At 41.3% G+C, this 288,358-nt stretch overlaps 2 protein-coding genes and 1 non-coding gene across 6 annotated transcripts; 1 reads left to right on the forward strand and 2 right to left on the reverse strand.

Moving 5' to 3' along the window:
• The first annotated feature begins 12,003 nt into the window (after positions 1-12,003).
• On the forward strand, positions 12,004-133,806 carry LPIN2 (lipin 2). 4 transcript variants are annotated; one of them, XM_012517969.4, is made up of 20 exons: positions 12,004-12,442; positions 86,661-86,861; positions 95,051-95,146; positions 100,878-101,179; positions 107,178-107,288; positions 108,346-108,469; positions 109,314-109,659; positions 112,223-112,322; positions 119,690-119,877; positions 121,305-121,398; positions 121,777-121,846; positions 122,923-123,012; positions 123,989-124,071; positions 125,059-125,203; positions 125,861-126,009; positions 126,745-126,831; positions 128,228-128,380; positions 128,735-128,849; positions 130,011-130,114; positions 130,428-133,806. In XM_012517969.4, the coding sequence occupies exons 2-20, from the start codon at positions 86,670-86,672 to the stop codon at positions 130,570-130,572; spliced, it is 2,694 nt and encodes an 897-aa protein (XP_012373423.3). In that variant the 5' UTR covers positions 12,004-12,442; positions 86,661-86,669; the 3' UTR covers positions 130,573-133,806. The 4 variants fall into 4 exon arrangements, with proteins under 4 accessions (XP_012373423.3, XP_058133474.1, XP_004474457.2 ...); XM_058277491.2 differs by lacking the exon at positions 12,004-12,442 and adding an exon at positions 30,364-30,670; XM_004474400.5 differs by lacking the exon at positions 12,004-12,442 and adding an exon at positions 68,412-68,728.
• A 10,208-nt stretch (positions 133,807-144,014) lies between these two features.
• On the reverse strand, positions 144,015-223,360 carry EMILIN2 (elastin microfibril interfacer 2). Its single transcript, XM_058277492.2, has 8 exons — positions 223,015-223,360; positions 222,525-222,647; positions 187,487-187,662; positions 180,573-182,474; positions 149,751-150,128; positions 148,398-148,430; positions 147,685-147,816; positions 144,015-145,147 (listed from the first exon to the last, which is right to left on the reverse strand). Exons 1-8 carry the CDS (start codon positions 223,134-223,136, stop codon positions 144,810-144,812), a joined length of 3,204 nt encoding a protein of 1,067 aa, XP_058133475.1. The 5' UTR covers positions 223,137-223,360; the 3' UTR covers positions 144,015-144,809.
• A 23,846-nt stretch (positions 223,361-247,206) lies between these two features.
• LOC111759410 (U6 spliceosomal RNA) lies at positions 247,207-247,313 on the reverse strand. The gene has a single exon (XR_002793398.1). It is a non-coding gene; the product is annotated as a U6 spliceosomal RNA (small nuclear RNA).
• Between the last annotated feature and the right edge of the window lie 41,045 nt (positions 247,314-288,358).

Below are 288,358 nucleotides of genomic sequence, written 5' to 3' on the forward strand. Positions count from 1 at the left end.
AGCTTCCCCACAACTATTTTATTATAAATGAATGAACTAAGTATAAACCAAGAAAGTGCCCACTGGGTCATACAGACAGAGGCAAGGGAAAGAGAGGTCCCTTCTGGCTGGTTGGTTGGGAGAATGCCATTCACACTGACGTCCTCCTGTTCATTTCCCCCAGCAGGGCCTTTCCGCCCTTTCCTTTATGGCTTTATTAGACTTCTTTAACTCCTCTTGGCATTGAGCACAGCATCTTGAACAAAGTTCAGTGCATGCATACAGAATTGAACGCAAACTGAGCAATGATGGGTATTTTCTTTTAAAGGTTGGTTTAAAGTTTATCTATTGGGAGCATAAAACCTGCTGTGAATAGAAGTGCTTCTACTTGGCTCCACCTCCCCTTAACCTTATCATGCAATCGGTCTTGCTCATCTTTCACCTACCTGGCAGCCTCAGGACAGCTCCTTTTGACCTCATTCCTTCCACTTCTCATCCACCCCCACCTGGCCTTGACCAGGACGGGTAAGAGAACCCAGTTCCATTCCTGAATGGTATTTCCCACCCTCTCTCCTAATAGACAGAGCCTCTTGCCTTCTTTGGACTCCCTCCCAGGATGCTCAGCATTGCCTTTCTAGATCTTGGGTTACATTCCGTCAGCAATGTGCTCTTGGCTCAGGCAGTCATGAGTAGATACATCTTCCGGCGCCACCCAGCCCCTCAGCTATCTGTGGGTGGCCCGTCTACCCAGCTTACCCATTTCGGGGGGCAGGAACTAGACCAGACCTATTGATAATCCTGGAACCCTTTAAATATGTTGTTCTGGAATTTGGTGGCTTATCTTCCCCAATGGTGAGCATTTTAAGAGGCTAGTTCAGGGCATGAGAAAGCCAGGTGAAGTGATGAGTGCTTTAATAGACACGCATGGGAAGCTAGGACACGAGCCCTGGCTTCCATGTTTGTTTATTTGCTTATTTACACTTTCCAATAAATCTTGATCCCTGAAGGATACATAATATTATAACTTCCTTCCTTAAGTTAACATAGAAAATAATCTATAGAGTTTGTCATGAGACGGGACCAAAATTCTGGAGTCACAACTCCTGACTGGAAAAGAAGGTGACCTTTAAGGATGTCCTACCTCAGGTCATGCCTTTCTTGTTAAATGTCGCAATCTTAGGTGGAATGTGTCCCAACAAGCCGAATCTATTCAAAATGAGTCTTGCTATACACAAGCAAACGTTCTCAGCTTTGGGTTAAAAGCGTGACTGATTAAGGCCACTTGGGACAAAAATGAGTCCTAGGTGTGTGTGAATTGTGTTCCTCTGGTCACTCTTATCTCTGTTCCCTTGTAGGTCGGGTAAGCAAGTTAAGCATAGTCCAGTGGCAGAACCATAGAGCTAGACAGATTGCCTTCCAATTCCAACAGCACTCCTTTTTTTTTTGAGGTACTGGGGCTGGGGATTGAACCCCAGACTTCCTAAGCGGCAAGATGGCGCTCGAACCGATTCCGGGACCCTCCATGCGGGAAGTAGGTGTTTAACCACTTGCCCCACATCTGCTCCCAGAACTACTTTTCGACCTTGTGACAGTTACATTCCTTACCTAAGCCATTGTAACTGGGGACAAGAACATGGCATCGTCTTCCACATGGAGATTTTGCAAGGATTAAATGAGTGGATTTATATAAAGTGCCTGGGAGAGCACCCGGTGCATAGTAGATGTACAATGAGGGAACTTTCCATTTCCCCTCCTCCTACTTTCTCCCTCATTTTCCTGAAGGCAACTTTTCAAAGGGCAGATAAAAACATCCCATGGAAAAGGGGAAAGGCCTCTGTTCCCTTCTGTAGTTCAGAAATAAGTTGAAGTGGTGGAATCAGAGAGTCACATTTGTGGGTTTTTCTTCCTTCTGGAATCTAAGAACTTTACCTTTCATTTTGTGTGAAATATATTTTAAGAGTTTTCTCATTGTCATGGCATTTGCATGTACCTAAAGTAACGTGGACAACGCTATGACGAGTTTAGGCTCAAGTTCTTACCCCCGTTTTACAGATGAAGAAGCCAACGCTCTTGGATCTCGCCCGGTTGGTTTTCTCTCCATGGCTCCTCTGAGGTACTGCTCTTCAAGAGCCCAAGGGGCCGTGATGGGACTCAGCATTGCTAGATAAATAAGTGATTCGCTGCTAGTGTCCCTTGATTAGGATAGCTGGTCGGAGCGATGGCTTCCCCAAACACAAGGTCTTCCTTTATTACGCTGACCTGGAAAACTCAAATGCTCGTTCCCCTCGCCTCACAGACAGGTGCTTTCTGCTCAGCAATGTTGTTTGAGGGGAGCGAAGGCTTCTTCTTGGAAAGGCCAGAAGGAAAGCGAAAGCCAATAGAATGGAAGATGAAGATCAGGGTAGGAGTCTTACGCTTGAGAAGACTGATGATTTCATTGAAACAGATGGATGCTGTCTATGAAGTATGCTTGCAAGTCTTACTTCCTTCCTCGTTGTGGTTTGTCTTGACAACTGGCATTATGTTTTAGGCAAATAAATAGATAGGGTCATATTTTCACTCTGAGGACAGGAATAATTAAAGCAATGGGATACCTCACAAATTTCTCTATTCAATTTATATAAGAAAACATCTTTCTGCCAAGCAAGTTTTACTCTATCTTTCTGGGTTCTGGCGGGGGTAGTGGGGTGGAAATGTAATGAACCATTTCTCCAGCGGTATCAGAGAAGCAGAGTTAGCCTTAGACCTATTTATCTTTGTTGTTCTTCCGTTTTGCTTTCTGCACCTTCTTTTTCCTCATTTCACCGGAAGCTGGTTTGCAGGGGCTCAAACTCCTGGCCTCCCACTTCAAGCTTATCTCCCGCGATCGCCCAGCGTGATTAAGAACCAGCCGCCTCAAAACGTCCCTGTCCTGTGCTCTGAGCTCTCAGTGCTCTCTGAGCTGATCGACGGGGTTGCTAATGCAAAGCACTAAGCCGTTTTGGGAAACACACTTTAACAAAGGCTTCCAAAGTTCTAGCCTGGGGTCTGTGGTAGAATATTTTAGGGGAGCAGCGTCTTTCTGGATTCCAGATGGGCCGCCCAAGCCAACTCCACTGGTAGTTGGTAAACAGCAGGTGAAGGCATCACCAAATTACCTCCTGATTGAAAGAAATAAATCTTCTTCTGGAAGAAAATAAGGCTCACCCGATTGTGGAGAAGAAAAGAATTTATTCTCAATCTTGCAAGAAGGGGCGCACAACCAGAAAACGTGGCTGGCGCCCCAAACAAAGAAGAATGACACAATTTATACCCCTAAGCCTAGCAGGCAAGCCCTTCCTCTGTTTCCATAGATTGGGTACTTAAGAGGTTACAACCTATCTGAGCAGATCTAACTTTCCCGTGCCAAAATTTGTAATTAACTGCTTCCCCCATCACATTCCAACCATTTTAGTTTTTACCTGCTGCCCTTTGCCAAATAAGGAATGGAATTTAGTGCTAGATTGGTATTAACTTAGCTCTTTCTTGGGCATCTTTTTTACTTCCTACAGGACTGGCTTAAGCTGATTTCCTTTGTTCCTGCTTAACCCGGGAGTGGGAGACTGAGGCAGTAGGCTGCCAGGCTACATTGATTAATATTTTCTTCCTTTATGTGAAAACTAAACTAATCTTTATTTCTTACACTGATACGGAGGTGACCTTACCCTAGGTGTTAACTGAGAGCATCTTTCTGTACGACTCAGAACCTTCCAGAAAAGAACTCTGCACAATGGGAATGGCTGCAATTCAGTGAAGCAAGAATTGAGGAGAAAGGTCTGAAGGGAGATTAAGGGAGAGATTAAGAATAAAAAAACAACACAACAAAAAACTGTAAGAACAAGAAACAAAATGAGACTACTTGTAAGTGTGGGCAAAAATATACTTCACGGAAGGAAACTTTAACAGTGGATTTCAGGCAAAATTAAGCACCAGAAGGCAATACAAATTGGATGCTTAAGAATGGTTGCTGTCTGGCTTGATGAGTGAGATTTGACCTGATTAGACTTTCTAGAGTTTCTGATTTACATAATGCAAGAAGAGATGCCCTGTGGTGATCTATTTTCCTTTGAAAGCCCTGTACATTTTTGCCTTATTTTAAATTCAGATTTTGTGGGTTTGTTCTTGTTCATTTTTGTTATGTCAGTTTGTTCTTTTATGGCATTGCGAGATGTTAGGAACCAGCGAGACTACCATCTCCCAAGAAATTAAAAATCACCTTTATTGTTGAAAGGTGAGGGACACTGGCTGACTGAGTAACACCCCTCTTGGGCCTTCAGATATTTCTTAAAAAAATTTTTTTTCTTTCTCTTGTGCCTTTTTCATGATTTCCACTGTTTATCCTATTAATAGGATTAGATAGACATTTCCTATCTCTGTACTCCTAATGACTGAGATGACAGTGCTTCTCTGGTTTATACCATTTGAGTGGATCAGGGCAGAAAACAATTTAAGGGGAAAACTAAAATCTCTGAAGGCCATATGCAAATCTGAAATGTGGGATGGTCCATTTCTCACCTGCCCTTACAGACTGTGGTGGATGCCGGTACTGGCTCTGGGTCTCGCCAGCATGGGGTCAGTTGCCGCTTGCTAGTTGTATGACCTGAAGCAAGTTACTTCATCTCTTGGGCATCAGTTCCTTCGTCTATAATGTGGAGATAATAATAACCCCTTCTTTTGGAGTTGTTTTGAGGACTGAGTTAAAGTACATTTTCATACAGTAAGGACTAGGTAATTGTTTACTATTATTATTGTCTAATAAATTATGCCTTACTCAGAGAAACCTCAGAGGTTATGCCCATTTGAATATTCGGAGAAACCTTTTAGGTAAAATTGTGATTTAAATTTTATTTAAATGCTTTTTATGCCTGGGTGAAAAATAGCAATCCATTTATTTGCAAGTTACTTGCAAAAAGTCCAAACATGAGATGCACAGCAAAGCTGGTTGAGATAGACCATATTTAGCTTAGTCAATAGCTGGAACTGGGGAGCAGCTGCAGCTCAGTGGTTGAGTGCCTGCTTCCCACGTACGAGGTCCTGGGTTCAATCTCAGGTACCTCCTAAAATAATAGTAACAGTAATAGCTAGAACTAACATACAGTTAGCCCCAACTTCTAAGAAAAAGGAATTTTTGAGAAGCAAAATGGATTTGTGCTTCTAGTGTGAGCCCTGCAGGGGGCATTTGACATTTGATGACTGCCCAACATTGAAACCCCTTTCTTAGATTGAGAGAAAACCCCCACTCTGTGAGTCTTTTTTAGGGAAAGCCAAAAGGTCAGGGAAGAAACAGCAGGGCCTCTCGCTCCCTCACACGGGTGCCCTGTTCAGTATGAGGTGTGGTGTCACCCAGGTGTCAGCAGCAGCCTTGCTTCCTTGTTTCCAAGCCTGGCACACCCGTCCACCAAGTAATTCTAAGCCTACTCAGCCAGCTATCAAGAAATTCCTTCTCTGTGTAAATCAGCAAGAGTCTGTTTCCTTCAAACTTTTTTTTTCTTTTTGCTTAGATACTAGCTTCCTAATATAAGCTAAATTCCATGGTGTTTTTGGTCATAGTTTTCAGAAAAATTATGTCTAAAGTGCTTTCCAATTTAGAATTGGTGTCCCAGAATCAAAGGATGTAAGTTTTCATTTTAGCTGAAAATGAGTGCAGCTTTATCTCAGCAGGCTAATTTTTGGTGACTCAGCCAAAGCTTAGCAACTTGTGATATTTACATACTAAAATATAAACTCCAGGAGGGCAGGGAGCCCCCCCCTACCCTGTCTGTCTTGTGTGTAGAACTGGGCATGACACACAGTAAGTCTCCCATAAATGTGGACTGAATGAGTCCCCAGCAAAGAATTCTTTCGCCACTGTTTTCTGGAAGAGCCTTTATCTCTTACCCAAATCAGAAAAAAACAGTTCCTTTGCTGGAATGTGAGCTCCGCGAGGGCAGAGATCAAGCCTTCCCTTTGCCATGTTTAGCTCCCTTCTAGGTACACAAAATAGGTTGGCTAAACCGAAAAGGTAAACAGGAAGAAGGAAGGTTTCACAACCAGAAGAGCCTCACAGTAATCAGGGGTTCCTGCTCTGTGTCCAAGCAGCTCCACCATCATTTGCCGACCATCTCTGGGCAAGCCAGGCAACTTGTTCAGTTAGTGACTAATTTCTCTATCACTATATTAAATGGAAATGACCCCATTAGCCTAACCAAGTGAAATAAGGATTAATCAATTAAAATGAACTGAGGATAGTTGTAAAATTTTATTTCTAGTATATGCTAGAAGATATGTATAGTTCATAAATACTTACCCCATTATTAATAGAAGCAGCATGGTTTTAGAATTTGGATTCCTAGAAATTTATATCCTCTATATTACTATAACCACTAATTTATTTTATTCTCCATACAAAAATAAAAGTAAAATAATTTTTCTATCACATGTCCAAATTCCAAAATTCCAGGTCATTTGTGAAAACTTTTTTCCTCAAACTTCCCTTTTTATTTAAATGGGAATAGGTTTAATAGTTACCGGCTTTCCAGTTTTAGTTATATTATGTATTTACTACTCTATTTTTCCATACTCTTTATTCTTGTCTCCTTTAAGGGGCTTCTATAAATTCAGTTCCCTTGTTTTCCTAAAACAGATGCCTTGCTTACTCCCTTGGGAAATGTCGATTAAAAATTTCATGTGACTCTGCAATTACTATTTCAGTCTCTTCCAAGTGGTTTCATCCCAACTCTCCTAAAATATGTGATCCAGGGTTGAAGAAACCGATCTTATCTTTTAAGCACGTGTTTCCACACACATACCCGCCACATTCAGCACACACACCCATGCACGCAACCTTTATGCTTTCTCTCCCCTTTTCATCCATTTCCAAGACTTTGCAAAAGAGTCAATAACAGCCCTTAAATGCCACAGAACAAATCCTCCGCATGTGAGTGACTATCTAGTACCAAGGTGATTTATAATGCTAAGCTGAAAAGAAGTAGCACCGCTGTTTATTGATCTGTCCTATCATTTTATGGCATTTTCCAAGGAAATGCAAAAGTAAGACATTTCATTAGAAGTGCAGTAAATTTGGAAGGTAAATTTATTACAAAGTAAATACTGCATGTGTAGGAGGGATACAGATGTCCTTCATTCCATGTAATATTGTTGCCACGCTCCTAAAAATGGGAATATAAAGAGAATTTTTGAAAGTGAAATGTCATTATTTCTTTTGAAGCGTCATTATTTTTGAAACACATTTTGAATCTTTTTATTAGACAAAGTGTCTTTCTGACATATAAGCAATCATCCACTTGTGCTACTTAATCAGCCTGGATTTTAGCCTATGGGAGGCAGAGCTAACACTGCATTAACCTTTCAGAAGTTTATTGAATGAACAAATATTTGCTGAGTACTTCCTAAATGCCGGAAATCGTGCTTATGTTGGGTATATGGGTGTGAATTAAACAGACCAGGTCATACTCTAGTGAAGCCTACACCTAGCGGGGGAGACAAACAACAAGTAAACAGATAAGATAGTTACAGGTTTCTGTTACAGAAGAAAATAACAGATGGCGACCTGTGAGGTAGGTAGGGGAAGCCACATTGGAAAGGGTCATGTGGGAAGGTCTCCCCTAGGAGGTACCATTTGAGCTGGGGTGTGGAGCCTGAGAATGCACCAATGCATGAAGAGCTGGGGGGAGGACAGTTCAAAAATGACATGGGGGGGGGGCGGGCTGGAGCAGGAGAGGAGGGATGGAGGCTGGGAAAGGAGACCAGAGGATGAGGGGGAGGGAGAGGAGAAGAAAAAAAAAATATGACATGGGGCAAAATTCTGTAAGTGCAGGGGCACAGTAAGGTCCACCAAGGGACCTGATATTCAGAAGGGAGAAGTGGGAAATAAAGACAGGTGTTCTGAGTGTTGGCAAAGACTAAATAATTTAAATAAGTTAAAAAGATGTTGCTCATAATGGCGTCTTTGAATCTAGTAGAAGTTCCTTGGGAATTTGTAAGTTGATGAAAAAATAGATGATTAAGGCATGTGTTTCTTTCCTTATGAAGCTCAGATGCCTTAGGGAGGGAGTGAGAGAAAGAAGGTGGTAATGGAGCATCCCTATAACAACAACAACAGCATCAATTTATTGAAGGTTTACTATAGGTAATTCTAAGGACTTTACATGTATTACCTCATTTACCCTTATAACAAGCTGGGAAGTGAGGAAGCCCTTGGAAATGTGCTCAGTTGCAAGTAATAGAAGGCCTCAATGACAGAAGCTTAACAGAAGGGGGTTGGGGGATTTTTCTCATTTAACAAGAAGTCCCCAGGTATATAGTCCAGGGCTAGGACACCAGCTCAATGATGCTGTGAAGGACCCAGGTTCCTTCAATATTTCTGCTCTACCAGATTCAGCATTTTGGTTTTCATCTAATTGTCTCCTCATGGTCACAAAATGGCTGCCACAGCTTCTATCCTTACAGACAGGATAAAAGAATAAGCAGAAGTGAAGTAACAGTACCAACAGACTTCCAGTTATGTCTTAATTGTTGACAACTGTGCCCATTGCCAATTCTAGCTGCAACAGATGCTGAAACACAGTAGACTACTATTTTAATAGCCTTTATAGTAGCAGGAAATAAGAGAGAAGGGGGGGCAGAAATGAAGACCAAATAGGCCAACTATTAGTACCTGCCAAGATTGGAATCATCTTCCTTGTATACAACTCAAATGAGAAAACTGAGCTTTAAAGAAGTTACATTAAGGCCCAAAGTCACTCAAGCAATAGGGAGTAGATCTCATCGTCTATCTACTGCCTGTGTCAGTAGATAACCCTTCTAATCCCAACAAAATTCCAGAAAATACAAAAGGAGTCTGTGGCAGGAACAGCATCCTCAAAGCAGCATCAGGGTAAAGGGCACAGACATTAGTAACTGTTATTGTCATTATTACCAAAAATATCTATCCTAAATTATGGGGGCTGCAAAAAAGTAAAGGATATGTTTTTCGGTCCTTGAGCAAGTTACAAATGAGTTGTATGAACCAGAAATATATTTTAAAAAAGATAAATAATAATGCAGGTTTAGCATGGGTTTGGTCAATGGTTGTGACTATCAAGGTGATATAAGTTCCAGGACTGGAGTAATTATCACCATAGAATGTGTCAACCAGAAAGGGCCTTGAGACCATGTTGTCTAAGAATTCATTTTATAAATGAGGAATCAGAGGTTGGGAGAGATGAAGTAAGTTGCCTAGCCAGTGATATGGTTGCCCAGAGGGCAACCTGTTGGGCCTTTCTTCACGAAAGCCTCCTACCAAAGGCTACATCGGTCAAGGAAGGCTTCCTGGAGGAGGTAAACTTTAAACTCCCATGGAGGGAGGACAAGAGTTAGATAATGAGAAGCAGTGAAGTAGGGCATTTCAAATAGTAAGAATGTCATAATAAAAGATGCAGGCTGGAAACAAGCATGTTTTCCAGGAGTGATGAGGAGATGCGTAGGCTGGTACCCAGAGGTAAGAAGGGAAATAAGGCTGGAGATTGGTGGCGGCTAAGGTACCTGGCTCCATATCAGGGCTGGGGACAACTTTCTTCCTGTAAGCATTGGTCCACTCATTGAGTAGATCCATCTTGGCTGGTACTTTAGGCCACATTCATCCATTTGTTCATCAGCTATTTAGTGAACTTCCACACTGTGTTAGACACAGTGCTGGATCCTCTTGAAGAAATGGTGAATGGTGTCAAGTTAGCCATGTAACAGGGAATCAGGTGTCTAACAATTGGGAAAGGGAGAGTTAATCTACACGTAAATCATCGAGATATAAGTAAAATGCTTTGCCATTCAATAAAACAAAAGGAAAAAATTGTTTCTGGTAGATAAGGAGAAAGGCTGTGGGAGAGGTGGCCCCTGCCCAGAGCCTAGACCAGTAAGAGGAATTGGGACAGTTAGAGATGGGGGACCAGGAGCACGGTCCAGGAGGAGGGGCCAGCAGAGTGTGAGCACAGGCACAGACTGGAGGGACCCGAGGGGGGGAGGGCTAGAGAGGAGACAGGACCAGAGGGCGGATGGAAGAAATGGTGGGGATGAACGGAGCCTCATGCTTTAGGGATTCCTTGGTCTAGGTGAGGAGGGACCATAGCGGATGATGGCCCTGCATTGAATATGTCCAGGTTGCTGGGTTTTCGCATAAAACTAGCTCAGGCATTCAAGGGCTGAAAACCTGTTTATCTACCGAGACTTTCAATTTGGGAATGACTGGCTTCTAACAACTATGGTCAGTTGCACCCAAACAAAAATCCTTCAGATCCCCACTACCTAAAAGTGATGTGGGGAAGCAGATGTGGCTCAAGTAATTGGGCTCCCACCTACCATATAGGAGGTCCAGGGTCAATGTCCAGGGCCTCCTGGTGAAGGCAAGCGGACCCACGTAGAGTGCTGGCCTGTGCAGAGTACTGCCCCATGCAGGAGTGCCCCTGCAGAGAGCTGGCACAGCAAGATGACACACCAAAAAGAAACACAGGAGAGACAGTAAGAGACACAGCAGACCAGGATGCTGAGGTGGTGCAAGAGAATGAGCACCTCTTTCCCACTCCAGAAGATCCCAGGATTGATTCCCAGAGCCGCCTAATGAGAATACAAGCAGACACAGAAGAACACACAGCGAATGGACACAGAGAGCAGACAACTGGGGGGCGGGGTGTGTGTGTGTATGTGTGTGTGAAATAAATAAATAAGTAAATCTTAAAAAAAAAGGGAATGACGTACTAATACATGCTATAACATACATGAACCTTGAAAAAAAATAAAAGTGATATGGGCAAAAGTTTTAGCAAACACTATTATGAGGCTTCACTCAGTACAACCCAGAAGCGAATTTGAAAACTCACGGAAGTGAGGTGAAAGCCAGGGGCCCTGCTTTTCTGGAGTCTTGCATCTCCACAACAGAAACAAAATAAAACTTCCTCTCTGAGGCATAAATAGAAGAGACAGAGGGATGTAAGCCAGGCGGAAAAGATTTTCAGGTCTATTTATGCCCTATACCATGATCTAAATTTAGACTCCAGTCAGAAAACTGGATAGCAGGCCAAGTATTTGTTTCCTGTGTACATTCCACATTCCCAGTTGTACAAATTCTCTTCAGACTTTTGTGGGATCACTTCAAATGTTCCCCAGCCTGGGCTGCATCTGCTTCCAGACTGCAAATGCACAGAACTGTTTTTTTTGACACAGGATGACAGGAAAATTACAGAAAGTTTGAGGAAAAGTGAAATTGGCAAAGGAAGATAGTTATTTGGAGATGATAACCCCAGTAATGGGGAAGGGGTCCTTCTAGCTCACTCTCCTCCTTCCCCCACAAATCTGCCCTTGTTTCTTGTTCAGTGGTTAAAGCTGATTCCTCATTGTGTGCCTAGGCTTCTATCTTATCATTTCCCTCCATGCCACTCCTCAGTTTGTTAGTTTCTTTATCTGGGCTATAGCCTGGAGTAAAATGGGGTTGGCTGAGGGTGAAGGAGGGGTGGGGATGGCAGTTGTTCCAACAATGAAACTGTTGAGAATCCCTCTTCTGGCTGTTGCTCTTCTTTCTTTCTGTGCTCTCTGAAACAAGTGTTGCATTCTTCTCCACCCACAACTTAATACTCACCAACTGGGCCATCCTGTCTTCAAATGTAGTCTCTTTCCTTAGAAACGTTTTTGGAGGGTGCATAGTAAGTATTTAGCCCAAGGGGATTCTCCATAGGGTAGCTAATTAATTCATATAACTACACTGTACTCTAAAGTTCCTGAGCATTTATTTCATAAATTCTGGGGATTATTACTGAACGATGAAAGAATCTCCTCATGAGAACCGAACTCTATTTCCAACAAGAAAATAAACTACAAAGGCATACGCTTTCTCCCCAGTTTTGGTAATCTTGGGGGAAAAATGTGTCTAACATCAGTAAACCGTTTAGGGAAATACGGAGTAGAGAGATTTAAAAAAAAACAACCACCACCTTCTGTGGCCAAGGAAATTAATTTAGTTAGAAGAGCTTTCATTGGGGAGGGAGGTGGGAGGGGCAAAGCAAAAAGAAGGAAGACAGAGGAACTGTTAGCTCTGTGCTGAAATGGATTCACTTCCCTACCCTAATAAGATTTAGTTCTCCTGACAGCAGACTGCTCACATCATCAAGGATCATTATGTAGAACAAACACCCAAATACTGAGGTGAAAAACGGGATGATTTCTGAAGCTGTCTGGAAAGGTTTAACAAGACCAGCTATACCCTGGAAACACATTTCTTAAGTGCAGCTTGCAGAAGTCAGACATTCCATTCAAATTAGTGGCTGGTCTGGAAAGAAAGTCCAACGGTAGCTGCTGAAACAGCAATCAGGAAGCCCAAGAAAGTTAATATTCACATCTGGAAAGTTTTCTAGGCTTTCGTCTCACAACACTTGAATCACTGAGGGTTTTCAAACGTGCCAGCGGGCACTGTCCTTCTTAGGTAAGTGCCTTTTAAAATCTCTCCTTCCCTCCGTCGCTTCTACAATTTTTTATTACCGTTGCCTTTGGTTATGATGTAAAATGCAGGCTGTGTTACTGTCGGAGCAGGAAAATCTCAAGGCGCCGGTGGTCAAATCCTCCTTCTACAGAATGTACAGAGCATATTTTTCTCTAAACTACCTAATGGAATGGAAAGGTGAGAGAATTCCGATGGGGTCATTCTTTTCTGAGAGGGTCTGACCCCTGGATGACGGAGCGTGAGCTCAGGAAGGTCTCCTGCAGAGAGGTCTGCCTGCTTGGCCGTGCCCCCGTCCTGACTCTCAGTCCACAGGAGGAACTGCCCGCACCAGGGGGATTCCAGCAGGGACGCGGGGCCCAGGCCACTCCGGGGGGTTTCTGCTCCAGCGGCCGTTCCCACTCACTGGTCCTCCCATTCCCAAGGTCTCTTGTTTGATGTCCCCGGCAGCACGTGTCCAGGGGACGTTAAAAAAAAGTCCATCGAATGACCGGAAGAGTCTCTGTTCCCAGGACTAAGAGTTCTAACCACCAATTTAAAAGAAAACAAACCAAGATGGTCTGATTTGGAGAGAGAGAGATTGTGAGTGACTTGCAGTGGCTTCCTTGCGCCTACTATTTCCTTTTGCATTGCTGGCCCATTTCATGTAACTTTTTCTTTGTCATTTAGAAAGATTTACTGCAGGACAAACTCTGCAGTGCAACTATTGAAAAAAAATCGTTCTTTGCATGTCGAGGAAATTGTAAGAGGCACTAAGTTTGTCTTACAAGAGATGAAGGTAAACTTAGAAAGCTTATAGGTTCAAACAGTGTTATTTTTTAATACAGAGATGTATTCATTTATAAATTCATTTTCCACTAGGCCTTCATTTATTTTAATTTTTATTGTGAAATAAACGTACATGAACACTTAGGTACATATCATCCAGGCCAGGAATCTATTACCCTACCTCAGAAATGCCTGATTGCCCTTCCAGATGGTACCATTTCCCTCCCTCCCAAAGGAAATCCTGTTATGAAGTTTGTTACTCATTTCCCTGTTTTTTTTTTTTTTTACCATCTTTATCACCTTCTCTTTCATTCTTAAGCAATATATTGTTTAGATCCCATCCATCAGCCATGTGGGATCTAAGCCCCCTCTCGAGTTAGAGGTGGAGTGGGCATTGCCATCCCAGGGTCCTCAGGATGGAGGAATAAAAGATGGATTAGGGTGGACTTACTGGTATTCTACTATAGAACTATTGTGACTCTAGCAATGGAAGAAATTATATCCTTGATGTGGAGACAGTGGCTGTGGGAATTGCTGAAGGTAGGAAGAGGGAAAAAGAGGTGTGATATTGGGGCATTTTGGGGACTTAAGAGTTGTTCTGAATTATATTGCAGGGACAGATGCAAGACATTCTATATCCTGCCATAACCCACTGAATGGACTGGGAGAGAGTATAAACCACAATGTTAACTATGATCCATGCTCTGTAGCAGTGCTCCAACATGAGTTCATCAAATGCAATGAATGTATCACTAATGAAAGAAGTTGTCGATGTAGGAGGAGTGGGGGATGTGGGGAGTGGGGTATATGGGAACCTCTTATATTTTTTAATGTAACATTTTGTGTGATCTATGTATCTTAAAAAAAAAGATAATAAAAAATGAAATATATATATCATTTAGAGTGACCTGTTTATGGAATAGCATTAATAGAATCATACTTTATTCTTCCGTTGCTTCTTTGTTCAACATTTTATTTTTGCGATTCAGCCAGGTTGTTATAATTGTATAGTATTTCATTATATGATTACACCACAATATAATTCTCCATTCTATCTTTGGTGAATATCAGATTGTTTCTTGCCCTTTGCAATTTTGAGCAAGGCTGCCATAAAGACTGAGTGCACTTGTGCGAGAATTTCTCGAGGGCATATGCTTAAATTGGACTTTTGGGTCTTCATGGATGTGCTGTTCAACTTTCTAGATAATACCAAATATCTAAAGTTGTTACACATTTACATTCCAACCAGCAGGGTGCATGAGTTCTGGTTGGTTACTTCACACCCTTGGCATTGAACAACTTTTTGATTTAATTTAATCTGATGGATGGTGTCTCAGTTTTAATTTACATTTTACGAAGGAAATTTAACAACTTTTCCTATTTTTGTACCATTTGTGTTTGTTCTTATGCTTTTGTACCATTTGTTGTCAAATTCCTCTTCTTTGCTCATTTTTCTCTTGCTAGAACTTTTACTTATTGATGAGTTTTAAAAAATATATTCTGAATTTGAATTTTTGGTTGAATATGTATATTGCAAATATTTCCTTCTAGGATTCTACTTGTTTTTGTTTTGTTCTACTCTCTTTATGGTCTCTTTTAAGGAACATTTAACTTTAATATTGTTAAATTTATCAGTTTTTTCCTTTTGTTAGTACTTTTTGTGTCTTAAGGAATCTTTCCTTACCAAGAATTTATTAACATATTCTCTTATAGTGTCTTCTAAAAGTTTGCTATTAAATAACACTGAACCTAAGATACCATTGATAAGATTCCTCCCAATTCCAGAAATGGTAAAATGAGGAGGGGGAGGTTATCGTCTCAAAATGATGAGAGCAATGCAATTTTATTTTTCTCATTTGGGTCTTTCATTGAAATGAAACCGATTTGGGGATATTGTGTAAAAATTGGGTCCAAATATACTTTTCCCATGTATTTAATCACTTGCCTCCTTATCCTTTGTTAAAAAGTCCATCTTTTCCCCACTTATCTGTAACACCATCTCTACCCTACATCAAGTTTATATGTGTGCTGGATCTGTCTCTGGGCTCACTACTGTAGTGTTTTTTGTTCTGTGTTTTAATATAGTAATAACATACATATGTCATAAAATTTGCCATTTTAACTGTTTTAAGTGTACAATTCAGTGGCATTAATTACTTTTACAATGCTGTGTTATCATCCCTACCTTCCATTACCAAAACATTTTCTTCATCCCAAACAGAAACTTTTTATCCATTAAGCAATAACTCTCCAATTTCCCCTCTCTCCAGGTTCTGGTAACCTCTAATCTACTTTCTGTCATTATGAATTCGCCTATTCTAGATAGTTTATGTAAATAGGCTCATGCAATATTTGTTATTTTATGTCTCTGCTCTGCTTTATTGATCTATTTGTCTCTCCTTGTACCAGTACCACACTGCCTTATCTCTACAGGCTTGGTACGCAGGAAGGTAATTCCTCAAAGTTCTTCTTTAAGAGTTTCTTGAAGAAGCGACATCTGGGCTTGGAATGATATTACATTTAATCAACAGATCAATTTGTGGAGAATTAATATTTTTATGACATTGGGTTTTTCTAGCCATAAATACGGTATTTCTCTAATTAGATCCTCTTTGTAGTCTTCAATGAAGTCTTATAATTCTCTTTATACAGACTTTGCACATATTTTATTAGATTCATTCTAAGAAACCTTAGTCTTTGCTAACATTATACGTGATGTCTTTCAAAAAATTTCCTTTCGTACTTTTTGTTGCTGGCGTATATGAATGCTAATGACTTGTATCTGGCAACATTGCTGAACTCTCACAATCATCTCAATAAGTTGCGCATATATTCTTTTGAATTTCCTACATGCACAGTCATGTCATTGTGATTTCTTCCCTTCCAGTCTTCATGCATTTTATTTTTTTTTCTTGCCTTATTCCCCTACTTAGGACCTGTAGGGCAATACGGAATAGAAGTGGAGTTGGCAGCACACTTATCTTGTTCCCCATTTTCAAAGGAATGTCTACTTATGATATTTTCTCTAGTTTTTGGAAATATCGTTCATCAAGACAAATATTCTTAGTTTTCCATGATTTTTCATCTAAATGAATCAAAAGCTATTTCTGCCTCTACTGAGATAATCCTATGACATTTCTCCTTTAATCTTCCATGTGATGACTACAATAATTGATTTTCTAATGTTAAACTAACCTTATATTCCTGAATAAACCAATTTGGTTGTGATGTATTATCATGCTAGATTCAATGTGCTAAAACTCTGTTTGGGACTTTCCTTTCTATGTGTATGAGTGACATTGGCCTGAAAGTTTTGTTTCTCATACTCCTAGTCAGATTTTGGTTTTAGATTGTGACAGCCATGTAAAATGAGTTTGAGGACTGACCCTTCTTCTCCCATGCTTTAGAATAGGCTGTAGGAGATGGAAATTTATTCCTTGAGTGTTTGGTAGGAGTCACTGGTTACTGTTTTCAGCTGGATTTTTCTTTGCTGAAAATATTTACAGCAGATTCAAATTCTCTAATGCTTATGGATCTACTCTGGTTACTCCTTGAATTTTTCTACTTTGTCTAAGTTTTCAAATTAACTGCCATAAAAATGTCACAGAATTCTCATATTTTACACTTCTGCATCATTTTTCCTTTATTCCTCACATGGTTGCACCTTCTTTTTTTTTGCCTCAATTGTTTTTTACCACAGGATTGTAAAATTTATTAGTCTTTGGAAAACCCAGTGCTTGATTTAATGGGCCCTTTCTATTGTATGTCTGTTTTCTATTTTCTTGTTTTATCTTTATTATTTCCTTCCGTTTTATTTGGCTTTATTTTGCTCTTCTTTTTCTAGCTTTTGGTCCTTTATATTTCAAACATTTTTTCTTCTAACATAAGCTGATAGGTCTATAAATTTCCCTGTAACTACAGGTAGGCCCGATTACCTGTAACAGGTAGTTCCCTGTAACTACAGGTAGGCCCGATTACCAATCGGGTAGGCCCGATTGATGTATAGCATCAAATATTTGATAAGAAGTATTTAAATATTTTCACACATCTAGGAAGATTTGTTCCATGAGCCATGAGTTTTTCTAGTTATCTTTTTTCTTTATTGATTTTTGGTGTAATTGCATTGTGATCAAACACACTGTTTTTAACAATGTCTTTAAGTACTTTTATCAGTTGCTACTTTATTTTGAGGCTACTTTATTAAGTATTTGTAAGAGTTTTTTTCTTTCTGGACAATTGAAGATGTTGTAATCCTCTTTATCTCTAAAAATTCTTTTTATCATAAGGTTTATTTTATCCAATATTAATATCATAACATTAGCTTTCTTTGTTTTAAAGTTGGTTGTTGTCCACCCTTTTCCTTTCCTGTGTTTTAAAAAATATTTCTTTGTTTTTGATGCTTCTTTCCTCCCCCCCACCCCAAGACAGCTCCCTCACCTGTTTGCTCATTGTTTTTGCTTAATGTCTGCTTGTCTTTTGTCTTCTTTAGGAGGCTCCAGGAACTGAACCTGGGACCTCCCATGTGGGAGGCAGGTACTCAACTGCTTGAGCCACATCTGCTCCCTGATGCTTCCTTTGTCAACAGTATCTAAATGAAGGTTTTTACTTGTGCTTGTTTTTGCTTCATCTTGGTTGAAACTTAAAACTTTTAGCCACGAGCTGGTAGTCCTTTTATATTTGTTTTATTTTGTAATATATTGGGATTTATCTCTACCATCTAATTTTGTGTTTTTGTCTATCTTTTTAAAAAGTTGTTACTGTGGTAACATATACTACAACACAAAATTCCCACTCTTAACCATTTCTAAAGGCACAATTCAGTGGTATTAATTACATTTACAATGTTATATTACCATCACCACCATCCACTATCAAAACTTAGTCCAGAGATTCCATATAAGTGGAATTACACAATACCTGTCCTTTTTTGCCTGGCTTAATTCATTCAACATAATGATTTCAAGATTTATCCATGCTATTGCTTGTATCAGAACTTCATTCCTTTTCATGGCAGAATAATATTCAATTGTATGTACATACCACATTTTTTTAATCTGTTCATCTGCCAGTAGACTTGTAGGTTGTTTCTACCTTTTGGCTATTGTAAATCTCGTGAGCTGCTATGAACATAAATGTACAAGTATTCGTTTGAGTCCCTGTTTTCAATTCTTTGGGACATATACCTGGACATAGAACAGCTAGGTCATATGGTAATTCTATGTTTAACTTTTTCACTCTAATTATTTATTTTATTTAAATTTTTTTTTTTTTAAAGATTTATTTATTTATTTAATTTCCCCCCCTCCCCTGGTTGTCTGTTCTTGGTGTCTATTTGCTGCGTCTTGTTTCTTTGTCCGCTTCTGTTGTCGTCAGCGGCACGGGAAGTGTGGGCGGCGCCATTCCTGGGCAGGCTGCTCTTTCTTTTCACGCTGGGCGGCTCTCCTCACGGGCGCACTCCTTGCGCGTGGGGCTCCCCCACGCGGGGAACACCCTTGCGTGGCACGGCACTCCTTGCGCGCATCAGCACTGCGTATGGGCCAGCTCCACACGGGTCAAGGAGGCCTGGGGTTTGAACCGCGGACCTCCATATGGTAGACGGACGCCCTAACCACTGGGCCAAAGTCCGTTTTCCTATTTAAATTTTTATAAACAAATGTTCTCCATTCCCCAACCCCACATCTCTCCTCCTCCAGTAACCTCTAATCTGCTTTCTGTCTCTGTGAATTTGCTATTTCTAGTAATCTCTTCTGTGAATGTAATACCAGGTAATTTTTGTCCTTATGTGTCTTGCTCATTTCACTGAGCACAATATTTTCAAAGTTCTTCCATGTTGCAGCATGCCTCATAACTTCATTTCTTTTCTTATGCCTGAATAATATTCCATTTTTGTACGCACATTTTATTTATTTATTCCTTTGTTGATGGACATATGGCTTGTTTTGAGCTTTTGGCTGTTGTAAATAATGCTGCTGTAAACACTGGTCTACAAGACCCTGTTTTCACTCTCTAGAGTGAAATCCTAGAGTGGAATTGCCAGGTCAAATAGTAATTCTGTGTTTAACTTTTTAGGAGATGCCATATTGCTTTCCACAGTGGCACAGCATTTTACATTCCCACCAACAATGTACTAGAATTTCAATATCTCTGTATCCTCTCCAATACTTGCCATTTTCCTTAAAAAAAAAATCCATCTTTGTGAGTGTAAAATTGTATCTCACTGTGGCTTTGCTTTGTATTCCTTAATGACTAATGATGTTGAGAATCTTTTCATATGTGTACTTAGCCATTTGTATTTCTTCTTTGGAGAAGTACCTTTTCAAGTCCTTTGCCCATTTTTAAATTGGGTTATTTGTCTTTTTGGTTGCATTGTAAAAGTTCTTTATATGTTCTGGATATTTAAACCCTTATCTGATATATGGTTTGAAACAATTTTCTCCTATTGAGTAGGCTATCTTTTCATTTCCCTGAAATGTCCTTTGCTGTGAAAAATTTTAAATTTGATGAAATCAAATTTATCTCATTTCTTTTGTTGTTTGTGGGTTTGGTGTCATATCTGAGAATCCATCACAGAATCCCAGGTCATGAAGATTTTCCCATGTATTATCTTTTAAGAGTTTTATAGCATTATCTCTTATATTTAGGTCCTCAATCCATTTAGCAATGATTTTGTGTGTATGCTGTGAGGTAGGCATCTAACTTCATTCTTCTGCATACTCTGTTTTCCCAACATCATTTTTTTTTTACACTTTTTAAATTAAAGTTATAGATCACAAAGAATGTTACATTCCAACATCATTGTGGAGGAGACAATGCTTTCCTCACTGCATGTACTGAACATTCTTGTTAAAAATCATTTGGCTAGCTTCTTGCCACATCTTCAAAAATGAAGACTATTCTCAGCAGCCAGACTATCAACATTCCGGAAAACGTCAGCATCATGCAGAAGGGATCCCAGAGGAACCCTGCAGAGGGACTTCAATCCCAGCAACGTAGAAATTAATCCCCTTGGAAAGAAAAAGAAGAGGCTTTGGGCTGAAAAATAATGGGGAAATAGAAAGGAACTGACTGAAATTCACACTTGTGGTAGTCACGTACAGAACATGATCAAGGGTGTTAGTCTGAGCTTCCATTACAAGATGAGGTCTGAGTTTACTCACGTCCCCACCAACATTGTTGTTCAGGAGAGTCGGTCTCCAGCTGAAATCCAAAATTTATATACACAGGGTTCAGATGAGGCTAGGCATTGCTTGCTTAGTATCTGAGGCCCAGAAAGGTGATTTAATTCTTGAAGGAAATGACATTGAACTTGTATCAAATTTCACTGCTTTAATTCAGCAAGTCACACTAGTTAAAAACAAGGACATCACCAAGCGTTTGGATGTCTCTGGAAAAGGAAGAGTTCTGCAGGTTGATGAATAAGATCTAAAAGTTGCCCAACTATGAAAACAGAAGACGCCAGTTGATTCCTAAGACCCATTTGTGGTATTTTAAAGGTGCAAAAAATCTCATCTGTTGGCTTGGGATTTTTTATTTTTAAAAAGTCAATTGTCCATAGACATATGGCTCTATTTCTGGACTTTAAATCTGTCCCACTGATCTGTCTATCTTTGTGCCAGTACCACGCAGTTAAAATTACTGTCAATTTGTAAAGCATTTTGAAAGAGGGACGTGTGAGTCGTCCAACGCTGTTCTTCTTTTAGAAGATTGTTTTGGCGATTTGGGGCCTATTGCATTTCCACATAAATTTGAGGATTGGTTTTTCTCTTTCTTAAAAAAAAGGCTGCTGGAATTTTCATAGAGATTGGATCATTGAATTTATATTGCTTTGGGTAATAGTGACATATTAACAATGTTATCTCTTCCAATCCATGAACATGGGGTGTCTTGCCATTTATTTAGGTCTTCTTTAATTTCTTTCAGCAATGCATTTTGTGATTTTCAGTACACAAGTCTTTTGTATCCTTAAAGTTATTCCTAGATATTTTATTCTTTTAAGTGCTATTGTAAATGGAATTGTTTTCTTAATTTCCTCTTCAGAGTGTTCAGTGTATAGGAATATGATTATTTGTATTGATCTTGTAACGTTTCATTTTGCTTAATTCATTTATTAGTTCTATTGTTTTCTTGTGAATTCCTTTGGATTTTCTATATATAAAATCATGTCATTTGCAAACAGATAGTTTTACTTTTTCCTTTCCAATTTGGGTACATTTTATTTCTTTTCCTTGCCTAAATGCTCTCCAAGAACTTCCTGTGAAATACTGAACAGCAGTATTGAAAGTGAGCAGGGCATCCTTGTCTCATTCCTGATCTTAGAGGAAAGCTTTCAGTATTTCACCAGTGAATATATTAGCTATGAGTTTTTCATAAATAACCTTTATCATATTGAGAAAGTACCCTTACATTCCTACTTTTCTGAATGTTTTTTATCAAGAAAGGTGCTGTATTTTGTCAAATGCCTTTTCTGAAACTATTGAGTAACCATGTGGCATTTTGCTTTCATTCTATACATATAGTATATTACATTGATATATTTTCTTATGTTGAACCACCCTTGCATTTCTGGGATGAATCTTGGTTCTGGTATGAAATATCTTAAAATAACATTAAATTCAGTTTGTTAGTATTTTGTTAAAGATTTTGTGCCTCTATATTCGTAAGGGAAATTGGTCTGTGAATTTCTCTTGTGATGTCTTTGCAAGCCTTTGGTATCAGGCTAGTCTCATAAAATGAATTAAGGGAAACCGACTTGGCCTAATGGATAGGGCGTCCGCCTACCATATGGAAGGTCTGTGGTTCAAACCCTGGGCCTCCTTAACCCATGTGGAGCTGGCCCATGCACAGCGCTGATGCGCGCAAGTGGTGCCGTGCCACGCAGGGGTGTCCCCCACGTATGGGAGCCCCATGCGCAAAGAGTGCACCCTGTAAGGAGAGCTGCCCAGCCCGAAAGAAAGTGCAGCCTACCCAAGAAAGGCACCACACACATGGAGAGCTGACACAACAAGATGACACAACAAAAAGAAACACAGATTCCTGGTGCCACTGATAAGGATAGAAGCGGTCACAAAAGAACACACAGCGAATGGACACAGAGAGCAGACAACTGGAGGGGGGGTAAGGGGAGAGAAAAAAAATCTTAAAAAAAAATGAATTAAGAAGTGTCCCATTCTCTAGAATTCTTTGATAGAGTTTGAGAAGGATTGGTATTAATTCTTCTTTAAATGTTAGTAGAATTCATCTGTGAAGACATCTGGTCCTGGATTTTTCTTGCCTGAAAGATTGTTGATTATTGATTCAATCTCTGTACTTGTTATAGGTTTGTTGACATTTTCTATTTCTTCCTGAGTCAATTTGGGTAACTGACATTGCTAGGAATTTTTCTATTTCTAGATTATCTAGTTTGTTGGTATATAATTGTTCATAATACTCTTTTTTAATCCTTTTCATTTCTCTAATGTTGGTAGTAGTATCACCATTTTCCTTTCTGATTTTAGTTATTTGCATCTTTTTTTGGTCAGTTAGCTAAGAGTTGTCAATTTTATTTTTTTCAAAGGACTTTTTGTTGTATTTATTCTCTTCATTATTTCCCCCAATTCTCTCTTTCATTATCTCTACCCTAATATTATTTTCTTTCTTCTGCTAACTTTGGGTTTACTTTGCTCTTATTTTTCTATTTCCTCTGGATGTAAAGTTAGGTTATTTGAGATAGTTCTTCCTTTTTAATATAGGCATTTTATGGTTATAAATTTCCCTGTGAGTATTGCTTTTGCTGTATCCCATGAATTTTGATAGTTGTATCTTTGTTTTCATTTGTCTTTAGGTATGGTCTAATTTCCCTTGTAATTTCTTCTTTAACCCATAGGTAGTTTAAGAGTGTGCTGTTTAATATCCACATATTTACAAACTTTCCATTTTTCTTCTGTTAGTCATTTCTATCTTCATTCTGTTGTGGTCAGAGAGGTTACTTTTTATGATTTCAATATTTTAAAATTTATTGAGACTGTTCTTGTGCCCTAACATATAATCTATCCTAGAGAATGGTCTGTGTGCATTTGAAAAGAAAGTGTATTCCACCATTGTTGGGTGAAGTATTCTATATATGTCAGTTAGATCAATTTGATGTATGGCTTTGTTCAGGCCCTCTCATTCTTTATTGACCTTCTGTTTAGGTGTTCTATCCAGTGTTGAAAGTGGTGTATTGAAATCTCTAACTATTGCTGTAGAAGTGTCTATTTCTCCTTTAAATTCTGTCCATGTCTGCTTCATGTATTGGGCACTCTGCTATTATAATTGTTAAATCTTGTTAAATTGACCATTTTATTGATACATAATGTCCTCCTTTGTTTCTTGTAATAGTTTTTTACTTAAAGTCTATTTTGTCTGATACTAATATAGCCAGGTACCCCAGCTGTCTTTTGATTACTGCCTTCATGAAATATTTTTTCTATTCTTTCACTTTCAACTTCCTTGTATCAATGGATCTAAGATAAGTCTCTTGTAAACAGCATATAGGTAGACTATGTTTCTTTATGTGCCTTTTGGTTGGAGATTTTAATCCATTTACATTTAAGGAAATCACTGATAAGGCAAGATTTATTCCTTTCATTTTGCTAATTGTTTTTCCAAGTTCTTATACATTTTGTCCCTCCTTTCCTCCATTACTGCCTTGATTTTTGTTTAGATGATCTTTTAGTATGAGCCATTTGGAAATATATACCCTTTCCTTTTGTGTGGATTTTTCAAGACATTTTCCTTATGGCTACCACGGAGATTACATCTTTTACAATTTAGGTTGTGTTGATTCCAACCTGACTTTAATAGCCCACACATACTCTGTACCTATATCCTTCTGTGCCTCCCTTTTATATTATTCTTGTCACAAATGCATCACATGCCCAATAACATAGATTTACATTTGTTTTCATGCATTTGATTTTGAAGTCTTATAAAAAGTAAAAGACAGCATTACAAATGAAAAATGAAGTAACACTGGTATTTATTTTCACTTATATTTTTACTTACACCAGAGATCTTTATTTCTTCATCCAGCATTGAGATATTGTCTAGTGCTCTTTCCTTTCAATGTGGTATTTCCTGTAAAGTAGGTCTAGTGGTAATGAACTCCTTCAGTTTTTGTTTGTCCCTCATTAATTACTCCCTCATTTTTGAAGGACAGTCTTGTTGTGTATATTATTCTTGGACAACAGTTTTTTCTTTCTTTCTGTACTTTAAATATATCCTCCCACTGCTTTCTGCTTTCCATAGTTTCTCTTGAGAAATCAGATTTTAATCTTATTAAGAATCCCTTTTCTCTTGCTGTTTTTAGATTGTGTTTTTGTCCTTGACATTCAACAGTTTGGCCACAATGTGTAGATCCATTTGGGTTCATTCTGCTTATTGTTTTTGAGTATTTTAGATTTGTAGGCTCATATTTTCATCAGATTTGGGAAGTTTTCTGTATTTTTTCTAGCATTTTTTCTCCCTCTCTTCTTCTGGGGTTCTTATGATGCATATATTGGCACTTGATGGTGCCCCAGAGGTTCCTAAGTCTCTGTTTCATTCCTTTTTTTTTATGCTCCGGAGCTTGGAATATTTCAAAGTTCTTGTCTTCAAGTTTGCTGATCCTTTCTTTTGCCTCCTCCAATCTGCTCTAAAACTCCCAATTGAAATTTTCACTTCATTTACTATACTTTTGAGTTCTAGAATTTCCATTTGCTGCTTCTTTATAATTTCTATCACAATATTGAAATTCTTATTTTGTTTTTATTTTGGTTTCCTGATTTCTTTTAGTTCTTTGTCCAAGTTTTCCTTTAGTTTATTGATCTTATTTTTGACATTTGTTCCAAGATCTTTTATTAGTAATTCCAGAGACTGAGCTTACTCTGAAATATTTTCCACTACATTATTTTTTTTCCTGTGACTGGGTCATATTTTCCTGTCACATATTTCCTGTTTTATAATATTTTGTTGAGAACTGGGCATTCTGAGTATTATTTTGTGGTCACTCTGGAAATCTAGTTCTGTCACTCTTCTGTCAGTAAGGCTAAGAACAAGAAAGAAAAAAAGAAAGAAAAAGGAGGAAAAAAGAAAGGAAAGAGAGAGAAAGAAAATAGCACTAACAAACAGACAAAATACCCATACACACACATGCTCACACACACACAAAACCAGGAAAGAAGTGTAACACCTCTCCAAGTCTCTTGTTGATGCCGGTGGGACGCCAAAAGGTACTGTTGTTGAGGCTCGAAACCTAGGCCTAACTCCCTGCTCAAGGATTTGCCAGACCCAAAAATATAAATCAGAGAAAGAAGAAGGAAAAAACCCCACAAAAACTGAAAAGCATGAAAGAGTAGGAAAAAGAAAAAGAGGTATACTGGCTCTTTATGTTTTGGCAGATGGTAGTGTAAGGCCAGAAAACGCTGCTTCTGAGAGAAACCAAGGCTAGTAGCTACTCTGGGCCCTCAGATGTTCACCAAACTAAACAACACGGGAAAGAAATAAAAGAAACCCAGTCAATGAAAAAGGGCACTGGATCTTTAAGTCCTCGTAGAGACTGGTGTGAGGCTAGAAGCTGCTGCTGTGGAAACCACTGAAACCAACGCCAGAACCTTTGCTGGGTCTTTAAGGATCTGCCAGGCCAGAAAACGCCCACATGCAGAAGAAAAAAGAAATAGTGGGAGAAGATACACTGGCTCTTTATGTCCACGTGGATGCGGGTGGGAGGCTGAAGTGCTGCTGCCCAGAAGGCTGAAACTGAGGCCAGCTTCCACACTGGTCCCACAGGGATCCCCCAGACTGACTTTGACCCTCAACTTCAACCTCAAGAGGAGGAGGTTTCTTCTGACAGCCCTGGCCCCATTTGCCTGCTCCCAGGACGCAGGCCACATTGCCATTGCCACAGCCATTTCCGTAGCCGCTTTGTGGAGCTGAGCCATGGGTGCTGGTAACTGACCTTTGCTTTTACTTACAAGAGCTAAGCTCTTGGCAGCCTCTTGTTTCTTCTGACGTTCCTGCAGTTTGCTCTAAATGTTCATTCTGGTTCCAGGGCTACCACCTAGTCAATTCCAATCTCTTTTTTTCAGCTCTTTCATTTTTCTATGGAGGGAGTAGTTTGTAAAACTTCCTACTCAGCCATTTGCGCCTGTGCTCTCTGTTTAATTTTTTTTTTTGAGGAACCGCCAAAATGTTTTCCACAGTGGCTACAACATTTTATATTCCCATCAACTATGTACGAGGGTTCCTGTTTTTCTACATCCTTGTCAATACTTGTTATTTTCTGTCTTTTAATAATTGTCATCCTAGTTGGGTATGACATGGTATCTCCTGATACCATCATAGAATGATGTTGAGCATCTTTTCACGTGCTTATTGGTTATTTTAGAGAAATGTCTATTCTGGTCCTTTGTTCATTTTTAAATTGGTTTGTTTGTGTTTTTGTTGTTGAGTTGTAGGAGTTCTTTATATAATCTAGAAATAAACTCTTATCAGATATGAGTTTTCTCTCTGTAGATTGTTTTCACTTTTTTGAGACTGTCTTTTGCTGTCTCATTGTTTTATATGTCTTTCTTATTTCTTGCTTTCTTTTAAATTGATTTTATTTTCATACAATTATTTTGCTTTTGGGGTCCCAGCTTTATTGAGTCTTCTATTAAACTTTCCATTTAGTGCAGACATTAGGCTTTTACTTCTGCCCCACCCCCACATCCCCCAAACTTCCTGAGTCTGCAAAAACCAATATTCATATTCACTAGTTTCAACAAATAACCTCCGAGGAAATGCTGACTTTGGGCTCTGTTTACCCCTTGGGTCTGGCCTTCACTGGGTCCTAGTACTATTTCATAATTCCTTATTGGTTTATGGATAGCTTCTATATTTTTAATATTTTATCTAATGTTTTTGTTGTTTTGTGGGAGAGTTGGTGCAGACACCCAGCTGAGCTTATTACTAGAAATGGGAATCCTCATTTATTTTTCATCAAATATTTATTGGGCACCTACTATGTGTGCAATAGGTGCCATGGTTGTGGTCTATATAAGAGAGTTTAGGAGCACGAGGAAAGAGACCTTGTCTGGGGTAAGGCAGTAGAGGCAACCGAGGGAAAATAGTGGGAACTGGTGGTTAAAAATAGAGGTTTGATGGGAGTGGGTGTAGCTCAGTGTTTGAGCACCTGCTTCCAGTGTACAAAGTCCCAGGTTCGAGTCCTCATACCTCCTAAAAAAACAAAAACAAAAAACTCCCAAACGAACAGAAAATAGAGGTTTGGGAGTCAAGCAGGCCTTGAGTCAAATCCCAGCACCACTGCTTACTAGTTGTGAGACCTGAGGCAAGTTGCTCATCTGCTCTGTTCCTCAGTTCCTTCATTTATAAATAGGTATTGATAATGACCACTACCTCATACTTGCAGTGCGAATAGTGATGCTCAGGAAATGATGGTGAGCCTTTGTCTTCCCAGAAGAACTGAAAGCTGAACAACAAAGCTATTTGTCTAAGGTCTGGTCTCTCCCCTGGGAGCTACCAGAGAAGGGAATAGAGCTGCCCCTCACCAACGCTAGGCTGGAAGACTCCATTTTATTCTGAGGAAATTCCTTCTCCCTTTTCTAGGTTCCCTCATAGATACACCTTCTCCCTGCCCCTCTGGCTTCTCACTAGGACTCCTCCATGGGTTTAGAGTTTTGGGAATAAAAGCCAGGAAGGGACTTGCAGGCAATGTCTGCTTTTCACTCTATCAGCAAACTTTTTTGAGACAAAAGACAGCAGAATTCCTGGGTGCATTCTTAAAGGGGAGAATTAAAGAGGGGAAATGGAAGGAGAAAAACACAAGTTAATATATTTTAAAAAATCCTTTTGCAGAAGAAAACATTTGAGCAAAAGGAAAGACGCTGGATGATGGGGGGACACGGAGTTTTTCCTCTCGGCAACGATTGCCAATCACTTTTGCAATTCTGGATGGAGGGTGTTTGGAACTGAGCAGGACTAGAAGGCAGAGAGATCAGCTTGCAGTTGCCTGTAGGAGACCACAAAGTTGAAGGTGAGAGCCTGGGGGCAGGGGTGAGCCACAAGGTTGTACAACTCTGGAGCACCCTAAAGGTGGGCCACACAGTACTTGTGGAGGAAAGGACCAGTTTATAGAGAGCTTTAGAAAGTAGGAATGACACAACTTGATGGATGTGGAATGAGAGTAGAAGGAAACGAGAATCCCTCTTGGGTTTCTGGTTAGGGTGACTCAACAGATGATGGTGCCACTGACAGAGGAGGAAATTCCAGAGGAGCATGTTTGAAGAAGCTTAGAAGATGGCCCTGAACTTGAACCGTGACTGTCCGTCCTGCTGGTGGAGATGCCAAAAGCCACTAAGCACAGGCATGTGGATCTCATAGGTGCTCCTGCTGATGAGAGGAGGGATTTTCCAGAAAAAAAATAGGGGTCAACAGCATCTTACCCTCCAAGGTCAGGAAAGATGGGACCTGGAAATTGTCCGCAGTATTTAGCAATCGGAGGTGGTTGTTTCCATTAGGCTGAGCAGTTTCGGAGGTGGAGGAAGGTCAGGAGCAAGACTGCATTGAAGAAGCAAAGCCTCCCCCTCTTTCAAGGTAGGTTGGCTGGGTAAGGAAGTGCTGAGGTAAACTGATAGCCTGAAAGAAACTTGAGCCTGTTAATACTGAGGGATGAATCCAGAGTTGAGGAAGAGGGAACAATTAATGGAGTGAGATTCCTCTCCATGGAGCTGGAAGGTGGGTGTCAGAGGACAGGAGAGGAAGAGCTGTCTTCTTCCGACATTCCAGTGTGCAGTTGGTGGGAATTAGGTGGCTCCCCATACACTTCCTAAATGTCAGGGCAGGAAGTGAAGGGATGTCATGCAATACCGAGTTGCATCAATGAGAAATGAGTCCCTACTTTATTTAAGTGGTAGCATAAACAGGTAGACACCAGAGAATGAGGAAAATATTAGAGATGTGAACCAATCATGCAGAATGAGATATCAAACCTAAGATTGTTTGGAGTAAGGAAAGGGATGTCTGGGTTTCCTGATTTGTTGAAATGAAGGAAGGAAGCTTGGCAGAATATTTCCCTCCCGAGGCAGGAGGTAGTGAACATAGCCTGAGAGAAATAGAAAGAGCCCAAGTGGGAAAAAATGTTTCAGGTTCCAGAGGCTCAGCTAAATTAAGCACTTGATAGGTAATCATGTGTAATCTTCAAAATAATCCTGTCAGAAAGGCATTCCTAGTCCCATTTTATTGATGATGAAACCGAAGATCAAGTTCTTCTCACTTCAATTCCATTTCCCAAATCTGAGTAAAAAGCTTTGAAACATAAAGGGAAAGGAAAAGCTCCATTTCCTGTCCTCTTTTAAAAATTGTATTTCACATGTGAAGCCAGGTGAAAGGCACTGAAAGGAGGAAAATCCCCAGTGTGCGTGAGCCAGTGAAATCCCCTGTCTTTGTAGGGCCTTGTGAAGCATGGGGCGGTTTGGTTGAACTCTAGAGAAAGACCGCGGGAACTGTGGGGAGAAGTGGTTGCCCACCTTCCTTCAGAAGAACCTCCACACACAGCACAGCCCAGTCAACCATATTCCATCTGCAGAGAGAAATTTCCTGGTGCCTGGGTTTTTCACAGAGCAGCCTGAATAGCAGACTATTTCAGTCACCACAAGGCTACAGAAAGTAGCACGCACATCACTCACGGTGAGAAATTAACTGGAATTTGGAAGTAATACATGCACTTCCATTTATAACTTGTAATAATAGGTTGGGGAAAAAAAGGTCAGTGTGCAACCATGATACAGTACCGGTGATCTTATATTTAAAAATAGGGGAGGAGAAGTAACCAAACAGAGGCGCTATTGCTGATGAAAAGTTGTACGTGATGCTCCGCAGGGTTGCCATGGGGACCGGAAGAAACGTTTTTGTTTAAAAAAAAAAAAAAAAAGTAACGCTCCAGTTACCCGAAGCACAAGAAAGTGTGGGGCCCGCCCAGTAGAGGCCAGAGGCCGGGGGCCTGGCAGCTTCGGAGCTGAGGAGTGGGTGGGAGCAGCTCGGTCACCCCGCCTCGCGCTGCCTTCACGCGCTCAGGCCGGCGGGATTGAGGGGCGGGCAACGGCGTGGGGGCGGGGCCGGGAGGGGGCGGAGCGCGCGCGTCACGTGGCCGCCCGGCGGGGCGGGGTCTGCGCGTGCCGCCCGCCGCTCGGCCACCGCCGCCGCCGCCGCCTCCGCCGCCGCCGCGTCCATTCATGAGGGCCGCCCGGCTCGGCAGCGGCCCAGGCGGCTCCCGAGGCAGCGGCGGCGGCGGGCGCCCGGGCCCCGCGCGCGTCCCCGGCCGGTACCGCCCCCTGCACCCGCCAGCGCGTCCTCCGTGGCAGCTTCTCGCCGCCGCCGTCCGGCCGCCGCCACCTCCCCTCGGCCCCCCGCGGGCGCCGGCGCCGGCGCGGGGCTGGAGCGACGCCGCCGCAGGTAACCGAGGGGCTCCGCCACACGCCACCGCGCTTCGGGGGCGGAGGGCCCCGCGTCTCCGCGCGCGGGACCGCGAGGTCTCCGCTTGGGCGCGGGCGCCGTGCATCCCGCGTCCCCCCGCCGGGGCCGAGTCGTCCCCCTCCCGCGCCACCACGTAGAGCGCAGCCCCGGCGCTGCGGGGCGGGCCCGCGGGCGGGGGGTGCGGGGGTGTCCGCGGGGACGGCCCCCGAGGAATTGTCCCGGGTGTCCGGCGCCGGGGGCCTGACCGGGCCGAGCGGGTCGGGGGAGGCAGCGCCGCCGGAGGCCGCGTCTCCATCCCGCCCGGCCTGGGGGAGGGGGCGCCGGGCGCGTGATGCGGGCCGAGGCGGGGGCCCTGGAGTTGATGTTATTTCTTTGGGGCTGTCGGTTTGCCCAGCGCCTCCGCCCTCAGGTTGCAGACCGGATTGGGAGTGTGAGTGGTGTTTTTTCCTTCTTAAACTCGCCTCCCTGTCCTCACTCGTAATCTGTATCGCACATGTTCAGATAGAGTTTACACTCGGGACTTCTGTCTCAACTTTCAACCCCGCGGCCACTATTTTCTCCAGCATCCTAAAGCAAGTGAAGACTATTTTTCATTGAAAATTTGGAGTGACGTTTTGAAAGCATGGTTATTTAAAAAGAAGAAAAAAAATTCAAAAAACCCAAAACAAAAAGATCATCCTTTCTATACAGAAAGCACTGGAACTCTGAATATTTGGAATTACTTAGCCAGGCATCAAACTTAATTTTTAATGAACTTTTTTTTTTTTTTTTAAAGAACATCTTTCTTTGCTGTGAAACTAGGCTGGGTTGAAGCTCTTTACGTAGTAGAGATGCTGGAGAAGTGTTTATAAAAGCTTGTCTGACTAGTTGATTATGCTTTGACAGTTCATACTAGTTTTGCGATATATTTTAAATTATCTACAAAGAATAATCGATTTGTTGATGGTCTGGCATTGATGATCCGTGGTTTAAGGATGAAGTGTGTGACAGGTGGGGTTGTAGTGGAGCGGTGGCAGAGCCCTGAAAAGTTGCAGGGGGAAGGACCTGGCCCCCCTAAAGCAGCATCCTTTCTTTGCCTGAGGGGCTGTCAGCCCCAGGGCATACTCAGCCACAGTTTGTAAATGCAAAGTCCAATATCGTGTGTGGAAGACCTTGCGACTGTATAGGTGGCATTTAATTAGATATGCAGCTGATTGTAGTGTATTAGGCTGAAGTATCTCCACGCCCAGAGGTTGGTAGAAATACCCATAGAATGCTAGAAATGAAGTGACAGGTGCTGTCAGAATATTTGGATGGCATGATTGAGAATCAACAGAACAGCATTATGTTTAGAATGAACTGGAAACGGGGGCATTTGGACTGAAGTCACTGTTAAGAAACAAATAATAGGGTCACCCAGAGCTTTGTAGCTTTATTGCTACATGCTCGTAGGTACTCATCGCTCTGTATTGTAATTTTTGATTTACTGATTGGACTCCCTCCTTAACTAGACTTGAATCCTCAGAGCCAACACTCTGGAAGCTTCCCACTATAATGACAGAGCCGGCTTGTAGAAAAACCTCGGGAGAGTCTGCTGAGTGGAGGTAGGAAGACAGGCAGGCAGTTTGTCCTTCCCAGTGACCTATGGAGCCTGTAGATTTCCGGAATTAGTTCATTCATTTTCCTGAATTCATGAACCCTGGATGAATAATTCTGGTGGTGCCACATATTAGAGGTGGTAAAAGGTTGAACTAAGCCAATGAATAGTGAGTATTTTCCAGTGTTGAGTTAAATATAGCGTGGTTCTCTGTGTCAACAGCTAATTTTTCTGAATATGCTTATACGTACTTCTAACCTGTATCAGCACAGAAATACTTAGCTGGAAGCAGTTTCTTGAGTTTATAGCACTCGTTGTCTTGTGGTCGGGGAAGCTTTGTCTTGTTAGGAGGTAGATGAGCTACCTCCCTTAGGTGTTTAGCAACCAAACTAGAATTTTTCTTTTTAAGCCTGGCTTAAATCTGTACATCTTTAATTTAAATTCTTTTTTTTTTTTTCTTCTTCCTCTGATCCCACCTGTCACTGAGTGTTTGGTGTGCATACTGACTTGCCTTGTTACTTTCTAGACGGTGGTTTGTATCCTTTATTTTGAAATGCTGTTTTAAATCTCTCTAATACCCTTCATTGCTAAGTAAGTTGTTATACTTCTGGCTCAGCCAGGAATCTTCTAACCTATCATTTGCCTTCTTTGTGATGAACTGTCTCCATTTAGCAGAATCCTGTAAAATTTTGTTTTCATTACAGTTTGAAGAATTTGAAGATATTTATCATAGTCCAGAGCAATAAACTTTGTGGCTTGGTAGTAAGGCATTTGAAGAAGTTGTTTGCTAACTGCCTTTGCTACCAACTAACTGCAGATTTTGGAATCCACCTCTCCTGCTGTCGGCTTGATTCTTGAAGTAACATGCCATGGTGCCTGCAGTGCAGGACACACTTTAGTGTAAGGTCTTGCACTCGCTCTCTGTTTGCAGGCGGGGTCTCCCAAGTGGCAGCCAGTGTGTGGTGTGGGTCCCATGTCTGTGGCAGAAAACCCCTCTTGCCCTACAACTGTGACTGAGTGATTCTGCTCTAAGTCTTAGTCTCTGAAGAGGGAAGGGAAGGAAAAAAACGTCTGCAATGTAAGATAAAGCCTTCACCAGGGACTTTGAAATTAGAATAATGACAAAGCATGCCTTTTTTCCTAATTCAGTTCACTTTAGATTCTTTTTCCTTTATAGCCATTGAACGCTAAATTTCAGAGATCCTATTTGTCAATTTATTGAAATTACTGTTAAGAAATGAAGAATTTGTTTAACTTGCAAAGCCCAATTTTTGCCTTCTGTACAGAGATTGTAGCTGAAAACCCAGAGTAGTTTATATGATTATGAGAAGTGTGATCATTTAAAGTTACTTTTGGTTATTTAGGACAAATATATAATTTTAGAGATTACTTAAATGCGTTAGAAAAGAGGAAGGAGCAAGTTTTTGTTTTTTTTTTAACTTTTAGTCCATAGTTTAACTTTGGGGTCACTCTTTTTTAGTGATCTTTTAAAAATCCTTTTGGAACATGGCTTCTATTTTTGTAATCTTTCAATTTAGAACTTTATTAGTGTTTACATCTGCTGTAGTGTCATACATTTTTCACATGAACTATCAAAAGTAGGCTTTTTTACCTTTTCTTTGGAGGAAAAACATTGGCGCATAGAAAGCATACTTTGTGATGTTGTGATAGCCTGTGGATTGCCTTCCTTTTGTTGCTTTTATCCAATTTTGGTGCATATTTGAACAGTTTAGAAAGTACTTCTATAGTTAATTTTATGAACATTATAAATTTATTGTTTTTATTTCATATCCTTATTTACTTTTTGACAATTCTCTTAGTGTTGTTTTAGAATTTGTATGTTTGAGCTGCCTCAAATTAATTTTTCAACTAGTAGAGTATAAATAAAATATAGTTATTTATCATTCTAAGTTTGTTTTCTACAAACATTTTTTTTGTTTCCTGATTAAGAATCCACAAAGAATCTTCACCCCTATTTTAGCAAATCTCAAGTTCTCATCTTACCTAAAATCTTGTGATTCAATTTTCTCCTTACTATCTCCATCTCCCCCAAACGTTTAATCATTTTCTTCAGTACTTCTTTCTTTGATATTCTTCAACTTTTTCTTTGATATTCTACATCCTTCTCCTCTGTGTTGATATTGCAATGTTATATTGTACTCTGAGTTAACTTTATATTTGCTCTCAAGCCATCTGTGGCTTTTGCCTAGATGTTTTTCAGGATTAGAGCACATAACTTGTTTCCCCAGTTTTCATACACTCCCTGTGGGTAATGCATCTTTTCCTCCTTTGCTTTCTGTAAATGTTGAGCTGAGGGAAGGAGTAAGGGAGAGCTGGAGAGAGGCTCTAGGAGAAAAAGATTTGAGGGAGGGGGAAGGAATATTTAATTGTGGACACCTTTGGAATGTGGTCTTGGGGAGAGAGGGATTTGTTGATTTAAAAGTGGTGATGAAGGGGAAAGAGGGAGAGACCTTCTTAGGCCACTATGCAGAAAGAGCTCAAGATGGGGTGAACTTGAGTGCCTACAGAGACTGGTTATTTGCTCTATGTTGGAAACTTTTTGGAGATCTGGTATGCTCTCTCTCATTCTTTTGACTTTTTGGGTCATTTGTTAATTTTGTTGAGATTTTATATAACATTAAAGAGGGCCTAAAAGAGATAGGGATTTGAACAGTTTAAGAAGGATGATCAAAGGCACAAATATTAAGTGAAAGGATGTTGGGATCGAGGTTTAAAAATTACTTGGCTAAAAAGATTTTATCATTAAGCTTTATTAGATGTAGAGAGGGCAAAGATGAACAGATGTTTTTATTGCAAGAAAAAAGTTAGGCATATGGTACCAAGTAAATTCTTTAGCTACTGATTAAATTTCTGTGTTCATCTATTCTGAAATATGTTGGGGAGGGGTAATTGGCCAGAGGGTATTGATTTAAATATCTGTTTATAAATTTAGGTAAGGTGTTTTCATTTTATGAAGAGAAATTTTCATAATTATAAACAAAAAGTTCATTGGTTAACTGGAAGTGAAACCTACCCAAACTACTTTTTTATACCTCTGAATAAACAGTGGAATTGTTCGATGGCCCAGATGATTCTTTTCCATTCAGTGCATTGTGATATGACATTTATTGCTCCTGGCAAGTTAAATGTGTCCACCTGTATTAGAGACTTGGTATTTAACTCATTCTAGAAGAGGGTCCCAGAATGTGAAAAGCCCTTAAAAGGTATTTGGACATTATTTAATATGAAGTTATTTCACTGTTTGATTACATGATTTTGCCTTAAAGTTTAACGAAATCCTTATGAAGTGATGTACTGTTTTTTTTTTAAGTTGCCTTTTTATTCATTTATTGAAATATCATTCATACATAAACGTACATAAACAATAAATGTATAATAGTTGTCAACTTACAAAACAAACATATGTAGCATCTCACCCTACCACCAGTAACTTCCATTGTCTTTAAACCTTTTTAACTAATGATTAAAAAGCACTGTTCGGAAGCGGACTTGACCCAGTGGTTAGGGCGTCCGTCTACCACATGGGAGGTCTGTGTGGAGCTGACCCATGCGCAGTGCTGATGCGCACAAGGAGTGCCCTGCCATGCAGGGGTGTCCCTCATGTAGGGGAGCCCCATGCTCAAGGAGTGCGCCCCGTAAGGAGAGCCGCCCAGCGCGAAAGAAAGTGCAGCCTGCCCAGGAATGGCGCTGCACACACAGAGAGCTGACACAACAAGATGATGCAATAAAAAGAAACACAGATTCCTGTGCTGCTGACAACAAGAGAAGCAGACAAAGAAGAACAGGCAGCAAATAGATACAGAGAACAGACAACTGGGGCGGGGGGGGGGGGGCGGTGGAGAGGGGAGAGGAATACATAAATAAATCTTAAAAAAAAAAGCATTGTCAAAATATTACTGCTAAACAAAGTATTTTTCCCCTAATCAATCTGATTATTATTTTTATATCATTTATATATATATAAATTAAGTGTATAGTAAAAGTTGTGAACTTACAAAGCAGCAATGCATAACATCATGCAGGGGTCCGATACATCAATCCTCCACCAACACCTTGCATTGTCATGAGATGTTTGTTACAAACTATGAAAGAACACTGTCAAAATCTTACTACTAATCATAGTCCTTATCTTACATTTGGTGTGTTTTTCCCCTAAGCCACCCTATTATTATTTTTTAAATATTTTTTTGTGAGAGAAGTTGTAAACTTACAAAACAATCACACACATGTGCAGAATTCCCAAACAACACCCCTCCATCAGCACACCACAATGTGGTGTGTTATTTGCTACAGATAAAATAATATCATCTGATTGTTATCATGTCCGTAGTGTACATTTGGCTCACATTTTCCATACTGCCTCAGTATCAACACAGTACATCTTTTGCATAGATGCAAGAATATTATATTATTGCTACTAACCACAGTCCGTAGGTCACTCCAGCTGTATTTTCCCATGCTTTTCCACATTCCCATCACCCTGCAATAGTGATATACATTTGTTCCAGCTAACAAAGGACACTCTTGCATCTGTACCATCAACCACAATTCTCACCCACCTCTTGGTTTACTATGCTCTTTAGTTCCTAGATTATTCTCAAGCATTCTGTCATTTGGCATTTACATAACTAGACTACCATTTTCAGTCACATCCTCATTTATAAATGAGCTGTTACTCACTTTGTGTTACCATCCACTGTATGCATTTCCACACTTTTACAGTAAAAAGCTAATTAAAACTTCTACATACATTAAGCATCAGTCGTCTACTCAGTCCTTATCTCCTTTAAGAATCCACCACCTACCACCAGGTCTTGAAGATATTTTCCAATAATTTCTTCTAGAATTTTTATGGTTCTTGCTTTTATTTTTAGTTTTTGGATCCATTTTGAGTTAGTTTTTGGATAAGGTGTGAGATAGCGGTCCTCTTTCCTTCTTTCAGCTATGGATGTCCAATTCTTTGAGCACCATTTGTTGAATGGATTGTTCTGCCCGAGCTGTGGGTTTGACAGGCTAGTCAAAAATCACTTGACCATACCTGTGAGGGTCTGTTTCTGAACCATGTTGTTCAACCATGTTGAACCATGTTGTTTTTACCATTATAGGTATTATGATTTAAAGTCTGGAGATGAGGGTTCACTTTTCCTTTTCATGATGATTCTGGCTATTCAGGACCCCTTATCCTTCCAAATAAATTTGATGATCATGTTTTCAATTTTTTCTTTAATGCTGGTAGAATTTTATCAGGATTGCATTAAATCTGTATATCAATTTGTGTAGAATTGACATATGAATGATATTTAGTCTTCCAATCCCTGAGCATGGAATTTTCTTCCAGTTATTTAGGGCTTTTTTGATTTGTTTTAACATTGAGTTGTGTTTCTGAATACAAGGGCTTTACATCATTGGTTATGTTTATTCCTGACTATTTGAGTTTTATCTGTCATATTTTATTTTCACCACTCTTTTGACACTTTTGTTACTTTTTAATTTAATCTTCATTTCTAGACTCTCTTCCAGACCCCTCTCTCCTATCTCTTCTTTTCAGGCTCTAGCACACCCTTTAGTATTTCCTGAAAATCTGGTCTCTTGCTTAGAAATTCTCTCAGTTTCTGTTTATCTGTGAATATTATAATTTCGCCCTCATTTTTGAAAGACAGTCTTGCTGGATATAAGATTCTTGGCTGGGGAAGTGGACTTGGCCCAGTGGATGGGGCATCCGTCTACCGCATGGGAGGTCCGCGGTTCAAACCCCGGGCCTCCTTGACCCACGTGGAGCTGGCCCATGTGCAGCACTGATGTGCGCAAGGAGTGCTGTGCCATGCAGGGGTGTCCTCCGTGTAGGGGAGCCCCATGTGCAAGGAGTTCGCCCTGTAAGGAGAGCCGCCCAGCGCGAAAGTGCAGCCTGCCCAGGAATGGCGCCACCCACACGGAGAGCTGACCCAACAAGATGACGCAACAAAGGAGACACAGATTCCTGTGCCGCTGACAACAACAGAAGTGGACAAAAAAACAAGACGCAGCAAATAGACACAGAGAACAGACAACCGGGGTGGGGAGGGGAGAGAAATAAATAAATCTTAAAAAAAAAAAAAAGACGACGCAACAAAAGGAAACACAGATTCCTGTGCTGCTGACAACAACAGAAGCGGACAAAGAAGAATGCACAGTGGGTGGACATAGAGAGCAGACAACGGGGGTGTTGGGGGGAAAGGGGAGAAAAACAAAAAAATATTAAAAAAGAGATTCTTGGCTGGAGTTTTTCTCTTGTAGTATCTTTTTTTTTTTAAAGATTTATTTATTTATTCCCCCCCACCCCTCCCCTGGTTGTCTGTTCTTGGTGTCTATTTGCTGCGTCTTGTTTCTTTGTCCGCTTCTGTTGTCGTCAGCGGCACGGCACGGGAAGTGTGGCCGGCGCCATTCCTGGGCAGGCTGCACTTTCTTTTCACGCTGGGCGGCTTTCCTCACGGGCGCACTCCTTGCGCGTGGGGCTGCCCCACGCGGGGACACCCTTTCGTGGCACGGCACTCCTTGCGCGCATCAGCGCTGCGCATGGCCAGCTCCACACGGGTCAAGGAGGCCCGGGGTTTGAACCGCGGACCTCCCATATGGTAGACGGACGCCCTAACCACTGGGCCAAAGTCCGTTTCCCTCTTGTAGTATCTTAAATATATTAGACCCTTGTCTTCTTGTCTCCATGGTTTCTGGTGAAAAATCAGCACTTAAACTTATTGGATATCCCTTGTATGTTACCCATTGCTTTTCTCTTGCTGCTCTCAGAATTCTCTCTTTGTCTTTGGCCTTTGAAATTCTGATGAGTATGTGTCCTGGAATTTTGGTCTCTTTGGATGTTTTCAGATGGGAGTACGTTGTGCCTCTTGGACAGGGATATCTATGTCCTTCAGTAGGGTTGGGGAATTTTCTAACATTTCTTTAAATATTCTTCTGTCCCTTTTGCCTTCTCTTCTCCTTCTGGGACACCCGTCACACGTATGTTTGCATGCCTTTTGCTGTCATTTAGTTCCCTGAGACCTTGTTCAATTTTTTCCATTCTTCATCTGTTCTTTTGTATGCCTTTGAGAGGCCATTTCTTCAAGCTCACCAATCCTTTCTTCTGCCTGCTCAAATCTGCTATTATGTGATTCCAATATTTTTAAAATTTCATTGATTGCACCTTTCATTCCCATAAGATCTGCTATTTTTCTATGTATGCTTTCACAATCTTCTTTGTGCTCTTCTAGTGTCTTAATATTCTTAATCTCTTTAGCCATCTCACTGAATTAATTAAGGAGATTTGTTTGAACATCTATAATTAGTTGTCTCAACTCCTTTATGTCATCTGGAGGCTTATCTTGTTCCTTTACTGGGCCATAGCTTCCTGTTTCTTGGTGTGGATTATAATTTTTTGTTGGTGTCTTTGCATCTGGCTTACTAGAGTATTTATTCTGTGCACAGTTTTTCTCTTTAGTTTAGGGCTTCCTATCATTTCTGCCTTGCTGATTATGCAGTAGGAGCCAAGCCAGTAGTTGGTGCTATAAGCTGTGGAGGCTCAAGCTGCCCTCATTGCACCAGGGACCAATGAAGCGTCTCCCAGCTTTCTCCTTTGCCAGAGGTAGGAACAGAGTCACAGCTAATCCATGTGCGGGCCTAGACTGTGGTTACCCAGAGAGACTGATGGAACTGCATATTCCTTTCTCCCCTGCCTGGGGCAGGGATGGAGCTGCAGGTGTGGGCAGCAGTCTATGCAGTGCAGGTCCTAAGATGACTGCATTTTTCCTGGTAGACTTCTGATTTTCAGTCTATGTCAGCCAAAGGTCCCTGCAGTTACCGTATAGGCTGGTGCAGGACTCCTCAGGCTCCTCCCTGCCAGAGGCGGGGCTGAAGCCTAGGTGGGCTGCAGGCTGATCTGCCTGAAAGAAACTGCCAGCCCGGCTTCCCTCAGGCTGGGGCGGAGTCAAAATGGCGGCTATTGGCCTCCTTCTGACTTGGGCTGGTTCTCACCCCAACTGTTCCCAAGGTTATCTCTTAGCCAGCCGAGTCTGCCAATCAGAAGCTGAAATTGGCATCCAGCTGTCTCCTTCTCCCCTGTTTCTGAGAAATGGAGCTTCCAATTCCCGTCACAGAACAGCTCCTGGGCGGCTTGTGCCACCAGAGTAGGACAATCACCAGTCTCCGCAGCTTGGCGTGGAGAGGCTTGTGCAGGTTCCCGCAGCTTCCTCCTTGCTGGAGGTGGCACTGGGGCCTGGGCTAGACCTGCAATATGATTTGGATGGGAAGAAGCCGGTCCCCACCAGCACTGGGATTTTCAGTCCACCCCGCTTACCCTTGTGCCAGGCGCGGAGTTAAGATGGCAACTCCTGGCCTCTTTCTGACCTGGACAGGCTCAAACCTTAGCTGTTTTCAGGATCATACTGTAGCCCACTGAATTTCCTCATCATAGCTGAAATTGGTGACCAACTGTCTCTTCCTCCCCTGTTTTGGGGAAGTGGAGCTTTCGATTCCAGCCGCAGAACAGCTCCTGAGGCGGCTTGTGCCTCTGGTGGAGGATGGGCACCAGCTTCCACACATGAAGCACTCTACTTACGAGTCTTCTCTGCAGATGGGCTGTCTCCTCCTTCTCCTTCCAGGATGTTGCAGGATGCTCTTCTGGTCTCCTGGAGCCCCCAAACAGGTGCTTCAGCTGGCTCCAGAGAGCTCTGGGTGTTTACTAACTGCCCTGTAGCAGGAGCTGACTCTAGGAGCGCCTTACTTTGCCACCATCTTGCTGGTTTCCCCTACCCTTTATTTTTGATCAACATAAGTCTAGGAATGTTTGTGCTTATGAAGCATTATAGAGAATACACTTTTTGTTTTTTAGGATACTAGGTATAATAAATTTTTTTCTTTGTAAGACCTTCCAAAGGTATCTGCCCACATATTTAATTTCTTTATCCTCTTAACATATTTTAAGTGAATATTAGTCACCTATTTGACATTAGAACTGTAACATCTATTTACATATGATCTATAGAGGAACAGGACTTAAACGCAATGTTTTACAACCATCGCCATTATCTAGTTCTACCCCAAATGAATTTACCACATTTTCTTTAGCCATTCATCTGCTAGTAGACATTTGGGTTTCTACTTTTCTGCTATTGTGAATAATGCGGCTGTGAACAATCATACAAGTTTTGTTTGAAAACCTGTCTTCAATTCTTTTGGGTATATACCTAGCAGTGGACTGGCTGACTCATGTTGTAATTATATGTTTAACTCAGGAACCGCCAAACTGTTTCCACAGTACCATTTTATATTTCCACCAGTAATGTGCAAAGGTTCCAATTTCTTTACATCCTTGCCATCTCTTATTTTCCTTTTTTTTTTTTAGTTGACCATCCTAATGGGTGTGATGGAGTATCTCATTGTGCTTTTGATTTTCATTTCTCTAATAACTAACGACAAGCATCTTTTTAATGTATTGGCCATTTTATATCTTCTTTGGGGAATTAGCTATTTAAATCCTTTACCCATGTTTTAAAAATTAGGGTTTGCCATTTTGTTGGTGGGTTGAGGAGTTCTTTATATATTCTAAATATTAAACCCTTATCAGATATTTTATTTTCAGCTATTTTCCTCCATTCTGCAGATTGTCTTTTTAATCTCTTTGTAGTTCCCTTGATGAACAAAAGTTTTTCATTTTGGTGAAGTTCTGTTTAACTATTTTGCTCTTCGTGTTTTACTCTTGCCCAATCCAAGGCCATGAAGATTTGCCCCTATGTTTTTCTCTAAGTTTGACACTTAAATTTAGTCTTCGATATGTTTTAGCTAATTTTGGCATATGGTGTGAGGGTAGGGGTCCGACTTCATTCTTTTGCATGTAGATTGCAGATGTCCCAGGAACAGTTCTATTCTTTCCTCTCTGAATGATCTGGGCACCCTTGTTGAAAATCAATTGACCATAGATATATATATATATATATAGATTTATTTCTGGACTCTCAAATCCATTCCACTCGTTTGTATGTCTTCTTATACCAGTACCTCACTGTTTTGACTACTGTAGATTTGTGGTTTTGTTTGAAATCGGGATGTGTGAATCCTCCGTCCCTGTTCTTTTTTTTCAGTATTGTTTTGACTAAGATCTTCTTTTGAATGAGAAAAAGGTTATTTCATTATGCCTTCATAAAACATGATTTTGAGACCTTTTACCATCCTGGGATTCTTTCCAGTGGTTGTACTCCTTAATGTCTTTCATATTTACCTTAATGTAGAGTATCTGGGGTTTATGTATTTCCTCTTATTGATGGCATGCACTGTTTGAACCTTATTGCTGAATATTTTACAGTTCATCAATGAATATTTTATGGTACATTAATAAATAATGATTAATTTATTTAATACAGAAGATCCTTAACATTTGAAAGATATATTCACAGACCTTTAAGAATTCCAAAATTTATGAGTATACGTTTTGTATATAATTTACTCAAGTTTTCTCATCTGTAATATGGAGATAGCAATACCCAAGTCATGGGCTTGTTCTGAATAGTAAACAAGGTTATATATATTAAAAGAGAGCCACGAGCCACGTTGAGGTCCAGTGGCAGGGCAGCAGGCTGGGATCTCTAATTAGACAAGTGTTTATAGAGGCACAAGGAACAAAAGGCAAAAAAGTGAATAAACATCTCTCTTGCCCTGAAGCTTATAGTATTTTCAGGGAAATTAAATAAGGCTACTTCTATATAAAGCAGAATTTAATAAAACTGCTTGAGTGAATTTATAAATGTGATTGTGGCTGAAAGGGATAGTCTAGGGAGCTTAATGTCAATTGAAAGAAAGCAGGAGGATAATCTAGGGGCTCTAAAACAGTGATTTTGGTAATGGGTGATGATTGTGATTAATAGTACAAATACAAGAATGTTCCTCTATTACAAGGTATTAAGAATATGGCAATATGTGACTGGGAAGTGGATGTGGTTCAAGTGATTGAGCTTCTGCTTACCACATGGGAGGTCCCAGGTTTGGTTCCCTGTGCCTCCAGAAGATAAGCAAGACAGCGAGGTGATGCAACAGGTTGGCATGGTGAGCTGTCATATGATGCAACGAGACCCAAGGAGGAAAACATAATGAGAGACCAACAAAGCAGGGAGTAGAGGTGCCTCCCTCCCAAATGGGAGGTCCTGGGTTTAGTTCGATAGTGTCTCCTAATAAAAGGGAGACAGACACACAATGAAGAAATACAGTGAGTGCAAACAGTGGCTGGGGGCGGTTAATAAATAAATATGGTGATATGTGGGAAAAATACAACTAATGTAACAGATTCTGGTTAACAGTAATACTGTAATATTTTTACAGCAGTGGCAGAGAAGGTATTATATTAACCCTAAGGGTCAATAATGGAGTAAATGGAGTTACGGGGTTTTTCCTTTTGGATTAATGAAAATGTTCTGAAATGGACTAAGCTGATGACAGCACAACTCTTGTGAAATTGAGAGCCACTGAATGTTGAATGGATTGAACAGGGCAGGGAACTGTATAACACAGCACACCCCATGGTGAACAATGGATTGCGGTTAACAGTACAAATATGAGAATGTTCTCTCATGAACTATAACATATATACAATACCAATACATGGTGTTAATAATAGGATGATTTGTGGGAAAAACACCAAATATAAGCTATGAAATACAGATAGCAGTATTATTATGATGATGATCTTTCATCATTGGTGACAAATGTGTCACAGCAGTATAAGGTGGTGGTGGTGGTGGTGGGTGATGTATGGGAATCCTGTATGTTATACGTGATTGTTTTGTAGCTCACAGGTTCTCAAAAATAAAAAGAAAAAAACTGCGTGAATGAATGGAAGAGACTTGAAGGAAGTATCTTGGAGAGAACTTCTGTGCTTGTATTTTTAATGTGAGATGTGATGTTAAATTGGAAGGTGTTAATATGTCTCAGAGAAAAAAATCATTGGTATGCTTACTTAAAATTTCTTCATTGACCCAGAAGTTTTTTATCTTCAGAGTGTCAAAAAAGGAAATATATTTTGTTAGCAATTTTATGTACAGATCTCATGTACTCTAATTGTTTATATAATTAAACCTTACGATTTTTGCTATTATTTCTTCTTTGGCTGTCAGAATTTTGTTTGTACAGACATACGGGTAGAGCCTCATCTTTGTATCTAGAATGTATTCCCTCAAAAGCAGGTTTATCATCCATACCTAGTACAGTACAGATGAATGTTTAACTAAAAATAAAAGAAATTCTGTTGCTGATTAGTTTTTAAAAAACCTCTTAAGTAATTAACATTTTTCCTATAAACTCTAAATAATTTATTTTCATGAAAATGGATACCAATATCCTTAGATAAGCTACATGAAAAGAAAGTTTTATATTCTCCAAGTGGAAAAAATTCCACTATATCACTAGTAGTTGAGGGTTTTTTCTGTTTTTTTGTTTTTGCTTTTTTTTTTTGTCATTCTTCACTGATATATCCTTGCAGTCAAATGAAAAAGGCCTTTTCAGTTAGGAAATCCCCCTGGCTCGAGTGAATAGACTAAGTATCTTAATAAGAATTTTGCAGTGTTTCAGTTTCCTGATTCATTTGTTTTGTACTGTTAATAAATTAAAGTATACCTAAAGTAGGGAAACGGACTTTGGCCCAGTGGTTAGGGCGTCCGTCTACCATATGGGAGGTCCGCGGTTCAAACCCCGGGCCTCCTTGACCCGTGTGGAGCTGGCCATGCGCAGTGCTGATGCGCGCAAGGAGTGCCATGCCACGCAAGGGTGTCCCCCGCGTGCAGGAGCCCCACGCGCAAGGAGTGCGCCCGTGAGGAGAGCCGCCCAGCGTGAAAAGAAAGTGCAGCCTGCCCAGGAATGGCGCCGCCCACACTTCCCGTGCCGCTGACGACAACAGAAGCGGACAAAGAAACAAGACGCAGCAAATAGACACCAAGAACAGACAACCAGGGGAGGGGGGAAATTAAATAAATAAATAAATCTTTTAAAAAAAAAAAAAAAAAAAAAAAATAAAGTATACCTAAAGCTCAGGCGGACCACAGAAGCTTAGAGTTATTGAAGATGAAGCAAAGCCCCCCCAGTGCTTAGGTTTGCTTGGTGTTTATTTTTTCTTTCCTCTGGTAGTTTTCATTCCTGTAAATATGACTCTTTCTGGATAATGTTGTACCATGAATAGTTATATTTATATTTTAAAATTTAAAGTATATTGTTTTTAATATATATAGTTTAAAAATTCAAGTAGTGCTATGATATTTATAATGAAAAACACCAGTCCTCTTCCACATTGCTGATTACTGCTTCATAGAAACAACTTCTTTCAGCTTTTTTACCTGCTTTCTGTGGACTCTAACTCCATGTTTCTATACTTACACTACTATAGATTGGTTTTTCAACTTTAGATATTCTTCGTTCGTATGCAAGAGGATTAATTTTTTACATGATCCCGTTCACACATGCATTTCCTTCCACTATACCACCAATAGAATTATGTTGTAATTTTTAATTTTCTCATTATTCAATGTTTATATTTTTATGGCTAAATATTGTTCAAAACTAAATATGTGCAGTGTTTTTTAAATTTCTTCACCAGATAAAATTTGTTTTCTCTAGAGTTAAGAATTATTTTATTGACTTAACATTTCTAGGTACTGATTGAAAACTCAGCCCCTAAATTTTTGGCAGAAATATAAAACCCTTCTCAAATGCAGTCAACACATTAGGAGGTTTGCAGTTGTGGCTTTTTGGTTTGTTTTTATTTTTTTTCCTTCTAGAAAATAGCATTGTAAATTATTTGGAATTCTGCACTAGAGTTTAGTCTCTTCTCCCCTACTTGTTAATTTATTAAATCATTTATTTCTATCAGTGGATATTTATTTTGTTCTTTGGGTTATAATCCAATACTACTTTTTATTGCTCAGATTGTCTTAGCTTTGGCCATAGTGAGCTGGATCACTTGTCTCTTGTGCTGCTTTGACATACCCCTGTCTTTTTTTTTTTAAAGCACTTCCTTACTTTCTGGTCCTCCATTCATTTTTTTTTTTTTTTTTTTTTTGTCTTCCAAAAAATTAACCTCTTTCATTGCTTTCATCTCTGTATTGTCAGCCAGAGGGGTGCTGATGAAAAATACCAGAAACTGGTTAGTTTTTTAAAGGGTATTTATTTGGGGTAGGAGCTTACAGATACCAGGCCATTAAGCATAAGTTACTTCCCTCACCAAAGTCTATTTTCATGTGTTGGAGCAAGATGGCTGCCAGCATCTGTGAGGGTTCAGACTTCCTGGGTTCCTCTGGACTCAGTTCCTGTTTTCTCCACAAGGTCAGCTGTAAACTATCAGGTGAATGGCTCTATCTCTCTCCCTGGGGTTTCTGCTGTGTCTAAAGAGCCATCTCTATTCCTCTGTGTTCTTCTCCTGGCTCAGGTCCTCTGTTTCTGGTCTTGCTTCTCTTTACTCTGCATTCTGACTTCCTGGGGCTCTGGCTTAAGAATTCAGCATCAAACTCCAACATCAGAAACCCTCAACTCTGTCCTTTGCCATGCCTTTTATCTGTGAGTCCCCACCTACCAAGGGATGAGATTCAATACCCTAATGACGTGGCCCAATGAAAGCCCTAATCATAACTTAATCATGCCCAGGTATAGACCAGATTACAAACATAATCCAATATCTTTTTTGGAATTCATAGCCATATCAAACTGCTAGAATCTCTAGTCATTCTCTTTGTCCTTGTTAGTCACCCATTTTGTATTTCTGTACTGTCACTTCAGTGAGTTTTAAAAGGGATTGGAGATACAGTGTGTGACATGTCTTTTAAACAAGGTGTCTAGTTATAGTTAAAAATATTTTTAAAGATGGTTTTAATCACATCTGTCTTCACTGAGGACATGAAAGCATCTCTCAGGAAGTAATTTGTAGATTACAACTGAAGATTTTTGTTCAGATTTGTGTGGCTGCTGGTTTCCTGAATGTTTAATAACTTAGCATATGAGTAATGTTCTACTCTGGTTTTGTTTCTAAAGAAATTTGAGGGTTTCTTTAGAGGAAAGAAGAGCAGCACTGTTGGGTGAGAAAGTGAATCCTAATGCTGTCATAGCATAGCTATGTCACCAGAATCAGCCAGGTTCTGATGTTCTGTCCCCCCATGTTAATTATTTCTATACATGGTACCTACTCTATTTCTGAAGAAGAAGAAGAAAAAAAAAAAGAGTAGGTATCGTGAGCCTTCCTGGGAATTTTCTTTTTTCAATTCTATCATATGCATTTTCCTGCTTTTGGCCCCTCAGTTACTTTATACTTTCATTTAAAGTAGCCCCCTCTTGCCCTTTCTCCCTTACTTTTGGCAGGCCTGTCCTGTTTCATTTCCTTCATAATCCTTATCATAGTCTCAAGTCTTAATTGTTTATCTGTTAATTGTCTGTCTACCTTCGTAAGACTACAGTTGGCCTGTGGGCAGGTTCCATGTCAGCCAAGTTCACTGCTTGCTTCCCAGTTCCTAGACTCGTGCCTGCACCTCAGAGGGGACAGGACACACTTTAAATGGATCTGTGAGTGAGGCAGGCTTTTTACTCCATTACAAGTCCTGCCTCACCCACTGGCTCTTGCTCTTGGAAGTCCTGCTTTCCTTGTCAAAGTATTCTGTCTGTAAGTCAACTTGTGAGACACCCAGGTGTGGCTTTAAGTGACATTTGTTTTGTGAAGCTATGGAAAATAGGACTTAGCCCAAGCAGGAAGTGAGAAGTGGTGACTGCAGCTGTCCTCCCAGTCTCTCCCTTTATCCACCTCAAGGTCCCCATGGAAGTGGGTGGGGGGAAAGAAGTCCTCTCCTTTACATTTTAGAAAAATTTTACTTGGATCCCTGTAAAATAAAGCAAGACATGCAATTCAAGCTGTGTTTTAATTAGCCTTGGTGAATGACACTTCCCCATTTCCACAGCCCCTCTCGTTTCCCCAGGGACCCCCTGTGGACAGGGCCACAGGACCTTGAAGTTGGGTGTGAGATCTCTGCATGGCAGGATTGGAGTTCATTGTCACATGTTTTATTTAACCAAGATATATAGGTCCAGGTAGCGACAAAGAGTAGAAAGGTGGTGAATTTGTACATCCTGTTCTCCAAACTTACTTCTGGGTAACTGGTAGGGGTGGGCTGCATTCCTTAGAGTCCGAGAGTTAAATACAAGAAAGATTGGAGTTAGAAAAAACTGTATCATAGGGGCCGAGGAATTATCCTGGTTGCTTTTTTGACATCAGTTAAATAAGCTTTCTTTTTGTGGATTATTATGCTTTTAGTAATCAGGGAAGATTGTCCTTTCCATCTACAGGAGTTACTAAAAAATGATGGATGCAGTAGGTGAGGTGTAAGGTTGGTTATACAGCAGAAATCATCTTTCAATTAGAATTGTGACACTTTTGATTTCATCATGGCATACCGAACAGTAGAGACACAGTGGCTTGGCATTGTGATAGTATCACGAAGACAAGGCTTCTTAACCTTTTTTTGTTACATGAACCCCTTTGCCAGTCAGGTGAAAACATGGACCCCTTACAAGTCCACACGATATTGTGTATTATTTAATAAATATATCACACCCGCGCCAACAAGTCCCCACAAGAATAATGTTTTTTTTTTTTCAAATTTCAATTCAAGCTCACTGACCCCTTGTTAAGAACCCCTGCCCTAAGATGACCTCACTCATGTTCCTTTGACTCATTTAGGGTTAGAAGAATATAAGCCTCCAAAAATGAAGTGTACATATTCATGAAGTGTTGAATCTGGCATTTCTTATGCACAAGTTTACACTTAGTTTTGGAGTTCCTAGTAGGTTTAGAGATTGTAGGGGCTGAACAAGGTCTTGTAAAGCTGAGTTATGCTTTCTCTTGTGTGTGTCGGGTGGGGCGGGGGTATGAGTGGAGGATAGAGAGGGAAGGGTTCTGTTCTGAGATGTGTAGATGTAGATGTGGTGATGGATGGATGTCCTGGGATATGAGCATATAGTCATTTCTCCCCTGCAACCTATTAGGGTAGGGGTGAAGGATGATGATAATTGATGGGTATTGCTCATGATGAAAAATAATACTATTTGGATAACATATGTTTTATTCATTTTGCTATCCACTGTACATGGATAGTGAGGAAGTTCATAGTGGTACTATAAGCTTTGTAGCTGTGAAGGAATATGACTGTTTAAAAACTTCTGCAATCAAATGTATATTGTTCACTTTAGCATTAGTAAATGTATTTTAGTGATGCTGTCATTCTGGAAAATATTCTGGAGCCCCCAGGAGGGGAACTGTTTTCATTGCTTTCAGAGTGTCATAGTATATCCTTTCGTGCTAAAAGGGGGAAAATTTTCACACCACAAGGTATAATAGGTTTTTAGTAATAACCAGAAGTCATTGAAAGCAACAGTTGGTAAATCATGAATGTCAGAGTGATGAATCATATCTACTTTTGGACTGTTGTGACACATAGTAATGATACTGGTTTTTATTCTGTGTAGCTCTTTAAAGGTGTTTTTTTTTTTTTTTTCCAGAAAGGAGCACTGATAATGTGCTGGACAATGGCATAGAAAGGAAATTGATTTATATTATTTAATTTGAAAGATAGTGTTCATGTTAAAAAGAGTTAGGTAGTGTGTGAATGTGACTAGATAGCTTTAGACCAAAACCTGGAAGGAGGGGAATAAATACCCTTGGGAGGAGTGTTCTCTGAGGCTGGTGGGATTTAGGCCCAGCTCAGGTACAGTCTGGCAGCAGCTGGATCCACCGGCTCTTACCTTAAGACCATTCCATACATCAGGATTCTTCTGACACATTTTAGTCTAATTCTGACCATTTGGGGCTGCGATGGAAATTAGACTCATACTATTTGGACAAGTAGGCTGAAGAATGGATTTTAGTTAATGGGGAAATGGTTTGGGCAACTAAAAGAGATAAAAAGAGCTGCTGATTAAAGTGGGAATTAGATCATAAGTTTGTTTTTTACTTCCCTGTCTCCCTCAGGAAAGACAGGAATCCTGTCATCATCCTCCAGGTAGGTGGCATGCATTCAACAATCATCTGTTATACACATACGGTGTGATAGGGCTTGGAACTACTCAGTACCTTCTCTTTTTTTTTTTAATGAAAAAAAGGAAGGAGGAGAACTAACATGTATTAGGCAGTTAGCAGTTTCTAGGTCCCTCACAGCAGTCCTATATGGCAGGTATTATGGCCCTTGCTCAATGGAGAAGGGAACTGAAGCTTATAAAGTTTGAGTGCTTGGAGTAAAGAAGTAGTAGAGTTGTAATTAAAAGTAGATCTGTTAAAATGCAAAGCACAAGCTATGTGTCTGTCTAGCCCACCCTTAACATTTGTAGGGACTCAGAACCAGGCATATAAACATGGGGCCACATACCATCTGTCTAAACCAGTGGTTCTCACCTGGGGATGGTTTGCACCCAGGAGACATTTGGCGATTTCTAGAGATATTTTTGTTGTCACAACTGAGAGGAGGGTGCTACTGACATTTAATGAATGAAGGCATCTAGTGTGCCCCCTCCTCCTGCCTCCCAAACAATGAATATCTGACCATAAATGTCAGTAGTACCAATGCTGAGAAACCCTGATCTAATTATTACATGCTCTAGATCAGGCCTCCATTCGCACCAGTGGCTGGGCAGAAGCCATGTCCTTTCCCAGGGCAGTCCTGTCCTGTGTGAGCCTGAGTGCTCCCACAGTTCTGCCAGGAAGGGCAGCATGCAGTTTGGCTTGCACTTTCCTCCTGTTTCATTAGCTAAATTAATTACTTTTAAAACTTTCTTGGGGGACTGGAAAGAAGAAAAACACTGTCTTTGTGTTTTGGGTTTTTGATATGCAGGGTTTTCTTACTGTAGGGCTCAGGGCAGGCAGTAGTTCTGCCTGGTAGTTCTGGTGCCTGGAACTATGTCTGAGTATTTCATAGCACCATTCTTCCTGAATGAATGATAGGCATGTATTTATGTGCCTTCCATGCTGTGCTGTTTCATTTTAAGGGCTGTTATTATCTGATGTAAGGCTAGATTGAGCATGTTTTAACTACTTTGGCAGGGAAATAGTTTAGTTTTTCAGTGCTTGCTTATTCTCATCTTCAAATAAAGCAGTTTGGATTAGAAGTGTGTTTCTTGAATTGGACTCCATATACTAGCCATAGAGGGATTCCAGAAGATGCTCAGACCCCCAAATTATATGCATGGTTGTGTAGGTGGACATGTATGCTCTAGTGTGAGGCCATTTTCCACAGTTTCATTAAGTTTTAAAAAAGGAGAATGACACTGACTACCATTAGACTATATGTGCTCTAAGGTTGTTTCTAGATCTGCATAGAAACTTAGTTTAGAATTTGAGGTGAGATCAGAAGTGAATTTGTTTTGGCCAAGTATTAACTATTGGGGAGGAAGCTAAGTTCTTTGTGATGTGTAGGTATGAAAACAATGAAATTTGCACATAATTTTTTTGTTGAAGGGTCATTGCCGTATGATCAACATATTCATGGTAAAAACTTAAGTTGTAGGAAGTACTCAGCTGCTTTTGTTCTCAGTAGAGTTGAAAGCTCAGAATACTTTATTGGGGCAGTGTCAGGTTTAGCCAGTTGTGCCTTCACTGGAGCACTTTGGGTGTCAAATTTGTCCTAGAAGGGAACATCCGAATTAGCTAGAAATTCTGATCTAGTCTCTTCTTTATTTCACGTGAGGCATTTGAGGTCTGGTGATATTCAACGACCTGCTCAAATGACCTATGAAGTTAGTAACAGCATAGGAATAGGAGATGGTAATATTCATAGGTGAGAATGAATATATTCCCATTTCTAACTTGGGCCATATTGACATTGCCTCAGGTTTAAATTAGGGTTTCATTGCATAATACTTGAGGCTTTTAAAAAAATACCTAGTACATTAACTCTGAGTCCCAGCTTAAAAGAAGGAGCCATGGAAAACATCTTGGGCTTTGAAACCAGATGAACTAGAGTTCAATTCTGGCTTTGGCACTTTTAAAACCTAGCAGGTGACCTTGGGTTTACCACATAAGCTTTCTGAGCCTCTATTTCCTCATCTGTAAAATACAATGATAATGCATATCCGTCTTTCAGGGAAGTGGTGTAGATTTGAGATAATATAGTCAAAGCTACTTCGAAGCTCTGACTCACGGAGAATAGATAAATAATGCTAGGCTCCCAGTATTGTATTTTCTCACATGGTTTAAATATGAATACATATATAGATAGGATTTATCATACAGTTTCCTGTATGATACCTTTGTATACCTTCTCTCCATTGTGTATTCGTTTCACATTGAGAAATTATGTCATTAGGGTGTACATTAAAAACTTGAATTTTATACAAACAAAATACCTTTTTTATAAAGTAGAAAAGAAGAAATACAAATTTATTAAGAAGAAATATAAATTATAATAAAGTGTTACCTTAGAAGGACTTGTTCTGTGTTTCAGGGGTTCAGTATCTTTACAAGAGAAGAGCATTTCTTCTACTATTGCTGCTTTCAAATGCCTCTGCTTTCTTGGATCCTGTGTGTGACTCAGCTTTGCTTGCAAGGCTAAATTTTAGACATTATAAGCATTTAACCTCTGAGTAGCAAGTATGTTAACTCCTTAACTGAGACCTTACCTCCAAGGGAGCATGCAGCTACTTCTGCCATTGTGGGGTGGCATTTGTGTGTCTGGATGTAATTTAGCTGTTGTCATTTACAAATCTGAGTACCAGTGCTATATATTTTTCTTTTTCCTTAGGGGAACTTTAAATTGGAGTAGGCAGATTGAAATTCTGAAGGGAAATAAGAATTCTTTTAATTTAAATTTCACTAGTTAAATAAAATCTTGACTGGCTAACAGACTCAGATGTAGTTTGAGAATTTTCTAACCCTTGTAAAAGGAAGTTCCTTAAATTATCTTTCACATACAAAGTAATTTCATCACTTTTGGTGCTCTTTTTTTTTCTTTCATTTTTTATCTTTTTTTTTAAACATACATAAATCACACACAATGTTACATTAAAAATATAAGAAGTTCCCATATACCCCACTCCCCACACCCCCCACTCCTCCCACATCAACAACTTCTTTCATTAGTATGGTACATTCATTGCATTTGATGAATACATTTGGGAGGATTGCTGCACAGCATGGATTATACTTTATGTTGTAGTTTACACTCTCTCCCAGTCCATTCAGTGGGTTATAGCAGGATATATAAGACAGGATATATGGCAGGATATAAAGAACACCAATGGACTAGCACATAAGAATGTGAAAGGTCATGCCTTCTGAAGGGGAGGGGAGGTGAGGGTGTTGGGAATGCAGGCAGAGATTGAGACACATGGAGGTTTGAAAGAGTAACTGGAATTGTGCGAGTGAGGTGATCACAAAAACAAAGCAGGGTTGCCATGTAGCCTTGGGGGCTCTTCTAAGACTTAGAATCTGAAGGACCCTTCCCAGGACTACTCATGATGATTCTTTATTAAAGTGATAGTCCTGTAGTAGAAGCAGAGAGGATTCAGTGATCGCGTATTAAAGGCTAGGACTCAGGAATTCTCTGAGAAGGAAGATTTATTATGACTGGCTGGGCCCAGTAGACTCCTGTCTAAAAACCTGAACCTTGAGTTAGGGGCTTTAGGTTACTTTTATACAAGAGACACACATGATGGGGCCAGGAGAGGTTTCATGGTCAAAAAGACTTTTTTTGTTATTTTTTTTTAGGGTTTAGCCATTTGTTTGAATACCAGCTAAGCGTGAATTAGCATATCACCTACATTCCAGGTAAGCTTGAATTAACATATCGTCCACATTCCTTTTGGATGTAACTTTGAATACACATTCCGTCTACATCCTTTCTGAACATTCAAAGCCTATAGGGCCTATATCACTTAATTGGCTTTCTAAAAACTAGGCACATTTGGATACAGAATTAGATAAGTTTGAATTCAGGCACAGGCTATATTATATCCCCCCTTTGATGCCTTGCTTAAGTTTGTTAAGCTTTGACATCACTATTTTTGAAGTTATGAGGTGGGTGGCTGTGTGTGTTCTTACTGCATTATTTATTAGAGTGTGTACTCTAGTATTATTAAGGGGAGGAAGCAGGGAAGTATGTTGAGAGCATGGGAGGAATTTCACCTGTTCACCCTCTTGACTGCTCATTTTTCCCATTACTTTTTTCAGGAAGGCTTAATGATAAAGTCTCTGGGAACATCCAGGGCTTCCCTTGGCTTTTGGAGGAAGTTTTCTTCTGAGTAGTGGAATCTTGGGGAGATTTTTTGCTAGGTTCCAGATCTGTCTACCGATTTCCTAACTTACTAGCCTGTCCTATTTTTCCCTTTAGAAAATTTACACCTTTAATCTTAAAGGGGTTGCTGAAGGGAGATGATCTTTTTCTGTAGCTACTTCATGCTGGTCAGGGGCAGTCGGCCCTACCTGACAAGGTGTGAAACTCTCTATTTTATCTCGGTTGGAGGAAGACACAGCTGGCATCCTGGGTGAAGCTGGATGAAGTTTTCAGATGTTGATTCTGGAAGAAATAAATTTAATTAGAATTTTGAGAATATATGGTCCCACTAAGGGGACACTGGACCACAGAAGTAGAACAGGTCAGTTGCCTGCAAAGGCTGCGTTTTCCTAAAGTTAGTGGGAAACAGTATATAAATATATATGTAGTTTTGAGTTATTTTATGCTGTTGGTTAATTTCAGAGAGAAATTGCAATAGCCAACGGGGTTAGGTATAAATTATTAATCTCAGTTCCTATGGTAGAGGAGAGGAATGAGAAGAGGCATTTCCCTTTTCAGTTAAGCTAAAGGAAATGAAAAGAGGCAAGGTTTTTAAAGGGAAGTCTAGTTTGCCTTTTTTCTAGCAATAGGCATTTGGGTTAGAGTTAGAGGGAAAGTTGACGTAGACACTGCTTAGCTTTGTCTTTTGAAGGGGTATTTCAGGTTGTCCAGTGACTGGTACTCGTGTGTTCCATCAGGTGCTTCTGGTGAACTGACACTCTTGGGCACTCGACTTTATTCAGGATTAGTGCACCAAGCTGGACAGACATTCCTTTAGCTTTAATAGCTGTGAGAGTGATCAGAACTACAGAGTAAAGTTTTTATGTTTTGGCGCTAATAGAGCAGTTCCTGGTAATTTGACTGTTTTTACCAGGCTTTGTCTTTTGAAAGCTGGTTTGGCTAAGCTGGTTGGGGCATCCCTCCTCAGATGAGTGCCTTGGTGAAGTTCATGAAGGGCTTTCCACCGCACTGCTCCTGGTAGGCAGACTTGAGTATTTTTAACAAGCCACCCGTCAGTTTCCAGGGTGAACCCAAGGCTAGTTGCCCTGGTTTGTTCACCCTGGGTATACTTTGGTACTTCAAGTACTGGAATAAGGGGTAGGAGGAAAATCTGGGTTTGTGCTGCTGCTTTAGCAGCTGTGTTAGCTTGAGCATGTCTTTTTGTTATAGCATTGTTCGTTTTCTGATGCCCTGGATAATGCTTAACTGCTATTCCCTGAGGTAACAGTATGGCTTCTAAGTAAATCTAGGATTTTTGCCTGTGTTTAATAGTTGACTCACTGTCCTTTTTCTCATTACACCAGCAGAGTGAGTGTGAAGGATAAGGAAGGCATACTTACAGTCTGTGTAAATATTAGCCCATTTCCCAGCTGCTGGCTTTAAACTTCGGGTAAGAGCAATTAGCTCTTCTTTCAGGGGAAAGAGCTCTGGCCTCTGTGGTTTCAAATTGAGAAACCACTGCATAGCCTGCCTTTTTAATTCCTCTCTTAACCAAACTGCTTTCATCTGTGAACGATTTAATATTTGGGTTCACAAGAGGCTCATCCTTTAGATTTGGCCTGCTTGAGTAGTTTTGGTAGAGTCTCAAGGCAGGAGTAGAGAAGGGGTTCTTCAGGATCTGATTTTGGGCCCTCGACCTGTAGTAGGGTGGCTGGGTTGAGAGTTTGACACACCCTTATCTGCACTTCAGGGGATTTTAGTAATTGAGCCTGGTATTAATTAACCGGCTACCTGTAAACCAGTGGTGGCCCTAGGGTTAAGCACATCTTTCACCTGTGTGGGGTAACGATTGTGAGAGGTTGCTCCCAAGTTAATTTGGTGGTTTTTGTTGTCGGGCAAAGTGGCCATTTTTTTAAAATTTCACAGATATGTTTATTAGTTACTTAGAAAATGAAGTTGACCAGGATTTTTAACATGTTCAGTGTCCTTCTGCATATGATTTACTAGAAGTATTACCATAATCATCAGATATATATTTAGAATAGGATGTAGGTACAGTATTTAATACTAATTAATGTGCTACTCAATGCATAAATTTCTCCTTGAGCTGCAATTAATAGCTTTATATTTCAGGTTTGCAATACCGTACAGGTTATCTCTCCATGGGAGCAAGCTATAGTGCCAATTGTGTTTCAGTTCTACTCACAGTACTCTGGTATTTATTGCTCCATTTCACCTGTTCTTCACGGAAGCTGCAGAACCATTGACCATAGAGAGAAGCTAGGAAAGTAGATTCCAGTATATCACCAGTCTGGTGCGTAGTACTCTTTGGCACTATGAAACAGTGTCAGTCTGGAGACGATAACCATTGTACATTTGGCTGTACCGAGCCATTGTTGGCTGCTGCAGGAGTTTGCAACTGAAAAATAGTTCCCATCCACTTCAGGAGCACGACCAGAGATGTAGTAGATACTTTTATTGTTTTATTGACCAACCTAGCCAATAACGCATATGGAAGAGCAACCTGCAGTGTATTGGACGCCTGGTTTGAATGCATAAGAGAGTTTCATACAACTGAAGTCTATCTCTTGATTTTCATATATCTTTTAAACATTTTTAATGCAGTGTGTTATATATTAAATGAACTTTTAGTGCTTTGCTTTTTACTTCTGAACTTTTACCGTGAAGACATTAATTACACAGGTATTTTACTTTAGCAGCAGAGGAAAAATTACTTTTTCTGTTTTTAAAATGAAAACTGACGATTCCCAATGGAATTAAGGTAACTTAATTACCACCACTTGAATATGCACATTGAGGTGACTTTCAAGCAGGTTTTATTGCTGTGAAGTTAATTTTTACAGTTAACATCAATTTAGGTTTTTAATTAATAATGGCTTTTTAGAACTAGCTATTTAAATGCTTCAGTTTAGAAGATGCTTTTACAAACTCTTTATAATTAACCACAACTGTACAGACTGGTTAATTTACCTTAGATTACAATTAGCAACCAATGGATTTTACTTTATGCATTTAGGAGATGGCAGATCTGCATTTCTTCAACCTAATTTGATTAGATATGAACTTAGAATTTTATCATATTAAAGACTTAATACATACAATGTTAATTTATTAACTTGGAATTTTATAAACCAAAGAGGTAACACCCAAGCTAAATAAATTGAAACTATTATAGTTTATACAAAGAATGTTTTTCTTTTTTTTTTCTTTACAGGGGGCTAAAACATCTTGTCTTTGATAAAATTCTAAAACTGAATAATTTTAAAAGCATATTGACTTCTATGCTCTGGAATATAGTATAATTATTTAATTTGCTTTAATTATAATTTAGTAAGGATATTTTTCTAGCTTTCAAGGACTTTTCCTTTACTTACTGAATTTGGTAATAGGATTAGTCATTACCTTTATTTAAGGATGTTAAAAGGTTTAAAGTGGGGAACTACAGGAAAAACCAACTTCATTCCCCAGTCTTAGAAGACAGAGTTTTAATCTGCCAAACCTGGCCCCTCCCTCAGAGCTCTTGCAAATGGATGGCCCTAGGGACTGGGCAGATCAGAGAGCTCAGGAAAAAAAATTTTTCTCCCCTTTTCCAATAGTTTCTATATTCAGATTTCTATATGACCTTGCCATACTGCTTACCCTAATTTGGTTTCTAGGAATATTTATTACATATATACTGCATATTTAATTTTTAACAATTTGAATAGAGTTTTTAAATAATTTTTTGTTAATTTGATATTACTATCCTGATATATGAAGATAAACGCTGAGCAAATAGGCAGAGATGAATAGTTTGATCCGGAAGCACAAGTTAGTAACTTTAAACTTTCCTTTGTTTACAAAACAAGTTCAATTGTAAAAAAACAAGTGAAAGATCTTCCAGAATAAGGCTTTTGTTTGTGGGCCTCTCTTGACTAGGGTTTGGCAATTTCCCCCCTTTGTGGCTTTCTTAATTAATGGCTTATAACCAAAATGTTTCTAATGCTATGATACAATATTTCTTTGCTTCAGAACCCTAAGCAGAGGCTAGGGGTGGTGCCAGACTTGCAGTAACCTTAAACAAAGGCAAACTCAGTTTATAATTACCATCACAATAGTTTAAGTCTGGGGGCCAGGTGAAGTTCGTTATAAAATAACCATAATTAAAGGTAAGTTTAAATTATAATTACCATTACTATAGTAAGCACTGGATAGACTTGAAGTCACCATAAACAAAGATTACCATTACAATAGCTGAAATCTAGACTACATCTACTCTGCTGAAATAATTTCAGTTTATATATATATATATAAAGGTACTTGTACAGTGATTAAAGTTTTCACTTAATATCAGTTTGGGCACCTTTATTAACTAAGCAATTAAAACAGTTTTATGAGTAACAATTGTGTAGTTTTTCTGCTTTTCCAGCAATTAAATAAATTTCCCTTGTGATTTCTGCATTAAATTCACTAACAAGACAGTTTTGGCGTTTAAAGATTCATTTTTAGGTTACCTTTCACCATTATCCAGCTTGTAACAGGTGAACCCCAAACTGATTTCCTAGGCACAAGCAAACTGACAGAGTTAAACACAGATTTCAAAGTTGAACACAAGGTTATGCACAGATTAAAACAGAATTTTATGTCTTTAGCATTTCTAGGAATTTTTTTTTAATTTTTTATTTCTCTTCCCTTCCCCCCCACCCCCAGTTGTCTGCTCTCTGTGTCCATTCTCGGTGCATTCTTCTGTGACCACTTCTATCCTTATCAGCGGCACTGGGAATCTGTGTTTCTTTTTGTTGTGTCATCTTGTTGTGTCAGCTCTCTGTGTGTGAGGTGCCATTCTTGGGCAGGCTGCACTTTATTTCGTGCTGGGCAGCTCTCTTTATGGGGTGCACTCATTGCGCGTGGGGCTCCCATACGTGGGGGACACCCCTGCGTGGCAGGGCACTCCTTGTGCGCATCAGCACTGTGCATGGGCCAGCTCCACATGGGTCATGGAGGCCCAGGATTTGAACCATGGACCTCCCATGTGGTAGGCAGACGCCCAAGCCACTGGGCCAAGTCCACTTCCCTCTAGGAATTCTTTTGACTTTAATTGATGGCACATAAGGTTTCTTTATTTTGATCACTAGTCACATCGTTTATAGGCACGATTGAGTTTAAACTGAGAAGTTTGAGGTTTATTTTCTCATTTCTTTAAGGAGACATGACATGAGGTTTCTAGGTCTCAGATCTATCTGTTCTCCCTCCTCCTTTTTTTTTTTTTTTTTTTTTAACATGGGGTTTAACTGGAGTTCAGTTCAGGGTTCCACACAGAGGCTGCTCTTTGGCCAGGTGGACCAGCAGAAGGCAGAACTTCCTGATTTCTGAGAAGAGACTCCCATGGGCAGCCTGCAGGCATGCCAGAAGCCATGTTATCATTCTAGAAAGAATGAAGAGATAACCTTTTAATCTGGCGTCCCAGAGTTCCCGCCTAACCAAAGTTCACCATTTCACACAATTCAGTACCACCATCCAGAGGTATGAAAACATATATACTGGCTTGGAATAAACGGACTAACACTAAAGAGCCACGGCACACAGACAGAAACACAAAGCCCATAAGTTTGACTTAATAATTTCTGTTTCTCCAGTATTGTTGTTTCTGGGCTATTGTTCACTTTTTATTTTAAGAGGTTTCTTTGTTTAACTTTTGGGAAGTGCTATTGTAGGCTGTAGGGAGAAGGGGCTTATCTTTTTTTAGTGCATATCAAGGGAAACTGAGTTACAGCTAGTTAATTATTGCAACCTTAGTGAGGGGGAACTTTTAACTGGACTCTGCCTACCCTTGCTATTTACAAAACAAGCTCAATTGCAGTCCAGCATGAAAATTAAAAGACATTTCTGGCTAATCTTTTCCATCACTTAATTCATATGCAGACTAAGCTTTATCACAAAAACCAATTCATTTTTCTGTACCAAGATCTTTCAAATTTAGACCAATTCTTCAGGAGGCATCCCAGTGGAAAGCACTGGGATACTGACGCCTCATTTCCTATGGTAGTGGAAAGAGAAAGAGAGAGAGCGCAACCAAAATAATGGCAAAAGAGGCAGCAGGCCTTTTTCTTAAAGGGAGCGAGGGAGCGGGACTTAAATCCATCAGCGCCTCTCCCACTGCAACCAGACCTTCGCTGTCTTAGTGAAGGTAAACCAGATGCCAACCTGCAGTCAGCTAAAACCAAACATCAGACTTTTTAAAATTTTCAGATCTGGAGAAGACTGCTTCCCCCGAACTTTTGGGGGTACTAGGGTCCTCTTGAGAGTTGATCCGGCTCCCCTTTTAACGCTCACAGTTAGGCTTTTCTTACATATGCCCCTGGGGGTCTTACCCATATGGCTTGCAGACTTCCTTTTTCATTCTCAGGATTTCCTTTAGACCTTTGATGCTTCCATTTTTTTTCCCGGGAGGGCTCCGGTGGAGCCCACAACCTCTTCCTGGACTAAAAGGGGTCCGGGGTGCTCTGGGCTGGGGTTTGCTTGAGCCCTCCTGGCTTCTTTGGCGGCATTAGAAGGGGGCAATGAAATGCTGCCGTCTCTGGCCTTCATTGGGATCCCAGACGAACCCTCAGGAAATGTAGTAGAGGTAGAGAGGATTCAGTGATTGTGTGTTAAAGGCTTGGACTCAGGAATTCTCTGAGAAGGAAGATTTATTACGATTGGCTGGGCCCAGCAGACTTCTGTCCAAAAAGCCGAGCCCCAAGTTAGGGGCTTTAGGTTATTTTTATACAAGAGACACGTGGTGGGTCCAGGAGAGGTTTAGGGGTCAAAACAACTTTTTTGTTAGTTTTTTTTAGGGTTTAGCCATTTGTTTGAATACCAGCTAAGCTTGATTTAGCATATTGCCCACATTCCATGTAAGCTTGAATTAACATATCACCCACTTTCCAGGTAAGCTTGAATTAACTTATCGTCCACATTCCATCTGGATGTAACTTTGAATACACATTCAGTCTACATCCTTTCTGAATATTTGAAGTGTATATACGGGCCTGTATCACTTAATTGGTTTTCTACAAACTAGGCACGCTTGGATACAGAATTAGATAAGTTTGAATTCATGCACAGGCTGTATTAGTCCTATGATTGCTTCAGTGGTATTTTTTTATTTTTTAAAGATACTTAGATTACACAAAATGTTACATACAAAAATAAAAAGAATCCTATATGCCCCGTTCCCCACACCTCCCACCTTTCCCCACATTAACAACAACTTTCATTAGTGTGGTACATTCATTGCAAGTGATGAACACATTTGGAGCATTGCCCCTAAGCATGGATTACAGTTTCCATTGTATTTTACACTCCCTTCTCCATTCTGTAGGTTATGGCAGGCTTTCTAATGGCCTGTAACTGTCGTTGCAATGTCTGGCTAGTATTTTTTAAGCCTACTGTATGATAGAGAACAAATGGTAAATTTTAAACATCAGTCATATGGTTAAAAGCAAAGATTCCGGAGTCATGTAGACCTAAATTTATATCCTTCTCTCATTAACAACTGCAACAGAGGTGGTTCTTACGGTTCGTGATGGCTATGTATATAAATTGGTAGTTGTTTATGTGCTTTGAACATTTATCTCTTCATATCTTACTGTATTATTATCTGCATGGACTTTATATATGATAAAAATTATTCCATTCTTCCCAAGAAATTATATATTTCAAGAGATCATTGCTGAATTTCTGGGTTATGAGTACTTAATCAGTATTATGGTAGCAGTCATTTATAGATATGGAAGAAGAGGCCAGGAAGGAGAGTTTTAGCTAGTTAAATAAGTTTTTAAAATTTAAAAATTGTAAGTAATTGTTTCAAAGAGGTGTAATCACAGCAACAAAATAATTAAAACAACCATCACTAGTTTTTCAAGTGGTTCAGAAAATCTGCAGTTAGAAAGAAATGTAGAGAGGCTTCTTTCTCAAAAAAAAAAAAAAAAAAAAGAAATGTAGAGAACCAGCTTGTAATAGGTAAAATTCCTCTTAACAGTCAAGGAATATGACTCGGACATTATATGATACTGATTTCGTACTTTTTGGTGACTTCCAACTATTGATCACCTTCAGTTATTTTTATTTGTTGTAGATTTCTTTGACAAAGTTTAAACCATCTCAGATTTTAGCTTGGTAGAGCTCGTCAGACTTTGGAATACAGAAGCCCAATACTGTACTTTCTAATGTACCTTCACTTATCCTTACTCAGGGTTGAGATCACTGATGTCCCCATTTAGTTGTGAATACCAAATTCTTTCTGAAAAAAGTTAAAGCCCCACACTTCTAAGATTACTGTTTAAAATTTCGACAATAACGTAATTTGCATTTCAACAGGATTTCTTGGGTAGGAGCAAAATGAGGCGGCATAGTCTTCATACAGAAAATTGCTTTTTTACTTAGGATGTCACCTCTGAGAATCACCACGGGGACAGGGGCATTGCAAACCGCCAGTCAGGGCAAAATGAGAGAAGAAAAGAAATACAGAAAACATTTAAACCAAAATTGTTATATGATTAATGCTATTCCCAGTCTCACCCCTGTAAGGCAGCAGAAACCCCAGGAGCTCTGCGCAGCCCTGCCATGGGGTGCTGCCCGTCCTCTTGCTAGGGCTAGCAGCTGTGAGTTCTGAGGAGCACAGGCGGTTTCCCACTTGTTCTGGCTTTATTTTGTTGGAAGTCCAGAATTGTGACACAAGTCAGGCAATGATTCTTCTAATCATAATTGAGTTGTTTGGCTTTACTATCTTACTTGATCAGATACACTTGACTTCTGCAGCCAGGCAACTCTCAGTCAGAAATTTAAATTGGGGGAAGCGGACTTGGCCCAGTGGTTAGGGCGTCCGTCTACCACATGGGAGGTCCTTGGTTCAAACCCCAGGCCTCCTTGACCCGTGTGGAGCTGGCCCATGCACACTGCTGATGCGCGCAAGGAGTGCCCTGCCACGCAGGGGTGTCCCCTGCATAGGGGAGCCCCAAGCGCAAGGAGTGCGTCCCGGAATGAGAGCTGCCCAGTGCGAAAGAAAGTGCAGCCTGCCCAGGAATGGTGCTGCACACACGGAGAGCTGATGATGCAACAAAAAGAAACACAGATTCCTGTGCCGCTGACAACAACAGAAGCAGACAAAGAAGAAGATGCAGCGAATAGACACAGGGAACAGACAACCAGGGCGGGGGGTGGGGAGAGGGGAGAGAAATAAATAAATAAATACATAAATAAATCTTAAAAAAAAAAAAGAAATTTAAATTGGATCAAAGCTGAACATAGAATATTAGTGCTGGAAGTGTTAGACTTCAGTGGTTGCTTAGTCCCAAGCTTCTTAAAGTGGGGTATGTACACGGAGGGTATTCTAGGCAGTATGAACTTGGTAGTAATTAGTAAGTAATTACTAAAAAAAATTACTTAGTAATTACGAAAAAGAAAACTTTGGCCTGTTAATTTTTTTCATATTGAAAAATGGACATAAGTAGAAAACAAAATGTATTGAATTTTGAAGATAAAAGATAAGTCTTCAAAGAAGTTTACCTTTAGAAGAGTCACTTTAAGCTGTGCCTTCTGACCTCAGGAGACAATTACTATTTTTTTTTCCTGTGTTCCTAGAAAGACTTGCTTGCCTTTGGTCATTCATTCACAGTTTAAACGAAATAGATCCTATCTGATCTGTTTTATTAGAGTTTTGGGATTGTGTGAGGATATTTTGAAGCACTGGAACTTGAGTAAAGAATATAGTCATTGGGAAGCAGACTTGGCCCAGTGGTTAGGGCGTCCGTCTACCACATGGGAGGTCCGCGGTTCATACCCCGGGCCTCCTTGACCCGTGTGGAGCTGGCCCATGCGCAGTGCTGATGCGGGCAAGGAGTGCCCTGCCACGCAGGGGTGTCCCCCGCATGGGGGAGCCCCATGCGCAAGGAGTGAGGAGAGCCGCCCAGCGTGAAAGAAAGTGCAGCGTGCCCAGGAATGGTGCTGCACACACGGAGAGCTGACACAAAATGATGCAACAAAAAGAAACACAGATTCCTGTGCCGCTGACAACAACAGAAGCGGACAAAGAAGACACGGCAAACAGACACACAAAACAGACAACCAGGCCAGGGGGCGGGGAAAAGGGGAGAGAAATAAATAAATAAATCTTAAAAAATATATATATAGTCATTATCCTATAAGCAATTTATATATATAGATGTATATTTTAATTAGAGAAGTTGTGAGCTTACAAAACAATGATGCACACACAATGTGCAGAATTCCCATACAACACCCCTCCTCCAAGACATTACATTGTTGTGGAGCATTTGTTACAGATCATGAGAGCCCATAAGCAATTAAACTACAAATGTTCTTAAAATCTTATAGTGGTAGGTAGGAAGATGAAGTTTCTTTTGCTTTTTGAAGAAAAATCACCAATCTCTTCTGGATTACTTTCATAGGTGAAGAGTGCATTACAAATAATTGCAAATATGGGGAGAAAAACTTCACATGCATTAGTGTATATACTAAAAGAGCCATCTGGTTCTTAATTAAAAGAAGGAATTCTGTTTCTTGTGGACTGTAGCCCTTTTGAGTTTGGAGTTCTTTGTTATGAGTAGCCTTGAGAATGCAGAAATGCACTTGAGTTAATTCCTTCCCTGTAGAATAGGTATGGTGGATATTATGAAATTCTTTGTAATTGAGGGTTTAAAAATATCTTTTCATCAGGATTTCTTACTAATCAAAACTTTTTCTAGTCTCATGAATTCATTGGTAATCCCAGACAAATGTGTTGCTGTTTGACAGTATGGCCACTGGGGGGAATTATTTTCTTATTCTGTGGTACAGTCAGGATCATAACTTGTAGCATAAAGGTATTTCTTTTGAGCCAGTGCAACACAACTTCAAATAAACAGATTTCAGTTTGGAAAATTTAAAATCCTTATACCATTTTAAAGAGCCTTTTTCCCCCTAGATTTATATTCTTTAGGGGATAAATAGGGGGGGTGCAGGGGTAGAAACAGGATATTTGTTTTACTTAGGTTCATTATCAGCTGTGGAATCTGGACAAGAATCTGACTTTCCCAGCTAACATTTTAGCTTTGATTCCCTAAGCTAGGCTGCTTCTTGAAATACGTAAGTCTTGGAAAAAAGACTTCCAATTTTGACCCCCCCCCCTTTTTTTTTCATTGTTGGAGGTGGCTACAAAAGTAAAAAGTAGTTTTTCTCAGTGTTCAGACATTTATTCTTAACCTCAATTTGTAGAGAAAAGGTTTGACAATACAGTTGAATCTTTCTTTGAAAAATCATATGGATGATTATGAATTGCTGTCTGATTTGAAATTTTATTGACCAAGACAGAAAATCACTGCATAGGTGGTAGGTGGGAACCAATTGCTCAGCTACCAGCCTTGGGTCGCGTCACCCACAGGAGGAAGGTGTAGTTGTGTGCCCAGTGGTGAAATAAGTGTTTTGAAAATGAGCTCACCCCTGGATCACTTTGAAATCAGGATGTCTATGAGTCATCGATGAAAGCAGTGAAACAATATCAAGACTGTCAGGAGGCAATATAGCTGCTGGCTATGTAAGAGGTGTTCAAGGTGATTGCTGCCCACACAGCATTCCTACCGGCTGACCTCTGTCCTTCTCTATCTCCACTGCTCTTCACTTGTTAGGCCTTTCCTCCTGTTTCCTGTCAACTTCTATCCTACCTTCTAGCACTGTCTCAACTAGAGCCATGGGTTGAAAAAAAAAAATGCACAAAACTAGGAATTGGGGGCGTTTTTTCTAGCGCCTTTGCTAAGTGAGTGAATTTGGTCTGATTGCCTGACCTCTTTCTGGGCCTCATTTCCCTTACACTTAAAATACGTAAGTTTTCTCTGTCATTCTCTTTGTCTTCATCCTTTCTATCTGCCCTCCTACTTATATTTTCCCCCTTCACCTGTAATTCTACCTGCCTGTGTTCTCATCTTCTCTTAAACATTTTATTCCCTCTGCCTTCCAACTTTTCCTTCCGCCTCCCCCCCTCATCATTTTATGTAGTTTCTCCTTAATCTCTTCTTGCTTCTCCTCGCCTTTTTTTGCTTCTTCCGTTTTCCCCCCACTGGCACCACCGAAGTATAGGTTTTTTTTATTACTGCCATCTAATGCCAGGGATGTGGAACTGCAGCAGGCCGTGGAAGATGATTTGAATCTTTTCACTTTGTGCGATACTCATACCCAAAAAATCACTTCTTTTGAAAGTTCCTTGTTATAGGCATTTCATTATACACCATATGTTCACCTCAGCACCTAGTAGGCTGGACAGTAAGCAGTGACAACAAATAGAATGCAGGATAACTTTTTCCATTTCTGATTTTTGTGAAGCTGTTTTTAAATTATGACGTTACATTTTTATTATATGTGCCTTGGTGGTATGTTGCTGTGCTAAACATTACCAAACCCCTCCTTACTTGACCAAACATTTGGAAATTTTGTCTTTTTGTGAAGTTTACAGGTAGATAAAAAAGGTTAAACGATGTAAAGATACCTAAATTTATGAAGATGACCTGGTATATTGTTGATGAATTAACTAAGTAGTTTTATGGAATGATGAAAAATCCTGTTGTTCTCAACAAGGTAGAACTTTGGCTGAATGTTCTTTATCCCCCTTCCCCTCAAGCTTTTTTTCAGGGCATTGCTGTCTAAATGAGCCACAGATGGTTTTTGTTTTTTTTTTCAAAGATTTATTTTATTTATTTCTGTCTCCCCCTCCCTCCTTTTGTCCACTCTCTGGGTCCATTTGCTGTGTGCTCTTCTGTGTCTGCTTGTATTCTCATTAGGTGGCTCCGGGAACCTATCTTGCGACCTTCAGGAGTGGGAGACAGGCGATTACTCTCTTGTGATACCTCAACTCCGTGTTCTGCTATATCTTCTTATTTTCTTTCCTATGTGTGTCTTGTGTGATCTCGCTATGCCAGCTCTCAGTGTCAGCCGGCATTCCTGTGTGGGATGGCTTTCCTGCACTGTGCGGCATTCCCATGCAGGGGGGCACTCCTGTGTGGGGTGGCGTTCCAGTGTGGCCCGGCACTCCGCGTGGCCAGCTCTCTGCATGGGCCAGCTTGCCCTCACCAGGAGGCCCTTGGCATTGAACCCTGAACCTCCTATATGGTAGACGGGAGCCCAATTGGTTGACCCACATCGGTTCCCCCAGATGTACTTTTAAATATTCATTTTAAGTCTTTGAGATCCAGTGTGAATTTTATACTTAGAGCAAGCACATCTTAATTCGTGTTAGCCAAATTTCAAATGCTTAAGAGCCACATGTGACTAATGGCTATTTGTATTGAACAACACAGCCCTAGACCCTGACTTGAGTCAAATAACATATTTTAATCAAAAATCTTGTATGTTTTACCTATTGTGTGTTAACTGTGTTTTACATGGATGAAAAAAAAATCTGTTACTAGAATGGAAATACCAAGAATATATGAACTTTTCAATGTTACATTGTCAAAACCTTGAAGTCATATAAATTTTGGTCTTTATTTACAGTACTGGACAGGCATCTCCCATCTAAAACTGAAAATATGTTGGGTCATGCTGACATGATAAAGTAAACATTTTTAATAATTGGGCTCTAAAAAGCACATATAACCCTGTCTTTGGAAAGCTCATTGACGCTCAGATAATGTATGTAAATTATTTCCCTTATATGATTAATTTATTTACGATTACTTCTCCATACATACAGGTGTTTTTGTTTCTAAAAAATAGGATGTGATTGGTTTAGAGAATCATTAACTCAATCCCTGCCCCATGTGAGGGAGGCTCTGTGATGGCCATGTGATCGGGCAGGGTTGGTACCTATCAGTGTAAACACATGGCAGAGCCTGCCCCATGCCCCTGCTTATCTCCTTCAGAAAGAAGGGTTGAGGCGTTTTGAGCAAATCTTACTGGTGAAGTGGTGTTGTGTGTTGCTTTTTTTAAAGAGCTATTTCCTTTCCGTTTTAACCATGTCTGCAAGCAGTTTGCAGCCGGTTGTCAGCAGAGCACCTTTCATGGTGATGGGTTAGGCGTGCACCTTCATCTCTGAAAAAGACATGCTTGACAAGCTAGCTTAGTTTTAGGATGTTTTACTTAGAAGATGACAGTGAAGATGAGAAGGCTCCTGAGGGCTCATTAAGTAAAACCCAAGGTGTTTATCGTGGAAAGGCTCCTTCTGGTATCCTGGTGAGTTACATCCACAAATGTTCCCGTTCCTTTGCTTGATTACTCAGTGTGGGTACTGCTGAGAAGGGAGCAGGGCACCCACCAAAGAAAATGGCTAATGCCTTTTTTCTTAACTTAAAAATATTAGATTGAATAGAAATCTTTGTCTAACCCTGCTCTCCTTCATTCTCTGTACATGATCTTTTTCTACTTGTTATTTAACAAATAACTTTCTGCAGAGGGGAAAAAAAAGTTGCTACTTTAAACAAATTTTTTAAAACTAGGTTTGAAACTAAATTATTTGGTTTCACATTCTTTTTAATTTAAGTATATTATTTGAGGAATAAAACAAAAAATTGAGAACTTTATATTTTTTATTGTCCTAGACAAATTTTGAAAGCTAAATATTTTGAAACTGGCCATATAAATGCAGTCCCCTTTTCTGTTCTGTAACTGCAAACAAAAATATTGTAACCTTGAAATATGGCGGGGGGTGGGGCAGGCAATGCAAATTGTCTGAATTTTTAAAAAATCTCATTTTCTCTCTCATTGCAAGATGTAAAATAGAACAGGTTATAAGCTTAATGTAAGTTTCAGGAAACAAAACCAGGTGACTTGACTGTAATGTTAATTTTATTTGTGGAACTTTTCTTTACAAATCTGAAGTAAATGCTTATTTTAAAGGAATTTTTTAGAAAGTTAAAAGTTTTTATAAAAACAAGCATAAAATTAGCAAGACAAAAAATTAAACAATTTCTAAAACCTGTGGTTTCTAAGCAGGTTAATTTTAGTTTAAAAATTATACGATTTTTATTGTCATCTTTAAAATATCACATTCTGTGTGCTTTTTACTTTTGGATCTATAAAGTATACTTGTTCAGAGTTGCTTAGGAACTGTTAGAAATGGACATTGTTTCAATTTGAGTGGAAGTCAGGTGCAACTGAGGGAGGCAGTATTTGGATTTGTGCACATTTGTTGTAAAGGGAGAGTAGTGAACATAGCTGAATCTTTATGAAATACTTCGTAAATTCATTTAGCACTAACATATACAAACTACCCATCACCGGAAGTTCTATACTTCCTGCTATTGGTGTTTTCCTGAGGGAGGTCAACTGGTTTTTGATTAGGCTGCATTTTATTAACAGTTCCCTTTTAAATGCTAATGTTAGAACATTGAAATCCTGTGAGTCACCTCCCTCATCCCCACCCCGTCTCAAGGAGCAGTATGACTTTTCTGAATGACTAGTGTTTGGAATACTAGATTTGATACCTGCCTAATAAGCTGTAATGATTATATAGAAGTTAGATTTTATAATCTGGGTGTGTATGGCAAAGGGGGAGGGAGAATCCCAGTTTTCTTCAGGTCCAGGCCTTTATCCATGCAGAGGCTCCTTGCAAGTCACGTTATACTTTATAGCACACCTCTTATTGGAAGGTGAAAATTCCAAATTTTGAAGGGCTCTTGATTTTATGTTTGGAATGTTTATAACTCTTATGATTTAAAAAACCATGAGATGACTTACGTGCTTTGTTAGAAATTGGGAATTTAAGTCATGTTTCCATTGTTTTTGAGTACATGAAGATGGTTTCTTTATTTGGTAGGGGAAAGGGCCTGGCCATTTCATATTCAGATACCCTGAAGTGTCAAGATAATCTACTTGCCTGATTTTCCCCACTTATTTTAACTTTAACTACATTTTAAAAATTAGGGCAGAATATGTTACAGGTGTTCTTAGCCAAATTTGTAATCCTAAGAAATGTTTGTAAAATCGGGGACTTTCTGCAGTGTAGAGATTGGAAGGGACTCCAGAAGCCAACTGCCTTACTTACTAGAAATGAGAACACTGCCCACAGAGTTTACGTGACCCGTTCACAGGGTGAGGGTGAGGTTTGACCTCGGGTTGTCCACAGCTGCTGCTCAGTCCTAGTCCCATGGAGCTAGCCATCAAAGACCTGGGCACCTCTGGCTGAATCTAAAATTAGCTCACTCTTTTCAAAGAGAATTTTGTGTATTTATGTTACATAAACGGTGGTAGGGGGTAGCAAGTCACACTTTAGGTGGGGTATATGGCTTAAGGCTTTATATTAAGTTAGGAAACCTTTGTCCCTCCTGGGACTCTGATTGGGGGAGAGGTGGAGAAGCCACAACCTTAGTCCAACTACCATTACAGGTTGCTACCAGAAGTTCTAGAACAGGTGGTCTTAACAGGGGATCCATGAGCTTGAATTGAAATTCAAAAAAACATTCTTGGGGGACATATTGGTACAGGTGTGATATATTTATTAAATAATACACAGTATAGTGTAGACTTAGTAAGAGGTCTGTGGCTTTCATCTGACTAGCAAAAGGGTCTGTGAAACAAAAAAGCTTAACCCCTGTTCTAGAACAGCATTAGGTGACTGGATCCAAAACCAGTCATTTACCTTCAGTGCAGTGTGGACAGTGTTCACCAAGCTAATTAAATCAGCTGGGTAGAATTTTGTTTCTTCACAGAAATAATGTTATTACATTCAACTGTCCTCTAATCAACCATAGAACTAAATTAGCCTGAATTTTGAGTCCTGGAACCAGGGGAAGAAACAGATTAAAGGATAAATTTCCCCCTCCTTTCCTGAATAATGGCCAGGTTTCGCCAAAAGTGTTTTGAAATGAACAACATTTTCTGGGTTCCACTTTTCAAAGTCCTCTTTTAACTCCCCTCTTACCCAGCCAGTTTCTTAGTGTTGCCTGAAGCATCTTCATGGTTTTAAGGCCTTTCCTCCTCCTTAACCCCTTCAGAGGTATTTGCATTTTAAAGAGAGGATTCTAGTAAATTTATGATTGTGATGGAGAAACTCTCTTTGCCAAGTAACAATGTGGACTGAGCATTTTAAGCATGGGTAAGGGAGGATATATTGGAAGCTGGCTGGCACAGTGTTGGAAATGTTCTTAGGGTGAATAAGTTCTCCTAAAACCTTTGTTATCTCAGTTTGTTTGCCTCTTAATCCTGATCCCTCGGATGATCTCAGGAATTTGGAGGGAAAGTTCAGGGAGAGTAGTTTAGGGGCTGTGGCCTTATGTTTGTCTCGGCTATTTAAAAATTACTTAATATCCTTTTATATATTTATACCCTCTGAATGTATGTCCAAAAAAGACCAGAGATAGCTTACAGTTTAATCCCATGCATACACAGTGTCTCCACAGCCTGAATCATTAAAGAAAACAAAATTCCCTTCATTCAGCATTTGTTGTGCCAAGATTGCATCCCATAGCTGCTCACAAATAAGATTTTTGTTTGTATTTACTTGTAAGTCAGCTCTTTATTGCTGTAAGTTGTGAATAACCCAACTGGACAGATTTCCAGGAAATGGCTATGTAAACACTAACCACTTTTAGTTTGTGCAGGTACTTAGTCTTTATTACACACTCCTAGTTAGCTGATTAACATGCCAGGATAAGCCCAGTTTTGCAGATCTGATCCAGATACAAGTCATTCAGCTTTGAACAAAGGGAAACAAAGTCAAGCTGTTCATCTAATCAAGAGGAATGAGACGCAACTCGCTCAAAGGATCTAGATAAAAATCTTACCTGTCTGGGAAAGCACTTATCTTTTTATATAACCTGTGTTTTACATCCAAGTTAGGTATTGACTATTAAAAAGCAAACCCAGTTTCACTGAAGAAAAAAAATTTAGAAGACAGAAGTTCTAGCATAGATAATCCATGGGTGTGTTTACATTACTTTTAATTTTAATTTTAATTTTTTTTGAAGTACTGGGGCTGGGGATTGAACCCTTATGTGGTAAGTGGCACCCAACCACTGAGCTCCCCTGAGTTGTTTTCTTTCTATTGTTTGCTTGTTGTTGTTTTTTTTTGTTTGTTTGTTTGTTTTTAATTTTTAGGAGGCATTGGGAGCCAACCCCAGGACCTCCCGTGTGGGAAGCCGGCACTCAACCGCTTGAGCCACATTTGCTCCCTACATTAAGTTTTATCTAATTGGAAGTAGGGAAAATAATTTTCATTATTATATTTTTTATTTTACTTCTTGTGCTAGGAAATAAATAGTTCTTTTATATCTGTCTCTTCCTTGAAGCCTGTTGGATAATCTAGAATGATTTTCTAAGCCTCTTACTTTAACTTAAATCATTTATGGGAAGATATTTTTCGAAGGGTGGAAAAATGATATGCTGATCTTACTTTATTAGTGTATTGATTTTAACTCTGTGTGATGAAGTCATGTTTAGAACCTTGTGTGCCTTTGTTGTGTCATTTTAACCTGAGGGCTCTACGTGGAAAAGACTTTGCTTGGAAATCTGCCCCACATGAATCCCAGGAAAAGGGAGAGCTGTGTAATCTCTAGAATGTTTTTTCATTCTTTGAGGCTTATCAGAGCTCTGCTTAAACTGCAAATAGAGAGGCTATCCCCATTGAAGTCTAGGGATAATAGCTGAGGTTGTAAAAGTAATTTGTCACCCCTGTTTCTCTAACAAAGTGTGAAACCATACCATTATAGACTGGTATTCAGTCAAAAGATTGAAATTATGTTGGAAAAGCACTTCCCTTGGGGAAGTGAGGCAGGAAAGGAGCAGGAAGTACACCTCCTTCAATTCTAGTCCCTTTCCATCCACTGAGCTTTCCTAGAGGGGCCTGGGAATCCTGTTCACTTGCTTCCTCTCATCAGACTCGGCTGGAGAGCTTAGTAGCAGCAGAAAGCATTGTAAAGTAAATCAGATCTCTGTGCTTTAGCACAGTGATTCTCAACCTCTGCTGATTGTAGGGTCTTCTTGGAGGCTTTAGAAAGTACTCACTCATGCCTCTAATTTGGGGGGTGGCCTGGGCATTGGAATTTTTCAAACCTCCTCAGTGATTCTCACATCTTGCCAATGATGGTATCCCTACTGAGCTTTATATATAAAACACAGATTTCCCAGACTGAATCAGAATTTGAACAGTGGTTGTGGGGCCCAGGTATTTTTGTTTTTGAAAACTGCAGGCTTTATTCAGACTTTTCCCACTCATGTCCTTTTCAGGATCCAGTCCACTTGTCATGCCTCTTTGTCTTCGCTAGTTTCTCAGTCTTTAATGTCTTTCACAACTTTGACAGTTTTGATGAGTGCTGGTCAGTTATTATGTAGAATTTTCCTTAATTGGGATTTGCCTGATATTTTCTCATGGTTAGATGGAGGTTATATTTGGGGGCAAGAATACCACAGAACTGCTGTGCCTTCGTTGTGAATCTTCTCAAGTGGTTCCTGACATGGATATGTCTTCTTACTGTTATTTCACTTTGATTCCTCGATTACGGTGTGTATGCCAATTTTCTCCACTATAAAATTACCATTTTTCCTTTTGTAATTGCTGGATATCTTGGGGAAGATACTTTAAGAATATGCAGACATCTTGTTTCTCTAATTTTAGCATCCACGGATGAGTCTTGCCTATCACAGTTATTACTATGGTGTTCTAATAGTGGTTTTCTGTTTCCCTTATTCCTTCTTGGTTTATTAATTGGAATTCATCTTAAAGAGATATTTGTCCCTTCTTGCCCACTTATTTATTTATTTCAATTTATTTATATCAGTGTGGGCTAATGAATATTTATTTTAGTTTATGAGAAATAATCTAATACTTGTGTATTTTTGTCACATCTTTCGACTTTGGCCATTGGGAGCCCTTTCAAGCTGGCATGTTCCTTTGACATATCCAGTCCATTGTTCCTTTGACATGTCCTGCTCTTTTGATTTTTGAGTACTTCCCTACTTTCTGGCATTGCAAAATGTTCCAGCATCATCTTACATTTTCCTTCTCTGGCTCTGGAATCAACCACTTCTCCATGCAGCTCTGATTTCTTTTATAGGAGAATGATATTTAGAAATCAAGATCTGGATGCTTGCTTGTTGCTTCTGGAGTATCCTTGATTCCAGATAGGAGAAAGAGCTAGGAAATACAAGTTTGTACTGTGTACAAAACTATCTGTATTTATTTGTGCATCCATCCATCTGCATATATATATATATATATATTTTAAGCCATGATGTAGAAAACAATTTGATGGTTCCTTAAAAAGTTAAATATGCATTTCTACTTGTAAATATATAACCCAAAGAATGGAAAATAGGGGCTCCAACAGATATTTGCACACCAGTGTTAATAGTAGTATTATTCAAATAGCCAAAAGATGGAAACAACCCACGTGTCTATCAACAGAAGAATGGATAAGCAAAATGTGGCATATACCAACAATGGAATATTTTTCAGCCATGAAAAGGACTGTTCTGATACATGGTACGACATGGATGAACGTTGAAAACATTATACTAAGTGAAAGAAGCCAGATATTGTATGATTCCACTTAGGTGAAATCCCTGGAAAAGGCAAATTCATAGAGGCAGAAAGTAGATTTTAGAGGTTACCAGGAGCCGGGAGGAGGAACAATGGGGAAGTTATTTGCTTAATAGGTACATAGTTTCTTTTTGGGATGAAGAAAAACTTTGGAAATGAATGGTGGTGATGTTTGATTAACAGTGAATGTAACTAATGCCACTGAATTGTATGCTTAAAAATGGTTAAAATGACATTTTATATTACATATACAAACACACCACAATAAAAATTTAAAAGAGGGGGGAGGAATAAAGTATAAATTAAAAAAAAAAAAGGAAATGTGAGTTCATATTGAGCCTTCCTGTTTCCAGTCCAACACCATGGGGCTCCTTTTATCCTTCCCTCTAGGAAATTATATTTTTAAAAGTTTTCGGACTTGGGAGCAATGGCTTTTGGTTATTTATCTGCTTAGGCACAATGTGCATTAAAAGACTCTGTGATTTGTTAAGTATTCTTCATTAATGAAAAGTCTCGGTTGAATCATCATCACTTAACCTATGTGGATCAGTCATCATTTCTTATACCAAAAAGAGTTTTTATGTCACTCCTAGCCTTTGTAACTGAGAGAGCTCAGCATCCTAGAAAAAGAAATCACCTATTTTTTGTAGTGGGTGAAAAAGTGGTCCATTTTCACAGCCAGTCTTATAAAATTTGTCAGAGAAATTGAGCACGATTGAAGAAATATTTATTGGTTTAAATTCTGTTGATGAGAAAATGAATCTTCTGGTACTCTGCTGAGTACAAGGAAGATGAAACTATTGTTTCCAGCTGTTTTCCTTGAAGCCTTTGCTCTATAGGATTATAAGATTGGGTATTTTCACCTAGTTAAACTGGCAAATAGAAAATTGATAGCCTGGTTTTTTCTCTTTCACTCTGTTTTCTCTAATCTGTGTGATCATTGTCACAGCTACTTCCTCTGCCTCAGCTGACTTCCCCACTCTTAAACTTCCTTTGACAGACCAACAGTCTCTCTGTACCACAAGCTGCTGTGGCTGCTCAGTGTTCTTCAGAAAGTTAATTTGTTCTCATAGGGGTATTTTTAGATTTACCCATCCTGAGGCAGGTGTTATTCTTAATTGTCACTCACTTAGATTTATGCAGGTTTTCTCTTTAAGGGCTTCCTCATCACCTGGAGAAAAGCCTTGGTTTCTGAATATCTGAGCATCCCTTTAAGAAAGTTGAACTGAGTCTCCACAGTCTTTTATTATTACTGTTTTTTAATGTATGGTTATATATTTCTTCGCCTTCATATGCCTCTTGAATTGCACTATCTCATTCAAGTGGGAAACAACCCCACAAAACACTGTGCGTATTCCTCCCTCCCTTGGCTGATTAGGTCTTGCATCCATTCATTCATTGATTGCATTCTTTGATGATAAAATACTCATGAAGTAGTCAATGGATTGAGAACAAAACTGGTATTGAATTTTAAAGGACTGCCCTGAAAATTATAGGGCCAGTGATGGGTGGAGGGTGAAGGTTTGATGTTTTTGAAGGTGAAATAAATGATGCTTAAAGTCGTTCCTTTACCTGTCCATGCTGAGAAGCTCAAGCAAATAATTGAGAAAAGGTTGGGGCCCAACACTCGAGAGATAAGATATATTGCTGTAGTGGCCGAATGTCCTTTTTTTGAACCTTGCTCAGGCCAAGATAATTTGGTTATCTACTTTGTATGGTGAAATCATCAAAGAGAAGTGAACTCAGTGAGCAGAAATCTGTGCAAACATTCTGTACTTCCTTAATAAAATATGTTGTGGCAGATTCAGAATCTGCATCTATCAAATAGCCTTGACTACTCAGCTTAAGGACAGTTTCTTGTCATCTCATTAAAGAAGAAAAAAAGCCTACATTAAGTAGAAGAACGCTTTCTCTGGGTTACATTTGAGGTATTTTCTTGCTAATTTTACCAGAGTGATTTCAGAGGGCTTTCTGATAGCTTTTTTCTTTAAAAATTTATTTTTATTTCTTTCTCCCTCCCTTTTTGTCTGCTGTCTGTGTCCATTCGCTGTGTTCTTCTGCATCTGCTTGCATTGTCAGGTGGCACTGGGAAACTGCGTCTCTTTTTTGTTGTTATGTCATCTTGCTATGTCAGTTCTCTGTGTGTGTGATGCCACTCCTGGGTGGGCTGCCCTTTTTTCACGTGGGATGGCTCTCCTTGCCAGGCGTACCCATGCAGGGGTACCCATGCGCATGGCAGCACTGTGCATGGGCTAGCTTACCACACGGGTCAGGAGGCCCTGGGTATCGAACCCTGGACCCTCCTTATGGTAGGCAAATGCTCTATAAGTTGAGCCATGTCTGCTTCTCCTGATAGCTTTTTATCAAGTCACAATAAGTGACAGCCTATTTATATTACTCTAAGTCCTTTTATTTGCAAACATCAGAAATGACACTGAATGACCCAAGCAAAGAAATTTATGGCTGGCTCCTCAGTTGAGAGAAATGCTAAAAGGGTAAGAGCCAGGGTTGCTCTGGTGTCTCTGTGGTCAGAGCCAGGAGACCTTTGGCCTTCCCTTCTAGGTGGCTTAGTCGCAACACTTTTTGGTCTCTCTGGCTCAACCTAAACATTTTTAGAAATATCTAAAGATATGCCTTCCTCCACCTGTTAGTCAGCTGACGCCAGGGGCTGGCCAGGCTGCCATGCTGTAGACATGGCTGCTGGAGTCTTACCCTGTATTTTGGGGCCCCTCTGAGAGAGAGAATCATTGTGGGCCAGATAGCCCTCTTTCTACTTTTTGATCCAGCCATTGCATCATGTGTCTGTTCAAACTTCAAAACAGGACTGTTGCGACAGAAAAAGATATAAAAATACCCTCCTTTTCTGTATCCCAAAGGTTGGGTGTTGGGGATATAAATAGGGAAAGGACCCCTAGGGAAGCAGTCTTCCCAGACCAGAATTTTACGAATCAGTCAAGACAGGAGCATTGCCAGTTCTCTTGAGTCCAAGTCTCATAAAATGATCAGCCCATGAATTTGTCCATTAAAATGTCTAAAATTCAAGGTTTGTCACGTTTGGATGAGACATCAGAGGGTGGGGTATATAATTCAGCCTGTTAATAACTTGGTCTTTTCTACGTGCTTACTCAGGATTGGGGGGAGAAAGTTCTTAAAATTGAAATTGGAGGTATTTCCCAAACCCAGTGTCCATCAGAACCATAGGAAACAGGTTATTAAGACCCTTCCTCTAGTTTTTTTTAGAGTAGGTCTGGATTGGGACACAGGAACCTACATTCTTTTTAAAAATGTAGTTAAAGGAATATACATTCTTAACCATGAAAACTTGTTTCTATTCCATACAATGCAAGTACCACTCTGAGAAATCCTGATCTAGAGCGTATCCTTCCCAATTCTCTTCACTTACCAGGGAAACAGAAGTTGGTCACTGTCTGCCTTTAAACAGTGGAAGTGAGGGAATTGCTCTTCTTTAGAGACACAGAGCTCATAATCTATAGTAGAAATCCAAATTCCCCAAAGAACACCTTGTTCCCAGCTGACTCCTCCATATGTCTTCTCTGACGCAAGATAGGCGGTGTCGAAAGACTTGGGGTATTCAGGAAGTTTGCTGGGAGACGCTGGGTTTGAGCTCACAGATTCTGAACGTAGGGGCTGAACAGTCCTAGATATGGAGGAGAGCCCTGCTCCAACAGCCACCCTGCCCTGTGGAGCAGAACACCTACCAAGTTCTTGAGAAGACTTGTGTGCTCCTGTTCTGCATGGTTCTGGGAGTAGTGGCATTTAGATGTGCAGCTGTCAGCGTTGACTCAAGGACGGTGTTAGCTTCAAGGAGCTCAGACGGTCTGCAAGAGCCATCCTTTCGTGGTGCTCTTGGAGAGCCTGTGGAGGTGCTTCTGCTGCTTCCTGTTCCTTATTTATAGGAGGAGAATAAAAGACCTATTATAAAAATCAGAAGAATTTAAATAAATAGATTGACATTCTGCTATGATGGGGAGCATGGAGAAGTAAGGCATTTATTTGAATTTAAATGGCCAACAGCAACCTTTCCCAGGAAGGCTGGGGTTCTCATCAAGGCTTTGCATTTACCATCTGTAGCACTCCTTACTGCTTATCACAGACTGCACCGATTTGTAGTTAGCTGTCTCCTATGTTTAGCTAAGCTATCTCCTTAATTTTTTTGTGATTCCCCATAGCATCAGCTGAGTACACTATAAATGTTTTATAAAATAAGTTAAGCGTCCCCAGCTTCCCAGGATGTGGGCAAACCCGTGGGGTACTTTCACCCCCTACTGTCCCAGGTCCGGCGGTAAACTTGCAGTAGATGCTGCTGTGTATGCCTTTGCTCCCATTCATCACCCCCTTTCTAGGAAGTAAAGTTCTTAGCAAGCTGAGTTGGGTCCTCAAGATCCCCTTTAGGTGACTCTGATCGCCTTTAGGTGACTCTGGGACCCTTGGAGAAAAGCTATAGGACTCAAGTACAAGCCCAGGAGTGTATTTCTGTACTCTTGAATTCAGTGCTCAGATCCCTGGCCCCAAGGGACACCCACTCACCTTGAAAGATGAGTCGCAGATGCTCTGGGTTCTAGTAAATAGTAGTGGAAAATAAATGCCTCTCATCTCATTTCAAAAGTAAAACGAAATTAATTATGCCTTCCTTGCTTAACTGACATTCTCCTCTTGAAGATTAAATGAGGTGTTTAGTAAAGTTCTTGAAAATATTAAGTGATAATCAAATGCCGAATATGATCTTGGGTGACCTGGAGGAGTTTGGTGCAGGAACAGAGGTGTAAAGCTGGAATTTTTAACCAGATAACAGTATGTTGTTTTTCCAGAGTATCCAGGAGTCTGTTCCCTCATGAGCACATTCCTCATATCTGGGAGCAGAAAGTTCAAGGGAGTGGCCATTTTCTTTGATAAAAGCTGTTTAACTCTGCCCACAGGCCACACAGCCCCTCCTCACCTCACATGATGATGCTCCCAGGAACTGCTGTCCCTTAGGGTTAGTGGTAGTGGTGGTAGGAGACGTGGGAGGGTATGGCTTATTCGAACTCTAATAATTTCACGTTTATGTGCCACATAGTATTTGGAAAGCAGCCCACTTGCAGCAAGAAATCTGGGGGATTCGTCAAGGCGTTTTATCACCTGTGCTTGGAGTATTTCTGACACAGGTTGCAGTGCAGGGCACAGGCTCTAGAATCGGGCTTTACCACTTTGGGCACCTCTGAACCTCAGTGTCCTTGTATAAATGGGAATGATGTTAATGTCAGACTTGTGGGTGGTTGTGATGATTGCATGAAGTAAGTAATGGGCAGGTTAGCCCAGCCCTTGGCACGTGACAGATGTGTCGCAACTGTAGTTGTTGGTTAATAGTAGTATACTAACTAGTAGTACTAGCATTGAATAGATTAATGAATATAAGCCTTAAAAAACTTAGGAAATGTATTTTTATTTTAGACATGTGTGGTTTAAAATGCGTTTCTGTATTGGTAATTTGTAAATTATCATTATATTTTAATGGCTGCTTTGTGTCTCTGGCTACTCTTTTCCTTCTCAAAAGTTACTTTAAAAAAAAAAAAAAGATTTCTTTCTTTCTTTCTCTTCCCCCCCCCCCCCCCCCGGTTGTCTGTTCTCTTTGTCCATTTGCTGCATCTTCTTTGTCTGCTTCTGTTGTTGTCAGCAGCATGGGAATCTGCGTTTCTTTTTGTTGCATCATCTTGTTGTGTCAGCTCTCCGTATGTGCGGCGCCATTCCTGGGCAGGCTGCACTTTCTTTCACGTTGGGCAGCTCTCCTTATGGGGTACACTCCTTGCGCGTGGGGCTCCCCTATGCGGGGGACACCCCTGCATGGCACGACACTCCTTGCGCACATCAGCAGTGTGCATGGGCCAGCTGCACACGGGTCAAGGAGGCCCCGGGTTTGAACCGCGGCCCTCCCATGTGGTAGATGGACGCCCTAACCACTGGGCCAAGTCCACCGCCAAAAGTTACTTTTGATTCAACATATTACCCTAAAATAATTTGGGGCAGTTTTTGTTAGGGTGCGGCCTGTGTTTGAATTTATTTATCGATACTTTCCATTTGTAAATCTGTCACATGGTTTAGTGACTTAGTTTCTTTGATGCTCAGAGAAGGGTACTAAGCAGTTCTATAAACTTAGTGGATAATTTACTTTTTTTTTTTTTTTAAAGATTTCTCTCCCCTTCCCCTGCTCCCCCAAGTTGTCTGTTCTCTTTGTCCATTTGCTGCATCTTCTTTGTCTGCTTCTGTTGTTGTCAGCGGCATGGGAATCTGTGTTTCTTTTTGTTGGGTAATCTTGCTGCATCAGTTCTCTGTGTGTGTGTGGCGCCATTCCTGGGCAGGCTGCACTTTCTTTCGCACTGGGCGGCTCTCCTTATGGGGCGCACCCCTTGCACATGGGGCTCCCCTATGCAGGGCACCCCTGCGTGGCACGGCACTCCTTGCACGCAGTCCAGCTCCACATGGGTCAAGGGGGTTCGGGGTTTGAACCACAGACCTTCCCTGTGGTAGACGGATGCCCTATCCATTGGGCTAAATCTGCTTCCTGATAATTTACTCTTAAATGTATCTGTTTAATCCAGGCACTGTAGTGTATGTCCTTTTCTATTTTAAAATATTTGAAAAGGAAAATCTGAAAGTGGGTACTGTTGAATTTCATGCATGAAAGGTGATTTGGTCTATTCAATTTTATGTGTGAAAGATCATCATTTGGCCTGTAATAAGTATTTTAGTTGCTTTATTTGTCTACTGAGTCTTCCCATTTTTAGTTTATTGATCAGAGTTTGGGAACTCCCAACATTTAATCCAGCCCACGGGGCATGTATCTAGACATAAACTCACAGGTTTCTGTTCATAAGCCAGGTTTTATCTGGGCTAATGTGTCTGGTTTTGGATAACCATTAAAAGAAAGATGGAAAGTTCCCCAGTTTGTCATAAAAGTGAAAGTAAGCCCCTGTCATTCCAGATATTTTCAGAAACAAAAATGCTTAGCTCAGAAGAGACAAGACCTAGTTGTGGGTGTACAGTCAACCCTTGTAGTGTAGCAGTGTCATTTAGAAGGGGCTGCTGCATATTCAGCATCATTTCTAGTGGATATCGGATCTAGAGCTGCCTACCAAATAGTATCAACTGAAAGTATCCCCAAACTGAAAATGAGTGTGGCATGTGGTGTTTGAGAAGATACCTAACCTTTCAAAGGCTCAATGTCATCTTCTTTAAAGTAGAAATAAAAATACCTACGTATAAGATGGGTCTGAGATGCATGTGGAAGCTTAAGAATTTGGTGTACATAGTAAGCCCTCAAAAATAAAATAAAAAGCTGCTGCTGTGATTATTAACATTGTCATATTTCAGAGATGTTCCAGAAGGATTGGTATTTATTTTATTTTATTTTAGAAGACTGAGCCAGGTGAGCCCTTTCAGTTCTAAGAATCAATAAAAGCATTTTTATATTTGTATTTATACTTTTGGACCTCAAGATAGGGGTGCTGCTCTATGAAAATCCTTCAGTTTCACGTTTCTCATCTTTATGTCAGTTTAGCTTTCTGCTTATGTATTCTGTCTTTGCTTTTTCTCTGTAGATTTTCATCTATTTCTCTCTGCATCCCTCTGTTTCTACCACTCTCTTTTCCCGATTTAGTTTTTCTTTCTTCCATTTTTCTTTCATCCTTACCTATAAAATATGAATAGTTTACAGTGTATAGTATTGCTATACATTTAAAAAAATGTTTTATTTCAAAAGCTAGCGTCTCTGGCAGGAGTTATGCCCCTGATGTTATATGATATTGTATATTTTCTGCTCCTTGCTTAGAGCTGGACTTTCCCAGGCATTGGCCCGGAACAGGCTGGTGTCAGAGGCTACCTTTCTTCTTGTGTGGATGTTAGGCCTCAAAGCAAGGCCTTTATGGATAACCGGAGATGGCATGAAGACAACTTCAACACGAGAGTTAGGCATACTCACACCTATTAACGTCTGCAGGGGTAAGGAGCCAAGGCCAGTCCAAAGTGACTCAGACCTGACTCCCTGTGCTGCAGTTTCACTCTTACTTAAATATCCAAGTTACTACTTAGCATTTGCTTTGATTATACATTAGTTTTTATACATATGGATGAGCATACATAGCTGGTTATGTAATTGTATGATTAGCATGTTCAGGAAATCACGCTTGCACATACATTGCATGATCAAGAAAGGGGCGGATAATTCCCTGGGTGGGAATTTTACTATGTTAATTAAGCAAGTTGAAGTGAGACAGCAAGGGGCTCCTTCTGCGCAGGTCCGGCCAACTGGTTGAAGCTGGTTTTCATACTTCATTGCTTCAACAGGATATTCTTGACCACCAAAAGCAGAATTTGGCCCAAAGAGATGGTTGCATTTCATTACCTTCTGATTTACATACTATTCTTTTCTTTGTATCCTAGCAACAGGGAGAGAAATAAGTTACTTTCAGGTATTCGGTCATCCTACATCCATCATGGGCATTATTGGGACTGGGCTGGGCATGTGGGCTAGGTTTTCTGGCATGCAGTTCTGCTTCAAGAGGAAGCTGTTTAACATAATCCCTCTTACACGTGATGATCAACTGCTTTTCCTCTAAATGCAACACTGAGGCCTCTGCCTCCAGCCTTACTGGTGTCACCCTCCTTACCAATGTTGCTGTTTGTTGTCCTAGGAGATGGTACATATTTGAGGCACCAGGCCTCCCTTCACTTTTGTTTTTGTGGCCTTCATAATATAGCAGAATTGTTTATATTTGCTAAGAGAAAACCAGGCATTTGACAGCCTGTATTTTTCTACATTTAGCACCCAGCGTTTACACAATAGTTTTTCTTGTACACCAGCACGTCTCTTGACCATGGTAATTAAAATCATCTTGTATAGATGTAGTTGTACTTAATTATGGATTTTATACTCTAGTTGATGTAAGCTTGTTGCATATTTATGCTTTCAGTTTCAAGAAAAGGACTCTATAATTTGTTACAATTTTAAAGAAAAATTCTTGTAACAATTCAATTTAAATTTGCTGTCATAAGCTAAGCAGGAATACAAAAATTGACTACTAGGATAATGTTTAATTAACTTACGTGTCGTGATAGGAAAAAGTCTGTCATGAACATATATTACTTACAGAATATGAAAATTCTGATGGACGGTTTTAAGTTGCCAGGAAATACTACCTGGTAAAACTGAGTGAAATGGTGAACTATATTGTTTCTGTAGACATTCTTAACATATAAAAATTGTACACTGTAATTCCAGAAAGAAGAGGTAGAAAAATGTTTTTTCATTTTTCCTGTAAATTGCTGCAGTGTTCTTTTATGTTATAAAATTTAATGAGATATTCAGACAGAGATTGAGTACACAAAAAGATATTCAACGTCATTAGCCATTAGGGAAATGCAAATTAAAACCACAGTTACCTCCTATCAAAATTACTAAAAAAAAATTGTGACACACCAAATGCTGGCAAGGATGTGGAGAAACTGGATCACTCATATGTTGCTGAAAATGGTACAGCCCCCTTGGAAACAGATTGACACTGTCTTAAAAAAAAGAAAAAAATTAAACATGTGCCTCCCATACTACACTGCAGTTGTACTCCTGGGCATTTATCCCAGAAAAAATGGAAACTTATGTTCATGCAAAAACCTATCCTTTGATGTTTCTAGCAGCTTTACTGATAATCGCCAAAAACTGGAAACAGCTCATCTGCCCCTTCAGCAGATGAATTATTAAGCTGTGGTATATCCTTCCATGGAACACTACTCCAAAATACATTGGAACAAACTGCTGGTGCAACAACCTGGATGAAGTTCCAGGGAATTCCACCAAATGAAAAAGCCACAGAGTGTTTGATTCTATTTATAAAATTTTCTTGTAATGGCAAAATTATAGAAATGGAGAATAGATTAGTGGTTGCCAAGGATTAAGAAAAGGATGTTGTTTGAAGGGATGTGGGTGTGACTGTATCCGAGGCACCCTGTGGTGATAGAACCCTTCTCCATCTATTGTGATGTTACTAAGTGGGGGGAACTGGAAAAGGGAATACATGAAATTTCTCTGTATTGTTTCTTACATACTGCATGTAAATCTATAATTATCTTAAAAGTTTAAGAAAATTTAATGAGATGTTATGTGAACTGTTCTGATGAAACACTTTTCTTCCCACTTTTTTTTTTTTTTTTTTAAATTGAGATACTTCACTACCAAGCCTTACTTTTTATTTGGTAGAAAACCTGTGGCCACTAGTAACCTTATGGATCTTTGACGCTTTTGACCTCCTATGAGGCTTGGATTGCTGGAACTTTTTCATAGATTCTTTATCTGTATTTTTAAAGATCTCTATATTTCCCCATCATCATAAAATGGCTTTTAGCCATATATTTGATAGTGTATTTCTAACTGTTCATAATGTTAGTTTTTTTTCTTCACAAATGAGTACTTGGATGATTGCACATTGAAACATTGAACATCCAGTGTAACCAAAGGTTTGTGGCCTAATGATTTTCATCTTTGTCTCAGTTTTATATTTAGCCACTTATTTTTATGGGATAAAGGCAAAACAAAATATTTAATCTCACAGATGAAGCACTGCTGTACAAATGTAACATTTTCAAAATAAACTATTGGTTGGCAGGTGGGATCCTCATATGATAGCTTAAAGTCTAGGGGTGTTGATGTCTAAATAAAGGAATGAAATTTGGTGGTGTGTTTGATCATTGTAAATGAAATTTGACAGTCTTAGAACTACAGGGGGACTTTTAAAAAATTGGTTGAAGAGTTTGGGGGGAAGGGGAGCAGGAGACTTCCTCCTGGCCCTCACAGCATACCACATGGTGGGTGCCCTTAACTGTGGGCAGATAGAGCCAGCCCTAGCTTCAGCACATGGGTGTTGGGTCACAGAGAGAGCAGGAGGCATTTCTGTGAGAAGCCTTTCTTCCCTGCAACATGGTCGGATAAGCTCACCTCTTTGCCTCTTTCTGAACTTTTTGGAACATGAATATACGTTCCATTGAATTGTGTCAAAGCACTGAAGAAACTTTCCAAAGAAATAGTATGATAATTGGGTTAGACCCAAGCTTCTCACAAGACTTTGTTTATTCAATCTGGCATGTATATGAACCTTAATAGTACTGAAGAGAACCCAGCCTTCATTTGCTACATAGCTTCTGTTGGAAGATGAATTTCAAGTTTCTCCTGGGGGTGACATTTGTTCTGCTTTAGCTGCTGTGGCCAGAGTGGATGAAATACTGGTTGTTGGTAGGAGGGCAGTGGTGTGGGGAATTTGAAGGTTCTCTGCAGGTTGTGAACTTTGGAGGGAAACCCCTAAAGGCAGGCAACCCTGTCTGTGATGGCAGGAAGGGCAGTTGTGCCTGTCTCAGACCCTGGCTGGGACCGCCTCTCAGGAAGGACAATCTGGGATTGTCTATGTGTGAAAATGTGTAAAAACCATGGCAGCTTGAGAGTTTAGGTTCAAAGTTAGCAAAGTGAATAGCAGTATGAAATTGGGCATACAAATGAGTGGTATATTTTTTAGTCACTGCTGTTATTTCTTTGTCATGTCATTACAGTCGCATATTTGATGTTAACATCGAATTCATTTTTGTCTTTCATAGTCTCAAACCATGAATTATGTAGGCCAGCTGGCTGGGCAGGTGATTGTCACTGTGAAGGAACTCTACAAGGGCATCAACCAAGCCACCTTGTCGGGGTGCATCGATGTCATTGTGGTGCGGCAGCAGGATGGCACCTATCAGTGTTCACCTTTTCATGTCCGCTTTGGGAAGCTGGGGGTCCTGAGATCTAAGGAGAAAGTGGTAAGTGCAGTGTACTGCCTGTTCTTGGGTGGTGGCAGGTTTGACAGTCTCAGTGAGGGAAGAGTCAGGGAGTGCTGGGCTGTTTCCTTTCTGAAAACCTGTATGATGGTGAAGATGGGATATGAGAAGTCAACCTAAAGTTTTGGTTTTGAACCCAAACTACAGGAATTCTCTCCAAGAGAAAAAAAAGACTGAAGATAATTTTGATTATCGCTATATTACAACTGAGAAGATCAAAATAGTAAATGGGGCCATTTGATAAATTTAGAAGGAAAAATGTTCCTTTAGTTTATACTATACTTTAAAATATTTAGGATAATCCTTCCATACTAATTGTGACTAGAATAGACTGATGTAATCAAGAGTACATTAGATTTGTTAATTAATTGATGCCTCATTTTATTTGTTTTGATAGGGCTAGAAACTCTCACATGTAATCTAAATTTTGTTATTGATACCAAGGCTTGTCCCCAGACCTGACTCTGAAATACTAAGCCACAGGCCATAGGCTGGTTGGTTTCATTTGTTTTAGAAAAGATTCTTTCAGAAAGCAGGTATGTGTGTGGTTTTTCTTATATCCTCTTCCCTTTAGGTTATGGAGCAATTGGAAGGTTTCTCAGTTTATTGAGTTCAGTTAAGTTAGAAAACTGAGCTAGGATTTTAAAACTTTGCAAGTACATAGTATTTTCTTTTCTACTCTTGCCTCACAGTATCTATTTGAATAATATAGGGAGATTGTGTCAAGATATTAAAGCACAGTAAGAGAGCCATGTAATTTTCTGTTGTAGATCCAAAAGGGTGTGTTAGAGGACCATTGGCCTAAGTTGAAAACATGAACAAAATTTCAGCTTTTTGTTATTTCACATAGCAGATCTCATTCTTAAAATAGAAATTTCTCTCTACTTTAATTAAACTTGTTATTTTGAAAGTGAAAGGAGAGGTTTGTGGTTTCACAAAACTAGTTATTCTTTTTTTTCCCCCCTCAGACAAAGCATAATCTCATTTCTAGGAGGTTTTTACAAAATTAGTTTCCAACTGGAGAGCCTTGTTTTGGGGGAGGCAGGGTTGTGCAGTCTGGCCTCTGTTGAGAGCTCTACTGAACCACAGAGTTAGCTTTGGAAACCAAAAGCAGTTGCAATTTGCTTATTGTCTTAGAAACTTTCTATTGCAAAACAGTGTCATTTGCCACAATTTAGCTTCTCTAGGTGTCCCCCCCCCCCCTTTCTGGTACTTTCAGACAGTCTGTTTTAGGGGAATCAGTAGGCTATTTGCACTAAAATTTCCCATTAGGTTTTCTGGGAACTAGTCATAAAACTCTTTATAAGGCATTATTTCTTGGTTGTGATCTACATTTTAGAACAGCATATTGGATAGGTCTTCTGGCCTTTCAAAATGGAAACTGCAAGGTGATATATATATTTAAGTGCTTCTGCATCTGTAAATGGTGACTGAACAGATAAGATTCCTTTTTTGGCATACAGATGCATCTGATTTAAAAACTAATAGCGCTTCTGTACAAGGCTGTACAAATCAGTATGTTAAATATCTTGTCAAAACCCTTAAATTTTTAGTAAGAGTTCATCCATGAGACATAGGAAAATGGAAAATTTCTTCTTTCCCACTACCTCCCTAGTTTTCCTAGAAACCCAAAGGGCTTGCTTTGGAGGAAATTTGACTGTTTAGTTTACCAAAACACAACTTTAAACTGAAACCCTGATTTCTTTGAAATATCCTGGCAATTTTGCATAAACTATTTTTCTTACTTTGGTTTGGCTTAGAGAAAGATTATTAACTGTGATCCCAGATTTTCATATATGGTGGACCTAGAAAGTGAATTTGACGATCATAACCACATTAGAACCACTCAGAGGGATTTGGTATGCTATTTTTTCCACTGCCATTAGTATGCTTTTGTTGGGTACTACACTTAATATAATAAATTTGGTAACTCGGGAGTTTAGTTTCAGAAGATAAGCCTGCACTTGATATTTTTAAATATGAATTTTGTTGATTTGACACAAAACTGATGATTTGATTACTTATCTTAGATAAATAACTAAATCTGCTAGTAAAGACTTTTTCCATCACAGATGATAAAACCCCACCTCACTCTGGCTTAAGCTAAGAAGGAATGTTTGGGCTTGAGTAACTAAAGTCCAGGGACATTTGATTTAGGCAGGGTTGTATTTAGAGGCTTTAAGGGTATTGTCAGAAGTCTCCTCCTCCCCAGCTCTGCTTCCCTTTTTATTGGTTCTCTCTAATTCAAGATGATGCCCATACTTCAGGGCTCATTTCCCATTCACTTAGCAACCCCACGGAAAGAACCTCTTCCTACAGGAGTACTAATGTTTAGACTTCCTGTCAGATGTGCATCACATAATCATCTCAGGAACCAGTCACTGTATCTGGGGGAGGAATATATTGATTGGCCCAGCTTGGACATCAGGCCCTACCCCTGCTCCATGGAGCCATACCTGTAATGCGTGGTTCGATGTAAAGGATGAATACAGGGAAACGGACTTGGCCCAGTGGTTAGGGCGTCCGTCTACCCATGGGAGTCTGCGGTTCAAACCCTGGGCCTCCTTGATCCGTGTGGAGCTGGCCCATGCGCAGTGCTGATGGGCGCAAGGAGTGCCGTGCCACGCAGGGATGTCCCCCGGGTAGGGGAGCCCCATGTGCAACAAGTGCGCCCCATAAGGAGAGCCGCCCAGTGCGAAAGAATGGCGCTGCCCACACTTCCCTTGCGGCTGACGACAACAGAAGTGGACAAAGAAACAAGACGCAGCAAATAGACACAGAGAACGGACAACCGGGGGAGGGGGGAATTAAATAAATAAATAAATAAACCTTTTTTTTTAAAAAAAAGGATGAATACATCCCCAACAAGACATGGGAGATGTTCTCACCTGAAGAATGGCAGGCCAAAACCAGTGTCCACTATGTCCAGGATTTCTCAGGATAAATCAGTTGTTATTTCAACATCTCAACCATGTATGCTGAGCAAGATTAAGCTACAGTGTAGGAAGTATGACCATATGGGATTGAGTGGTTGTTTTAGATAGAAGTTTACTTGAATTTAATGCATCAAAATGAGTGCCCTTCTCTTTAAACAAGTCACTTTGGGAAGCATTTATTCCAGCTTGGTGCTATCTCTTGAAATATTTTTGGACTAGTTTTCCTTTGTTGCCTAAAGAGTTTATGGCTTAATCTTTTTTTAAGTATCCTCAATATTAGCACAATTTTATGTTAGATTAATTTTGGGAAGAATTAAACTCCTTTCAAAGTGAAGTCAAAATAAATATTCATATTGAAAAAGTTGTATTTGGTTCCTAAAAGATATGATTATAAGATAAAGGGCTAATTTTCCTAAAATGGTTTATAAATAGACTCTGAAATTACATCCTGAAGACACATGATGCCCTTTTTCCACTTACATTAGATAAAAGGATACTCACCAAAGATGAAAAATCTGAAGGATCATATTAGTTTGACCCTATTATGTTTTTTTATTAAAGATACATTTAAGTATTTCATTTTCATTGTTTAATTTGACCTAAACAAAGAGTTGATAAAACAGATCAACAAACAAAAATGATTATTTTAATTACTTTATTTGTCCAACTTCTAGTTGAATATATGTAATTAATTTAGTCATCTGGTGAAACCTAAACTTTGGGATTATGGAGCTAATTTTGTTTTTCCCTACCTCCTTGCCTGTAGCCAAGGGGAAAAAGTTTTCTTACTTTCTAAATTCTCACTTAACTTTTTAAGTTAGAAAATAGTTTTCCTTCCTGTGTTTGTGGAACTAGTGCTATTGTTGCATATGCTTGAGAAATTTTATGACTGTAGATCTTTGATGACTTCTGTTTATTGTGAAAAAAAGTTTTAAAAACTTACCTGACAGTGTGTTTTTCCTTAGCCCAGGAATTTATTGCAGTACTTGGTTTTAGAAGAGTTGGAGGTTTCATGTCTCAGTAATATAATGCATTAAATAGGCTGACTAGAAAATGAGTTAGGGTTAATGTTTGTCCTATGGAAATGGATTTATTCCACTTTTTCTTTAAAAAAATAAAAGAAAATGAGGGTGTTTGAAAAATAAGTGTTTTGATAAAATAGGTCAACTAAAATGTTTTTGTTTTTGTTTTTGTTTTTTTTTAAATGTGGTGATACTCATTCCTTCTGGCTCAGAGAAGGCAGAGCTGCCTGAACTCTAGTACTCATCCTCTGGTCTGAAGGGATAATTGGCCTTCACTTGGCAAAATCTAGCTGACTGCAGTTTGTTTCCCCCCAAGGGCCATGTGAACACATTTAGATTAAAGACTGTTCTGTTTCCCATCTGTGTATCTCCTGAGCAGTTGAAAAATTTATCCATAAGAGTTTTGAAAAGTTAATGTTCATTTATTATTGTAATGTGTTATTTATGCACAACTTACAGATAAACAACAGCATTATTTTGAAAGTGATACGGTATTTAATATTATATACAAACAGTACTTGCTTTGCTACAGTAGTACGTACTATAAAAATGACAATGTAAGCGGCAAGAAACTATGCAAAGCAAATGTAATAATCGGTTTTAAATTTCTTACTGTCGGTTATAAATGTGTAAGGAAAATTTAAAAAATAGTAAAACTAGTATTTATTTGTATCCTGCCATTTAAAAGATTAGAAACCTTGAGAATGAAAGTGTCCTCAAGACTTAGAAGGCTAGAGTAAAAAAAGATGATATGGTATTGGTAAAAGAATAGACAAAAAGATTAGGGGAACAGAATTACAGAAGCCAGAAATAGTCACATAAATATAGTCAAGTGATCTCTGACAAAGGAGCAAAAAGCATTTTAATGGAAAACAGATAGTCTTTTTAACAAATGATGCTGTAATAACCGGACATCCACATGTTTAAAAAAAAGAATCTAGGGTTCTCAACACACGCTTTACATCTTTCATAAAAATCAGTTCAAAATGGATCTAGGCCTAAATGTAAAATCCATAACTATTAAGAATATCACGTAGGAGAATATCTAGGTGACCTTGGAGTTGGTGATGCCTTCTTAGAAACAACCCCAAGAGCACAAGCCATGAAAGAAAAAAGTGGTAAATTGGACTTCATTAAGATTAAAAACTTTTGCCTGTGAAAAGCACTCTTAAGGGAATGAAGGACAAGCCAGAAACTGGAAGAATATATTTGCAAAATCCATATCTGGCAAAGAACTTGTGTCCAAAATATGCAAAAAACTCTTAAAACTTAGCAATAAGCAAATATCTCAATTTAGAAATAAGTAAAAAAAAAAACCCTTAACATACACTTCAGCAAAGAAGATAGATGGCAAATAAGCATATAAAAAGATGTTCAACATCATGTGTCATTAGGGAATTGCAAATTAAAACAGCAGGGAGGTACCATTACATTTCTATTCAAATGGCTGAAATTCAACACACAGACACTGCCAAATGTTGATATGGATGTGTGGAACAAGAGAGCTCCCATCCATTGCCGGTGTAGCCACTTTAGAAGACATTTTGGCAGTTTCTTACAGAGCTAAACATAGGTTTACCATATGTAGCAGATTGGTATTATTTATGAATTCGAAAAAAGAAGGATTCTGTTTGTAAACTGGTCTGTTCCTCTCGGTGTGAGTCCCTTTGATTGTATTAGATTGACTTGAGATGTGTTTGATTAAATTTTGTTAAGATTAGGGCTTTGATTTGACCACATCAATAGGGCGTAACTCAGATTGAGTCCCTGCTCCCTTGGTGGGGTGATGTAAATGGACGTTCAGTCAAGAAGACACAGGAAGAGAGAGAGAGCTCTTTAGACATGGAATTGGAGAGAACTTTGATCCTTTGGCCACAAGAAGAGAGGTGAGCCATTCGTCTGTTAGTTTGCAACTGAGAAGCCAAGAAAGCCTGGAAATAAACAAGCCCTATGCCTGCCTGTAGCTGAGAAAGAGGAAGCCTTAACTCTCGCAGAGATCAGCAACTATCTTCCTTCAACATGTGGCAACTGACTTTGGTGAGGAAGCATCCTTGAGTTGGACTCTTAAGGACTTATTTTACCCCAAATAAATACTCTCATAAAAGCCAACAGATTTGTGGTACTTTGTATCAGCACCCCTTTGACTGACACACCATATGACCTAACAGTTACACCCCTAGGTATTTACTCAAAAGACTTGAAAACTTAGGTCTACACAATGTTTCTAGAAGCTGTATTCATAATTGACAAAAATTAGAAGCGATCAAGATACCCTTCAGTAGGTGAAAAAAATAAACTTTGGCACATCCATACAATAGGATTTTATTCAGCAATAAAAAGAAATGAGGTGGCGGACTTGGCCCAGTGGTTGGGCATCTGTTTGCCACATGGGAGGTCCACGGTTCAAACCCCAGGCCTCCTTGACCCTTGTGCAGCAGGCCCATGTGCAGTGCTGATGCGCACAAGGAGTGCCCTGCTATGCAAGGGTGTGCCCGCGCAGGGGAGCCCCACACGCAAGGAGTACGCCCCATAAGGAGAACCGCCCAGCGCGAAAGAAAGTGCAGCCTGCCCAGGAATGGCGCTGCACACACAGAGAGCTGACAGAGCAAGATGATGCAACAGAAAGAACACAGATTCCTGTGCTGCTGATAACAACAGAAGTGTACAAAGAAGATGCAGCAAATGGACACAGAGAACAGACAACCAGGGTGGGGGGGGAGGGGAGAGAAATAAATAAATAAATCTTAAAAAAAAAACAAAAGAGCTTTCAAGACATGAAAAAACATGGAGGAGCCTTAAATACATATTGCTAAGTGAAAGAAGCCATTTGAAAAGCCTAGATAATGTATGTTTCCAACTATATGACATTATGAAAAAGGTGGAACTATAAAAGACAGTGAAAATATCAGTGGTTGCTGTGGGTTGTAGGGGTGCAAGGTGGAGGAAAGGGATGCATAGATGGAGATCAGTGCATTTTTAGGACAGTGAAACTATTTTGTATGATCCCATAGTGGTGGATACATGGCACTGAGCATTTGTCAGAACCCATAGAACTGTGCAGTACAAAGCATGAGCCCTCGTATAAACTATGGACTGTAGTTAATGATGCATCAGTATTGGTTCATCAGTTGTAACAAATACAATGCATATTATGAACATTTTGTTAATAATAGAAGAATTTTTGTATGTGTGTGTGTAGGGGGCATGGTATACGGGAACTCCGTACTTTTTTGTGCGATTTTTCCAGAAACCTAAAATTGCTCTAAAAAAAAAAAAAAAAAAAAAAAGATAATTACAGCCCAGCAGTGGGGGGGGGGGGGGGGGGCGCGACGACAATGACTTTTCAAGAGTAATTTGAATGGTACTTGGACAGTTTGGATGTGTTCCCAATATTTCATTTCATGGAGCTTTCATTGTTGTGAAATATCGGAGAGTTATTATAATGTGAAATTTTTGCCTGAGTCACTTCCTCAGGGCCATCTTCATCCTTTCCATCACAACCACATTCCACGGATAACCCCAACTTCCAAATACCTGTGGCTGCAGCTCTAGTCTCTCAAATGGTGGCGAGACCACTGTTCCCACCGTCAGCTATTTCTTCTCTATTTCTGTTTACATTCCACTCTCATTTTACTTCAGCACTATCACTTCTAGTTTCTTTATTGCACTTTGACTCGTTTGTTAATTTCTCTTCTGGTTATTCCTTTTTATAAGATGTTTCATGAATTTACCACTGGGAGATAAGGAGGCAACATGACTGCTGTGTTTGTGTGAACTGAAAAATAGGTGCACAGTAACATTGAAGAAGGGACATGTATGATCACTGATTATTTACACAGTGATTTGTGGACAGAAAAGCTGGCAGTGAAATTTGTAATATCATTTAGTTATAGTTAATACACTGGGATAACCGAAATTTGGCATTTTTGTTGACAATGAAATTTTTCCTAATTTTTGAAAGCTGGGAAATTAAAAAATGTTTACATATTATAAAAATAGATTTTAAAATATGCTTTCTTTGAAACCCTGGTTATTTTTCCCCCAAAATTTTGTTTGTTAAGGTGTGGAATGTGCAGCTAGTAGCAAGGTCGCTCTGTGTCTTTAGCTCTAGGGAACTTTGATACAGAATTTGACTTGGGAACCCAGAAGCCAAACTGAGTTTAGATCGAATGAAGGACCTTCATGCTAAGTCATGCTCTCTTTCTCCCTTTAGATCGATATAGAAATCAATGGTGATGCTGTGGATCTTCACATGAAATTGGGTGACAATGGAGAAGCTTTCTTTGTGGAGGAGGCTGAAGAGGAATATGTAAGTTCTAGTGAGTCTCATCCATTTAACACATATTTGGCTTGCAGTACATGACCCCAAACAGAAATGTTCTGTCGCAGTCATGGCTGGTTATACAAATGATTGCAGCTAGTTAGACAAATTTTGAAGAGGTAAGCTGTCAGAAAGGAGTTAGAGGGACAGGGAACTCTAATCAACACCGAGTTTCAGGGTATGCCCAGCATCCTGAAGGGCTTTGGAGTTGCTCTCACTGGACGGGAAGGCACTTCTTTTCTCTCACTTTAATGTGCTTTCTTATTTAGTGTTTGTTATAGTTCATAGCCTGACTGACTACTTTCGGTTCTGCCTGTGTAATCAAGGTATATCTCTTTAGGGTGTGTGTGTTTGTAGGCATCTGACCTTTAAACTTGGAAAACATGTTTACCATTTTGGTTAGGGACATTACAAAACCTAACCTTGAATGGTCACTAGTCATGTCAGTTAATTTATTAAGATTGTAAGAGATTTAAATCATTTGCTTTGTACCCTTTTATAGATGATTATTGCATGTTCAGCTGATTTCTGCAAGAGAGTATAATTTGTTGTGCCCATCCTCTGCCTACTCCCCCTCCCCCAACTCCTGTGTATGTACCATTTGAATGGTGGTAAACCGTTATTGAATTAATGTGAACTTTTTTAAAAAAAATTTTTAATTATTGGAAGGCATTGTATCTTTATACATAAAGCTAGGGTTCTTCACAAGGGATCTGGGAGCTTGAATTGAAATTTTAAAAAAAGACAACATTACTCTTATGGGGACTTGGTGTGGGTGTGATATATTTATTAAATAATACACAATGTAGTGAGGACTTAGTAAGGAGTCCATGGTTTTCACCTGACGGTAAAGGGGTCCATGGAACAAGAAAGGTTAAGAACCCCGGTTATAAAGAATAAAATCTCAGATGGCAGAAATAAACTTCTTCAAGTTATTAAGGATACAAGATTACTTTTTTTTAATTCTGAAGATGAATTGCCAGTTTGGTGTTATAAATTCACAAAATGTAAACAATAGTAGAAAAACTACTGATAACTTGATAACTATGCTTAGCAAGATCAACTGGGAGATTGTTGATTTTCTAGCCTTTTTTCTCTTATATGACCAAATTGACCAGATTTTCTTTAGTATAATGTGCTTCTCTTTAAAATAAAATATTTTGTTAATTCATCCAGCAGACATTTGAGTTACTGTTCCATGCCACATACTGTGACTAAAACATGGCTCCCATAGGAATTCACAGCTTAGAGGGGGATAAAAATTACCAAAAAAACCCAAATGCCTTCCTTTTATTGATTTCTCTCAAACTTTTCTCATTTAATTATATGACATCAACATCTCTTTCAAATGAATAGTTCTAGATCTAGTTCTAGATCTGTCTCTATCCTTTTAAATTACTATTCCATGGTATGGACATACCACAATATTTAACTGTTCTCCTATGGATAGACATTCAGGTTATTTCCATTTTGGGCCCCTATAAACAGTGCCCTTATTCATATTTCTTTATGTTCCCTATGTTCTTGTCTGTGTGTCCTGTCCCCCCCCCCCACCTCCCCACTCCATAGGATACTCTTGAAAAGAGGTTGCTAAGTACCTTGCTTTGAATAATTTGTAGGTACGCAGACTGCTTTACAAAGACATTAAAATTCCTTTGGTCCTGCTATTCAAACTTTGACTCTCAAGTGTATAGTATAAAAGTAATTGTAATTATAAGTGCAATCCCAATTTCTAACTACCACTATTCTAGAAAAATCTTAAATATTTGGTATTCTAGTTTATTATAAATATATCCATGCTGGGCCATAATATTTTTAAAAAATTTTTTATTTTTAAAGAAGCTTTAGATTACATAAATGTTACATTAAAAATATCCATATACCTTATCCTCTCCCTTCCCCACTGTCCCACATTAACAGTATCTCTCATTACTATGGTACATATTTAACAATTGATGAACACATATTGAAGCATTGCTACTAACCATGGACTATAGATTACATTATAGTTTACACTTTGTACTGCACATTTTTATAGGTTTTGGAAAAATGTGTAATGGCTTGTATTCGTCATTGCAGTGTCATGCGGGACAATTCCAGTGTCCCAAAAATGCCCCATATTACACTTATTCTTCCCTCTTCCTCCCCTCAGAACCTCCGGTGGCCCCTGCCTTAATATCGATGATAAAATTCTTAACACTGCTAGAAGAAAATAAGTCGACTTTAGTCCAGAGTTCCATTCCACCCTTGTGTTTGTTCATTCCTCAGTGTTGAGGATTTGGAGATGGTGATGCCCACTCTGTTTCTGGTTAAGAAGGGGCTTAGATCCTATAGGGTAGATAGATGGCTAGAACTGTCTTGCTTGCAGTTGTAGATACTCTCTCTTTTTTGGGATGGGTGTTGTCCATCATCTCTTCGTTAGTTGTCCTGGAAAGTCTAATGAACTGGAGAGTAGGTGTTGCAGTTCTGCTGAGATTCAAGCTCATTTGGCACATGAACAGACCAAAGATTTAAGTCTCTGGGACATATATTTAACAAGTATAGTGCTAATTATAGATTCAAATAAAAGGGGCAGAAGAACTATGTATAGGGAAATTATAAATGAGTCTAACTCTGTTACAGTGGGGAATATATATTTCAAAGTAAGGCCCACTGACGGAGCCGAATTCCTGAGATATCTGCCCTGCCTATAGTGTCTAGATGTCTCTAGATCCCTCGGGAGCACTACTGTTTGAGGCACCTTTTACTGTGGCAGTCAATGAGATACTGCTGAGATGGGCATAAGTGTAACCTGTGGAAGGACCTCCCGACTCCCTTTGAAGTCTCTTAGCCATAAAAACTCATTTGTATTTAATATTTCCCCCTTTTGGTCAAGGTCTTTTTCCAGATGCATCACTAATTGGCACTTGGTAATAATCCCTCCATGCTGGGGAGGCTCAACCCCAGGAGTCATGTCCCACACTGGGGGAGGGGTATAGTGGGTTTATATGCTGAGTTTGGCTTAGAGATAGGCCACATTTGAGCAACAAGGAGGCTTTCAGGAGGTAACTCTTAGGCAGTATGTAATACTAGGCTAAGTTGCAATTTCACAAGAAAAGATTCATAAGTACAACTATATCAATATCAAGGGCCTGGTTGTAATGATCTGTCCTCCTTCATTAGGTGTTGCCCTTATACTCAGGGGATTCTTGCCACTCTGTTAGAGAATGTAGCAAAACTCCCAGCATGGAAATTCAGTATTCTTTTGGTTATTGTGTGGGTCTCCACCCACCAAGACAACGCCCCATGACCACTTGGACATACTCATATGCTGTAGAAGCATGCCCCAGGTACACACTCCGTCACCAACACCTGGCACCAGTGATCCTCCCCTGCCATAGTTGTGACCCTTCTGTGATCCAAAACCTCCCGAGAAACAAAACCAAAAAATAAAAACAGGAAAGTAATAATAAAAAATAACAAAATACAAAAATAAATTTCTTTCATTGTGTCTTCAGTACCATAAGATTTGTTATCTTTTATGTACAGTGACAGTTTCTCTCCCATATTCTTCCCCTGTGTCTTATTTTTTCCTCTTTATCTTAAAAAAACTCTAGGTTACAGAGATGTCATATAGAAAATATAGGGGATTCCCATATACCCAGCCCTTTCCGCTGAGCCATAAGCTTTTAATTCAGAAGAAATAAGCAGTAGAACCCAGGCTAGAAATAGGGAACATAACCAGAGACAGAACTGTTTTCAAGGAATACAAGTAAACTTTATTTATAACATAGCTATTTGAATTGAAAGGCCCTACAGGTCAGAGCAGCTCACAGCCCATTATCTGGGTGCTTCCCTAGGAGAATCAAACCAAGGGAATGCAGAATCTCTAGCATCAGAGTTGCTCTGTAAGTGTATATTGCTGGTGAATGCAAATTTTACTTAGGTAAACAAAACTTCCACTTTAGGGTAACATATTTACCAAAACCAAGTGCAAAAGCTTAATGAGGGAAGCGGACTTGGCCCAGTGGTTAGGGTGTCTGTCTACCACATGCGAGGTCCGCGGTTCAAACCCTCGGCCTCCTTAACCCATGTGGAGCTGGCCAATGTGCAGTGCTGATGGGTGCAAGGAGTGCTGTGCCATACAGGGGTGTCCCCGTGTAGGGGAGCCCCATGCGCAAGGAGTGTGCCCCGTAAGGAGAACCGCCCAGCGCGTAAGAAAGTGCAGCCTGCCCAGGAATGGCGCTGCACACATGAAGAGGTGACAGCAAGATGATGCAACAAAAAGAAACACAACAACAGAAGCAGACAAAGAACACCCAGCAAATAGACACAGAGAACAGACAACTGGGGCAGGAGGGGGGAAGGGGAGAGAAATAAATAAATCTTTTAAAAAGAAAAGCTTAATGAAAAACAATTATGGAAACACACATTTTCAGGACTATCATGCAAAAATTGGAGTAAGTTGTAACAAGTTAATTGATACCTCTGTAAACTGTTTTCCCCCATGATACAAAGGAATGAATCAGATGGTTAAGAACTGAATTTAGATCAACACCTAGATTTGATCATTTATTTGGTAATAATGACACAACAAAAAGAAACAGATTCCCGTGGCGCTGACAACAACAGAAGCTGACAAAGAACACACAGCAGGGAAACGGACTTGGCCCAGTGGTTAGGGCGTCCGTCTACCACATGGGAGGTCCACGGTTCAAACCCCGGGCCTCCTTGACCCATGTGGAGCTGGCCCGTGCGCAGTGCTGATGCGCGCAAGGAGTGCCCTGCCACGCAGGGGTGTCCCCCGCGTAGGGGAGCCCCATGCGCAAGGAGTGCACCCCGTAAGGAGAGCCGCCCAGCACGAAAGAAAGTGCAGCCTGCCCAGGAATGGCGCCGCCCACACTTCCCGTGCCGCTGATGACAACAGAAGCGGACAAAGAAACAAGACGCAGCAAATAGACACAGAGAACAGACAACCGGGGCGGGTGGGAATTAAATAAATAAATAAATCTTTAAAAAAAAAAAAGAACACACAGCAAATAGACACAGAGAACAGACAAGGGGGTGGGGCGGGGGGATAAATAAATAAAATCTTTAAAATAAATAAATACTTTATGGTTTAAAAATTCACTAATAGGCAAGTAGATGTAGCTTAAGTGGTTGAACACCTGCTTTCCATGTATGAGGTCCTAGATCAGTCCTCCTAAAAAAAATTCACAAATTTCACTTGTTACTTGTTATAGCTTATTGTCTGTTAGAACTGCCTTCCTCTACCCTCAGTTAATTTGGCAAAACAAAAGCCTGACTTACCTATTCTGCTGTCCTTTGGGTGTAGGGTTCTTTATCTTTGCATTCTGCTTTATTTTGTTCTTACTGTTCTTAGTAAGTTCTTGTCAGAATTCTTTTAAATCCACCTGTGAATGCTGCTGATGCTTTGAAATTGTCTTTACAGAAAATTTAATTGGTTTTGCTCTAAGTACAGCTTTTGTGTATTCCATGCTGACTTAATCAGTTCCTTCACATTTATTCGATTATGTGTACTAAAGTGAGCTAACACTTAGCCTTGTGGAACGAATAAAGAAAGACTATTTAGGGGTGAACGTGGGTGTCTTTCTTACCCTTAGGTAATATGAAATTTTTTATACCATTGTGAAAACTTGAATACTCAGAATGACTTATTTTTTTGATTCACTGTTCAGTTTGTCAGGGTTAACTTTTCTTTCTTCATGTTCTCTTTAAGGAAAAGCTTCCCGCTTATCTTGCCACCTCACCAATTCCTACTGAAGATCAGTTCTTTACGGAAATTGATACCCCTTTGATGAAATCAGGTGGAAATGAAAGACCATCTCAGAGTTCAGACATCTCACACATCTTAGAAACGGAGACTGTTTTCACTTCAGGTTCTGTGAAAAAGAAAAAACGAAGGAGAAAGAAATGCAAGCAAGACAATAAGAAGGAAGATCATACTACTACTCCTGCTGCAGAAGATGCACTTGATGTAGCTTTAAGCTCTGATGATGAAAAGGGAGCCCTGTCAGCAAGGTAGAAAACTCAGTCTGCAAAGGGTCTTTCTATGCAGTTACGGGGCTGTCCACTGAGGCTATAGGTGGCACTAAGGTAAAGTGAGAAGCTGCTGTTTCTTTTATGGATTTGTACTGTGAGGTTTGCGTTTACTTTCTCCCCTTGACAATTTATTGTGGAAGTTCATGGAGCAGGCATTTTCTTTTCTCCTTTCTACAGCTCTGCAAAAATTACCACCAGGCATCCTGCTCTTGGTACTAAAATACCATTTTTAGCAGACTAGAGCTGTGTCTTTTTTCATCTCTGTAAGTTTCTAGAAGTTGAATAAATCATAAGTCACAAAGTAGGTCTGAATCTGTGGCTGGCCCTTGGATGAGCAGGTATGTGTGAGCACCACATTGGTGGGCCATGCGCATTAGGTGCTGCTCCACTTGTATGTTTTCACCACAGCTGCTGAGAAGACAGTGCTCTGTGCAACTACTTCTTGGGAAAATTAGAGCCCTTAAAAGTTGTTTTCATTACAGAAAGGAGAGAAAATAATTTCTCTACTTAGGAATACCAAATATACATCAAGTTGTAACCTCTATGCTGATCTAGTATGGTTTATTTACCAAGATTTTGTTTTAAATTGTCAAACCCAGGGGGTCAGAAATTAATGAATAGTAGTATATTAATCCCTTTTTGACAAAACTGTTAACTTTCTGAAAATTGTAAGTACTAACTGTAAGTCCTGGAATAGAATCCTACATTTGATAGTAATTTTTTTACTATCAAATGATTAATTTGATAGTAAATTAGATTAATTTTTAATTTATTTCTCTCCCCTCCCCCCCCAGTTGTCTGCTTTCTCTGTCCATTTGCTGTGTGTTCTTCTGTGTGCGCTTGTATTCATGTCAGCCTCACCGGAAATCTGTGTCTCTTTTTTGTTGTGTCATCTTGGCTGCATCAACTCTCCCTGTGTGTGGCCGCACTCCTGGGCAGGCTGCACTTTTTTTCGCATGGGGCAGCTCTTACGGGGCGCACTCCTTGCGTGTGGGCCTCCTCTATGTGGGGGACACCCCTGTATGGCACGGCACTTGCGCGCAACAGCACTGTGCATGGGCCAGCTTCACCACACCGGTCAGGAGGCCCAGGGTTTGAACCTTGGACCTCCAATGTGGTAGGCGGATGCTCTATTCATTGATCCAAATTCGCTTCTCAGTGATTTTTAATATATGAAATTTTTCTACCATTTTCTGACTAAATCAGCTGTCACATTGCAGGTATTCCTTCTCACACTTCCCATACTGAATATATTAGACTAAATTTGAGTTCTGATATAGTTAATTCTCTTTTGAAACTAAAAATGGAAGCTATAATAAAGTGCTTTAGACTCAACAGGTCAGTGTAAACTATATAATTTAAAAACTTTGAGTAAATCAACATCTAAATAATATTTTTTAGTCAATATGAAAGTACTATCTGGGAAGAGCTTAATTAGAAGTGTTCTTTATATCTAGAGTTAATTTTATCATTGATTTACAAAGGATTTTAAACTTTGAAAAAGTACTGCCATTTCTTTAAAAAGAGACCCTTCCCTTCCTTTTCTTGCTTTAAGGCTCTGAAGGGTTATTTATCCTAATTTTCCCTAAGAGAATAAGCTGGGAGAGTCTTTAATCTTCCATTGTTGGATGTCAAGGCCAAGAACAGTCTTAGAATTCCTTTACAAGTTTTGTCTTCTTATGGTAAAATGTGTAGCTGGGCAAGACATGTTCTTTTGAGAAATTTACAATTCACACATCTAAATTTTATTTGAATCAGCATTGAATTGCGCCCTTATTAAGTGCCTTAGTTTCTGAAAATTTTTTTTTTGCCAACTAGAATTCCTTCAAGATCTGCCAAAAAATGTAGATTATTTTGTGTTGACCTGTGCCCTTTCTTAACATAATAGAGCAAAGTTGAGAGCTCCTGAGCAATGTGCACCTTCACCTTAGGGAGTTAAAGGTTGCTAAAAACATAAGCAAAGCCCCTGCTAAATGTGTAAGAGTCATTACTCTACAGGAATTGTGTAAATGAGTGTTGTAAGTATCTTTCTAGATTGCTTACAAAGCTGCATGGACCAGATCTGTTGGTGCACCAGTTTGATTAACAGGTTATCTCTCTGAGCCAGACCTTGCTTGTTTGGTAAGCAGGCTGTATCAGCACACACTGGGGCCTGCAATGATTTTCAGGAACTTGGTGGTTTGCTTTTTCTTTAGGTCACCAGGGAATGAATGATAATAGCGGCTATACTTAGAGGATGCCCCCCTTCCCCTCCCTCCCCCACCACATCTCATTTAGGAAGGATCTGTTTAATTAAGCAAAAACTAGGACTTTTAAAAAGAGACAAAATGTAAATAGTTGTGCAGGTTCAATGTATACTGGAAGAAGCTTTGTGAAAGGTAGACATACTGGGCCCTTTGTAGTTCCAATTGTGGAGCAGTAGCCTCTTGATTGCTGAAAGGGCCTTTGTTTCTTATCTATAAAATATGAACACCAAATAAACTACATGGTTTGCAAGGCTCCCTCCACTTCAGCATCTAGGTTCTAAAATCATTTGGAGTAAGATGTTTAAGGCCAGAAATAATTAACAGCACGTTAAAGAGAGAAAAAGACTAGGAAGTCAGTTGGTTTTGCAGTTGTGAGGTCCAGGGATTATGTGGAATCAGAGACTTTGCACCTTTCATATGTCTCACTTTCTTTGACCTTACCACTTGAGAAAGAAATTCATTATCTAGAGAACCTGCCTAAAAGAGGTTTTTATTTTGATAAATGGGATACAGATTACACTATTTACTTTTCAAGAATTGCTCTGAATAATAGAGTTTAGGTTTACTGAAGCTTCTTGAAGGAGGCAGATCAAAGAGGAAACAGTTGTTTAAAGCGGGTTGCTGATACACCGAAGAAACTAGTTTATGGAAATTTGAGAGCTTTAAATTCCACAAGAGTTTTTTACACTGCACCTAGCAAATTTCTCTCCTTTCTAAAGATGGATGGTCTCTGGGCGCACTTGGACTTTTGATGTGAATGTAACACTGAAGCCAAGTTTGTGTGTGGGTGTGTATGTATTACAACATTGCACCTGGGCATAGTAGCCTTTTGAAGGGAAAGGACTTTTCAAATTGCTTGGTGCTCTAGGCTTTAGTGCAAATATACAAAACATACCACTGAGGAGAATATTTAAAATACCCAACAAGAGCGAAAATGGACAATCAAGACCATGCCATCAGAAAACAGTCTCAACCTTTAATCTACTAGAGCAGACTTGTTTAAAAAGTTATATCTGGGAGCTAAGTCTTTTCACAGACAGCATCTGTTGATCTCCTCATCAGTAGCTGCCTTCTGGAAGTGCCCTCCATGTGCTCTGTGGTTAGCACAGAAATTCAGGGTGACATGACTCTTACGGCCCTCTCCTTGGCTTTCCTCCCCTTTATTTCTGACCCAGCAAACAAAGACAACTTTGCAGGGCTCTTTCAGTCTTGTTAGGGGATATCTGTTATGGGAAATGCCTTGTATGCAAATGCAAACCTAGATCATCAGCTGCGCTGATATGTATCAACTTAATACTGTGCCCTCTAAGATTAGGGATAAACAAATTTTTAACAGAATTATTGATCTTTGATTATAATAGTTGCCGACCCAATTTATCTCATATGCCACAAATTAAGATTAAAACTCATTTAATACCTATAACTTGTCCCACATAAATAATTTAGGCTATTTTAGTTTTCTATTGTTTTTTCCCCACTTTATAAAAATGGAAGTTATAATAATGTTCAGAGATCTTAAGTGTTCAGTTTAATGAATTTTGACAACTGCATGCACTGTGTAACCTCTCTTGGTTTTCAAAGGGGAAAAACGTTGGTTTGCAAAATCATGAATAATTTGAAGACATCTAATATTGAGGTGCATTTCTGGAGGCTGATGTGCTCTATAAACACTTACTTGGAACTTCAGCAACAGTAACCCTCATCCCCCAATCCCTACTGAACATTAAAGTATTTACCCTACTCAAAATTCTCTTTTGCTCATTGTTAATATATATATTTGTCCTATATTTTAGTATAGCTATAACCAGTGTTCATATTATTTTCTTTACCTGCTGGTCTATATACTCCCTTATATCCTCATGTCATATACTTAGTTTTAGTTGCTGTCATGGTCTGCCTAGCTGGTCCCTTATTCTCAGACATATGTACCATCTTAGAAAGTGCTGGAAAAAATAGAAAACAAAAACAAATAACACACACGCAAAATAGTGCTGAAATGGGTTTTTAGAAGACCTGTTTTAGTAAAGGACTCTTAGCACTGAAAGGAACCTTAACATCAGAAATCTTTCCCTCACTTTAATGGGGCTAGACTAATGGGTTCTATTTTTACCCAGATATGCCCAGAGACAACCATTCTGTGTCTTCTTGGGGTTGTAAATGCTTAATGGTGCCTGATCACTCTGTCTCTCAGTGTTTTACTAAATCCTGTTTGCCTTGCTGAACTCTTCTTGACTTAGCTTTTATACTGAAGTGAAATACGTTCCCAAAACCAAATACCTTTTAATACAAAAATATCTCTTTTACTTTCTTCTTTCAAACCACATTGACCTATATGGATAGTAATTGGTCAAACTGTAGTGTCCTTTCAAATTTGATAAATAAGGACTGTTCAGAAACATCTCATTTCCCCCTTCTCTCCCTTTCCCTTACCGTTTGATTTTCCTTTATTAAGAAATAGAGTATTTTTACCTGGATGCCTGCCTTCCTCAAATAAGTGTTTCTCTCCCTGTGTATGCCACAGTGGTATTCCTTTTGGGATAAAGGTGATTAAGGCTAGAAAACTTTAAATTAAGAGGTACACCTGGGTGGGAGAACTATGTGTGAGAGCTAGTGGAAAAGCAGAGTATGTTAAGTTAAGGTATAAAGGAAGACATAATATTGAAAATTAATAAACTGGTTTCTATATTTTTGGTCCAGCAAACTGTGATATAGATAGTCTCATTTTATGGTTAATATCTGTTGAACATTGAATTTTCTATAAGAAGCACTTGAACTTGCTTTGTTTTAGCATTTTTCTCTATATTTTTCAGAGTATTCAGTGTGATATACCACATAAACTCTGAAGTAGGCAGGACAAGTGATAAATTTCCAAGTAAAGGTGAAAACTGGGGCTCACAGGCCTCCTGAGGGATGTTTTCAAGGTTATATAGGAGTTAGTCATATTAACTCTGCAAATTAAAACCAGGCAGAGGGTCAGGTCAGGTAATTAAAACATTATTATTCATCTGCCTCCTCCTGTTCAAAGGGGTCTGTATAGGAACGTTTAAAGAATTTGTCATTTTTGTATTCTTCATATCTCCACATCATATCAAATTAGTCAAAGTAGAGAGAAAATTCTCAGATAATTCCTAGGCCAAAAAAAAAGAAGAAGAAAATAAGTGCTTGGTTTTTAGGAGTTTGGAGTGATTTTGAAATTTTGAGTCCTAGCTCTTCTCTTTAGTTGATGTCCTGATATTTTCTGTAATATACAGGGAGTAGAGAAGAACAAGCGCTGTCCACACAGTCTTGGTTTGAACCCAACTACTGACTAGCTTTTTCACTTTGGACAATTTTTTAACTTTCTCTGGATTCTTGATTTCCTTATATCTAAAATGGGATATTACTGCATCAGATTTTTAAGGATTGAATGTGATAAACGTAAAACCCTCATTTTCTTCTCACAGTTCTTAAATCAGTTATTCCTAAGGAATGTAAAAAGGACTTTTTAGTTACATCTTGCTTTTTGCCCTCCTCTTTCTATCCCAGATTTAAGTAGTGACTGGTGTAGCTTTTGGTAGGTGGCATCAGTGAATCCCTTTTCCATCAGATTTTCCTTTTAAAAGGGTGAGTTACTAATCAGGCCTTCCTTTTTCTCATTTAAATGATGTATCAGTAGATTTGTACGATGGATATTTTAAAGCTGGCACAAAGGTCATTGTTCCTGTCTTCCTCTGTTTTTCTTCCCTTCACAGAGGATCTTCAAATGCTTCCTTAAAGGAAGAAGACTACAAGGAGCCTTTGAGCTTCCATTCTGCTGGCGATCACTACCCCTTATCTGATGGAGATTGGTCTCCTTTGGACAAGTAAGTATTTTTGAAATTTCTCAGTTTCTTAAAGGAGAAAGGAAGAAAGGGTATATTAAAAATATATTAAATGTATTTTTTGAATGTAACATTTAAAAGAAAATGAAGAAGAAAAAAATATATTAAAAGTGTTTAGTATTTAAAAAAGCCTCTCAACAACAACAAAACCTGTATCAGATTATTTCACAGGGGAATTCTAATAAACTATTCAAGAAGACTTAAAACATTTTTAAAAGTGTTTATTTTTAATATAGATACAACCTTTTTCTTTCAATAATTACCTTTTTCCTAAACTTTATCTGACTTACACTGACAATATTGGTAGGTGTAGATCTGTGTAATCAACATATAATAGAATTTGATTACCAGCAGTTTGTTTTTTGAGGTTAGGAGGCTGGGGATTAAACCTGGGACCTCTTATATGGGAAGCTGGCATATGTGGGAAGCTGGTGCTTAACCACTGAGGCACATCACCTCCCCTGAGTTAGTTTTTTAATTTGTTTGCTTGTTTTTTTTTGTTTTTTTTTTTTCTCATTTTATTTTTAGGAGGCACTGGGAACTGAACCCAGGACCTCCCATGTGGGAAGCAGGCACTCAATTGCTTGAGCCACATCTGCTCTCCTGTCAACAGTTCTTAAATTCTCATCTTTTATTGTCAATTTTTGACTGTAACTATGGATAATGTAGTGAACAAAAAATGCACAATGACGTTTTGTATTCTGCATTCTAGTCTTTCTCTCACATATTAATTATATTAATTTAACCCATCCATCCTTCCATTTTCTTCCTCATTGTTTTTTTGTGTGTGTGAGAACCAAATGAGATAATGCATATGAAAGTGTTTACAGAGGGCCTGGCAAGTCCTCAAATACTAGTTGGCATTTTTATTTTTAAAGAACTCAAGTGGAAGAAACGATGATTCCTTTGGTAGGGTGTGTATATATGCAGGATAAAGTTGATACATTCAATCTTTTTATTAGTTTTAATCTGTCAAGCTCAGCAAGACTGAAGGTTTCCTGACTTGAGTCCTCACATTTCTTCCTGCTTGCTTTTGCAGTGCCTATTCCCAGGCAGTGTGTCCTAAGAGCGATTCAGAGCTGGAGGTGAAACCTGCCGGGAGCCTGCTCAGATCTGAGTCTCATATGGAGTGGACATGGGGTGGCTTCCCAGAGTCCACCAAGGTAGTAGGCTGTCTTTGCCTACAGAATGTGTCTAAATAAAAACTTGTGAATAGTCCATAAGAAAAGGGGGCAATTTCTGACTGAGCTAACGTGACTATAAAGTTAACCTTATTCTTAATATTTTCACTATGTATTTACAACAGTAGGAATCCAGCATCATTTTGTATGTTTCTCTTTAGTAAATGATAATGTTGACTGTTAATATAAGGAAAATTTTTAAGATACTGAAGGAAATTAAAATTTCCATCTGAAAGTTTAAATAGGAAATTGATTATGAAAGTTTTTTTCCAACTGCTAATGAAAGAAGAAAGAACTGGGGAGATACGTTCTCCAGGGACAAAATGCTTAGACCCTGTGTTTAGTTTTTAAAAATACACATTTTGCTTATATGTATGATTAAATTTAAGCCTTACTTCCCACTTGTATACTGTTTTAACAGAGCCTTGAGGTGGGGCTTGAAACTTAGTTCAAGCAGAGTTACATTTTGTTTATCATTTTAAGTTAATCCCTTTTATTGTCTAAAAATTGTCATAATCTCTCACAGTCTTCTCCAGTGTTTAACTCTTCATAATAGAAGAGTTATAAAAAATAACTCTGACAGTTCTGACTGAATGATACTTTATCAATATCATGATATTGAACAAAATGTAGTTATTCATTTTACCCACTTTTAATTATGAACTATTTCCTACATACAAAGTAATGCAGTAAATGAATGTGTCTAAGTTTTAAATAATAGAAGGAACATATTTAGCTGCATCCATTTTAAGAAATAGATTACAGCAAATACCTTTGAAACTATAGTTTTTTTGTTTTTTTTTTAAATTATAATTCAACTTTTTAGATCAGCAAGAGAGAGCGATCTGACCATCATCCTAGGACAGCTGTGATTACACCATCAGAAAATACTCATTTTCGGGTAATTCCCAGTGACGACAACCTCATAAGTGAGGTTGAAAAGGATGTTTCCATTGAAGACACAGTCTGTACCATAGTGAAGCCCAAACCCAGAGCTCTGGGTAAACCGATGAGTGATGCAAGTTGCGCTGCAGAACTTCTTGAACCTCCCCTTGAGACTTTGCAGATTTCATCTATGTTAGATACAGATCACCTTCCAGTCCCATCATCAGTGGAGGCTTCTTCAGAATCAAAACCAGCAGCTAAAGTAGACTCACCGTCAAAGAAGAAAGGTAATCATGGACTTTAATTTAGCACCAGGTACCCTGAATTTCCATGGTAAATTAAATCAGTGTTTTGAAATAATATGTGATAGCCACCATCCTGTTTGTATTCCCCAATAAGAACATATCACATGCTTTCATGTGATTACCTGTTTAATACGCCTTCCCCAGTAGGCTGAGTCCCATGGGAGCAGTATTCAAACTTCAGTACTCAGCTGCTCAGGCCTTGATGAGCACTGACTGAGAAATGAATGAATGCTGCTAATCAAGTAATGAGTCAAATTAATCACTAATCATTAGGTAACCCCATGAAATGAAGTGGAAGCCTCTAAACAATTGTAGTTTAAACAAAAAAATAGAATAGAGAAAAATATTCACCTGAACTATCTGGTTAGTCAAGGCTAAATTGAAGGCTCTGTTATGTTTGAATTACTTGACCAGTTGAAAATAGTCACCTACTAATTAACCTTTTTTTTTTAGTGTTACGGGGTATAAATATATGTAAGCTAGTATGTGCTCTTTTCTCTCATTGATTATTTCCCTCTAAAACAGAAGATGTGGTCCAACTCTCGGCTCACCTGCTTTCTTACTCTGAGAATACAAGGTTAATAAACCTGAACATTCTTACTATTTAAGAACAAAGTTATCCACCAATACTTTGTACACTAAGAACTAGAACATTCTCACTGTTTCTAAACTGGATTTTGTCCATACTTTTAGGGGATTAAATCCTTCCCTAAAAACACCCATTGTTATATAAAGCCAAATACCTGCTTGCCCTTTTTTTTTTTTTTTAATTCCAACAAAGGTTAGATAATCACGAACTACCTTAATAAATATCCACTATAAAAACCTTTATACAAATAATTTGTATAAAGTTTTTAAAAGTTTGTCTCAGGCACTTGAAGTCAAATCTAATTATCCAGCTGATTGTGACAATCCTGCACCTGCTCTTTTCATGGCTCAGCACTTCTTTTGAAACCAGAAGCCCATAACCATTTGATCTACCCAGGGAAATGTTGGCGTATTGGGGGCGGGGGAGAATGACGTGGCAAATCCAGTTCCACTAGGGTGCATGCTTTGTTTCTGGGTGGAACCTCGTTTAGAAACTGGTTACAGGTAGGAACACCAAAGTGATTTCTCACCATCCTTTTGGTCTCATTCTTTCTTCCTCCCAACTTCTTATTTTGAAAAGTTTTACATGTTTGCTTTCTCTTTGTGTCTCCACTCACATGCATTGTTTCTTATAGTTTGAAACTATTTGAAGGCAGGTTGCAGGCATTTTGTCACTTTGCCCCTAAATGTCCCAAGATAACACCTATTAAGAATGAGAACATTCTCTAACTACAGTGCCATTGTTGTGAAGAAAATCGACAACATTGTCTAATATTCAGTCCTGAATATTCAAGTTTCCCCGCATGTGCCAAGGCTGTCTTTTAAAACTGCTTATTTTCCCCTAAGCCATTCCATTAAGGCTCACGTATTATTTTAGTTTTTATGTTTCTTTAATGTTTTTATTTTAGAAGAGTGCCTCCACAGTCACACACACACCTTCCCCATTTCCCTCTCTCTACCCTTGATCCTAAACTTTTGAAGAGCCCTGCCAAATGTCTTATAGACTCATATTCTGGATTTATCTGATTGTTTTTTCAAGGTGAGATTCCCCCGTATTTCCTGACTGAAAGTACTGTGCCATAGAAATGTCAGTGTGAGCTATGTATGTAATTTTAAGTCTTCTAGTAGCCACATTGTAAATGGAAAAATTAACAGGTTAAGTTTCATAATATATTCTAATTCAATCGGTTGAAAATAGTTTTAACATGTAATCAATGTAAACATCATTAATGAACTATTTTACATTCTTTTCAAAATAGTCAATCTTGGAAATCTGGTGTGTTTTACATTTTACATGCCTCAGACCATCTGGTTCAAATGCTCACTTAGCCACAAGTGGCTGGTAGCGACTGCAGTTGGCACAACAGAGCTAGAGGCTTAATAGATTTGGGTTAAATATTTTTGTATTGTTTGAATTAAGGATTATCGGGCATACTGGGTAATTCATGTCACATCTCATATCTCACTATTTGATCACTTGTTTAAGATGTTGTCTGCCACATTTCTTCATTGTAAAAGAAGAATCTGTGGCACAGTGGAATATCCTTTTCCTCAACAACCTTTTACTTAGTCGTTTAGAATAATGGCCTCATTCTTGATGCAAAATGATCACATCAAGTTTGGTCATGCTTATTCTTACCTATAGATACCAAAAAAAAATTCACCATCAAACAAATTATTTAGGGGCTAGGACTATTCATGTAACAGCAAATGAAAGAATGAATAAATCAGCAAATGTTTATTGAGCACCTATTATTCGAGTAACAATTGATCATCCATTGGCATGGATGACTGAGAATCAGCACAGGGGAAAAGGTTTGTTGGCACCTGTGAAAACAAAACCTCATTCAAATCTTGGTAGGTTTTATTGTTTGCAAACCTTTTCTGTTTTCTTGCAGAGTCATAAATGAAGATTAATTTCTTATCTTTGATGTGTTTTTCTTAAAATGAAAAACAGGTGTTCACAAGAGAAGCCAGCACCAGGGACCTGATGATATTTATCTAGATGACTTAAAGGCTCTAGAACCTGAAGTTGCAGCTCTCTATTTCCCTAAAAGGTAGTGTATCCCATAATGTTATGGAAAAGGGTGAACAACTCTGAAATGCTGTGGTTATTTTGTAGAGCAGAGCATTTCATCTGAGGAAAAAGAACAAGGTGGTGGGGTCCTTTCACTAAATCTGGTGATTGCTTCAGGTTTTGGAAAACACAGAAATGGCATGTGTTGTTTTGATTATAGTAATTTGAAATTTAGAGGCTTACCTGTTGATCAAGAAATTTTCAATGCAGTGAGGAGAGGTTCCCTAATTAAACCTACATAAGGGTTTATAAATGGGTATGACTTCAGGTTAGCACTTTTTACATTCATTCATGCAAACTCATGTTCTTTGGAAAGTTCTTTAGCATTTGTTTCATTTATTATGTGTTTTTTGTTTTAAAACAAATCAATTATATTGATAAATATTAATAAAGGATACAATTTATCCGAAGTGTGCACTCCATGATATTGGTATAATCACACAGTTGTGCAGTTCATCACTTCAGTTGTTGTTAGAGCATTTTCATTATTTTGATAATAATTTTAAAAAGCAGACAAAAAAACCGAACGAGAAAATTCTTCACCTCTCAGTCTCTGTTTCCTGTGCCGTACATAGCTGCTATTTCTGGCTATTTTTGCACATTAATTTATCTATTTATTTTTAAGCAATTTTATCAAGGATATATTTGCATGCCGTGCAGTCTATCCAAAATGTATAATCAGTGGCTTTTGGTATAATCACAATGTTGAGCATTCATCACCACAAAACATTTTAGAAAAATTTACTCCAAAAAGGAAAATTCCATACCCCTTAGCAGTCACCTCTCAATCCCTCTATCCTTTCCCAGCCTTACATAACAACTTATCTAACTTTATAGATTTATTTATATTTACATTTTATGTAAATGGAATCATACAATATGTAATAATTTGTGTCTGGTTTGTTTCACTTAGCGTAGTGGTCCTTTCTTTTTTGGTCTGATGTTAACATCTTGCAGTGTTAACATATATTAGCTCAGTTTTAAGGAAAAATGGTCATACATGCAATTTAACCCATATTCCTATTTCACATTGGTTATTATTATGCTATACAGTCACATGTTACATGTTTAGCTTTCCTTTTAGTAATATACATGACCTTAGACTTTCTCTTTAAACCACTGTCAAGTCACAAACATATTGGGCTTTTGCCTTTTCTATTCATTTCCAAAGATTAACACACATCCTTTTTACCAATTCTACACAAGTAAACCCTGAACTTTATATTCTCTAACCTCATTCTATTTTCTGGTGACCCATATTCAAGTTAGTAACTTCATAATTATACAGTATTTATCTTTTTGTGTGTTGGCTTGCTTCACTCAACAAAGTGTCTTTCAGATTCATCCATGTTGTCATATGCTTCATGACTTCATTTCTTCTCACAGCTGCATAATATTCCATCGTGTGTATACATCATAGTTTGTTTATCCATTCGTTGGTTGATGGACCCCTGGGTTGTTTCCATATTTTGGAAATCATGAATAACACCATTGTGAACATCGGTGTGCAAATATCTGTTTGTGTCACTGGTCTCAGTTCTTCTGTGTATATACCCAGTAGTGGTATTGCCGGGTCGTGTGGCAAATCTATTTTCAGCTTCTTTAGGACGTGCCGAACAGTTCTCCACAGTAGCTGTACCATTCTGCATTCTCCCAGCAGTGAATAAGTGTTCCTATCTCTCCACATGCTCTCCAACACTTGTAGTTCTCTATCTTTTTAATAGCGGCCATTCTAATAGGTGTGAAATGATATCTTATTGTAGCTTTAATTTGCATTTCTCTAATAGCTAATGTTGTTGAACATATTTTCTTGTTTTTTTGCCATTTGTATGTCTACTTTGGACAAATGTCTATTCAAGTCTTTTGCCCATTTTTTAATCGAGTTGTTTGTCTTTGTATTGTTGAGTTGTAGCCATCTCTATATACCTTGGATGCTAAACACTTAATAAATATGTGATTTTCAAGTATTTTTTTCCCAATTGAGTCAGCTGCCTTTTCACCCTTTTGACAAAGTCCTTTGACATGCAAAAGCATTTAATTTTTTTTTCTTCTCTTTATTTTTTTAATGTTACATTTTAAAAATATGAGGTCCCCATATACCCCCCATCCCCCTCACCCCACTCCTCTGCCCATAACAACAACCTCCTCCATCATCATGAGACATTCATTGCATTTGGTGAATACATCTCTGAGCACTGCTGCACCTCATGGTCAGTGGTCCACACCATAGCCCACACTCTCCCCCAGTCCACCCAGTGGGCCATGGGAGGACATACAATATCTGGTAACTAACTGTCCCTGCAGCACCACCCAGGACATTCAATTTTGAGGAGGGTCCCATTTATTTTTTCTTTTGTTGCTTGTGCTTTGGGTGTAAGGTCCAAGAAACCTCCACCTACCACAAAGTCTTTAAGATGTTTTCCTGCTTTTCCTTCTGGTAGTGTTATGGGCCTGGCTTTTCTGTTTAGGTCTTTGATTCATTTTGAGTTGATTCTTACATAGGGAGTGAGATAGGGGTCCTCTTTCATTCCTTTGGTTATGGATATCCAGTTCTTCCAGGACCATTTGTTGAAGAGACTATTTTGTCCTGTTAACCTGACTTTGGTAAGTTTGTCAAAAACCAGTTGGCTGTAGAGGTGAGAGTTTATTTCTGGACTCTGAATTCTATTCCACTGATCGATATGTCTGTCTTTATGCCAGTACATGCTGTTTTGTCCCCTGTAGCTTTGTAATATGTTTTAACGTCAGGCAGTGAAATTCTTCCCACATTGCTCTTCTCTTTTAGAGTGCTTTTGGCTATTCGGGCGTACTTTCACTTCCAAATGAATTTGGTAATTGCCTTTTCTGTTTCTGTACAGTAGGCTGTTGAAATTTTGATTGGTATTGCATTGAATCTGTATATCAGTTTGCGTAGGATTGACATCTTTATGATATTTGGTCTTTCAGTCCATGTATGTGGAATGCCTTGCAATTTGTTATAGTTTCATTGATTTCTTTAGCATTATTTTATAGTTTTATGCACATAGGTCTTGTACTTCCTTGGTTAAATTGATTCCTAGGTATTTGAGTCTTTTTGTTGCTGATGTAAATGGAATTTTTTCCTTTATTTCCTCCTCAGATTGTTCAATCCTTGTATACAGAAACATTATTGATTTTTGTGTGTTGATCTTGTATCCTGCCACTTTGCTCAGTATCTTCTTGATATCCTTTATCTCTTAACCATATTGTTGTTCAGCTTGTTAATCTGATTTTGGAAATTTGTGTGCATCTTGTTGATTAGTTGTCTCAAAACTTGGGTCTCTTCTGGGGCTTCTTTTTAAGAAAGTACCAGGAAATGAATCTGGGACCCTGTACTTGCAAGGCAGGCACTCCACCATTGAGCTACATCTGCTCCCCAAGGATTATGTTTTTTGTTTTTGGGGGTACTGGGGATTGAACCTGGGACCTAATACATGCATGGGAAGCAGGCACTCAAACTACTGAGCTATACCCACACTCTTCTGGGACTTTGATATATTTCTTTTCCTGGGCCATTTCTCCCATTTCCTTAGTATGGCTTGTAATTTTTTACTGATGTCTACACATCTGATTAGGATGGTGACTTTACTCAAATGCTCAATGTATCTCTTCTTTTGTAGGAATTTAATGGCAGGAGGCAGACCAAATTTGTGGGTCAAAAGCTGAGTCAACTTTGGGCTCTTTCCCTCTCTCTCCCATTTCTTGGGAGGTGGACCCCTTTGTCTGTAACTACGGGCCCAGAAGCCTGAAATTCAAAAGTGTCTATAGTATGTGGGGTGGGGGTGTTAGGGGTGTGTGCCAGCAGTAGCAGCTTTGGCATTAACTCACAGTTTTGCTGTCACAACTCTTTACCTTTTCCCCCTCTCTTTTCTGGGCTGTGTCCTGCCTTCCCCTGTTCTAAATGCTAGATTTTTTTGACACTTGTTTCTGCCTGTCCTCTAGGTGTTTTTCTGGGAAGAGAGTCCCATGCTTTTCTAGTCTGCCATCTTTACAGAAGTCTTATTATGTGTTTTTAAAGGTGATATATTTTTGTTTGTTTGAAAACAGTTGACAAAGAAGGCTTTGGCTCCTGCGGTGTGTTTGAGTTCCCAGGCTGTCTCTGAACTCAGGCCTGGGTGTGGTGAGGCCTTGTTCCCTATTCTTCCCCACATTCCCCGTAGGGCTCACCGTAGGGCTCACCGTTGTCCCCCTCTCCCTCTGTCCCACCCCCACTCTTTTGAATAACTCTAAAACCTTGAACAAAGGTCATATATTTGTGCTTTTTTCCCAAGTTCATTTCCATTCTTATGGGAATTCCATTGTAATGCCCTGTGACTACAAAAGCAGTTTCCCTTTCCCATGGATGTATCTTACTGCTTGAATACAAACAGTTTTAAATGAATTATTGAAAAACCTGTTTCATTAGGGTTTTTTTTTTTTTTTTTTTGCGGAAATTGGATTGACATGACACTTAAATTTTTAACAGATATTTTTGGAAGGTCCTTAAAACTCTCCTAATTCTCTGTCCTAAATTTGTTTTAAAATATCTGCTTCATTTGAAAAAAGAGTTGGGCTTTAAGGTGATAGAACTGAAACTGCTCCTTTATATATATATATATATATATATAAATATAAATAAAATATATAATCCTAAAATAGCTCACATTTTAACTTTTCCCACTTTTTACTTATTTATATATAAATATATATATCTATTTATATATATTATTATTAATTAATATATATTAATTAATATATTAAATATATTAATTTATTTATATAAATATATATAAATAAGTAAAAAGTGGGAAAAGTTAAAATGTGAGCTATTTTAAGATTATTAGTCTTTCAGATTTCCCAATTCTTAATGTTTATTTACATTTATATTCATAAAATGTATTTTAGTTTTCCTTTAAAAAAATGGAAGTGACTAATCCAATGGGACCCTACTATGCTGTATTGTAATTTGGCTGGTAGGGTCATTGTCCACTTACAAAGTGTGCCTACTCATGAATTATTTCTCGAGACATTTCTTAAGTACTAAAAGATAGACTGTTTTAATGTTTATAAGCATTTGTTTTGTTTTTGTCATGATCACTGTAAATTTTAATACTCAGTATCCAGAATTTGTAATTACGGCTAAACCTTAAAATGTTACATCATTCTTGTTGATCTGGTTCCATGTTGAGTCAGGTGCATCCCCCGCGTATTTAGATGTTACAATGGTTAGGGTAACAGTAGCTGCTGTCACTAATAAACCCAAGATCTCAAGGGCGTAACAGACTAGAAGTTTATTTCTTGCTCTCTGATGACTCCTGGTGGGAAGCCTCCCACATAGGGATTCAGGAACACAAGCTCCTTCCATTTTGAGGCTCTGCCACACTCTTACAGCCTTTGGAGTCCAGGGTTTGCAGCCAGCAGATGGAAAGAAGAGAGGATCCCATGTGGAGGTTTTTATGGGCCAGGCCTGGGAGAGGCTGACGGCACTTCTGCCCACATGGAGAACTTAAATCATGTGGACACATGAGCATACCTCACTGCCAAGGGAAGCTGGAAAAAGGAAACTGTGCCAGGAGAAAGAGAAACAGGTTTTGTTTACAGCTGTCTTCTCTTTGTGCTTTATCTTGTAGAATTTGAGTGAGGTTCAATAATTTGTGAATAGAGAGGCCAGGACTCAGAAATGATTTTGAGAAGGAAAAAGGGTTTATTGACAGCCAGCGGGACTGGGGAGCTGGGAGCTTCCTCTTGCAAACCGGAGTCCTGAACAAGACTTTCGAGTTTCTTTTATACAGAGAGGAAAGGTTAAGTGATCCTTTTTGTTTCAGTTCTCAATAGACTTGAATTAGCATATATGTCCTCCACATCTTAGGTAAGCGTTTAGCGTGGACTTCAGGCATTCTAGATAAGTTTTTAGCGTATTTGTTTTGCATTTCCCCTGAATACTTAAAGTTTATAGACCTTGCATTGTTAAAACTGTTTCCTGGGACTGGAGTCCTTGCCTTAGTCACCAAGGGCAGGACTGCAGCCTCTTATCATCGCACACCCACAAGCTACAGATAGTTTAGGTTATCTCTTAAGAGACAAAGAGCCTCCCACCCATAGCCCACATCAACCTGAGTGCTAACATTGTCTCTCCACCCCAAGGCATTATTACAAGTTTTTCTGCTTTACCCTGGCCTCCTCCTTTTTCATCCTTTGCAGTGAAGAGAACCTTCTCTTCTGTTCTTCCAGTCAGTTGCAGTCTTTTGGTGTGGGATGTGCATTGCTGTTAAGAGTGAATTTTTCCAAAGACCCAAATCTTTTGTTGATTCAAATGCAAAACGTAATAGCTTTGACACTGCCTTCTTTTTACAACATCTGTACCCTGCCACCTGCTGCTCAGATTTGAAATTCTTTTTCTAAAGATCATATAGCTTTACTGGATCAAATACATTAATTTTTAAAATTGAACATTAAATATCCTGGCTTTTTGGACAAAATTAATGAATTGGAAAATTTTAGAGCAGTATCTCAATTTTGCTGTTAAATATCCATTCAAAGGACAGAGAGTAGTAAGCATTCATGACTGAGAGACTTAAGATACCATTTCCCTGTGCTTTTCTCTCAAATTCATGCTCTGTTACAAGAGCTTTCCCTTAGTGTTGGTCATTTTCTGAAACCTGGCTTCTGTGCCTTATCTTAAAAATGTTGAATAGTCTTATCTTTAGTAGTGTAAAAACAGTTTACCTCTAATTTATTTTTCAATACATTTCTTTTTCTAAGTGGGTCTACCTTCCTGAGATTTTTTCTTGCCTAATTTCTGCTTTCTTCTGCTTTGTGAGGTAACAGATGAGTTTAGAAAAGCCTTGTTGTTTTTTTTTTAACTGATACAGCTGTAAGCAATGGTAATTGTCTATAGAATGTATGTATAGTACCACAGCTTTTTCTGGGAAGTCAGGATCAAAAGGTTTCCAAACATCGTATTTTTCTAAATTACCCCATCATTTTCATCATGGAAAAGTAAATAAATGCTTGTAACTCTTTTACTCCTTTAATTAAAATCAGAAAGGCTGTAGTTTAAATGTTTGCATTATTGTGAATGACTGTAGGGATTTTGTGACATATTTATCTCTTCACAGTTAATTCCTCAGTAGTGCTGTTTGAGTTATTTTAATGTCATTTATGATTCTGAACACTAGTTAAGAAAAGCTATGGTCAAAAATAAATTTAAAAAGAGGAAGATTTTTGGTCAGATTGTAGGTCAGTCTGCTTCTGTTTGAAAAGAGGGTGTTTTACTTGGTTTGAGACCCCAGGGAAGCATGTAATGAGCAAGGAATTTAAGATGTAATAAGGCAAATCTTTCTCTCCCAGTGAATCTGAGCCTGGCTCCAGGCAGTGGCCCGAATCAGACACGCTCTCTGGCTCCCAGTCCCCGCAGTCTGTGGGAAGTGCAGCAGCTGACAGCGGCACCGAATGCCTCTCGGATTCTGCCATGGACTTGCCGGATGTCACCCTCTCACTTTGCGGGGGACTCAGTGAAAATGGAGAAATTTCTAAAGGTATGCGGGGGGGCGGTGTGCCCCGCCTTGAAACTGCCTGCTCATCTACTGGTTTGAAAACCTGCCCTTAGATAGTGATCTTATATGAGTGACTGGTATCAGTGACATCAGCCCCTATACACCCTCAGTGAAGGGACCTTACCTGGAGTGACGAAGTATTTGGTGAGGGAGTGTGCCTCGAAGGTGCTAAACAAACTCCAGAGGTAGCTTTGCTGCCCTCCTAGAAAGAACTGGGCCTTAGAAATGACTGTACCGCCCTGAAGTTGTAGAAAACTGACTGCTGAATTAAATGGTTTTTCTGGTTAAAAAAAGAAAAAAAAGGTAAAGTAAACTCTTAGTATTTTCTTTATTTGGCTAGTGGCCCTTGGTTTTTCTTTCAGGAAAGATTTTCATTCCATCACTGGCATCATCTTTGATCTTCTCGCCCTCAGAGGCCCTGAAGGCAGCTTACAGGCGGCAGGCTGGGTCATCATGGCTTTAGAACTGTTTTCCTTAGTTTTTCTCTTTAGGGGTGCAGGATATTCATTATGCCTCTTCTCCATGTCTTAATTCTGTTTGTTTTATTTTGTGTAAGACCTTTAAGAGTGTGCTGGGGGGTGGGTGATGGGGAACATGTGCTATGGCCATTGGTTCCTTCTGTGGACAAAATTAGATCATATTCTTTTGGTAATTCTCAAACTCTTTATAGAGAGGGAGGGAATGTAAAGCATAGTTACACTTTTGTTTTAAATATTGGTAACTTAAGCTTTTGTTCAAGGGGGCAGAAATGGCAGGTAAAATAAACAATATGCAAATAACTTGGAGGAACCATTAGAAGAAATATCTTTTATCCCTGTCTACTAGGCTGCAGGTTTATGAACAGGTATAAAACTTGTGAAATTCACTTTGTAATAACTTGGGACTTATTTCTTATCAGACCCAAGCCAAATTCTATCATTTTTTTCCAAGATATGTTTTAGTTGTTTTTTTCTAGCATAGCATACTACTGAAAACTCTTAAGTCCCCCTTGACGAGTCCCCAGTTAGGCAGTTGACTTCTAGTAAAGATGTCTGTCTCAGAGAATGGAAACCGTTTTCATTGCAGTTATTTTGTGTCTGTGTCTGTCAGGCCGAATGTGTCTCCCTCCCTCCCTCACCACATCTGTAATCTATTTTCCTGAAAGTTGCTGGCATGTCACTTTCTCTTGTTTTTTTAACTGGGGGAGGAGTGGTGGCAGAGTTAGAGGAATGAAGTGTTCTGTCTTGTCCTGGGGGTGGGAGAAATCCAACATTTTGCTTCTGATGTGTACAAAAAAGTGAAAAAAGAAAAACAAAAACAAAACTGTTTTCAGCCTACAATTCCTGCAGTGCAGAGGGGATTGTGATGATTTGCATGTAGGGATTTATGTAGTCTCTCACCGGATTGATCATTATTCTTTTACATTGCAGAAAAATTCATGGAGCATATCATTACTTATCATGAATTTGCAGAAAATCCTGGGCTTATAGACAATCCTAATCTTGTAATACGGATATATAACCGGTAAATACTCTCGCTTTTATTGTTGTTTAAATACTGTTGCAGTTTTTTCCCCAAGTGTTATTTTTAAATATTACATTTTTTCTTGATATAAAATATGCCATCTCTAATAAATGGGCTAATAGACAGTGACTATGAAATGTAAGTAAAGCCTTGACTTTATTTTTAAAGGAGGCAATAAAATGTTGTTCTGTTTCATAGATTTAGTTGCTTCTCTGTTCATAGAAGTTTGGCCTGAAGCAAAGATTACTTGTGTGGCAAAAAATTTAACAGATCATCTTTTTATTGGAAAGAATAAGCAGTTCTTCATGTTCTTTCTACCTCTCCCTCCTCTGTGTGTATTTGTGTATAATGGTCTTGAAAAATTTTTGTTTCTTACAGTTACTACAATTGGGCTTTAGCTGCTCCCATGATCCTTAGCTTGCAGGTATTCCAGAAGAGTTTGCCTAAGGTGAGATGATCCCATTCCCCTTTCTTGCTTTTTCTGAAATTTCAACAGCATATAGTACTTATCACAATACATGTGTGCATATTTCTAACTCAAATTTCTAAATCTTATTTGAGTTTAGTGTTTATTATTAAAAATCCATATGTGTGCACTCAGATTATATCATGCCCAAAATCTAAGAAATTACCCAGGCTTCTGCTGCTCTCTGTCACTTTTATCAGGTATTTATGCCAGTTTCTTCTGATTGTGTATAAAAATTGGGAGATTTGACTAAACTTTGGGGGGCGAGAGGCCTGGGGATTTGAACCCAGGACCTCATATATGGGAGGCGGGCACTTAATTGCTTGGCCACATCTACTCCCCATACTACTAATTTTTTAATGAAATATGGAATGAATGGAAAAAAAAAAAAACCTCTTATTAATATGGGAAGAAGCAGCTAGAAGAGCGGAAGAGGGAGATGTGGCCAGCAGAAGGGTGGTATTAGTGTGGCCAGGCCAAATCATGGCTCATACCTGTTCTACAGAAGCTGAAGATTTTTTTTTACTCTATCCTCCACCATCAGTCTAATTTATCCTTGAAGTCATGAGAGCCCCATTTTCCCAGGGATAGGGAATTAGAGCTGCTTTCTGGCCAGCCCCTAAGGCAGGTTTCTTAAAACTTTTTTTATCCTACAGATCCCTTTCTAAGTCCACAGTATACTGTGTATTATTTAATAAATATATCACACCCACAGCAGCACATCCCCATAAGAGTAATATTTTTTTGAATTTCAGTTCACACAGACCCCTTGTTAAGAACCCCTTCTCTAAGGTGAGTTTCATAAGCAGATGCCCCACCCTCACCACATTCACCCCAGCACTTCTAGCTGGTTCTCCACAGAGCTGGAGTGCCTTAAGAGCAGGACCTTGTCTGTCGGCCAGAGATGGTAAAACACTGAGGAATTCAGAGGTTTGGAGAAGGTTGCTCACATCCTCCCATTCCATAATAAAACACTGTCCTGCAGACTAATGGTAGGAAATCATTGATGCTCTGTGACTGATAAATTACCCAGACTAACCCAACTTGATTGTTTTCAGGCGACAGTCGAGTCCTGGGTCAAAGATAAGATGCCAAAGAAATCTGGTCGATGGTGGTTTTGGCGTAAGAGAGAAAGCATGGCCAAACAGGTAAAGGCCTAGAGGTAATCCTTTTCATGAGATGAAAAAAAAGTATCTTTCACTTAGTCAAAACCCCTTTCTGCCAAGAGTCAGGTCAGTTTAGGCTATCCAGTGTTGTAGTACAATGATAATAATTAGCATTTTGAGGCAGTTACTGTGTTCAAGTACTGCATTGCCTCTAACAACAGCTATACATATATTTGAATTCTCATTTTACAAGTTTGGAAACTTTGGCACAAGACATTAAGTCAGTTGCCTGAGGTCTTGAAACGGTGGGTGATGGAGATGGGATTTGACCTTGAGTCTGACTCTAAAGCCTGTGTTCTTTCTACTTCACCACACTATGTTTCAGATAGAAGCAAAAGCTTTTATCTTCCTGAACAATTCCAGATGTGATTACCAGAATCTTTTTGCAAAGCACCAGAAGAAGAGGTTCATTTTGAGACCAATATTAAACAGAGTAGTAGAGCACATCTTGGTTTCCCAAAACCATCTGAAAAAGGGGAATCAGGAAGCTCTGCATAGTTTCTAAGGGCAGTCCTGCCTGAACCAAGTTCTGGTGGCTGAGGGCTCCTTCAGGCCCACCTCTGCAGGTGCCTTGCCTCTGCCAGGCCTTTCTCCCCTACCTGCTGGGCTGCCCTGAGGGGAAGGAAGCAGTAGTCGTTTCTGTTCTGCGGTGCCTGTCTCTGCTGAAGACCCAACAAGTTAGGACCAGGCATCTTCTATTTTGTGACTTGAAATGGTTTTCTTTTAGCGTTTGTTTTACTTTTGGCCTGTCGGCTACAGCTTTTTGTATAGCAGCATATGACCTCTCTCAAGTTTCTGTCCTTTGGCTCAAATTAGAGAAAGTCTGTTTTGTAAATGTTTCTATAATAAGTTGTGGATTCAGAAAGTAGTTACACTCTTTCCTGGAAAGAGCTGCTGATGAATTTTTGCTTATTGGTAGGAAAAAACATTGCGTATTGCCATTGTTCTGCTGTTTCAGCTTCCAGAGGCCAAGGAGGGGAAATCTGAGGCACCACAGACCAGTGACCTCTCGTCGAGCACAAAGGAGCCGACCAACGCCAGGTGGGGGCCCCTTCCTCTTCTGCAGAACTCAGTCACCTGGACTGCTCCTGCTTTGACCGTTGTGGTTTTTTAAAAGTTGATTGACCAATTTTACCTAATTCTTAGAAATGTCTTCTGCATGACATTAAGTGGCTTGTTTGTGCCACTCAGCAGATAATAGTTTTTAGAACAGTATGAGTCTATCAGCTTAGGAATGTAAATACACTCATCAGTTCTTCCTAAATACCTGGCACCTGTCATGGAGCCATGGAACGTGGTACCTGTAAAAAGTAAGATTTTAGGAAGGGGCTAGCTTAAGGTGTACTACTACACCCCTGTGGCCCTGTTCTCCACTTCCTATCAAGTGCAGAGGGAGAAAAGAGTCTGAAAGATTGGCTCTGGTAATCCTTAGGCATTGCATTCCTTGAAAGCAGCACGCTTGGACTTCTGGATTGACTGGCCCTGACAAGAGGCACTCATGATATACCCCATTCTTGGTTCTGCTCCTATTTCACTTTTCCCTGTCAAATTCTTCCTTTTCCCAATCCCTAACTTTTTAATTTAATAGTCTTTCTAAGCCTGAGAGTTTACTTTCTTATTGTTTACCCTCTTCTTTTAAGGAATATATAAATATCTTCCTCACTGGTTTATAAAACCAATATAAACAACTTTTTCTTTAGTTTGTACCTTCTGATTTGTACATAATCTTTTCAGCAAGAGTCAGTACATCTTTGCTTGTCATAGCAGAAGATAAGTCCCAGGCAGAAAGCAAGAGCTCCCCAGTTAGGAGAGAGAAGAGGTAGGTGGCCCAGCACTTAATGATAGGAATGTTTCAGGCATGACAAACTGAACCTGGGATGATAACAGACGGAACAATGCTTCCATCCCTGACTGGTAGATCCTTTAGGGAACTTAGATGGACTACAGGGTCTTTCTTTTCTTGATGCTAAGTGAGAGGGTATCATCAGTATCTGGTGCCTCTTGAGTAATTGGGTTGTCGTTGACTAGGCCGACTGAGGGTGACTCATCCAGCGATGAGGGCTCACAGGAGTGCGAAGAGTCAGTCCACGTGGACCCTGACCCAGGGGAGCACCTGAGCCATGCCGGCCCAACCTCCTACAAGAAGTCTCTGAGGCTCTCCTCAGATCAGATCGTGAGTCATGTGGATCTGTGGGATACAGTAGGGCCCATCCTAGTAACTGTCTGATCTATCCATCCCACGGGCAAGCCTCACGCATAACTATATGGAGCATGGGTCATGGGTGTTTAAATTTTCATGAACAACAGAACAGGGTGCCCGTACCCTGGTTCCCCGCTGAGATCTCTGGGAGAGAACCAAGGCCTCTGTGTCTTCAGCATGTTTCCCTGATAAAGCTTTAATAACCAGCCCCCCACTGGGCCATGCACTCTCTTAGGAACCACAAACAACCAGAGAAAGCATATTTTCCTATTTAGATGCAATTTCCTCCTTCCGTGTTTATTTCCCACCCCCTGAGTTTTATCCATTTTCACTAAGGGAACAGCAGGAGATTAAGCCTCAAGGCAGTGATTCTCAGGTATGGAGGGAGAACAGAGAGGTTTTGTTTTTTGTCACAGAAAAGTCTTTTGGAATCCCAAAGCACTGTTCATATAGTGCCTTGCTCCGCTGATCTCAGTGTGCGCGTGCTGTGCACTCAGCTGCATGCCCAGCCATGAGAGGGTGTGAAAGAAACTGCCTTGCTTGTTCTTATAAATATTTAAACTCTGTTTCAAAGTGGATATTTTCAGCTGGTTTTCCTTACTTTTTTTTTTTTTTTTTTTTAAATGAAAGGCAAAACTGAAGCTTCAGGATGGCCCAAATGATGTTGTATTTAGTATCACAACCCAGTATCAAGGCACTTGCCGCTGCGCAGGGACCATTTACCTTTGGGACTGGAACGACAAGATCATCATTTCTGATATCGATGGAACAATAACCAAGTAAGTCCAGGCCCAGTCTGAGTGGCCAGGGTTGGCCTGAGCACTGGGGGTGCAGGTTAGTGTACGTTGAGGGGTTCCTCAGCTACAGTCAGGAGTGTTTTTTTAAACGATAGGCAGTAAGACATCTTGAGTGAGGCCACACAGGGTCATTTTATGGGTGGAGCCATACAAATGTAAAGTCAAAAACAGCCTTTGGAAAGATTTTGTTATGTGGTCTCTAAGTCTGAGGTTTAAAAAAACAAAGCAGATTCAGGGGGAAAGGATGGTACAGAGTGTGGATGTGGCTCAAGCAATTGAGTGAACTTGCTCCCCACATGGGAGGTCCCTGGTTCAGTTCCCAGTACCTCCTTAAAAACAAAACAAAAAAACTACAACAAGCATACAAACGAAAGAGCCCACTCAAGGGAACCTGTGTGGCTCAGTAGCTGAGTGCCGGCTTCCCATACATGGAGTCCTGGGTTTAGACCCTGGTACCTCAAAAAAAAAAAAAAGGATAGAGGTTGTAAGTTAATTCAGTGAACACCTGGCTCTCTTTTCTGACTCTACTTTTACAGGCCTGTTTATATTTGGGACTGCTATGCAATTGCACAGGGCTGTGGTAATGAAATCGCCTTTGCTGATTGTATCCCTATCCCCACCAGATACTTACTGGCAGATGTTTAACCAAGTGAGAAAAGAACTCAGCTTTATACATTTGATTCCTGATACCTTTTCTTGTTTCTCCCCTTTTTGTAGGTCTGATGCTTTGGGGCAGATTCTCCCACAGCTGGGTAAAGACTGGACTCATCAGGGCATAGCGAAGCTCTACCACTCCATCAATGAGTAGGTATCCAGCAAGATAGCATGGCAGGTGACGGCCCACGTGACAGTCTGTGTGAATGATGTGCCCTTGGCCCAGCTTTTGCTGTTCTTCTTTTCGGTTCCTTGTAGCCTCACACCATGGAACATGAGCTGTGTGCCCAGTACTGCATAGTGTGTTTCAGCTATGTTACCTCATGTAATTTTTAACAATACTATTTTTAAGCCAGAATTTAACAAGAGCCTGTTTTCATTTTTGGTTTTATTTATTGGCTATTTTAAAATTGTATTTGACTAGTAACGCATGCACAGGAGAAGCGTTTCTCTCAGCCTTATGAGGTTATTTATACACGTGTTAAGAAATATACTCAGTGAACAGTTGCAGTTGGCTTCCCCTTCCCTCCAAGGCAGCCGCTGCTTGTAGTTTCTCGCACATCCTTCAGTCTGCGTGTATAAGCACTGGGGTGTGTGTTATACTCACTGTGCTATGCCTTCTTTCACTTTATGTGGCTTAGTGATTTTTTTCATGTCAGGATTTATAGTTCCCTCATTCCTTTTAATAGATGTGAAGAATTCTGTTATATGAATGTAGTAGATAAACATTATCTTCTTTCAAAAATGGTAGTAAGGCTTAAGCGTTTAATAATTTTTCAGGGTTGTTGGGCAGTAAATAGTAGGGCCTGGATTAATCCGAAATCTGACGTCAGAACCATGCTCTTAAACAACTTGCCCTCCTGCCTCATACACTCTGTTGGGGCCTGTTTCCTGCAGGTGCTTTCTGGGATGGGGTTTGGGGTCTGGCATTCTCAATCCCTGGACTCCCATTCTCACACTTCACCTTCCCAGAACTGTGACTCCCACATGCCCCTGGCAAGTCCTTGGTCCTCGCCGTTAGAGCAGCCTTTGAGGAAGCAGTGCCGTGGCCTTTGCAGGGCCCTGATGTATGAGTTAATGTGATTGAAAAACTGCAGAGATCAAAGTGTTAGTCCAGAATGCTGAAATATGTAAATTAGGAGTGTGTCAGTACCCAGGTATAATTTTGCTCCTTGTCTAATAGAGTGGTTTGCATACTGCATATAGTCTTAGAAATAAGACCCTTTGTATCTTCCCTTTACAGAAGATAGTTGAAGATAGACTGTTTACTATGTTTTGTCATCTGGCTTTCATGGACTAGATGCTGAATATATAATAGTAATACTTTAAAAGTTAGCATAAACCTTAGTTACATAAACTTTCATTTTTCCCCATGGTCTTTTCCATAGAAAGGTGAAATCTTTATAATACTAACTAGTTTCCACTAAATTCAAGAATTTAATTTTCAGAGTAAATGAGAGGAACTTTATTTAGATCATTTAAAAGTGTCTTCCCCGCCTTTACCCAAAGCACATGGGTTAAGCATGATGTTTCTGTTCTTTTTTAGGAATGGCTACAAATTTCTGTACTGTTCTGCCCGTGCCATAGGCATGGCTGACATGACTCGAGGATACCTTCACTGGGTCAATGACAAAGGCACGATCTTGCCACGGGGCCCTCTGATGCTGTCTCCCAGCAGCTTGTTCTCCGCCTTCCACAGGTACCTCCCTGGCAGGCTCGCTGCCTCTGTGCACATGTGGGGCAGGTGCTCAGGATGGCAGGTGGGCATGCATGGATGCCAGGGCCATGTAGTGTATTTCAGAGTTTATGGCTCACACCTGGTGTGTCTCAATATGATGAAGAAAATTTGGGTGCTGGGAGTTCTCAAGGTCTCTCCTAAACCCCATCATTCTTTCTTAGTCCTCAGACTAACTGGGAAAGAAGAAAAAAAATACTAGTTACAAAGGATTTTAAAAATTGAATTGTTGGGAGAACTAAATCTTTTCAGGCCTATACACCAGGGGAAAATACCATTTTGAATTTGGTGGTGATTATATTTGTATTTTTTTCCTAGGGAAGTGATAGAAAAGAAACCGGAAAAGTTCAAAATTGAGTGTCTAAATGATATCAGGAATTTGTTTGCACCATCAAAGCAGCCCTTCTACGCTGCCTTTGGAAACCGCCCAAATGTAAGTGCCACCTCTGGGCTACAGATGCTCATTGGTAGGTAGAATTCAAAGGAGAGTACTTTGTCGGGTATATCCATGTCATAATTTTTGAACGCCGGTGCCCCCTCCTCTCCCCCCCCCTTTTTAAAATGGCTGAGGCACAAACCTAGGCTCTTTCTACCATATGGAGGAAACTCTGAAGATAAATCATATTTGGATGGGCACTTGGAAAGGTGGAATTTTGAAATACATGTTCTTTAGGGACAGTGACCACTTCTGCCCTTTTTGCCTCTCCCACAACTGCCTAGTACAGCATTAAATAGCAGCTGTAACCACTGTCTGCCATGTGCCCAGCATTGTGTTACTTGGATTATGTCTCCTTTTGCTTTTCTAAACATTCATTTAAAGGAGGGATTATTACCATTATTTTAAATGAAATAAACTGACAGGTGAAGCCACTTGCCCAAAATGACACAAGGAGTAAATGGCAGAGCAGCTCCTGGAATCCAGATTCTATCCCCAGAGTCCTCCTCCACCCAGTCTTCTTTAGCAGTGACTACATCAAGGTGGCGGCAACACCAGACAGCCTGTGGGTTGGGGCTGGAGAAGTGGGGCCTTGTAGTTTTAACTATACTTCTTCCCTCCTGACTCCGGGGTGGGTGTCGCATACCGTACTCTGCCCCACCCCCTTTTTTCCCTAGCAAAATGCAAACCAGTTCTGCTAAATAGGATTTCACTTTATCTCTTTCAAATTTCTCCAGTATTTGGGGAGGTCCTATAGGTGGAGATGTGCCCCAGAATTTTGGTGTCTAAAGAAGGACTTCCCTGTTTCTGCGGTTTTGGTTCCATTTCCTCAGATGGTTCTGACTTGTGTTCTGAGTGGATCCAAGCCATGTCCTTGGATCAACCCCAGAATGCTGGCATGAAGGCGCCCCCCACACCCTCCACCTTCGCCCCCTGACCTACCTGACGTCACACAGGGCCATCAGGTCCCAGGCGTGGCAGGTGCTGCCGTCGCTCCCGCTCCAGAGGCCTTGGCATCTCTCTAGTGTGCATTGCCTGAAGCTCATGTTTTCCCTAGGAGTCTTCTGCTTATCAGTGCTTCTGACTCACGGGGAACGCAAGAAGCAGCTCTTGATTTCTTCTCCCTATAATCCCCTGGCTTGGTGTTTTCTTCTGCAGGATGTCTATGCTTACACCCAAGTCGGAGTTCCTGACTGTAGAATATTCACGGTGAACCCCAAGGGTGAATTAATACAAGAAAGGACCAAAGGAAACAAGTCATCGTAAGTGTGTTCAGTTTCTCAACATGGGGCCCACTGCCAGAGGCAAAGTTAGGAACAACGGGTATTAACTAAGAGTCAGGCTCAGCTTGAAGGATCAGAGCTACCCCTCTCTTTTGGAGACTCCTTGCCACCTGGGGTTTCCTCTAAAAAATTTGCTGATTATCCTAGATTTGAAGAAATTTACACTCTGGGAAGGGACTTGATACTTGTCTCTGAATTTACTTTTGTGAGGAATCGGAAAATCTATAGTTCTGTGCTCTTTGATCAGTTTTAAAATAATAGTCTGCATTTCTCCCTCAACAACTCCTCCTAGGTATCACAGACTGATTGAGCTCGTGGAGCATGTGTTTCCACTTCTCAATAAAGAACAGAATTCTGCCTTCCCATGCCCGGAGTTCAGTTCCTTTTGCTACTGGCGAGATCCGATCCCTGCTGTGAACCTAGATGACCTGGCCTGAGGGGCTGCCTCGCGGGAGCGGGGAGGTCCACAGTCACCCAGCCTCACCGGACAGGAACGCGACTGGCCCTTCTGCCGGGCAGAGGATTGGGTTAACCTCAGAGCCACCAGTGCCGACGAGACGGGAGTTTGCCGCAAGCATGTGCTCTCCCAGCCAGGGACCTGTAGTGCTCCCTGGGACTGGGATTGCCGTCCTTTTCCACTTTCCCAGGTTGGCTTCCAGGCGTGGCCATATCCAGAGCTCAGTGCCCTAAACGTGAGGTGAGCTGTCTGTTACCTCTGTTGGTCACCACATGGGCATTGGGTTGAATAGTATGCTGGCTTTTAGCTGCACAATTTTAAAGGAAGAAGAGCGATGCTCAATGAGTGGAGGTGACAATTAACAGAGTGAAGTGTTCCCCACCCTCACCCCTGGGCAGTCGAGATTGCATTTGTCTAAAATAGGGCACCAGTGTGCCAGTTAGCGCCATCTGTGCACGTTCCTTCTCTGGACTCCGCCTTTCCTGCTGCACTGCTACAAGACAGCTGCTTTCATGGCCGAGCCCCTGTCTGGGCATATTGCCTCCGGGTTGGGGGTCCATGCCTAGAAACGGGGAGGCCCCTAACCGTGAAGCAGTGTGGGCTTCTCCTCTGTGGCTTCTCCATGACGGAAGACTTATTTCTTAGACCTAGCCAGCAGAAACAGGCTTTGCGGGTATACCTTGGATGGCTGCAATTAAAGTCCTAATGCTGGGAATCAGGTTTAAAAATAATAGTAGTAACCCATCTGTTTTCAAGGAGGCCTTAGAAATGCAGACAGTTGTATTCAGTCCTGGGAAGAGTCCTTTTCTCTAGCCTTCTGCCTATTCCCGGTGTAGGTGGACTTTCTAAAATTCCATGCTATAGATTTGTCAGGGAAACAGTGATAGCCACTGGCCAACAGCCTTTTGCGTCTGGCATCAGAGCCAGTGGGAGCCACTAGAAAGAGGATTTCTGGAGTTTCCATCAGTCCACTGCTCTCTGTCCTCTTGGCAACCAAGGATGCTATGGGAGACCTTGCATGGGGGTGCCAGTGTATTTTCACTAAAAAGTAAAGAGCAGATCACTTTATAGACCTGGTTGGATTGAGCTCAGGCCATTGGTTCTTAAGCAGACAGCACCAGAGAAGGGCTGTGTGCTATGTGCCTATCCCCGGGTTGCCACTGGCGAGATCAGGATGGGTGTTGACAATCACCTCAGCATTAAACTCAAGAGCTCGGCAGAGGAGGGGACTGAAATGACCAAAGTTCGTAGTGCTCCATCAGTGAGGGAGCAGAAAGTGGCAGCTGCAGTACAGGTGCGATGTTCTCAGGATGGTTTTGTTTCTGACTCCTCTTTTGCCCCTGTGATTATATTGGTGGGCTCTTCTCACCATACTGATCTACAGATGGAGAAATAAGATTGGTATTTTTCAAGATAGAGTTGAAGTGCCCAGACTTATTTCATCCATTATCCCTAGTGTGGTGTTAGATGCAGAGACAATTTTGAAATGCCTTGAATACAGTTTTCAGTGACAAAACCTTGAAGGCACATGTTCCCAGAGAAGATACAACACATGCTCTCTCCAGTTCAAACGTTTTCACCTTAAATATTTCAGGACTAACTGTTTGTGTTTAATGAAAGTATTTATGTACAGTAGGTTAGGGAAACTAGGTTATGTTTATATGAAGGTCTATCTAATTAGTGATTTAAAATCCTAGTAGAGCAGATAAGCAGTTACCTTATTTCATAAATGCCCTTAGCATGTTCTCTCTAAAGCCTCTGGTTTAGAGGTAGAATGTGAGCTTTATGCACTTAGCCTGTGCTTAGTAAGGTTTCTTTGCATATGTGCGGTACAAAAAAAATCTTAATACACACCTTCTTTAGTCATTTTAGGTTGATCTTTTCTTTTTTTTCTTGACATGCTCTTCTGTTTGGACACATAGGCCTTCCTTAGAGGAACCAGGGTCTCCCAGCCTGGGTATGGGTGGCTTGGTCCCTTCATCCCAGTGTCCATAGCAATAGACTGTCGCTGCAGATTGATCCAGTGGGTATATATGCTAATTAATGTTGTCTTTTCCTTATTTAAAGGAGTCCCTTTTACTGAACATAGATGACTTACTATTACTATAGTGTTATGAAAGTATCAAGTTTGTGCTAAAAATCCATTGCCATTTGGTACAAATGACATTTGTTCTTTCTGTGAAAGAGAGATGCCCTTGAGTATGTTTGTACACAGAGCCTTCAGATGGGAAGTTGATGAAGCAGCATTGCCCCCACATTGTTTTCAATGACGAGAGATATCACAGGGAGGTGCAGGACAGATTGGGCTCTTCCCAGTTGCTCCATTGATTAAATGGCACATTCCCCAATTCAGTCTGACTGTAGTAGTTGCTTTTATGTCCGTGTGTTTTAAGGTTGTATTTCTGTGAAAGGTAGGCATCTTATATCATCTTCAGGCTTTAGGAAGTACATGTAGGCATGCCAACTCAGCCCCATTGTTGAGTACTGTGTTTTGCTGTGCTTAATAAAAACATCTACATAGTTTTCAACTGGAAAAATAACTTACTAGTATGATGCCCTAAAATGAAAGCTGCTAAAAATTACAGATAGTGTTTTTCAGTCTGGGTCCACCTTTATACTCTTGTCAGATTGCTGAGGAACAGCAGCTAACCAAATGTCTGGAAGGTACCTCTGCCCTTAGAACCCCACTTGACTCTGAGACCTGCACACACCATGCTGCAGTTCACTCTTGAAGGTACAGGCAAGAACTTTTTTTACAAAATTAACTCTTCCCCTCCTCAAAAGTTGGCAAACACAGGCTCTTCAGGGAATTTTATCTTCTTTTCAAGTGTCATGTTTCTCTGAGAAGCCCTGTTTTCCCATGGTTTAGAGCTTCCCAGGTTTATTGAAACTAGTTAAAAATTGAGTTTTTATTTCAAGTAAGTGCTCTTTCCAGGTGAAAATTTTTTTTTGGGTTTGTTTTGAAAGTAGGAAAAGAGGGGAAACTTAGCTCTTTCAATTTAATAATTATTAAGTTCAATCTATGATGAGACGTATTTGATTATTAGAGAGTAATGCCACTAATAAGTTTTAAATTTTCAGGAATTAAGTGTAAACATTAGTACAGTACTCTTAGTTATGGTAAAGACAATTGTCTTGAGATAAATGACTCACTTTGGTGCAATGTTTGATGTTCAAAACGAGATGTTTCAACAATAAACAAACGTAAATTAAATGCATTTGAGTCTTTCTTTCTGAAGATGTTTAAACCATCTTCTCTATACTCTTGCCAAAAAAAGGCTATTTCCATAAATTAGCATTCTTTGCTGACACTTAAATTTATCTACAAAAGGGACTTCTTTGTAGTACTTATTTTTAAAACCTGACTCCAAAAGTGAGGCTACACCCATAGGAACTAACCTTTCCTACTTTGTAGATTCTGCCAGGGAACTATTCAGTTCATACATATGTAATTTCTTTTGTTTTCTCACTGATTTCCACTACATTGTATTTACCTCCTATCCTTCAGCCCTCCCAAAGTTTCCCTGAGAATAATGTTCATAAGCTCTTGCTAACTTCTTGCATACGATTCCTGATGTTTTTCCTCAGATTAAAAGAATCAGAATGGTCTTTGATCAAAAACCATATCCCATATACTACTTAAATGATCTTCTCAGGATCTCTTAATCCTTTAGCATATGCGAACAGATGCTGAATACATTAGCGTGTGCTTTAAAGTATGAAAAATGTTTTGTGTATCGTGCTTTTTCACCCTGACTTGATGGAGAGGTCAGGGTGAAGAGAATCATGGGCCTTTGGGAGTGTACAGACAGGAAGTTTCATTATAAAGGAAATGGTTTTCACCCAGACGGGCTGAAAGCTGTTCAAAGGGAAGCAGCATGCAGAAGCAGATTGTGAACAGTTCAATCAGTGTAAGAAACAAATTCTAGTGGCTTGGAGCAAAAGATTACCAACTTTAAGGTATATAATAAAGTGTCTGGGAACAGAAAGAAAAATTATTTCATAGGGAAAAGAGGGGGTCTTGGGATCCTTGTAAATAGGAGAATTCCTCAGGCCATGAGCAGGCAATGTCAGGGCAAGACACATGCTCAGAAAAGGCTAGAGAGGACTCTGCACTTCTACCCGAGGCTTATCTTAGGCTCACTGGTGAGAGGATTAGGCTCTGGAGAGTACTAGCCAACACAGAGCCAATCTGCAAAGACTGAAAGGTGATTTTTGTGTGTGTGTATGTGTGCTTTATTTATTTTTGTTAGTTCCTGGCGTTCAAGGAGATCTGTCACATCACTAACTGGATATGAACTTAAGGAACAGACAACTTGAGGCTCCCAAAATTAAAACTTTAAAATATTAAAATGCACAGTGTTCAACAAAAGACAAAAACAGGAAGTGATGACTGATCCAACAAGACAAAACATTAGAAACCATCAACAAAGGAAACCAGACTTTGGAAATACCAAAGGGTTTTTAAAATTTGCCTTTAATGTGCTCAAAGAGCTAAAGGGAAACATTAAAAAAGAACTGAAGGCTATTAGGAAAAAATATATGAACAAAAAAATTCCCTATAGGCATTCCAGAGCAGATTGTAGTTGGCAGAAGACTGAATCAGTGAGCTCTAAGAGAAAACATGAAATTATTTAGTTTGGGTAACAGAAAGATAAAAATGAAAAAAAAGTGAACAAAACCTAAGACTTTTGTTGGACACCATGAAGCATACTAATATTCTCATTATGGGATTCCTGGAAAGAGAAGAGCGAAAGGGCCAAAAGGAATATTCAGAGAAATAAGGGTTGAAGATTTTCCAAATTTAACAAACGACATGAATGTACACATCCAAGAAACACAGTGAACCCCAGACAGGATACACTCATAGATCCATGCCCAGTGACATCATAATCAAACTATCAAATGCCAAAACAGAGACTCCTGAAAGGGAAGCAATGCATCATGTTCAAGGGGGCCTCTATAAGATTAAGTGCCAGTTTCTTGTCAGAAACCATGGAGGCAAGAAGGCAGTAGGGCAACATAGTTTAAATGCTAAAAGAAAATAATTACCAACCAAGAATTTTACATCCTGTGAGACTTAGAAAATTGAGGAGATTAAAACCTTTCCAGATAAGAGCCGAGGGACTTAATCACCACTAGACTTCCTCCACATGAAATGTTAAAGGGAGTTCTTCAGATTGAAAGGAGAGGACGCTAGACCATAATTTGAAGCACATAAAGGAATAAAGATCTCCAGTAAAGGTTACTGTGTGGGTAATTGTAAAATAGCAGTATTATTATATTTTTGGTTATTCTACTTTTAACTTTTGATAGGATATAAAAGTACAAATACAAAAATAATGATAAATCTATAGTTCTGGACACAGGGTATAAAGATGTAATTTGTGATGAGAACTACATAAAAGTAGGGGAACAGAGAAATATAGAAACATAGTGTGTGCTATTGAAGGTAAGTTGGTATCAAATCAAATAGAATTGTTAGATTTAGGATGTCAGATTTAAGCCCCAATGTGACCACAGAGAAAGCACCTCAAAACTGTACACAGAAGGAAATGAGAAGGGCCTCAAAATGGTTCACTACAAAAGATCAACTAAACACCAAAGTAGATAATAATGGAAAATTGGGCAGAAAAAGATATAAGACTTAGAAAAACCAAATAGCCAAAATGGCAGAAGAAAGTCTTACATTGTTAGTAGTTAGTTTAAATATAAATGGATTAAACTCCTCGCTCAAAGGGCAGAGTTGTAGCAGAATGGATTTAAAAAAAAATTATGTAGAACTATATACTGTCACCTTAAATTCAAAGACACAAATAGGATGAATGTGAAAGAATGGAAAAAATAGTAATCAAAAGAGAGCTGGAGGGGTCATAGTAATAAAAGATAAAATAGACTTGTAAGTTTTGACTTGAATGAAGAAGTATACTATCATCAAAAAGATAAAACAATTAGGAACATATATGTACCCAACAGCTGAGCCCCAAAATATATGAAGCAAATATTAACAGATTTGAATAGCAGGAAACCTCAGTAATACCACTTTGAGTAATGGATAGAGCATCGGTACAGAAACCCAATAAGGAAATGCAAGATTTATACAACACTATAAAATCAGTTAGACCTAACACACACACAAACACCCAACCACAGCAGAATATACATTCTTCTATAGTATAGATGGATCATTATCTAGGATAGACCACATATTAATTAGGACAAGAAACAAGTCTCAGTAAAAGTATGATTTCAAAAAGATTGAAATCATACAAAGAGTCTTCTCCAGCTATGAAGGAATGAAGTTAGAAATCAATGACAGAGGAAGAATTGGAAGATTCACAAATATGTGGGAAATTTAACAGTATACTCTTAATGACCAGGGGGTATCAAAGAAATAAAAGGGAAACTAGGAAATAAATGAATACAGAAATAGACCAAAAACTTATGGGATGCTCAGAGGGAAATTTCTCTGTAAATGCTTAAATTTAAAAACAAGAACTCAAATCAGTAACCTAACCTCACATGTAGAGGAACTACGGAAAGAACGAAAAACCCAAAGTGAGCAGAAGGAAAAAAACTGAAGATTAGAGTGGAGATATAGGAGATAGGTAAAAAAATGAATCAACAAAACCAAAAGTTGGTTACATCAGTAAAATCGACAAACCTTTAGCTAGACAAAAAGGACACAACATCAGAAAAGGGGAGATGGCTACTGATTCCTCCCCCACCCTAAAAAAAGACTTTAAGGGGATATTGTGAACTATGCCAACAAATTGGATAACCTAAATGGAAATAGACAAATTCCTAGAAGCACACAAACTATACCTATAGTGCCTCAAAAAGTGACTACTAAGAGAAAAACCACTCAGAACCAGATGGCTTCACAGGTGAATTTGTACTAAACATTTCAAAAATAATTATTCCCTCCTCTTCGATATTTTGGAAGACTGAGCAGGATAGGTATTATTCCCTAACTCATTTTGTGAAGCCAACATCACCCTCAATACTAAAGCCAGGTAAAGATACCATAAACAGAAAATTAGGAACAGAAGGAAAGTCCTTAAATGATAAAGGGCATCTATGGAAAACCCACTACAGCATCATACTCAATGGTGAAAGACTAACGGCTTACCCTCTAAGATCAGAAACAAGACAAGCAATTAGGCCAGAAAAAGAAAAGGCATCCAGATTGGAAAGGAAGAAGTAAAACTTTCCCTATTTACAGATAACATGATCCTATATACAGAAAATCCTGAAAAGTCCACAAAAGCCCCTGGAACTAATGAATTCAGTAAAGTGGCACGGGTACAAGATCAACAAGCAAAAACCATCTAGGAATAAATCTTACCAAGGATGTAAAGGAAAACAAAAAGACCTTGCCTGAAAGAAATTAATGACAAATAAATGGAAAGATACTTCATGTTCAAAAATGTCAGTTCTACTCAGTGAGTACAGATTCAACACAATTCCAATCAAAATTCCAACAGCTTTCTTTGCAGAAATGGAAAAATCAGTCATCAAATTTTATATGGAAGTTATGATAAGGAGCCATGAATAGCCAAGGCCATCTTTAAAAAGAACAATAAAGTTGGAGCAATTACCTTTCCCCATCTTAAAACTTATTATGGAGAGTGTATGTGGCTCAGGCAGTTGGGTGCCAACTTCCCAATGGCAGGTCCTGGATTTGGTTCCCAGTACCTCCTAAAGAAGAAACAAAAACAGATGAGAGGAAAAAAAAAAAGAGAGAGCAGACAATGAGCAAACAGACAAGGGAGCCATGCGGTAGTGATGGTGGTGGGGCAGTTATTACAAAGCTGGAGTAATCGAAACAGCATGGTACTGGCACAAGGACAGATGTAAATCAATGACGCCGAGTAAGAGTTCAGAAATCAGTTATGGCCAAATGATTTTTGACAAAAGTTGCCAAGTTTACCCAATGGGGAAAGAATAGTCTCTTTAACAAATGGTACTTGGAAAACTGTATGTCCACTGCCAAAGAATGAAGGTGGGCCCCTGTTTCGCACTGTATACAAAATTCAATTCAAAATGGATTGTAGACCTAAATATAAAAACCAAGACTCTTAGAAGAAAACATAATGGAAGCCTCTTCAGGACCTTAGGCAATGTTTCTTAGACTTTACACCCAAAGCACAAGCAACAAAAGAAAAAACATAAATGGAGGCCTCATCAAAATGAAAAACTGTGTATCAAAGGACTATGATGAAAGGGAGAAGATATTTGGAAACCACATATCCAATAAGGTTTTAATATCCTGAAATCCTACAACTCAATAATAAAAGCACTAGCAACCCATTTAAAAATGGACACAGATTTAAATACATTTTTCCAAAGAAGATACACAAATGGCAGAAAGCACATAAAAAGATGCTCAACACCACTAGCTATTAGGTAAATGCAAATCAAAACCACAGTACGATACCATTTTTTTACCCACTATAGACTGGCTACTATTTAAACAAACAAGAAACAAAATAACAAATATTAGAATGTGGAGAAACAGGATCACTGCTGATGATATTTAAAATGGTGCAGCCACTGTGGGAGACAGTTTGGTGGTTCCTAAGAAAGCAAAATATGAAACTACCATATGACCCAGCAATCCCACTTGTAGGTATATGCCCAAAAGGTCTGAAAGCAGGAACTCAGATATTTGCATGCCAGTGTTCATAGTGACATTATTCACAGCTGCTGAAAGATGGAAGCATCCTAGCATCTGTCAGCAAATGAATGAATAAAATGTGAAACATACATACAATGGAATGTTATTCAGCTGTAAATAGAAACATGTCACAATATGGATGAACCTTGAAGACATCATGTTGAGTGAAATAAGCTAGACAAAAGAGGACAAATATTGTACGACCACAATGATATAAAGTAGTTAGAAAGCAAACTCAGAATCTAGAATCTAGCTTCCCAGGAGGTGGGGTGGGAGAAAGGAATGAGGAATTAATGCTTAAATTTTACATGGTTTCTATTTGGGTGACTGTAAAGTTTTGGTAATGAATGGTGGTGATGGTAGTACAACATTGTGAACGTAATAAATAGCACTGAAGTATACATATAAATGTGGTTAGAAGGGGAAATTTTACATTGTATTTGTTAGTATAATAAAATTTCAAAATAAAAAGACTATACAACACAGTGAACCCTATTATAAACTTTGGACTATAGTTGATAGTACAATTTCAAAGATATCCTTTCATGAATTGTAACAAATGTACCACACTAATGTAAGTCATTAACAATAGGGTGGTATATGGGCCTCTGTACTTTATTCATGATTTTTCTGTGAACCTACAACTTCTCTAAAAAAAAAAAGTTTTTTTTCAAACCAACATAGAAGAGCCCAGGACCCAGCTTCAGGGCTTCATTGGTGAACTTTGCCAAACGTTCAAATTAACACCACTTCTGCTCAAACTCTGAAAAAATTGAAGAGGAGTGAACGCTTTCTAAGTTATTCAGCTAGGCAAGCAGCACTTTTATACTAAAGTCAAATGAAAATTCCATGAGAACTACAGACCAAGATTCCTTAAGAATATAGCTGCAAAATTCCTCAAAATACTAGCAAACCAAATCCAACGGCGCATTGAAGGATTTATACAATCAAGTGAGATTTATCCCAGGAACACAAGAGATCCAACATAATCAACATAATATACCATATTAATAAAATGAAGGGATAATGACATGATTATCTCTGACAGAAAAGGCATTTGACAAGAACCAGCACCCCTTTTTCATAAAAGGACTTAGAAAACTAGGAATAAAAGGAAACTTCCTCCACATGATGCAGGGCATATATGAGAAAAAGGAAAGCTAACATCATACCAATAAAAGTGAAAATATTACTCCTAAGATGTGGAGCAAGACAAGGATGCCCACTTTCACCAATGCTTTTAACTCTACTAGAAATTTTAGTCAGAGTTGCAGGTAACATGATCCTATATGTAGAAAATCCTGGAAAATCTGCAACAGCTACTAAGCACATTGAGCAAAGTTTCACAGTACAAGATCAACATGCAAAAATCAATGGTACTTTTATACACTAATAATGAACAATCTAAAAATTAAATCAAGAAAAAAACATCTAATTAGAACAGCAACTAAAAAATTAAAATATGTGGGAATAAATTTAGGTAAAAAATTTTTTTTGGAATTTCCAGAGATACAGAACCAAGGTGAGATATATGTAAAATATTAGGAGATTCCATCTAGTAATTGGGTCTTGTGACCCAGAAGTTGGAAACGCCAATGAAGCTAAGGTTGAATTCTCCAGAATTCTGAAATCCTCAGTTCTAGCTTTAAGATCTACTGATGTTCCCTTCATTGCTGAGGGCAGTTTCCTTTGTTAATTGTAAATGCAACCAGCCACAGATGCAGTCAACTTACCCTCACACGTAATAATCAGGACAGAGCTTCCTTGACCAAATAACTTGACACCATAACCTAGTTGACACATTAAACATCACAGTCTACCTTTGTCAACTTAGTACCCATATACATATTAAACCATATTGAATCTCCAAGCAAAGACAATAAAACAGTCATACTTTTGCCTATTAGTGAAAATGTCCCACATTCAAAAAAACAATAGTCCTGTCCTCCAAAGATGATGAAAGTCCTTGGGTTATATTCACTCTTACCTTTGGTATTCTTTAACCTAAATACATTGACAAACAGTTAATACACCTATGTTATATGATAAAGATGAGAGGGAAGAAAACATATTTCCTCCATGTATATATGTAAATATATTCATAAATAAGGAAGAAATACAAATAACCATTATAGCCCTCATTTTTGGAACTGATTACTTGGTCATAGCTCGTATTAATGTTTATAACTACCTTCTTCCACTACCTAACTATATTCCCTTTACCTTCCACAAACATCTAGGTTGATTCTTCCACAAACATCTTGATTCTTTGCCGGGGGGAGGGGGGGGTGACCAAAATTCATTCCAGAAGTGTCTGGGCCATCAGTTGCCCTGCCTGGATTCGATGGTGGTGGTTTTCCATTGATTTGAATCACAGGGCATTGTAGTACTAAAAGATACCCTAAAGGATGTGCTATATTCCAGCCATAATTTTCAGCAGAATTTAGGGGTTCAGTGTACCTACCATCAGCAGCAGCCCATATGTCCCCATCCCAATTTTCAGGATCCTATTCCTTCCCAATCAATGACCTCAGTTTAAATGCAGACATTCTGCAAGGTTAGGAATTGAGTTTGCATTGTTATTCAGCTATTTGCAGGATGAGAATGTACATTTGGCTTTCAGAAATCTGAACTCCATGGCTACAATAATTAAGGACTTCTTTCAGGCCACACAAACTTTGTCATTCATGTAGTGCATAACCTGGGAATTTGAAACCCTGAGCTCATCCTTTGCAACTATATCCAGCATATTTAGGAACAACCTGAAAACACCATTATACTTTTTAACTTACCCCAAATCTTCTAAGATATCAAATATACTGTTGCCCTGACCCTAGCCACATAAGCATTTTAGTAGCCATAGCCAGTGGTGCTATTTTGTATATCTCTATTGCCAGTTCATGTCATGGCCTATCATTGGAAATAGTCATTAGTGCCTTTTTATCTAATCAGATTAGAGAACCAATTCCAAAACCCCCTGAACCAACTCAGAAATCTCATTTGTAAGATTCTGTTTCTCAGGTACCAAAATTTGCATTAAGATTCTCCAGAGAAACGACAGACAATATATATGTGTGTGTATAAATGTAACTATTCAGAGATTTATTACAGGAATTAACTCACATGGCCATGGGGATTGGTATGTCCGAATTCCATAGAACAGGCCACAAGTTGGAAATTCTGATGGAAGGTATGGTTGAATTCCCCAGGAAAAGCTGACTAGCTGGAGTAAAAATAAATTCTTCTGACTTTTGAAATGCTCAGTTCTGCTTTAAGACCTCCAACTGATTAGGTGAAGACTCTCATTGCTGAAGGCAGTCTCCTTTGTTGAATGTAGATGCAACCAACTGACCAGGGATGCAAGTCCACCTATGAAGTACCTTCAGAGTAATATGGTCAGAGCCTGCTTGACCAAACATTTGTACACTGTTACCTAGCCAGGTTGACACATCCAATTAATCATCACATGAAGGATATAAAGGGCTTGTACACAGAAAAATACAAAACTTTGCCTGAAAGAAACTAAAGATGACTTAAATTGTGTACATGGACTGGAAGACTAAATGTTAAGATAACAATTCTATTCACAGCAATTTACAGGTTCAATACAATTCCAATCAAACTTCCAACACCCATCTTTGCAGAAGTGAAAAAGCCAATCATCAAATTCATATGGAAGGGAAGCAGATTTGGCCCAACTGATACCCAGGGCCTCCTGACCTGTGTGGTGAGCTGGCCCACACGCAGTGCTGATGTGCGCAAGGAGTGCCGTGCCATGCAGGGGTATCCCCCGCATAGGGGAGCCCTGTGCTCAAGGAGCGTGCCCCTCAAGGAGAGCTGCCCCACATGAAAAAAAGCTCAGCCTGCCCAGGAGTGGTGCCGCACACGAAGAGAGCTGACGCAGCAAGAGACGCAACAAAGAGACAGATTCCCGGCTATGCCGCTGACAAGAATGCAAGTGGACACAGAGCAGACAATGGGGGAGGGGGGGAGAGAAGGGAGGGAAAAAACTTAAAAAAAAAGAAAATTCATATGGAAGGGTAAAGAGGTCCTGAATAGCCAAAACCTCATTGTGAAAAAGAAAATGTGAAAGGCTCACATTTCCCAAATTTAAAATGTGTTACAAAGCTACAGTAATCAAGATAGTGTGGAATTGGCAAAAAGACATAGAAACTAATGGAGTAGAATTTAAGAGTTCAGAAATAAAGTCACATCTATGGCCAATTGATTTTTGAGCAAGGGTAGCAAAGGTAGCCTCAAGGTTTGGGCTGTGCTACGTAGAGGGTTCACCTGCCTGGGCTTCCCCTTAGGACAGCACGTGTTCTCCGGGGGAAGATTTCTGCTCTTCTCCACGTGACCTCAGCTTTCAGTATGCAGTCAGTTTTGCAGTGGACCTCTGTTGCTTAGAAGCTGGAGAGTTCTTACAGCCATGTCTGTTGAACATGAGGCACGTTCTATCTCACTAGCTCAAGCGGTTTTTGATTAGATATAAATTCCCATGGAGAAGCCCCTCTTCAGCTGTGGGGTCACATGGGGCATTGGCCACCAAACATCTTGTCTGTCTTTACCAGCCAAAAAAATAAAAACTGCTCAGGTTAGATGCTTAGGGGTAACAATTTTATAGCTGTGAGAAATTTATTCAAGCTTAATTGCTGCAGCAATTTTAAAAAGTGACTTTTTACAGTTTGCTTTTGAATAACTTCCAATCCAGAAGGCACAGATTTAAGAAAAATAACTTCAAGTGGTTTTACATCTTTATTTATACTCCCTGTCTTTGCACGTAAATTGTACAAGTCATTTAAGGAGCCCGCCAAACATAAACAGTCTCCAGTGCACCCATTCCCTGCTGGGGAAAGGCCCAGCGTGAGCAGTGATGAGTTCCGAATGGAAATGTGAACACATGGACAGCCCACAAAGGAAAGTCGAGGAAGTGGCCCAAGCCGCTTCCACAATTCAGTGTTTAAACTTTTCTCCTACATGCAGTGTAGAATACAGACAGACAATTGGCTACAGTGTTGCTCTCCAGTAAAAACCAGCCACAGGAACCAGCTTCCGGCCAGCCTGGAGCCCAGCAGCTCTTCTTTCTCCATCAGCAGGACAGGAGCCGACGGCCCCACCCTGGGAGGAGGCGTGAAAACCTCGACAGTCAGACCCTGGAGGTCCACCCAGAACCGGAGGGCACCCTCGTGCCAAGCTCAAAACTGACCACAGAGCTGGAGGCGGAGGCTGGGAAGGCGCAGGGGTAGCAATCCAGCTTAAAAGCAGGGGCGTTTCCAGGTCTCCAGTAGTTTGCTGGAGTGACCAGTGATGGGAAATCAGAGGCACATTAGCCACGTGTTAGCTCACTTTGCTCCCTGTCCTGAAACGAGTCAAAAGGTGTGGTGGCCTAACAACTAGGTAAGGCCTTTATCCTGGGGGGCAGAGATGAGGTGTACGCGGAAAACTCTAGACCAGTGCTCCAATTACATACATAACCAATATATTAAAGCTTCCAAATTTTTACAACCATCTTTACCGGGCCCCGTTCCCCAGACAAACTAAAGGTGGGAGAGGAAAGGGTATAAGAAAACCCCACTGAATGTGGAGTACATTTCATCCAAGTCCGTGTGAGCCAGCCTGCCCCCCGTCACCACTATATTGACCCCGTCTCCTGCCTTCAGGTGCATGATAAGGTGGAAAGCCCCCGGGCCCCCACATGTGTGGAAGGACCCTTGCGACTGGTGGTATTCCAGAAGTTCTCTCCGGTACCCCGCCGTGTGCAGCTGGGCCACGCTGGCGTTGGAGACCGACAGCACGGCCTCCACGTAGGCGTCTCGCTCAGGGGTGAGGGTGGCGGTGAGCAGGTAGCGCCCGTCATACGGAGCCGTGAAGATCCCTGGAAGGAAGGGAGACACGATGCTCGGCTTTCACAGTCTCGGCCCGTGGCCACTGGCGTGGGGCGACCAGCCACCCTGCCTGGCCCGGTGTGAGCGCTCAGAGGCCTGGGCAAACCGGGACAGCTGTGGCCCGGCCTCGGGAAGGCAGGCAGAGCTGGGGAAGAGCCTCCACCCCACCCCACCCAGTTTTGCTTGCACTGCTCTTTACCACCACTCTGCTTCCCCCCCTGGCCCATTCCTTATGGGAGACCTGCTGACTTCTGCAGATAACATTCAGAAAAGAACAAACAGCTGCCCCCCCAGGATTTAGTAAAATGAACTCTCATCTACACTTTAGAGCAGCAGCCTTAGGAAAAACTCATCTCTTCTTGTTCTGCAAGGTACATTGAGGAAAACCTCTCTAGCCTTGCTGGGAAGGCAGTGTGGGCCTCCTGACACCCCTCAGGCCTTTTCGTGGCCCCTGGGTCCACTGGGGCTTTTTTTGCACCATCACCTGCACCCCCCACATGTGTCAAGAAGGCCTGGGCTGAGGCCGGGGCCGGCTCCCACGCTCACCCGCGGCTCGGTGGGCAAGGAACACACACCCAGAAGGCTAGTTGCCTCTTGGCCTCTTCTCCTGGCCTTGCTCCCTCACTAAACGCACCCCAAGGCCAACTTCTCATCAGCCTCCCACTTTGGCCGCTGCGCAGCAGACCTAGAAATGTGGGAGCTGCTTCCTTAGGAGGCAGGGCTCACAGACACAAAGTCAGGGAGGGGTAGACCTTGGGCCCACAGACCCAGGCCAGGTTGTACCTCTGCATGGAGCTACTTTACAAAGCAGGAGAGGCAGAGCCTCACCAAATGCCGGCTGGAGCGGCCTCTTCTCTGGGCTGGCGGGAGGACTGACCACTGGCCGCTCACCAGAAGCCCAGAGCTGACATGATGGGGAGGGGACAGGAGCTTCAATATGTCTTGAAACTCCAAGAGCCAAGGCCGGGCCACCCCGCAGGCGAGAGTGACTGAAAGCTCCTGGCATCTCTGGGGGCTCCTGGCCCCTGGGAACATGGCTCCAAGGTCACCCACGATACCCTGTCCTGAGCTCCTGCAGAGGTGAGACCTTAGCTCTAATGTGGGCCACCGTCCCTGCTTGTGAAGGTCCCCTGGCTGTCCAGGTGGACAAGCTCTCCCTGCAACTACAGCAGCATGGAGTGACCGTGGGGGAGGAGGGGACAGGAAGGTCACGCCAAGGCCATTCAGAAGCAGAGAACTCAGTGACCCTTCAGTGGCTCAAGAGGGGCTGCCTTTCCAGCACCCGGAAGGCCTTGGGGAGTTGGATCCAAACACACACTCCTGCACTCACTCCCACTGGCCCTGGGGCCCCGGCAGCCTCATCTTCCCCGGCCCTGTGGATGATTTTTACAAACCCTAAGAACTCAGAACCACTGCGCTAGGAACACGTGGGGCTTTTTAGCATGATGGTTAAGATCCCTGCAGAGAAGTCATTCCATTTTCCTTCCAACAGCTCAGCAGGGCAAAGCTGCCCTGAAATCCACCCACCATGGCGAGCGCTCAGCCCCCTCCGGGAGGAGCATCCTTGCGTTTGTGCCAGAACATGCCGCAGGACTGCTGGCCACGACCACTCCTGAGGAAACTGGGCTCTGCTCACCTCCCCTGGCCTAGCCCTGCGCACCCTCTTCTCTGGCCTCGCCCCTCTCTGGGCTGAGGAGCCCTTCCCACCCCCACGTGAACATCTGGGGGTCCAGGCTGGGCTGGAGGTCCCCTGCAGGAGATGGAGCAGAGCACTCAGTCCTTCTGTCCATACAGGCGAGCAGCAGATGCCCACAGCGCAAAGGGAGAAGCAGCCCAGGAGCCCAGGGTGGAGGGGCCTGGAGGCGCAGGGTGGGGGCGTGGGGTTGGAATGGTGCTGCCAGAATTTGGGGGAACCTCCATCGAACAGTTCTCGAGGGCCTCCCCAAAACAACCCTCACCAGAAGCAGAGGGAAGGCAGGGCAGCTGCCGACCCAATCTGAGCACCCAGTTTGAGAGACTCGCGCAGGAAAAGCGCGCAGGGCTCAGCGCGCCCGGAGCATGCGCAGTTCACTCCTTGGCTCCGTTCATCACAAAGGCAGAGGCCGGGCAGGAAGCAGAGCAGGGAGTGGCCCTTCCCCTGGTCCCGCACCAGGGCGCTAGGGCGACTGTTAGTGAGAACGAGGGACACGGTGGCCCGGTAGGCGAAGTGACCAGTTCCCACGGAGAGCACGGAGGCCTAGCGCACGGATCCTCTAACTAGAAAAGGTGAGAGCAGCTCACGCCCATCCATTATAAAATCCACCAAGCTGGGAAGAGCAAGATGTGCCAGCGCTGATCTGTCGAAGTCTCTGGCACCCAAGACTGCTCAGTGGGGCACCTTCTCCAGATCAGTCCTCCCCCAACCCCGTGGGCCCTGGGGGGTGGGGTGGGGTGAGGTGGGGAGGTAAGGGTGGGATCTGCCTTGCTCGCGTATAAGCGGTTTGGAAAGGAGAATACAAAAACGAGCGCGTTCCCTTCAAAAACCTACCGGTGCTGGGGTTATAGACGTCGCCATCGTTGACCAGCACTTTGTTGAAGAGGACAACGCCCCTGTCGCTGGGGAAAGGCTTCTGCGTGAGCCCCGCAGAGAAAGACACCAGAGAGGGCGGCGCGGGGGCCCCTGGGGAGAGAGGATGTGAAATGTTCCCGGGCTCTTCGGGAATGGGGAGCATCTTGAAGTCCTAAGTGGTGATAGCCTCTGGTTTTGGGCTTATTTGAGGGGTAGGGGGTAGGTGAAGGCCTAGAAAACTGAGACCTAGAAAGCTGAGCTGTATGTGGGGGTGGTGGGGGCACTGGAGTGGCAGGCGGTAAGGAATGGGAATGATTCAGGGATCAGCTTCCTTACTGATAAACCAGTAAAAACTGGACCCCAGGAGATAAAACCCAGACCCCGGGAAGTAAAACCCAGACCCCAGGAAGTAAAACCTGGACCCCAGGAAGCTCGTCAGGGCCACAGTGGCTGAGACACACCCAGTGGTCTTTCGGGACACTCTGAGTCGGGACGATGGCTAAGGGAGAACTCCGGTCTTGGCCATCGGGTGAGCAGCCAGTCAGCAGAGGCCCCGCCTCACTCTGGTGGTGGGGATGGGCTGGTCCCCGTGTAAATCCTCAAAGGGAGGCGGCAGCAAGTGGGGGCGGGGGGCAGGGCTGGCAGGGAGCACCACCCCCCTGTCCTTGGTCTCCCACCCACAGCAGACTTACCTGGGGAGGCGGGAGGAGGTGACTTGGGGTATCCTGGAAAACAAAACGGGAATGCCACATCAAAATCCTGAATAACAGCTCACTTTTCTGAGCTCCTTTTCTCTCCCTGCACCTCACATATTCAGACTGAGTCTTGACTACTCAAAAAATAGATGTAGTCACCACAAGGACACCCACTCTGAGCTACCTTCCCAGAAACACACATTGGTACCCCCCTGCCCCTGCTTCCTCACTGGCCACTTATCCCTGGGCAGAGTGGATGGCACAGAGCGAAGGTCAACTGGCTGGGGGGGCGGGTAGGGGGAGAAGGAGAATGTGGCGCCCTGGAGCCTTGGGGCACAGGCCAGGGAGGAGTCAATGGACTGAGACACATGCCAGCCAACATGCTGGCCCTCTAGGAACAGCTGTTCACCGGCCCGGCCTCCCGGCTAGGCTAAAAGCAGTACGGACTACACAAATGAATGGGATGAGCAAACAGCCCACGCAAGCCTAAGCATCTAGGACACGTGTTGCTAACAGAGGACAACCTGCCGTTTTGGATCGCCTGTCTAGGGGATCACTGTGGCTGACATGAAGCCGAGAACAGGAGAGCCAGGGTGAGGAAAGCAGCTCCTGCTTTCGGTGTGGATCCAGCCTGCCTGGGGCCGTGGTGCTTCCAGCTGTGGGGGCAGCAGGCTGTGAACCTAGTGCTGGACCATAAGCCAGTCTAGCTCGGAGAGGCCTGGTGTGTGCGCTCCTCTGGCAGGTGATGGGATCTGCCAGTAGAGTCTTCTGATTACACATCATGGTCCTGAGCCTCAGATTCCTCATCTGTCAAACGGAACTAGCCCTGAGCCCACCCTGCTGTTGGGAGGATGACACCAGCAGAAGCACCTAGTTCAGTACCTGGCACATGGGGGATTCTATAACCGCTCCTTTTCCTTCTCCTGCTCCCCCCTTACTCAGAGACCGCATGTGCTCCTGGCCAGGCCCTGAAAAGCGCTTTCTCGCTTCAGTCTAAGGTAGTTCCCTGAGGTGCTATTATTACCCTCTCAGTCCAGTTGAAGAAACTGAACTGGAGAGAGCTTGGGCAGCTGCCCCAGGTCAGGACGCAGCTGAGGATTTAAGTCCAGGGTGCTCCAGCATCTGCCGCTAAGCAAGCTCCTCCTGCACCGCTGCTCCCTAAGGGCAGGCTAATGAGCGGACACCACGCCCAGGGACCCCCACCCATTGGGCAATTCTCTCTCTAATTTACTGCACCTCTGCTGGGGTGCCCCAGCCTTAGGGTGTTAGATGTGCACCGCCTGGGCCCCCTGGACCCACAGAGACCCAGGGCGGCCTCCGAGGCGCGTGCGGGGGTGTCCAGGGGCTCACCTGGGGCGCCCGCGTAGCCCTCGGAGCTGGGGCGGGCACCCCGCCGCGTCTGGCCGTCCACGCCCTGGGGCAGGCCCCGCCCCGACACGCCCATCCTGCCCGGGGGCCCCGCCTCGCGGGTCTCAGTGAAGACCCCCGAGGATCCCGGCAGGAAGGGCCGCGGGGGCGGGGGCAGCCTCTTCCCCGGGGGCAGCGGCGGCCGCGGTTTCCAGGCCGGGAGAGGCTGCTCTCGCGGGTCCCCGGGCGGCGGGAGGCCCTGCGGCCTCGGCTGCGGGGTGGGCTGCGGCTCGGCGGGCTCCGTGGGGGCCTCTGGCGTCCCGGGCCTCCGTGGGGCCTTCCCTCCGGGCGGCGACTGCGGCGCTTCCGACGGCTCCTCGGCTGGGCAGGCGGGAAAGGAGAAAAAGAAAGGCACCGGGTTAAAAACCTCAGACTCTGCTGTTCGGCGCCAGGTCCTTTCTGCGAGGCCTTAATGAGGCTCCTGGCCCTGTGGCAGGCCCCTCTCTGCCGCCTCAGTTAAGTGGCTCCCTGCTCTGACATCGGCTCCGCTGGTGGGCTCGAGAGCAGCCTCCTCGGCTTGCGGCAGGTGGCCTGGGGCTAGGAGGGCCGTGGCTGCCTCAGGTCCCCAGAGAGCTGCTGCGAAGGCCATCGGGACCCAGCCTCCGTCGTGGGAAAGATGTTCAGCCTCTCCCTAGGTAGATGGCCACGTTCCTTAAAGCAGCCTCATTCTGAGCTCCAAGCTCAAAATATCTTCATTTCACTGCATGACCATGCTATAGACAAATTACCGAGAGGGGCCTGATGAGACAACTTCCTTACAATTTCTAAAACAAGCTGTGGGCAGTTTGCAGAGAAGTCTGCAGCGCCGGCCTGCTCAGGTGGCCATCTGGGTTGCTCAGGGCTGCCTCTGCAGCAGGCACAGCCACACCTCCTGTCACAGCCTGAAACCATCAGCCAAGGGAATTTCCCGTGGAGAAACCTCCTGATTCATACTTCCCTGCCCTCTTGGAATGGCAGCATGACACAGCCCGGAAGCGGCCACCCTTTCCTCCTTTGAAAACGTTCCTGGAACTAACCTTCCAGAAACCCTTCCTAAATCTGAAAATAGCCAGGACTGTCTCATATACCACTCTCAAAGGCAAACCACCCCCCCTCCCCCGTCAACTTGGCGCCTACAGTGCCCCAAGGTTCCAAAGCTACAACATGATGACCTGGCAGTACCAGTGATGGCATCTTGACCAACTGTCTAGTTTTGTCTTAAACTACACTAAGGTAATTATGGCAGGTTGAGCAAATGCTCCATGCCTATCCACAGAGCCAGGTTTCTAGACCCCCGCTCCCTCAAAGGGAGATTATTTCTCAAACAACCTTTTTTTTTTTTTTTAATCTGAGAGGAAGTCCATTTATTGTTCTGATTTACTGTAACAAAATATTCCATCAAATCATACAGGTAGCAGAAATATATAACACATCCATTCTGTTAAGAGGCCTTAAATGTTTTGAAAGGCCATAAAATGGTACATACACCATGCCATTTAAATCACTTCTACCTTCTATACTTAAGAACTCATGTATAGAAATAAACTCTATGTAGTACTGAGGAAACATTGTAACTTCTTCCCACCACAAAAGGTGTTTAAGGTTAAGTGAAATATTATTGTGAGGTCTCAAGTCACTTGATGAATCAATTCCATTTGAGTTTTGGACCAAAAGCAGCATATTACACATACATCAGAAGAAAATATCTTCAGAGAGAGTGTGTTATGCGTGTGTGCATGCGTGCACGCAAGCACGCAGAGGAAGGGTGCCAAGGAATGGCTGAATGAACCACTTGATGAGTGAATGTTAGAAGTGTGCTGTTGTTGGTAGCACAGAAACACACACAGTCTTCATATTCAAAGTCTTCATGGGAATTTCCTCTGTAATTTCATGCAAACAACCTTTTTAACCAGGGTTCCATGAGAGAATTAAGCCCTACAAAAAATGATTTGAGTTATCACTTTCTCAGTTCTCTCGAAGATGGGACATAGCTAATATTATTCCAGATGCAGAAAAGTTTGTTTGTTTCCATGTATTGGTTCTTTCGGAACCTTGGTTGAGAAAGACTAGGTCTAGACAGAGAAACTGAGGCAAAGAAACTCCAAACATGGGAAAACAGCCACAGTGGGTGATACCAGTCTGAAAGCATTACGTCAAAGTCTGCATAGTGAATAAGGGGACTCACAGTCCTCCTTTACCTGCTCAGCTCCCAGGACACTTGCTATACCTCAGCTAGGAGATAGAAGGACTTTGCAAATTCATCTGAGAGCCCAAGGTCATGAAAGACAGAGACCAAAGCAAACCATCTAGCCAACTAATGAAAAGGAACCCAGACAAAACAGGTATAATGCAAGAAAATAAACTCATAATGTCTTCAGAGAAATGGAAGACCAAAGCATCCAAGAGTCAAGAATTGATTGCTATAAAAAGGGATAATCAGAAAATAAAGATGACTCTTTGCTAATTAAAAATATACCTGCCAAAATAAAGAAATACGGTGAAAGGGTTGGTAAATAAAATCAAGGAAATCTTTCAGAGGGTGGAAAAAGACAAAATGATAGACAAAAAGAAGGAAACCATAAGAAAATCAGAGGGTCAAGCCAGGAAGTCTCTCCACAAAGAGACCAGAAAACTTGGGTGTGGAGATGATAGGGTGGTAAAGAGGCAATTATTTTTTCAAAAATCCAAAAAAAAAAATTCTCAGAACTGAGGAAAATAAAAGACCCCCAGCATAATTAATGACTAAAAGTCCAAACCAAGGCACATTCTGAACACTGAGGATAAAGAGAAAAACCTATATACTTGCAAAAAGAAATCAAAAGTTCCTGTGATTCAGAATGGTATTATGAAACTAGAAGACAAGAGAACAAAGTCTTCAAGCTTTGAGAGAATATTACTGTTAATCTTGAATTCCATACCCAGCCAAAATGTCCATTAACTATGAGAGCAGAACAAAGAAATTTTCAGACATGTAATAGTTAAAAAGAAAACAAAAACTATCACCATGCACACTTTCTTAAAAAGGTATTTGACAACCAGCTAGAAGGTGGCAGAGTAAGGAACTCTTAGAGTCAGCTAATGTTACAGGGCTGTTAGTAATTACCCAGAGCTATCTAAAGCACCTGTTTGGGGGCTCCACAAGACCAGAAGAGCATCCTGCAACTACAGGTAGTATTGGCCTGCATGACTTGGATTATTACAAATGGCTTTGGCTCTGCCCCTACCCCTGGCAAAGGAGAAAGATGGGAGAAGCTTCATTGGTCCTTGGTGCAATGCTTTAGCCTCCATAGCTTATAGCACCAACTACATCCTCAGCATCTCCTACACAACTAACAAGGGAGAAAGGGCAAGAAAGCACTAAACTAAAGGGAGAAAATACACCCAGAATAAATACATCTAGTAAGCCAGATGCCAAGACATCCACACAAAACTACCATCCATATCAGCAAGCAGAAAGATATGGTCCAATTAACAGAACAAGGTAAGTCTCCAGATGACATAAAGGAGTTGAGATAACTAATCAATTGTTCAAACAAATCTCCTTAATAAATTCAATGAGTTGGCTAAAGAGACTAAGGATATTAAGAGGACATTGGAGGAAGCAGATGTGGCTCAAGCAATTGGGCTCCCATCTACCATATAGGAGGTCTGAGGTCAATGCCCAGGGCCTTCTAGTGAAGGCAAGCTGGCCTATGTGGTGAGCTGGCCCATGTGGAGTGCTGGCCTGCACCAAGTGCTGACCTCCACAGAGCTGCCCCATGCAGTAGTGCTGCCCCATGCAGAGAGTTAGCGCAGCAAGATGATGCAACAAAAGGAGACACAGAGAAGAGATAATAGGAGATGTAGCAGATCAGGGAGCTGAGGTGGTGCAAGAGAATGTTCACCTCCCTCCCACTCCAGAAGGTCCCAGGATCAGTTCCTAGAGCTGCCTAATGAGAATACAAGCAGACACAGAGGAACACGGAGTGAATGGATACAGAGGCAGACTGGGAGGGGGGGAGAAATGAATAAAAATAAATAAATCTTTAAAAAAAAGAGAAGACACTGGATGAACACAAATAAGAACTTGAAAGCATACATAGAAAAATAGCAGCTCTTATGTGAATGAAATTAAATATACATTGGAGTCATATAACAGTAGATTTGAGGAAGCAGAAGAAAAAATTGCTGAGCTTGAAGACGGTCTCTGAAAGTGAACATACAAAAGAACAGATAAGGAAAAGAGTGGGGGAAGCAGACATGGCTCAACCAATTGGACCCCCATATACCATATGGGAGGCCCTGAGTTTGCATCCCAGGGCCTCCTTGTGAAGACAAGTTGGCTTGCGCCCATAGAGAGCTGACAGCCCATGCCTGCAGAGAGCTGGTACAGCAAGATGATGCAACAAAGAGAGACAAGCGGACACAGAAGAACATGCAGTGAATGGACAGAGAGAGCAGACAGCAAGCAATCTGTAGGGGATGGGGGCATAAATAAAATAAATCTTTTAAAAAAAGAAAAGAGATGAAAACTTTGAACAAGGTCTCAGGGAACTAAACAACAGCAAGAGACATGCAAACATACATGTCATGGATATCCCAGAATGAGAAGAGAAGGAAAATGGGGCAGAAGGAGCATTTGAAGAAATATTGCTAGAAAATTTCCCAAACCTTTTGAAGGATATAGATATCCATGTCCGAGAAGCACGATGTACTTCCATCTGAAAAAATCTTAATAGACCAACTCCTAGACACTAATAAAAATGCCAAAGACCAAGAAGAGAAATCTGAGAACAGCACGAAAAAAGCAATGCATAACATATAAGGGATACCCAATAAGATTAAGTGCTGATTTTTCATCAGAAACCATGGAGGCAAGAAAGCAGTGGTATTTAAGATACAAGAGAAAAACTTCCAGCCAAGAATATTATATTCAGCAAGACTGTCTTTCAGAAATGAGGGTGAGTTTAGAATATTCACAGATAAACAGTAAGAGAGTTTATAATAAAGAAACCAGCCTTGCAGGAAATACTAAAGGGTGTGCTACAACCTGAAAAGAAAAGATGGGAGAGACTTGGAAGAGAGCTTAGAAATGAATATTATATCAGTACTAATATACTAAAAGTCTCAAAAGAGTGGTGAAAATAAGATATGACAGATAAAATCCAGAGGTCAAAATGTGGGAAATAAGAACTGCCTTTACAGTAATGACACTGAGTGTAAATGGATTAAACTCCTCAATCAAAAGACACAGACTGGATAAGAAAACATGAGCAATCTGAGCAATCTGAGGAAGAAGTCAGGAAAAAAATTCCATTCAATAGCAATTAAAAGAATCAAATATTTAGGAATAAACTTAAAAACAAGGATGTAAAGCACTTGCATTCAGAAAACTACAAATCATTGTTAAAAGAAAATTAAAAAGACCTAAATAAGTGGAATAACATTCCATGCTCACAGACTGGAAGACTAAATATCATTAAGATGTCAATTCTACCCAAATTGATATACAGATTCAATGCAATCCCAGTAAAAATTCCACCAGTATTTTTTAAATAAATGAAAAACACAATAATCAAATTTATTTGGAAGGGTAAGGGGTACCAAATAGCCAGAAACACCTTAAAAAGGAAAAGCAAAGTTGGAGGACTCTCACTTCCAGACTTTAAATCATATTACCTGGCTACTGTGGTATAAACAGCATGGTTTTGGCATGAAGACAGACCAATAGACCAATGAAACCAAATGACATGGTTCAGAAACAGACCCTCATGCCTATAGTGAAATGTTTTTGACAAGCCTGTCAAACTCACTCAGCTTAGGCAGAACAGTCTATTCAACAAATGGTGTTGGAAGAACTGGATATCAATAGCCAAAAGAAAGAAAGACGACCCCTATCTCATACCTTATACAAAAATTAACTCAAAATGGATCAAAGACATAAATATATTAATAAAAGGAAGAACCATAAAGCTTCTAGAAGAAAATGTAGGAAAACATCTTTAAGACCTGGTGGCAGGTGGTAGATTCTTAAAGGAGTTAAGAGGAGGACTGAGATGGAATACTGAAGCATAATGTATGTAGAAGTTTGGTTTTTTTTTTTAAACATTTACAAGGTTTTATTTCCTTCCCCCCACCCCCCTACCCCTGCTGTTGTTGCTGTCTGTGTCCATTCACTGTGTGATCAATTTCTCTTTTTGTCTTCTTTTCTCATTTTTCTCCTCTAGGATTCACTGGTATTCAATCCGGGGGACCTCTGATGTGTAGAGAGGTTCCCTGTCAGCTGCACCACCTCAGTTCCTGGTTTCTGCTGCACTTCACCTTGACTCTTCCCCTTCATCTCTCTTTTGTTCTGTCATCGTCTTGCTGCGTGACTCATTTGCATGGGCACTGACTCACTGTGCGGGCACTTGGCTTGCTGTGCAGGCACTTGGCTCACCACATAGACACCTGTGTGGGCACTTGGCTTGCTGTGCGGGCACTGGCTTGCCACACAGGCACACTTTCTCTTCTTTTTCATCAGGAGGCCCCAGAGATTGAACCCAGATCCTCCCATAGTAGGTGGAAGCTGTATCACTTGAGCTGCATCCGCTTCCCTGTTGAAGTTTTAATTAACTTTACTGTAAAAGTGTGTAAATGTAGAGAGTTGATGGTGACACATTACAGTGAGTAATAGCGAGTTTATAAATGGGAATATAGCTGGAAAAGGTAATCTAGGGATGTAAATGTCAACTGAAAGAAAGCTAGAGAGTAATATAGGGACTGAATAACATGATGAACCCAAAGGTGGCTGAGGATTGTGGTTGATGGTACAGATGCAGAAGTGTCCTTTGTGAGCTAGAGCAGACGTACGTCACTACTGCAGTATAGCAGGAATGTGGAGAAGCATGGGAAAAAATCAACTGGAGTGATCTGTGGACTGTGGTTAATAGCATACTGTAATAGTCATGCATCTATGCCAAAGATGTACTATTGATAATGGGGGAGTATCAAAAAACGGTGCCGAATGTACGCTATGGGCCATGATTAGTGGTAATAGTCTGATGATATCTCATAATCTGTAACAAATGTTCCTCCATGGTGTGGTGGGTTGATGGACAGGTGTTGTATGGGAATTCTGCACATATGCATGATTGTTTTGTAAGTTCGCAACTTCTGTAATAAAAAATATATTTAAAAAATAACAGTAGGGTGGGTTGAGAGAAAAATACACCAAATGTACAATATGGACTATAAGATTTTGATGATATTCTTTCATAATTTGTAAAAAATGTCTCACAGCAATGCAAGATGGCGATGGTGGGTTGATGTATGGGAGCCCTGTATGGTATTATGCATGTTTGTTTTGTAAGTTCAAAGCTTTTATACTTATTGCTTATGTACATTCACGTATAAATGATATAATAATAAAAAAATAATAGGGTGGATTGGGGGAAAAATACACCAAATGTAAGATATTACTATCCTGGTTAGTAGTAATATTTTGAGGATGCTCTTTTATCATTTGTTAAAAATGTTTCACGACAATGCAAGGTATTGGTGGTAGGGTGAGGTATGGGAGCCCTGCGTGATGTTAAGCATTCTTGTTTTGTAAGCTCACAACTTTTACTATACACTTGTTTATGTATGTTTATTTACGAGTGATATACTTAAATAAATTTTTTAAATGAAAAATAGGTATTGGAAAAAGTGTTCCACCGAAACAAGGGAGTAAAACATGAAAGAGACATGCAATAAAGAAAAGGGTCTAACACAGGAGAGAGATTAAAGAAATGTTTGGCATAGTGTTGAAGAAAGTTCCAGATTGAAAGCCATATGGCAAGCCTAGAGTAACCTGTCCAGAGAGGGTCAGGAAGAGAGAGTACTCCAGGAGGGAGGTCCCCAAGTTTTAAAAAAAAAAAAATGGAACTGACAAGTAATTTGATATTTTTATGGTGTAGAAAATTGTTTTGCGAGGCTGTTGGATGGCTGAAAGAATCTAAAACAGATACATAAAATCTAAGAAAATAATAATGTAATACCAGGACTAATTCGGAGAAAAGCTAAAGGAAAAGCAACATAATGCTAGAAGGTGATTTAGCTGATAAGAGTGTGAATACTGAATATTGATATTCACCTATATCAGGGGTAGGGAGGAGGAGAAGCAGGGGGAGAGAAGAGAGAATCAATCATATCTAAAGCTGAAAAATGTAAATATCAGGGAAAAAACACAACTGAAACAATTGGAGGTGACTGTCTTTAGGGAGAAAGAGGGGCGATAGGGAGAAGAGGGGAGCAGAGTTTTCCTTATAGGCTTCTCAGAGCTGTTTTCCTCATAGAAGGCTCTCGCCAAGGGCCTCTCTATACTCTCCCGCTCCAGTTCAAATACGCCTGAGTCTTTCTTCCTCTCTCCTCATCTACTGCACTCACTCCCTCTGGAATCAGAATGTACCGTCTGCCTGTGTCCTGAACCCCAGCCCTCCCTTCCTGACTGGGATTTGCTCCATCCAGCATCGCTCCGCTCTCATTTCAATCCTTTTGTCTTCCTCCCCCTGGCTCTTTCCTTTTAACCTGCAAACGAATTTATGTATCTCCATCCAAAATTTACAATTAAAAAAATACATGCCCTTATCTTCAAAGGCAGCAAGGTTTGGCTAATCAGATTCACTAGGAATTCCTCCTTGCCAGGCAGGGGCCCCAGCCCAGGGGCCTTGCCTCCCCAGGGAAGTCTGGGGCAGCCGCCTTCAAGAAGCCCCTCTCAGGGGCCAGGGCTCCTTTGCCAGAGTGGATTCCTCAGGTTGGGACTATGTAACTAAAGTAGCAGTAGTTTTATATTTTTTCCATTTTCCCAGATATGGTTTGTAGTGTGTGTGCAGAACTTTGCCCTGATATGTGTGTTCTATAATAAAAACCAAATCTAATATTAAAAACAAAAACAAGGGAAACGGACTTTGGCCCAGTGGTTAGGGCGTCCATCTACCACATGGGAGGTCCGCGGTTCAAGCCCCGGCCTCCTTGACCCGTGTGGAGCTGGCCCATGCGCAGTGCTGATACGCGCAAGGAGTGCCGTGCTACACAGGGGTGTCCCCCGCGTAGGGGAGCCCCACGCGCAAGGAGTGCACCCATAAGGAGAGCCGCCTAGCGCGTAGGAGGGAGCAGCCTGCCCAGGAATGGCGCCGCCCACACTTCCCATGCCGCTGATGACAACAGAAGCGGACAAAGAAACAAGACGCAGCAAACAGACACCGAAAACAGACAACCAGGGGAGGGGGGGAATTAAATAAATAAAAATAAATCTTTAAAAAAAAAAAAACGAAAAAAACTAAAACAAAAACAAAACCTTATCCTTAGTCCTACGACCCTCACTGAATTACAATCAACAGAATGCCCTAAAATGGCAAAGTACAGGTCCCTCAAGCTGATCTTTATTTTCTTCCCTATTCCCACCAAAGCTTTCAAATCAACCCTTTCTCTGAAATCCTCGTCATTTTCCCAGTCACCCCTTCCAAGAACTCAGTCATATTTCACATTTCACTTCTCCCTCCCTCCCTCCCTCTCTCTCTCTCTCTCACACACACACAAAACACACCAACCTGTTGCTAGCTCCAGCTGATCATTGAATGATCTCTTGGAACCTTCTTCCACACCTTTTTCAAAATGCTGTTTGGAAAGCCCTGTAATGCCATCCTTCCCTGCCTTATAGGCTTCCCTTGGTTTCCACTGCTTGTAAAATCAAACTGCTTCTCCCCCACATGACTCTCAGCACCCACTGCCACCTGCCGCCCTCCTCCCAGGCCCTCACCAGTGCCCACCGAGCTTATCTTCCTGGCACCATGCCCTCGCTTTTGCTCTTCGCACTACCTCAGCGGCCCCGCGCTGAGGAAGCGGCGCCAGCCTGGAAGTCCTATTCAAGTAACAGCTCCTCCACGGAGCCATCGCGGATCTGGTTTGCGTCAGGGTTTGAGCAATCCTGCTTCTGAACCTTGAAGCTCTTTGGGGCTCTGGGGCACTTCAATTTTCTGTTTCTGTCCTCACTTGCTGGGTTATGAATGATTGAGGACAAAATTCTAGTTCTCTCATCCCCAGGACTTGGCACAGTGACACTAATTGATTTAAGTGTTTGGAGTGAAGGTAGGCCCTACTGCCTGCCAGCCATTAAATGGGGCAGCCTGATTTTGCCAGAAAAGATTGTCACCAAGGGGTCCCCCACTAGGGCAGTTCTGGTACCTCTAGGACAATGAGGGGTCTCTCTTTTATGTTCATCATTCCCTCAATATTAGGGCTTGTCATACTGGGCAAAAGGCAGATTAAAAAGTATGAGCAAATATACAAGCCGGGCCAAATGCCCTCAACTAACATCCCCAGGGAGTCCTGGCGTCCACGGGTGCCATGGAGAATCAAACGCTCCAAAACATCCAGACTCCTCTTATGAAGGACAATGGTGAGAAAGTCGCGTTTGGTTCAGATGGCTCCCGAGCCTGGCCTCTCCCAGCTCACACTCGTGCACAGCCTCCCGCGGGGTTCCGAATGCACACATTTATTACGGGGTCGTAACCCAGCCTGGACAGCGTTTTGCTCATGCTGGAATGAGCTCTCTCTGGCCGCAGGCTTTCTTCTAATCTCAGCATATGTTTCTAATTCTGAGAGTGAACATGTTCTAACGCCTGAAGAATGGCGAAGAACAGGCCAGCCACGTGTCTGCTCGCTCAGTGTTCTAGAAACTGTCACCCGGCCCCGTCCTGCCTGCAAGGTCTTAGTTCTTTTGAAAAGTCATTTCCAACTTCACTGAAACAATGTAAGTGATCAACAAAATCTAACGGGCCCAACCCGGCAGCGGTGACGCTAAGCCCCACGTCGGCAAAAGCAAACACCTAAGCTAGTTCCGACTTCCTGTAAATGCTCTGCCTGCCCAGCAAACCCAGTTTAAATACAGCCCACTGGTGACTGCCTCCAGCTCACGTCCTCATTCCCAAGCAACCACCTGCTTCCCACTTGCAAGACCCCACTAAGGAAAATGGACACTTAACATCAGCCAGTCCACCTTTCCCCCATTTTTCCTTCCCCTTTCCAGCCCCTCGGGGGAGCTCCCTTCTACTTTCTGAATGTGTGATCCTAAGTTTCATGAAAAGTTTTTCTTTCATCATAAGGAAATCCCTGATAGTCCCCCGCTGATGTGCTAAGAATGTGTGTCTTCTGGCCACACTCACAGGAGTCTTGGCGGCCTTGGCTCTTCTTGCACTCAGCCGGGGAGGGGGGTGGTCAGCTTTCAGCACGGGCCCCTGGGTGCTGGGCGGTGGGAAGAGCCACTGGAAAGCCAGCTGACTGCCACTGTAAATCTAAATGTTAAAAATGAATGCCAGGGATTGAGAGGTGATGAGCTTTTTTGTTGTTATTATTTTTGGTATAATGAAAGGGCTCTAAGAATGACTGAAGTGATGAAGGCACAATATATAATTAAAACAAATACCATGGCTTGTACACTTTGCATGGATTTAAGCTTTATTATATGTATCAATAAAATTGATTTTTTAAAAAAGGAATGCCAGGGGAGTGGATGTGGCTCAAGAGTTTGAGCGCCTGTTTCCCTGGGGCCGGGGGTGGGGGGGGGGGGGGTGTGGATCCTGGGTTCAGTCCCCAGCACCTCCTGGAAACAAAGACAAACAAGCAAACGAACAAAAAAACCAACTCAGGGGAACCAATGTGACTCAGCGGTCGAGCACCAGCTTCCTACATATGAGGTCCCGGGTTCAATTTCTGGGCCTGGTACCATAAAAAAAAGAAAAGAAATAAAGCCAGTTAGCATGTCCCTGGTAATCAGATGGAACAAGAGGCTGTGTGGGGAGTCACACCGGAAGGCCTGCACTTGAGGCCTGGCTGGGGGAAAGCCACAGAAACTTCCAGCGTTACCAACCCCAACCATTAAACACGGGCTGTGTTTGTGCTCCCTTCCTGCCAACCAATGTGCTCTGTTGTAAAACACTTTAGAAATGGAAAGTGCAGTTTATTCTATTTCTGGTCAAGGGAAAATGTAACCTGCTAGCATCCAAAGGATGTACCTACAGACCAAAGGTCAAATTGCACAAGTATTGTAAAGATGTTGATAAAAACGTCAGACTTAAAAAAAAAAAAAGCCCATCAAAAGGCATCATCTAAGCTGGCGCATAAAAGCAGTTTTTCACAGGGGATGACCACAATGAGTGTCAACCCCTGGTCCCTGGGGAACGGGCCACAGTATTACCAACTGAAGTTTGAGGAATGCCTGAACCATTGTGAAACTCAGAGAAATCTTTGCTCCTGGTGCTGAATTGGCAGGCAGCGTGAGCTCAAAGGCTTCTCTGAGGAAACCATTGCTGGTCTCCCCAGTAGGAAGTTCAAGAGGCTTCCTGAGGACAGCAGAACCCATGTGGCGACAGGGAGGCAAGCAGGAGGATTCTCAGGGCTGAGAAGACATTTCGCAGAAAGTCTGAACTTTTCTCTTAAAACACTGGAAGGGAAAACACATTCATTGGGAAAGTACTACTCTAAACCAAAGGCAATTTAAACGCTGGTCTGCAACTTGGCTGGAATGAAGAGAAAAAAAACCTAAGCTTGTAAAACAGAGCCCTGGGTGGGTTGCATTCCAGAAGGGACCATATTGACTCTTCTCCGAGAGCAGAGTCAGCGGCAGCTGAGCCAAGAAGTCCAGACGTGCCAGCAGTGAAAACCCCTAGAACTAGGCTAAGCAGGGAAAAGGCATCTCTATTCCCCAAAAGCACAAACTAGAGAACCTAGCAATAAAAATGCAGCTTTAGTTGCATGTGTTAAAATCTGTAGCAAGATGTTTGAAGTGGACAGTGATTAACACTCACTGAACCCCATGGACAGAGGGATCTTGCTTGGCAAGACATCTGCATCACTTGGGTTTTTTCTTTGGTTTTGTTTTTAGGTAGAATTTCACAAGCTGATTCTAAAATATATTTGGAGAAGCAAAGGTGGATCTATACCACCTGATTTTGAGACTTCTATAATGCTACAGTGATCAAGACAGTAGGTACTGCTAGAGAGAGAGACATCAATAAATAGAACAGACCAGAAGGAGACTCACATGCACTGTCTTCTGTTGGTAATGCAGTGTCAAAGTAGACGGTTTTAGTCTCTTTTCTTCCACCCCTCCTTCCCATCCCCTCTCCCTTCTTTCTGCGCCCTGCTTGCCCTTGACGGCTGTCACCCTGTCCCCTCTGGCAGCCACAATGTTGTCTGTCTTCTCTGCAAAAGGTGGCCTTGGTTCTGGGATGGGGGCTTTTTTTTTTTTTTTAAAGGCAGCACTGGGGATTAAACAGGAACCTCATACATGTGAAGCAGGAGCTCAACCACTGAATTACACCTGCTCCACAAAGGGGCCTTCGGTTTTTAACGTAGGCATTTACAGCTGTATATTTCCCTTCGAGTGCTGCCTTTGCTGTGATTCTGGTATGCTGTGTTTTCCTTTGCATTCATCTCAATATATTTCCTAAATTCCCCTGTGATTTCTTCTTTGACCCCTTGGTTGTTTAAGAGTGTATTCCTAGGGAAACGGACTTTGGCCCAGTGGTTAGGGCGTCCGTCTACCACATGGGAGGCCCTCGGTTCAAGCCCCGGGCCTCCTTGACCCGTGTGGAGCTGGCCCGTGCGCAGCGCTGATGCGCGCAAGGAGTGCCGCGCCATGCAGGGTGTCCCCCGCGTAGGGGAGCCCCACGCGCAAGGAGTGCACCCATAAGGAGAGCCGCCCAGCGCGAAGGAGGGAGCAGCCTGCCGAGGAATGGTGCCGCCCACACTTCCAGTGCCGCTGACAACAACAGAAGCGGACAAAGAAACAAGAAACAAGACGCAGCAAAAAGACACAGAAAACAGACAACCGGGGGAGGGGAGGGGAGGGGAGGGGAATTAAATAAATAAAAATAAAATAAATCTTTAAAAAAAAAAAAAAAAAAAAAAAAGAGTGTATTCCTTAACTTCTACATATTTATGAATTTTCCAGTCTCCCTCTGTCATTGATTTTAAGCTTCATTCCATGGTGGTTAGAGAAGATCCTTTGTATGATGTCAATCTTTTGAAATGTACAGAGACTTGTTTTGTGACCTAACGTATAGTCTATCTTGGAGAATGAGCCATGTGCACTCGAGAAGAATGTGTACTCTGCTGTAGTTGGAATATTCTGTTTATTGTTCAAGTTCTCTATTTCCTTATTGATCTACCTAGATATTCTCTCCATTACTTAAAGTGGTATGTTGTAGTCTCCTATTATTAATGTAGAAACTTCTATTTCTCCCTTCAATTCTACCAGCATTTGCTTCGTATATCTTGGGGCTCTGCTGGTAGGGGTTTATGATTTTATGACCCATTCCTGGCTCTCATCTCACCCCTTTGGAGTGGGAAGATTCTGAGAGCACCCAGGGGTTTTTCTTTCTTAAGCTCGCAGAGGATTTCATGTTGCCTTCTCAGAGAACTGCAGTTCTGACTTCAAGGTTAACAGAGAGAAATTCAGTTGCTACTTTCACTGACCACAAAGCATTATAAAATCCACAGGCCCACAGGGTGAAAGGTGGTGGATTTCCAGGAGGTCTGTTTTGTCTGAATTTATGCAATTTTGCCTTTTAAAATTGATGAACACGTGACTAAGTCCACCATGATATCCTGGACCTGAACTGGCTTCCAACTTAGTCAAAGGCTGAAGCCGTCCCAATGTTGGCTTCGGGCACCTCTTGCCCTGCCCAGGACTCAGACTTAAATCTTATTTGAACAGTCTGTGTTTTTCCATTCTTACAGTGTAGCCTAATTAAGACACTTGATAAAAATAGGATTCTTAAATCTGTAACACTCCTACATGAAATTTTGATGTTAACATCATTGAAATACTAGGAAAAATTACCCTGAGACTTGAGCGTTGAAAAAGGAAACAGTGCTGTTTCCTGTTAGAGCTGTCAATACGGAGAATGTTGACACAAAACTGTGGCAGCCAGGCAGGCACGTCCCTTCTTGGAACTGTGACTTAAGGAAAGCAAAGCTTCCCTGACACACAGGAACGTCCCTCTGCCCACCAGCCTCCGCTCGCGGAAGCCCCAGACTTCACACCAGCACCGCCCCTTCTCTCCAACCCTAAGAGGAGCAGAGTCAGAGGCCCTGCATCGGTGGCAGATGGCCAGTTGCCACTTGACCTCAGGAGGTGCTCACACAGGCTGGCTGGTCAGGGCTGCGCTCGGTCTAGGGGAGGTGGGTGAGGCTTGGATTGCCAGCCAGGGGTTCTTGGGTCACAGGCGGAAAGACTCTGCTGTTCCGCCACATTTAGGGGGACAGACACCGAGCTGCCAAGACCTGCCTGCGCCTGCTCGGATGGTTGGCAGAGTGGGCTTCCTGCCATGCCATGACAGCCTCCAGGGTGTCTGAGAGCAAGGATGAGGATCCCGGTGGGAAGGCTTGAAGGACCAGGGCTCTCTCCCACCCCGTGAAAACAGGGATGGAAGGAATGCTAAACCCCTGTGGCCACAGCAGACAGAGGAACAAAGGGAAGTAGAACACTCCTTTTCAATAGAACCGAATTTGTTCATAAATGAGGAGCTTCTGATCAAAAGAAGTCCTTTAAACATAACGTCTTGACTGCTAGAAAAGGAGATTTCTAGGCTGTCTGCACTTTCTACCTAGACCCCCAATTTTAAAAGAATCAAAAGAAAGGGGAAAGACAAAAAAACACCCTTTGTCTATAAATAGTATCCTCCCCTCTCCAATCCCAACACCTCCACCACCGACTCTCCTCCTGTGTCCACTAGTTTCACAGGCTCTTTCTCACTCTTCTGAGGCTGGGAGAGAAAGGGAGGGAACTTCAACTAGGGGCAGATGAAACATCCATTATGGGGGACAGAAGGCTAAAATAATAGATAATATTTGAGTGATTTCCAAGTGCCAGGTACTCTTTAATATACTCCACTACTTATGAGTATTAATCCTCATAACTTTTTGAGATGGGTATCTTCTTCTCCATTAACAGGTGAGGCAAGTGAGGCATAAGGTAGATAAATAACTTTCCCAAAGGCCTGGCATGGAAGATTTAGGATTGCAAATCTGGAGAATCACGATCACTTTCCCACTCAAAATGCTCTATTTCCCATTGTACTTAAAATCCAAACCCTTTATCATAGGCTGTAAAGTCCAGCATGATCTGATTCCTACCTTCTCTTTGACCTCATTGCCCAGGACTCTCCCCTTTGCTCATATACGTGGTCAGATTAGCACTCTTGAGTTCTGTAGGCATTGTAGGCTCATTCCTGCTCAGAGCCTTTGAACATGCTGTTCCCTCTGCCTGGAACACTTTCCCTGCAGGTCTCTGCAAGGCTCATTCCCTCACTTGAGTCACATCCCTGCTCAAAGGTCATCTTCACTGAGCAGCCTCCCTGACTTCTCAGCTCTGACATAGTCCTCTCCTCCATTCTCAAGCACTTCATTCTGATTTATCTTTCCTCATAGCATTCACTACAAGTTAAAATCAGAACTTTATTTGCTTGATTGTACATCATCTGCCTTCCCCACTGGAGTGTTGGATCCAAGAGTACCTAGGACCTGGCTCAGTTAAGTGTCTGTTGAATGAACACATGAATGAAAGGATGGGACGGTGTGGAGTTTCGTAGAAGGCAGCACATCTTACTGTGTTGAAGGTGAGACCATGATGGAATAATACAGTGGCTCTTCACCTTTTGGAAATTAGGCAGTCCTACCCCCCAAGTCATAAATGAAAGCAGTAAACCTTTTTTTTCCAAAATAACAACAACATTTGCACATGTGTTCAAAAATCCCTTTTAAATCCCAGGGAAGAAAATCTGCACTAGTGGGAGGACTATGAAAGGGAGAGATCTATTTGAGCATCAGCTGAAGCCATTTCTTCTCTCTTACTTCCTCCTGCATAAGTCAGCCTGTCGGTCCCTCTTATTCTTGCCCCAGAAGGAAAGCATTGGATCTATGAACAGGGAAATGGAAACACCAGAGTTTCACTGCCTGTCTAGATGTCTGGTTACTGGCTCCCAGCCCATGTTGTAGAGCCTCACAATGACATACCTCCTTCAAAGGTGACCAGCATTAAATTCCTGCCTTCCCCACACACCAAAGCCACATCAGCTTTCAAGACGTTCCGACCAAGAGGATGTGAAAGAAGTGACACCATGTCAGTTTGGGGCCACGCCCGTATCAGCAGCCCAGCAGCTTCTGCTTCCCTTAATGAGCCAGTTGCCATGTAAGAAGTCTAACTACCCTGAGACCACCGTGCCGTGAAGAAGCCCAAGTGAGCCACACGGACAGACTAGGAGAGAAAGGGACCATGTGAAAGAACATCAAAATTCCAGCTGGGGCTGAAGTCTTCCTGGACTTTGCAGCCTGGCCCGGCCCCACTGCCAGCTGAATGCTGCCGAGTGGGTGACTCAACCCAATGCCACACAGAGGCAGAACAGCTGCCATGCACAGCCCTGCCTCAATTCCCAACCCGGAGAATAAAAAATAGTAAATCCGTGTTTTTATGCCACCAAGATTAGGGCACAGTTGTTACACAGCAGTAAGTGTAACAACTTACTGCTCACAGGAAATGTCTTCCCTTCCAGCTCGTCTGAATCCTTCCCATCCCTTGGTTCTCAGCTCGTCCATGCCATCTCTTGGCACCTCTCCTCACTCCCCTGCCAGCCCTCATAGGAACCCCACACTCATTCGGGAACCCTCCCAGAGGACCCTCTTTCTCTCTCCTCTCTTATATTCTTTTCCTGGGTCCCAGTTTGAGACCTAGCATCCCAGGTCTGACTGGCCAGGGGACCCCCCAGGCGTCCTGGGGCCCCATGACTCCTTGAGCATTTCTGAAGTTTGAGAGGACAGGAAAGTCTGAGGTAGAACTGGAATGCATGAAATGGCCATCCAGTCACCTGTGATTGAGATAGATATGGGTCAGAAGGGTGCCTAACACGATGAACGGGGCGTGTTCCTTCTGAGAGCATCTGAGTACTCTCTAGGGGGGTACACAAGTGTTTGGAGAGCATGTGCCTTGGAAGGACTGGGCCATATCCCATGACCACCAGCACGTCTGGCTCTCCCCAGTGAAATGGTGAGGTCAGGGATGGTGATGACAAAAGAGCACATGGCAGAAAGAAAAACACAAAACAGCTAGCTAGCATAAACAGGTCACAGGGGGTGGTTAGGTGAGAGTTCCACGGGCTCAGCTGTTTGTAGCTGGACTGTGGATTGCCACGAGATGACAAAATCCCCTGAGTGGTGGATGGGGCAGTGGGGACCTTCATGTGGAGGAAGCAGCAGCTTGCCAACTCGGAACCACAGGACGAATCTAAGCCGTGGGAGAAGTAAGGCCATGAGTTGTAAAAAGAGAAAGTGGTAGAGAGAGAGGTTCTTGCATGGCAGTGGGGTAGGAAAGGTGGCCGGTGACGCCTTCTGGTGCGGGTACTTCCCCAGTCCGGGTGTGACTGCATGGTGTGAGGAATGTCCCCACTGCCTCTGGGGAGGGAGCCGTGGCAGGCGGGTCAGCTGAGATTCTGTTCTGTGACTCAGAGGACAGAACGCAAAGAGTAGGTAGGAGAGGCCAGCGGCAGGGAGAAAAGGCTGACAGGCTGATACTTCTCCCGTCCCTTCGTGGCTGCCAAATCTGATGTCAGAGAGGTCCTGGGAAGTCTTGGAGAAAGACCTCCACCTAGGGTCGGAGGGCTCTTGACACAGTCCGGAGAAAGAATTCCAGGGCTAGTCACGGAACAGCAGGAGAATGAACGTACAGGGAAAGCATGCTCAGGGCAGGAGTGTGGCGTGCTCTAAGGAGCTGCACAAGTCATATCTGCTGGGGCTGGGGTGCCGTTTATTAAGGCGGGGCCCCCGTTTCTTCCCCTCCATACAAATGAGGACTTGTAAGTCCCCCCATTCTCTTTGGTCTGCCATGGGTCAATATGGGCGGAACAGAAGGCCAGGGCATGGGCAACTCTCCTGCACCCACAGATGCCCCCTCAGGGGCCTCTTCCAGCACGGGAGCACTTTCCAGCAGGACAGCCTAAGAGAGAAGCTCGTCCTTTTCTGCAATATAAAGTGGAGGATGGAGAGACACAGCCCCCAAATGGATGCTGGATTACAACACCAAACGCCAAGTGGACTTTCCTGTAAGCGACAGGGCAAAGGGACTGAGGTGCCTTATGGCCACAAATTCATGGTGCCGTATCAGAGCCCTGAACTCCGAGGGGCCTGCCGTTTACGTCATGCTCATACCCCTCTAGAAAAGCCAAGCAGGATGAAAAGGCCATATAGAAACCTGAATACAGAAAACACTGGGGAGAAAAAAAGTTTTCCTAGGCTCCTTGACCTACCCTGTCCACCCCCACACCCCAGGAGAGAGCTGTTGGGGGAAGGGTGAGGTGAAATAAGGGGGAAATGCAAGTTTAAGCTTAGAACTCTGCCTACTAGGCCTGGAAATTAAGGACAGGGACAGGAAAGGTTACAGAATAAACCTTGATTTGCATAGTTTGTCCTGTAATCCCCCAATTTAAATGCTTTTAACAGCCTTGGGATGAAAGTAATTAATAATCCAATTGCCAAATTTTAAATTAAAAAAATAAGTCTTGAAAGCTATGGAAAGATTTTTCTAAATTATGATTGAAACATACAATTACTCCAGAGCCTGGTAGTCAGTATGCTTTTGAAATTATTTATAATTTTTAAAGTATTATGAAAAAGAAATTTTAGTCTCCTATGGAGGAAAGGAAAGAATATTTCTTGCATAAACTATAATTGTTTCAATTTTACTCAACTTGGGTATATCTCCATAAGTTTATAAGCATTTTAGTAAAATAAAGTAACATTATATTTATTAAATCTTTAAGATAATAAAAATTTTGTGTTTAATGAAATTAGGTTACAGAAAAGAATATAGGGAAGGAAAAAAAAAAAGAATATAGGAATGAATGTAGCTCAAGTGGTTTTGAGCACCTGCATCCCATGTATGAGGTCCGGGTTTGATCCCTGGTACCTCCTGAAAACAAAAACAAAACAAACGAAAAAACCACCTCTCACTGGGGAGCAGATATAGCTCAATGAGTGCTACAGAATAATAATATAATACCGCATGGCCACAATTTCGAGGTCCCTGTACCTCCTAAAAATATATATATATATATACACACACACACACACACACACACACACACACATAATATATTTCCCAAAGTGAAATGACTAGTTTTCGCAGAACGGAATGAGGGATGTAAGATGAGACTTAAATGGGTGTGAAAAGCACAAGTTTTGTGAAAGCTTGTTTAAGGGAGTGTGTTTTGTCCTAAGATAAGATGGCTGGTTTTCACAAAATCAGGGTGGAAATATGTAGGACAAGACTTGAACGGATATAGAAAGTTGTAAAAGGGTACATGGAGGTAAATTTCACTTGTTGCTGACTGTAATTCAATAAGCTTATTAAAAGATGAAACTAGATAAAGTAACTAGTTTATAAGAATTATACACTGTAGGAAGCCTGTAAAAGCATTTTCTAAACTGTAAGTAAGCTGATTCTGGGAAGCATAAATTGACACTGATAACAAAATATTACTCTACAGCAGGAAAATCTGCCAGATGCCACCTTAATCTGTCATGACCTATGCTAACTAAGGTTTACTGAATGGTGTACTAACGTAAAACTAAAATATGGCTTTTTCTCTCTGTTAAAGCAACAGGTTTCTTAAATGGTTGGTCTGTTTTGAGTGTCTACTCAGGATTTGAAAGTCATTTTGAAATAATATATTTATCAACAAAGAATCTGTGCTTGATCAGAATGGCTTCATCATAACCTCAATGGTTAAAAAAAAATACAGAACTGCTTCTATTTTGAAAGTTAAGTCTCTTTCAAACTATTTGACTAACTTATTTGACACTATGATAGGGTCCTGTTTAAATATGATGTTCAGGGAAGCAGATTTGGCCCAATGGATAGGGCGTCTGCCTACCACATGGGAGGTCCAAGGTTCAAACTCCGGGCCTCCTGACCCATGTGGAGCTGGCCCACATGCAGTACAGATGCATGCAAGGAGTGCTCTGCCACGCAGGGTGTCCCCCATGTAGGGGAGCCCCATGTGCAAGGAGTGCGCCCTGTAAGGAGAGCCGCCCAGTGCGAAGGAAAGCGTAGCCTGTCCGTGAATGGCGCCGCACCCATGGAGCGCTGACACAGCAAGATGATGCAACGAAAAGAGATACAGATTCCAGGTGCTGCTGATAAGAATACAAGCGGACACAGAAAAACACACAGCAAATGAACACAGAGCAGACAACGGGGGGGCGGGGAGGGGGGTGCGCGGGCAGGGAAGGGGAGAGAAATAAATAAATCTTTAAAAAATATATGATGTTCAGACCTGACTACCTTTAATATTCTAATAAAACCCTTAAGGATATCTTTAATTGCAAACTGTTACAAAAAAATTTGTTCTTTCACCTTGTAAAAAGTGAGGTGCTTAAATACATATGTTTATGAAAATTTACACTGTCAATATTTTTATATTTTAATTCACAATAGAAAACATATTCCAAAACTGAAAATATTTGTGTGAACTGTGAAAGTTTCAACAGTGTATTATTTTAACAGTTTTAAATTTCAGTCACACTTTATTCTGATCAGAATTTTTAACAAGGTATTAAACTTCTTTAAAATAAAACTGGTTTGTCATAAAATACTGTGCAAAATCACAGTTATATTTCCTAAACTGTTTAGATTTATGTTTACTACTAATGGAAATATTATTTATAAAATGATAATAGGAAAATAACCTTGCTCCATTGGGAATCTTAGGTCCTCATAAAATTTACTAGAAAAATAGTTTCTTCTGGTACTGAAATTTCTTCAGTAAATATCTTTCTAAAAAAGAAAACATGAAGGAGAAATTAATGTGTAACTTACTTACATATTGGGGATTATATAAAATTCTTAAAGACTTGAATTTCTCACTGTCTATTCTATCTTAATATCAATCTATATGATGATATTGACGGTTATAGTTTCAGTTATTCTTAAACTAAGAAAGACTGTTCTGCTCTGATGCTTCTATAAAGGAATGTGCAGTCAGCTCATGTTCAACAAAAAGGGACTTTAGGAAAAGCTAGGCAAGTTTATAAGCCTTACCTTTTGATTAACATAATGTTAGTAAAAGTGTAAAAGTAAAATGAAACAAAACTTCTACTACAACCTGTTTAATGATCTCTAGAAACAGTTTAAGGAAATTAGGGCCTAGATCATAAGCTCTTGCCAAAGTTGCGTTTATTCCTGGGCTCTGATCTCTATTCTTTCTTTTTTTTTTTTTTTTAAAGATTTATTTATTTCTCTCCCCTTCCCCCCTACCCCAGTTATCTGTTTTCTGTGTTACTTGCTGCGTCTTCTTCTTTGTCCGCTTCTGTTGTTGTCAGCGGCACAGGAATCTGTGTTTGTTTTTGTTACGTCATCTTGTTGTGTCAACTCTCCATGTGTGTGGTACCATTCCCGGGCAGGCTGCACTTTCTTTTGCGCTGGGCAGCTCTCCTTACGGGGTGCACTCCTTGCGTGTGGGGCTCCCCTACATGGGGGACACCCCTGCGGGGCAGGGCACTCCTTGCGCACATCAGCACTGCACATGGGCCAGCTCCACACAGGTCAAGGAGGTCAAGGGGTTTGAACCGCGGACCTCCCATGTGGTAGACGGACGCCCTAACCACGGGGCCAAGTCCGCCGCCTCTATTATTTCTAAACGCTGAGATGTTTTAGTCTTTGTGTGTAACCTGATAGCTCCCTAAAAATTTTAAGTTCCTGTATGATACCTGGAATTCAGAGCTAAAGTTAACCAGCTTTAAAAATGGTGAAGCAGCAGCCTTATGGCTACACAAAAAGAGTGGCCATAGAGGAGCTGCCACGGGGTGGTGCCTGGCCTAGGCACTAGGCACCCTTATTAAATATTCTGACCTAGTTCATATTATCCAAGGTTGTGAGGCCTGTTGACAGCTCCAACCATATTCTGTGCCTACAGCAGTGGGCATGTGCACAAAACCAACATACCCTGAAGGGACTGGCAAGCAGACTCATGCATTTAGACTAGGCCCCAGGTACCTCACATGGTACCTCTCCATTTGAGTTATTGGCATGGCCAGTTTATATGGCTGCTAAATAATAAAGGTATCTGCTATATCACCTGATCATGACCCCAAAGCGGATGGAAGCATGCTGGTGCTGAAGACTCCTGTGGCTCTGCCAGCCAGTGATGGCTCGGTCTCCTTAGCCCTACAGTGGACACTGCTTCCAGACTGGCTGTTTCATAGTGCCAGAGGGTGCTATGCAACAGGCCATGGAATATGCAGCCAGCCTTCCTGTTCTCACGAGGGCTGATGGTACTACAGTATGTCAACTGCACGAAAGACATACCACCAGGGGCAATGCTGGCCGTAGCGATGTGAGTAGAACCTAAAGAAATACAGTAGGCTTTATGGCCTGCTCCTGTGGTATGGTATTGTAAGCCTGGATCTCTAGGCAGATGTCCCAGAGCAAATCTCCCAGGGCCTACAGGAGAGAGTACCTCCCCTTCCAGGGGCAGCTACTAAACATTTGTACTTGTATCCTTAGGCTTCTTTTCCAGATTCTCATGGCTTCTTTTAACATCTTCCCAGACTGGGCTGCCACTGTATCAATAATGCATGATCAGGGAGTGGATGTGGCTCGAGTGGTTGAGCACCTGCTTCCCACATAGGAAGTCAGGTGAAATGGTTCCACTCCTTCGGGGAAAAATCATCCTTCTTTCTACCAAGTTCATCAGGGAGCCTATTAAACCCATTCTCCCTTCCCTCACTTGGTTCCTTTCCCTCCTTCGGCCATTAGTTCTGGTCATTCTACTCTTAATCTTTGGGCCCTGCTCATTCAACCTACTAATTAAATTTGTATCTTCCAGACTTCAACAGCTCCACTTTAAGACAATGGTCTTGTAAGGATTTCCTCCAGTCCCAACAGAAAACCTCCCAGCCAAGCCTCCCTTGGGATCTTCAGATTCAGCAGCCAGAGAATTCCACTCCTATGATAGGTAGGGACAATGTCTCAGTGACAGCATGAAGTAGTGACAGAAGACAGATCCTCCTTCATCATCCTTAAGAACAGGGATGGAATTCTCTGAAGGGGGAATGAGGTAGGGAAAGATAGGAGAAGGGAGATAACTCGATGGAGGAGGAGGACCAAGGGAAAATTACCAGCAGCTAATACTAACCGCAGGGAAAAATCACCCACCCCAGGCCTAATGCCAGAAGATACCAGATGACAAGAGGCTCACCCATGACCTGTCTGCCAGCAGGAATGGGGAGCAGATACAAAGTTGTAATTTTCTTTTTTTTTTTTTTTTTTTAAGGAGGCACCGGGGATTGAACCCTGGATTTCATACATGGGAAGCAGGTGCTTAACCAGTGAGCTAATCTGCTCCCCTTCAAAGTCATAGTTTTCAATCCTTCTTTTGCATAAGGTAGAGCAATGAGAATGTTGGGACTTACAAGTCCTCATTTACTAAGAGGGAAGCGGGGGGGGGGGTGAGCCTTAATAAAACAGCACCCCCAGCCCCAGCAGATATGATTCGAGGGACTTGTGCACCCGCACTCCAGTCTTGAGTGTGTACGTTTCATTTACAGTAAATTCTGCGACTACATGACTAGTCCTTGAATTCTCTCTTGCGACTGTGTCAAGAACCCTCCTGGCCCTAGGCTGAGCTCTTTCTCCAAGACCTCCCAGGGCCTCTCTGACATGGAAGCAACTTTTTTATTTTGGGTTCTTTTTTAAAATCAATGAAATCCTCAAAAATCCACGCATTCTACATTCACAGAACAATAAGTTATTCCAAAGGTTATTTTTTGGGGAAGCCACCTTCTCTTTAAAGGCATTCACCTCCAACTCCTACTGTAAGAGAAAAATGTGAAAGAATTGACTCAGCTCCTTCCAGTGCCTGGGAGCTGCCAATCAACTGGAAATATCTGGTTTGATCTGTTATTATAAAGTGCAGTCCCGCAAAGGACAATCATTCTCTGAACAGACACATGGTCTTGTGACCTTTACTCAAAATTCCAGAGATAGAGGAGCTGAGCAAGTGGTCCTGCAGAGCTAAGGGGAGGGTTATAAATAGTGAGGTGTGGTGGGCAAAACACCAGGGCAGAGGCCAGATCTCTGATCCTGTTGGGCCTGGGTGACTCCTTATCTGCAAAATAAGCTCTTGCTGCGGGAACAGCCATGGGTCCACCCCACTCCTGACATGTTCCTCCCCCGCCAGGCCCTGTCTGCCTCTTGCCCTAGTCTTACCTCCTCAGTCTTTGTCTCTTCTAGGGACCTAATCATAAAATCCCCACATGAGGCTGATGTGAGTCTATGAAATCTCAGCTTAACCTGTGAGCATGCCAGTAAGCTCCCACAAAGCTGTTCAAGGCAGGAGAGGCGATAGGGCCTGCAGGGGTGGGGGCCTGACCAAAAGAACCCAAGGAGAGGGGAGGGCAAGAAAAGGTCTCTTCTGGGCACATAGCTGGTCCCCAGCAAGTTTGTGTGGATCGAGTATGTCTGCTTTCAACTCAGGCCAGATACGTGGTAGAATGGAAAGCCGAATCTCAGTTGTCAACCAGCCTGAACACCCCCTCCAGGCTTTGCTACTTCACTGGCTACGTGACCAAGAACATTTCAAAACCATTGCATCTTCTCAAGGAGGTGGTCAAGCGGCCAAGTCAGACATGCTGCTAGAGGGACTGACCCAGGACCTGGTACATAGTAAGTGCTCAGTAAAGACAGGATCCCCTTCTCATCCCCATTTTATCCTGCCTCTGATTAGACAAAGCTGTCTCATTACTGAATCTATCTAAATATAAGCATCTGGCCACAAGAGCTGCTCTTTCAAGGATGTTGTGGTTAGCCTCCAAAGTAACAAAGAAGTAAGTTTTACTGACCATATTATTCAACACTATGATGGGGCTCCATCCCCATCAAGATTCACAGAGTGAGACACTTCAGGGCTCCATCCCCTCACCCCCAACGCAGAAGCTTTGAACAACCAGCAAGAATTGGCTGAAATATTAACATCTTTCTCAAAGTACCAGAAAGCAGTTAAAGGACTGCATAACAGGGTGAGCGTTGAATCCAGAAAAAGTCATGTTAAAAGCAGTAGAATTTGGGGGCAGCCCCTTTCTCCTCCCATTGGCTTGGTGCAGAGCTGGCCCATGTTCCTAGTGTGAATCCCCAGTCAGTTTTGGAGAAACCCTCATGCACACACTGAGAACATGTATACTTGGCTCAGTCTGTCTGGTGGTGGCCTGAGGGACTCACTGTTCCAAAACTTGCTCGGCCTGTAGAAGGCAGCTCATAGCACTCTCCTACAGAACACTAAGTGGGAGTAGTCAAGTGGTAGAATAAGGAACTGCTGGCTGTGGAATATACACTGCAGTGCTCAGGACTGTGAAGTGGTTTCCTAGTGAAGGGAGGACATGTATAGCTATGTAAATGGAGAATTCCTAGGGTCACACACACATAACCAGGACAAGAGAACTGTACAGAAAGCATTAAGGTGGCCTAAATGCTTTAAATTCATTGTATAGGTAAGCCCTGAAGGAAACCACTCTTTCAGGACAATCTGCAGACAGGAAAGAAGTTTTTGGTTTTTTTTTTTTTAGCTCCTGGCATTTAAAGGAAAGCTCTGCCTTAACATAGACAAAATATAAGCATAAGGAACAGATGTTCAGTGTTAAATTCTAGCGATAACATTAAAATATTTAAAAATCCAGGTTGCAACAATAGTTTAAAAAAGCATACAAAGAAACTGAAAGTGATGGTCTAGGCAATAAAAAAAAATTAAAGCATTAGCAACCATCAATGAGGAGCATTAAACCTGGGATATAACTGATAAAGAATTTTTTATGGTCCTAAATATGCTCAGGAACTAAAGGAAAATATGGACAAAGAACTAAAGGAAATCAGGAAAACAATAGATGACTATAAACAGAATATCAATAGATAAATGGAAATTATGAAAAGGAATTAAAAAAAGCTGAAGACTACTGTAACAGAAATTAAAAATTCCACAGAAAAGTTCAATAACAGATTGAATCTGGCAGAAGAGAGATTCAATAACCTTGGAGAAGATAAGTCAATTGGAACCATCCTGTCTGAGAAGAATGAAGAAATGTAAACAGAGTCAGAGGAACCTTGGGACACTCTCAAGTGAACCAATATATGCATTATTGGAATCTGAGAAAGAGAAGGGAAAGGATCAGAGAGAATAGTAGAAGAAATAATGGCTGAAAATGTCCCAAGTTTAAAGAATGACATGAATATACACATCCAAAATGCTCACCGAACACTCACTGACAGGATAAACCCAAATAAACCCACACTGCAACATACTATAATCAAACTATCAAATGCCAAAGATAGAGAATTCTGAAAGCCACAAGAGAGAAGCAATATGTCATGTACAAGGAAGTCTCAATAAGATTGTCAATTGCTCATCAGAAACCATGGAGGGAAGACAGAAGTGGGATGACATTTAAAGTGATGAAAAATTGCAAGCCAAGAATTCTGTATCTGGCAAACTCTTTCATAAGTGAGGGTGAGATTAAGACATTTCTAGATAGATAAAAGCTGAGGGAGTTCATCACTATTAGCCTGGCCCTAGTGATGATGCCAAAGAGAGTTCTGCAGGTTGAAAGGAAAGGACATTATACAATAGATCAAAGCTGTATGAAGGAATAAGGATCTCCAAAAAGCGTAACATGATGGGTAAATACAAGTGACGGTACTATTGTATTTTCTTTTTTTTTTTACATTCTACAGGATCTACAGGATCAAATGCATAAAAATTAATGATAAATCAGTTGTTTTGGGCTCATAAACATGCAAATGCAAACAAGGCTGTTATAGATTTAGGTTGTTAGATTTAAGCCCCATCGTAATTATAAAGAAAATAGGGGAGAATACATAAGCTCATACACAGAAATGGGAGTACAGGTTGCCAGGGCTGGGGTGGAGGCAGGGGTGGGTGTTACAGGGGAAAGGGGAAATTGGGTTTCTGTTTGGGGAGATGGGAAATTTTTAATAAGGAAAGGTGGTGAGGGTACTGCAACAGTGAAGATATGAATAATGGCAGTGAATGTTATGCTTGGGAGTGGTTGAAATGGGAAAGTTTATGTATTATGTGTGCTCCCACAATTTGAAAAAAAATGAGCAACTAAAGAGACAATGACATTTAAATACCTTATGTGATCTTGGATAGGATCTAATAATGGAGGAGAAAAGGCCCAAAAGGACATTTTTTAGGACATATGAAAAATTGGAATTGTAGCAGTTTGATATGGTTGTGAATTCCAAAAATAGATATTGGATTATGCTTGTAATCTGATCTGTACCAGGGCATGATTGAGTTATGATTAGGGTGTGGGGACTCACAGATAAAAGGCATGGCAAAGAACAGAGTTGAGGGCTTCTGATGTTGGAGTTTTGATGTTGAAGTTTGATGCTGAAGACTTATGCTGGAACCCCAGGAAGTCAGCATGCAAAGGAAAGAGAAGCCAGTCCCAGGAAGAAAGGAACCTTGAATCCAGAGAAAAGCAAGCCCCAGGAACGTAGGAACCCAGGAAGCCTGAACCCTCACAGACGTCAGCAGCCATCTTGCTCCAAATAGACTTTGGTGAGGGAAGTAACTTATGCTTTACCGCCTGGTATCTGTAAGCTCCTACCCCAAATAAATACCCTTTATAAAAATCAACCAATTTCTGGTATTTTGTATCAGCACACCTTTGGCTGACTAATACAGGAAAATAGATTGTTCTTGAACTTGATACCTGCTCTGAAGGTAGAGGTTACATAAATGAATACCCTTATTCTTAGGAAGTGTTCATGGCAGTATTAAGTGTTCAAGGAGGATGATGTATAGAACATGCGGTCACCCCTCGGGCTGAAGTGTGGTTTGCTGGCCTGGCGGGGGAGCAGCCGCGGCAGGCCAAGCCGCTGCCCCCATAATAGGGTGGCTGGTCGGACTCACCGCCACCCCTGAAGGGAGCTCGGCATGGGCGCAGAGTGCCCTCGGGTCTCCCCTTCTCAGCAGCCATGCTTCCGCGGCCGCCCCTCCTCCCGGATGGCGCCACACGATGGCTGTAGGGCGGCACCCTTCTTCTTCTTTCTCCCTGCGCAGGCGCAGGGCGGAAAATTCCAGTCTGCCCTTTTCCCCTCCCCCGACAGCAGCAACAGCCAGGCGTGGGCGGAAAAATCCAGTCTGCCCTTTTCCCTCCCCCCGACAGCAGCAACAGCCAGGCGTGGGAGGGAAACTCAAGTCTGCCCTCCACCCCAGCAACAGCAGCCACCAATCCCTAAACCCTGCCCCTTCCCCCAGCAACAGCAACAGCCAATCCCTAACCACCACCCCTCCCCCGTCCAGTACTGCCCACTGACCTTTCTCCGGCAACCAATCAGAACAGGGCGTGGCTTCGACCAATCAGCCTTCCCCAGCCCCTATAAAACTGTTGCCTCTCCCTCAATAAAGTTGGACTTGCGTGTTTACCTTGTCTCTGCGGTAGTTCTTCTGCCGTGCGCCCTCCAGTCCTGAGAGCCCCCGACAAGGGCCTGGCCTCCCTTGTCCCCAGTTCGTCGCCTGCTTCTCCGGGCGACCCCTTCGTCGCCGGCTTCGCCGGGTGACCCCGTCAGCCGAACCGCGCAACCCCTTGTGAGACCGATCCCTCGTCTGCTGCCGGACCGACCCCTCGTCCCAAGTGGGACCGACCCCTCGTCCCAAGCGGGACTGACCCCTCGTCCAGAGCTGGACCGACCCCTCGTCCGCAGCCAGACCCCACCTCTACCGACCGAGCAAGCCGCCACAGAACATATACTCAACTGTTTAGGAAATGGATTCATAGATGGATGGATAGAATGATACAGCAAATGTGGCAAAATATTTATATGGGTGGAACTGGGTATCTAGGGAGAGAAAGGTATATTGATAACTGTATATACATAGCCCATATCTACAGGTTATGTAACTAGCCAGTAGTTTGAAAGTATTCAAAATTAAAAGTTAAAAAAAAACCAAAAAACTATTAAGGGCCTGTTTGCACATTCTTTCTTTGGGAATCTTTGTTGAGTGTCCAACATAGAACACGTATTTCTCTAAGCACCATTGATACACTCCATAGAGCCAAGCACTGTGAGGCTTTGTACAGTTACTTCCCTGAAAATGATTTTGTCCATGGTCTTGTGCCTTTGGAAAGGAATATGACAGCATTGCATGCACCATCATCCAGGCCCTAGATTTTAGGGGATGGGAGGGGGACCACCAACGATGATGATGACAAAGGTTATAAGGACAGAAACAAAAAACAAAGTGCTGCTTGCAGAGTGGTGAATGGATAAGCATCCAGGAGACCTCCTAAATAAGAGAAGGGGCTGACAGAACCCACAGCTCCAAGAGGTTATGCAAAAAATCTGACCCAACTCTAAGATCATCATCCTGATAGCATAGACCAATATTTCTAAATCTATCCATGGAGAAGGACCACTTTTCCTTCATTTTCAATTTGCTGTGTACTGATACCTTTGTAAAATACATAAATCAGGTACTTACATGCTGCAGCAATGTCAAATTATTTTTAAAGTTGCTAAATGCTTACTCTTAATGTCAGTATTGATCTCACTGTCACTCAGCAACAAACAATTCATGAACTGGCACCAATCCATGAGCCACACTTAGAGCAGCACAGAGGTAGTCTAGGGAATTCCATAAACTGTCCAAAATCTAGCATAAATCTGTCACATGCTCCAAACAAACACAATAAAAAGAATTGTAAAGGTAAACTTACTTGCTGATGGTTGGAATTTGATCAGATCTTGCAGGTCAGTAGAAATCTGGAAGACATGGCTATAGAACTGCTGGACTGAATTCTTGAGGCCAGAGATGTCTCTGGAATGTGACCTGAGTGTCCCATTCATCTGCCTGACACAGCTCCACAGGCTGCTAACATGTTTATTGAGGCCCTCCTTGATGCCACGGAGATTTTCTGAGATGGAATCCAATTTGCCACAAGTTTTTTCCATGTGAGACACCCTACCCTCGACCATGGAGATCTCCCTCTGGATACCTTGTGTATTTTCCCTGCAGGTGTCCAGGTCAGAGAGGACCTGGCCCTGAAGACTCTGCCACCTCTCCTCCAGTTGGCTGCAGCAATCAGCCATGGGTTCCTGAGTAGATGGGAGGTTCTCACCCTCCTTAGTAAATCCACCCACATCGTTTTTACTTTCTCTGCAATTGCTCATCTCTTGCTGAAGATGAGTCTTATCATTTTCTGTGTGATTTAGCAGAGAATAAAGAAAACTAAAATCCTCTTGAAGTTTCTGGATACTACGTTCAGTTTCTTGAAACTTCCTATGCATTGTGTCATTGAGAGATTTCAGAAGAATTGAATTGTCACCCACTGTGTGGTCTTCCCCATTTGGCAAAGTACCTTCTATTCCATGTGGCTCTCCTTGCAAGTTCTGCAGGCAAATATCCTCAACAACTTGAAATTTACCCTTCAAGTGGTTTAATTCAGTCATGACCTGTTCATTCCCTGACACACCTGGTAGGAATGACCCCAAGGGGGTGAATTCTGCATCAGTCCTGTTGGTGATCTCTAGGAGAACACTCCCCAGGTGGTCTTCCAGAGACTGGGTTTTCTGATCAAAAAGTCGCCTCAAGTCATCTATCTCTCTGTTAATGGTCCCCCGTAGGGTTTCCTCAATGTAAAAGCAATGTTCTTCTGCATTCTTCTCTGTCACATTGATTCTTGCATCTAGTTCATTCCACCTTGCATCAAAGTCCACATCAAGTGCTGGAACTGTGATACGGTCAAATTCATTGTCCATTCGCCCATTCAGCATTCTTGTGGCTTCAGCAACTCTTTCAATCTTCTGGTCTAAGGTCTTAATCTGTTGACTAAAGTCACCATTCTTTGCCGGATCACAGCAATTTGGCTGGGCTGAAGGACGCTGTAGCTGAGTCCGAAGGTCATTTATTTCTTTTCTCAGGTTTGTTTCCTTCTCCCCTATAAGTTCAATCACTCCCATGTAGCTGCTCCCATAATCATCACACTGCTGTTGGAGACCAACCAGCTTGTACTCACACGAGTTCTTCAAGTCAGCCAGCTTTCGATCCATTCCCTCTATGAGTTCCTCTCTCAGGGCTTCGAGCTTACGATCTACATAGGCTTGGTTGAGGTCATTGGTGGTCATAGTGACCACAGGGCCCTGGGCGGCTTCCTGGAGCTGTTTGAGCTGCCCTTCATATCCCTTCACTTTCCCATCCAATTCTTCTAGCTTGTCACTCTTGGTCTTCAGAGTATCCTTGACTTCAGCCAACTCAGACTTGATGTCCTTCATGCCAGATTCTTTAGTGTTAAGGTTGTCAGGAAGCTGGACTGTCTCTGTGTCCCCACCAATGACACTGTCAGGCCCTGGTCGGGGGTGGAGGTTGCTGAGCCAGGACGCCAGCATTTTACTGGCATCATCCTGAATAGTGTGTTTAAGGTTTTCACTCACTCCAGCGATGGAAGACTGGAGATCAAGAACTGTCCTCGTGAGTCGGACAATCTTCTCCTCAAGCACCTGGATTTTCTTTTCCTGAAGTTCTAGGGGCTTCTGCTCTGGATTTACTGTCTGGCTTGGTTCTGCTGCACGAGTTGGCACCAGTGTCCTCTTAGGATCCAAGACATGGTTTGGTTCATTATCTGTTTTAAAGAAAGAATTAGATATGACTTAACATTTTCTACCTGTAGTGAATTTCTACAAAGATATGAGCAGGATATTTAAGACACACACTTAAACCTTCATTTACAGTTCTCCTACCTAATTGTGGGCAATTATTATGGGAAATTGGGAAAGAGTATGGTTTTGGAGTCACATAGACCTTCATTGCATTCTGGCTCTGCTGGCTGCTGTCTACACTTGAGCAAGTTAATTAACTTCAAACCATAATAACTTCCTCTTATATAAAATGAAGGGACCATGTTCCCTCCTTGGATGTTAAAAGGACATGTGACTGGCACATATTAGATATTCAATATTCTTTATCTTTTTTTATCATATGAATACATCACTTCCCACATTAGTGAAATGCAATTACACCCCAAAGGTTGACTGCATACTGGCACAAGATGCCACTTTAGCAAGATCTACACACTAGCCATTGGTCAGTATATCAGATGAGCAGCAAGTTATCCTCAAAGCAACTCTGGAGTGTTCTTTTATTGATATCCCTATGCTAAAAGTCTTGTAGACATTATTTAGCCCTGTTATGCACTTGGGGAAACTAAAAGCAAAAGAGCAAGGAAGCAATTGACTTTATTGGTGTCTTCTAAAAATAGAGCCATGTAGCCATACATAGTAAGACTCACTAAGACAAAGAATATAAATATTGAATTTTTGGTAATTCTATTTTGAGAAATATACTTCCATGGAAAAGAGTCCAAAAGAAAGACATTATTATAAAAATGATCATGAGGAAACATAAAAAGAAAATAAATTGATGGAGACATAAATTAAACAAAAAGACTATCAAAAACCTCCAACAATAAAACAATGCACATACCAGGCCCTTGAACAAAATAGAACACAAGAAACACTGGGAAAGAGTTAAAACTGACAGGCCTGAGGATTATAATGAAACACATGAGGTAAAGTAGAAAAAGCCAAGCACAAACTAGATTAAAGTGCATAAATGTACCCTGACAAACACTGGAAGTAAATTTAGAATGTTGCCGATATTTGAGCTGAATGCTCATTGTGTTTTTCCTCCTCTAAATTTTTGCATGAGGTCATAATAACAGCTATTATTGATTAAAATTAATTTAATGCTAAAACAAAGGCTGGAATCCAGATGTCTAAACTCCCAATCACATGTATTTTTCCTCATAGAGAATTAGAAAGTCTGTATTTTCAATATTAGAAAATGTATTCTAACTCAAAACATTAGGAGAAGAAAACGAGCTTTTGAATCACATACAAATGAAAGGCCATTCTGGACAAAGGAAATAGGGCAGAAGAATAGGAGAAGATCAAGGTTGTAGGGAAATGCTTCTCATATACCACTGGAAACTGTAAATTGCCACAACTTTTTTGAAGATAATTTGCCAAGATGTACCAAAATACTCAGAATTCTTTGGACCCCACAATTATACTCCTAGAAATTTATTGTAGTAAATGAGCAAGAATGAATGCAAAGTTTTATAGAAAAGATGTTAATTTGAATATTATTTATTATAGTAAAAAACTGCAAACGACCTAAGTGACCAATGTTAGGGGATTGTTTAAACTATAATACAATCAATCAAATTCTCTGAAGCCATAATATGATATGGTAGAATATTTAATGACATGGAAAGTTGTTCATTATAGATTAATAATTTTATAGCTTAAGTTAAAAACATACTAAGTTCTCTAAAGTGACAGTGTATTGAGGATAAGCATTTCCTTTCACTCCCTCCTGAAAGCCCACTATAAGGGCAAAAAGAGAGACAAAAAGAGAAAAAAAAGTTCACACAAGAATTAGAAATCAGAATTTTGAACTTTTTAGCAGCAGCAACAGAAACTAGAAGAAAGTTGAACAATGATTTTGAAATTCTGAAGGAAAATGATTTCAACCTAGAATTCTGAAGCTAGGAAAAAAATGTTTTTAGACTATATAGCATCAAAAAGTTTATCTCCCAAGCATTGATCTCAAGAAGCTATCAGGGGATGTGTGCCCCCCAAACAAGGGAGCAAGCCAAGAAAGCGTCAGCATGGGGATGTAAGATACAGGGAATTCAAGAGGAGAGAGGCAGGTTAAGATCCCAGGATCATAGCCATGAACCAGGAAAAGAGAGTGACTAGTACAGGTACAGCATTGAGAAGAATCTAGGAGAAATTTCTTCAAGAAGATGAATCTCCCTGTTAGTTGACCTGGGTAAGTCAACCACCACACCAGGGAACTGAGAGAGCCCACAGTTGCAAGCCAGGAGAATTATGTCCATCAGCCATGTGGGATCGAAGCCCCCTCTTGATTTAGAAGTGGAGTGGACATTGCCACCCCAGGGTCCTCAGGATGGAGGAATAAAATATGGATTAGAGTGGACTTACTAGTATTCTACTATAGAATTATTGTGATTTTAGCAATGGAAAAAATTATATCACTGATGTGGAGACAGTAGCTGTGGGAGTTGCTGAAGGCAGGGAGAGGGAAAAAGAGGTGTGATATTGGGGCATTTTCAGGACTTGGAGTTGTCCTCAATGATATTGCAGGGACAGATGCAGTACATTAAATATCCTGCCATAACCCACTGGATGGGCTGGGACAGAGTGTAAACTACAACATAAATTATAGTCCATGCTGTGTAGCAGTGCTCCAAATGTACTCATCAAATGCAATGAATGTACCACACTAATGAAAAAAGTTCTCGATGTGGGAGTGGAGGGTTTGGGAAGTGGGGTATATGGGAACCTCTTATATTTTTTAATGTAACATTTTGTGTGATTTATGTATTTAAAAAAAAAGAAAAAAGAAAAAAACTTAAAAAAAAAAAAGATGAACCTGAAGTGTCTGAAAGTAGTAAGAAATTTAGATAAGCAGAGGAGAGTTTAGGTGAAATAGGGGTTAAGAAGATGGAAAACCAAGCAAAGGAAAACAATTATTAATTCTAGAGACATCAAAAAATGTGTGTAGGGGAGGAGAAGTATTCATAGTATACTACATGGCTCAGTCATGAGCATTTGCTACATAGTTATTACAATGTAAACACTGATTATTTGAACCATTAAAAATATGATATACCTGTATCATATGTGGTATAGGAACAGCATGTTGGGAGGAGAGGGAACTAAATCCTTACCTTCCATAATGAAAAAGTGGCATGGAAGTAAATTCCAAAAGAATCATTTAAAGAGCCTGAAGTAATTACCTTCTGGGGAGGAAAAATGGGGAATAAGGAGGCATGAGCAGTTGCTGTTTTTCTTAATAGTACACAGAGCTTTTCAACTCACTAAATTTTATGTAAACTTTGATAAAACTAAAAACTAAAACTAAACAAAAAGTGCTTTGATCCAATAGCTTTCTATTCACGTTTTCCCCAAAAGTATCTATCATGATTTCTTGTAATTACTTGTCTAATATGTGCCTTTCCTAAGAGTCAGGGGGTCCCACGAAGACAAGGTCGGTGCCTCCATTGTTTTGTGCTTATCCCAGGAGCCTGGAAGAGAACCTTCCAAATACAGAAGCTAAATAAATATTTATGGGATGAATGAATACTTTTTTCTTCAACAAAATGTATATGCAAATGTAGGAAAAAGCAATGTTCTATAACAAAATGTTAACAGTAGGTATCATTTGTTGGTGAGACTGTGTGCTTTAAAATATTTTCTTCCTATATTTTATAAACATTCAGTTGATATGCACTACTTTAGATATTAAAAATTATTTTTCAAACCATTTCACAGACTACGTTGGGAAGTACTGCCAGTTTCAGAATTGAAGAAAACACCTCATGGGAAAATATAATCATTTAAAGATGACTTAAGTATCTAATTTCATAAGAAAATAGAGGCTGCATCTGCGTGACACCACTTCAAAAGAGATACGAAAAGTGATGTAGAACAAAATGCCAAAAAGTTGTTATCCATTGAAGTCATTCCCTTAATGCTACATTTAAAGGCAAAGGTATACAGGCTGGGGAGGAGAAAGGGGGCAATGGGGAGCTATTGCTTATCGGGTACAGAGCTTCTACCTTGGGTGATGAAAAAGTTTTGGTTATGGATGGTGGTGATGTTAGCACAGCATTGTAAATGTAATTAATGCCACTAAAGGTATACTAAAGGTTAAAATGGCCATTTTTAACTTATATATGTTACCACAATGAAAAATAAAAGCAATTTTTTCCAAAAACAATTCTAGCTCTTTTAAATTCAGATGTATGGGCTGTGATGGTTAAGTTCATGTGTTGACTTGGCCAGGTTACAGCTTCTAGTTGTTTGGTCAAAGCAAGCACTGGCCTGGTTCTTACTATAAGGGTATTTAATGAATTTAAATTATTAGTCATTGAATGCACCTGTGCTGATGACATCTACACCCAAAAGGGGAGATTGCCTTCAGTCATGAAGAGAAGTCTCATCCAATCAGTCGAAGGCTTTAAAGGGAAACTGATCATTTCAGCAGTAAGGAAGAAGAATTTCTATCTCTACTTCAGCCAGCAAGCTTGTCCTGGGGAATTCATCCAAACATTTATTGGAATTCCCAAGTTCCTGTCTGCCCTAGGGAATTGGACTTGCCAATCCACATGGCAGTGTGAGCCAATTCCTATCATAAATCTCAAAAATATTTACATGTATGTATATGTACCTGTTGGTTCTGTTTCTATGGCGAATCCTAACACATAGAGCTTTGTAAGTGAAAAGTGAAGAAAGAACAAGTCATCACTATATTTGAATCTCTTAGCATCTGTGCCTCTAGGCTATGTAAGTCTGAAACTATCTGATTTAGATGGTTAGGCTGATTCCTAAGGCTCTGACTTTCCCAAGTGAACCCTAACCAAGCAATTTACCTGCAAGAAAGCTTTTCTTCCAATTGCTACTGCTCCTGCAAGTAAATATGCTTGCCCCGTGTGTCTCCTGCATGTTATTCAAAGACCTTGGAAAGCTCGACATTGTCAGTCATGAACCCTGCGGGTGGAAGGAATGTTGGCGGCATCCAGGCACAAGACAATGGAGAAGTTACCTGTGGCTTTCTTCACGCTGTTTCGAGGCCGAGCAGGCGTGGGGCGGGGAGTCCTCCCTGGGTCCATGGGGCCTTCTTGGCAGTCTCCCCCTCGAAAACCAGGGCAGCATCTCCATTCCAGCTGTGTCACCGTCTTGTACTTGGTGACGTATCTGGGCCGGAAGTTCACTCGGTACCTGCCGGAGAAAGGGAGGATTTCTCTTCATTGGCAGCTGTTCTAAGTACCTCCACACCCACTTGCCCAAGACTTGGACCCAAGAGAAGAGGATCCAGGTTCCCCAGGCCCTGCCTACTCTCTCCAGGCGGATGTTGAGCCAACACTAGATGCGCCTCAGGAAGGCAGATGCTCCCCAATCCCAGGGCTCCCCCACCGCCTCCATCTGAGACCCCCCCTGCATGGCTGCCCCCACCACTAAGGGCCAGGGAGACAGACAACTTAGAACAACTTGGCCTCACCATTCCCATCGGACATGGACATTTTTAAGTACACATGCTTTGGTGTGTACTCTACCACTCACCGCTGTGTGGAGATTTTCAGGTATGACTCAGGATTTTGTGCCTGTGGCCTGATAACACCTGCCGTATTTCTCTCTGTGCCTTCTTTCTCAACACAGGGGTTCCTTGGTTCCATGGACCCCTTTGCCAGTCAGGTGAAGACCATGGACCCCTTACTAAGTCCACACTATACCGTGTATTATTTATTAAATATATCACACCCACACCAACACATCCCCACAAGAATAATGGTTTTTTTGAGTTTCAATTCCAGCTCACAGACCCCCTGTTAAGAACCCCTCGTCTAAACGTGGGAGAGTGTGGGCTATAGTGTGGACCACTGGCCATGGGGTGCAGTGATGCCCAGAGATGTACTCACCAGATGCAATGGATGTGCCATGATGATGGGGGAGAGTGTTACTGTGGGGGGAGTGGTGGGGTGGGGGTGGTGGGGGTGAATGGGGATCTCATATTTTTTGAATGTAATATTTTAAAAAATGAATAAAATAAAATAAAAAAATAAAGATAAATACATGTTAATAAAGAGGGAAAAAAAAAAAACAAAACCCCTGGTCTAACACTAGCCAAGCTCCTATGTCCAAGGCCTTTGGAGACAGCACCTCACACTATTTGTACTCAGATCTTTTTAAAAACATGCCCTGGTCCATATTGTTAATGACAGAAATAAGGAAGAAGAATTGGAGTTATTTAAAAGCCCTCTCTGAAAATACACATTCCCCGAAACACCGTAACGTTGCACAGCAATGCAGGGCCCAGCGCGGGGTCCACACGGCAGCCCCCGGCACGTCCAAAGGACACCCCCCAGAGCTCAGCACCCCAAGGCGCCCAGCCACTCGGTCTTCATTTCCCCTGGACTTCTGTTTCCTGGCTTGTAACCATCACTTTCGAGCCTCTTCACTTTCTCTTCATTTCTAACACCAGCACAAGCAGCTGGCCTGCTTTTTGGGCCAAATCCCAGAAAGAAATGGGATTTATATCACTTCCTGAGGGTTACAGTGCACTGCTCAGCCAGCCAGCTGCAGGGGGCCAGTGGGGTGGGTTGGTGGGGTGCAGCGGGGCTGCTGGGATACGGGGTGGGGACACGATGAGTAAAAGCCAAGCTGCGGGGGAGGGGGGGAGGACAAAGGAAGTTTTTAGGCTCTGCAGTCCCTCTCATTTCTAACCGCCCCCGCCATCCACTTACCCCCATCGAGGCCCACTATTTTCTCCTTTACACAAATGAGGAAAGGGAGGCACAGAGAGTTTAAGTGACTTAACCAAGTTCCCACAGACAGGAAGTGGCAGGGCTAGAGTTTAACTCCAAATCCTAGGACTTCTCCCCTGCACCCCAAATGGCCTTATTCCAGAAGGAGCAATTGCCTCTGGTAATTAAGTAGTCCCATCCAGAGAAGTTCCAGAAAGTACTAAGCACCCCTTGTCTCCCTTCAGCAAATGCATTCTGAATGTCTAATTCAGTCCAAATCCATACCAGCCCTTGGCCCCCCAACCTTCCTACCTACCAAAGGACTCCTCTGTGTGGTCCTGGAAAATGCAAAAATAAATAAGGCAAAAAAGGAGAAAAATTCCACTTCATTGTTTTGCACACTCGAGTAGAGCATAATGCTGCAAAAATGTGTCATCTCAGAAAAACGTGGTTCCTCTGAGCATTTGAGACCTGAATGGGAAAATGTGTGCGCTCTTGGGTTTTGCTCATATGCCAGTAGAGGACAGTCTCCTCGTCAAGCCTCTTGGATGCAGCCGAGCTGGACAACAAAAACAAAACACATGTCCTCGTGCCCAAAAAAGAGGGGCACCCTCCCACTGCCTAGAGGGCCGGCACCCCTGATAGCCTGAGCCAGAGCAGAAGAGAGTTCTTGCTATGCAACATGAGTCATTCTAATTGGAGCCAGCTCATAATTTAGGAAACTTCCCTGGAGCGCGCCCCCGCCCCCACACACATTCTCCGCTCCAGCCCGATTCCCTAATCTTCCCGCTGTCCGGTTTCCAGCACTGGGGTTCAGGGTAACGGCGTCCATAACAGCATTTTCAAGCCTCCCACGTGGAAGAGGCCTTCCTGGCCAGCGGGGACAGCTGGAAACCATCGGGGGTGCCCCTCCGGCTGTGGGAAATGCCCACGCGAGGCTTTCTGCAAGCTTGATGCCAGGGCAGAGCGGTCAGCACCCCAGAGGCTGCCCGGGCCGCTCACCGTCTCCTCCGGCCTCTGCCAGGGATGTGGGGAAGGCAGGAGCGAAGGAGAGGTTGTCCAGCCCCACGGTCCTCCTGGGCTTTTTCCAGCAAAAACCAGGGTCCCTCCTCCAGAGCAGCCAGACAGAGGGTTCAGGAGGAACGAACTGGGAATCCCAGACCTTCCCGCCCCACCCAGGCTACTCCAGGAAAATAGCCTAGCCAGGGAGCATGAGGAAACGGAGCAGGACTCCCAGGATGGAGATACTCAATATTCTTTTGGTTACTGTGTGGGTCTCCACCCACCGAGACAACACCCCGTGACCACTTCAACACATTCCTGTTCCGTAGAGGCATGCGCCAGGCACAGCGATCCCACACATCCCCCCCACCCCTCCGCCACCCACTGCACACGCCTTCTTTAAAGGAGCTTTCCACAGCCTCAGGCACCCGTGGATAACTCGGGGCTAAGGCAGCGAGCTGCCCCTCAGCCCTGCGCCTGCTCCCCTACCTCCACAAGCCAAGCTTTCTTCTGCTCAGCGGCTTCCCTCTCTTCCCCTTCCTCTGAAACCCTCTTTCGCTGTACACAAGGATTCACCGTGCTGACAAGTTCAGCCACTGTGTCAAGGCACCTGATGGGTCCAGGAGATTCTATTGAGAAGGAAGTGGCAAGAAAAGGTCTGGAGAAGTTGAATCAGAGTTCAGGGACCACAGGACCGGAAAGGCCCTGTTAAAACAGAATGTGAGGGGAGCAGGTGTAGCTCAGTAGTTGAGTGCCTGCTCCCCATGTATGAGGTCCAGGTTCACTCCCTGGTATCTCCTTAAAACAAACAAAAACCAGATGAAATCGTGATAAAATGACATGCCTTCACTTGGCATCACCAAAGACTCTTGCCTATCAACTCCAGATGAGCGCGCTTTCGTAACCTGCTTCAATCCACTAGTATTTGCTTGTCTAATATTCATTTTCCGGGCCAGACCGTAAGTCCCCTTAGGGCAAGAATCGCTGTTGGTTTTACTCACCCCCCGGCTCTTTTTTCTTTCCTCTGTTTTGAAGATTTAATAACCTGAATTGAAGATTTCAATTTCAGATTTTCAGAAGATGAAGGACAGTGAACCATGTCATTTTACAAATGTCCTAAAAACGACCCCTTTCTCTTCTGTGGCAATGATTCATTATGGGTACAATTCATGTTTTTTTTGGACTTTCATAAAGCTAATAGCAATCAGTTGTGGATGATTTGGAGCATGAAAACACACCAGGCAACTAAAAATAGAACATTGTTTGCTTAGGCAAAGAATATGTGTTTTTAGCTTATATAGTGCCTATTCTTTCAAACACAGGTGTAGCTAACCAGCAATTGATTAATCATTAATGAACATTAGGCCTACTTTTTAAAATTAAAAAACACTTCAGTTACTAAAATATGCTCACCATTTGTCAGCGCCTTCACTAAGTCGAAATATTTTTGCTGGTGGAGGGTCTTGCCTCCCCCTTGATGGTGGCTGACCCTCAGGGTGGTAGCTGATGGTTGGGGTGCCTGTAGCAATTTCTTAATATAAGACAACATGGAAGTGTGCTGCCTCAATTGACTCTTTCTTTCATGAAAGATTTCTCTTTTGCATGGGATGCTGCTTGACATTTTACCTGCAGGAGAACTTCTTTCAAAACTGGAGTCAATCCTCTCAGACTCTGCTGCTTTATTAACTAAGTCGATGTAACAGTCTTTGTTGTCATTTCAACAATAGTCACACCACCTTCATCAGGATTAGATTCCATCTCAAGAAACCACTTTCTTTGCTTATCCACAGGCAACTCCTCATCAATTAAAGTTGTATCAGGAGAGTGCAGCAATTCAGTCACATCTTCAGGCTCCACTTCTAATTCTCTTGCTATTTCTACCACATCTGCTGTTTACTTCCTCCACTCAAGTCTTGAAAGTTATCCATGAGGGTTGGAGTCAGCTTCTATTAATACCTGGTATTTTGACCTCTTCACAAAGATGGAAGATGAAAAAGGTACAATACAGTTCTGTGTAAGGAACTCATAACCTTAGTAATACTTTTGGATATTTGTCGTTGATTTGTCCCATATTTTCTTCAGCACAATTTGTGATGGCTGCAGAGCAGCCCCTCCACTTCTGGTGCCACTAGAGCTGCGCCATCCCTTGCATTAAGATGTATCTATCTGATGGACTTTCTGCTCCTTTCTTGCCAAAAACATAATCTAGGCCTACTTTTAACAAGGCTTTGAGGAGTCCGATGTCCATACTAAAAGCCCCAGGGAAACTGGTATAGCTCAGAGGTTGAGCACTGGCTTCCCACAAATGAGGTCCCGGGTTCAAAACCCAACCCTGATACCTCAAAAGAAAGAAAGGAAAAATGAAACAGCCCCAGAGTTAATCTCAGGTCCAATCCTGAGCAAATATGAATTCCCAAGTCTTCCCAGAACCACATCAAGCTCCAGATTCCTCTAGTCATGATGAAGTAGACAAGACTCACACACTAGGGGTGACCCAAAGCTGTGCTGTCCAATGGAGTAAACATGTCACACACACTTTTTAAATTTAAAGCAATTAAGTAAAATTCAGCATTTTCTGTCTCAGTCGCAGTGACCACACTTCGTGTGGCTAGTATTGGACAGCACAGACAGAACATCTCCATCATCACAGAAAGTTCTACTGGACAGGGCTGACCCAGAGAGGCAGGAGATATCAAGGGAATGATTTTGGGGCATGCATCTGTTCAGCTCTTGATTCCTGGCCCGTAAGAACCTAAGCCTTCTTTCTTCTAGAACATCCCCTCTAGAGTCACAAGTAAAAGGCTTCCCTGAAGATACCCAAGCATCCCTAGCAGGGCTACCCTCTAGTCAACTGTAACCTATGGTAAGGATTGTTTCCTCTATATTTAGTATTCATCTGTATTTTATTTCAACACAAGCTTATGAAAACTGTTCAAATTGGAAGCCCGGTGCTCCCTTCGGGACACTAATTTGATCTGGATTTCTCGTAAGAACAGGCTTCCTAGTAAGCTCCTCTCCATCTTCCAATCACTGGCCTGGCCCAAGGAACCTGGATTCAAATCTTGCTCATTCCACCTGCGTGGTTCCACAAAGTACCAAATGAGATGGGACGAGAAGGTAGAGAAGTGGGCCAAAGGGAAGGACTTGCCTCTCATGGGTAGAAAAGACTCTGGGCCTGGAGAAACGGCTGCTCGTCATGAAAGAAGGAACATTAGTACTCAAAGACCAGAAGACGCTCAGTCCAGTGTGAGAATACTGGCTCCTCATGTGCTTGGCTGCCAGACCTTCAGCCACCTATTCCAAGTTTTCCCATAGAGCTGCAGTTGACCCCAGCCACCATTCACATTTTTTTTTTTTTAAGATTTTTATTTCTCCCAACCCCCTTGTTATTTTTCACTTGCTGAGTCTGATTGTCTTGTTTCTTTAGGAGGCACCAGGAGCCGAACCCAGGACCTCTGACATGGGAGGGAGGTACCTAATTGCTTGAGCCACCTCTGCTCCCTGCTTTTTGTTGTGTCTCTCACTATGTTTTTTGTCCTCCCCACATATCTTTTGTTGTATAAGCTTGCTCTTTTCTTCAGGAGGCACCGGGAACCTCTGTTCCCTACTTTGTTGTATCTCTCATTATGTTTTTTCTTTTTGTGTCTCTTGTTGTGTCAGCTTTCTGCACTTGCCCATCATGCCAGCTTGCTGTCTTAAGAGGCACTGGGATCCAAACCAGTGACCTCCCATGTGGTAGGTGGGAGCCTAGTCACCCGAGCCATGTCCTCTTCCCCAGCCACCATTCATTTTACAAAGATTGTTCACAGAGTTCTACTTTAGAGATTGGCAAGACAATGGATTGATTTTCTGGGAACTACTTGTGCTGAAAATTTTTTTAAACTCTCAATCAATAAATGAGCTTTTCACTGAAGTACCATTTTGCCAGAAGTAAATAGAGTCAGGCAGTAGAGGCTACAAAGTTTGAAATCAGGAGAGATTTCCAAACTATGCTGAAAGAAAAGTGGTTCTGCACCAGGAGAAAAGAACATTTCCATCTGAATCTACTTTGTCCCACAATAAAAATTTGGCTATGTGCATCCACAAAGATTATCTTTGCAATATGTGAGGTGGGCTCTGCTCTTGAAGTTTCCTTCCAATGCTAACATTCCAGAAGTTTTAAAAAAAAGTCTTCCCACAAAAGACATAAAGTGAAGGAATCCAGTGACCTCTTTAAAACACAAAAATCTGAATTTTAATCTCATCTTTTTCAGTTATGATACACATTTTTAATTAAAGTTCTTTATGAAGAAATTAAGAACATAGAAGCAAAGAAATGTGAAATAGTTTACTTGAATTTCTAAGAAAATTCATCTAAATTTCAAAAGCCACAATTCTTGGGTGAATACATTTCTGAGATACAAAATATATTTAATGAATCTCAGATTATTAAACCCTGATTAAAATCAGGTTACAATATAGCTTTGTACAGTTAAAAAACAACAGATCCTAAACCAAAGCAATGTTCAAAATGAAAATTTACTTATAGGAAACTGTCTGTTTTCCAGTACAAAGGATATATTTGCTAGAGAAACCACAACTGTAGGCTGCTTATTTTTCTACTTCCTCTTGAATTAATTTCCTCGAGCACTTAGAATGGCCAGTTAGATTTCAAAACCTAAAATCCTCTTTACTTCTCAGTATTTTGCCCTGACCATACAGTATAAGAAGTAAAAGTTTCCCCCATAATTCTCTCCAATCTATCACCCCCAGTTAGCCCAGGGGAAGGGGCAATTCCACATTCCTGAAGCAAGGTGATGAAAGAAAACTGCTGGGATGAAAGTCCAGCTCAGCTGCAATAGACAGGGAAGTCGTTATTCCTAGATTTACTAGACCAGTGATACGTTCCTTCCTAGCAAACCTGCATTGCTAAATATGACATCATCTTCAAGAGTAGGGTGTGTCCGACACCGTGACTATAACTTATGTATGTGTTCCCGTGAGTCCACATCCTTATTATTTATTTTTTTTAGGCTCAATAATGTTTTATTTGGGGTGGGGGCCTCTCCTGTACATTGTAGGATAATTAACAGCTTCCCTTGATTTTACCTACTAGATACCAGGAGAAGTACCCCTCCTTGCAGTTGGGACAACCAAACTATCTACAGACATTGCTGTTTGTCCCCTGGGTGGGGGAGGATCACAGTTGGTTGAGAATCATCAGCTTTTACAACTTACCATTATGGCAGCAATTTGAATCAGGCTCAAATGTCTTACCCTTAGTAATAATATATTAAAGGATTGGTGAGTGGCTTGCACAGGCTGCATCCAGCCACCAAATGCCAAACCACTCTCAATGAAAGTCAAAAGTATACTGTATAGCCACATATTAGAATAGGTTCTATGCCCCTCTGCAGAACAGCCTGTGACATTACTGGTGTATCAGCCCTTCTGATGACATTGCTACTCCTCTCCTGAGCACACAACACAGGTCCAGCTCCTCAAGGACCTGTAAGAAAGCTGTATTGAGCTCATCTCCTTCTCAGCTGAACTGGTGCAATATAGTTTTCAGCTTCAGATACCCTTTGGGAAACTTCTGGGGAATTTAAGTAATACAGAACTCTTGAGTACTCTGAAATGTTTTGATTTAATTTAAACAATACTGATACCTAAGTTATACCCAGAAGTCCTAATGTAAGTGGTCGGGGGTGGGGGCTAGGCATTAGAAGCTTTGAAAGCTCCCATGTGATTTTTTTGTTTTGTTTTGGTTTTTGTTTTTGCTCTTTCAAGTAGGTTTTTTTTTTTTAATTGATTTTGTAAAAATATTACATTAAAAAAAAAAAAGAGGTCCCATTCAACCCCACCACCCACCCCCCCCCCAGCAACACTCACTCCCATCATCATGACACATCCATTGCACCTGGTAAGTACCTCTCTGGGCATCTCTGCACCCCATGGTCAACGGTCCACATCAAGTCCCACACTCTCCCCGACTCCATCCAGTGGGCCCTGGGAGGACTCACAGCGTCCGGTGACTGCCCCTGAAGCACCATCCAGGGCAACCCCAAGTCCCAAAGGCGCCCCCACATCTCATCTCCTCCTGCCACTCCCCACACCCCTCAGCCACCATGTCCCCTTTTCCCACTCCAAAGCCACCTTTTCTCTGTGGACCTTGGATTGGCTGTGTCCGTTGTGCCTCCCTGTCAAGAGGAGGCTCAGATTCCACATGGATACTGGATGCAATCCCCCTGCTCTCAGTTGTAGGCACTCTAGGCTCCATGGTGTGGTGGCTGTCCTTCTTCACTCCATCTTAGCTGAGTGAGGTGAGTCCAATAAATCAGATTGTAGGAGCTGGAATCTGCCGAGGCTCAGGGCCCAGCCATCACACTGTCAGTCCAGAGATTCAAATTCCCTAAATATATCTTAAACCCCAACACCAACTGCAATTCCAGTAAAGTAGCATGAAAGTCTTATGAAAAGAGATCCCATCTGAGTCCAGTTTTATCACACAGAAACACCAGCTCCAAAGAAGGGCCATCTGACATGGCAGTGAACCCCATCTGCCATGACCATAGAACCCGTGGGTCTCTTTAGCCCTCCAAGGAACCAGTACCTGGGGATTGTATCTACTTTATCTGTCTCTTACACTCTGCTCAGTTGTGCATAAGGGCAATCCTTCTGACAGCCTCCAGACTCTTTTTTAGAGACTCGTAGCCATATAAATTCATTTCTCCTTTCCATTTCCCCCTTACATTAGGTCAAACAGCATTTTAAAGTCATGTTATTATATGTAGACAGGGATATTCTTGCTCACTTCGGCAAATACAGTACCAAACTCAAGTCTGCACTGAGTGAAGATGAGTGGGGGTGTCCCACAGGGCCTGAGCTCATCCGATGGCTTTCTGGGGCAGTGAAGCAGCCAGGATCCTATCAGTGCCCACATCTCCCTAAGGATTTTTGTTATGGGGGAGTACCATCTCCGCTATAAGCTGTTTCCCCTATATTCCATACTATTGCATTGCTCAAGCACTTACATCATGCTTCCTCACTCCCAGAGTCAAAGCCACAGAAGACTTGCCTCCCAGGAGCCTCCCTGATGAGCTCATTCTCAGTGTTCCCACAGTCCAGCCCATGAGCAAGGCTGCCGCTCACAGTCATTTAGCATGACGCTTGCCACAAAGATGATTCCCTGGTTGTAGAAGCTAAACCTTTCCCTGTGGAGCCACTGAAAAACTCTACTTCCTCTTTTTTTTAATGGTTCAATTACCCAGTAAAAGAAACAATCCTTTCAAATCCTTCTTCCTGTTGTTTACTTTGACCTGGTCTTTCTCTGGTTGGCAATACGATGCCTCCCTCCTCTTCAAGGATCTCGGTTCACTCTAATGTCTCTCCTTCCTCAGCTCCCATCTTCCTGGCAATCTTCCATTTGCAGTTATCCATTGAACATTTTCAGCATTGCTCTTCAGGCCAAACGAGCAAGAGAGTCAGGGCTCTCTAAGGAAACAGAATCAACAGGAGATATCTGTAAATAGTGTGAGATTTTATAAAATTATCTCACACAACTGTGGGGATGCACAAGTCCAAATTCCGTAGGGTAGGCTGCAAGCCAGGGACACCGATGCAGGTCCTCGATGAGTTCTCCCAGGAGACACTGGCTGTCTGAAGAAGAGATGGGAATTCTCTCTGAATGTTGAAATCACATCTTTTAAGGTCTTCAAATGATTGGATGAGACATTCCTAGTTGCTAATGGCAATCTCCTCAGTTGATTGTAGATATAGCCAGCCACAGAAGCAATCAACTCACTGATGATTAAAGTTTAGGAAATTTCCCCACATTATAATTAGGCCAGTGCTTGCCTGACCAAACCCTGGGCACACTACCTGGCCAAGTTGACACATTAGCCTAACCATTGCAAGTATTGACTACAATATCCCATCTGTAATCAGTTGAGCCACATCTGCTTCCTTTTTTTAAAATTTATTTCTCTCCCCTCCATCTGTAATCAGTTTCAGCCCTTTGGGTGAAGACCTTGGAGGCTGAAAAGCTTTTGATGAGACCACACCTGTAACCTGGTAGAAACTGTGAAGAAGCATAGAAAGTCCTGAGACAGGAGGAGTTGCTCTGCAGATAGAAAAACATTTTATTTCTTTGCAACAATTCATTCCTGGTTTAAGAAGAAGTCTGGAAATTGAAAACATGGGAAAACTTCTATTTCTCTTCTCATTTATGACCACATTGGGAAAATCTGACCAAAATGCCATAACTTAGTTTCATATTTCTTGCATCATCCAGGCTAATATGGTGTTAATGGTTTTAAAATTCACACGTTCACAATGAGGTGGAGACATTTTTCATTTGCCTGCATTTTGTTTATTATGGTTTTTATTAGAAAGAATGTTACCACAACCCAGCCTACCTCCAGGCCAGAATGTATGGACAAATACCAGCCAGATAAAAGAGGAATTGGGGTAGCCAAGACATTTTTAAGGGAGGTGATACCTATGATACCTTCATGCCATTCAGTCTTCAGTAAAGCTCACTGCTCATGTCTGCGTTGCGGGACTGGATTTTTTGTTGGGGACTATTTTAGTTTGCCATGGGCTGCTAATGTGATATACCAGAAAAATGTTGGCTTTTATAATGGGAACTTATTAGGTGAAAAACTTACAGTTCTGAGGCTGTGAATATGTGCAAATCAAGGCATCGTTGGAGATGCAGCTCACCAAGTTGCCGCTGTGGGTGACAGGGACATGGTGGGGCAAAATAGTGGCTCTGCCCTCTCTGGGGCTCAGCTGCAGGCCATTAGGCATATGACTCACCTCTCCCCTCTCCGCCAAGCCTCCTCTCTTTTCAGCCCCTGAGGGGCCTCTTTCCATGCCTCTGTGCTCTGCTGATTCCAGCCTCTCAGGGTTTCTCTGTCTTTGCCACTTTTGTGTGTCTCTGCTTTCAGTCCCCTGTTTATAAAGTGACTCCAGCAAGAGGACCGAGACCCCTCCCCCAAATGAATCCAAGCCAGTCAAAGGGTCCCACACCGACAGGAATGGATTCCTTCCAAGAACATGTTCCTTTCTGGGATCCACAGAAGGCCCCCCCGCTGTCACAGGGACCTTGAGGGTACCTGGGTTCTATACCAAGGTCCCCCTAGCCTGGTGCTGAGATAGCACAAGTGTGCAGGCGGCCTTTGGCCTGCAAGCCCTGGGACAAGTTACCATCAGAGGGAAAATTTGGGGTTTCCGCAGTACTTGTCAACAGGGGGGTAGTAAGACAAGTATATAGACTTCTGAGGTGTAAACTGACATCTGTTAAATTTAAATATATGTGGCCTGCTTTCCCTTTTTTAAAAAAAGTATTTATTGCTTAAGAAAAATGACATCGTTTGCATTATTGTGTTGTTTAATTAAATAAAATGTCTACTCTGTGGTTTAAGTGGTGGTTCCCACCCTCCTAGTAAGTATGGACCTAGGCTTGCTCACTACCCAAGGGCTTTACTAATATTTGCTTCAATCTATTTTTTTTGCAAATAAAATGTACGAGCAAGCATGGTATACTCAAAGAAGTCATAAATTAATCTTTAAGTTAATTCTCTATATTTTTAGTATTTAACTATTACATAGAGCAGTTTTATCTTTGGTCATTGTCTCCTCTCATTACCACCAAATCATTCTTTGTAACTGTATAACATGAACCTTCACAAAATGAAGGCTATTTGATATATCCTAGAGATACTCCAGGTATGTTTACTTCTTGGCAGGAACCTTTTCTTTCTTTCTTTATTTTTTTTTTAAAGATTTATTTTATTTACTTCTCTCCCCATCCCCCCTGGTTGTCTGTTCTCTGTGTCTATTTGCTGCGTCTTCTTCTTTGTCCACTTCTGTTGTTGTCAGCGGCATGGGAATCTTTTCTTTTTGTTTCTTTTTGTTGCATTTGTTTCTTTTGTTGCATCATCTTGTGTCAGCTCTCCGTGTGTGCAGCGCCATTCCTGGGCAGGCTGCACTTTCTTTTGCGCTGGGCAGCTCTCCTTACGGGGCACACTCATTGCGTGTGGGGCTCCCCTATGTGGGGGACACCCCTGCATGGCACGGCATTCCTCGCGTGCATCAGCACTGCACGTGGGCCAGCTCCACACGGGTCAAGGAGGCCCGGGGTTTGAACTGTGGACCTTTCATGTGGTAGACAGGCACACTAACCACTGGGCCAAGACCGCTTCCCAAGCAAAATCCTTTTAAAGGTTACTCTGTAAACTTTTAAAAGTTAGTTCAATTTATATCATTACTTTGCATGATTGGATTTGACTGGAACACACTATATCCCAAACCCTCATTTTACCTATAAGCCACTCCATTTTCCCTGAGTATGAACAATTATTTTCGAAGACCATATGTGTACGTCGCAATTTCCATTTTAAAAATGCAGGCCATGGACAGACAGCAGTTCAAATTTACAGTCTCCATGATTGAAAACCGAAATCTAAACTCCGTGCAAATGATTCTTAACCACATGAGGGAAGACAAGTTGAAAGTGCAATGCTCTGCTCCCTCTTGAATTCATTCATCCAGTAAATGTTCTTGGTGCTCTGGTTTTCCTAGAACCATCAGTATCTACGATGGAACAGGCATATTTACATGGAGACTGTCTGAAGAATCAATGTAGACTTCCACGATCCCTAACGAGAGAATGAGAGGCCGTCCTCGTCCCCACATTGCCAAGGACCAGCTATAAAAACACCAGACAAGGCCCAAAACCTCTCTAATCCTCGGTTACCTCAAATATAAACTGGAGTTTGTAACCTTTGCCTTGTTTCTACCTCCCAAACAGCTGAAGAATAAAAGTAGTTAATAGCTAGGAAAGCACTTGGAAACTGTAGAGCTATATGGAGATGAAAGCTTACTTACCAAAAGGCAAAAAGAAAAAGACTAAAAACATGGGTTCTTTCTATATGCATGGATTCAACTTCCCACATGAAGGATTATGGTTAATTCTTGATTATTGGAGTTGAAGAATGAGGTCTTGACTGTCCCATAGTCAGTCTCTCACTTCAATCCTATGGTATCTCCAAACAACAGTCATCAAATCCACCTTCTTTCACACCACACGGTCCTTTTTACCCATTCCTTGAACAAAGAATTAAACAGATCCTCCATGTCAAATCCTCATCTGTTCTCAGAAGCCAGGCAGTGCTACTGTACCACTGAGGTGCCAGAGGAACTGAAATCCTGGGTCCAGCAGTCACCTGTTCAGTATAGCTCATCCCTACTTCCCCTCCACACCACTGCTCCCATTCCAATCTCCTTCCTTCCCCTTGCCCGCCCTCATTTTCTTCCCAACTCAATCCACTGCACACATGAGGTCATATTAACATTCCAAGGCACAGTCCCATGTATTCCTGAACCTTCCACGAGTCCCATTTGCCTGAATAAGTTCTGTTTTAGTTTGCTAAACCTGCTGGGAGGAATATACCAGAAATGGGTTGACTTTTACAAAGGAAACTCATTAGGTTAAAAGTTTACAATTCTGTGGCCGTGAAAAGCATCCAAATCAAGGCATCATCAGAGATGCTTTCTCGCCAAGCTGTAGCTGTGGGCAATTGGGGACATGGCAGGGCATAATGACAGAATCTGCTTATCTCTCCCTTCTCCTCCAGGCCTCGTGGCTTTCAGCTTTGGGATGCTGCATCTGCAGCTTTTCTCTCCCCCAGTTTCACTGATTTTAACTTCTGTAGACTTCTGTCTCTGCAGCCTTCTTTCTGTATCTGTAGCTCTTTATTCCTCCATTACAAAGAATTCCATTAAGAGGATTAAGACCCACCCTGGGTTGCACAATCTAATCAAAGAACTTTAACTGAAGTGATTTAATCAAAAGGTCCCACCTACACTAGGTTTACCTGCACAGGAATGGGTTTTCTTTAAGGCAGGATTTTCTGGGGTCCACAAAAGATTCAAACTACCACAAAGTCCAAATTCCCAACCCTGGTAACCTGGGTTGAAGTATCCTTCCAAAGTTCGTGTCTGCCCGGACCCTTAGAATGTGATCTAGTTTGGATACAGGGTCTTCATTGGTTAAAATGAAGTCATACTGGATTAGGGTGAACCCTAAATCCAAGATGATGGGTGCCCTTATAAGAGGAGAAAATCTGGACAGATGGAGGGAAGATGGCCACATGAAGACAGAGGCAGAGATTGAAACCAAGGAATGCCAAGGGATGCTGGGAACCCCAGAAGCTGGAAGCATTAAGGAAGGTCTCTCTCCTATGCTTATCAAGAGAGCATGGCTCTCTTCTGTCACTTTCACTGAACCTGTGATTGGTGCTGGGGTTGCTGTATACTCAGGAGACTTGAATTTCTGGGCTGGCCATGTGCTAGCTGGGCCCTGAGTCTCAGCAGAGTTGTAGCTCCTCCTCTCCGGTTCATTGGACTTACCCAGGTCAGCTAACAATGAGGTGAGGATGGTCAACCACCAGGGAACCAAGAGTGCCTACAACTGTAAGCTGGAGAATCGCATCCATCAGCCATGTGGGATCTAAGTCCCCTCTCGATTTAGAGGTGGAGTGGACATCACCATTCCAGGGTTCACAGGACTGAGGAATAAAATATGGATTAGAGTGGACTTACTAGTATTCTACTATAGAACTATTGTGACTCTAGCAATGGAAGAAATTGTATCACTGATGTGGAAACAGTGGCTACGGTAGTTGCTGAGGGCAAGGAGAAGGAAGAAGAGACGTGATGTCCTGGCATTTTCTGGATTTGGAGTTGTCCTAAATGGTATTACAGGGTCAGATGCTGGACATTATATATATCCTGTCATAACCCACTGAATGGACTGGGGGAAGAGTATAAACTACAATGTAAACTATAATCCATGTGGTGCAGCAGTGCTCCAAATGTATTCACCAAATGCAATGAATGTGCCACAATGATGAAAGAGGTTGTTGATGTGGGAGGAGTGTGTGGGTTGGGGTATGTGGGAACCTCATACTTTTTAATGTAACATTTTTTTGAAATATATGTATCTTTAAAAAAAAAAAAAAAAGACAAAAAATAAATTTAAAAAGAGAGAACATGGCCCTGCCGACACCTTGATTTCAGACTTCAGCTGTAGAACTGACACAATCCATTTGTTGTTATAAGCCACCTAGTTTGGGGAATTCGATACAGCAGCCCTGGGAAACTAATCGAGCCACAGTCCACCTTTCCTGTCTTCCTTCCCACTATTTCCCTTTGTGCATTTTTCTCTGCCAAATGGAGCCACTGCTACTCCCTGTGGACATAATTTCGTTCCTCCCCCTGGGTCTTTGCTCACATCCTTTCTTGGTTTAAGCTGGTCTTCTCTTGCATCTGTACATATTCAACCAGAAACTTCCTTCAAAGCTCTGCTAGGATGTCACCACCTACAAACAAGTTCTCAGATTCCTCTTGGCTGGAACTAATTTCCTCCTCTTCTCAATATCCCCAGCACTCTATTTTTGCATCTTGTATTGCAATTTTCATTTCTACCTTTTATTTTGAAATTATTGCTGCTTATATTTCATTTTACCTATTGGACGTGAATTTCTGGAGGGTAAGAGAGAGGTCAGGTTCCTTGCTGTGTCCCCATGAGGCTGAGTCCTGTGCCAGGCATAGGCCTTGCACATAAATGTTTTAATGAAACTGAGTAACAGTCTTTGAATAATCCATTTTATTTCAATCCTGAGATGTCTGCCAGTTCAAAATGGCTTATGATAATTATGCACCCTTAATCCAACATATTTCATGGGCCTACCTATATGAAATATGGTTTTTCCCTCCATTATGGTTTGATCTAGTGTTCTACATCATTGTCTTTTTTGGGAGAGAGTGGGGATAGAAATGCATTTTATTTCTAAATTTTTATTACATTCATTACAATTGCTGAACACTTTTTTGGAGCATTGCCACTAAGTATGGACTATAGTTTATATTGCAATTTACATTCTCTCCCACACAAATCGGTAGGTTATGGCAAGATATATAATGGCCTGTATCTGTCATTGCAATGGAATTAAAGGCAATTCCCAAGTCATAAAATGTCCCTGTATTATACCTGTTTTTCCCTCTCCCTGCCCTCAGAATCTCCAGTCTCCACATCAATGATATAATTTCTTCTATTGGTAGAATCACAGTAAATCTATAGTAGAATACCAGCAAGTCTACTTTAGTCCATAGATTATTCCCCAATCCTGAGGATTCTGGGATGGTGTACATCATTGCCTTTAATGCTTCAGTTGTTAAAAACTGAAAATCAGAGAAGTAACTTCACAGTCAATTTAAATGATTTTCTACCCTTTGCATTTCATCATGTCTTCAGTGACAAAACAACTATATACAAATGGTGGTGTATACATAAAAAGGAATACTACTCTGCAATGAAAAGTATTTCACTATTTATATATGGTACCATGTGGATGAATCTTAAAATAATTAAGCTGAATCAAAGAAGCCAGGTTAAAAAAAAAAAGTATACGTAATGTATGATACTGTACGACTCCATTTACATGAGACTCTAGAAAAGGCAAATTAGCCCATAGTGACTGAAAGCAAGTCCGTGGTTGCCTGCGGAGGGGGAGTGCAGGGAGAGACAGAAGGGAGGGCTTACCAAGGGGCACGCGTAAACTTCTGGGGGTGATAGACATGTTCCCAATCTTTATCACATCATCGGTTTCACAAGTGTATATGTATGTCAAAACACTAAATGATACAGTTTTAAGTGTGTATAATTTACCAACTATAAATATATCATAAAACTGTTTTTGAATAATAAACTATCTCTGCATTAGGGAGTTTAAAAATCTCTTTGGGGCTGTGAAAGCAAATTTCTAGGTCAGTCTTCACTATCCAATAGTATATCTCAATTAACTAACAAAATCAGCATCATTAACTCTTTTTTCAGAGTTTCCAAATGAGGACTTAATTAGTGGGTTGTTTTTTTTTTTAATGTATCAGAGATTGTTCTTCATATACATGACCTATTGGGAATTCAGGCCTGATATTTATTTTTGTACTTTTAAAGATATGGGATTGAGGATTAAAGAATGTGGGCGTGCCCCTGGGGCCGTTAGCTAGACGGCTTTCGCCTCCGTGAACTTCTCGAACGGGTTGTGAGTGATGACGGGGCCCCGGAAACACACAGTAACCACCCCGGAGACACAGGCTCGTGGCGCAGGTCTGATTTATTGGGGAAGGGGCACAGCTTATATAGGCAGGGGTGGGGGCTTGAGGTGACGTGTCAATTACAGATGGGCTAAGGGGATTGGGATGATATGAAGCAGCAACTTGATGGGATGAAGTAGTTTTGAAGTTGGCGCGCGCGGGCTTCTCTGGCGGGAAGCTGGCCAGGAAGAAGGAAGGTGCCTTTTGTGATAGCCATTGTGTATGCTTAGCGGCCATTCTGGCTACATGTTGTTTGCCAGCAAGCTCACCAACAAAAGAAGACAGTCAACATAAGGTTTTAAAAAATAACTGCCTTCAAATTGCCATTTTGTGTAAAAACACACAATATCTGTGACTGTTTGAGATTATTTTTGTGAATCTCAACAAAAGAAAGATTATGTCTGTAAACTCTTCCTCTGGGTATGATACCCTTGGATTTGTATTAAATTCAGTGAGGGGTCTCTATTAAGTGTACTTGATATAATCAATTAAGGACTTCTGATTGGGCTACTCAGTAAGGCTTGGCTCAGGTTGAGTCCTCACCCCTTGGTGGGCTGATATAAATGGACACTCAAGAAAACACGTGGGAAGAGAGAGAACTCTGTCATGTTTGATCCTGGAACCCCAAGGAGAGATGAGTCATTCTCCTGATAGCTTACAGCTGACATTGGGAAGAGCGCCAAGACTGATACAGAAAGCCTGGAAAGAAATGAGCCCTATGCCAGGAGAGAGAGGAAGCCCTGAGAGGCAAGCCCCGTGCCAGCCTGCAGCTTAGAGAAAGGAAGCTGGAGGGGAAGGCTGAACCAGCAGAGATCAGCGACCATCTTGCTTCAACACATGGTAATTGACTCTGGTAAGAAAGCAACCTTGAGTTGGTCTCTTTATGGCCTTGTAACTGTAAGCTTTTACCCCAAATAAGTACCCTTTCTGAAGGCCAACAGATTTCTGGTACTTTGCATTAGCACCTCTTTGGCTGACTAATACAATGTCAAAGATTCTAACCATGTGAAAAGAAAACAAAAAGTGGCTATTGATTGGGGTTATTCTTTGTCTAGCCATGATTCTCTCTGACAAGGACTGTTTAGAAGATGACCTTGCAACTTGGTTCAAAAAGACAAACCACAAATGGTATTTCTGCTTTCCAAAACTCCTGGATCATCAGCAAGAAGGAAATCTGTTTCATCCCGCACAATGTTTTTTGCAATTATGCAACAGAATGAATGCCTTCCAAATCTCTCTTGAGTGGCTGGAAGTTTGCAATGTATTGTGGATGGTGAAAGCACACATCATTTCTCATGACCAAGCTGGGGTATTGATCCAGCATCCTTGTCCTAGAAAGGCTGAAAGTACCAGAAATACTTCCAAGGCCAGCCACTCTGACCCACCAACCAGGTCTGAACAATGTTCAAAGAGAATGGCCCACTTCAAGATTTTGGAAATAAAAAATTTTTTTGAAAGCAAGGCCTGCCAAACACCTTCATTCAGCTGGTGCGTGTGAGCTTTTTGGGGTTAAAAGCTAACACAAAACCAGCAAGATGGCGGCAGAATAAAGAGCTCTTAAAGTCAGCTTGTGCTACAGGGCAGTTAGTAATCACCCAGAGCTATCTAAAGCGCCTGTTTGGGGGCTCCAGAAGAGCATCCTGCAACATCCTTGAAAGAATGGGAGGAGGAGACTGCCCATCAGCAGAGAACATTCCCGAGTAGAGCACACCACACCATGGAGGCATGTGCCCATCCTCCACTGGTGGCACAAGTGACCTTGGGAGCTATTTTATGGCTAGAATTGGAAGTTCCATTTCCCAGGAATGGGGAAGGAGGAGATGGGTGCTGACTTCGGCTGATTAGTAAATTTGGCTGGCTAAGGTCTAATCATAAGAACAGCTAAATTTTGAAACTGTTGAAGTCAGAAAGAGGCCATTAGCCATCATTTTAACTCCACCCCCAGCATGAGGGGAAGCAGGGCAGACAGAAAATCACAGTGACGGTAGGGACTGCTCGTTTCCATCCAGTTTGGATTCCAGCCCTAGCCTAAGCCCCAGGCCTGCTTCCAGCAGAGAGTAAGCTGGGGGGACCTGCACCAGCCTCTCAGGGAAACTACAGGCCACAGTGAGGCTGGTCCTCATCCTACTCTGGTGGCACAAGCTGCCTCAGGAGCTATTCTGTGGCTGGAGTTGGAAGATCCCATTTCCCAAACACAGGGGGGAAAGAGATAGTTGGCCACTGACTTCAGCAACTAATTAGTAAATCCAGCTGGCTAAAGTATAACTGTAAGAACAGCTAAACTCTGAACCTGTCCAAGTTGAAAGAAGCCAGTAGCTGCCATTTGGGGTCCACACCCAGCATGAGGGGGAGAGGAACGGATTGAAAATCACAGTTATGGTAGGGACAGGCTTCTTTCCACCCAGATCAGACTGCAGCCCTGGCCTAGGCTTCATTCAGCCCCAACTTTGTCAGGGAGGAAGCTGGCAAGACCTGCACCAGCCTCTCCAGGTAATTGCAGGTACATTTGGCCAGCACAGACTGAATAGCTGGAAGTCTACTGGGGCAACTGTGCTCATTTTGAACCCAAACACCATAGATTGCTACCTATTTTTGCAGCTACATAGCCTCCCCAGGCAGGAGAGGAATGGATGTGAAGCTTCATCAGTCTCTCTGAGCAACTACAGATGGTCTTGGCCTGCATGACTTGGATTATTACACACGGCTGTGGCTCTGTCTCTACCCCTGGCAAAGGAGAAAGGTGGGAGAAGCTTCATTGGTCCCTGGGGCAATGAGAGCAGCTTGAGCCTCCACAGCTTAAAGCACCAACTACATCCTTGGTTTCTACTACACAACCAGCATGGGAGAAAGGGCAAGAAAGCCTAAATTAAAGAGAGAAACTTCACCCATAATAAATACATCTAGTAAGCCAGATACCAAGACACTAACACAAAACTACAATCCATACCAAGAAACAGGAAGACATGGCCCAGTTAAAGGAACAAGAGGACATAAAGAAGTTGAGACAACTAACCACAGATGTTCAAACCAATCTCCTTAAATTCAATGAGATGGCTAAAGAGATTAAGGATATTAAGAAGACACTGGATAAGCACAAAGAAGAATTTGAAAACATACATAGAAAAATAGATCTTATGGGAATGAAAGGCTCAATAAATGAAATTAAATATACACTGGAGTCATATAACAGCAGGTTTGAGGAGGCAGAAGAAAGGATTGGCGAGCTTGAAGACATGCCCTTTGAAAGCGAACATACAAAAGAACAGATGAAGAAAATAATAGAAAAATTGAACAAGATCTCAGGGAACTAAATGATAGCAAGAGATGTACAAACATACATGTCATGGGTGTTGCAGAAAGAGAAGAGAAAGAAAAGGGGCAGAAGGCATGTTTGAAGAAATAATGGTAGAAATTTTTCAGCCTCATTTTAGGACATAGATAATCTGTGTCCAAGAAGCACAACATACTACCATCTGAACAAATCTGAATAGACCAATTCTAAGACACATATTAATCAGAATGTCTAATGCCAAAGACAAAGAATTCTGAGAGCAGCAAGAGAAAAGTGATGTATAACATGTAAGTGATACCCAATAAAATTAAGAGCCAATTTCTCATCAGAAACCATGAAAGCAAGAAGGCAATGGTATGATATATTTAAGATACTGCAAGAGAAAAACTTCCAGCCAAGAATTTTATACCTGGCAAGATTGTCTTTCAAAAATGAGGGCAAGTTTAGAATATTCACAGAAAAAAACAGAAACTGAGAGAGTTTATAACAAAGACACCAGCCTTGCAGGAAATGCTAAAGGGTGTGCTACACTCTGAAAAGACAGGGGATAGAGGCTTGAAAGAGAGTCTAGAAATGAAGATGAGCAAAAGTAACTAAAAGTCTCAAAAGAGTGGTGAAAATAAGGTATGACAGGAAAAAAAACAACATCAAAATGGGGGAAATAACAACATTGAATGTTAGTGAATTAAACTCCCCAATCAAAAGATACAGACTGGTGGAATGGAGAAAAAAATATAAGCCATCTATATGCTGTCTGCAAGAGACTCACTGTAGACCCAAGGATACCAGTATATTGAAAATGAACGGCTGGAAAAAGATATTCCATGCATGCAGCAACCAAAAAAACAAAAAAGTCAGAGTAGCATAGCTATACTTACATCAGAGTAAGACACTAGTAATGCTCAATCTGAGGAGGAAGTCAGGAAAAAATTACACTTACCATATGATGAAAAGAATCAAATATTTAGAAATAAACTTAAACAAGGATGTAAAACACTTGTATTCAGAAAACCACAATGCATTGTTAAAAGAAATTAAAAAAAATTGGAAGAACATTCTTTGCTTATGGATTAGAAGACTAATTCTCATTAAGATGTCAATTCTGGGAAGCAAATGTCACTCAAGTGACAAAGCTTCTCCCTACCATATGGAAGGACCTGGGTTCGAAACTTGGGGCCTCCTGGTGAAAAAAAAAGAGGAGAAATATGCCTGTGCAAGTGCCTGTGTGGTGAGCCAGTGCCCTGTGCAACTGAGTCAGGCAGCAAGACGATGACACATCAAGAGAGAGACAAGGGGAGAGTCAAGGTGAAGTGCAGCAGAAACCAGGAACTGAGGTGGCACAATTGACAGGGAACCTCTCTCCCCTTCAGAGGTCTCCAGGATGGAATCCTGGTGAATCTTAGAGGAGAGGAAATGAGAAAAGAAGATAACACAGACAGCAAAAACAGCAGGGTAGGAGGAAGGGAAGGAGAAAAATAAATAAATCTTAAAAAAAAAAAATGATGTCAATTCTACTCAAATTAATATATAGATTCAATGAGATTCAATGCAATCCTGATAAAAATTCTACCAGCATTTGTAAACAAATGGAAAACACAATTATCAAATTTATTTGGAAGGGTAAGGGGTCCCAAATAGCCAGAAACACCTTAAAAAGGAAAAGCAAAGTTGGAGGACTCTCACTTCCAGACTTTAAATCATATTACCTAGCTACAGTGGTGAAAAAAGCATGGTATTAGCATAAAGATAGACACATAGACCAATAGAACCAAACTGATGGTTCAGAAACAGAACCTCACATCCGTGGTCAAGTGATTTTTGACTAGCCTGTCAAACCTACCCAGCTTGGGCAGAACAGTCCATTCAACTAATGGTGCTAGGACCACTGGATATCAATAGCCAAAAGAAAGAAAGAGGACCCCTCCCTCCCACCTTATATAAAAATTAGCTCAAAATGGATCAAAGACCTAAATACAAAAGCAAGAACCATAAAGCTTCTAGAAGAAAATGTAGGAAAACATCTTCAAGACCTGGTGGGGGAAGAGGATGTGGTTCAAGTGACTGAGCTTCCGTCTACTACATGGAAGGTCCAGGTTCAGTTCCTGATGCCTCCTAAAGAAGATGACCAAGACAGCGGGTTGATACAAAAAGATGATGCGGAGTGAGACACAGGGAGGAAAACACACAGATACAACAAGCGGGAGTGGAGGTGGCTCAAGTGATTAGGTGCCTCCCTCCCACATGGGAGGTCCCAGGTTCAGTTCCCGGTGCCTCCTAACTAAAAGAAGACCAGCACACAACAGACACAGCAATTGCAAACAAGGGGATAGGAAGAAATAAATAAATCTTAAAAAAAAACCACCACCACCTGGTGGTAGGTAGTGGATTCTTAAAGGAGATAAGAGGAAGGCTGAGGAGGACTACTGGTGCGTCATGTATGTAGAAGTTTTAATTAACTTTACTCTTAAAGTGTAGAAATGTATAGAGCTGACGGTGATACATTACAGTGAGCAACAGATAGTTTATAAATGGGAATGTGGCTGGAAGAGGTAGTCTGGGGATATAAATTTCTATTGAAAGAAAGCTAAAGAATAATCTAGGGACTGAACAACAACAGTGAACCCAGAGGTGGATGAGAATTGTAGTTGATTGTGCAGAGGCAAAAGTGTCCTTCTGTGAGCTAGAGCAGATGTATGTCACTATCATAGTATGAAGGGAATGTGGAGAAGCATGGGGAAATTAAAACTGGAGTGACCTACGGACTGTGGTTAACAGCAATACTGTAATATTCATGCATTCATGCCAAAGATGTACTGTGTTGATAATGGGGGAGTACGGAAAAAGTGTGCCAAATGTATGCCATGGACCACGGTTAGTGGTAATAATGTGATGATATTATCTCATCATTTGTAACAAATGTTCCACCACAATGTGGTGTGTTGATGGGGGGTGTTATATGGGAATTCCACACATGTGCATGATCGTTTTGTAAGTTCACAACTTCTGTAATAAAATTATATTTTAAAAAATGCACCAAATGTAAGGTACTTTGGTTAGCAGCAATATTTTGAGGATGTTCATTGATCATTTGTTAAAAATGTTTCATAACAGTGCTAGGTATTGGTGGCAGGGTGAGGTATTAAGAGCCCTGTGTGATGTCATGCATGTTTGTTTAGTAAGTTCACAACTTTCACTATACACTCGTTTATGTTTATGTATGAGTGATATACTTCAACAAAATGTTTAAAAAAAAAAAAAAAAAAAAAAGCTAATGCAAACCAGAGAAAAGCTTAAATGTTGACAAGTCTTCTCCAGCTAAGGGTCTGGATTGTGAAACTCTCAGCCTCACTCTGTTGCAATCACCATGCAGCTTTCATCGTCCTCTTTCAAGTTATGAGAAGGGTGGCGTGGGAAAACCTGTTAGCATAAAAACAAACTGTGTTTTTACTGAGATGGTTTAGAATAGATTTTTATGTCCTTGTCTCATTAACATGTAACAACATAGTGAAAGCACGTCAAGATGAAAATATCTATTAACTTGTATATCAGACTGAGAGCCAGTCTCTGTAAAAATGAACATATAATTAAGATTACATGGTAGGCAGAATCTGGACAACCACAAATGTTTAAAAGTTAGAAAACTTAAGGAAAAATTGAGAAGTCTCATAGCAGATTTCCTTTCATTGAAATGATCAACTTGAGAAGTCTTCCCTTAAACTATGTTTCCTTTAACCAAACATGAAGTTCTATCATAAAAGCACAATAAAATGTATTATCCTGAAATGCTGATATTACAAAGAAGTTTTAGGCATATTCTCTAATCTTTTCGTCTTGTCTTAGGTGGAAAAAAAAAGAGCAGCTGGGTCCTGCTAAACGACACACCCAGAAAAGTTTGCAGCCAACAGCATTTTCACACTAGGAATTTGGTCAGTTGGAACCATCCCTACTTTTTTCCACACCCATCACAACTTTAAAATAGGAAGGAAGAAAACTTGTTGGTGCATTCCGTTTTAATCATTTCGCTGGTTTCCCTTCGGCATGAATTGCTGTAAAATTGAAACGATTACATTCTTCTCTGGGTTGTACCAGGAAAATTCTCTATGTAAAGATAAGTCATGTCCAGAAACCCCCTTCATCAAGGACGGAAGCAGTTAATTCTGAGTAGTAAAAAAGTCATGTAAACAACAATAAATCAGGACATTTAGGTGGCAGTCTGGAAGTAATCTGAACACTGGCATAATTTTGTCAGTTTTGTGTTTTAAAAAAAACACACAACAATACAGGGGAAGAGATGTAGCTCAAGTGGTTAAGTGCCAGCTTCCCTTACAGAATTGAACCCTGGGACCTCCTAAAAACAAATCAAACAAATGAAAAAAAGAACAGGTCTCATTGGGGAGTAGATATAGCTCAGGAGTTGAGTGCCTGCTTCCTACATATGAGGTCCTGGGTTCAATCACCTGTACTTCCTAAAAACAACAATCACAAAAAACAGTCTGTAAAACCCTGTGTGGCTGTTCTGTGCAGTATCCCCTGCATTATTTATATCCAATAAGAATTAGTGGGATCTTGATGTTGTCCACATGAAGAGGAGAATTTTTTTCCCTAGAAGTGAAGAATTAAAGCAATGTGTTAGGGGCTGGCTGGGAGACTACCAACCACCACTACAACAGCATGCAACATCCTGCCAGCCTCTCTTTATTGATCCACACCGATCATCTCATTGGCATAATGGAGCTATTGACACTCAAACATCTGCAGGTCCTGCAGTAAAGAGTTACTTTGGGCAACCATTTTCCTACACTCCCTAAAGAAATCTTACTCTGACTTTGCTTCTAAAGCAATCTCTAAGAGTTTAAGGTTTAAAAGCTGATTTTAGTTATTTCATTTTAATTATTTCCTGGATCACTGAATTTAGTTATTTTATTCTTAAGAACATAAGTCTTTCTCTAAGGTGTCAGTAAATATTTACTTCAAATTTGAAGTCTTCCCATTCAAAGACGACCTGTGAGGCAACTGCAAGCAAATGAGAAGAGTGCTCACTTCACAATCCTGCTAAGTATAACTTACATCCGTGTCTGAAAGCTACTTTATTCAGTTTGGGCCTCCCCACAGCCCTGGATCACAGAGATGAGGAAAATGTGCCTTGGAGAGGTCACGTGATGTGCCTGGACTTCCACCGCTGGGTGCGGTCAAGTTCAGGCCAGAGCTGAGTTTCCCGTCTCCTCTTCTAGAACAAGTTCTCCCCCCCACATTGCTTAAATGGAGCTACCACAGGGGCCGCTTCCCCCAAGACCGCAGAGCAATTAGATCCATTTTTGACAACCCGTTCCCATCCACCACGCCTTTTTCAGTGACCTCAGAATTTTAATTCAAGTGCCTGTGGGGTTGGAACAAGAGATCAGCGAAGGAAGACAAAGTAATGCGGATACAACAAGTATCAACAAGAAACAAAATGTTTTCGTAAGATAACCTCTATTTGAATCCTATTAATATTTCTCCAAAATAAGCAAGGTGGAAAATGTAGCCCATAAGTATAAAGTTCTTTTTCCAAGATCCTAGTCTTTGCCATACCTATCTCTTGCCTGAGCTTGTGATGAGAATAAAAGAGATGTGGAAATATTCTGCAAATACTGAAGGATTCTACAAACACAGTGACAGGCTATAACTTAGCAAAAATCTGCTATGAACACGGAAAGTAGAAATGAGCAAAAGAAAAAAAAAAGAAACTTGAAAGGAAGGTCTGAGGATTCTAGGGAAGCTGTACAAGATACAGCCTGAAAGGGCCTCAGGATGGAAAAAGCCAAAGAAGGAAATTTAACACAGGTGGTATGTGCTTTGGAGCCCGGTTTGGGCACTGCGATAGAAGATCTCCCTTGCAAAAGTTGTCGACACCAGCTCATGCTACCTCAATTGACTCAAATTGCCTTTGGTACCGGTACCAACGGATCATAGCATTTTTGTTTAAAACCTGACGTCAAAAAATTTCCCCCCAAGTCAAACATATAAATCATCCTTTATTAATGGAAGGGATTTCTGCTCCTGGAGATGTGGGAAACATTTTAAAATTTTTTAATTCATAATTTAGCTCCAAAAGACATAAGCCTTCATGAGTGTTGTTTTTTTTTTTCAACTACTGCTTTTTCCTTCAGAGCTGGTTCCCTCACAGTTTTCCTGCCATCTGCACGACTGTTGGAATCTGAACAGAATTAGAGCTGTCCTGGAACTCAACACTTAGCAGTAACACCTGCTGCAAATTCCTAGGCTGTGTTATCACTGCAGCACAGCTTTGTCCTGCCCTCCCCCACCTGATGAGATTTTGTTTCTTTACAGCTCCTATAGGAAAAGTTCCACAGAGCTAGGACACAGGCAAAGAAGGGGGTGCAAGGGTCTGGCTGCTGCTAAGTCAGAGGCTGTTTGTGGCATCAGAGATGGACCCCTCCAGGCCCTCTGGAGGCTCAGCCGTGAGCTGAGCAGCAAAGCAAATACGGAGAAACCGCCCCACCCAACAGATGGGGTCCCCGGGAGCTCCTCGCTCCACAGACAGGGCACCGCCAAAGGCCCCCAGTACTAAACAGCAGTCAGTGGTACTTGTAAGCAGAGTGGGAGGGCACATGACTGCAATTACCGCCGCGAAGCAGAAATGACAAATGAAAGCAAGCAATGCCTAGTCCAGTGAGGAGGAGATAGTGCCGTCTTCTACCAGCCGTCCACCCAGACGTGACTGACTCAGGGTCAAGGGGCTCTAAGGAACATCAGGCCCTCACCTCCTTCCTCCTCACCCCTCCAGAGCCACATCCTCTGGGAGCGCCTACCGTGGACCGTTCCCACAGAGCAAGGGATTCCTGAGGCATGGAATGCACAGCGTGGGATTTGCATCTAGACCCTGCCCCTTCCTAACTAGATAACTGGGCAATTTATGTAACCTCTCTGATCCCCTCCTATAAAATGGGGATAATGACCCCATAGGATTGCTGTAATGGTGACAGATAAAATGACTGGACTGAGGGCGTCTCGTTACAGTGATGCATGCCAGGGAGATAGTCTCACCCAAGTCAGCCCCTGGTATATGCCATAAAGCCTCAATTCCAAGGTGGTCGATCCTTCCCAATACCCCACAGAAAGAATCCCAGGAGCGAATGTGGCTCGAGCAGTTGAGCGCCTGCTTCCCACACGGGAGATCCCTGTTTTGGTTCCCAGTGTCTCCTAAAAACAAACAATAAGCAAACAAATAAATGAAAAAACTATCTCAGGAGAGTTGATGTGGCTCAGTGGTTGAGTGACGGCTTCCTGCTTATGAGGTCCCGGGTTCAATCCCTGGCCCCAATACCTCAAACAAAACAAAACAAATACCAGGTCGCTCAGTTTCCAGCATCTCTCCAAGGCCAGCCCATGGCCCAGACAGCAGCTCTCCCTGCTCTGCAGATGGCAATCTCTAGATCCAACAATGTTTATGGTTAACCAGAAAACCTCCTCAATGCAAGGACATTTTAAGAGATTTGGCTTTATTACCATGGAATTATAAATTACCTCAAAGGGTAAAAAAAAAAAACAACCCTTGGACCCACGGGAAAACCAGGATTAAATGATAAACATCCACCATACAGCCGCATGCTCCTTTCGAGTCTACAAGCAGCTGCTGCGCCTCTGTCCCCTCCCTGTTCACATCTGCAGGTGCTTTTCCTTACCTCTTCCTCCTCAGACCCCATCAAGCCTGCTTGGGAATTAGCGGACACAAGGCATTTTCTGTTAGGGTGATCCTGAGACTAGGTGTCCGGCTCCCTGCTCACATACAGGGCGTGTGTATGCTGGGGTCCCCTGTCTCTCTGTGTGTGCGTGTTTATTCATAATCTTTCATAGTGAACTTTTTCAAACAAAAGGAAAATTAAAACCACTTCTTGATTAGGGCTGGGGGGCTAATAAAGTCAACTAAATCTACCCCAAAATAAGTTTGTATAAAACAGACATGTTTTGAAGGTCTGTGCATGAGCATTCTTCCCTAAAGCCATGAATTGCACCAATGTTGTTATATGTTAAAACATGGAACAGGCCGCATTATCAGACTCTAAACAGGAGCTCTCCAAGTCACTGCTTTAAATCCTTCCAGGAATTTTCAAAGGCGGCAAAAGACAAATCACCAAATTTCAATATAATGGAAAGAAAACAAAACACATGAAGTGACATTCTAATTCTATCTTAATATCTGTGAGATCCTGTTCACTGGGGAACGAGTTCATAGACTCCCCAGTCTCGGGAGAGTTAACTTGGCTTCGAGGCACGGTCAGATTTCTGTGGAGCTCTGGGTCAGTCTCTGCTTCTAAGAGACAAACGGACCTTTAAAAACAGCCAAGTCTCAGCGATTGCCCAGTTAATAACCAGTGATCCAGGAAAAATCAGATCCTTCCCTCCAATTAAAATCACACGGGTCAGCGTGAACAAGTCTGAGCTGGGAAGTGGGCTGCTGGGGAAACCGTGTCTCTTAATTCAGTTCTCCACACATCTTTCAACTGTAGCTTGTTAAAAGTTGATATAAATAGATAAGTGTTAAAGCCAGGTGACATTGGTCACAGTACTGAAGAACCAGAATGGTTTTTAATTGCAATGTATTATTTAAGATTTGGTTGAAAAGGAAAAATGGGGCACTCCCCTTCAAATCACTGTGCCCACATCCTATGTGGCAGCACCCAGGGATTTGCTGGTAACAGTGGTCTTTCCTAGGGGGGAAATATTTTTCAAATGCACCCCTGGCTCCCCTCATTAGCTCCCTAAGGCTCACACTTTGTAGCAGTAAATAGCAAGATCAATGGGCTGAAATCAGCTAATGATAAGCCGGGGGATTGTACTTCTTTGCCATTTTCAGATTAAGTGTGTGCTTATTAGACTTTTTCACTGTTAAGTGCAAATTAACCTACTTACATATACTTTTAAGACAGACATTGTTTTCTTCGATCTATGTACTGTTTACAAAGCATACCCATGTCCTCAAGTGCTAATGAAAGTTTATTTTTAAAAACAGAATAGTAACCACAGCACCACTTCCAATTCTCCTCGCGGTGCGGTTTCTCTGGGGATCAGCTACAGCACCCAGAGGTATTAAAGCTGCACCCACATCTCACAGAGAAGCCTCCCCCTTGATGCATGGGTATCTTTAGGATTTGGAAGGGCCAGTCAGGTCCTCTTTGAGCCTGGGTCAAGGTAAAAATAGACCGTCCTTAGGAGGAGCCATAAATAGCTTGGGGAGGTAAGAAGTGAGTCAGAGCCAAAACCATTTTTTTAAGCCTAGGGGAGCTTTAGGTTCAGATTCCCGCTCTGCCACACCTAGCCAGGACTCGAGCGCCGCCTCCTCTGAACCAGGCTCTCAGATGAGGTAAAGCACATGAGGTTACTCGCTCACTAGCTGTTCATTTCTCAGTTCACTCAACCTGGAACTGGGAGCTTGGGGTTGGCAGATGAGCGGAGACCCATGGAGTTGGAGCTGAAATGCCAGGCACAGCGGAGGCCAAGTGTGTTGCACACCTGTGCGCATGGCAGGTGCTGGGAGGACGCAGGGGCTTTCTCGGGCTTGAGAACCAAATAAGGGCACAGTGACTCCCAGAAGTAATGAGCCTCCCCAAATCACGAATAGGGAGAACAGACGCCTTGGGGAACATAATCTAATTAGAACTATTCTAATGCTAAAGTCAAATGTATACATAGAGGGGAGCGGATGAAGCTCAGTGGTTCAGCGCCTGCTTCCCATGTACCTCCTATAAAAAAATAAATAAAAGCATATATAAAGAGAATCCTAATTTTCTAAGTGATGGAAAATCCTCATAGGAAAATTAATAACTTTTAATGTACAATTCTCTGCATACAAAAATGGTATTAATACAATCATAAGGGTGGGTGGGGGCTTTGAGTTGTTTTTCTAGAAGCCCACTTTTTAAGACCATCCCCTTGGGACAAGTGTCCTGGTGGTGGCTGCTCTCAAGCGTGCACGGATGGATGTCCTGAAGCGCTCAAGCTGACTGGCCCATGCACTTACACCCCACAAGTCTATCCCCCTCTAAATTGGCCTAGCATACTAAATAGTCAACTCTGCCAGTGTTTTATTAAAATAAACAAGCTGTGTACCATAGCAGACAGCGCGAAAGGTGACAGCGTCCGCTGCGCTGTAAATTGACCCAGAATAAAGAGGTTTAAGCACGCGCACACACACAGTTCTCAAACCATTTTTATGCATGAGAATTACCTTTCATGAAAGAGTGTACGTTTTCTCAATAGTTGTGTATTGTGCGAGCTACTGGAGGCACACACTAAAGCAAAGAGATTAAGAAGACAAGCAAATGCAGGGGACAAAAGCATTCTCTATGGCCACAGGGACATAAGGCAGTTCCACAAAAGCTGCAGCTCGACCACTTAGCAGTCGTGTGCCCAAGGGAACGTGTCAGCTGCCTCACTAGTGATCAGAGACAATATTCAACCTGAAGACTTGTTGCAAGAACTAAAACTGGAATGAACAGGCCCTAATCCAGTACTGGCACAGAGAAGGTATTTCATAGCTTCAGAAAAGTGACCATTTAAAAAGTCCATGTGTCATATAAAAACACTCTCTGGCCCTAGTTTCACATAACAATGAACAAATTCCCAGTCTGGAATCTAGAGCTCGACGGACACACAGAGTACAGTGGGGCTCCTTCTGAAACCTGCACCTGCTGCGCCTGGGGATAGGCTCTGCGGCAGGTGGAGGCGAGTGCCCTTGATATTGCCACAGGCACAGAGAGAAGTCCTCCCCTCTACTTGCACTGACCGCCTCCAAAGAACCACTTGTGCCCATGCTGATTTCCCCACTCAGTCTCTGAGTATAATCAGTCTCTCCCGCTTCTCTGGCTTCCTCACTTCTGTCCAGATACAAGCCATTCTCTCTCCCTTTTAAGTCTTTATCTGTTTGGATACGATCAAACTCCTTTTTTTTTTTTTTTAAGGAGGTACCAGGGATTGAACCCGGGACGTTGTACATGCAAAGCAGGCACTCAACCACTGACTGCACCCTTTCCGTCCCTTTCCTACCAGAGCCTTAGCACCATATTTGACTCCTGGGTAACTGGGTTTCCTCACGACGGCCCCCTTAATCTCGCACAAATCACAGTGCCTGTCCCCACTCACCTAAGAGCAGGTCTGCGTAAGCAACTGAATCCCCGGATGTTCTACAGCCCTCAGCCTCCTGGACTTCTTCTGGGGTCTACTAACATGGATCTCCCTCCTCAGTTTTGCTTTGCCCTTCCCTCTTGCCTGGATCCTCTTCCTCCTTCCCTTCCCCGGAAGAACTCTCAGCTCTACTCTAATTACCTCAAGGCCCCGCTGGACTCCTATGCGCCACTCCCACATGCTCAACTGTGACCAGCTGCAAAACTGCCTTTCTAGGTCCAGCATCTCAAACGCCAGCCCTGGCGTTCTCCCTCCCCCTGGGAATGACCCCTAAACAGCTCCAGAGTGAGCTTCACTTTAACAGGTCTCAGGCTCTTCTAAGGAACCAATAATGAAAAGGCTTGAACTAGCAATACCTGTGATTTGAGAGAAGTAACTCAGGCTTCTGGATTCATGGAAAACAAATGAGACATGTAATGTTAAACAGCTGTTTGTCCCTTTGTTTTCATTCATCCCCTAATCCTCAAAATTTTAGTAGTTGTAAATTAAGGTGAAGCATTCCTCTTCCTTTGATAAAGAAACATTAAAAGGTCAAGACTGAATTACTGCTTAAGCTAATTTCAAGTTTTTCAGATTCACTGGCTAAAACAGTTTTTATTTTTAGAATTTCATATTCTAGTACAGTACTTAAAATCTAACAACACACTTGAATTGTTTACATGGTAAATAGTGAAGGAAATTACCCAGGTCACAGATTTTGATTTTGTTTAATAGAACAACAGAAACATCTGCCATTTTTGATAGCAATTTTTGTTGTTCTTCTCACTGGGTGGCAAAAATACAGTTCAATTGCTTTTCATTAACCTGCTGACCCGGAGGTGATTCCTTGGCCAGTGATGACCAAGAATCTGTTTCACTGAGTTTTGGTAAAATACTGGAAATCTACCATTTGGTTCCGCTAAAATATGTGATAAAATAAAAACAAGCCATCTTTCCAATAAAAAGTTTTACCTCCAAAAAAATTGATTTGTCTTTGTTGCCACAAGTATTGAGGTTATAGCAAACCACAAAACAAAGTTCCTTTGTAAACCAAATGAAACATTCCTAAGAGTTCAATTCTAATTTTAAGCAAATCCACTCAAACATTGTTGAACACTTTTATGTTTCTACCGCAACGTAACAATCTTACAGAGAAGTCCTTCGTTGTAGTTTCACTGATGGTTGTTCATAGACTGTGAGGTCTAAACTTTACTGAGAATTACTTATGATGAGAGATAAAGTAATAAGAAAAAAATACTACATCTCTCAGAAAGAAGATCAGAGGTTCCCAGGACCTGAGCTGGAAGGCGGGGAAGGAGAGAGGACACTGGGCCTTAATGCTTAATGGGCACAGAATTTGTTTTGGTAATGATTAGTGGTGATGGTGGCACAGAATTGTAAATATGAACCATGCCACTGAATTATATGCTTAATGGTTCAGGGGAGCACATGTGGCTCAGTGGTTGAGTGCCTGTTTCCCATGTACAAGGTCCCAGGTTCAATTCCCAGTACCTCCTTTAAAAAAAACTTCAAATGGAATTTTTTTGTTATATATATGTTACAATAATTTTTTTTTAAAGTACTGAATCTGACAATTTATCCAACTCAAAGTGAATTTCAGTCTGTTTCTCCATCTATTAGGAAGTGGCGACCTCATCTATAAATTCTGTTTTTTCCCCTGGCAGGAACGATCCCTTTCCTGTTTGCAGCCCCCAGCAGCCCAGGCAGGGTGGATCAGGGACCACTCCCACCCCACACATCTTAACGCCTGTCTAAATCTTCTGGAATAAGGTTTCCTGGAGTGAGAGTTTCAGTCGGTCCCTTTGCTTTGCGAGGACAGATCTACCTACTGTCTATTCTTTGCTGGGACAATCGTCTCTAAGACAAACAAGTTATTCTTAGGGAAAACCAATGAATTTCAACCATCACATGTGTTCCCCAACAGGCATTCATTCATACCAGCCCACACTCTGATATCTGGCTTTATCTGACAAAGGCATCCCTGATGACAATAGAATGACCGTACTGTATTTTAACTGATGTGTACTCCATGGCATCTCTTCCTCTTTTTTTTTTTTAAGATGGTGAAATCTTTTTCAACATAAAGATGATTAATTCTTCCCCTTGTCTTTAAGGATCATTCTCTCCCCACAGCCGCTTAGTGAATTCCCAACTCTAACTTGGCGGGCGGGGGGAGCAACACACTTTAAAGCAAGTTATTGCTAAGGTCTGTCCTTGAAAGAGCTGCAATACTGGAAGATGTCAGTTTTATGGGGACATTTGGACGAAACCCGCCTGGTGTAGAATATTCGCCTGCGCAAACCTCTCAGCTACTCCTACATTTAAAAGTTTTCAGCAGTATACATTTTGGAATCGTCTGTGTGTCCCAGAACACACAATATGGATCTAATCAGGTTCAGCTGCCTTAGGTTAGTAATACAATTGAAAGAAAAAAAAAGGGAAGTGGGGGCTGAGGGCTCTGATCCTCTCCTCGCACGCTCTGGTGAGCACAAGCCCCCCAAATCGCGCTCCTCCTGCCATTCTCAGGGCAGCACAGGCTGAGGAAGTACCCCAACGTGGCTGCTACCCTGCTCCGCGCTCAAACTTTACAGCCGCTGGGTTTTCACCATATCTGCAAGAGATCTGTCGAAGGGCTGGAGCCCGAGGCCCCAAACCATACGCCACCCCCAAGGTGCAGGTCCTGGAGCGCCCCGCCCGCCCCTCGGCCCCCGACTCACACCAGCGCCGACGGGCAGGGCATCTGGTTCCAGGCACAGTTGTACTGAGCCTGGATGAAGCTCTCGCTTCCCTCCAGCACCGAGCAGGTCACGTTCTTGTTCACGATGTAGGCGCACCAGTTCCTGGGGTGGAAGGGAGAGAAGGAAAAGGGCACCGTGTAAACCCGTGGAACAACGGGGTTGGGGTAGCCGGGACGAGGTGAGACGGCCGCGGGCGGAGTGCGGGCAGCGAGCCTGATAACGCAGCCGCGCGCAGGGCGCGCCCCTGGAGAGCGGCCCCTTAAGCGGACAAAAGGAAAGGGAGGAAAAAGCACCCAAGGTCCCGGGAGCTCCCTTAAGTCTTGGGAGTCACTTCTTGACCGCCCTTCTGCGCGGGACGCTCCCCGCTCCCCAGCCCCGGAGCCGGCACTGCTAGAGGCGCAGGCGAGGTGAGGGGTCTCGCGGAAGCCCCGGCCGTCCCGGGGGCGCGGAGAGGGCAGCGCGCACTTACTTGTTCCTGGCGCCGGGCCGCGCGGGGTTCCTCGGCTGCGGGACGGCTTGGCACAGCCCCACGCCGCCCACGGCCAGCAGCGCCAGCGCCCAGCGCCAGGGCGCGCGGGACCCCGGCCGCATCCTGCGCGTCCCGCCTGCCTGTCCGGCCGGAGCGCCACGGGACCCGGGCACCGCCGTGAGGCTGCGGGCGGCGGGGCGCGGCGCGAGAAGGCAGAAGCTGCGGCGCTCGCCAGTCTCCCCCTCCGGCTTCTCGCTCCCACTTCTCCTTTTCCAGCCCCGCGCGCCCTGCCTTCTCCTCGGGTCCCTCAATGACGCACTGGTCCCCCCGGGTGCCGCCCTCTATTTCACTTCCCTCTGCGAAACGTGACTCGCGTCCACCCCGTCTCCCCGTCTCCAGTTCCCTCGCCTCTCAGCAGGGGGCTGCGGGGTAACAGCGCTCCAGGGTTGGGAAGAAGGGTCTAAGTTACAGGTTTCCCACTTACTCATTCCTTTGGTCTCTTCCCAGAAGCGCAGGGAGTTCGCCTCCCACCTCCCGCCCGGCGCCCCCGGCCCCTCGGGACGCGGCCGCAGTCGGCGAGTCTGGCGGGCCTCACCTCGTGCTCGGGTCGCGGCTCCCGGGGGCCAGTGAGGGACATCGTTATCAGACCCCCCGGGAGGACGCAACTCGGATTTCCTCCCCTGGAAAAGCGCGGCCATTCCTCCACAACCCTTAGAGGCTTAGGAGAGTTTGAAGAGGATCTGAACACTGGTCCCTTCCCTTCCTGGACCCCAAACTGCCTGCTGCATCCATGTAACAGTTTCTAAGGCGACATTCGGGACAGCAGAAGCACAGCAGCAGGCTCTAAGAGATGCTAGGGTAATTTTTAGCAGGCAGCCTCACTGGCTCTGCATTTGGTACTCTCTGCTGAACTCTTTTTCTCTCAATATATTAAAGGCATTTCATCCAAAAGTCTTGTATTTATTTTTTCAAAATTCAGAGGCTGCTAGACAACTTGTCTGTTCTTTTCACTTTCTGGCCCATTTCCTGCCTATTCTTGAGTTGCGCTCATCTCTACCAATTCTTTTAGGGATGAAAAAACTCCAGAGAAGATTGTTGAATAAAAGGCATCACCCAGGTGGTGTGTCCGCAAGGATGCTGAAGAGAGTCCCGTGATACCTGCAGCTGTGTGCGTCAAGGTAAACTCATTGCATCCGATGAACGCCACAAGGTGTTTATTTGCAGAGTGCAGAGGCTAACATCAGGGTTTGTGAGCTAATAGGATGCACTTGACTATGAATTATGCTAATAAAAGCTTTTGAAAAAAAGCTTTTGTGAGTTCTTTATGCTACTAAATGAAACCATTGGTCTAATTTATTTGTAACATGCTTTGATAATGTTGTCAGGCCTTTTGATTTGCAGAGAGAAGTGAGAAAATTCCCTAAGTATTAATTTCACAAGAGCCAAGCAGAAAATTATACCATGTAAGGACACAGTCTGCCCATGAACTTTCTAAATCAAGATCATGCAAATAATGGACTGAAGTCATCCCAGCCTTCAAAGGAGCCACCCTGGGGGTCATCTGGGGTGCCACGGGGAGAACACCGCGTGGAAGGACAGTGCCGGGGCTGTGGGCCAGCTCTGCTGCTTCCCTTTCTCCAGAGAGGAGGAGAAAATCAGCAAGGAACCTACTGGAATCCAGGACTGACTTAATGAAGGATTGCATGGAGAAAGGACGGGGCCGAAGTCCCAAGTGAAACAGAAAAAGGAACTTTATTAAAACCAACATTACGAGGGAGCTTTTTGAAAGAAGACTCATCGACAGTGACCATGCAAATGACATTGACTTCAGGGCAACTGTGACCTACGTCTACGATGCGCTCCTGGAAACAGTTTCCGTGAGACAGCTTATGGAGTAGTTCTTTGGTGAATAACAAGAGGTGGCTCTCATCGATGTCTGCAGAATAGCAAACTTATCCTTGTTAAGGAATTAACCATTCCTTTCCAAAGAAAATGGAATCTACCCAATTAGTTTTTAAGCAAAAGCTGAGATTTAGAATGTTTGTTTCTATAATATTGAAAGTTATTTTATAAAAGAACTTCTTGAATAGCTGTCATGAGATGTTCTTGGGTTCTTGCAGATAAAAAAAATACAGACATTGAAAACTCACTTATAGACAGAAAAGAATACAGTATTTTAAGGATCACTTGCTTCCTGTTGACATGATTTTTTTTTTTTTTGAGGTCATTTTTATTAAACCACAAGAAGCAGTGTCTGAATATGTCAGGTCTAGTGTTATTTTTTAACAGGAAGTGTGAATGTCTCTTCAACATTAGTACTTGAATCATCATTAGGATGTGAAAGTATTGTAATCACTGGGTAAGAATGTTTTACAATATCCATTTGTATTTTTTACTGATGAAAAGGTAGTTTACTTTTTCACTTGTTAATGAAAAGAATGCTTGGGATTCTTCTTTTCTACTTTTCTGAATATAAGCCCCAGGTCTTACCTTATCCCTTGCAATCTGAATGTATTTGCACTAGTTCATTTTAAAGAAGATAAATCATGATGAAGGGGAAATTATTTGGAAATCAAATATAATTTCTAATATAAAATCCTGCTTATTCTTGAAATTTAGCTATTTTTTCACAGAGTAAATTATATTACATTTATTTATAAATGAGTTTAAGCATTTTCATGCTTCGTAATAAACATATTGTTTTCCCTTAAAAAAAAAAAAGCCCACTCTGGGTGGGGGGAGTGGGGGGAATAACAGAAAAGGATAAAGAACTGCCTTGTATAACCCCATCTGTATCTTTATGACTTCCCTAGCCTTCCTGTCCTAATACTGTTTTTGGTAAGTGGACTCTCATATGGAAGAAACAGCACAGGAATGAAGGAGAGTGAGAGAAGAAAAGGATGGAGGTAATATGTGGGTTGTGTGTGTCTATAACAGGAGCTCACCTTTCTCTTCAATACAGCTAACTCTTTAACTTGAAAGGGAGTCAGACCTGTAAGTCAACTCTGATACTCTTCCTATGGAATCAAAGTCGTGCCAGGAAGCTGTATTCTAATCTAAGAGTGTGAGTCTCAATTTTCTTTTTGCTGGGGGGGGGCGCGGGTGCAAAAAGTTTTTTTAGTGTGGTAACATATATACCCTAAAATTTCCCATTTTAACCACTTTCAAATATACAACTCAGTGCCATTAATTACATTCACAATATTGCTCTACTGCTACCACCATCCATTACCAAAACTTTTTCATCATCACAAATGGGAACTCTACGAATTAAGCATTAACTCCCTCTTCCCTACCCTAACCCCTTGCCCCAGGTAACCTGTATTCTAATTTCTGGCCCTGTTAATTTGCATATTTAATTATTCCACATAAGTGAGATTGTACAATATTTGTTTTTTGTGTCTGGCTTATCTCACTCAACATGTCATCAAGGTTCATCCATGTTGTGGCATGCATCAGAGCTTCATTCCTTTTTTATGACCAAATAATATTCCATTGTATGGATATACCACATTTTGTTTACGCATTCTTCCATTGATGAACACTTGGGTTCCTTCTACCTTTTGGCAATTATGAATAATGCTGCTATGAGCATCAGTGTGAAAATATCTGTTTGAGTCCCTGCTTTCAATTCTTTGGAGTATATACCTAGAAGTGGGTTTGCCAGATCTATGCTTAACTTTCAGAGGAACCGCCACAGTGGCCGCACCATGTTCTGTTCTTACCAACAATACACAAGGGTTCCTGTTTCTCTCCCTCCTCATGAGTCCCAACTTTTTATTGTGAAGATCACAATGCTATATTTAATCAGTTACACATGGTGTTTATTCAACAAATAAATCTTATACTGAGTATCTGTTACATGCTAGTCATTGTGCAAAACCCCTGAGTATTCATCAGGGAGCAAAAACTGGCATTGGCCCTGTCTTTACAGAGCTTCCAGGCATCCCTGTGCCCTGAAGGATGTAGTTTCTGATATACAGTCAACTAAATGAGCCAATGTTTATCATGTGTGTTTCTCTATACACATACCCACATGAGCCACCAAAGGGCAGGAGCCCAAGAGAACCTTTCCCCTCTCTCTTTCCCAGCCAGAGGAAGGGATGTGTCTCACTCAGAAACCAGAGCACCCTCCAGAAGAAATAAGAGGAAAGCTTTCTGGAGGACAAAGAGCCTAAAGCACATTAAGGAAAAGAATAATTGGGTCAGTCATCTGGTCCCAGCCATAAGTAATGTGGATATAATTGGCAAAGTCCTGCGAGTGTGAATTCTTTATAACTGGCCAAATAGTTTAAAAAGGACTTGAAAACTCAGTTTCCTGAAACAATCTGATAAAATTTCTTCTGCTTTTAACAAAACCTTACGATTTTGATCATGTGACCAACTCACCTAATGTGAAAATCCAAAGTAGGACTACATCATAATTCCATTTCCTCATTGACTTTTTGGTCATGAATAATGACAGATCAGGCTCCATCCTTGGGAACACTGCCCATTAAGCAGTGAGCCTACTGGCCTCCTGTACAACGAAACTTCCCTTCAGTTGTCTAGTGGACAAGGAGGGCGGCTGATGATTGAAAAGGCAGCAGCTGAGTACATTTCCTGCCCCACAGCCATCGGAGGCACAGGATATTTAATCAAGATGAGCAGATTTTCATCTCGGATGTGGTCAGGAGTCATGAGACTCATGTGGCTTCTTCCCTTCTCACATAAGATGTGCTTATTCCTCAAAAAAAAAAAAAAAAAAAAAAAAAAGGCAGTTTGATAAGGAAAGAGATAAATGTCCTGGGAAAAGTTAACTGGCTTTCACCATCTGACTTGTTCTGTGTTTTGAAGTGCTGGGGTTTTATCAACCCAACTTTTAAAAAAGACTTATTTTATTGATTTATTTATCCCTGCCCCCTCATTGTTTGCACTTGCTATGTCTGTTCATCTTCCTTGTTTCTTTAGTAGGCACTGGGAGCCATACCTGGGACCTCTGATATGGGAAGGAGGCGCCTAGTTGCCTGAGCCACCTCCATCCCCTGCCTCATTGCGTCTCTCATTGTGTTTTTCCTCCCTGTGTCTCTTGTTGCATCATCTTATTGCACCAGCTCACCGTGCCTGCCCATTGTGCCAGCACACTGTCTTCTTTAGGAGGAACTAGGAACCTCTGCTCCCTGCTTTGTTGTGTCTCTCATTATGTTTTTTCCTTCTTGTGTCTCTTATTGCATCTTCTTGTTGTGTCAGCTTGCCATGCCTGCCCATCACACTAGCTCACTGTCTTCTTCAGGAGGCACCAGGAACCAAACCATTGACCTCGCATGTGGTAGGTGGGAGATAAGTTGCCTGAGCCACATCTGCTTCTCTGGTCAACTCAATTTCGTTTAGCTCCATTTGCTTTGCACTGGATGAAGCCCTTTCACAATGAATTCTATGTGTCTCCAAACTTTAAAACTTACAAATAACATTTAATTACATTCTTGTTTTGTTAAAGTTTGATCAAATAGATCAAAACCAAACAAAAAACACTTTCTCCAATTTTTCTTACCTTATTTCCTTGCAAATATCCCACTCACTGAAGTTAAAAAGCTCAATATTTTCTGAACCCAGGACTGATCTTATTTATCAATTGATTGAGTAGGATTGATTAGGTGAATTTTTTTCCTGGGAGGTATCAGGAATTGAACGTGGGACTTCATATGGGCACTCAACCACTCTGCTAGAAAACATTCTTAAGGTCTGTGAGCAATATTTTAATCATCTTTCTTGTGTGTTGCCAGGAGCACATTTTTCTATACTGATTACAGGTGTGTGCTTCTAATGTATTTTACACTATCACCTGAAACTTCAAAACTGCAAAGTTCAAATCATGCCTCTGTCATAGCTAGCTAGTGCTTACGAGCTCACACGATGGAGTTAGTGTACTTTTCAAGTCTGGGCATCCTCACCTATTCAGCAGAATGATCTTGTACTAGTCAATAAGCCTCTCTAGCCTCAGTTTTCTTCTCTGAAAATGGAAGTACCGCATGTGGATTTGGGGGAGGATTGGTTGAGTTAACACACATCAGCTGCTTAGCACAGTGCCTGGCACACAGTAAGTGGAGGATAAATATTCCTAACGGTTACTGTTGCTCACCACTTCAGCATCACAACGGAGGTGCAGGCAGGTTCAGGAGTTTTATCTTTCTTCTTGTGTGCCAGCTGAGGTGGAAACTGACCATCTGCTGCAGCTCTCTTTCCCAAATAAGAAGTGCAAAGATGTACTATCCAGAGGGTACATGCAAGACTCAATCAAAAGACTTTAGATGAGATAGAGTCAGAACTAGAATATAGGCTCTTGACTTTAGCCCACTTTTATTTCTACCCCTCCCCAGGGGGAAACATACAGCTCAGCTTACTGTTTAGGAAACATTGACCTCTACATTGCCAGGGAATTTATTTTAAAATAATTTAGTGAGGTCTCTGGGATGAATAGTAACTCTAGAATAAACTCAAAAAAGAAGAAAAACAAATTTAAAAAATGAGAATAAACTCAGATCATCAGATAAGTCAATAGGAAATATCTTCTTCCTGTAAGACAAAATCAGTTATTAATTTCATATTCCTTGCATTTTTCAGATAGTTCATAGACCTAATAATGCTTCCTACATCTAATGATAGGCTACACACTACATTTGAGAATTCATTGCTGTTACACTTATAGTGTGGTTTTTTTTTTAAAGATTTATTTTTTATTTATTTTCTCCCCCCCCTCCAGTTGTCTGCTCTCTGTGTCCATTTGCTGTGTATTCTGTGTCCGCTTCTATCCTTATCAGCTGCACCAGGAATCTGTGTTTCTTTTTGTTGCATCATCTTGCTGTGTCAGCTCTCCATGTGTGTGGCACCATTCCTGGGCAGGCTGCACTTTCTTTCGCACTAGGTGGCTCTCCTTACGGGGCTCCCTCCTTGCGAGTGGGGCTTCCCTACGCAGGGGACACCCCTGCATGGCACGGCACTCCTTGCACGCATCAGCACTGTGCATGGGCCAGCTCCACACGGGTCGGGTCAGGAGGCCCTGGGATTGAACCTTGGACCTCCCATGTGGTAGGCGGACGCCCTATCCATTGGGCCAAGCCCCCTTCCCTATGGTGTGGGTTTGAACACATTTTTTTTCCTTCATGAGAAATAACTGATTAAAATGGACTCTTAGATTTGTTTGTTTCCAAGGGAACTATTTCAGCTTATGCAATAATATCTTCATATATATGGAAACATATTAATCTTTGTTGTAGCTCATCATTCATTTATGGAATAAGAGTTATTTGGGAATCAACAAAATGTTGTAAATAGGCAGAATGTTTTTAAAAAGATATTTTTATTTTTAAAAGATATATAGATCACACGAAATGTTACATTAAAAACATTAAAAAAATATAGGGGATTTCCATATGCCCCACTCCCCACATCCCCCACTTTTCTCACATCAACAACTTCTTCCATTAGTGTGGTATGTTCATTGCAGTTGATGAACACAGTTTGGAGCACTGCTATACAGCATGGATTATAGTTTACACTGCGTTTTATACTCTTCCCCCAGTCCGTTCAGTGGGTTATGGCAGGATATATAATGTCCAGCATCTGTCCCTGAAAAGTCATTCAGGACAATTCCAAGTCCCAAAAATGCCTCCGTATTACACCTCTTTTTCCCTCTCCCTGCCCTCAGCAACTCAGATGGCCACTGTCTCCACATCAATGATATAATTTCTTCCATTGCTAGAGTCACAATAAGTCTATAGTAGAATACCAGTAAATCCACTCTACTCCATATTTTATTCCTCAGTCCTTAGGATTCTGGGATGGTGATGCCCACTCCACCTCTTAACTGAGAGGGGGCTTCAATCCCACATGGCTGATGGATGGGACCAGAATGTTTCTGATGATTTTGAAATAAACCTTAAATTTTAGCACAATCCTGGTCAATACTCATTAGAATTTGCTCATGAGCAAATTAGTATTTCAGATTGTATAGTTTTAAACAATGTTTTAACAAGTCATTGGCATTTCGACTTAAATCAGGGAACAGTAAGAAAATGCTGCATTTGGTAGGGAGGAAGGGAAAAGTTCTTGAAATTTTGTGGTCATCAAAAGATTTGTTTAGTCAATAAGACTTTGAGGAAGTTTTGCACATTGAACATTACACGAGGTGATATAGGAGCCTGAGAAAGACAGATCTAGTTCTTTATAATCAATTGTCTGGGGAGCAAGACATGCACATATGAAATCACCTAAGAACACTTGTAAAATTCCATGCAATAAATAGAAAATAGCATGGTAAAAATTGTACCTCAGTGATGATAAAGAAGTATCCTTGAGGCAGTCAAAAAAGTTGGCTATTAATTAGAAAAGACTATGGAGGGGTCAGAGTTTTGCTTTTGTTTTGTTTTAAACAGAGATGATATTTAAAATGAATGTGATTTACGAGAGAAGAGGGAGCAATTAAAGTGACCTTGTACATTGTATATCCTTAATAAATAAAAGAAGGCAGGGGCCAGGTGGTTGATTAGCTAGATTGAGGTACAAGGCCTTAGAAGTAGCCAGAAGGTAGGTGAAGCAAGGAGGCCAGGTACAATTGAAAATGGACATGGGGAAAGGGTACAACACTTGTCACTGTTAAAACACATGGCCAAACTTATGGGGAAAAATTCTGGTTCTTTTTCCTCTTATCTAAAGATAGGTAGGGTGACCAGATGTCCTGATTTGCCCGTACAATCCTAGGTTACTCTTGTTGTGGATCAGTAAAGATTGTGAATCATTTTTAGTACCTCCTTCCATCCCCAAAAGTGCCTGGGTTTGGACAATAAATTATGTGGTCATTCTAAGAGACCTAAGGTGAACTGAATACTACACTAGGTTTGTTTAATGTATCTTTATAAAGCCTCAAACATTAATAAATGTCAATGCAAATAATGAAATGAAAAAATGAGAAAGAGGTGGACTGTTGTAGGTCATAACTTTGCTTGTGGCCATTTCTCCTGTTCCTTTATTGTCTAATGCATTTTGGTAACTTAAAAAAAAAAGATTTAATTTATTTCTTTCTCTCCACCCCCTCATTGTTTGCACTTGCTGTGTCTGTTTGTCTTCCTTGTTTTTCTAGGAGGCACTGGGGACTGAACCTGGGACCTCTGATGTGGGAGGGAGGCACCCAATCGCTTGAGCCACCTCCGCACCCCCATTTGGTAACTTTTTGAAGTTTGTTTTAAAAAAAAATAAGTTGATTAAACACTTGAGTCTTGGTTGTTCAGTTGGTTGTTGATGAAACTGGGTGTTTACCTGAGATTTCCTTGACTCCATCTTCTCAGACTTAATCACCAGTAAACTGATCATCTGAGACATTTTGCTATGGCATACTTGTAAACTTGTCCTCAGGAGCCACGGAGCTGTATTCTGTTTAAATATTCCGGACAGGTCATAGCACATTCCATAGTACAGAACAAGTAAGTTCCTGCTCACGTGCAGCTCACAATCTAAACCACACTGACATCTTTGAACATTTATGGGTTAAAAAGACTAAAACAACATAAATAATATGCAAGGCAGATAAAAGGGGCTGATATGTTTGACTAATGGAAAATCCAACGTGAGACCAGAGTTTCATATTCAGGGACTGTCGGAGGGTCAGGGAGCAAATGGCCTTAGTTTTCTATTACACTCTTACGTGTTTTTTCCTAAGTTTTAAAACATAAAAACAAAATATTTTATTCCCTGAATATTCTGAGGTTATGCTTTCCACAGGGCTGTTTGGGGGGCAAAGTGGTGCCAGGATTCCTAGGAGAAATAGGAAAAACATTAGAAGAACCATGGGCTTTAGTTAACAGTACAAAAATAAAAACTATACTTTCATCAATTGTAACAAATGTAGCACACCAAAGCAAGGTGTTAATAATAGGGCGATAAATGGGAATCCTGTATTTTATGTGTGACTGTTCTATAAATGCACAACTTTCCTAATTAAAAATAAAATAAATAAAAGAACACTAGGAGGAAAAAAGGTACCAGAACTCAATTCCAATGTGTTTCAACCCTAAAAGAACATTTTACTTTACCAGTAGGGATTCCAGTTTAATAAAAGGTTTTCTTTTTAAATTAATATTTGTAGATTATGGTGTTCTTATGTAAATTTTATCAAAGTATGGCATATTTCTGAGAAGTGCATAAATCCTAAGTGAACCCAGTTATATAGCTAGCACCAGATCAAAAACAGCAGCAGGAGGCCCTTCATGGGTCCTTCCCAAAAGTCACATCTATTCCAAAACACCATAGATGATTTTGAATAGCAGTTTATTGAAGAATATAATTACTTCTTATTCTTCTTATTCATATTTTTATCTCTTTACCTGGCACAGTGCCTGGCACATCATACTTGTTTAATAGTATTGGTTGAATGAGTGAAAGAATGCAGGCGTGTATCTGCCTATGTTTTACAGAATAGTTGATCAAATTAACATATGTAATATATAGTGGGAAAGTAACCTTAGATTTAGGTGAGAGCTGGGATCTGAGGATCTTAACTTGGAAACAAGTTGAAAACACAAATTTTATTTGAATTGAAGAGCACAGTTTTATCTTTTAACAAATACAAACAACTTAATAAATCTAAAGTTCTGTGAAGTTTTTCTTGGGCCTTCACCAGCTCCACTCACATCATATCCCCTGTAAATGCTGAGGCATCCTCCAGGGACCTTCTGTTTCTCTTCTGCACTTGTAAATGGACCCATATTAGAGAGACCCTCCCTCCTGACCAATGAGGCCAAGTAATGACTATTTTCAGCTCTTCTCCACCCTATTCTGAGGCTTGCTCAGTGAGAGGACAAAATAAGAGTCACCCTCTCCCTTGGCTAAAGCATGTGATCTGCAGCCAGATGGTTTCCCGCCCAAATGAATGAGGTAATGAGGGGTCAACTAAGGTCTCAAATCAACACAGCAGTAGAATTACAGTTCTCCTTAACTGTACTTTCAAATAGATGGAATTAAAAACCAAGCACTGCCAAATCACTGCTTAGCAAGAGAGATCTGTCAGCTGAAGAGATAAAATAAATGAAAGGAAAATCCATTTTCAAGCTTTGAACTGCTATTCCTAAATGGGTCCCAGAGAAATACAAATAAATTATGTCTTTTGAAAGATAGATTCATTAGGAATAATTTCACTAGAATGAAGTTTCAAATACTACTTCAAGATACTTTAAAATTTTAAAGGAAGCAAGTCTGGACAGTGAAAATACTTCACTTAGAGGATGGTTTCCTCCTACTTGCCCTCCCTCCCCACCTCTGGCCCCTTCACCAGAGATATCTTATACTTAATGAGTGATGAGCCTTCAAAGATGCAGTGCAGAGCCAAAAGCCAAACCAGAGAAATACGTACAAATCCACTTCATCCAAATTAAAACTAGTCTTCAAAAATAGAAATGTTAAATCCAGAAACTAATCTAGTTTGCTTGAGGAGGAATGAGGAGGGAAAGAAGTTCTATCTCTTTTGAACCTTTGTCTAGTTATGTTTGATCGAAGGTTCTTAAAGTCAATCTTTGTGCAAGCTGTCCCCTCTGTGTGGAAGTAGCACTGTTTCTCAAAGTTTTCCCTGGTACCTCTAGCCCCTGTCAGATTTTGACACATCTAAATGTTATATAATTTATAAAGGAAATAAGTCAACAACAGCAAAATAACAAGAAAAAGACAAACAACCCCAAAGAAAAACAGACAAAAATCCTGAATCTGCAGTTCACAAAAGAAGAAAGGAAGAAATACAATTGGCCAATAAATCAAAGTATGCTCAGCCTCATGTATGACCCTGGAAGTGCAGATTAAAACCAGAGTTAGATACCACTACTGTCTTAGCTTGCCAGAGCTGCTATCACAAACTGGTAGGCATAAACAACCAGAATTTATTGCCTCCCAGTTTGGGAGGCCATAAGTCCAAAGTCAAAGTGTTGACAGAGCCATGCTTTCTCTGGAGTCAGTAGCATTGTGGTGCTAGCTTGCTGGTGAACCATTACTCAGTCTTTACCTTTGTCACATGGCCTTCTCTCTCCTTTTGTCTCTTAGTCACTGTGTCCACATTTCCTGTTTATAAGGATTCCAGTCATATTGGGTTAAGGCCCACACTGATTCAGTTTGGCCTCAACCTAACATCTTCAAAGATCCTATCTACAAACGGGTCTACATCTGCAGGGATGCCCGTGGGAAACATGATTCAATCTGTAACAACTATGTACCCACCACATTGACAAAAATCAATAAGTCTGACAACACCAAGTGTTAGAGGGAATGTGCAATCTCATATCATTGGAGGGAGTATAAATTGGTATAAGAGCTTTGGAAAAGAGTTCAGGGATGTCCCCGCATAGGGGTGCCCCATGCGCAAGGAGTGTGCCCCACAAGGAGAGCCACCCCGTGTGAAAAAAGCGCAGCCCACCAGGGAGTGGTGCCACACACATACAGAGCTGATGCAGCAAGATGATGCAATAAAAAGAGACGCAGTTTCCCAGTGCCACCAGGTAATGCAAGCAGATGCAGAAGAACACACAGTGAATGGACACAGAGGTCAGACAACAGGGGCGAAGGGAAAGAAATAAAAAAGAAATCTTTAAAAAAAAAGTTATGCACTACTTTTTAAAAAATTTTTAACTTTATTTTTAAAAGAAGCTTTAGATTACATAAATGACACATCGAAAATACAGAGGGATTCCCATATACCCCACCTCCTCCCCCTTGCACACTTTCCCCCATTAACAAGATCTTTTATTAGTGTGATACATTTGTTACAATTGATTAACACATATTGAAGCCTTGCTACTAACCATGGTCAATACTTTACATTGAAATTTATACATTGCACCACATATTTTTATAGGTTTTGACAAAATGTATAATGGCCTGTATCCATCATTGCATTCTTGTACAGAACAATTCTAATGTCCCAAAAATGCTCCATGTTATACCTATTCCTCCCTCTCCCTCCCCTAAGAACCTCTGGTGGCCACTGCCTTTATATCAATGTTACAAGACCTTCCATTGCTAGAACAATAGTAAGACTACTTTAGACCATTGTTGCATTCTCCCTTATGTTTATTCATTCCTCAATCTTGAGGATTTTGGGATCGAGATGTTGACTCTGCTTCCAATTGAGAGGGGATTTAGTTCCCATGGGTAAATGGATGGAACTGTCTTGCATACAGTTGTAGATGCTCTCTTTTTGGGGGGATGGTCCATCATCTTCCTTTTGTTAATTGTCCTGGGTGAGTTCAAAGAACTGGGGAGTAGATGTTGCAACACAGCTGAGATTCAGGGCTCAACCAGCATAGGAACAGCCAGAATATTTAAGCTCTGGGACATATATTTAATAGGTATAGTGCTAATTATAGGCTCAAATAAAAGGGGCGGAAAAGCCATATATAGGGAAATTATAAATGAGTCTAACTCTCTTACACTGGGGAACATATATTCCAAGGTAAGGCTCACTGACAGGGTGCCAAAATCTTGGGATTGTCTGCCCTGCCTATAGGGTCTAGATGTCTCTAGAGCCCTCAGGAGCACTTGAGGCACTGTTTACTGTAGCTGTCAGTGAGAACCTCCTAAGATGTTCTTCAGTTTAATCTCTGGAATGACTTCCTGACTCGCTTTGAAATCTCTTAGCCATAAAAACTCATTTGTAGGGAAGTGGATTTGGCTCAACTGATAGAGTGTCTGCCTACCACATGGGAGGTCCAGGGTTCAAACCCAGGGCCTCCTGACCTATGTTGTGAGCTGGCTCAAGTGCAGTGCTGATGTGTACAAGGAGTGCCATGCCACACAGAGGTGTCCTCTGAATAGGGGAGCCCCACGCACAAGGAGTGCACCCTGTATGGAGAGCCGCCCTGTGCAAAAAAAAGTGCAGCCTGCCCAGGAGTGGCATCACACACATAGAGAGCTGATGCAGCAAGGTGATGCAACAAAAAGAGATGCAGATTCCTGATGCCACTGACAAGAATACTAGTGGACACAAGAACACACAGTGAATGGACACAGAGAGCAGACAACTGGGGTGGAGGAGGGGAGAGAAATAAATTTTTAAAAAAATCTTAAAACTCATTTATACTTAGTATTTTCCCCTTTTGGTCAAGGTCTTCTTCCAAATACATTGCTAGTTGACACTTGGTAATTATCCCTTGGTGCCAGGGAGGCTCATTTCTGGGAGTCGTGCCCCATGTCAGGGGGAGGGTAATGAGTTTATATGTTGTGCTTGGCTTAGAGAGAGTCTGCATTACTATTTACATTGGAACAGCCATATACCCTAAAACCCAGCAGCCCCACCCCTACAGATAGAACCTAGAGAAACCCTTGCACATGAGCACCAGAAGACATATTAAAATGTTACAGCAGAATTGTATATAATATTCAAAAATAGGAAACAAACTCAAATGCCCATTAAAAGTAAAGGTGATATATTATGGTACAACCATATAACAGAATACTATACAACAGTGAAAATGAATGAACTATAGATATACATGTCTATGTAGCTGTTTCAAATGTTAAGTGAAAGAAGCAAGTTACAAAAGAACATTCCATTAGAATATGATTTTTAAAACTTATATAATGTTTAAAAACTGCTGAAACTAAACTAAGTTGTTTAGGGATGCATCCTAAGTGGTAAATTTATAAAGACAAGCAAAAGATAAACAAGGCAGGATAGAGATTATCTTCAGAAGGAAAGGAAATCAGAGGTCAGAATAGGCACATGGGTGCCCCCAGGGCAGTATTCTCACTATTCACCTGGCTGTTAGGACATGGATTTGTGCTTTGTGTGTGTGTGTGTGTATATATATATATATACACACACACATATATACATATATATAGCTATTTTATTATTTTTTTCTTTATTTTTTTAAATATTACATTCAAAAAGTACAAGGTCCCTATATACCCTCCACCCCCCTCACCCCACTCCTCCCCACATAACAACAATCTCCTCCATCATGATGAGACATTCATTGCATTTGGTGAATACATCTCTGAGCACCACTGCACCTTATGGTCAATGGTCCACACCATAGCCCACACTCTCCCACAGTCCACCCAGTGGGCCATAGGAGGACATACAATGTCTGGTAACTGTCCCTGCAGCATCACCCAGGACAACTTCAACCACCAAAAATGCCCCCACCTCACATCTCTTCCTCCCACTCCCTTCCCCTGGCAGCCACCATGGCCACTTTCTCCACACCAATGCCACATTTTCTTCGATTACTCATCACAATAGTTCATGAATAGAATATCAGTAAGTCCACTCTAATCCATACTCTATTCCTCCATCCTGTGGACCTTAGAATGATTGTGTCCACTCCACATCTATATCAAGAGGGAGCTTAGATTCCACATAGATGCTGGATGCAATTCTTCTGCTTTCAGTTGTAGGCACTCTTGGTTCCCTGGTGTGGTGGTTGACCTTCTTCACATTCATGTTAGATGAGTGGGGTAAGTCCAATAAACCAGAGTATAGGAGTTGCAAGCCTGTTGAGGCTCAGGGCCTGGCTATCACATGGTCAGTTCAGAGATTCAGGTCCCCTGGGTATACATTAAACCCCAGCACCAACTGCAGTTCCAGTAAAAGTAAAAGGAGAGACTTGTGGACTATACATTTAATAAACATAAAATTATCATATTTAAGAAAGAATATCACCTGGAAAAATGATAGATCTCTACTACCACCCACCCACTCCTCCAAAAAAAGCTTTGGGTGCTATTTATGAACACAGAAATAAACATTTTAGGGAAACTCTGGTGTATTCGTCTGTGTCCAGAGTCAGTAAGCCTGACTCCATTCTTTATTCATATAGAGTCTCAAAAATATTTGTTATAATTTTTGAACATCTTTTTGACTGCTGATTTAAGCAGTAGATAACACACTCTCTTCCTGGGGAGCTCTGACCCCTGAAAGCAGGAACACAGAATCCACAACTGACCCTGTATCAGCAGGATTTTATTCAATAATCTTATTTCTTCCCCTATTGCTTTAGGGTTTTTCTCTTCATCCCTGCCCCATCTATTAGTTATTCAAGTTATTCAAAATTAGGTTATCTACTTTGTTCTTGAGAATCTACTTTTTTTTACTCAATTTATTCCTTAGTAATAAAATTTCTCCAGAATTTGTACTTGAAGTGGCAAACAAACAAATGAAACAGAAGAGCTGATAACAATTTCTTACTTCTTATTAATTTGAGTTTTGAGGGAGGGAAGACACAGAATAGTGGGAACAAGATGAAAGGTAAAAGAGAGCAAAGGAAAGCAAAATGTTAGTAGGAGACCAAACTCAGAATAACACTTTAGAAAAAGGATACCTTGTCAGAGGTGGATGATCAAATTGGAGCTGCTGAAAGTAGAACTTAACCACCATTCTCAGTCCCAACAATCATTATAATAGCCCAAAGTGAGATGTAACTCTATTACATCTAGGCCTATTATATCACAGCTATAGTTATGGTTATTTCTCTAGGCACCATTTAGTATGGTTATTTTCAATGAAATAAAACTATTTCCCTGAGCCATGGTTAGAAATAAGCTATGTGATACAGTTAGTATAGTATCGGACACATAGTAGATGCTCAAAATTAAATAAATGAATAATATAAATTTAAAACAGAAATTATAATAACACTAAACATTTCTTCTTATTTCCTCTGGATTTGATTTTGTTTGTTTTCATGGAGAAATCACATTAGAGCAAAAATATTCCCAATTCTTACTTAATTCTGATGTGAAATTTGAAATAAATGTTGAACCTCTAAATGATACAAGTCCTCTTTAGAATGTAATTTTAATTATTATTTACATTCTAATGGCTCAATCCAGTGCCTTGTAAATAGGGGTTCCTTAAAATGTATTTGTTGAAGATGAATGGGTATGAACACAAAATATTATAAAGCCATATAATGGAATATTATTCATACATAAAAGGGAATGAGGTACTGATTCATGCTACAACATGGATGAACCTTGAAGACATCGTTTTGAGTGAAATAAGCCAGACATAAAAGCACAAATATTGTAAGATTCAACTTAGATGAACTATCTAGAATAGGCAAATTCATAGACACAGAAAGTAGATTAGAGATTACTAGGTGGTGGGGAGAGGGGAAAGGAGAGTTACTGCTTAATGGATATAGAGTTTCTGTTTTGGGTGACGAAAAATTTTGGAAATGGATAGTGATGATGTTTGTAGGTTGTTGTAAATATAATTAATGTCATTGAATTGTATATTTAAAGATGGTCAAGATGGCAAATTTTGTTACATAATTTCTACAATAAAATTCTACAATAAAACTATAAAAATTCTACAATAAAATTTTTAAGGTTATTTGTTGAGTGAAATTCTGGGTGACACTGAAATATTTGGAGTTCAAAGTCACAGAAACTTCCTTTATTCTTCCCTTCTCTACCATAGTCATTGAGGAAAGAAAATGCATTTGCTCTAAGTGGAGCCCAGGCCTCATGGCCGTACCCTACAGGAGATTATATTTTTCTGGGTTGGTCTGGGGGCCATGGAGGGAGCTGTGGGGCACCACCCATCATAAAGAGTGCGTATAGGTTTATGTGGCCTCTGTGAACAGCTCTCTCCCATAGGAACTAAAGCACTGAGGGTGAGTAGAGAGGCACCAGAGATAGATGTTTCTATACTTCTTTTCTCCTGGCCTCACACCTCTTCTGACTCCAGTGTCTGATGGGCCTGCTCTGTGATACTCCAACAAGCCTTCAATGCATGCTCTCTATGTGCAGAAGTGACGATATGTCACTTCCAAGATTAGTTTATAGAAAGACAACTTGATCGTTCTGTTGTGCTCACTTTCTATCTTAGATCACTTTTTCTGGGAGAAGCCAGATGCCATTTTGTGAACAGCCCAATAGAGTGGCCAAAAGCCAGCAAGTAACAGGTCTGCCGATAACCCTGTGAATAAACTTAGAACCAGATGCTCCAGTCCCAGTCAAGCCTTCAGATGATAGACAGCTCCACTGCAAACTCAGGAGAGACAGTGAGCTGAACCACCCAGCTAAGCCACTCCCAGATTCCTGGCTGTCTTAATTTGTTGGGGCTGCTATGACAAATTCCACCCACTGGTTGGCTTAAACAATAATAATTTATTGGTCCACAGTTTTGAAGGCTGCAAGTCCAAAAATCAAGGTCTCTACAGGTCGTGCTTTCCCCTGGAGTCTGCAGCATTCTAGTACTGACTTGCTGCAACACTTGGCTTGCGTCTCTGCCTCCATCACATGATGATGATCTGCCTCATTCTGTGATTTCTTTGACTTTTGGCTTCTTCTGTTTTCTGGATTCTACTTCTGTGTCCAATTTCCTTTGCTTATAAGGACTTCAGTCCTATGTGTTAAGGCCCTCCCTGATTCAATTTGGCCTCCTCTAAATAGGATCTTCAAAGAACTTCAAAAATTAGTCCATATCTTAATAATAACATCTTCAAGGGCTTATTTACAAATGGATTCGCACCCACAGGACGGTGGATAAAGATTTAAACACATTTTTGTGGGAAGCATAATTCAATACCCAACACTGACCTTCAGAAACTTTGTGACATAATAAATGTTTGTTGTCTTAAGCTGCTAAAGTTTTGGGGAACATTTGTTATACAGCAACAGATAAATTATAGTTTTGTATTTCACATTAGGTCTGTATTCCATTTGGCTTAGATTTTTTTAACATGGCATGAGATAGGGATTCAGTTTAATTTTTTACCATATGCTTAGTTGACCCAGAACCATTTACTGAAAAGCCCATCTTTGCTCCACTGGTCTGCAATGCTATCTCTGTCATATATCAAGCTTGAATCGATGCTGAGTCTGTTTCTGGTCTCTCACTTCTGTTCCAATGATCAGTTTGTCTATTCTTATGACAATATCACTGTGTCTTAGTTTGTTTTATAATAATTCCTTGCATCTTATACGTCAAGTCGCTCTCTTCATCAAGAGTGTCTTAAATATTCTTGAACCTTTGTTCTTCCATTTACATTTTAAATTCAGCTTGTCAAAGATCATCTCTCCCGTATACCCCCATAAAACCTGTTAGGATTATGATTGGTGATATTAGCATATTTGCAATATTATTGATTCTATTATACATTGTATCATTAAAATGTTTAATTTTCTAACAATTGGTAGTATATAGAAATACAATTGATTTTTACATATTGGTTTAGTATATTGGTTTTGTCTCCTGAAATACATCAATATAGTTACGTTTCTTTATTTTATAACTTTCAGTTTCTCTTACTTTGCTGTACTGGTTTAGGGCTCCCATTCCAGTACAGTGCTGAGTAGAAGACAGGAAGCACCTTTCTCTCTTCCCAATCTTAAAGGGAAAGCTCTAAATGTTTAATCACCAAGTATGATGTTTACTCTAAATTTTTTGTAGCTAGAATTCATCAGTTAAGCAAACTCCTTTCTGTTCTTATGTTGCAAAGAGTTTTTATGCTGAATGAATGTTTAATTTTATTAAATACTTTTCTTCATCTATTGAGATGATCATGTTTTCCTTCCTTAATTTGTTAACTCTTACATACATTGATTTACTTTTTTTCATTGATTTTTTTCCTTTCTTAAAATTCTTCCATGAACATACATAAACAGTAAGTGTATAGTAAAAGTTATGAACTTACAAAGCAAACATGCATAACATCATATAGGGTCCCATATATCACCCTACCACAAACACCTTGCATTGTCTTGAAACTTTGTTACAACCTATGTAAGAGCATCATCAAAATCTTACTACTAGCTTTAGTCCATATCTTACATTTGGTGTATTTTCCCTCTAACCCATCCTATTATTTTTTAAAATATATTTTCATTACAGAATTTGTGAACTTACAAAACTATCAGGTACATGGGTAGATGATTTACTTTTTAAAAGGGAAGCAACAGGACAACCAATGAGATGACAGCAGAGTAAGCTCCTAGAGTCAGCTCCTGCCACAAGGCAGTTAATAAAAACTCAGAGCTATCTGGAGCTAGCTGTTTGGGGGCTTCAGGAGGCCAGAAGAGCATCCTGCCACATCCTTGAAGGAATGGAAAGAGGAGACTGCCCACGCAGAGAAAATTCATAAGCAGAGCACTCCACGCCATGGAGGCCAGTGCCCATTCTCCATTGGAGGCACAAGCCACCTTGAGAGCTGTTCCACAGCTGGAATTTAAAATTCCACTTCCCAAAAATGGGGGAGAAAGAGATGATTGGGCACGAACTTCAGCTACTGATGAGTAAATTCAGCAGGCTAAAGTATAATCCTAAGAATAGCTAAAGTTTGAGCCTGTCCAAGTCAGGAAGAGGTTGGGAGCTGCCATCTTAACTCTGCACCTGGCATGAGGGGAAGCGGGGTGGACTGAAAATCACAGTGCTGGTGGGAATCAGCTTCTTTCCATCCAGATCAGATTGCAGCTCTAGCATAAGCCCCAGCCCCACTTCTGGCAGGAGGAAGCTGGGGGGACCTATGCCAGCCTTTCCAGGAAATTACTGGTCAAGCTGTGGAGGCCGATAACCATTCTACTCTGGCAGTGCAAGCTGCCCCAGGAGCTGTTCTGTGGCTGGAATTGGAAGCTCCATTTCCCAAAAAATGGGAGGAGGAGACAGTTGGCTACCAATTTTGACTACTGATTAGTAGACTCAGCTGGCTAAGGTATAACCCTGGGAAGAGCTGGGGTGTGAATCCATCCAAGTTGGAAAGAGGCTGGTAGCTGCCATTTGACTTCGCCCCCAGCAAAAGTGAAGCCAAAAATCACAGTGACGATAGGAAATGGTTTCTTTCACCCAGATAGGCCTGCAGCCCTAGACTAGGTTTCAGCCCGACCTGTGGCAGGGAGGAGGCTGGCAGGCCCTGCACCAGCCTATCCAGGTAAAAGCAGGTACCTTTGGCTGAGACAGACTGAATAATTGGAAGTCTACCAGGGCAACTGTGGTCATCTTGAACCCACATTGCATAGGTTGCTGCAGCTCCATCCCAGCCCCGGGCAGGGGAGAAAGGGACATGAAGCCTTATCAGTCTCTCTGGGCAACTATAGTGTAGGACTGCATTACTTGGATTCTTCTACATAGCTATGACTCTGTCCTTACTCCTGGCAAATAAGAAAGTTGGGAGAAACTTCATTGGCCCCTGGGGCATTGAGGGTAGCTTGAGCCTCCACAGCTTATAGCACCAATTACATCCTTGGCTCCTACTGCACAACCAGCAAGGGAGAAAGGGCAGGAAGCCCTAAACTAAAGAGAAAAACTTCACCCAGAATAAATACTTTAGTAAGCCAGGTGTGAAGACAAGAACAAAAAATTACAATCCACACCAAGAAACCGGAAGTTCTGGCCCAGTTAAAGAAACAAGATAAGCCTCCAGGTGACATAAAGGAGTTGAGACAACTAATCATAGATGTTCAAACAAATCGCCTTAATAAATTCAATGAAATGGCTAAAGAGATTTAAGGATATTAAGAAGACACAAAGAAGAATTTGAAAGTGTACGTAGAAAAATAGCAGATTTTTGGGAATGAAAGGTGCAATAAATGAAATTAAAAGAGCATTGGAATCATATAATAACAGATTTGAGGATGCAGAAGAAAGGATTGGTAAGCTTGAAGAAATGGTCTCTGAAAGTGAACATACATAGGAACAGATGAAGAAAAGAATGGAAAAAATTGAACAAGGTGTCAGGGAACTAAATGACAGCAAAATGTGTGCAAGCATGTGTGTCATGGGTGTGCCAGAGGAGAAGAGAAGGGAAAAGGGACAGAAGGAATATTTGAAGAAATAATTGTAGAAAAATTTCCAACCCTATTGTAGGACATAGATTTCCATGTCCAAGAAGTACAACCTACTCCCATCTGAATAAATCCAAATAGACCAACTCCAAGACACATACTAATCAGAATGTCAAATGCCAAAGACAAAGAGAGAATTCTGAGAACAGCAAGAGAAAAGCAATGCATAACAAATAAGGGATACCCAATAAGATTAAGTGCTGATTTCTCACCAGAAACCATGGAGGCAAGAAGACAGGGTCTGATATATTTAAGATACTGCATGAGAAAAACTTCCAGTAAAAAATTTTATATCCAGCAAGACTGTCTTTCAAAAATGAGGGCGAGATTAGAATATTCACAAATAAACAGAAATGGAGAATTTCTAAGCAAGAGACCAGATTTTCAGGAAATACTAAAGGGTATGCTAGAGCCTGCAAAGAAAAGACAGGAGAGAGAGGCCTGAAAGAGAGTCTAGAAATGAAGATTATATCAATAAATGTAACTAAAAGTGTCAAAAGAGTGGTGGAAATAAAATATGACAGATAAAACTTAAATAGGAATAAACTTAACCAACAATGTAAAGAACTTGTATTCAGAAAACTGCAACTCAGTGTTAAAAGAAATCAAAAAAGTCCTAAGTAACTGGAAGAACATTCCATGCTCTAAATATCATGCATCTAAATATCATTAAGATGTCAATTATATTCAAATTGATATACAGATACAATGCAATCCAAATAAAAATTCCACCAGCACTTAAAAAAAAAATTGAGAACATGATTATCAAGTTTATTTGGAAGGGTAAGGGGTCCTGAATAGCCAGAATCATTATAAAAGGGAAAAGCGAAACTTCATCTCCAGACTTTAAATCATATTATCTAGTTATAGTGGTAAAAACATCATGGTACTGGCATAAAGACAGACACATAGATCAATGGAACCAAATCCGATGGTTCAGAAACAGACATGCATGGTCAAGTGATTTTTGACTAGCCTGTCAAACCCACACAGCTCAGGCAGAACAGTCCATTCAGCAAAATGGTGCTGAAAGAACTGGATATCCATAGCTGAAAGAAGGAAAGAGGACCCCTATCTCACACCTTATCCAAAAATTAACTCAAAATGGATAAAAAACCTGGAAATAAAAGCACGAACCATAAAACTTCTAGAAGAAATTGTAGGAAAATATCTTCAAGACTTGGTAGTAGGTGGTAGATTCTTAAAGGAAAAGAACTGAGATGAACTACTGATGTTTAGTATCAGTAACGTCTACATACAGAACTTCTACTGTATGTAGAAGTTTTAATTAGCTTTACTGTAAAAGCGTGGAGATGTATAAAGTGGATGGTAACAAATTGTGATTAACAGCTATTTTATAAATGGGGATGTGGCTGAAAATGGTAGTTTAGGGATGTAAATGCTAATTGACAGAATGCTAGAGAATAATCTGGGAAGTGAGTAGCACAGTAAACCAAGAGGTGGATAAGAATTATGGGTGATGGTACAGATGCAAGAGTGTCCTTAGTGAGCTAGAGCAAATGTACGTTACTGTGCAGGGTGGTGGGAATGTGGAGAAGCATGGGAAAAATACAACTGCAGGGACCTATGGACTGTGGTTAGCAGCAATAATATAATATTCTTGCATCTATACCAAAGACGTACTGTGTTGATAATGGGGTAGTATGGAAAATGTGAGCCAAATGTACACTGTGCACATGGGTACAATCAAGTGATATTATCTTATCTGTAATAAATGTTCCACCACAGTGTGGTGTATTGATAAAGGGGTGTTGTTTGGGAGTTCTGTACTTGTGCATGATGGTTATAAGTTTACAACTTCTGTCATAAAAAATATATTTAAAAAATAATAATAAGGTGTGTTGGGGGAAAAACACACCAAATATAAGATAAGGCCTACAATTAGTAGTAAGATTTTGACAATATTCTTTCATAATTTGTAACAAACAATTACAATGCAAGGTGTTGGTGGAGGGTTGACGTATGGGACTCCTGTATGACGTTATGTATGTTTGCTTTGTAAATTCACAACATTTACTATACACTTAATTGTTTATGTATGATCATATATAAATGATATAAAGATAATAAAAATAGGGTGAGTTTGGTGGGGATAAAAGGAAAGCAACATAAAAATATGGCATGGAAAAATTAGAGAATGCAGATTAGAAAATCCGAAAACAGAATTCACCCATTGCCCCATCCTGGTTGACCCTTGACCCATTATCACCTTGGAGCTCCTTCCCTGTTCTCCTGCTCCATTCCACCCACTTCCACCACAGTCATGATGTTTACATTTAATTTTTTAATTTATTTTGACGTTTTTATTGTGACATACAATACATTTGGAAAAAGCACATGACATGTAAATATAGGATACAAAGAATACTAATAATGCAAATAGTCATCACGAATTTGCGTGTCATCCTTGCACAGGGGTCATGCTAATCTTCTCTGTATAGTTCGCATTTTGGTATAGGTACTGCCGAAGTGAGCACATCACCGCCTAGTTGAGAAATAAAACAGGGACAGATCCTCAGAAGCACTTGGATGACCCACTGTGTTCACTCATTTTCATACCTGGGTAGAATTTCATTGCATGGATATACCACAGAAGTTGATGAATGTGTAGGTTGTTTACATTTTCTTTGATTCTGCTAGAAACATTTTGTACAAGTATCCAGATACATGTGTATGTGGCTATTGAGCACTTGAAATATGGCTAGTCCAAACTGAGATAGGCAATGAGTGAAAAAATATACATGAGATTTCAAAGACAAAAAATAACATGTAAAACATCTTTGATAGTTTGTTTCTTTTCCTCCTTTTTAATGTGGTTTCTAAAAAATTTACATTACGGATGTGACTGACATTTTGTGACTCCTATATTTCGATCAGACAACACTGCTCCAGAGCAAATTGCCTGGGTTCAAATCCTGCGACTCCCCCTCACCAGCTTGGACAAGTTAAGCAAATTTGCTTGTGCCTGCATTTCCTCTACCTGGAAAATGATTAATTATACTCCCTCTTGGGCTGTTTTGTGGTGCAAGTGAGAGATGCAATCACACACTAAAATATTCATCAGTAGCCCCAAAAATATTAATATAGAAGACAAAAGTATATGGAAGCAGTCAGATCAGGTTAAAATAAAAAAAACCTTTTTACCTTGCAGAGGAACTACTCTGAGCATGGGAAGAGGACCTCCAGCAGTGGTCAGCCAGCTGGGGCTTTCGTTCTCTCATGTGATGAGGAGTCTGCTCCTATTTTCAGATGTTCTACATCACCCCTCTCTCCTCCCTTTTATCCCACATCTGGACAATGTGGTAAGAGACCTGGGTGCTTCCTCCACAGGCACCGGCAAACCTGCCCACAAATGTGTGTCCTCACCTGGCCCTACCCTCTAACAAAAAAAACCCAAACCAGTCTCCTTTCTGGCTCTGAAGCCATTGCAGACCTCCTTGAGGACGGTCTGTCTCTCTCCCCAGACGTTAGTGATTAATAAACGTTTTGATACCCTTTTATAAAAAAAGATTTATTTATTTATTTATTTATCTCCCCTTCCCCTCCACCCCTCAGTTTTCTGCTCTCTCTGTCCATTCGCCGTGTGTTCTTCTGTGACCACGTCTATCCTTCTCAGCGGCTCTGGAAATCTGTGTTTCTTTTTTTTTTGTTGCATCATCTTGTGTGCAAGATGATGCTCTCCATGTGTGTAGCGCCATTCCTGGGCAGGCTGCACTTTCTATTGCGCTGGGCAGCTCTCCTTATGGGGCGCACTCCCTGTGCATGGGGCTCCCCTACGCGGGGGACACCCCTGCGTGGCAGGGCACTCCTTGCGCGCATCAGCACTGCACATGGGCCAGCTCCACACGGGTCAAGGAGGCCTGGGGTTTGAACCATGGACCTCCCATGTGGTACGCAGACATCCTATCCATTGGGATGAGTCCACTTCCCTTAATACCCTCTTGATGTGTGTGGTATCATCAGTCTCTACCTCTGAACAAAACTTTGGGGGCAAGCCAAACCTCCTGCCTTTAGAGGGTGGCCATGACACACTTAGAGAAAAAGGAGGTTCTAACACTTGTTCAAATTTTAGACAAGATATCTATTAATACATCAGTTTGAGTTGTTTATGAGTCTTGAATCAGGCAGCATCCAAACAGCATGTGGAAAGGGCCTGGGGGTGGGATGCTGATAGGCAAATATATACATAGGCATATGGGGTCCCTACAAAGTGGGGAGCAGATATACATTGATTAGTTTGGTATGCTTGTGCATCCTGATGAGCTCTCTCTACTGGACAGAAACAGGGTTATTACCAGGTGTTGCTTTTCTGCTTATTCTGTAGGATGCCTTACTTTGTTTCATTTTCCCAGAAAACCCCTGCAGGTAAATTCATGTTGACTTCTGGGAAATCCTTTCTTAGAAAGAGATGCTTCTGGCAATGCCCAATGAACGTGGCCATTTTATTTCACTTACCACAGTTTTAAGACAAATTTAGATCAACTGGAAATCAGAACAACCAAAGTTAGACACAAGGCTTTTTGTATAATTGTGCGACAATTTCTCCATCAGGATCAGTCCTCTTACCTTTGCTGCCAATCTCACAATTTCGATACTCCATTGAAAACTCTTCAATAGTATATAGCAATGAAATTCAGTGCATCTGAGAGTTTTATTAAATTGGTTATTTCTATTATATGAATGCATGTGTCATGTATAGTTTTTCTTATATCAGTCACTACTCACCATGTAACATTGTAACAGTTCCTAAGTGTCTAAACATGTTTTTTTCTTAAGATTTATTTATTTATTTATTTCTGTCCCCTTTTCCCCTCCAGTTGTCTGCTCTCTATGTCCATTCGCTGTGTGTTCTTCTGTGTCCGCTTCTACGCTTACCAGCGGCACCGGGAATCTGTGTCTCTTTTTTGTTGCGTCATCTTGTTGTGTCAGCTCTCCACGTGTGCAGTGCCATTCCTGGGCAGGATGCACTTTCTTTCGCGCTGGGTGGCTCTCCTTACGGGGCGCACTCCTCGCGCCTGGGGCTCCCCTACGCGGGGGACACCCCTGCGTGGCAGGGTACTCCTTGCATGCATCAGCACTGCACGTGGACAAGCTCCACATGGGTCAAGGAGGCCCGGGGTTTGAACCGCGGACCTCCCATGTGGTAGACGGACACCCTATTCATTGGGCCAAGTCAGCTTCCCTAAACATCTGTTTATGATGTAGCACAGTTGTAGCATATTCTGTATAGCAGCTGTTGGGTCACCATCATCAAAAAATTATTCATGTTTGGAATCTTTTTGTACTTGTCTCTCTCCACTGATAGGAACTTTCATAGGAAAAAATGGTTCAAAGGAACCAATAAATACAAAATGATAGCTAAATTATATATGTACATCAAAATTGCTTCTTTAAAAACTAACTAATTTGTATTCAAACTAACTTTATTTTTTTAATTTTTAAAATATATTTTATTTTTTAAATTATCTTTTTTTAAAGTTAATAGATCACACAAAACATTACATTAAAAAACATAAGAGGTTCCCATATACCCACTCTCTACTCTCTCATTCCCATCATTTTTTTATTGTATTTTTTAAAGATATGTAGATCACAAAAAATGTTACATTAAAAAATATAAGAGGTTCCCATGTACCCCCTACCCCCCACCCCAAACTAACTTTAGAGTCTGCAAGGTTTTTAAAAAATATTTATTTTATTTATTTATTTCCCCCCCCCCCCAATTATTTGCAGTCACTGTCTGCTATGTGTACATTTGCTGTGTGCTTTCTGTGTCTCTTCAGCTTTTCTTTAGGAGCCACCAGGAACTGAAACTGGGACCTCCCACATGGAAGAGAGGTGCTCAATTACCTGAGCCACCTCAGCTCTCTGGTTTGTTGTGCCTCTCATTGTCTTTCCTCTTTGTGTCTCTTGTTGCATTATCTTGTTGTATCAGCTTGTTGCACCAGCTCACCTTCTCCAGGAGGCACCAGGAACTGAACCCAGGACTGTGTGGTAGGTGGCAGCCCAATCACTTCAGCCACATTCGCTTCCCTGCAAGGTTTTTTAATAGCAGCTTTACTGAAATATAATTTACAGAATATGCAGGTCCCCCACTTAAAGGGTGTAATACTGAAAACAGTATCATACAATTCACAGAGTTGTATAATCATCACAATTTTAGAACATTTTCATCACAAAAAATAAACGGGTACCAATCAGTAGTCACAGCCAGTTCTCCCAAACCCGCCTCTACCCCAGCACTCCTGGGATCCGGCTGACCCAGTTAACACCCCGATTTGTCCAACCATGGCCCCAGTTTGCCAGAGGCTCTGTTGTGACTGAGGCTGGACCTGAATGGACTTGGTTAATCACTGTGGCCGGTCACTTGCACCCTCAAAGGCCCAAACACCCACCGTGGTTCCCATAGCCTCTCAATGTGCCACACCTGTGGCCTGAGCTGTGACCCCCAGGTTGTAGGTCCCCGTGCCTGTGGGTGGGTGTGGTTAGGACGAGCCCCACTGCCGACCACCCCACCAAGATAGCCAGGCTTGTTCACTACTCACCAGGAGTCCTGGAGAGGAAACGTGCAGAGAGAGGACTTGAGGGACTTCTCCTGATCCCTGAGTCATCTTATCTGCCCCCATCAGTACTTCCTGGAGTTGGCCCTCACACATCACGTCTCACATCTCATCAAGGGCTTTCTGGGCTGTGAATGTTCAAAGATACTTCGCAGCTCTTGGTCCTCCCGAGCGAGAGCTCCCCCACTTAAAACTCCCCTCCCCATGGTTGTCAACAGCAGATTAATATCTTAATCACCATGGGTCTCTGTTAATAAATATTCCAAAACCAACTCTCTGATGGACCTCTAGCTGAAATCTATGTAAAATGGCTGGTCAAAAATAAGAAATTAATAGAGGAGTTGTATTCTTTGATTATCTTTTTTGTTTAGGATATTTAAAAGAAAGGGGATTACTGTTTAAGTCACTTTGTTGTCCCTGCTACAGAAACCCCTCTGTAAATTAAAGGCCTTCTGAGCAATAGACAATCTTTACATATTATTATCATTACAATTGTAAATGCAATGTGTTAATTTATTAAAATAAGTCATGAGTGCCTTAACTATACTTTTCACATAAACTTCTATAAGAAAATAGCTATTAAGGAAAAAATTGTGATGATATATTATCATTGCCATTATATCACTATAGTAACCATGAATAATTTAGTGTCAAAAGCACTTTACTCTTTTGTCCTTTTAACAGACCAATCTCTGAAAAAAATGCATCCTTGGAAGTAGACTTTAATAGATTGGAGGTATTATTTTATTGTTCCCATAATACCAGTAATGTATTTCATTAAAACATATATCCAAGGTCAGTAACTAGTCTTCCCATTCACAGAAATACCTCTAAACAAAATACCTCCTGAATCATCTTAAGGTTATTTAGCATTTCTATGATCATTTTATCACTACTGGAGGGGACAGATGCCTGCATGCCTGATGGGGCTCCCAGGGCCACCAGGTGGTGCAAACACCCTCTGGCATCAGTACCAAAGTGATAGAGCTGAAAAAGAGAGCGCTGGGTCCACAGCGTGGGGAAGCCAGGGCCCAGAGAGGTCAGGCATTTTCTGGCATAGGGGACCAGTGAAGAACACACCACACTCTTGGGAGAGGGGAGGTGAGGAGGGGAACAGAAGGAGCATACGTCTCTGAACTGAAACAGCATTCCCATGGGTTCCTGGAGGGATGGGCGAGGTGAGAAATAAAATTAAGGCTAGGGAAGGTTGGAGGAGTGAGAAGGATTTATCACAAATTATGAAGACCCTGTAGAAATTAAAGGCACGTGTAAATGTATCTTGGAAGCTGATGAAGGCTGCAGTGAGAATAATCCACTTTTATACCCTTAAGCATAATATGTATATACATGCAATATGTAAATGTTTAATATTTACATATGATCCTAAGAGATGTGATTGTGACTATTTAAAAGAAGTACTGTAGGTGAATCCTACATTAATTTGGCCCTTACTGACCGCCCTGGCCTGTAGCTGGCCTTGTTTAATTGCCCCTGAGGGATGGGTGTGGCCTGGAGACGGGGCATCCTCTGAAAGAGACACTGAGCTCTTCCCCCTGATTTAAGAGGCTCAGCTATTTAGGAGGCCCAGGCAGTTTACTCCTTCAAAAAAGTCAATTTGCCTTAGAAAAATTTTGTTGAAAACCTTCATAAATGGCATTCCTGTTCACAGAAATAACTACAATAAAACAAAACACTTGACTTTTATAATCACTATCATTATTAAAAGAGAGACCATGACAGAGAATTCCATTTTATTCTGAATTAGAGTTCTCCAGAGAAACAGAACCGACAGGATAGATAGACAGATGACAGCTACATAAGTAGACAAATGCACAGATAGATATAAATCTATTCTATGAACTGGCTCACATGACCGTGGACGCTGGCAAGTTTGATTTGATAGTGCGTATGGCAGTTTGAGATTCTTTATGAATTGCCAAAAAAGAGAAAGATTATGTTTGCAAACGAATCTATTCCTCTGGGGGTGATATGCTTTGATGGTATTAAATTCAGTTGAGGGACATTTGATTAGATTACCTGTTAAGATTGCTTTGAGGTTATTTTTTATTTGACCTTGGCAGGCAGTAGGGCATGACTCAGGTCAGGATCCCGTCCCCTTGCTGGGTCTGGTATAAATGGACACTGACTCAAGACACAGGAAGAGAGAGCTCTGTCACTTTTTGAACCTGCCATGTGACAGAACAGAGAAGGCTCAAACAGCTAAAGGCCCCAGGAGAGAGGGACCATTTTGCTGACAGTTTACACTGACCTTCAGTAGAGAGCCGAGACGGATATAGGAGGCTGGAAAGAAAGAAGCCCTACTCCAGGAGAGAGAGGACTTCACTTAAGAACGAAGCCTCAAGAGGCTGGGCCCAGGAAGCCTCAAGAGGAAGAGGAGGCCCAGAGCAGAAGGCAAAGAAAGGCAACCAGAATGTACCACACTAACGAAAGAAGGTGTTGATGAGGGAAAAGTGGGGGGTGTAGGGAGTGGGGCATATGGGAACCTCCCATATTTTTTAATGTAACATTTTGTATCATCTATGTATCTTTAAAAAATAAATTAAAAAATATATTAAAGAAAGAAAAAGATAGGTAACCATTTTGCTTCAATACGTGGAAACTGACCGGTGAGAAAGCAGCCTTGTACCTGTAAGCTTTTAGCCCAATAAATACCTTTTATAAAGCGAACAGTATTTTGCATTGGCAGCCTTTTGGCAGACAATTAGAAGGCACAAGCTGAAAACCCTAATAAAGTTGATTCTGAAATCTGGCAAGTCAGAATCCCACAGGGCAGGCCACCAGCTTTTGGAAGTTCCCGTAAAGGTGTAACTGAATTCCCCGGGGGAAACTGGCTGACTGAAGTAGAGGCAGGAATTCTTCTTTTTTTTTTAAGATTTATTTCTCCCCCTCCCCCTGCCACCCCCCACCAGTTGTCTGTTCTCTGTGTCTATTTGCTGCGTCTTCTTTGTCCGCTTCTGTTATTGTGAGCGGCAGGGGAATCCGTGTTTCTTTTCTCCTTGCGTCATCCCATTGTGTCAGCTCTCCGTGTGTGCGGCATCATTCCTGGGCAGGCTGCACTTTCTTTTGTGCTGGGCGGCTCTCCTTACTGGGCCCACTCCTTGCATGTGGGGCTCCCTTACGTGGGGACACCCCTGCGTGGCATGGCACTCCTTGCGCACATCAGCACTGCGCATGGGCCACCTGCACACAGGTCAAGGAGGCCCGGGGTTTGAACTGCGGACCTCCCATGTGGTAGACGGACGCCCTAACCACTGGGCTAAGTCTGCCACTGGAATTCTTCTTTATGACTTCTGAAATCCTCAGTTCTGGCTTTTAAGTCTACCATCTTATGGGATAGGAAGACTCCCCCATTGCTGTGGGCAATCTTCTTTGCTGATTGTAGATGCAGTCAGGTGTAGATGCAATAAGGTGTGCGTTCAATAAATTAATCATCTACAAAATACCCTCACAGTAACAATCAAATTAGTGCTTGCTTGATTATACAATTGGACACCGTAACGTAGTCAAGTTGACACATGAAATTAACCATCACAACCTCCTACACAGATGCCGAGATTTACCAACTTAGCATTTTGTCACATTTGCTGTATCATTCTCTATCATCTTCTAAACCTTTGAGTAGGTTGTTGCATACATCACACTCCTTCAACACTTACTACTCCATGCATGTTTTCTAAGAACAAGGACATTCACTTAGGTAACCACAGTAAGTGCCATTATCAAGGTCAAGGTCTTTGACACTGTTATAAAGCATACAGTCTATATTCCATTTTTTCAGTTGTCCCAATAATGTACTTTAGGGAATTTTCTCCTCCATTATTAGACCCAGTCCGGGATCATATAGTGCATTTGGCTGGCATTGTCTCTTTAGTCTCTCTCCATTTTATCAAATTGTGGTATACATACAAACCTCAAATTTCTCATTGTAACCTCTCTAAAGCATATAATAACTCAGTGGCCTTAATCAGAGTCATGATATTGTGCTACCATCACCATTATCCATTATGCAAACTTTTCCACCAGTGAACTGGGTACTTTTGCTGTAAAGACCATAAATGAGAAAATGGTGAAATCAGAGTCTGAAGATTCTATATATCAGTGCTAATTTTTTAGGTTGTATGATTGAATTGTTATGTAGAAGAGTGTTCTTGTTTTTAGGGACAAAGACTTGGGAGCATTGAGGCATCAGTTTGGCCACTTTCTCAGAAAGAGTTCATAAAAAAAAGGGGGGGCTTCAAAAAAGAATAAAGATGGTAAAATGTTAACATTTGGCCAATATGAGTTAAGGGTAAATGGGAGCTCTTTGTACAGTTCTTGCAACTGTAACATAAATTTGAAACCATTTCAAAATTAAAATTATTTTCTAAAAAGCCCTGATTATTTGTTTTCTGAAGTACCTGTAAACCACATGCTTGCCAATAGGTAATCCTTCAATTCAGTAACATTCAAAGTAATATTAATACACCTAACCCCAGCCAACGGGAACCCAAACTGCCTGTTACTGGGCAGTATCTGAGCTCACTTCCTGCAGGGCTCACCTAAGCATTTTATTGTGCAGATGTAGCAATCAACTTAGAGTGCTGCTTCCCAGCTTCATGTGGGTAAGATGGAAGAACCTGAGAACTAATATGTGTGTCTTCTCATTGACTCGAAACCTGCACTTTATTGAACAACATGTACTGAACCCACCCAATGTGCTTGTCACTGTGCTGAGAAGATGTATCAGAAGGTGTCCTGATTTCAGGGAGGCCCCAGTGTAAGGCAGGAGACGAACTTGCTGCTCAGGAAGCCCAGTGCAATGTGAGACCAGTCACCTCTGTGCCCGGACATGGCTGGACAGACCTCTGGACAGGAGGGCCAGCGCTGGGGAAGATGTTTGGAAAGTGAACGTTCAGCCCCCTAGTGACAGTTTGAAGTGCTTTTGTGAATCCCCAAGAGAAAAGAGTATGCTCTGAACAAATCCCTTCTCGTGGGTGTGAGACCATTTGGCGGAACTAGGACAGTGAAGTGTGACTCATGCTGAGTCTCAAGAGGTCTGACATAAATGGAGACACTGAAAAAGTGACACACAGGAAAAGGAAGCTGTCATATTTGATCTGGCCATGTGAGAGAAAGGACTCCAGGTTCACCCAGAGCTGAGCTCAAGGAGAGAAGCTCCAAGAGACTCAAGGAGCCAAGGCCCTGGGAGAGATGCCTGGTGGCCACAGCTGAGTTCAAGGGGAAAGCAGAGTGAGACGGACAGACCATTGGTCCTGCCTGATGACATTGTTCCTGTTCACATGGAGTCCTCAGCCTTAGTGGTCACAAGGCTCCCACCCTCCTCATTGCAGCTGCCTAGTTGCTCGGGGCTGCAGAGTGAAAGGCCTTGTTTCAGTTTGGCCTTTGCTAAATTTTAATGAATTTGCAGCATTGGTCCACTTCAGGATTCCCCAGGACAGGCGAGTTGCTCTTGATACAGCAAACACGCAGCCTCAGGCCTCGCATGCTGCTCGCGTGCACCCACCCGGGAGAGCCTCAGTCGGTTGAGAAGGGGAGTCAACCCTCCAGGGGTCTGGGAGGAATATTTCTCCCAGGAGCCCTGCTTTGGGGAGACTCCCTGCCCCCACCACACACGTGGCTTCCCCTCTGGGTGCTGGCTGCAGGCTCCCAACTCCGTTCTCCCTTCGCTAGAGCTTACCAAGGCTGCTCTCTTCAATTTAAATTTGCACCAAACCTTAGCTCCAATTTATCCCTCTGCCCCAATTTGGGCGATTGGAGAAAGGACTTACCTACCATTCCCCAAACACCCCCTGCACTTCCTTCCTCTGCACCTATGGCACTAGAAACGCCTCCCACCCTCCTGGGCTTGCAGGGCCATCTCGGGGTTCACCTACCCATGGTGCTTCCTCTGAGCACGTGAAGCAGTGGTCTCTTGCTCCCTAAATCTCCTTCTTCTAGGGAATCCCTTTGGGAATTCCTGGCTGTGCCTTATTGCTATGATAATCACAACAGCTATCATTTCAAGGGCATGTTAGTAGCTTTGCAGATTGTCTGGATGCTCCTTTAATCCTCACGAATATGCTAGGGGTGGATCCAGGTCCTCAGGGGACCTGTGCCTTTCTGAAGTGCCTTCCTTGCATTGTCCTGGGTCCACTTCCAGAACCTGGACCTGCTGGTCTGGCAGCACCTCCAACAAGGGTAGAGCCAAAAAGGTGCCTGCCAGAGATCTCTGACCAGAGCCATGGCCCTGCCCTATCCCAACTCACACTCACCAGTATTTGGGGAGGTCCAGGGAGCATCCGTGGAATTTCCCCCGGCTCCATATCCATGGTGAAGCTCCTGCCATGGCCCCATTCAAAGCCCAAACTAAACCCAGTGTTGGCTGCTCCAGTCCTTGGTCTGGCCACCTGGCTGCCCATTGAACTGGAGGAAGTTTTGCATAAGTCCTCTGCATGAGCTGAGTTACCACTTATGGAAAGTTCAGTGAAAGGAGAGCTTTAACACATATTTCAGTCCTAACTCCTCAAGATTCTAGCACAAGTACCTAGGAGAAGTAGGGATGGAAGTCAGATCTAGAGTGCAAAATGCTCACAAAGCCACCATCCCTTTGCACAATGAGTCATTTCCATGGACCAAATTTGTATTCTCCCATTGTCCCTTGCCTTATTTTAAATTACAGTATTTCCCAAGAGACCACCAGTCATTCCCACAAATGCCCACAGGAGGGCACTACCCCAGGAATGTTTTGACATGGCATGGAACAACCAAGCAAAATATGCAAATTTGCCGTGGGGAGCAGGTGTAGCTCAGTGGTTGAGCACCTGCTTTGCATGTTCAAGGTCCTGGCTTCAATCTGAAACTTCCTTAAAAAAATTGCTTTGATGCAAAGTCTGCCACTCTATACATCTTCTGCCAGCAGGGGAAGGGATCTAGCCAAGAAAAAATGAGGCCCTTGGGGAAGGGAGTGGAGTAAAAAAGGGGTCATCCTCCAGAAAACACCACCCACTGTTTGGTGAACACCCATTTCCACCTCCAGCTGAAACAAAGGCACGGAAGTTTGTGCCCAGGGCTTTTCACTTCCTGTATTGCCCCTGTGCAGTTCATGGGGTCCCTAATCTAGGTACACTCTGGGTTAAGCTTTCCCTTTCGTCTCAGTTGTTTTTGAATCATCTCTTCTTAGACATGTCAAGAGTACTAGAGAGGGAAGCGGACTTGGCCCAGTGGTTAGGGCGTCCGTCTACCACATGGGAGGTCCATGGCTCAAACCCCGGGCCTCCTTGACCCATGTGGAGCTGGCCCATGCGCAGTGCTGATGCACGCAAGGAGTGCCGTGCCATGCAAGGGTGTCCCCGCGTAGGGGAGCCCCACGCGCAAGGAGTGTGCCCTGTAAGGAAAGACGCCAAGTGCGAAAGAAAGTGCCTAAGAATGGCACCACACACACGGAGAACTGACACAGCAAGATGACACAACAAAAAGAAACACAGATTCCTGTGCCGCTGACAACAACAGAAGCAGACAAAGAAGAACATGCAGCAAATAGACACAGAGAACAGACAACGGGGGGGGGGCGGGGAGGGAGAGAAAAATAAGTAAATAAATAAATCTTAAAAAAAAAAAGTACTAGAGAGTCCCTGGCAGATCATTTTCTTGTCACCTGGAAAGCAACATCAATCGGCCTGAGGCAGCTGCTGGACAGGAGATTTCCCCTCCTCTCTCTTGGTGCTTCACATCGGAGAAGTGGGTGCTACCCACCCATCTAGGGTGAGCCATCCTGTCTCAATTTATGTTCTGGGAGACACTAGTCCAAGGAAATACTCTGCTTGGGGGACAAGTGAGTTTAGGAAACGCTACATCAACTATTGTCTCTTGGAATTCACAATACACATTAGCATAGTAAAGACTCAGCGGTACAGCAGAGTGGTTTTCTTCACCCATGTATGACCTGACTGCAGAAATGCCCCATCCTCATTTTTGTCATGTTCTAACTGCTAGTTTCATAGAGCTTGCTGTAGGAAACACTGAATTGTAGAACTCTCCAACCAACCAAAATAAACCTACACCAAATTAAGCCCATGGGCAATTTTTCTAGAACAAACACAGAACTAGCTGTAGGAAGAAAAGAAAATCTGTATGCCTGAATATTTTATGTTCATGCTTCTTGTCTGTCTTCCCCAGAGCTACCACAAACTAGTTTTGTCTTAAGAGCAGGAATTTAGTGGTTCAGCTTTGATGCTAGAAGAAATCCAAAATCAAGGTATGAACAAGGCTTGCTTTCTCCCAGTCCACAGTGTTCTGGTGCTGTCTGCCAGCAATGGCTGGGGTTCCTCAGTTTGTATCTTTGCCTCCTGTCACGTGGCTGTGGCTATATCCTCTCCTTTCTCTGCTCTTCTGGTTTCTGCTTCTGACCTCTTCCTGGAGCCTTTCTGCCTTCTGCCTTCTGGTTTCTTCTCTTTATGAGGCCTCCAGCAATGTGGACTAAGACCCACCTTGGTTCAGTTCACCACATCATCTTTAAGAGGGCCTTTTAAAATGGGTTCACCCTCAAGAGATGTGGATGAAGATTAAGAACATTTGTTTTTCTGGAGTTCATAATTCAATCTACCACATTCATATTTGCCATGCAGGATTTCAGTGATAAAATTCTGTCCAGGGAGAACATGTTCCTCTCCTCACCATAACTAGGGTAAAGCATCTCTTAATGATCATAAGCACAGTGGATTTCAGCACAACTTTAGGGATCTGGCTTGGGAATTAGTATTATTGTTTTAAGTAACTGAACTCTCTACAGTGAATTTAAGCATAAATGTGGATACAGAGCTACAGTGTAAACTGTGGTCCCTGCGGTGTGGCAGCGCTCCTGCTTGTATGCACTAAATGCAATGAATGTGCTGTACTGATGAAAGGGGATGTTGATGCGGGAGGAGCGGGAGTGTGTGGGGGTAGGGAGTGGGGTATATGGGACCCTCATGTTTTTTGATGTAACATTTTGTGTGATTTATCTTTTTAAAAAAGACAGTAAAAATAAATAAGTTAAAAAACAAAACAAAACAAAACATGTGGATACATTACAAGTAAAGTGCACCTCAACAAACCCAAGGATAGGACTGCATCCAAGACCTTGGGAGTGTACTGGACTAGGGGCTGGACCACTGCTGGGCCTCTCTCTCTCTCTCTCCATCTGAGTGTCTCTGTATCTCTGTCTTTCTCGTTCTCTCTCTGTGTGCGGCCTCCCTAGCCCCTTCTCTGTCTCCTCTCTTTCTCTCTGTGTGATTTACTCTCCATCTTTCTATTCTTTATCTCTCATGGTCTTTCTCTTCATGCTTGTTGTATCTTTCTCTGTGCCTTTATTCATCACTCTCTCACTCTCGTGTGCTTCGGCTCCAGCACCAGTGCTCATCTCCTTTTTCCCTCCTGCTCTCCTTCTTTGATTGAATTGTTTCCCGCCTTTCTTTCCCTATAAACTTGACTGACTTCTTCTGACTTTCCAGTCCACAGTAGAAGGAAGACACGGCTACCAAACAGCTCCAGACTTTAAGTTTACAAGTACAGCCAGGGCAAAAGAGGATGAAAAATGATTGGTTCAACTTGTGTGAGGGCCCCTCCAAGCTTGGCCCACCTGGATTATCCCCATGATGTTGTGAACATGAATGGAGGGAAAGAGCCATTTCCACAAAGATGGTGAAGGAAGGAGAGGCAGCCTGGGTCCGTTACATCTGACAAATTGCATAAACAGAGCAGAGCCTTATGTGGCTGATGACATAGGTGCTTTTAACTCCAGCACTGTTCCTGCGACTTCTTTGGTTAAATTAATTCTTAGGTATTTGAGTCTTTTTGCTGCTATTGAAAATGGAATTTCCCCCCTGGTTTCCTCCTCAGATTGTTCAGTACTAGTGCACAAGTCATTACTGATTTTTGCATATTGATCTTGTATCCTGATGCTTTGCTGAACTCATTTATTAGCTCTAGTAGCTTTGTCAAGGGTACTTCAGGATTTTCTAAGTACAGGATCATTCATTCACAAACATGAGAGTTTTACTTCCTCTTTTCCTATTTGGCTGCCTTTGATTTTTTTTCTTGTCTTATTGCCCTAGCTAGAATTTCTAGTACAATATTAAATAACAATGGTGACAGTGGCCATCCTTGTCTTGTTCCTGATTTTAGGGGGAAAGCTTTCAACCTTACCCCATTGAGTATGATGTTGGTTGTGGGTTTTGCAATTATGCCTTTTATCATATTGAGGAATTTTCTTTTTATTTCCATATTTTGAAGTGGTTTTTTTTTAATCAAAAAAGGATGCTGGATTTTGTCAAGTACATTTTCTGCATCAATTGAGATGATCATGTGGGTTTTTTTCCTTTCAATTTGTTACTGTGGTGTATTATGTATTAAGACTGATTGAACCAGTCTTGCATACCAGGAATAAATCCCACTTGGTCATTATGTATAAGTCTTTTGATAGGTTGTCAGATTCGATTTGCAAGTATTTTGTTGAGAATTTTTGCATCTATGTTCATTAGAGAGATTGCTCTGTAATTTTCTTTTCTGGTCATATCTTTATCTGGCTTTGGTATTACGGTGATGTTGACTTCATAAAATGTGTTGGGTTATTTTTCCTCTTCTTCAATTTTTTGGAAGAGTTTATACAAGACTGGTATAATTCTTTTCAAAATGCTTGGCAGAATTCACCTGTGAAGCGATGTGGTCCTGGACTTTTCTTTGCTGGGAGATTTTTGATGATGGGTTCAATTTCCTTAAATGTGAATCAGTTAAGTTCTTGTCTTTCTTGAAGCATCAGTGTAGGTTGGTTGTGCGTTTCTAGGAATTTGTCCATTTCATCTATATTGTCTAGTTTGTTGGCATACAGTTTCTCATAATATTCTCTTTTTTATTTCTGTGGGGTCAGTTGTAACATCCCCCCTTTCATTTCTGATCGTATTTATTTGCATCTTCTTTCTTCTTTCCTTTTTTAATCTAGGTAGGATTGTGTCAATTTTATTGATGTTCTCAAAGAATCAGCTTTTGGTTTGGTGATTATCTTTTTTTGTTCTCAATTTCATTTATTTCTGCTCTAATCTTTATTATTTCTTTCCTTCTTCTTGCCTTGGGATTGGCTTGCTGTTCTTTTACTAGTTTCTCTAGTTGTTCAGCTAAATATTTGAGTTTAGCTCTTTCTTTTTTTAAAAAAAATATAGGCCCTTAGGGCTAAAAATTTCCCTCTCATGACTGACTTCACTATATCCCATAAATTTTGAGAAGTTGTGTTCTCATTTTCATTTGTCTCAACATATTTACAGATTTCACCTGCAATTTCTTCTTTGACCCACTTATTATTTAGGAGTGTGTTGTCCAGCCTCCACATATTTTTGAATTTGCTTTTTTACCTGTCTATTTTTGATTTCCAGTTCCATTCCATTATGATCTTAGAGAGTGATTTGTATAATTTCATTCTTTTTATATTAATTGAGGGCTGCAATGTGCCCTAACAAATGGTCTATCCTGGAGAAAGATCCATGGGCACTTGAGAAGAATGTATAATCTGCTGCATTTGGATGCAGTCTTCCTTATATGTCTGTTAGGTCTAACTATGTTATCGTATTGTTCAAGTTCTCTGTTTCCGTGTTGATCTTCTGTCAAGTTCTTTACTAATGATGTGAGTGGGGTGTTGAAATCTCCAATGATTATTGTAGAGATGTCTGTTTCTCCCTTCACTTTGCCAGAATTTGTCTCATATACTTTGGAGCACCTGGTTAGGTGCATAGATATTTATTAGTTATATCTTCCTGGTGGATTGTTCCTTTTATTAATACATAATGGCTTTCTGTTTCTCTTATAACTTTTTTACATTTAAAGTCTGTTTTGTCTGATATTAGTATAGCTACTCCTGCTCTTTCTGGTTACTATTCATGTAGAGTATCTTTTCCCAACCTTTCACTTTCATCCAGTTTGTATCCCTGGGTCTAAGGTGAGTTTCTTGTAAGCAACATATGGATGGCTCGTTTTTTAATCCATTCTGTTAGCCTGTGTCTTTTGATTGGGTCGTTTCATTCATTCACTTTCAATAATATTACTGTAAATGCATTATTTACTTCCTCCATTTTATTCTTTGGTTTTCATATGTCACATCTTATTTTTGTTTTTCACTCTATTGGGTATCCTTTCTGCTATTCTTTCTTCTATACTGTCCTCCAAGTATGTCTCTCCTGTCTTTTTCTTTCAGGTTCTAAGGCTTCCTTTATTTCTGCAAAGGTAGATTCTTTCTTGCAAACTCTCTCAGTTTCTGTTTGTTTGTGAATATTTTATCCTCACCTTCATATTTGAAGGACAGTTTTTCTGGGTAAAGAATTCTTGGCTGGCAGTTTTTCTCTTTCAGTATTGTAATTGTATCAGACCACTGTCTTCTTGCCTCCATGGTTTCTAAAGAGAAATCTGCTCTAAGTCTTACTGGACATCCCTTGTACATGATGGTTTATTTTTCATTTGCTGCTTTGATAATTTTGTCTTTATCTTTGACATTTGACATTTTCAGTAATATGTGTCTTGGAGTAGGTCTATTTGAATTTATTCTAATTGGATTATGGTATGCTTCTTGGACATATATGTTCATTTTCAACTATGATTTCCTCAAATACTCTTTCTGCCCCTTTTCCATTCTCTTCTCCTTCTGGAACTCCCATGACATGTATGTTGTTGCATTTTGTATTGTCATTCAACTCTCTGAGCCCTTGCTCAATTTTTTCCATCCTTTTCTCCCATCAATTTTAGCTGTTCTGTCTTCATATCACTTATTCTTTCTGCTATCATTTTGAGTCTGCTGTTGTATGCCTGAAATGTATTTTTTTAATCTCACATATTGTGTCTTTCATTACCATTAGCTCTGTTACTTTTCTGTTCAGGATTTCAAGTTCTTTGCACTCACTCAATGTTTTTTTGATGTCGTTTATCTCTTTGACCATATTGTCTTTCAACTCATTAATTCAATTTTGGAAATTTGTGTGCGCCTCGCTAATTAGTTCTCTCAAATTCTACACCTCTTCTAAGGCATTGCTATATCATTTTCTTGGTCCTTGTCTTCTATTTTCTTAGTATGGCTCATAATATTTTGCTGATATCTAGGCATCGCTTAGGATATAGTTTAGTCAGATGCCCAATTTCTTTCTCTTTTGTAGGGATTTAGTGGCAGGAGGCTGTGTGTTACCACTGCTTTTTGATTCTTGGCTCAAATCGAATTTTAGGGTTATTCTGCTGGTTGCTCAAAACTGGCCACTGGACCCAATAATTGGTTTGGAGTCACTTCCTAGGCCTTGGAGATGGAGGCCAGAAAAAGTCTTACTTATTTTTAAGTGTGCCTGCGCTTCCTTTGTTCTGCCAGCAGATGGTGTTCTTTGGCAGCTCTCTGTTCTATGCCTGGTCAGCATGCATTGCAACACAGACCGATCAGCATGATAGAGCTTCCTGCTGGGAGGCTGGGAACCTTGTAATTCAAACTTTCTCTGAGACAGTTCTCCAGCCTTCTCTGGCAGCTCCCTCTCTTTTCCAGGGTTGGAAATATTTCCACTCCCCTCTGAGTCCTCAACAATCAGTCCCTGTCAGTAGAGGAGAAGATTGGGAGGGCTGTACATTTTTAGCCCCCTTGCTGGCTCCAAGGCAAACAATGGTGCAGTGCCTCCTGGCCTGGAAGAGTTCCTGGGACACAGCAGACCAAATTTGTGAGTCAAAAGCTGAGTCAGCCTTAGGCTGTGTCCCTCTCTCTCCCACTTCCTGGGGTTGTAGAGCCCTGGATCCCCCCTTTGTCTGTAGTCACAGGCCCAGAAGCCTGAGAATTCTAAAGGGTCTTTAATGTGAGGTATGGTGCTGGCAGCAGCCGCTGCTGGTTTCAACTCACAGTTCTGTCATTGCGATTTCCTTCCTTTGTCCTTCTCTCCTCTGGGTGGTATCCAGCCTTCTCCTGGTGTTCTAAACCCCAGAAAACCCAGCTATTTTTCTGGAAGAAAAAAGTCTCCCATGTCTTTTTAGTCCACCATCTTCCTAGAAATTCATTGTATATTTTTTGTTTCTAGAAATTCCTTAGGAATAAAATCTATTTCATGTGACCATTTTTATTTATCTACTTTTAATTAACAGATTGTTTCCAAGGTTCATCTGTCCTGCAGCATATATCAACTCTTTATTTCTGTTAATGGATGAATAATAAACCATGGTATGGATTGACCACATTTTTTATCATCTGTTCACTTGATGTACATTTGGAAATCCACTATTTGGCTATTATACCTAATGCTGCTACTGGCATTCATGCACAAGATTTGTTTTAAGGTATGCTTACTGCAAGGGCATAATGAATTTATGTTTAAGTTTTGAGAAATCACCAAACTATATTCCAAAGCAGGTGCAACGGTGAACATTGCCACCAACAATGGGCCAGAACTTCAGTTTCTATATTTCTTTTCCAACACCTCTGATGTGGGCTATAGGTGGGAGGCTCTTTGTCTCTTCAGAGATAACCTTAACCTAAGCTGTCTGTCCTGACTTGTGGGTGTGGAATGGTGAGAGGCTGCAGCTCTGCCCTTGGTAACTATGGCAACGACTCCAGTCCCAGGAAACAGTTTATCAATGCAAACTCTATAAACTTTAAATATTCAGGGAAAATGCAAACCAAATGTGCTAAAAGCTTATCAGGAATGTATGAAGTCCATGCTAAAAGCTTACCTAGGATGTGGGAGATATATGCTAATTCAAGCCTATTGAGAACTGAAACAAAAGAACCATTTGCCTTTCCTTTCTGTATAAAAGGAACTCAAAAATCTTGTTCTGGGCTCGGTTTGAAACAGAAAGCTCCCGAGTCCGCCCGGGCATCAATAAACCATTTTTCCTTCTCAAAATCATTCCTGAGTCCTGGCCTCTCTATATACAAATAATTGAACCTCTCTCAAATTCTACAACATTTTGGGGGGGCTCTCCTGGGATTGCAAACGAAGGCCAGAGACGGTAGCATTTTGCTGCCCCTTCCAAATCCCTGAGAAAGACAGGAAGTCTCGGGTGAACCCCAAATCTGGGTGCCCCTGGATTAAGTTTAATCCAGAAAAGATGTGGGCTCCACCAGAATCTTTCCGATGAAAATCGAGGGCAATGGAAGGTCTAAAGAGAAAGATTCTGGGAATGAAAAAGAACTCCAAACATGGAAGAAGGTAAGACTCCCTGGGTGAGCACAGTCTGGAGAACCCTAGCTTTAATTGCTAGGGAGGGAGCTGATCACCACCCACGAGCACCCTAGTAGCCCCAGAAAACTGGGGGGGAGCCGTTCTCTCTAGGTCTGGAAAAGGAGAAAAACAGGGAAAGAGCCAGGTGTTTTGGGTTTGTCTAACTGCATGTTGGTATCTGGTACTGGTCTTATATCCACTGAAGGAGTGGAGGCTTGATTTTAATAGGAAGGGATGTTTATAGATTCGAGTCCTAATGTCCTGGAAATTGGTCTGGGTTTCTAAAAAACTTGGTCGCAAGAAAATGGATTGGTTTTCTAGTGAAGCTTGGTCTGGGTGTAAAGTTAAACAGTGAAAAAGGTCTAGCTGGAATCTTTTGTTATGGTGCTGAATTGCAAATGAATTTTCTTTATATCAGATGTTAATGTTAAGTGTTCTCTCTAAGGTTTGTGATGGCTGTGGGGGCAGCCATGCTGAAAAAAATATATATAAAGAACTTGTGGGTCTGATTATTGACCTTTGTGCTTCTGTCTGTGTCAGCTCAATGCTGGTGTTGGAGTTGAGTGGTTATGTAAAGTGGTGGAATTTAGTTGAGCTGGAATCCTCCCTTGCCATTGGCAAGGGGGTAAATTGATTATGGAGCAAAACTGTGGAGTCTGGATGTTTGCGCATGCTCTGCTGCCTCGTTTCTGGTCTGCCCTTTTGCCGGAGCTTGGAGGCTGTCTGTGTCCACGCCATGCACGCGGGTTTGTTGGGGCTGCCCCAGTCAGGGTGGCTGGGTCCCCAGGAGGGGTGCCAAATTTGGGTTAAGTTCTGTCTGCCCATTTTGGTGGAAAGCTGGAAAGGGGGGAGCGGCTTGCCCCTTTCCAGTGAGTCCACACCTTCTATTCATAAGCCGCACTCCTATTTGATTGTTGTGCACCCAACTGCCTGGAAGGGGGAAGGTGAAGTGGATGAAAAGCAGAATCAAAATAAATGCAGTAAAGTTCTCTTCCTAGGGCGTCCAAGGCCAGAATACATTTGCATTCTGCCCAGGTTCTTTACTTTTCTGAATCTCTCTCTCTCTGTAAGACTGTAACAATACTTTGAAATGTTTTAAAACTGTAAACTCGTTTGAAGAAAGGAGGCTATGGCTTGAAACAATAGACCTCTAATCACTTGATAGCCTTTTCAGTGGTCTGGCTGGGAACTTCAGGGTTGTGAGACTACGGAGGAAAAAGAAAAAAAAGGAATGAAATACCACTTTAAAATCTATGTTTGGCTTTTGTCAGTTGCTGGGGCCTAAGAATTCACGGTAAAAAGGTAAAAATGTAGTTTAAAATTAATCTTTATTTATTTACTTATTTTTAAAGATTTATTTATTTCTCACCCTTTCCCCCCAACCCAGTTGTCTGTTCTCTGTGTCTGTTTGCTGTGTGTTCTTCTTTGTCCGCTTCTGTTGTTGTCAGCGGCATGGGAATCTGTGTTTCTTTTTGTTGCATCATCTTGTTGTGTCAGCTCTCTGTGTGTGCGGTACCATTCCTGGGCAGGCTGCACTTTCTTTCACACTGGGTGGCTCTCCTTACAGGGCGCACTCTTTGCGCGTGGTGCTCCCCTACATGGGGGACACCCCTGCGTGGCATGGCACTCTTGCATGCGTCAGCACTGTGGGTGGGCCTGCTCTACATGGGTCAAGGAGGCCCGGGGTTTGAACCGTGGACCTTCTGTGTGGTAGATGGATGTGCTAACCACTGGGCCAAGTCCACTTCCCTAAAATGAATCTTTAAATGCCAATATTCTCTTGCTGTTGAATTAAATGCATAACTTGCAGATGACAATTTGTTCCATTACTAAGAAAAGGCAGGACTTCATAGAATTGTTACTAATAAAATTCTTGTAGCTTAATTAATAAAAGTATCCAATTCACCTTAAGGTTAAAAAAATTAATAAAAACTGTAACTAAGAGTTAAGATCATTTACAGATGTGTTTATATTATAAAACAGCAGAAAGATAATAATTGAAATAACTGGGTGAATTTAGCCTGAAACTATTATTATAAGTGTAAATTCTAAACTAACCTTACCTTTGTTTATGGTTACTTCAAACCTAGCCTCACCCCTTGCCTATGCCTATGGTTATTTCATAACAGCTTCTGCCTCTACAGTCCAGGGAAAGGCGGACTTGGGGCTATCCCTGTCTCCTGTCCTGCTGGTATTAGTAACCCTGCTTTCTCTTATGAATCCAAGTGTAAACTTAATTGCTGCCTGGTAGAATTCTTAGCCCTTAGGGTTAAATGACCACTGGAGTTTTATTATCTCCAAGGACTGGGGGCAGGGGCGGGGGGTGGAAATCTCCTGCCTTGACTGTCAGTGTTCTTAAAAGTGGCAATTCATGAGAGAAACTAGTCTCCCTGAGGCTTCAAATAGCCTCGGTAAGTATCCATAGAATTAATCTTGTTGCTTATCCAAAATTCTGCTAAATTCAAGGTAAAATATAAGGTCTTGAAACCAAAGAAAATGGTGTTAAAACATTGGGAACATTTTGGTTACAAGCCATTAGTTAAGAAACAAAATTCTTGTGCAAAACTGCACAGCCATAGTGCAAATTAAAAAAAAGGTTTCAGGAGTCTTTGAAATGTTTTGCAGTCACACTTACTTTGTAAAAAAAAAAGGAAGTTTTAAGTAACTAAAGTTATGTTTTTGTGTCAAACTATTCATGTCTGCCTATTTGCTCAAATTGTTGAGGTCAAATAGGCAGTTATATAACTAATAAATATTTCTGGAACCCAAATTAAGCTAAACAGTATTAAAAATAATGCAAATTATAAGTAACATCAATGAGTTGTGTTTCTGTGTCTCTTTTTGTGTCTGCCCGTTTGCTCAGTGTAGGTCTTCATACATCAGGATGATAGTATCAAATTAACAAGTGAGAATTCTTAAAAGAACTCTATTCAAATTGTTAAAAATTAAATATGCAGTTATATATGTGAATAATATTCCTGAAGCCCAAATTAGACTAAGCAGGATGGAAAGGTCATATAGAAATCTGATTATAGGAACTATTAGGAAAGGGCCTTCTCTTTGCAAGAGCTTTGAGGGCAGGACTAGGTGTGGTGGATTAAAGCTATCTACTAGGCTGGAGAATTAAGAATCATTTTGCCCCATAATTTCCCAGTTTAAACCTTTTGACAGCCATAAAATAAGGGTAATTAGTGGCTCTGTTGACAAATTTCAGTAAGTAAAGAAAAGTCCATAAGAACTATGGAGGGAAATGGACTTTGGCCCAGTGGTTAGGGCGTCCGTCTACCACATGGGAGGCCCGCGGTTCAAGCCCCGGGCCTCCTTGACCCGTGTGGAGCTGGCCCATGCGCAGTGCTGATGCGCACAAGGAGTGCCGTGCTACACAGGGGTGTCCCCCGCGTAGGGGAGCCCCACGCGCAAGGAGTGCACCCATAAGGAGAGCCGCCCAGCGCGAAAGAAAGTGCAGCCTACACAGGAATGGCGCCGCCCACACTTCCCGTGCCGCTGACGACAACAGAAGCAGACAGAGAAACAAGACGCAGCAAAAAGACACAGAAAACAGACAACCAGGGGAGGGGAGGGGAATTAAATAAATAAAAATAAATCTTTAAAAAAAACCAAAAAAACCCACAAAACTATGGAGAGATCTTTCCTAGATTATGATTGAACAAATTAGGTAATTGTGTAATGTGTTTTAAAACGTGGTAGTCTGTATGCTTTTAAAAAATTATTCATTTTCAGAACTTAAACAAAGAAAAGAAGTTTTTAGCTTTCTGTAAAGAAAAAAAGAGAACATTCCTTGCATAAACTATAATGGTTTCAGTTTTATTTAGCTTGGGTGTAATCTCCCTTAGTTTATAAAATACCCCTTAAATAAATTAACATTATATGTACAAAATCTTTAGAGTAATGAATATTTAAGTTTATGTTAATAAAATTAAGCTAAAAAAGATTGTAGATATGCTGTCTTAAAGAAATAAAGTAAATTACTTTAGTTAGTAATTATAATTTACTAAGTTTATTTAAACATAAGGTAACTAGTCAATTATAAAGAGTTTGTAAAACATCTTCCAAACTGAAAACGTTTAAATAGTTCTAGTTCTAGAAATCATTGTTAACTGAAAACTTAGATTGGTATTGGTGGCAAAAAAATAACTTCGTGATAATAAAACCTGTCTGAAGGCTACCGCAAGGTGCATATTTAAGTAAATAGTAATAAAAAGTTATCTTGATTCTATTGGGAATCTTCTGTTTTCAAATTAAGAATGAAATATAGTTTTTTCCCTCTATTACTAAAGTAAAATACCTACTATTATCTTAATGGTAAAATTGTATAAGTAAACAGTCATTTGATATATGATGTGTTGCATTAAATTGTTTAAGATATATATAAAAACAAGGAATAAACTTTAACATTGTCAAACTCTTTTGTGCATTCAAACCAGGCCTTGAATACATTACAGGTTGCCTCTCCATATGAGTTATTGGCTAGGCTGGTCACTGTCCCCTCAATTAGAAATATTTGCTACATCAGCCTGTGGTTCTGCCCCTGAAGTCGGTGGAAACTACATTGCAGTTTCAAGCTCCTGCAGCAGCCAATGATGACTCGATACAGCCAAGTGTACAATGAATATTACCTCCAGACTGTCACTGTTCTGTAGTGCCAGAGAGCATGATGCACCAGGCTGGTAGAATACTGGAAACTCTCTCTAGGATCAATGATGCTGTGACTTGCTCACTGTGTGAAGAACATGCTAAGTGGAGCCATGATAGCAGGATACTGTAAGTAAAACTTAAACACAATTGGCATTATGGCCTGCTCCCATGCAGAGATAACATGTAAAATATTACAATCCTGAAATTTAGAACTATTAATTGCAACACAGAATCCTTATGCATTAAGTAATACGTTAATTAATATTAAAGTGCTGTACTTTTATCCTGTACTAAATATATGCCTAATAATTTTAACATTATCTTTTCTATTTTGGATTAAGTGCAAAAGTATATTGGACATGTTAAGTTCCTGGTAAATTCATTTTCTAAACAGTTAATAAACATGTCTATAGAATAAGGTGGCAGACTCAGCCAGGCTCGGTCAACTTACTATTCTACTGTACTCTACTGTGTAGCAAAAATGAGGCTTGCTAGCTAATAATGAGTCACCTATTGAACAGTCAAAATTACCAGAAATTGTACAATTAAAACCAAAATATAAGAAACCTTTATTCTGTAGTTCTGATCACTCCCACAGCTAAAAACTAAGAAAATTTCCAACCTGGTGCACCAATCCTGAATGAAACCAACTGCCCAAAGGGTGCCAGTTCTCTAGAAGCATCTAACAGAGCACATGAGTTCCAATCATTAAACAGCCTGAAATGTGTCTTCAAAACAAAGATAAGTATCGATCACAATTTCTCTCTGAAAATAAATAACTTAGAAATATATATATACATATATATATATATACTGTTCCCACCAGATTTTAAAAAGGGGTGCCGTCTTTATAAGCACCTAACCTTGTCTACCTCTGTAATCCAATGTCCTCTTTTAAAACTGGATATTCCAAAATTTTAATTAAGTTTGTTTCTTTCAGAATGAACATCTTATTAACCATATGAAAACTTCATCCAACTTTGTACAGAAGGCCAGATCCATCTTCCTCCAGTTAAAATAAAATAGAGTTTTACACCTTGTTAGACAATGACTACAGTCCATGGCCAGCAGGAAGCAGTTACAGAAAAGAGATCATCTCCCTTCAGCACCCCTTTAAGATTAAATGTGTAAACTCTTTAAGGGTAAAACAAAATTAATAGATGATCTGGAGCCTGACTGGAAATGCACGTGAGTGCTGGTGGCCCCAGAGTGACTGCAGGGGGCCCTCCACCCCAGGATTCTGCTGTCCAGAATGAAAACTTCTAAACTTCTAAAAACAAAGTCCTGATGCTACACTAAAAATTGGTAAGTAATCAATCAAAACAACAAACAGCCACCCACCTCATTGCTCCAACAATAATTATGCCGAAGCTTAGCAAGTTAAGCTTTGGCATAAGGGGGGAAAATCATGTGGGCTATGGGTGGGAGGCTCTTTGTCTCTTTGGAGATAACCTTAACCTAAACTGTCTGTCCTGACTTGTGGGTGTGGGACAGTAAGAGGCTGCAGCCCTGCCCTTGGTAACCATGACAATGACGACAGCCCCAGGAAACAGTTTATCAATGCAAATATTTTAAACTTTAAATACTCAGGGAAAATGCAAACCAAATGTGCTAAAAGCTTATCTAGAATGTATGAAGTCCATGCTAAAAGCTTTCCTAGGATGTGGAAGATATGTGCTAATTCAAGCCTATTGAGAACTGAAACAAAAGAACCATTTGGCCTTTCCTCTCTGTATAAAAGGGACTCAAAAATTTTGTTCAGGGATCGGTTTGAAACAGAAAGCTCCCGAGTCCGACCGGCTGTCAATAAACCATTTTTCCTTCTCAAAATCGTTTCTGAGTCCTGGCCTTTCTATATGCAAATAATTAAACCTCTCTCAAATTCCACAACACCTCCAGTTAGATGTAGGGATAAGACAATTGTGATGTGGAGACCAGCGATTGCAGGCAAGGATTTATTGGGAAGCTCTCTCAATGGAGGGGGTCTGAAGAATAAACTCAGCCCCCCCACCAGCATGGTGGGTCTGAAGAGAAACTTCAGCCTGCCTCTGGCAGAGGCAGTCATGAATTTATGCAATACATCTATAGGTAGGAGCCTGCTTAGTTGGTGGGAGTGGGTTTGGGCTTAGTTAATACCCGAGGACCTATAGGGATGGTTAGGGGGTGGTGGGCTGGGGGCAGTGAATTCTAGGGGTGCAGGAGGGGTTGATGGGGTCATGTGGCTTCTGATTCTATTCTTGTGAGGAAATGAGCTGTATTTGGACATGTAGGCCCAGGATGGGGGCTCTTCTATGTCTTGGGACATGGTTTCTTCTGAGTAAATGGGTGGTCGCCCTTTCACAATGGGGTAGGTATAATACCAAATTTGCAGCTTCAGCAAGTTTTGGCTGTTATGAGGCCTAGGGATGGAGCCTAGTCCTGTCACCTCCTATTTTCCAGATTTTTTTTTAATCCCCATCATAGTTGGTGAGATGTGTTATTTCATTGTGGTTTTCATTTGTATTTCACTAAAAATTATTGCTAGTGATATCTGTATATATGCTTTTTGTTAATTGTATTTATCATTTGGATCCATTTATATGTAAATATGCTGCCCATTTATATTTGGGTAATTTTTCTTTTTCTTTTTCAGTTGTAGACATTTTTTATTATATCTAACGGCTGCTAGATCTTGATCAGGTATGTATTTATAAATATTTTCTCCCATTATGAAAATTATCCTTGCGAATCCTTGATAGTGTCCTTTGATGCACAAAACTTACTAGATTTGATCAATCCAACTTACATATATTCTATTTTTTGTCTTTTCTACATCAAATTGAGAAGTCTTTGATTAATGAAGGGTCACAATGATATATACCTCAATATCCATTTAATTTTGGAGAGGAAACTCAAGATGGTGGAGATTCATTCACCATGTTAAAGGTGTGAAAACATTTATTGAGTACAGGAAATGTATTTGACAAGTTAAAAACTGACATTTTAGAGGCCACAAAAATTTCAAAATCAAGGCTTCATCACGGGACCAGTCACCCATTGTCCTGAAGTTCTCTCTCATATGGCGAGAAACAAGGAGAGGCACATGGTAGCGTCTGCCCATCTCTCCTCCTTTCATCAAGTTTCTTTGGGCGTCTGGCTTCTGTGTATTGTTCTAGGTTTAATATGTTTTGTTGATTTCAGATTCTGGCTCCTTGGGCATTTTCTCTCAGTTTTTGGGAATTTCTCTGTATTTCTGTAGCTTCTTTTCTCAGTATATTCATCCCATTTACAAAGAACTCTGGGGAAAATATCATGATCCTCACTGGGCATTGCCTTACTGAAGTAATCTAATCAAGTGGTCCTTAACTGAAGCTCATCTAATAAAGGGGTCACCCCTATAGTAATTCACACCTAGAGGTATATACTAATGTAAGAACATAATTTTCTGGCTTTATTTATTTAATTTTCTGGCTTTAATCAGTGGGCTGCAATAACATCAGAAAGAGGAGAAATCAAGTTTATCAAAACAAAGGGTAAGCAGATTTCAGAGTCTGTGAGTAGGTTGCAGGAAAGTCTCTGGATGATAGTAATGGGGGTTGATCCCTGTGAGGGGTATGTGGTTTAGTCAGGTTGCAATTAAGACTACTTTTACCCAATGTTTTCCTTTGTGGTTATTAGGCTGCCAGGCATCTGTAAAGAGCTGGGAGATGAAAAGAGAGATACAAGGAAACGCATAGTTAGGAGTGTCTCCTGCAGCTGTACATCCAAAGTATGAGAGAAAAGGGAAGAACAAGTGAGGGGTTAGATTGAAATTTAGAATTGTTTGGGTTTGAAATCAGTTTTCCTTTTATACCATGGAGACTGAGTTGTTTTTCTCTGCACTTCAGCAGCAAGATGAGTTTCAGGGTAGTCCAAATGTGAAAGTGAGTGGGTAGGAGTATGTGAGGAGTAAAGATGGCAACCAGTTCAAGGAAAAAAACAGACTTAGCCATTGGATGACAGGTTAGGTTATTGTGAAAATGAAATTTCTCTAGATTAAAAAAAAATAAAGTGATGGGTTGAAAGGAAAACTTACCTTATCACAGCATTTGGAGTATATATTTCAAAAATTGTTCTAGTGGAAGAGTAGACAATAAAGAAAGAAGAAAAGAAGGAAGAAAGGAGAGAGGGAAGGAGGGAGGGAGGGTGGAAGGGAAGGAAGGAGAAAGAAAGAGAGGGAGAGAAAGAAAGAAAGAAAAAGAAAGAAAAAGAAAGAAAAAGAAAGAAAGAAAGAAAGCAAGCAAACAAGAAAGAAGAAATATAAAATGACAAATTAGATGGTTGGCATGAAGGAATTGTGGAGTTCAAATTAAATAACAAGTAGTGGAAAGGAAGGCTTTTTTTTTTTTTAAAGATTTATTTATTTATTTAATTCCCCCCCCCCTCCCCCGGTTGTCTCTTTTCTGTCTCTATTTGCTGCGTCTTGTTTCTTTGTCCACTTCTGTTGTTGTCAGTGGCATGGGAAGTGTGGGTGGCACCATTCCTGGGCAGGCTGCACTTTCTTTCACCCTGGGTGGCTCTCCTTATGGGCGCACTCCTTGTGCGTGGGGCTCCCCTATGCAGGGGACACCCCTGCGTGGCAGGGCACTCCTTAAGCGCATCAGCACTGCGCATGGGCCAGCTCCACACAGGTCAAGGAGGCCCAGGGTTTGAACCGCAGACCTCCCATGTGGTAGATGGACGCCTTAACCACTGGGCCAAGTCTGCTTCCCAGGAAGGCTATTTTGAGTCTTGGTCCAGTGAAATCCTCCATAAAAATTGATATCTAAACTGATTCTAAAATAAGAAGTATAGTTTGGGATTATGTCTGCCTGGAATGGCATGGGAATAAAGGATGATAATATTATTTAGTGTGGAAATAATAGTTATGCTTTTTTGTACTTGTATGCTTCAGAGAAAGAATGTAAATGATCCAGCCCTGAATGACTTTGTTCACCAATAATTATTTAACTTGGAGACTAGAGAATGAATGATTTTCTTTTAAGGGAGGCTAGAGATAATGTGCTGGATACATTTCCTTTCAGTGCCTCTAACTCTGCAAATAGAGAAATGGAATGCTGACACATGTTGAATTACTATCATGAAGACAGAGATGGAAGAATTTGAAACAACTGAATATATACATGAGAATTCTAGGACAATGCAATAAAAGAAGAGAAAAATACGTTTGAGAATGAGTTTTGAGAAGAAAAATTTTTTTTTTTTTGTTTAGGAGGTCCTTAAAGAGCACAAGGTAGTAGTGATTATAGTACATTGAACACTGTCAGGTGACTGGGATGTCAGCAAATTGTGTGGCATTTTAGATTGTGTAATAATACCAAAAGGAGAAAGGTTGTGTTTTGAAACTAATGTATTCTTGTGATTGTGATACCCATTGAATCCATTAAATTGATTTCAGGGACTTTTGATTAGATCATTTGATAAGATCCTTTTAAGGTTTGGATTGGACCACATCAGTGAGGCATGACTTAGGTTGAGTCTCTACCCCCTTGAGGAATTTAACATAAATGGAAACAGAGAGAGATGGAAAGACTCAGGAAAAGGGAGCTGCCCTGTTTTATTCTGTCATGTGTGAGTAAGGAATGCAGGAACACAGATGTCCCTGAAAGGCTCAAATTGCTGAAGTTCTGAATGACACAAGACCTAAGCCTGCTTGCTCACAGCCAAGCTCCAAGAGATGTAGATTCTGGAGGGGACGACAGAGATCTTTGTGGAGAGGGGGTTGCCATCTTCCTTCACTACATGGCTGATAATTGAGGATTAACTGTTGCTGAATTTGATGAGGTAGCATCTCTACTAATGCCTCAACTTGGATAATTGGGACTGCAATGTTTTACCCAGAACTGATCTCCATTGTGGAAGCCAGTATACTTCTAACAATTTGCATGAGTGCCCATTGGCAAAGTAAAAAAGAAATTTGTACCAGGAAAGAGTGGTTGTGCTGCTTGCAATTACCAAAAATGCTTGAATGGTTTTTAAATGCATAAAGGGTATTTTATGGAGAAATTGTGAGATGCTTCATACAGAATGCCTAGATTGATTTAAAGAGATTGTTGGTAAGAATACAGATATTTCTGGTGAGATCTTAGGAAGAAATGATGAAACTATTATTTGAAACTGGATGAAAGGTGATGTTTTTAAAATTTTAGAGAACTTGGCAAAATTGACTCCTGATGTGAGATGGAAGGTCGAATTTCAGAATGATGAGCTTGGACATTTATCTGAGATTTCAAAGTAAATTTAAAAAATGTAGCCTGCTTTCTTCTTGCAGCTTAGAGAAAAAAAATGCATGAGAAAAGTATTAAATTGTGAACTGCATTGCTAAGCACAAAGAAACCAGAGACTGAATTAAGAAAATCCAAGCTTCCAGAAAACAAGCCCTAAGAGGATAATGGTCCATGAGAAGATTTACCTAAACTTGGAATTTTTAAGTCAGGATAGGAAATGCAGTTAACCAGGAAGACTCTTAGAAAGCCTTACTTAGTATTTTAGGGCTTGGACCCCTGTTTCTACTATGCTAAACCAACAGCTTTTTGCAACTTCTATATGAATGAAACCACTCTCATCCATTACTAACAGGAAGAGGAATGAGAGTTTGAAGAGAAGAGCTTCTAGAGGAAAACCATGAAACTGAAGTCTTGCATTAAAATATATCCCACTGCCATAAAAGAGATCACAGCCATGCGTTAGGATAGGGAGAGTGTGCCCTCTCATTTGAGGGGGGCAAATCTTCCAGTACATTGTTCAAGGATTGCTTGTCCATCCCAGGCTATAGAGATGGTAGAGCTTATTCCCATTGATTGGGGAGAGTTAGGTTCTCACACCATTTCTCTGAGTATGCTGGGTCTGTTCAACACAGCTTAAGAAGGATCAGGTCACCACACCTCTCTTCCAAGTGGGCTTGGCCAGTATGCCAGAGATTAGGGAGAATGCTGCTTCCAACTCACTGTACCACGGGGGTTGAGACTGTTACCCAGAGTTTTGGGAAATTGTGGCCTTCACCCCAATGTTCTTAGAGGATGGGATTTGGAGCTAGGCAACCACCAACATGGATAATGTTGGAGGAACTGAGAAACTGACCTGGCAAGCCTGTGGAAAGGTTGGACTACATGAGGCCCATATAGGTTGAAACCATCTAAGGATGACTCTCAGATATTGAAACCTAATGGAGTATGCCCTACAGGATCTCAGAACGGGTGGGGACACATGACTCTGTGGTAATGCAAATGTTTATCCTATGCATATTTCCATGAGAAACAGTATCCAAAATCATCATTGGTTTGAAATTGATAGTGAAGAGATGTCTACTGTATTTCCTAGATCATCCTGCAACTCACTCTACATGGGCTGTGGTTTCGCTTTCTGAAGAAGTTATTTGAAATGTGGTTGTTGATATTGAAACAGAGGAAAGGATTGCAGTCTTATGCTTTCTGTTTTTCTTTCATCAGCATTGAGTGCTTAATGAATATATTGTCTGTGAGTGAAAATCCAGGGGAAAATTGGTGTCTGTGTTCTTCACAATGAAACCACAGTTGGGTAGGGACTTGCTCTTCCTTCTGAAATGAAACTTCTTTTCTTAGTGAATGGGAAGATTCTCCCCTGTGGCCTGACTGAAACTCCAAAATAAAATGAAGAAGTATTGAAGGCATCCAAAAGACATTCATGTTATCTCAGGTCACTAAAATTCCTTTTGGTGGACGAGGAACTGACCCATAATCTTCTGCCAACATTTATGCTATTGTGAGTGAAGTTCTGTTAAGACTCTTCTTCCCAGAAATGTGAGAACATGCCTTTATCTCAACCTTAAAGATTTTCTTTGGGAGAGAATTCATTCGTTAAGCAATTTAGGAGCAACAGTGCTCTTATACATGTGAAAAATGCAAGGGACAGAGATAAGTAAATAAGAAGATGATTGTCTATCTCTGAGGGCATGTGTGTCAGTAGAAGAGACCATTAATGTACCATTAAGGGTAGCGTGTTGGAAAGAAATGCACAGCTGAGAGAAGCATAAGGAGGGGTGCTGCAATTTTATTAGTTTAAGCCAGAGAATGTAAGAAGAATCATTTCATTATTGAATCAATTTATCTTACATTATATCTGTAGTATTTTTACATTTTGAAATCATACAAAAATCTTGAAAATAGTTCTCAACTACCTTGCCCCAAACTACCTTGATCATCCCTTTGTAAATTTTTCCTGTTAAAATTTGAAAAGTGTGAATTGGGTGAAGAGGGCATTGGACTAAAGGCAGAATCAATGCTCTCACAAAAACAATGGAGAAAGAACCAAAATCTCTCACAGTAACCTGATTTGTGGTTCAACAGCCCAAGACAGTGCTATGCATTTCCCAGGAGGGTGAGGGACAAAGTGATGTAGAAGCTGAAACAGCAGAGTTACCAAGCCCCCAGAGTGACTGGGAATGGCTCCCCTCCCACACCCACAAAATAAATAAATTGCAGTAAAACCCCTGGGTCACTGCAGCCAACTGAGAGGGGAATGGACAACTTCCTCCCTGTCAGCTGTTTCAAGGGCAATGGGAGGGGAACTCTGGATGCTTTACTTCAGTGAATTTGGCCTGTCAAGTCTGCTTTGACTCTGCTCTGGAGATTTAACATAGGAACACAGGAAATCCCAGACTGGAACACCGCCGTGGACAGGTGTGCTGTGAGCGCCATCTCCTGGTCTGTCTGGAAGTTGCATGGACAATTTCTCTGCATCCTAACTCTGGGAAAAAATTTGTGCCCTACAAGTCCCTGGCCCAATTTTTATAACTTAAGCCAGGCAATTTTAAAGATTTAGAAAAAGATGAACAAAATATCAAAGAAGTGCTGTGAAAAAAATAGGCAAGAGAGAGAAATTTGCCATCAGAGTAAATTCACCGAACTTGTCCATATCCCAGGATAACAAAAAGTTACAAGCCATATTAGGAAACAGGAAGAGATGTCCCAACCAAAAGAATAAACCAAATATGCTAAAGAGATACATAGGATTTAAGACAATCAGTAATAATCACACAACTCTCCTAAATCAATTCAATGAATTAAAAGAAAATATGAATAAAGAAATTGAGGATATTAATAACACTTTGGGTTAACTTAAAGAACAATTTGAAAGCCTGCAAAGAAAAGTAACAGACCATATGAGAATGAAGGACACTATGGATGAGATTAGAAACACATCAGAGGCTCATAATAGATTTGAATTGCTCAAATACAAAATTAGTGATTTCAAAGACATAACATGTAAAATGGAAAAGACAGGGGAACATAAAAAGAAGAAAGTGGAAGAAATGGAGCAGAGTCTCAGGGAATTGAATGGCATCACAATATGCACAAAGAGTCACATTATCATTGTCCCAGAAAGAAAAGAGAATGGAAAAGTGGTTAAAAGAATAATTCAGGAAATAATGGTTGAAAATGTTCCAGCCTTATGAAGAATATAAATACCAATATCCAAGAAGGACAACACAACCCATACAGAATATATCCAAACAGACCAACCCCAAGACATCTACTATTCAGAATGACAATATAGAGTGTGTTGTTTAATTTCCCTATCTTTGTGACTAATCTGGTTCTCTGCCCCTTACTGATTTCTGTCTTCATTCCATTGTGGTCAGGAAATCCCATTGTAAAATATCAATCTGAATTCTTTGAGAGTTGTTCTGTGACCTAGCATGTGATCTATTCTAGAGAATGATCATTGTGCACTAGAGAAAAATGTATATCACACAGTATTTGGGTATAATGTTCTGTATATCCTAGATCCTCTAGTCTATATCCTCTGATAATGTATTATTCAAGGTTCTATTTCTTCATTGTTCCTCTGTCAAGTTGTGCTGCCTAATGGTGATAATGGTGTGTTAAAATTCTCCACTATAATTGTAGAGGCATCCATTTCTCCACTTAGTTTTTCTAGTGTTTGTCTCATATATTTTGAGGCACCCTGGTTAGGTGTATAAATGTTTATGATTGTTCTTTCTTCGGGATATGTTACCCTTCTTATTAATATATAGTGTCCTTCTTTGTCTCTTCAAATAGTTTTGTATTTAAACTCTATTTTGTCTGATATTATTATAGCTACTCCTACTTATTTTTGGTTATTATTTGAATGTAAAATTGTTTCCTAACCATTTACTGCAACTTACTTGTGCCCTACTCCTAAGATGTGTTTCCTTTAGGCAACATATAAATGGGTCAGATTTCTTAATCCATTCTGCCAATGTGTGTCTCTTGACTGGAGAGTTTAATCCATTAATATTCAATGATATTACTGTCAAGGCATAATTTACATTAGCTTATTTTCTCTGTTTATATATGTTATGTGTTGTTTTTATTTCTCTTTTTATCTTTTTAGTTATTCTAGACAATGATCTTCATTGCTACAATGTCCTCCAACCCTCCCTCCTGTTTTTTCCTTTCACACAACCAGACTCCCTCTACCATTTCTTGAAGGGCAGGTTTCTTATTGACAAACTCCCTTAATTTCTGTTTATCTGTGAATATTTTGAATTCTCCCTCATTTTTTGATGCCAACTTTGCTGAATAGAGAATTCTTGGCTGAAAGTTTATTCTCTTAGGACATGAACCATGTCATACCACTGCCTTCTTCCCTCCACGGTTTTAGATGTGAAATTGGCACTTAATCTCATCAAGCTTCTTTTTTTACCCTCTTTTTACCATTTCATTTATTTATTTTTTTATAGATACATAGATCACACAAAAGGTTATATTAGAAAATATAAGAGGTTCCCATATACCCCACTCCCCACATCCCCCACCCCTCCCACAATGACAACTTCTTTCATTAGTGTGATACATTCATTGCATTTGAGGAATACATTTTGTTCTGTTTTTTTTACTTAATCCCCCCATGCCCCAGATGGTTTTCTTATCTCTGCTCATCGTTTGCTCGCCTTCTCCAGGAGGGAATGGGAAATGAACCCGGGACCTCCCACATGGGAGGCGAATGCCCAATGGCATGAGCCAAATTTTTTCCCCTGATGAATACATTTTGGAGCATTTCTACAAAGCATGGATTATAGTTTACATATCCATTCCAATCAGTGGGTTATGGCAGGATATATAATGTTCTGCATCTGTCCCTGCAATATCATTCAGGACAACTCCAAGTCCTGAAAATGCCCCCATATCACACCTCTTTTTCCCTCACCTTGTATTCAGCAACTCCTGTGGCCAATGTCTCCACAGCAATGATATAATTTCTTCCATTGCTAAAGTCACAATAATTCTATAGTAAAATACCAGGAAGTCCACTCTAATCCATATTTTATTCCCCCATCCTGAGGACTCTGGTATAGCCATGCCCACTCCACCTCTAAATTGAGAGGGGGCTTAGATCCCACATGGCTGATGAATGGGATTCTCCTGCTTACAGTTGTAGACCCTTTAAGTTCCTTGGTGTGGTAGTTAACCATCCTCATCTCCTTGTTACCTGATCTGGGTAAGTCCAGGGATCTGGAGAGTAGGTGTTGCAACTCTGCTGAGGTTCAGGACCTAGCTGGGACATGGACAGTCCAGAGATAAAAGTCTCCTAGACAGACACCAACCCCAGCACCAACCACAGGTTCAGTAAAAGTGACAGAAGAGCCATGTGCAGAGAGGTCACATCTGAGTCCAACTCCATCACACTCAGAGGCACAAATTCCAAAGTAGGGCTCACTGGCAAGGTACTTCCCTTCAGAGCCATCTGCCATGACCATAGGACCTGGGCATCTCTGTAGCCCTCAGGGGCATCACTGCCTAGGGTTGTATCTTCTTTGACTGTCTCTGAGATCCTGCTGAGATGTGCATAAGCGCGACCCCTTTGATGCCCTCCCAACTCATTTTGAAGTCTCTTAGCTATATAAACTCATCTTTACCATTCCCCCCTTTTATTCAAGGTCTTTTTCTAGTTGCATCACCAGTTGGGGCTTGGTAGTAATCACTAGGCACCAGGGAGGCTCATCTTCAAGAGTCATTTCCTACACAGGGGGGAAAGTAATGCATTTACATATAGAGTTTGGCTTAGAGAGTGACCATTTGAGCAACATGGAGGATCTCAAGAGGTAACTCTTAGGCACCCTGCGGCTCTAGGCCTAGTTGAAATTTCAGGCACACAGGCTCATAAGCATAGTTATCAGTATCAAGGGCCCATCATTGGACTATCCTTCTTCACTGGTCTTTGCCCTCACGCTTGGGGGATTGTTGCTGTTCCATTGGGGAATGCAACAGAGCTCCCCTGGAAGAGAATTCAGCACTTCCTCAGTTGTTAAGTGTAAATCTACCTACTATGACAATACCCAACGAATATCCAAACATATTTAAATACCCTATATGCATGTCCTGGATAACTCCCTTTCACCCATGCATCCCCCATCAATGACACCCCATCACAGTGCTCCTCCCCTGCCATAGTTGAACCCTCTGTGATCCAAAACCTCTTCAAAAATGAAGCCTAATGTATTGCCAAATTCAATTAGTAGGAAAATGAAATAGTAACGATAGGTTTAAAGATTAGAAATAGAGTACATACTATTTTAGAAAAACTAAAACAAAATAAAAAATAAATTGGGGTATTAAAAAATAAAAAATATCATAAAACTTTGTTTTTGACGTTTTGCCTTTCATCACTGTAATAGGTGATGCCTTGTATGTACAGTGGCAAGGCAGTTTCTTCCATTCCTTCCTCAATGTCTACATCCATTTTAAAAAATTTTTAATTTTGTCTTCAAAAATTTTTAGATCACAGTAAAGTCAATAAACAATATAGGGGCTCCCATATACCCAACATCAAACCTTTTTCTCCCTTCCCCAGCAACGATCTTTTTACATGTGGATGTTATATTTGGTACAGCTGACGTACAAATATTGAAACATAGCTACCTACCATGGTTCCATTGTGATATACATTATGGTTTATATTTTAGACTGCACACTTTTACAAAATTTTGGTTACATTATGGTTTACATTTTATTCTATATACTTTTATATATTTTTGGTGAAATTTAACATGGCCTATATCCATTGTTGCACAAACTTGTGGAAACTGCCATTGCTCCCCAGTTACCCCCTCTTCCATCTATTCTATTCCTCTCTCCCCCTCACCTCAGGATCCACAGTGACAACCAAGCTTCACTGCTTAAAGAACAAGATTCATAGATACTTAGTACAATGCTGAGAGCTTGACACGCAAGTCTGTCCTCCCTAATTGGGAGCCACCCATGCTCTCAAGAGACACCGTGTCCTCTGTTTGAGAACATCAGGCCTCCTCAGAAGGTACAACACCTTCCCACTCATTGTAAGGGTCTCCACCCACTGATACAATACACTATGACAAGTTGAGGACTCACACTCCCTAGAAGCCTGCTTCAGGTGCACCCTGTGCCAGTTGACCCCAATCAAAAACATTAAACCAGTAACCCTTCCTTATTACATATTTCAAAGAATTTTCTCAACATTATAGATTCAAACATGTATTTGACAATCTTTTGTATTCACCCACTCCCCCCAAACCCTCCCCCCAAACCCATGGACCATCTGATGCATTGCCCAACCTTAACTCACCTCAAGCCTGCAAAGCCCCACCCAATAATATTCCTATGTACCTATCTTATCCCTTCACTGAACAGCTACTTATCTCCACTTCATCATAGATTTTGCCTGTGTAGGCTTCAGCTCACAACCTTCTTATTCCCCTCCCCCAACCCCATTTCCTGTAAGCCTATCTTCCAGTCCATAGCTCTCTGAGACAGGTTGACTTGCTTAATTCATATCAGAGAGGTCATGTAGTGTTTGTCTTTCAATGCCTGGCTTGCTTCACTCAACATAAGGTCCTCAAGATTCATTCATGTTATCCCGTGTGTTAGTATTGTATTTCTTCTTAAAACTGAGTAGTATATTCCATTGTATATATATACCATATCGGAGGAGACAAGATGGTCGCTGAGTGAACTTGCCTTTGTGGTCTGTCCCGGGAAGAGACGGCTGGGCGCGGCGGCAGGTTCTCCAAGGCGAGGCTTTTTTGGGATTTTTGCAGGGCAGAAGTGCCGGGACATCGATTGGGTGGAAAGGTGCGGCAGGAAACACCTCACATTCGCTGGGTTTTCTCATCCTTCACTGCCTCATTTCTGTGTGAACTGATTTAGGCTACCTACACTATCCTCTTTCCCCTACATCTTGATATCTGTCACCATCTACTGGCTCTCTTATATTCCACCTCCCACCTCCCTTTCTTCGATCCACGAAGGGTCTAAGTCTTAATTTCTAATACCTATGTTTTGTTTTCTGTCTGTTATCCACTCTTGAAACTATTACCTTTCTTTTCTCTTTCCCTCTCTCACGAAATCAATAGCTTTTTAGCTCATACCATATTCCTCCCATATTCAAGCATCTACCTCATAATAGGTACTCTACCTACTGCTATAACTCTACACAATTTACATGAATCTAACCTCCATCCTCCCAGATCTCATATTCTTGCTTTGTTAACATATATCACCAATACTACTTTACACTTTTCCCTTGCTTACACAATTGCCTTTCCCCAATACTAATACTTTCCTTAAAGTGAACTTAACCAACAGCAAGAAACTAGAATAAGAAGAAAAAAGTGACAAAGAGAAGATATAACACCTATGCAAAAATAACAGCTAATTAACCTCCAAGAGCAGACAAAGAAGCTAAGGAACTGATTAAATCCGTCAATATAAAGAGATGACCAGAAAGCAACAAAAATCTACAAACCAAACCAGTAATCAGGAAAACATGGCTGAATCCAATCAACAAACCAATAATCACGAAGGGGAGCAAAACTTGGCACAAGCAATGAAAGATCTCAGAACATTTATCACCAACAAATTTGACGAAGTAATGAAAGAGGTTAACAACATGAAGACATCACTTGGAGGGGAAATTGCAGACATATGCAAAAACATAACAGATATGATGGGAATGAACACCACAGTTCAAGAAATCAAAAATACACTTGCAGCAAATATCAGCAGACTAGAAGAGACAGAGCAGAGAATTAGTGATGTGGAAGACAGTACATCAGAAATCAAACAGATAGTAGAAGGGGTCAATAAGAAGATAGAAAAAATCCAATTAGGACTTAGGGACCTGAATGACAATGCAAAATGCTCAAACATACGTATTATAGGCATTCCAGAAGGTGAAGAGAAGGGAAAGGGTTCAGAAGGAGTGTTGCAGGAGATAATGGCTGAAAACTTCCCAAATCTACTGAAAGAGACAGATGTAAATATCCAAGAAGCACAGTGCACTCCACTAGTCATAAACCCCAACAGGCCCACCCCAAGACATATACTTGTCAAATTATCCAATGCTCAAGACAAAGAGAAAATCCTAAAAGCAGCAAGAGAAAAGAAAACCATCACATACAAGGGAAGCTCAATTAGATTAAGTGCTGATTTCTCTTCTGAAACCATGGAGGCAAGAAGGCAGTGGTATGATATAGTCAAGATACTAAAGGAAAAAAATTTCCAACCAAGACTACTCTATCCAGCTAAACTAGCATTCAAACATGATGGAGAGTTCAAAATATTCGCAGACAAACAGAAACTGAAAGAGTATACCAACAAGAAACCTCCCCTTCAAGAAATTCTAAAGGGAGTTCTGCAGGAAGAAAGGAAAAAACAGGAAAGGCAAAGTTGGAGGAGAGTATAAGACCAACAACAACAACAAAAAAGACAAAAAAATATATACAAACAAAATATGACAAACACAAATCCAATCAAAATATGGCTAACACAAATAATTCTTTGATAGTAATAAGTCATAAATCCATATATCAAAAAAGAAGAAAGAGCAAAAATTGAAGAACTAACTGCACATTTGAAGGAATTAGAAAAACAACAACAAAGTAACATAACAGGAAGAAGAAGGAAGGAAATAACAAAGATAAGAGCAGAACTAAATGAAATAGAAAATAAGAAAGCACTTGAACAGATAAACAAGACCAAGAGCTGGTTTTTTGAGAAGATTAACAAAATTGACAAACCTTTAGCGAGACTAAGAAAGAAAAAAAGAGAGAAGATGCAAATATATACCATATCATTTTGTTCATCCATTCATCTGTTGATGGGCATTTGGGTTCATTCCAACTTTTGGCAATAGTGAATAATGTTGCTATGAACATTGGTGTACATCTATCAGTTCATGTCCTTGTTTTCAGTTCTTCTAGGTGTATACCCAGCAGTGGAATTGCTGGGTCGTATGGCACATCTATAGGTAGTTTTTTGAGGAACTGCCAAACTGTTCTCCAGAATGGCTGGATCCTTCCACATTCCTACCAGTAGTGGATGAGTGTTCCCATTCCTCCATATCCTTTCCAACACTTGCAGTCCTCTGTTGTTTTTTTATTCCCCCCCTTGTGATTTTTTTGCTTGCTGTCTGATCCCTGTATCCATTCACTGTGTGTTCTTCTGTGTCTGTATTTATTTTTATTTACCTCCCCCGCCCTTGAGGCTTGCTTTTTGTCTGTTCTCTGTGTCCATTTGCTGTGTGCTCTTCTTTGTTTTTTGCTTGCCTCCCTTTTTTTTGTTGTGTCACCTTGCTGAGTCAGCTCTCTGCAGCGTTTGTGGGCTGGCGGCTCTTCTCAGCGTGCAAGCGAGCCTGCCTTCACAAGAAGGCCCTGTGATGTGAACACAGGGCCTCCCGTATGGTAGATGGGAGCCCAACTGATTGAGCCACAGCCGCTTCCCCTCTGCATTTTTAATAGCCGCCACTCTAATGGGTGTAAAATTGTATCTCATTGTAGTTTTGATTTGCATTTCCCTAATAGCTAGTGATGTTGAGCGTCTTTTTATGTGCTTTTTAGCCATTTGTATTTTTTCTTTGGAGAAGTGTCTGTTCAAGTCACTTGCCCATTTTTTGAATGAGTTGTTAGTATTTTTACTTTTGAGATATAAAATTTCTTTATTTATGTTTGCTATTAGGCTCCTATCAGACACATGTTTACCACATATTTTCTCCCATTGGGTAGACTGTCCTTTCACTTTCTTGTTAAACTCCTTTGAGGTGCAAAAGGCTTTAATTTTGAGGAGGTCCCATTTATCTATTTTTACTTTCACT

The sequence above is a fragment of the Dasypus novemcinctus genome, chromosome 16 (assembly GCF_030445035.2).
Source record: "Dasypus novemcinctus isolate mDasNov1 chromosome 16, mDasNov1.1.hap2, whole genome shotgun sequence".
Classification (NCBI taxonomy): domain Eukaryota; kingdom Metazoa; phylum Chordata; class Mammalia; order Cingulata; family Dasypodidae; genus Dasypus; species Dasypus novemcinctus.

Coding starts and splice junctions, on each gene's coding strand:
- LPIN2 (XM_004474400.5), top strand. CDS start 68,627: ATGTTTTACTTAGAAGATGACAGTGAAGATGAGAAGGCTCCTGAGGGC. Junction 124,072..125,058: donor AAGGAGCCGACCAACGCCAG/GTGGGGGCCCCT, acceptor GTCGTTGACTAG/GCCGACTGAGGGTGACTCAT. Junction 130,115..130,427: donor ACCAAAGGAAACAAGTCATC/GTAAGTGTGTTC, acceptor AACTCCTCCTAG/GTATCACAGACTGATTGAGC.
- EMILIN2 (XM_058277492.2), bottom strand. CDS start 223,136: ATGCGGCCGGGGTCCCGCGCGCCCTGGCGCTGGGCGCTGGCGCTGCTG. Junction 222,648..223,014: donor CGGCCCGGCGCCAGGAACAA/GTAAGTGCGCGC, acceptor CTTCCACCCCAG/GAACTGGTGCGCCTACATCG. Junction 148,431..149,750: donor GGGCTACGCGGGCGCCCCAG/GTGAGCCCCTGG, acceptor TTTGTTTTCCAG/GATACCCCAAGTCACCTCCT.